The sequence below is a fragment of the Lepidochelys olivacea genome, assembly GCF_965140295.1.
Source record: "Lepidochelys olivacea isolate rLepOli2 genome assembly, chromosome: 8".
Classification (NCBI taxonomy): Eukaryota; Metazoa; Chordata; order Testudines; family Cheloniidae; genus Lepidochelys; species Lepidochelys olivacea.
Window position 1 is genome coordinate 89,830,621 of NC_140418.1, and position 244,681 is coordinate 90,075,301.

The following is a 244,681-nucleotide window of genomic DNA, read 5'->3' on the forward strand; positions in this document are numbered from 1 at the left end:
TGCCACCGGGGTGCTAAAGAGACTCTTTGATCCCTCACTCAGGAACTCAAGCTACTTTTCCTATTTCACAGCAGGCCTGGTTCTCCGTCACATACTCCCACCATCTGACTCTAGTGTCATTCCCATCACTTGGGGAGGTAGGCAACAAGGGAGGCTGAGCCCTGCCCCCAGGTCCCTTAAAAGCCCAGCTCACCCTGTGACACTTCCAGTCACTTACACTACAGGAAATACACTACACAAAGCCTAGTTGTATTGTATGGTTTGCCTCCCATGTCTCCTTCCCTCTCAGCATGTGACCAGGGAGTTTTGGCTGACAGCTCACTGATTTTCTAATTAGAGAAGCAGCACCTTCCGCAACAGAAGTAACAATGGTATACAAGAGTGAAGCAACAAGGAAAGTAAAAATTTTGCACTTACCTGCTCTTCTCAGTCTATTGGGCAAACACTTGACACTCACAGATCCTTGGAAAAAGTTTTCAACATAGCAGGGCCTGAGCACAGATGTATTATTTAACTCATGATGGAGGTTCTCATTGAAACATGTGCAGAGTTGCATAAGTTATGACAGAAAAAGAAGCATGCCATGCACACATGATGCCAGAATAGAAATGCCCACCCTCCCTTCGGAAAGCTGAGAGGATCAAGAGTTCCAGTGCAGAGATGCATACAGATGGAGGGCTAGACTGTGATGTTTAAGACACTGTACTGAGTAAGGGGGGGTATGATATTGCACTACCATGGGGGACGGGGAAGCAGCCGAATGCTTGGTGCTTTAGGAGATGCAATGCCTGCCAGTTCTCCCCTGTTGTGCTGGGTCAATAGAAGGCAAGGAAGGAATTTAGGACATTTCTTTATGCGGTACAATATATTCCCTCCTGCTCCATGTGGCGAGCTAGCTACGGTTGGAGAGCATCTCTAGTACAGCACCTGCACTCCCTCCTCCCCATTCCGCCACATGCCCAGAGCAGTGATCTGGGCAACCCTGACACAAGCTGTGGGAGGAACCCTTGTTCCTTTCTGCGCCCCCGCATGGGTGCATAGGACCAGGGCACAACCTGGCCCCAGATGACTAGCACTGTCCCATGACCTTAACACTGGCCATTTCACCATTTTGCAGAAACATAGGTGCTGGGGGTGCTGCGGCACCCCCTGGCTTGAAGTGGTGTCCATCCTATACAGGGTTTACAGTTTGGTTCAATGGCTCCCAGCACCCCCACTCTACAAGCACCATTTCTTAGAAATGTACAACTCAAAAAAATAGATAACAGGGGTGGAAGAAAGGGCTGGATACGCCAGTATGGATAATACATGCATGCGAGGAAGCAGCAGCATGACTACAATGTAGAGCAAAAAAGTCCTTTTCTGGTGGGCTTTGCAGTTTAATTTACACATCAACAAGTTATATGGGTTTCATATGTCTTTTTACTGGCCTTTTAAATAAAAATACCAGTTACTATAGTAACATTTACATCACAGATTGTATTTACTGTGCCTCCAAGATACAGAAAACCAATCTGCCATGTGAACTTTTGTATTTCACAGTTTTAAAGGCAAACCTGTTATCCAAAAAATTGACATTTTTGTCCTTAAGGTTTTTACTACTCACATTACAATTTAAGATACATTTGGGCTACTTTTATTTTAAATGACTTACCTTAGAGCAGTGGCTCTCAACCACAGGTACACACATACACTTGCGGATACACAGAGGTCTTCCAGGGGGTACATCAACTCATCTAGATATTTGCCTAGTTTTACAATAGGCTACATAAGAACGGCCACACTGGGTCAGACCAAAGGTCCATCTAGCCCAGTATCCTGTCTTCCGACAGTGGCCAATGCCAGGTGCTCCAGAGGGAATGAACAGAACAGGTAATTATCAAGCGATCCATCCTCTCTTGCTCATCCCAGCTTCCGGCAAACAGAGGCTAGGAACACCATCACTGCCCATCCTGGCTAATAGCCATTGATTGACCTATCCTCTATGAACTTATCTAGTTCTTTCTTGAACCCTGTTATAGTCTTGGCCTTCACAATACCCTCTAGCAAGAAGTTCCACAGACTGCCTGTGCATAGCGTGGAAAAAATATTCCTTTTGTTTGTTTTAAACTATTAATTTTATTTGGTGACCCCTAGTTCTCGGGGCGGCAGGTTTGTATAATTTTTGGTAGTGCCCAGAACGGGTCCAAGTCCCGCCCCCCCACACCTGCCTAAGACTCTGGGAGGGAATTTGGGTGCGGGCTCTGGGCTGGGGTGCAGGAAGTGAGGCAGGCTCTGGGTGGGGGGGCAGGCTCTGGGCTGGAGCAGGGAGTTGGGGTGTGGAAGAGGGTGTGGCACTTACCTCGGGTGGCTCCTGAAAGCGACCCGCATGCCCCTCTGGCAGCATCTCCTAGACAGGGGCGTCGGGGGTTTCTGCGCACTGCTGCCTGTAGGCACCGCCCCCGCAGTTCCCGTTGGCCGCAGTTCCTGGCCAATGAGAGCTGCAGAGTCAGTGCTTGGGGCGGGGGCAGCACACAGAGACACACCCCCTCCCAGGGCCGCAGGGATGTGCCGGCTGCTTCCGGCAGTGGCGCAGAGCAAGGGTGGGCAGGAAGCTGCCTTAGCCTTGCTGTGCTGTCGGTGGTAGCGCCTCCCAAGCCTTTTTAAATTGCCCAGGAGGTGACAGGCGGGGCTGGGGGACGCTTCAGGGAGTAAACAGTTTAGTTCTAACTTTGGTTTTCTATTGGGGGGGGGGAAGCATGTTAAAACGATGATTACTAGTATTCCTTTGGGCGAATAGACTCTCTCTCTGGCTGTTCCACTACAGTAGCAACATGGGATGACTTGTAAGCGATCTCTGCACTTCCTGGTCCACACTGTCCCTTTTGCTACCTCTATATTCCTTCACCCTTAATCTTATCAATACTTTTCCATTTTCAGTTTCCTGCATCAGTCCATTATAGTCACATTGCCAGACACCTGTCAGTCTGCGTCATCACTGTTGTGCTCAATACTACAAAGAGCAGCACATCCTGTCACCCTTGCTTAACTGTTGTGTAGTGTTGCTTTTGCAGATCCTTGGCCATCTGTCTATCTGCCTCCCATCCTCTGGCATCCCTATTTAGGGCTGGAAAGATATACCCTGCTTTGTTTAAGTCATGATGTCAACGCAAGTTTGGATGATACCATGGTCAGATTTATCCTTGTTCTAACTCCATGGAAACTGATGGGGTTAGATGGCAGAAGAGGTCACTAACTATTCAGATCCACACCCACATCTGGATCCATACAGAAAAGGAATCTAAAATCCCAATTCCTACTCCTTGTTTCTAATGATGCACTTGGCCAGTTTCTGAAGGGCTTTCCCCTAATGCTTCCCTTTCTGCTTGGAGGCCAATGTATGAGTCACATGCCACATATAGATTTCCAAGCTACAGCAACAGAATACGGTAATTCAAGACTTTCCTGTTTTGTACAAATGTGCTCAATACTTAATAGGCCATGTGTGCTCCCTATAGTGGTCCATTCTGAACAGAAGAAGAGGTCCTGAGTTAAAAAGGAAACAGGAGAGGAATACTGGGGGAGAGGGGAAGAAGAGGAATATAGAACAAATATGATGTAGTTTTATATGATGTAAAAAAAAAAATTACTGGTGTATTAGCCAGGCTTCTTGATTCCAGTCAAAAAGCCTCTAGATCATGCACTTACCTGCCTGGAATTAGCTACTGGAGAATATAAGAGAGAGCACAGGCAGATAATTGAATGAGTGAGGATAAGCAGCATTAGTAACTCCAGACAGAACAGTCTCCAATGGACTAGTTGGTTTTTCCCTCACATTTTCATTCTTGATGTATGCTTTACTCAGACTATAGTGAAAATGCGCATGAATGGTTCAGTGGCACAGAAGGAACATTGCTGGCCACATAAAGTTCCTTTTAGCTGGTGCTGTAACTAAGTCAAAAGTAAACTTTGCTCATGAGTTTAAATGGAAAAGGTATTGTCGAATCTATTAACCATATAATCCTCTACAGGAATAAGATTGAGGCTCAACAATATGCACCTGTCAAGGTTCCTTCCCCAGTCTGAACTCTAGGGTATAGATGTGGGGACCCGCATGAAAGACCCCCCCAAGCTTATTCTTACCAGCTTCAGTTAAAAACTTCTCCAAGGTACAAACTTTGCCTTGTCCTTAAACAGTATGCTGCCACCACCAAGCGTTTTAAACAAAAAGAACAGGGAAAGAGACCACTTGGAGATGTCTTCCCCCAAAATATCCCCCCAAGCGCTACACTCCCTTTCCTCGGGAAGGCTTGATAATAATGCTTACCAATTTGTACAGGTGAACACAGACCCAAACCCTTGGATCTTAAGAACAAAGAAAAATCAATCAGGTTCTTAAAAGAAGAATTTTAATTAAAGAAAAGGTAAAAGAATCACCTCTGTAAAATCAGGATGGAAAATACTTTACAGGGTATTCAGATTCAAAACACAGAGGATCCCCCTCTGGGCAAAACCTTAAAGTTACAGAAAACAGGAATAAACCTCCCTCTTAACACAGGGAAAATTCACATAAAACAAAAGATTAGTTTATCTGCCTTGCCTGGCTTACCTATACTGGTTGCAATATTGGAGACTTGGATTAGGATGGGTTGGAGGAGATGGATTTCTGTCTGTCCTCTCTCAGTCCCAAGAGAGAACAAACACGTAAACAAAAAGCACAAAGAAAAGCCTTTTCCCGCCCAAGATTTGAAAGTATCTTTTTCCCTTATTGGTCCTTTGGGTCAGGAGCCAGCCAGGTTAGCTGAGCTTCTTAACCCTTTACAGGTAACAGGATATTGCCTCTGGTCAGGAGGGATTTTATAGCACTGTATACAGAAAGGTGGTTACCCTTCCCTTTATATTTATGACAGCACCAAAATAAGGTAAATGCTATTTCCTATGCAAAAAAAAAAAAAAAAAAAACAACAATATCCAAAAACGAGCTTTATAAAAGTTTCTCAGGAACCCAGTTTCACAAGCATCTTGCATAGCATCTAGGTGGTAAGTGAAAATGACAGAATATTTTATAAAATTTCATACAGATCTATTCACAGTTTTATTCCTGGCCTTTTTTGGAGCTCAGAAGCCTTGCATCTTGTGAAACCAGGCAGATTTGAAAAATTTCACATCAATGAATTCAATATTTCCATAATGAAATTCTGGTCCCATTGAAGTCAGTTGGAGTTCTGCCATTGACTTCAGTGGGGACAGGATTTCACCCCAGATGTGAAAGCTGGTGTTCGTCCAGACAAAATACCAAACATTTTTTTGTTTTGTGGGAACCTGAAACTACCATTTCTGAATGAAAACAGATCCATTTTAGAACAAGAGTTCACAGGCTTTTCAAAAAGTGACTATTTTGTAAATCAGACAAACAAGAAAACCTCTCCTTGCTTAGAGAACAACTTGTACAGCCCTATTCAGATGAGTTACCCTTCTGTACACTCATGAATAAATGAAAAGGAAGGGAAAACTAGAGTAAACACAGTATTAACTAGAGGAGCAAGTGTTCCAATATCCTAGAAAATAATTCCAGGCTAATACAAGGATATTGAAGACAGCTGCTCCTCTCTTTACTACGCTGAGTGCTTATCTTATTTTCTTGTGTCATGCTGTTTCATTACAACATAAACAAGAAGACACTTTAAACAAGAAAATAAGATGTTTCAATCAGTACTTAGTAGCAGTCCTTAGTGATTTTTAAAATAAAAATATAAAATAGATTTAATCTATTCCATTAGGTCATAATGTCAGTTGCAGTAGTAGTGCATCAATGGGATTATTCAGGAGTTCCAGAACTTGTAAGATGGTTGAAGACACTCAGTTAAACATGTCTGAAGCATGAAAGGATCACATTATCATTTCATTTCTGCGCCTTAGGTATATAGTGTTAAAAGAACATTGAGGTTAGTCTTTCAATTGATGCTTCGTAGATTTTAAGGCCAGAAGGGACCATTATGATCATCTAGTGTGACTGCCTTCATAATGTAGACCACAGAATTTTGCCCGGTGATTCCTGCATCAAGCCTAACAACCTGTGGTTGAATTAGATTCTAAACTAATAAACTAACATTTGTGCCGTGCATCACTTCTAGGCCTCGTATTCATGGCCCTGCACAACTCTGGCTGAGCCTCTCTCTCAGCTCATGTCTCTTACATCCCTTTGTCATTACCTCTGATCTGCCAGTAAGGCCAGTTTTAACATTATCTCTTCTCCCACTCCTGTTTCTGGAAGAAGGCACAGAGTGTACCTGTGCATAAGATAACCTCCCCATTCTCTTATTTCAGATCCATTCGGATGACTCATTTCTTCCACATTACCCATATCAAACATCACCTCTAATGTAATGCTGGGGTAGAGAGGAAGGAGAATTAGTTCAGAGTTAATACTTAACTTGGATTTTTTTTTAAACTCCATCCCTACAAATGTCCTGGAGCATCTTCTTATCCTGGTGTCTTTAAGGCCAAACTGCTCAGGTAAAGTTGCTTTATTTTTGTGGCTCATACAGTACTGAACCCATTGTCAGTGTTCAAATAAGTACACTGATTAGCCTGTAAGCTCTTTGGGGAACCTTGTCAGTTTATCTACATGACTGGAATACGTTAGGCAATATAAACTCTTATTGGTATGGGTCTGGGATGGATGCATTACTGATGAGTGGTTTGCACACAGATCATATATTATATAACCTGCATATACATGTTGAATATGTTTATGCTTATCAGAACTATAGCTGGAGCCACTATAGTTACATAGAGCATTTGCTTTTTTATCACCAGCTGAAAAAATATGGTTCATATTATTTGGAATGATCATACGACGTTTAATACTGCTAATAATTGTAATTCACTTTTGATATGGCACCCAGAAGTACATGCTACTTAAAGTTACACAGAATGTGTGTCAGTTCATACTTCTGTCCAGTTACTTATATGGACTCCATCACTGTAGTATCCAAGCACATTGAAGTATTATCCTATGTCTTGTAGTTCTGGTTAAGCAACCATTGTAGTTTTCAAGTAACCATTGTCTGTTTTAATGTGACTTTCTAGCCTTCTATTTACTTGAGGTCTATCAGGCCTTCATTCTGTTTTGGCTCCACTTTATAATAGATTGTATGCTAACTGTACAGAGAACAAACTTTGTTCTAGCTGTGTTTCATAATTGCTTAACTCGCTCCAGAGTCACTGCAATGATGAAAACAGATCTTTATTTAAAATTAGGTCAAATGTTTTTGAGCAAGATCATGGCATTTTATGTACAGATTTGGAGTTCCCCCCCACCAATTTAAAGCACTTAGTAATCAAATGCTGAAGAGATTTCCTACAGTTACATTACAAAAAGGTACAGTGACCAAAATGTTAAAAAATTGGGTGCCTAAGATTAGGCACCTTGTGATGGGGTGTTCAACCCACACCAGAAAGGAAAGGGTTAAAAAGCAGCCTAGAGAGGCTGCACAGGCAGCAGCCAATAGGAGAGAAGCTGCACAGAGCAACCAATCAGGGCCCAGAAGGCTCATATAAAAGGGAACTGCAGGGCACAGCAGGGTTGGCTACTGCAGGGAGCTTAGGGAGAGAGGACTGTGTTCCTAGTGGGCTTCAGGAAGGTAGCAGCTTGGACAGCCCAGTTGCTGGCAGGGACCTGAGGAGCAAAAGGGAGCTCCTGGCTGACTGATGGGACTTGCAGTGCTGGGGCTGCAGGGAACTGGCCCAGGAAATTGACATAGCACTGGTGGAGAAGTTAAGGAGAGGCAGCAGGAGGCTGCTATCTACAGGGTCCCAGGGCCGGGACCTGGAGTAGTGGATGGACCCAGGTCCCTCCACACTCAGCCCTGGGGAATTGGCAGGACTGGACTGAGCTGAGCTATCCATCTTCACTCCCACACTCCTCGAAGGGGGGCAAACATGGATGGTGACACAGCCAGAGGGCAGAGTTATTAAGAGGATGCTGTGGTTCCTGGGCTGAGGTGGGTCTGCAAGCAGAGATAGCAGTGGGAGAGGTACCACCAGGAAAGGGTGTGCTAAATACCCAAGACTGCCAGCAGGAGGTGCCACTCTGGTGAGTGAACCCCATCACACATGGTGGAGAATGCAGGCATTTAGTCACCCCTGAGGGAAGGGGACTGAGAAAGTGATGGAGAGAGAGAGAGAGAGACTGTATATATCAGTTGCCCTGATACAAAAGGCTAGAGATAGACTGAGCAGGACAAGGACCCCAAAGGGAGAAGAGAGAACATGGAAATACCCCCGGTACTTTGCTGAGGGAAATTATCCCCTACCAGGGCGGATGCTCCCACAAAGGGGAGTAGGGAAGCAACGGGGGTAGGTCTGTGCCACATGGAAACTGATTATAGAAAATCAGCAGAGACTGTGGGAAGTCCTGGTATACATCCTGGACTACTTGGGGAAGGTACCAGTTCACCAGCAGTATTCATGCTGGGTCACAGGAGAGAAGTGGAAGGAGGCAGAAAGGCCAAGAACCAAAAAGGCACTCTAGAACTGAGAGACTATAGGCCAAACCCCACAGGTATTATGGTTGTGGGAGCAAGAGGCACCTGCAGAATATCCCCATGTAATTCAGAAAACTCAGCTGTACCAAGAGCAAGCACAGAAGCAAGGGCCCAGGGGGCCCCACCCAGTAAAGGGTTTGAAAAAAAGGAGAAAAATCCTGTTTTTGGTGTGGGGAGAGTGGCCATATAAAGAGGCTTTGCCCGCACAGAAAGAGGGAAAAAAAGAAAGAGGCCCATAGGAAGACCAGTGAGGTGGGGAAGCCCAAAGGACATATAGAAGAAGATGAGGAGAAACTGGGGCAAGGAGAGAGATCACCAGGGAGGAAGCTGAGAGATGCAGGGACTATTACTGGGCTCAGACCCTGGGAGAAGGGTGCTGGAGGACTCTGTGGAGCCGGTGAAGCAGCTGCAGGGGAGAGTTATAGCTGCAGAGCAGACCTTGCAAGAGGCTGTGCAAGACATGGAGTTCCTGCAAAAGAAACTGAGGGAAGACCATGGATGATAAAGGGAAATTACTTTGCATGGTGGACGAGATAAGGCAGGAGAAGGATGCTGTGAGAATGCAGCTGTGAGGGAAGAAGGGGAAGGGATACCCTCCCCTTCAACACTGGCCAACCTGGGTGGTGGGGTATGTGATGGGGTGCTCACACTGCACCAGAAAGGAAAGGGTTAAAAGCAGCCTAGGGAGGCTGTACAGGGAATAGCCAATCTGGGCCCAGAGGGCTCACATAAAAGGGAGATTCAGGGCAGAGCAGGGTCAGTTGCTGCAGGGAGCTCAAGGAAAGAGAACTGTGTTCCTAGCAAGATGTAGGAAGGTAGCATCTTGGACAGAGGAGTTGCTGGCAGGGATCCAGGGAGCTCCTGGGACTTGTGGGCTGGAGGGGCTGAGATGAAGGTGCTGGGGCCACAGGGAAGTGGCCCAGAGAATTTAAAGAGAGGCAGCAGGAGGCTGCTGTCTAGGGGTTTCTGGGCCAGAATCCAGAGTAGTGGATGGGTCCAGGTCCTCCTGCCCACTGGGGAAGTGACAAGACTAGACTGAGATCTATCTTCTCCCCCCCTCCAACCCTGGAAGTGGGGCAAATGTGGATAGTGACACCAGAGGCTGAATCATGAAGAGGATGCTAAGGTTCCTTGACTGAGATGGGTCTACAGGCAGAGGTGGTGGTGGGAAGCATGTCGGCTGAGAGAGCTAATCCCCAAGACAGTCAGCAGAAGGTGCTGCTCTGGTGAATGAACCCCGTCACACACCTAAATAGCTATCAAGTAACTAGTAATACCTAGCTATTATAGTGCACTTTTCATCTGTAGATCTCACTGTTCTTTACAGAGGGTATCGGTATAATTATCTCCATTTTTAAAGAGTGGAAAAGAGGGGTACAGGGACATGAAGTAACAGTTGAAGTGCCTAACCGTAGGCACTGAAGTTTGAAAATTTTGGCCAATATGTTTACTTCACAGAGCAATTGGAATGCTGAAGACAAACCGTAGGCAATATGCTGCTAGGTACTGTATCAACTGTATTCTGTTTTAATAACCATGGACTTGATGCTTCCCTCAACCTAAATTGTGACAGGAGAGGGAAAAGTAGGTAGAAGAGAGCTGGAAGCAAATTTAGAAGGAAGGTGCATGCCAACAGCATGCTCCCCCAGCCACATGGAAGCTCATCTGATGCTCACTTGTCACTGTGTGGTTGAAGCCGCATGGGTATATGGTAGTGCATTGTTACGCTGAGGCAGACAGATCTGGGGAACAGCTGTTCTATGTGGTATTCTTCCATTTCAACAGGAAACCCACATGGGAATTAATGCTGCTTCAAGCAATATTAACTCCAGTCTTTGAGCCTCTCACACACATGGAGGTTAAGAGTCAATAGTTCCATTTTCCTCTGGCATCAAGATTCCTTTTGTGGAGTTCAGAGAGCACCACAGAGACTTAAGCTCTTTTGTATTCCTGCCTTGCGGTTAATGATGGAGTCCGTTGGGATAACCCCACTGACCCCAAGAATCCACAGGACACTCACACATCTCTGTCTGAGGTCAAACACCACAAGGTAAAATTTAAGTTTCAAACAACTTTCCCCTCCTCCCGTGGGTTTTCCTGTGAAGGTAGACACTGCATACAAATTCATCTGAGCTATCCACATGAAATCACAACATTAGAGCCATGAGAAAATTCAGCTACAAAACATATTGCAGAATTTCACCTGTAGCCTATGTTCTTGGATCTTGTTTAAAAAATCATAGTCCTTGGTTTGGCCCTTTAGATGTTGTTCTCTCTGAATAATATGATCCCCCTTTATCAGGTGTTGTAATCAAAAGGTCTTTGCTTGAAATGTGTCAAATGCAAGTCTGATTTGATTCAGGTGAGATGGATCTTTTTGTAGTAAAAGGTCATATTTAATACAGTATTACTCCAACATACATCTTATGATAGGCTTTTGGAGGATTTTCTGTCCTGTTGCTTCATTAGATGATGATTTATAACAAATTACTTCAAATATAATTTAAATAGACCTATTAAAGATTGACACTAACAGTGTACTGGAAAGTAGAACTTTAAGAGGCAACTTTAAGATTCAGCAACATTGTACAGTTGTTCGATCTCATTTATTCCTGGGTGGTGCGAGTATTAGTATATGGCCAAGATTTTCAGAGGGGACAAGTGATTTTGGGTGCCCATCTTGAAAGGGCAGGCACTCTGCACATTCTGAAAATCTGGCCACTGTGTGGTATCTCAGGTTGGGCACCCAAATATCGAGGCACTTAAAAAAAGGTCACTAGGAGCTAGTCATTTTGGAAATATTGGCTACATATAAATAGATCCTTGAAACAGGATACTTGTGTAGCTCCAGAAGAGATTGTTCTATTCAAACAAGATATAGCAATGTATATGAAAGAGGTGACAAGAAGGCAACTAATGTAAGTGTCCACCGAAAGCGGACCTATTCATTGTTAATTTTTGTAGTCTCATTTCCAAGTCACTACTTTATTAATATCCTTGTGTATGTTGGGATTCCCTCAGAGACCTCTTTCCACTTGGCTTCCCAAGATCTCAGCTCAACTTCAGATTTTGTCACTCAGGTATTTTTATTCGGCATACAGCAAAGCTACTCAGAGTTGATCAGACTCAAGCATAGAGGGAGGATGCAGGATCCATAAACACAAAAAAGTTACACAAACCCTCTTCCTGTATATATATTTACACATCACATTTACCATACATTGCATTACACATTTTGTGACTGACTTAATTACTTTGTAGGAACCCATCCCTGTACAGCATGTTCTGTCCATGCACGATTTACTCTTTACCTCATTTTACATTTCAGGCTTACCTTGTCTATTGTAAATGGTTCCAGGGGTTCCCCCTTACCCTTATCTTGGCAAGTTCAGACATGGTCTCATAGTTAGCATGGACATATTTCAAGCCTGCTGATCTATTTACCTCCCTAATCCTGTCTCCCAAGAAATAAGCCCACTCCCACCATGTTGAATTACTCAAGTCAAGCCAGGCGTACAGTGTAGCAACCACAAGTGTGCTGGATGCTTTAGAGATACATAGATAGCCTCATACCTGCCCCAAAGGTCTTGCAGTTTAATGTCCTGAAACTGAATTTGCATGGACATCCCTGAGCTCATATGGAGCTCTATTTACTTCAATGGGGGTTCATCCAAGCAGAGCTAATTGCAGAATCAGGGCTTAAATATGAGAGCGCCTTATCTCAGCCTTTTAAACTGAAGCTAGCAGTTACATTAACACACTAAAATAAGAACCCACACCACATCACAGGTATTTCCTCTCATCACTTTCTTGAAGTAGACCTCTCTTTTTTTCCTCTCTTTCTGTCATGTTATATCAATGGTGTTGAATACTAATGAGAAAATGAAACACATTGGTACAAACCCAGTCGGGGTGCTGGAACAATATTTACAAGGGAGGTGCTGAGAGCCACTGAACCAAACTGTAAACCCTGTATATAATGGAAACCACTTTGAGCCAGGGGGTGAGGCAGCACCCTAAGCCCTGGTCTACACTGGGGGGCGGGGCGGGGAGGTGGGCGGGAGAAATCAATTTAAGTTACGCAACTTCAGCCACATGAATAACGTAGCTGAAGTCGACGGACGTAAATTGACTTACCATGGTTTCTTCACCGCGGTGAGCTGACTGCTGCTGCTCCCCCATTGACTCCACCTGCGCTTCTCGCGGAGCTGGAGTACAGGAGTCGACGGGAGAGCGCTCGGGGTCAATTTATCGCGTCTAGACTAGACATGATAAATCGATCCCTGCTAGATCAATCGCTGCCCACCGATCCGGTGGGTAGCGTAGACATACGCTTAGTTCCAGTACCTATGAACTCAACCTTTCATTTTTAAATAATCAAGTCAGATACCACATTCCCAACCAGAGAGGAAGCATTATCTAGTGGATAAAAGCAAGGGACACAGACACAAGAGTCATAGGTGCTAGTGCTGGCTTGGACTTGCTGTGGGATACTCGGCACGTCACTTCACAAGAACGTTGGAAGGCTTAAATGTATTATTTGTAAGTCAGTTTGAGATTCTTGGATGAAAGATACAAGAGAATTGCAAATATTCCTGACCCCTGCTTTGTTCCCAAGTACTAAGAGAACCAGGCTTCCAGTGGGTATTTTTGGGATACTAATGGACACCTAAATTAATGCCAACTACATTTTACCCACTGATAATTCTACCAACACTTACCTGTGGTTTTCTTCTGCTTTGCCACTTGTCATTCCATCCGCTCCCAACCCACTGTGTGAGAAAGAGCCGGGGGGGGGGGGGGGGAAATCAACTATCAACCACAACTAACGAAAGTAACTTCAAAGACGTTTAGTTTTGGCAGGGAATTCTGAACCAAAGATGTTTAAATGGGAGCAAAATAGCCTAAAACCTGTTCCTATGCATCTTATTTAAGTAAAAATACAATAATAATAAATGTCTATTACTGCAATTTAAAAAGTTTGCAGAAAGCCAGGGAAATGCTATTGAGTTAATTCAATTACTAGAAACGCTACAGGAAAACATGTATTGACTGATCCTCATAATGAGTTTACCTACAGACTTCCTCATTACCTTCACATTACAAAAGAGATTTAATGTTGAAAATAAAATTAGTTTCAGGAACTTATACCTGGCACCATAACTTAGTGGAGAGGTGCACAATAAAACGTCCATTTAGGTGTCAGAAGAACAGATGGAAGAACAAACAAACATTGGGCTTTGCCCTTTGATTTACTTAAAAACTCTTTTACAAAGAAAAAGAGAGTTCAGTACTTCCCTATGGGAAGTGATACTGAAAGTCTACTTTTTGTTGATTTGTCTATTAGTCTAATTATTCTTGGCACTGAAGAAAATGTAATATGCATAGCCATGAGTTATTATTATTAGCTACTTATTCATCCATCACTTGTCAGCAGCAGCATTATAGAACAGAATCTGAAGTTAGAACTAAGCTAATTAAAAACTTCTGTCACATAAATGCATTTTTTTTTATTTGAAGAGAAACCCCATGCCCTGAAAAGTTTCAGAAGACACCAGTATTTTCAGCTGGATCACATGTTAACACTAAAGTTAGACATAGACACACACAGGGCCAGGCCACGTACTTTGAGATATAAAACAGCTCATTCCGTTTTTATATTAAATACGGAACATTTTAAAAAGTTTAATTCAGAAAAAACCAAATTAGAGATGACAAAAGTATTTTGAAACATTCAGACAAAGAACAAGACTGTAGTGAAAATGTTAAACATGGGGATATTTATCATAAACGTTTCCCAAAATGCTTGTTTAAGTATAATGTAGAACATACTGTATACCTAACAATACCATAATAAAAGGGTCTAAAATTAGTCTTACAGACAACAGGCTTTTGAAAAAGTCATATACACCTCAACTGCCTCTGAAAACACAGCCATAACCCCTCCTTAGTTTGTTGATGGTAGAGTATTATATCTCGGCTGCTCTGTGGTCCTCTGTGAAACCTTTACTTGAGTAACTGATTGCCTTTCCCCCCACTTGATATTGCAGGCAAATTATTCCATTATATTGTGTCTTCTCATGAATCACTAAGTATATAATCAGTGTTGATGGGTCTAAAGCCAACGTGCTTGGAAGTCAATGGAAAGATCCGCACTGAAGTTGGGCTATGCTCATGATCTCCTTACTAGTCACATGATCTCAAATAGTCAATGAGAAGATAAATGCAGTGTAGCTGTAACCATGTCAGTCCCAGGATATTAGAGAGATAAGGTCGAGAGGTAATATCTTGTATTGGACCAACTTACATGATAAGAGAGACAAGCTTTCAAGTCACATAGAGCTCTTCTGCAGGTCTGGGAAAGGAACCCCAAGTGCCACAGCAAAATGAAAAGGTGGAACAGATTGTTTAGCATATGTAGTTAGCACATATGGTAAGGGAGGGCTTAATCCAAAGCCCACTGACTTCAATTAAGTTGACTCAGGCCCCCACAGGTCAGGCTGCCTAATTTATTCAAGAGGAGTCCTACCACCACAGCTCAGTGGGTGGGTGAAGTTCTGTGCCTGCAATGTGCTATTCCTGGGGCAATTATGTGCCAAAAAATTTAATTCTGCAACAAAATAAATTCTGTGCACAATATTTCACATCCTGCATTTTTTTGTCAAAATAACACAATAGAATCATACCAGTTTCAATTATTTTTGGTCATTTATTTCAAAATACATGTCAACAAGCAGGTTTGTAACAATACAGACCACAAAAAAGATTCAGGAAATGTTTTGACAAATAGATTTACCAGGCATATTAATACAGAACTCAGAATAATAATTAATTTAAACTACAATACAGAAAATGTATTTCCCACACCCCTCAGAAGCAGTGCAAAGGTTTGGGGGAGTCAGGGGTAACTGAGGAGCTGAGGGAGAGGGAAGTAATTGGTTGGAAGGAGCCTGGGTGTGAACTTGGAGGGTTGTTAGGTATGGGTGGGAAAAGTATGCAACAGATTGGGGTTTTTTTTTGGGGGGGGGGGGAAGGGGGCAGGGAGGGATTGTTAAGGAGCTTCCCCCATGCAGACCCTGACTGACCCCAGCCTCTCCCATTCAGTAAGGCACATCTGCCCATCCCCATGTATCCCTGCACCCTCCGTCCAGGTGTCCCTCCACCCCCAGACATCACCTCCTTGTCCCCATGTGGCCCTGTGCCTCCACTCCCATTCAGCCCCTGCCCCAGTCTGTCCTCCCCAACTAGCCCTTATGAGTCTGTCTGACCCTCCCCCCCTGCAGCAGCCCTATGCTGTCTGTCTCCCCATATCCTGTCTCCTGACCCAGGTACTATGAAGAAGGCAGGCTCTCTCTCTTCCCTAGCCGGTCGGAAGGTGCTGCTCTGTTCCATTGCCATAGTGCCCTCTGGTGGGCAAAAGGCAGAACTCTAGCAACTTTCCAGCAGAAGCTTTTTTCTGCACCAAAAGAAATAAAATTTGCACGGCTCATCAATTATATGCGCACATAGTGGTGCAGAATTCTCCCAGGAGTAACGTGCAGGGGGTCAGACAAGAACGATCATGATGGTCCCTTCCGACCTTAAAGTCAATGAGTAAGTGTCAGATTGCCAGTTTGTCCTCATTGATTTCAATTCTGCCTTCTGAGATGCCACCATATCTCTAACTTCTGAGGGCAGAAGTAGGCCCAAACGGTCTCAATATCGGGCAACTATTGCACTTGCTTAAAGAAGATAACTTGCTGCAGAAAAAACAAAAGGCAGCATCCATATAGTTTCCAGTGATGTCGTATGTCTATGTTCTCCAGTGGTAGAATAATTACAAATAGGTGACTTCTTCATCCTGGCTTCATTATACAGAATTCTTTAAGCCTGAGAATATTTTCTCCCCTAGGGTTTGTTTCAGAGGGAGCACATTAAAGGAAGAAGTGAGAACAGGTTCAGCTATGCCCCTGTAAACACATCCTTGATATTAGGTGTCCTGAAGGACATTTTGTTAGAGACTCCTGCAATTATACACATTTTGGATGTTACATTGGTACATTAAGTACTATCTAGTCCCTAAAGTGGAATTAGATGTACAAAATTATGGCAGTTTTCTATTAGGATCTGATCGAAAGCTCACTGAAGTCAACAGGTGTCTTTCCATTAATTTCAAGGGGCTTTACTGAACAACAAGATAATCAATCAGTGATCTTATTCTGAACACTTTTACTATGCCAATTACATTGGAATAGGATTTGCAGTGGACATTATATATAATCAGGGATTACAGGCCTCATTCATCAACCACTTATCTGGATTTATATACAGTTTAAGTTAAACAATATCCTGTTCACACCGTATATATAAAAAAATCACATACATTAAAAGAGGGACATTTCCAGTTTGTTTGTTTTGTAATTAAAATAAGGGTCTGATCGCTGAATCTGTTCCCAGTTAGATTCTGCTTGGCCTGAATACATTTTTAAAAGGGAGCACAACAAGATCTACAGAAGATGACATTCCAGGGTATTAGCCTTATCTTGCTACCTAAACCCACCAGTTAACCAAAACATTCTAGAGGAAAGCTATTGATTACAATTAGTGTTCAGCAACTTCTATACATGCCTTTCAGTGTATCTCTCAAATCCACCATCAAGTATCTATCTAGACAAGATGTTTATAATCTCATTCAATGTAGTTATGGCAGAATGAAAATTCAAGCCTGAGTTTTAATGAAGTGATATTATCCTGCAAAAAAACAAAAAACAGAGGAACACATTTACATATATAGATAGACAAAGTAAGTTACACAAAAAAGCATGGCCTGCCCCTACCTGCCCTATAGTGTCTTTGCTACTAATGAGCAAAAAATAGGGTAAGAATAGCAAGAAAGTCCATTGAGCTTGAATGGATGAACTGGACTTGCCAGTGCACATATTTTGTTTGTTTGTTTTGTTTTGCGCTCTGTGTGTGTGTGTGTATAAAGTCATTCTTTTACTGAGGGACAGCAAACTCTCTTGTCCTTTCTCTACTTGACACAAATTATAAATTAGAAACTTAGGGCAAGGAGAGTCAAATCCATAGACAGCCATGGTGATTAGTATGGTATCTGTAAACGAGCTCTTTTTGAAGCTGAATTGCCATTTGTCTGCCTTTCATTCAAACTGGAAGCTTGTGGATACCCTAAACCATGTTTTAAAATGGCCAGCCTTACATTTGAAAGAAGTCTGACGACCTTGACCACCCTGTCCAACAGCCACCGAGATGTGATGGAAGAGGTGTGGCCTGTCTCCCAGTATGCTTCTTCTAGACATCAATAGAGCACCTAAACATCTGTAATATGACTGGGATACAGATTTACCTGGAATAGCCTTAACAACACAATTTAGGTACAGGTTTCAGAGTAACAGCCATGTTAGTCTGTATTCGCAAAAAGAAAAGGAGTACTTGTGGCACCTTAGAGACTAACCAATTTATCTGAGCATAAGCTTTTGTGAGCTACAGCTCACTTCATCGGATGCATACTGTGGAAAATACAGAAAATGTTTTTATACACACAAATCATGAAAAAATGGGTGTTAATCACTACAAAAGGTTTTCTCTCTCCCCACCCCACTCTCCTGCTGGTAATAGCTTATGTAAAGTGATCACTCTCCTTACAAGGTGTATGATAATCAACCTGGAAATCCTGGGCGCCCCATCATCTCAGGCATTAGCACCCTGACAGCAGGATTGTCTGGCTATGTAGACTCCCTCCTCAGGCCCTACGCTACCAGCACTCCCAGCTACCTTCAAGACACCACTGACTTCCTAAGGAAACTTCAATCCGTCGGTGATCTTCCTGATAACACCATCCTGGCCACTATGGATGTAGAAGCCCTCTACACCAACATTCCACACAAAGATGGACTACAAGCCATCAAGAACACTATCCCTGATAATGTCATGGCTAACCTGGTGGCTGAACTTTGTGACTTTGTCCGTACCCTTAACTATTTTACATTTGGGGACAATGTATACCTTCAAATCAGCGGCACTGCTATGGGTACCCGCATGGCCCCACAGCATGCCAACATTTTTATGGCTGACTTAGAACAATGCTTCCTCAGCTCTCGTCCCCTAACGCCCCTACTCTACTTATGCTATATTGATGACATCTTCATCATCTGGACCCATGGAAAAGAAGCTCTTGAGGAATTCCACCATGATTTCAACAATTTCCATCCCACCATCAACCTCAGCCTGGTCCAGTCCACACAAGAGATCCACTTCCTGGACACTACTGTGCTAATAAATGATGGTCACATAAACACCACCCTATACTGGAAACCTACTGACCGCTATTCCTACCTACATGCCTCCAGCTTTCACCCTGACCACACCACACGATCCATTGTCTACAGCCAAGCTCTGCGATATAACCACATTTGTTCCAACCCCTCAGACAGAGACAAACACCTACAAGATCTCTATCAAGCATTCTTACAACTACAATACCCACCTGCTGAAGTGAAGAAACAGATTGACAGAGCCAGAAGAGTTCCCAGAAGTCACCTACTACAGGACAGGCTTAACAAAGAAAATAACAGAACGCCACTAGCTGTCTCCTTCAGCCCCCAACTAAAACCCCTCCAACGCATTATCAAGGATCTACAACCTATCCTGAAGGATGACCCAACACTCTCACAAATCTTGGGAGACAGGCCAGTCCTTGCCTACAGACAGCCCCCCAACCTGAAGCAAATACTCACCAGCAACCACATACCACACAACAGAACCACTAACCTAGGAACCTATCCTTGCAACAAAGCCCGTTGCCAACTGTGCTCACATATCTATTCAGGGGACACCATCACAGGGCCTAATAACATCAGCCACACTATCAGAGGCTCGTTCACCTGCACATCCACCAATGTGATATATGCCATCATGTGCCAGCAATGCCCCTCTGCCATGTACATTGGTCAAACTGGACAGTCTCTATGTAAAAGAATAAATGGACACAAATCAGATGTCAAGAATTATAACATTCATAAACCAGTCGGAGAACACTTCAATCTCTGGTCACGCGATTACAAACATGAAAGTTGTGATATTACAACAGAAAAACTCCAGATCCAGACTCCAGCGAGAGACTGCTGAATTGGAATTCATTTGCTAATTGGATACAATTAACTTAGGCTTGAATAGAGACTGGGAGTGGCTAAGTCATTATGCAAAGTAACCTATTTCCCCTTGTTTTCCTAACCCCAACCCCTCCCCCCCCCCCAGGCCTCCTCAGACGTTCTTGTTAAACCCTGGATTTGTGCTGGAAATGGCCCACCTTGATTATCATACACATTGTAAGGAGAGTGATCACTTTACATAAGCTATTACCAGCAGGAGAGTGGGGTGGAGGAAGAGAAAACCTTTTGTAGTGATTAACACCCATTTTTTCATGATTTGTGTGTATAAAAACATTTTCTGTATTTTCCACAGTATGCATCCGATGAAGTGAGCTGTAGCTCACAAAAGCTTATGCTCAGATAAATTGGTTAGTCTCTAAGGTGCCACAATTTAGGTACAGATGGGCGCCTAGTGGGATTTTCAAAATCATCAGGACAAATTAGGCACTTAACTGATTTCAAGGGAATTAGTTGTGCTTTTGAATATCCCACAAGTTACCTATCTGCATCTATAGGCACCTTTGAAAATCTGTGCCTTAGTTAAAAGATAAGTGCTATAGCATAACTAACTCCATACATTGTTCATTTTTCAAACCACTAGTAAACAAAGAGTGCATTTTAGAGATTGTTTTATATCAAGATTCTTTTAACTAAACCTCTGTAGGCTAAATTAATCTAGTCTGCAGATAGAAAAGGAGGACTTGTGGCACTAGGGGCATATTTGAATGATTAGTTAAGGGTTCAGCCATTTCCTCTTTGGATGGTGAATAAGATGCCTGAGGGTACATCTGTTAGTACAATAATATACCATAACTGTATGCCCCAGACCATCAATATTTTATTTTTGTACAGTTTGCTTTGATTCCAAAGTAAAATGCAGATTGTTCAAGTTACACTGTAAATGTTTTTACTACTTTAAAACCAAACTAAGGGTAAAATCCTTCTCTGACACCCACTTGTGGGACGTTATCTCTGATATTCTGATCTCCCTAAAATGTCCAGATCTCTCACTGCTGCCACTGAGATTTTTACATATGTAGGAAAAGCAGACTATCAAAGGTAAGCTTGGGAAGTGGAGAATTTTGCTCTAAAAATGTAGCTTAAAAATAAGGGGATCAGTTAAATAACTGATCACCTCAGGCTGAAGAATCAAAGTGAGGCTCTAATCCTGCAAACATTTGCTACCAGACAGAATACTTACTACCAGTGGTGAGCTCGAGACAGTTCGAACCGGTTCGCTAGAACCGGTTGTTAAATTTAGAAGCCCTTTTAGAACCGGTTGTTCCACAAGGGACAACCGGTTCTAAAAGAGCTTCTCAATTTAACTGGCCCAAAGTGGTGCCTTAGGCGCCGACTCCATGGGTGCTCCAGCCCTGGAGCACCCAGGGGGAAAATTTGGTGGGTGCAGAGCACCCACCGGCAGCTTCCCGGCCCACCCCAGGCCCCAGCTCACCTCCGCTCAGCCTCCACCTCCTCCCCTGAACGTACCGCCCTGCCCTGCTTCTCCGCCCCCCCCCAGGCTTCCTGCGAATCAGCTGTTCACGCGGGAAGCTGGGGCAGGCCGAGAAGCAGGCCGCAACTTCCCGCTCAGGCCCAGGGAGGCAGAGGTAAGCTGGGGGGGGGGGGCGCAAGGAGGGCTGCCCGCGCCGCAGCAGGTAACCCGGGGAGGGGGGGCGCAGGGGAACGGCTCCCCACCCCAGCTCATTTCCGCCACCCTTGGCCTGAGTGGGAAGCCGCCGCCTGCTTCTCAGCCCTCCCCAGCTTCCCGCCGAACAGCTGATTCACGGGAAGCCGGGGGGCAGAGAAGCAGAACTGGGCAGTGGGTTCAGGGGAGGAGGCAAAGCGGAGGTGAGCTGGGGCCGGGCGGGGAGGTGCAGGTGGGTGTTCTGCACCCACCAAATTCTCCCTGTGGGTGCTCCAGCCCCAGAGCACCCAGGGAGTCAGCACCTAAGGCACCACTTTTGACGTGATCAGTGGGGGAGTAGCCGCTCCCCCTGTTCCCCCCCAGCAATGCTCTCCCGCCCCTAGGAGCCCGAGGGACCTGCCGGATGCTTCCTGGGAGTTGCCCCAGGTAAGCACCTCCAGGACCCTCCCACCTTGCCCCCCAGCAGGTGCCTCTGGCTCTTAGGGGTGGAGTGGGCACCCACTACGGTGACACACGAGACCCTCCTGCCCGGTTCTGGGGGCAGTCAGGGGACAGGGAGGGGGGTGGATGGGGCTGGGGAGGGCGTCAAGGAACATGGGGAGGTTGGATGGGGCAGGAGTCCTGGGGGGGGCAACGACCCCCTCGTGGGGTGAGGAGGGAACCTGTTGTTAAGATTTTGGCAGCTCATTACTGCTTACTACCCTGAGTAGTCCCATTGATTTCATTGACACTACTGAAGACGCTGAACACTATGATGCCTGAATTTTGCAAGATCAGCTCTTAAGCCAGTTCATGACGACTAATCAGTTATGGAACAGAGATGGAGTTTTTCCATGGCAGAACTTCGGAGACAAAGGGGACACATAATAAGAGGGGCAAAAGAACTGAATTTAATATTAGCTTAACTAAAAAGATCTATTCGAGTGTACTATATCATACAGTAACTTTGATTTGCTAGCAACAAAGGCCATAAAAAACACACACAATATTTTGCAACATCAGTTTTTACAAAACCACAGGGCTCTCCCATTTGTAAACTATTAGTTATAGTGGTGTGCCTATCTTCTGTAGTCCAACCATTAGAAGGCAGTCATGCGTGAGCACATTTAGCACATTCATTATAAGGCAGTATCAGGGATACATACACGACCCAATTTGAAGGTGCACAGCACAATACAGGATCAGGCCCATAGAGCTCAATCCTGCCTCCATTTAAATCAATGGCCATATTCTCACTAAGGATTTAGCCATTACAGCTACCACCACTTCTATTTTTATGTTGTGCAAGACCTTTTTTTAAAAGTTATTTTAAATGGAGGACTGGGAATAAAGTTTCCTACTGTGTTGTGAAATACCAAGTTTAGGCAGGAATTCAATGAATAAGGAAATTTCAGTACGAGTTTAAAAAGTCAAAACAAAGGGTAACTGAAACATATAAATGTCACAATCAATCCTCTAACTCCAAGCATAAGCTTTTGTGTAGCATAATAAATACCCTTTAATTTCTCCCCAATTCCTCAAATAGAAAAACAACTCCAAGCACAGTAATTCATTTACATGGACCAAGAAAACAACACTAACGTTATTCAGTTGCTGGTAAGTGAAATCCAAGCCCGAGAATACAAAATAAAAGTTCATAGTCATAGGTTTTAAGGCCAGAAGGGACCCTACCCTTATGATTTAATCTGTCCTTCTGCATATTAGGTCACAGAACCTCACCCAGTAATTTCTGCATCAAGCCCATAACTTCTGTTTGAGCTAGAGCATCTCTCTCAGAACAACATCCAGTCCTGATTTAATGACTTCATGTGATGGAGAATCCACCATTTATGCTTAGCATTTTTAACTTCACATCTGAATCAGTTCATCTAATTATAAGCATTCCCCAGAAAAACATGTCATTGAGTAGCTGCAATAAAACCACAAAATAAATACAGTAAAACCTTGGTAATTTACACTCGTGATTGGAGACCCATTGCAAATGAGTTAATTAGTAAATGAACAGCCAACAAAATGAAGACTTCTGCATCACAAAATGGACTTGGATCACTGTAGTTTCATTTTAATTATTTGTGAGAATACCACACTGAACCTTAGTGTGCAAAACACTTAATTCCTACTTTTCAGACTTCACTCTACTTAATCTTGGTGTGAAGACTGTGGGGAAAGAATGCAGATTAGCAAGATTGTACATAAAATAGCACCACCAGCCACACCTAGCATCAAAAATAACAGAGACTGTATAAAGGGCCAATGAGCCTTAGTCCTCACCTTTCTCATGTTCTCCTCAGAAATGTTCCATTGGAACCAATAATCCCTTCCTCTTTCCCAGTTGTTTTATCCCTCCTAGGTTCATAAATGGCCTAACAAGCATTTGAACACTGAAGGCGAGCAAGAGGGAGACACATCTACAACCACAAAGACAAGGACTGATGGCCCTTGTAGAACGAAGTAGCAGGGAATGGTCAGTCAGTCTCTGTGAAACTAACCATTGGGTGTAAGCAGGGCTCAGATTACAAGAGCTTTACCTGGTGTCCAGAACATTCATGGAAATCTAGAACTGGTCTGTGAGGATTCCAAAATAGCAGTAATAGCACCAGAAGAAGTTTTAACTCTGAGAAATAAGGAGCTACAGGTGATTCTGGGATGGAGCCAGGACAGGAGTAGAAGCACAATCAAGGCAATCTAAGCATAATCACGAGAACTGCTCCATGTGCAATTTCAGGTAGAGGTCAGCTACTAGAATGGGACCAAGGATAGCAGAATAAGCACGATGATTGTGTCCTAAAAGTCTGGGGCCCAGATTTTTTAAAGGTGTTTGGGCATTTGCTATGCTCAGCATTGCAAACTCGACATGTCATTTTCAAAAGGGATCAAGGCATTTAGTGCCAAAAGCCCATTGACTGCCAATAGGATTTAGGCTACTAAGTGCCTACATCCCTTTTGAGAATGAGATTTAGGCTCCAAAATCTGTTAGGCATTAAACACTGAATGCAGTAATGTTTAAATACCTTTAAAAATTTGGTCCTAGGTCCCTTAATAGCTGCATTGCGCTCTCCGGGAAGCGGATTGAGATTAATTTGAACACTTACCAGTCCAAGAGAACAAAATACAACTCCACTGCTATTGCAGTGGATCCATAGAGCAGTGTTGACATTTCAGTAGAGGAATTAGGCTGGAATCTATGGTGCCTGCAAGCCAACTATAAGAAGGAAGAGGGGCTACAAACTGCACAATATATGGTGAAGTAGCTAGTTGGAACCCTAAGCAGAATGAAGCCAAAAAGAAGGGAGACGCATTTTCAACTTGCCAGATCAGTACGGGGGCAGCAAGGGATGGCCGGCCTATAGTTTCAGAGCATTATAAACCTACCTTTGGTGGAAGGAATTATTTGCTCCAGAGCATGAATACCATTTAATAACACTGAGCTGCTGTAGTAAAGACACTTGTAGGTCAGATGGACTGTTATGGGTACAGCTAAAATACTCCAGCCTTCCAAGCAAGTTGCTCTGCAGCCTAGGAGACTGTAACTGGGGACAGCTGTGTTATCTAAGCAAGGAGGATGTTTTCTAGGCAGTACTTTGACTGTATATATAGATTGAAAGGGTATTTTTCCATTGCTATTCTGCCCTAGTAATAAACTGCTTTTCTGTTGAAATACTGGAGTTACTATTGTTGTTTTCTCTTCCACACTACCTCTAACACATCCAAAAGTCCTTGTGGGACTAGACCATCTGATTTCTAGGAGGCTCACATTTGCCCTCAAAATCCTTCTTTTCTGCTTTCCCAATTACCCTGGGAAAGGGTATCTATTGCTAAAACACACTTCATCAGGAAGGGTAAAAGCAACCAGAAGCACAAACTATGGAATAAAATCATCATCAAATGCTTCCTTCTATGCCTAATTAGTCCTTAAGTTCCAATGTAGCCACAATTCACCAGTCAGCACTTCTTTTCATATTTTATTAAGAAGCACTGTCCCCGTCACCCACCACCATTAAGCAGCTGTCATGTTTTAAGAGCCATTTAATCAATTAGCTGCTAGCACCTGTGTGCACCCAGCTTAATAAAATAGTCCTTTCATGCAGTATCACAGATCAAAAACAATTACAACAGAGCAAACAATGTCACATCTTAAAATCATTCTGTGTAAACAATTAAGGTCAGTTTTCTAGGAATCATTATAATGCTTTACATCATTTTTAGTTAAATATAAAATACCACTATGTGGCTGACTCTAGTGTATTTGTTTTTGATTGTTTGCTTAACTTCTGTTTGTGAATTTGTTGCTCATTTAAATTGAGAAACTACCAGCACTATTTAGAGGCAGGAACCGGGAACGTTTTTCTCAGGCCTTAGGAAGGTGGCTCCAAGTGTAATCTAAGCTGTGAATGTAAACGGATATAATTAAACTAGTGCAAACTCCTCTATGGACACCCTCTTATTCCAAAGTGGCTCTCTTCAGTTTAATTTAGGTCAGTTGGGAACAGGTTTAAGATAAACTGTACTAAACCACTCAAACTGAAATGAGAAACTCACAGGGATTTGCATTGGTTTAACCATCTCAATTGAGAAAACTATTTAAATTAAACTGGTTCAACTTTCCATGTAGACAGCTCTGCTACTGTGCCTAGTGCATGGCCTGCAAAACCCTTCTACTTCTAGGCCTAACTCCCTTGTGTTCAGAGGCAGTTATGTAAGATTGTTCAGTGATATGTAACGTTCTGTAAAGTGGACAAATGATCACTAGGAGATAGTGTGAGATTAGAAGCCTCCTTATCCCTGGTGATCTATATCACAATTTGAAACCTGTTCCTTGGGGTTGAAATGCTAACACATTTACACACTGCCCACCCTCTCTTTCCATTTAGAATTGGGGAAAGTACAGAGAATGGCAACAAAAATTATTAGAGGTATAGAACAGCTTCCATCTGAGGAGAGATTAAGATGACCACCACTGTTCATCTTAGAAAAGAGACAACAAAGGGGGGATATGATAGAGATCTATAAAAATCACAAATGGTGTGGAGAAAGTGAATAAGGAAGTGTTATCTATAGGGTTACCAGATAGCAACTGTGAAAAAATGGGGCAATAGGCACCTATATAAGAAAAAGTCCCCCAAAAATGGGACTGTCCCTTTAAAAACAGGACATCTGGTCATCCTAGTTATCTACCCCTTTATGTAACAGAAGAACCCAATGACATTAATAGACAGCAGGTTTAAAACAAACAGAAGGAAGTATGTCTTCACACAACACACAGTCAACTATGGAACTCATTGCCAGGGGATGTTGTGAAGGCCAACAGCATAACTGGGTTTTAAAAAAATAGATAAATTCATGAAGGAAAGGTCTATCAATGGTTATTACCCAAGATGGTCAAGAATGCAACCCATGCTCATGGTGTCCCTAAAACCTCTGACTGCCAGAAGCTGTGACTAGACAATAGGGGATGGATCACTCAATAACTGCCCTTTTCTATTCATTCCCTCTGAAGCACTTAGCACCAGCCACTGTCAGAAGACAGGATTCCGGGCTAGATGGACCATTGATCTGACCCAATATAGCCGTTCTTATGTTTAATATCTGTGAGGGCAGTCCTCTTGTGAAACATTCTCCACGCAAGCTTTGAGAGGCAGTTATGAAGTTGAGGGCCACCATGGACTAACCTACTGAAAGAATGTCTGGAACCAGCTCCCATTTGATGGGAAACAGATGTTCTCTCAATATTAACATATACCCAGACACATTGCTTACTCACTAGTGAATTAAATACTGAACTGTGTATGTCCTTTGAGAGTCCCATAAAGTGTGGTGACAGTCTAGGAGTACAAAGTGGCCTATAAAAAAAATATATTAGGCCTCTGAACACCCCAGGTCAATATTGTTACCATTTTATGTATGAAGAAACTGACGCAGAGGAACGCCAAGTCACTGCTCAAAACAGCACAAAGCAAGCTAGTTGCACAGCTGTTGAGAGCTGGGTTAGCGGATACGGTGGTAAAAACACTAGCGCTCAGTCAACATTCTTGTTACCACTCATGAAGCTGTTCCTGTGTTAGAGCAACAGAAGAACGTGAGAAAAACTTCTACAGAGCACTCAATTTATATTAGTGATAAGCTCTAAAGGAAAGACTAATTTCCAGGAGGGCCCACCTGCACAGCATTTTCATCAGGTTTAATAAGCACGCTAGAACGTGGTTTAAACCCAGGTGCAGTGGAACAGTGTTCTTAAGATGGTTATGGTGACAAGTGCCAACAGGATGCAAGCATGGCAGAACAATGTTCCAAAAGCATATTCTAATCTAGGCAGGAACCTTTACTAGATAACAGTAACTGTTCCTATCTGATTTAGAATACGGTTTTTGAAACTTGTTTCACTATGCGTTGATCCCATCAGCACTGACCATCTAGGCAGGTCATTATAGGCAGGTCATACTTGCTCTAGCATGTTAATTATGCTTTTGTTTCTTAGCCTCTCTCTTTGTTAGGTGTAATAAAAGGCAGAGAATTTTAAAAAACATTCAAAACAGAACCCACAAAAGACAGACACAGGACAACTTGAGTGTCATCTACATTTAGGCAGTTTTATTAGACAACTTGAAAAAAGATGAGTGCTTTAATTTACAAATGTATTAATAATTTCAGTAACCTGGCAATTATGGAAAAGAAATATTTTACAAACATTACAAAAGTTGTACTCTATTTTGAAATACAGAAAAGGCTATTAGTCAACAGTAAAGATATATATTATGTGATGATAGTTTTTCAATCCGATTGCAAAATAGTTTTTTTATGTCTATGCCTTCTCAAATGGACAATAAATCTTGAGGCTAAGGCACTTTGGATATATATTCACTAGCATATAAGAAAAAACATTATAAGGAGACTGCAATAAATGGATGCTCTTATGCCTAGTAGTGGCTGTCAGTGCACCAGACTCTTGTGAATGAGCACAGCTCTTAACAAATAAACTGAAGGTTATTTCTTCCTACTTCTGATAATTTAACTAAAGATTAATTCAGGCAAATTTAGATTTAAGGAGGCCAGATGAGAATTCTGAGATTTAAACTCTTCATTCACTTTAACTATTATTTCAACTTCTTTTAAAAAAGGAAAACTGTGATGATAATTGCATGGAAACTGACAGTGAGAATTAGCGTATGGAGTAATTTTTCAGGAAAAAATGTTTACGGTCTCCACCCAACTATGTTTACTGTCTCCAACCAGCTATCTACTGATTTGTAATGTACCCACCCTGATGGTAGCTAGGTGCAACACAAAAAGTCTTCGAAGCATTACAGCAGCCTCAGTAGGACCTTGTTTTCTGTTCCTCCCATTCTTTTTAAAAGATTGTTTCTGATGCTGATTAAGAAGGGGATAGTGATAGCTAATGTCTCACAGTCTCTTTATTTCCAGGGAACTGCAACAAACCCCCCTTTTTGAGTAAAAAAAAAAAAAAATCACCGCCACCTTAAAGAAAATTCTTTGGAGTGGTAACTGTGAAATGTGTTTAGTGCATCCTTTTCATTTCTGTGTACCAAGTCCAAAGAGTGAAATATGAAACATTCATTTAAACCCCGAGCGACCAATCCTTTATTCAAATTAGTTCCATTAAATTTAATGGGGCAACTCACAAGCTTAGTTACCTGCAGGATCCAACACCATTTGTACTTTAAACTATCCTTTTCTTATTTTTCACTCAACTAAATGGTGGAGTGAAAGAACAGCAATTCGCGATACAAAAAATTACTTCTTCAAAATCCAGGCAAAACAGATAAACCAAAAGTGAATTTTCCTCAAACAGCTCAACTCGTAATTTGAGCACGTAACTTCCCTGAGTAATATTTTACAATTATAACATTCTACACTAAAATCAGCATAGTGCAACAAATTTTACACATAAGGATAGTGGCCTTGATTATGAAAGTCATGAACAAAAACACAAGAACGTTTGCTGATGTTTGACATCATACTCCTCTGTTAAATATCCTACAGTGAAGGCTAGCAATGATAATTTTAAAGATGCCAGGAAAACTAACCTTTAAGGAAGTGTTTTACAAGAAAAATTGTGTTTCAGATACACTTAATGATTTTCAGTTTCCTTCAGTTTGAAAATGCAGCAAATAGCAAATGCTACATCTAATCTTCAGTGCTGTGGAAACTTTCATCACATCAATATAGTGCAGTCTCAACTTGGAAGATAAAATAACGGTTTTGTGTCTAAACAAATTTAAAACTATATCTATGTGAAATATATAATAAGCAACATATTCCTATCAGCAAAGTGAAATTTGAGTACATTGCATTATTTGTGTTTCAAAAATATTTTCGGTTTACATTTTTTTCATTGATAAGAAGAATAAACCAAAGTCCACAGTCTCAAAGCATTGACATAGCAGTAATGAATTTTTAAGCCTTTATTTGTGTGGAAATCCACAGGATGTCAATTGTGGGAAGTTATTTTGGACATCAAATGCTTGAGCAGATATTTTTCTAGGTTAGGGGAGATAGCATACATCAGTTCCATAGGCCAGACTCTTCATGGCTGTTGCATATTTATTCATGGTATTTTATTCTCCATATCTTCACAGGCTGGCAACATTCAGTTATGAATAAATAAGTTGCAAATATGCAAGCATGAAAATTGTTCGTTCTCAAATTGCTATTCCACAAAACTGGTGATTAAAATATCTACCCAATCTAAATATTCAGTTTCTTCTAATTGCAAATGTCAGAATTTGACGCACCCATTTTTCTATGACAAAATAAACTAGAGTTTCTAGTTCCTTGCTCCTTTTCAGGTGTACTGAAATTTATTACATATGCCTCTAAAGTTAAGGTCACGTCAGAATAAACCTCTACAAAATTAAATGCTTCCTTCACAATCTGAAGGATTCACTGTCTTATAGTAGTAAAATTTGCTAATATAATAATAGTGTGATTATGTAAATGTTTATTAGAATAATGACATTTAAAATATATTGTACTGTTTGAATATTACCATTTTTTCTTACAAGAGTTGAAAGTAAGAGTTTGAGTAAAAGCATTTGAAAAAAATTGACAAGAACTGAGGAAATACCAAGTCCTATAGTATCTGCTGTATTAAAGACGTCTAACTGGAACACTTCACTTCTTTATAATTCAGGCATTTGACCCACAATACAACAGAGGTGTTCAATGCATTCTGATTATAAACTTTCTGACAGCAGTTTGAAATATTTCTTTGGTGGGGAAACTATACATAAGAAGTAATGTCAGTTTATAACATGGTAAGACATTAAAATGGAGTTATCAGATTACCCCCAACATACACCCACAGTACAACTAGAGTGGGATGAAAACACAATATTTTCCTTTTCTATTTGTTGACTGCTGAATACGAGTGGAGGGGAGGGTGTTTGTTGACTCTACTTCCCTTTACCTGTAGTAGTGAGTTCCAAGACCAGATGTGGTTCTGGTGGTGCACTATGGGCCATTAATACAAAGGTGAGCCTGAGAATGCAGAGAAATTACAACATAGCATCCTAGAACATCCAATACTTCTCACTCTCCCTTTATCGTGGATTAGAAAAGAGAAACTTGGCAGCAGCTATTATAGGTATTCAATGGGTTTTTTTTTTTAAACTGAGAGAACAAGCTACTGAAAATTACAATTATTTGAATACAAAGGCAAATATTTGTTCCATCCTAGTCACAAAACGGAAGTTAATCAAGTTAGCGAAACCAGGAGACTAAACAGTATAGTCAATATATAGGCCCATTTTGATTATGCTGTTAAAAATGTCAGATATGATAGCTGACTTCCAACATAGATACCAATAGTATTCTATCAAAATGAAAAACTAAAAATCAATAAAATAGTGCACACTGTGTAAACAAAGATTTAAGGACAGATTTAGCAATTGTGATTTCAGCTTATTCTGTACCTATTTAAAAAAAGCTGTCAGAAGGCTCTTTGCCCTTAATTTGGCTGACATACAACTGTAAAAAAGCATAATTATGTTCGGATAGCATAAGGCTACATATGTAGGTACAAACATTCCAACACACACACATACATATATACAGTATATAAACATGTGTGTTGCATATCACCATCATTACAGTGAAGTCCTACCACTGCTCCCAGCTAAAGTCATCTCCTCTACCAAATACAAGAAAAAAGCCTAAAATGGTAAGAAAAATGACTGTGTTGCCAGCTAGCACAAGACCACAGGCTCCCCACTTGATCTGAAATACAAGATGAGAAGAAAAAAAATCCTTATTTGGTTTACATAACGTGTACAGTTCTATGTTACTTTCATGCATTAGATAAGCTAAATGAAATATTACACATGGGTGCTAAAAGCATAAGGGACAAGACCAACAAACAATTGATTCAGTTCAAGCATTCAATTAGCAACCACTGAAATAACTAGTATTATACTTATAAATTCTCCCTTCATTAGACAGTCTTCTTTAATACATTATCTTTCAGAACTAAATAATTATCTTAAAGCATAATCCTCTTGGCGAACATATAATACAGTATACAGAGAATTCTTTCAAACTCAATGCTTTCTCCTAGCTTTTATGCATTACAAATTGGAAGATATTCCATAAAATCAAGGCAAGGAATAACAATGAACAATAATTTGCAAAAATAAATAGCAATAGCTTTTTGTAGCCAAACAATCCCATGCCCCAGTGTTAAAAATATTTTGCACTTAGGAGATGTTGCTAGGGATTAGAGTACCCTCTTGTGGGCATTTCTGGTTTTGCCTACTGTCAAAAACCTACAATTGCTAAAACAATTTGTTTTTATATAGGTTTCAGAGTGGTAGCCGTGTTAGTCTGTATCAGCAAAAAGAACAAGGAGGACTTGTGGCACCTTAGAGACTAACAAATTTATTTGGGCATAAGCTTTCGTGGGCTAAAACCCACTTCATCAGATGCATGCAGTAGAAAATACTGTATTTTTCCACTGCATGCATCTGATGAAGTGGGCTTTAGCTCACGAAAGCTTATGCCCAAATAAAACTGTTTTTATATAGTGTCCTTCATACAGAGCATTACAAAATACATTAAAATGAAGCGTACAAAAGCCTAAGCAGAAGAGGAAGTCTATAAAGTGATATTAAGAAAAAAAGTGTTTCAGTAGTTTAGCAGCAGAGAGGAAAGAGCTCCACGTACATGGCAAAGAACCAGTGTCAGACTGAATCCATCCCACAGAGGAGCAGCTCAGGGATGGGGCAGAGAGGAATGGAGTTAGTGGGTGGATAAAAGGTAGGGCAGAGCAAGTCTGTGGAATGTTTTGAAAACCAGGAAGGTAATTTCTTTAAGCAAGAATTTCATTTTGGCCACATAATTTTGGAAACCCTAAATTGCAGTAAACAGAATTTTTAGAAAACCAGAATAAGAGAGCTGTAATACCCAAGACAGGAAAGGAACAGGCATAGATACAGATTTCAGAAGAGCCACTATCAAGAATTCTGGAAATGGGAGTAAGCAGACTAGTTAAGGATCATAAGGGATGGAAATGAAAGTTCATGAACAAAAATGACTCCCAAGATTTGAGCTGAAAAGAGCAACAATATAAGCTAGGCAGGGGCATGAGAACTGTCAACAAATGTGCAACAGTAGTAAGTTTCTTATCATAAGAAAGAGTCAGCAGAACGTACCGCTTCAACACGTGCAAGAATTATAGGCATTCCAAAGGCAGAAACAACAATTCCAGTTGTGAAGAAATATGCCAATTCCCTGCAGGCACTGCTAGCGGCATCAGTGTCATCGCTTACTCTTTTTGCAATGAAGTGAGGAATGGGACAAAGGACGTAAAATATCAAGACAAACAGGGGCCAGTACACACTGTGGGAGAAAAAGCCCCAAAAAGAAAAAGTTACTTTTCACATTGAAATCAAATCAGACAGACAACTTTATAGATTTCAAAGAGATTTTCACATACACAAAATTAAGTGTGTGTGTCTTTGTAAGATCAGGACCAATGTTTGTACTAAATAACCTACTTTTTAGCCTTTTGATTATCAGAAAACAATTGATATGTAAGCATGTTTAGTCACTATTGGACAAGGTATATCTAATAGTTAATCTTAAAACTCAGTGAATTTTACAGTTATTTTTATATACTTTTTCAAAAATAAACCATCTGGTTGTTGTTTAGAATTAGTAAAATTTAAATATCATTTGTATTTTTTTTAATGCTGCTTGTGAATGTCAGATAAATTCACCTCTACTCCATTCAGTATTACTATTTTAATAAAATCAGTAAAATATTAAAATCAAATCAATACTAGAGAAATCTATTGCAAAAATACTACTACAAAGTTAAAATTACAGACTCATTAAACAATACTATATTGCTACCCGAGACTCAGTGTACAATGATTTTACTCCAGTTTTTACAGGAGTTAAACATCAATGAAAATAGTGGATTTACAATAACTATAGCCCCATTACCAACTGTTGGTTCTGGACCTTACAATGGTGTTCTAGGACAGTAGGTTTAACATGAATAATCATAATGCAAAGCTAAATGGGTTACAAAGCCATCCAATCAGAATCCACAATTCTTAGTTAACTACTGAACTTACCTTTTAGCTAATAAAACAATGGTTAAATGTGCATACTCCAAATTACATGGGACCGACATACAGCTAGACTGCATATGTGTATTTACATGGGCAGTTCAAGAACACAAAGTTAGAACAAAGTCAATTTTTGTTTTTGAACTGAATTATTTCTTACCCATAATATTCTAGGGCACATCCCAACATAAGAAACGTTAGACCAATGGCTCCACTGAAGGATAAACCAACAAGGGCTGTACAAGAACAAAGAAATGGACTGTTATGCTGAAAACTCAAAACAAAACAATAATTATTATAACTTTAAGAGGAAGGCACCCTGACATTGTCACAGCAACACTTTCTCCAAGACTCAGTAAAAACTGCCCTTGACTTGAATCAGCAGCTGCAATGCAAAGTGATTCATTATTTCAATTCATTGTGTGACTTGGTTACAATTGATAATTGTAGCAGATACATTCCTCATTCGTTTGATTTTTATTCTGCACCTTTTCTGCTCTTGATACCATATTCTTCATTGAATGACCATAGCAACAACTTATTGATGCTTCAAAATAGAATTTAAGGGATTTTTACTCTTTTTAAAGTTTCATTAAAATCTAATAATAGCATTTTTATACCTTGTGAAATCAAGACACACCACAACACAAATAAGGCTTTTATTAGACTTTAAACCATTCCCTACATTGTTTGCAATCCACACACTGCAGCAACCTAAGAGTGCATGGAAAGCAAAAAATGAAACCAGCAAGTCTCTCTCATTACCCCCAAGGTAAAAAAGGCCAAGGTATCATTGGATCCTGATCTTTGAGGATAAGGCCTTTTGTAACATCACTTCAAGCCTTCCAAAATTATTCACAACTTTTACAGATGTCAGCCACTTCAGGGAACACTAGGGTGACCAGACAGCAAGTGTGAAAAATCAGGATGGGGGTGGAGGGTAATAGGAGCCTATATAAGAAAAAGACCCAAAAATCCGGACTGTCCCTATAAAATTGGGACATCTAGTCATCTAGGGAACACCTGCGGAAGGGTGCGGGAGCTGGAGAGCTACTCTGGAGGCAAAACGAGAAACAGGGGATCCAGAGAACTGAGGGGGACCAGATTCGGGGGCAGGGAGGATGAGGAAGAATCAGAGGTGTGTGAGGGGGCCACAAGGGAGAACTGGGGGTGTCCAGACTCGGAGGCGAGGGGGAACAGTGGGGAGAAATGGAGGTGGGTCCAGGACAGAAGGAATGGGAGAATCGGGGATGTCAGGGAGACTGAAAGGGGCAAGGGGGAGAGCGACGTGAGGAGGAACAAGGACAACCCAGTGAGGGAGAGGCAACGAGGCTCGGGAGGAGGGAACAGGAGGAACTCAGCAATGTTGTGGCTCAGGAGGAGGAATCAGGGTGTCCAGGCTCAGGGTGGGGGCAAATCAAGAGTGACAAGGCTTGAGAGGGTATCATGACTGGGCAGGGAGGGAATCGAGGGGTGACAAGCCTCACAGGAGGGAACTGGGGTGTCCAAGCTCGGGGGGGGGGGCAATTTGCGTGTCGAGGCTCGGGAGGGTACCGTGGCTGAGGGGGCAAGATCAGGAACGATGAGGCTCAGGAGAGTATCACGGTGGTGGTGGGGGAGGCAATTGAGGTGCCCAGGCTTGCGGCGGGGAGAGGAGAATCAGGGTGTCCAGGCTAGGGTTGCCAACTTTGGTTGGGCAAATTCCTGGAGATTTCATCACATAACATAATCTTTAAATCCTGGAGACTCCAGGACAATACCCTAGTCCAGGCTCTGAAGGGTCCCGTGGCTGGGGGGCCGGGGCAGTGGTAGGGGGGAATCTGGGTGTCCAAGCTCAGCTCAGGAATACAGTGGCTCAAAGAGGAGGAATTAGCGAGGGTGTGTGTGAGGAGACTAGGGGGTGGGGGGGGGGGTGGAGATCAGGATGTCCAGACTCAGGAGTGTAGGGTGTCTGGGAGAGGAGGAAGCAGGGGGTGAGGAGAATCAGGGGAAGGGGATCATGAGTGACAAAACTCGGGAGGATAGAAAGGTTGAGGGCAGGGAATCGGGGGGTGACGAGGCTCGGAATCAGAGGGGTTACGAGGCTCGGGGGAGGGAGGAATTGGGGGTGACGACGAGAGGAATCGGGGGGTGACGAGGCTTGTGGGGGGGGATCGGAGGGACAAGGGGGGTGGGAGAGGAGGAGGGGGCCTCACGAGGCTCGGGGGGCAATCGGGGGGTGACAAGGCTCGGAAGGAGGGATCGGGGGGTGACAAGGGGAGGAATCGGGGGGTGACGAGGCTCAGGGGGAGGAATCGGGGGGTGACGAGGCTCAGGGGGAGGAATCGGGGGAAATCGGGGGGTGACGAGGGGAGGAGGGGGTGACAAGGCTCGAGGGAGGAATCGGGGGATGACGAAGGGAGGAGGGGGCTGATGAGGCTCGGGGGGAGGAATCGGGGAGTGACGAGGGAAGGAATCGGGGGGGAGGAATCAGGGGTGACAAGGGGAGGAATCGGGGGCTGACGAGGCTGGGAGGGAGGAATCGGGGGGTGACGAGGCTGGGAGGGAGGAATCGGGGGGTGACGAGGCTCGGAAGGGGGAGTCGGGGGAATTGGGGGTGACGAGGGGAGGAGGGGGTGACAAGGCTCGGGGGAGGAATCGGGGGGGAGGAATCGGGGGTGACAAGGGGAGGAATCGGGGGCTGACGAGGCTCGGAAGGGGGAGGAGGGGGGAATCGGGGGGTGACAAGGCTCGAGGGGAGAATCGGGGGGGAGGAATCGGGGGGTGACGAGGCTCGAGGGGAGAATCGGGGGGGAGGAATCGGGGGTGACGAGGCTCGAGGGGAGAATCGGGGGGGAGGAATCGGGGGGTGACGAGGCTCGTGGGGAGAATCGGGGGGGAGGAATCGGGGGGTGACGAGGCTCGTGGGGAGGATCGGGGGAGGAATCGGGGGGTGACGAGGCTCGAGGGGGAAATCGGGGGGTGACGAGGGGAGGAGGGGGGCTGACGAGGCTTGGAGTCAATCGGGGGTGATGAGGGGAGGAATCGGGGGGGAGGAATCGGGGGGTGATGAGGCTCGCAAGGGGGGATCGGGGGATGACAAGGGGAGGAATCGGTGCTGAGGAGGGTGACGGGGGGCTGACGAGGCTCGGGGGGGAGGAATCGGGGGCTGACGAGGCTCGGGGGACACTCGGGAGCTCCCCAGGAGCCTGGGGGAAAGTCTCCGGGGCAGGCCTCGGCCGCCCCCGCGCGGGGCTGCGGCGCGCCGCTCGGTACCTTTCACCCCCGCCATGGTCGCGGGGCGCAGAGACTGTAGCGCGAGCTCCGCTTTCCGGGGCGCCGAGCGGATCTGCGGGCTGCGGCTACTTCCGGCTTCCGCTAACGGAGACACCCCGCCCCGGCCCCGGCCCCACGTGGCCACAGGGGGCGGGAGCCATTAAAGGGCCCGCGGCGCGAGGCTGCCGCTTCCCCACGCGCGACCCCCCAGGCCCGCCCCGCCCCGCCCCGGCCGCCCCAGAAGGGGGAGCCCGTGTCCGTTCCCGCCGCGGCAGCCGCGCTTGTCCACGTGCCCCGCCCCGCGGATCTGGCGGGTGCTTTATTCCCCCTCCGCCCCCGGGGAACCAACCCTCGGGTCCCACTGAAACAACGAGGCTGTTCGGAGCCGAGCCCGCGGAAATCTCCGGCGCCTGGGCTCGTCCCCAGCGAGCCCCTTCGCCTAGGCCGGCTGCAGAGGGAGGGCGACCAGGCCCGGGGCGTTTCCGGGCGAGCTGCCTTGGGGGCCGGCGGCGGACCCTGTCCCGGGGAGACTTTTTCTCTCCCAGGTGTTTCAGTGTAATAAGCCTTGGGGGCACAAGAGTCTTGAGCAGGCTGAATACAAATTGCTGCTGCAGCAGCAGCCTCAGGCTTTGCTTCTGTTTGCTCTCCTTGTCCTGCTCCTTCCCCCATCAGCCCTACTAGAGTCTTGCAGGAAAAGCCGGTAGACAAGGCCTGCAGTCCTCACCTGAAAGCCACCGGGAAAAGTTATTTTTCTAGGAGCCGTCTTGTAGTGTTGCCCCGACTTAATGTGACCAGGTGTCCCCATTTTATAGGCACAGTCCCGATATTTGGGGCTTTTTCATATATAGGCTCCTATTACCCCCCCCCCTTTCCCCACTCCTGTCCTGATTTTTCACACTTAGTACCGGTCACCCTGTCCTGACTTGGCTCATCTAAGGAAACAGTCCGCCAGAAGTCAGCTGGTTTGAATTTAATAATAAAGTTGTGCTCTACAGCCCACTGGTGGTTTGAACCAGAGGTACTGCAAATCCGGATCAGGGGTTGCCACCTAATTGAAACATGAGCACCAAGTTTATTAATTTGTCTCCTATAGAAAACCAGCATCAAGATTATCCAGGTGCACTACAATGTATTACTTCATTAGATCAGTCTTGCTTAAAGTCACAGTCACTGACATGGGCCCATTAAATGGGTTTGCCATTTGTATGGTAGCGCAGTAGGAGTAGAGAAGGATGAACGTAGCAAAACAAAACAAATTGGTAGACTTTGTGGCAACTGAGAATTACACATTCCACTGTTCTTGGTGTATGTTTGATAGAAATGGAGGCAATATGAAATGTTATGAATACTGTAGGAACTGCAGTGTATTAACCTATGAATACTGATATGTACCAATGGGACCAGGTCAATGAGGGGAAGTTACTCGATATCGGGTTAAAAGACTTTCTTGTGTGAATGCACTGGGCTAATTCTTAGTGGGGTTAGGGCAGTATTTATTATATGCCTAGACTGCTTGAATTCAGTGGGAATTGCACAAGAAGGCAAAACAATGTCTTTCCAGATACAAATAGGTATGTACACAGCAGAGACAAGGCAGGTGCGGTAATATCTATTATTGGACCAACTTCTGTTGGTGAAAGAGACAAGCTTTGGAGCTACACAGAGCTCTTCTTCAGGTCTGGGAAAGGCACTCAGAGGTCTGGTCTACCCTACAGACCTATATCAGTAAAACTACTTCACTCAGAGTATGAAAAATCCATCCCTGAGCCACAGTTCTAACCGACCTAACCCCCCATGTAGACAGCACTATGTCAGCTGGAGAGAGTCTCCCACCAACATAGCTACCACCTCTCAGGAAGGTGGATTAACTATGCTGACGTAAGAGCTCTCTCCCATCATCTTAGAGTGTCTTCATTAAAGCACTACAGTGGCACAGCTGTGCCAATGCAGTGTTTTAAATGTAGACTGGCCCAGAGTGTTAGAGCTAAATACAAGGGTGGAACAGAAAAGGAGTTAACACGTTGAAAAGACCATTTAAGTGTCAAGACAAAGGAGTGTTATTGGCTTATAGATTGTTGTAATGAGCCATAAATCCAATGTCTTTATTATGTCCATAATTTTTGGAGCCTAGCAGAGTTATGAATTAAAGTTCCTAGGCTAGCCTTTTGAAGGTGGTGTTTAGGTTTCCTTTGAGGATGAGGACTGAGAGGTCAGATATGGTGCACATTAGGAAGATAGTATGGCCAGTTTCAAGATCCTGTATCTTGTCTCCAGGACAGCATAAGCCTTGTTTTGCCAGGCTGGTAACTAGAGACTAAAAACCTAGAGTTAAAAAGTACTGAGTAGGAGAAGGGCATTCAGTGGGGAGCAGCTGTCTAGGCGGGCAGACTCTGCAGAGGGAATTTGAAGGAATGGGGATTTCCCACATCCTGGGAATGGTGAGCATTAGGGAAAAGCAGGCATACTTAGGCTGGTTTATTTTAAAGATTTATTTTCTCTTAAGTTCATTTGTTCTAAATAAGTGATACTTTGGTTTAATGATGCTGCTTGGTCACCCATTACTGCTGTTCTTGGTCCTGAGGTAGTAGAATTGCAGGGTGTGAGCCCAAGTCAAGGCTGCTGCTAAGGTAATCATTGTGGATACACATGGGACTAGCACCCTGCACTTAGAGGGGGTATGCTCAGAGAGTTGTTATCCGCTCTCCTTTGACCTGTGGGGTTGGGCAGGGCAGGTATGCGGAGTAGTTTGTTCATGTACATAGGGAAGGCCTTCATATCCTCCTAAGATCTTTCAATTAAACTTTTCAGGAGGTACTCTGCAATCCTCTCCTGAAGGGATGGCAGCCTTATTTCTTCCTCCACAGTGGGCAGCTTTACTGCACCACTCCGCCATCAGGTCAGCTGGTACTGCTGCAATAAACTAGACAACAGCATACCAGCCCAGAAGGCTTCGGGAACCAGCAGCATTTGTGCTCTCTGCGTGTCTGACCCTCAGGAGATACCAGATAAAATCACCACTGCTGGTAGAAAATAGTGCCAGTACTCTGTACTGTTGCCTGGTTCTGTACCCATGGAAATAGGGGTCACGATTTTATTGTTTCATTCAACCAAAAAATTCCCTCTTCATTTCACCCCAACCTCACCCTGGTGGGCCATGCTCCCCCTGGCTGTGGCTGGAGGGCTGTACTGGGGCACTCCAAAGTTGAAGTGTCGATAAGTATGGCTTACATAAAAATTTTGTGGGGAAAAGGAAAGAGCACTCTGAAACTTAACTTTTGCTTTCCATTGGGACTGTAAATAAGATACATCTGTCTATTTTATCTGTAGCCATGCAGCCTTCAAAGGTGCCCCATCCTACACCCAAATCTGCTAGCATTAGGGTTCCTCTGGGTAGAGTATTTGGGGGTAGGGCATTCTGTCCTAGGGTTGTAGTTCCTAGGGAGAGTGTAGTAGGAGCTTGGGTTCGGGTTCCTATGGAGAGGGCTTTCCACCTTAGGGTTAGTATTCCTATAGGTAGGATACTTGGAGCTAGGGTGAGGATTCCTATGGGAAAGGCTCCCCACCCTACGCTCAGGGTTCCTATGAATAGGGTACTTGGAGGTATGGTAGGAGAAAGAAGAGAACATGGGAGACTATGGTCAATAAGATCCTGCAAGCCAGTGCTACATGGACTGAGCTCAGAGTATCTGGTGGGTGAATACAGCAAACACCATGGAAAAGAAAAAAAGTGGACAGGAGAATGGCCCAGGAGTCTCCCCAGCAAAAAGGAGAGAGAGAGATGCACCAGGACATAATGTGGCTTCTTAGGCTTGTCCTTCTTTGGCTTAGGCAGCCAATATAAATACTGTAGACTAGTGTTTCTCAAACTGGGGTTCGCGAGAGTACTCTAGGGAGTGGGCAGGTGCCGCTGATCAACTCCTCCCCCTCCCTCCCAGCACCTCCTGCAGGCTGGGGAACAGCTGTTCAGCAGCATGCAGGAGACGCTGGGAGGGAGGGGGAGGAGCGGGGAGGGGGCGGAAAGAGGAGTGGTGAGGTGGAGCAGGAAGAAGTCGGGTGGGGCCTTGGGGGAAGGGGTGGAGTGGGGGCAGGGCCTGGGGCTGAGCAGGGGTTTGGTTTTCACTACATCCCTCAGCAATCTGTCCTTGAAGAAATAGTCATGCCTCCCCCTTGTTGTGGTTCTCCCTGGGGCTTTGCAAATTGTAGAGATCCTTGGTCCTGTGTTTGCAACGTTCAGGAGAATAGTGCAGAGCTCTGTCAGAGATGGTAGGGAAGCAAAGAGTGCCACAGGGGTTTGTAGGATTTAAAAACACACAAAAAGCTACAGGATGGGGATGTTATTATGGTACAGATAAAACTGCACAATGGAAACTTGACCCCTAGCTCCCAGTCACATCTACAAGACTTGATTTCTGCCCCACCATGCATTGCGAAAGTTTCCCAAAAGAAAGAGTGCACCAGATGGTGGTGAGTGCCACATTAGGATACCTATCCATGGGGCACCACACTGTGCTTTGACACAAGCATTCCTGGTAAGTACATGCAGCGCTGACCCAAGCAGCCAAGTGCACGCACACACGCAACACAGTAACTGCAGCCGCTTCCCACCAACATAGCTTACATTGACCAAAGTTGGTAGTGTAGACATGGCAATAGGCACAAAGCCATAATCACGGCAAGTACAAACCTACAAAACTGGATTTCTACTTACCCCCATCTAAACACTTGTATAGATATATACGTAAATGAAATCAGACTCTGGCCTCTTGGGTTTTTTAAAATAATTTTTGCTTTTTAAAAGTCATTTTCTAGTTGTGTATTTTCCCCCCAATATACCTGTTCTTCATATACCTCAAGATATTATTGCCCTATTAATCTGTCTTCAGCAATGGAAACCAAAAGCAAACTAACTTCCTCATGCAGCTTGTTTGCGCTAAAGCAGTGGTTTTCAAACTGGGGTATATGTACCACCTCTCATCAGGGGTACAACACATTTTATTTAGTACAGAGGTTTTCAAACTGTGGGGCATGCCCTGCTAGGGGGGCACAGAGGAATTTTTTTGGGGGGGGAGGGGAGAAGAGAAGAGGAGAAGATACGTAGTGATGCCAGTTACTCCTTTGAGTTACAATTTTTGCACCTTCTAACCTTGTGGGGTGGGGTGGGGCTGGCCTGAGCCCCCTGGGATTGTTGCTTCCCTTCCCTCCCATGTTCCTCTGTGCCCCCCAGTTTAAAAACCTGTATTAGCTGTTGCTAAATGGAAGGCAAAAATCTCAGGGGGGAGGGGTACACATGCCCCTCCACATTGCCTCTTGCTATCTCAGATGGAAGTATGTGGTAAACTACGTTATTTGGAAAAGGGTACGCAGCCTAAGAAGTTTGAAAACCATTGCTCTAGAGGAAATGTAGCCTATACATAAGTCTCTAGGGAGCACCCAGTGTTGATTTGTTTCTCCAGGAAAAAATAGCAATAGTTACTTCAGGTGCATAGCTGAGTGGGTCCATTCCTCCTGAGAAGTGATTAAAAGGCGGTCTGTTTAGTCACATGTAAAAATCTTGCAAAATACAGTTTTAACTTCATCACTAAGGGTCCTGCTTATACTATATTTACACAGTTTTATTCCCAAAAATTGTATTCAGAGTAATAAAGTGGATGTTTCTTTACAAGCACAGCACATACCTGAATTTATTGAATTTGAGCTTTTTAGTATATATACACAAATGTTTTAGACTAGTCACATTTTGAGTATATAGCATATTTACAAAAAATATTACAATAATTTTAGACAAACAGTAAACCTGAACATTGATAAGCTCTGTCACTACGAGATAGGAAAATAAATTAAATTGCAGAGTTAACTAATTCTGAGATAAGTAGGTCCCAAAACTTTCATGCATCCAAAAAAGGTTGGAGAAGAATCAAAGTTAAAATTTGGATGGTTTGTATTTTGTGAACATTACTGAGTTACCCAGAGCTCTCTGCCATGACAAACTTGATACAAAGCTAATGTAGTTTATCATTTAAAAAAAAAAAAAAGTACATTACATCAATGAGATCCTTTTATTATATAGGCATAGTTCACACAATATCTACAAACGTGAATAAGAAACAAAATAAATCAACAAACCACAGGAACATGATTCACATTCCAGTTATCTTTTTAAATAAGACAAGCACATACTGGATCAAAAACATTTCATAATATGTTAATAAATAACATCATTTGTTATGGTTATCTTGAACATTTTGAGGTCTTGCATATAAAAAGGAAAAGTGTGTTGGTATCACATTGTCAGTTCATGGTAATAAATAATGGACCAATACAACAAAAAGATGAAGTTTTATACAGAAAATAATGTCTTTTGACATGTTGCCTTTGCTGTAAATATTTTGCCACTGGAAAATTAAAATTTAAAGTAAATAAACAAAAGTGGATTGTCTTTAAAAACATCAGCTTTCCAAAGCTTTTCACATCAGATATAGATCTTTTCCTTAAAGAATTAATATGGAAACCTTTCTGCCCATCCTATGCATATGCTGAACTTTTAAAGCTAAAGCAGATAGGAGATTTCATCTCATCCATGAAGTGTGGTCAATAAACCATTATTTCTAGTTACTTTACAAAAGGAAAAATAGTCTGGGTCAAAGTAATTTGCTGCATAACTAGATAAGAAAGGCTTCAGCATCAGAAATGCCTGTATGTTGCCATTATTGCTTCAGACCAATGCAACTCAAATATACAAACTGCCCTGTTGTTACCTCAAAAGGCCAGACAAATTCCACATGCCTGGATAACTTGCATACTGTGATCTGAAGAGTGAAGTGGTAACAGATCCCATTTCTATCATGACTCCTTCCCCAACTGCTCTGAGAAACTTTTGGACAGTTGGCTGGAATTGATAAAACACGTTGATGCAAGATCTTCCGAACCCTCAAGTGGGAAATGTTTTTAACTAATGTGGGAAGCTTCTGAAGCAGCAGTATAACTGACACAGCAATCTTAAAAAACATGGGCTACCAGACCGTTCTACTTATGGGTAGAGCTTCACCAGGAATGTGGTAAAACCTTACCATTCACGTTCTACAACTATGGACTTGCCCCACGCCCACACAGTTCACTTTTCCCTGAACATTGTGTCTTGACAGGTGTTTAGCTTAGGCTGGTGTATCATCAAATATTTGATCTTCAGTTTAAGTCACTCTGCTCTATGATGCCGTAGACTTTGTTCTAAATATTTCACTGCTTGGCTGTAATGTGAAGTACAGTTCTCTGCTTAAGGCGTTAAATTGCCATATTGACTTATCCTGTTCCTCAGCTTTGCCTTTGAGAATATCCTAAAAGTGATTAGATATCAAATGGTTATTAATTATTATTAAGTGTGCCTAAACCAGGTCCCTGGAGCCGAACACTTACATTTGGATCTCAGCTTGGACATACTGTCCAGTTATTGCACTCAGTTGCAGTGCTGTGTCTCATTATAATTCATTGTCAGAAGTGGGACGTCAAGTGTCCCAACACAAAACAGTTCCACCTTTGTCTAGAATGCGTTCCTCCCTCACCCCACTTAACTCTGGAAGTATGGGATAAGCTTCCAAAGTATTATGAGCAATTTTAGTGACACAGGTCCCTTTAGGAGACATGTGGCTAAAATTCTCCTGTGTTTTTGAAATGTGTGTGATGTATGTATGAGGAAACACCCATTTTGTTCTTCGTGATAAGTGGTAGGTTCATGAGCAATTTTGAAACTTCCAAATTTTGGTAATCTGTGAAAATCGCAAAGTTGTGATCAGAGACTATATAAGCACGAGCACAGATCTGAGAAAGTATGTTAATACAAAGGCTTTTGGCCTTGGTTTTCAAATTCTGACCAGGCATCATTTAGCTCCATGAAGATCATCTTTGCATACTGTTCATATGGCTGCCCTGTAGCCTAAAAGAGAACAAAGTAAAGAATCCATCACTGATCTGCTAGACCAGAATACATACCATTGACATTTAAACACTGTTATATTCTAAAGTACTTAGTAGTTTACTTTAAAAACAAACACACACAAACAAACAAACAGCTTCTCAGTTTGTTTTTGCTTCACTAAACCTAACTGCTCTTACTGCGGGTTGCTCACCCTGGGTACAGCTTAATGAAACATCATGGCCCTCCTACTCCTCCATAGCTTTTCAGTAGACGAGGGCTACTCACAGCTAGTCTGCAACTTCAGAATATAGCACTGCAGCCCCAAGATGAGGGCAATGAGGGTTTTAATCTCAGGTTTTCGTGAAAGGACACTGAATTGGCCGTCACCTTACGTGCAATGGTGCTGCTGTCTGACAGCAGGTCCTTCCAGCTCCCCAACAGAAGCATCTCCCTCCCTATCTTGCAAGCCTCACTTGTTGCGGGTCACAACCCAAACATTCTTCTCAAAGGTCATCCCTGGTTATGCAAACCCAGTCTTGCGGCCACGGGAAGAGCAAAACCAAAGCCACCATCCTCTCAAAGATGGAAGCATCCCCAGACTACCAGCCTGGGATTAATGGATCAAATCTGAACATCAATCTCCTGTTTCATGTCACACTGTTGACAGACTGTAGCCTGAGATTCTTCTATTTTCAATTATAAAAGGAAAGATCACTTTAAAAACAGCTCTTCCCATCTGCATTCATTATAAACTAATGCTCTGCAGGATGTTTGATAGTATGGTATGTGACAAAGTTCCTCTTCTACCTTGGTGGGTCCTGCGCTTATTTGCAGATTTTGCTCGCCTCAGAGATTCACGACAGCCCTCAGTTTGGCTACTTTCATGGCTCAAATCTGCCGTTCATTCAGATAACCTCATCACTGGCCAGCATGGGGGGTGTGAGGGGGAAAAGATAAGAACGATCCCCGCAGTTTCTGCTGATCCACCATGCGGGTTGGGGACCATCTCAGAGACCTTCACCTCTGGTGGAAGCTCCTGTGTTGGGTCAGGAATTGGGAGGTTTGGGGGGGAAAACTGGGCCCGCCCTCTACCCCAGGTTCCAGCCAAGGGCCCTGTGGACTGCAGCTGTCTAGAGTACCTCCTGCAACAGCTGCATGACAGCTACAATTCCCTGGGCTACTTCCCCTTGGCCTCCTCCCAACACTTTCCCACAGGACCTTCCTCCTGATGTCTTAACGCTTGTACTCCTCAGTCCTCCAGCAGCACATCGCCTCAGTCCCAGCTCCTTACGCACACACCCCACTAACTGGGGTGACAGCCTTTTTAAGCCAAGCGTCCCGATTAGCCTTAATTAATTCTTGCAGCTTCCGAATTGGCTACAGGTGTCCTAATTAGCCTGCCTGACTTAATTAGTTCTAGAAAGTTCCTGAGTGTTCTGGAATAGTCCCTGTTATCTTAACCTGGAACTAATGTATCTACCTTCGACCACTCTCTTGTAGCCATCTGGCCTGACCCTGTCACAGGTAGCAGTTCATGGATAATTTGGCTTAAAAACTAAAATATGAGGATGACCCAAAACCCTGAATCTGAACATCCTTGTATCTGGGGGAAGTTTGTACCTAATTTGAACTGCCTGGGGCTCATTTAAGGGGCTGGTCTTGAGAACACAGTTAGCAATTTTTTTTATTCAGTTTCCCTATTCAACCATTTAACGAGTTGGTGCAATCACATCTCATGCTTTCTAGCTCACCTTTCATTTGCACTAGTTGTGCCTTATTCATGAGATTAATTCTTAAAAAAAAAAAAAGAAAAGAAAAGAAAAGGACAGACAGACTTACTTTGTCAGGATGAACAACAAGCACTGCTCTCCGATAGACCTTCTTCACTTGTTCTGGAGTTACAAGATCTGCCATGCCAATGGGTTTCCATTTAGTCTCTCCGGCCCATAACACTGTGTGCATCGTTGACAGCAGTGCTCTTATGTTTCTTTCCTTCCCTTCAATCCATTCTAGGATCTGGAGATAAGAGAGAATTCTCAACAAGAAAGCATCCATTACCGATGCGAAGTGTGTCAAATCCACACTTTGCCATTTGGATGGCAAGGGTTTCCAAGGATCACTCCCCCCGACACTCAGGGCCAGATTTTAGGACAGGTTGAAGGGCATGATATCAGAGAGTCTCAAAGTAGGGAAAGCTTTTTTCTTTTTTAAAAGCACCTCTTACAGGGCTTGACTGTCTTTTTATAGCAAAGCACGGGTGGAAGGCGGCTTTAGAAGCAGGTAGCGTTTATCTAGGCAGCAAAACCTTAAAAGTTTGAGGAAACTATAGGAGAGTCCTGCTTTTCCAATTTTTGAAGCATCCGTTTAAGGAGTTGGGAGCCATGCATCTGAAGTGGATTTTTACCCACGAAAGCTTTTGCCCAAATAAATCTGTTAGTCTTTAAGGTGCCACTGGACTCCTTGTTGTTTTTGTGGATATTGACTAACATGGCTACCCAAATACTTGACATCCAATTAGTCTGAAGATTACAACTAGTTGTAATCAAGCTGGTATTACTGTTCATTTTGTAGGTTTAGAACATTTTGCACCTCTTATCTGCACATCCACACTGATCCCCAAGCCTACCACTGTCAAATTTAACACGAATTGTATTTTGCTGATGAAGTTTACTTGGTTTTGGATTGAGCTATTCCTCCTCCCTCCCCATTCTACCTCAATAGCTACATGGTTTCCCACTTGGAATGGCTCACCCATGACATAATCTGGCAATTCTATCAATAAGTCTGCTTCAAAAGAAAGAATTTCAGCAGAGAAAACAGGAGAATGCTAGAGCATATGGGATCAACAAATACAGAGAACTAAATGCAGCCCTGACTTTAGCAAGTACGGCTAACTTAAGTCCTATGGCAGACCACCAGCCATGGCGATGTCACCGAGAAAGAAAACTCAGTTTACCACAGAGACTGATCTAAACCATAAGCTAGAACTCCAGAGCTGCAGGAACATTCCCAGAGGAATGTTCTCAAATCCAGAGAAGATGTAAGGATTTACTGAAGACCTGAACACTGTCAAGTTCCTTCACCCCCTCTCTATAGATGTATTGAGATGGGGGAGCAGGGAAGGTGGGGGGGGGGGAAAGAAGGGGAAAAAGAAAATCTTACCTTTGAAAGGCTACTTGTGAAGTTACAATAAGAATTTTCCAGCATGCCACATTATAAAGCTTCTCTTTTTTCTCTGGTACAAAACCACACAAAACCCAACCAACCAAAAAAAATCCACAATTTGCTCAGCTCTATTCTGGACTAACATTTTAAAACAAAGTGCTCTTTACTCTAAATAGCAAAAAAAATTTGTTTTGTGATCTTGGATTTGAGAATTGGGATTGTCCAAAGACAACCTTCCCCAAATTGTGGTATGTCAGGAACCGGAACATTTGCTGGTGGTCTCCAGAGAGCTGACTAGTCACCTAGTGCGAGCTCTTCATTTCTAGCTGCTAAGTTGTATTAAGATGGCTAAAAATGCATTATATGCTTTCCAAGCATTTCTTTTCCATGCACATGTAACTCACTGGTGTGTGTTACACGGCTCTCTCGGAGCCCAATCTGCACAGGACGCAAGTTGGTTACAGACACAGCTAAAAGTGGTGCCTCTTTAGTTCAAACTGTAGCAATTCAAGCTTTCAGCTCTTGGGGTATCTAGCTCAATCCCCAGTGTGCTGGCCGAGAGGACAGATCTCACATAAGTAGTTAAGGATTGTGAGTGGAAAGCAGGGGAGTTAGTGATCGTTTGTATTTAAATGTGGCTCTACTATGAAAGTTTGATGCCTAGCTGAGGAATTCAGTGTGACATAGTAAATTTTAGTAGATCTTGGACATCAAGCATGCAGTAGATGAATGCATACTAGAATGGAGTGAGTGTTAAGTGAATACAGGAATACCATAAACAAAGACATTAGTAGTTTCTTGCACAGGAGTTTGTTCTTAAAAACTGAGCTTGTGGAGAGTTAAAAGTGACTAGTTTTACTAATTATAAGGAAGAAACTGAGTGGGATTTCAGTCTTCAGCTTGCTGGAAGGAAAGTCTTTTCAAATGTGGGTACGGTTATCACACTACAACAAGAATGCAGCTTACTTTTAACTTTTCAGGGTCCATCTCCTTAGCCATTTCTTCTTTTCTCATTTCAGCTATTGTTTTAGGTCCCTTTTTGTCTTTGTGGGCATTAAAGCCTTGACCACATAATAGGTCTTCAAAATCAGCAGACACCTTTGGTTTTGAGTCTTAATAAAAATCAGAAAGCTTAAGTTAGAGTCTACTCTTGTAAATAGGCAGTACGATTAAACAACATCTTCCTCAAGCTGCCCACCAAAGCAATATTCTGATCACAAAGCACATAACCTCTTAATACTTCAAGTCTGTATGTAAACTCTCACCTCATGATGTAGGAACCCCACCCCCTAGAGTAAAAGGCATTTTCAGAAATGGCAACTAGTTGCATGTACCCAACTTAATACACTTGGGCTTCAGATTCAGGCATTCCAAGCACTAGGCTCCAGTTGAAGGGAAACACGTATGTTCTGCAATCAGACAGGTCTAGCTGGACACTCAGACACACACAAAAATCTACAGCCACTTTTGGAACATAAGCGCAGCCATACTGGGTCAGACCCAAGGACCAGCCAGCCCAGTATCCTGTCTTCCAACAGTGGCCAATGCCAGATGCCCCAGAGGGAATGAACTGAACAGGTAATCATCAAGTGATTCATCCAGTCACCCATTCCCATATGGCTGCAGAAGTGTTAGGAATGCAGAATTTCCGGAATACCACCAAACTTCAGAATCATCATTCCCCTCCATCTCTCCCTGCCCAAGTACAAAATGTAATTGCCCTTGGAGATCATACAATGATCAGCTTGGTTGTATTTACTCCGGCCATAAATTGTTTGTCTCTTTTTGCAATAACCTACATTAAATAGCAGCAAACATTTTGGAAGTCATTGGGGGGAGGGGTGGGAGGGAGAAAGAGAATAAATAAATCTTACCAGCATTGGCTGGTCCTTTTCCACGATCGTTTTGCCCACCAGGCATTGCTGAAAAGCTCACGTTGTAGTTAGGCCTGTTCTGTGGAGAGGCATGTGCTAGGTTTTGCTGGGATTTGGACTGTGATTGTTGCCAGGAGTATCCGGAACCTTGCTGCCAACCACTACCTCCCATTGGCTGGGGAGATGGTTTCTGTGGAGAGCCCATAGGAGGGAATCCTCCACTTATTCCCGTCGGTGTGGTTGGTTTACTGGCAAATGAAGACCCCCCTGCAATATAGGAAGAGGAGAGGAGAAGAGAAAATGTTAGCAGCATGTTCCAATAGACAGGACACTGGTCTTAGAGCTGGGAACAGAACCCAGTGTCCTGACTCAGCTATTGACCTGTTGTGTGATCGGGAGCAAGTCACTTCACTAGTTTCCTTTGGTCTTGCCTATATTCAGTTTGTAAGCTCTCTGGAGCAGGGAGTGAGTGTTCTTTACTAAGTCTGTACAGCACCTAGCAGAAAAGGACCCGGACCTGGACTGTAACCTCTAGCGGCTATTGTAATATAAACTAACAATAAGCACAGGAGCTCCTTATGTACTATACATGGTGGACAGTCAGGAACCAAACAATTTCTTGTGGTGGTTACAATGGCAAGCAACATTTACCATGAGATTGTATGTTTAGACACACACTGCTTCCTGAGGGGCATAAGGCGCCAAAATGGCCAAAATAAAATAGTGATGTAACAAAAAAAATATAGATATCAGCTTTCAGAGCTTAAAGTATCAAGCTGAATTCAGATACATTTAATGTAAGTTTGATCAAGTTCATGTGATCTAAAAACGTGAACTATGCTGAACACTTAAAGTTTGGGCCATATCCTATGGAGTCCAAGCTCTTGCTTGTTTTTAGAATCCATCATGTCACTACACAGATTCACTGAAGCAAGACCAACAACTGCTCTCTTACATAATGCATGGCACTTGTTTGTTTTGTTCTGGCAGAGCAAGTGGCAAGCCAGCAGAGGGAACTGGGAAACCTAATTTCAGAACCATGCTGACATTGACACAGATGAATAAAAAAAAATGGCAGCCAAAGGCATGTTAGTTTGCCCAATGTAAGAAGCAGAGGGCAGGAAGAGCTGGCAAAAGAAAAAAAAATGTCTGCGTTTAGTAAAGTGCAAGCGGGAGAAAGTCGGAGATATTGAACACATGAGAGGGTCTTAAAAACCAATGTGATCAAAAATCTTTCCAATAGTAGAGTTTGGTGGCCTCTGATCATTTTGAAGGCCAACCTAAGCTGAAAGCATTTTATCTAGGAGTCAGAAAGTGAAGCGTCATTTGCAGGGAGACACAAATTAAGACAGGATCCTTGGGCTTCCAGGCCCCATCTTTAGGGAAAGTGTTGATGGAGCAGTGAGTCAGGGCAGAGCAGCAAGGACAGAAAAAAGGCATAGCCTAGAGAGGAAGATCAAAGCCCAGACAGAAGAAATAAACCCCACTCAAAAGGCAGGTGGAGAGTCATTCCCAGGAACCCCTGAAATTTTGGGTGGTCCAAAACATTGGTTGAGCCAAGCCCCGTTTGTTGTTTTATCACGTTTGTTGACATCAGATTTAAGCTAAGGATAAAAATCAAGGCAGCAGCCCCTCGCAAGTTGAAACTTGCCATTGGCAAGTCATTGACTTCATGTTATACCTTACAAACCCATGCTGCCTAACAGTGGTGAGGTCCCAGCCAAGTCTTTCAACAAGCTCCTATAGATGTAAGCTCAGAAGAAGTCCAGCTTTGAAGAGGCATAAAGAATCTAGTCCACCCCTCCCTTCTTTGAAGCAGCTGTTTTCCAAAACCATCTCTGAGATTCAAGTGTAGTAAACTGCTCCAAGCCTCCCTCCCCCCAGAAATATGCTGCCTCAAACCCCAAGCTGCCCATTTTAACTCAACACTTCCACATTAGCATCTCTTCTAAATGGGCCAACCATATAAATTTGATTTGTTATTAAAAAACAACCTGCTAAATTTGCACCAAGAGCTCCTAAATCAGCAAATGGATCCAGAGTTTGTGGTTTGGACTGGTGCGTGGGAGTGCTATGGAGAGATCCTGTGGGACTTGTAGCAGCTGACTTGCTTCCCATACCAAGGCCACCTATAGAGAGAAAAAGAGTTTGTAAAGCTGATCTTTAACATCAGGTCTGCTCAAACTTACCATTAGGAGTCATACTAGTATATCATCTTAATGTTTAATTCAAGCCTGCTCTTGTAGAACATTGAGGTGCCGTGTTTGTTGAGCTGACATTTTATACTTAGATAATGAACTATTTACTCTTCAATCTCTCTCACACACACCATTCAACACCAACTATGCAAGAAAATATTAGGCTTGGTATTCTCAGATTGCTTCTACAGCAGCCATGGTATTTCGCAATCAAATATAGTGGGGGCGGAGGGAAGTGAAACACTTTAAAAGCCTTGAATTAATTTTATGTAGTGGCTACCCATTAGACACAGTTAGGACTCCACAATGTATTTGAAGACCTCAGCAGCTGAGAAGTTTGCATTTCATGAGATACCAGATACATTTTGCAGGTTTTTTGCTCAAAATGAGGACTATTTTCAATCAAATGGTTCAATTTTCAAGCTAAATCCTTCACATCTTCATATCAATTTTTACATTGTAGCATGCAGGGTTTGGAAGTCTTGTTCATGGATGTTTTAAAAAAACAAAAAACACACCCCACCAACCAGCCAGCTTTCACAGATTGTGAGAAGTAAAATTTGGAAGTTAGAAGATGGCCACACAACCTCATTTAGACTTTTATTTTTTTGAACAGGGATGTGAAATTCTTCATGAAAAATGGTTTGCACTACTTCAGTGTTCACTGTTACTACAGTAACCTACAATCTTGTCATCTTCAAAGGACAGCAATTTCATTTGCATAACTTTGAAGGAGGATGCACTAGATCCCTTAAGTTCAGGGGAGAATCTTAGTTGTGTGTTCCATCAATGGAATAAATATAAATCGTTGTAATACAACATAAATGAGTACAGTTTTTAGGTAATGGAAGATTAAACCAGCTCTCTTCAGCTAGTGGTAATATTTTCCCTATTAAAAATTCACCTTTAAAAAGGGATAGAAAGTGGTACCATACAAACCTGATTTGTTGGACCACTCCCAGCCAGCTGAAACATCTGGTTGTATGGCAACCGTTGGTGTACTAGAAGCTAAACAAAACGATTGTTATTTATTAAGGTATTACCCTCCCCCCCCAAAAAAAACCCAAAAAACCAAACCAAAACAAAGAAAACCCTAACCCAGCCTCAGAGGAAAAACAAAAAAAGTTAAAGAAACATATAGTGCAGAATGAAATTGCATAGTGGTACTCTGTGGTTGTCTAGGATTTGGTAATGATGGAAGAGTCATGTATTAAGTCACAGCTATCGTGACTAAGGTTTCTCTTTGACCCCACCCCCATTATGTTTTGTAAAGTACGGCACACAGATTTAATGTCTGTTTCAAGTGACTCAGTTGTACAAGCTGTACAGTCCAATACAAACTTCTTGGATTTGGTTAAAGGCAATGCATAAAATCAATGTGGTCACCACTCATTAGGATTTTTAAGTATATAACTGTAGCTATCAAATGGGGATGATTTTACGCTGTTTTACCTTTAGGCAACAAAGTTAGTTGGCTTGCACTCAATTTGATCAAAAATTAAAGGTTGTGCCAGTTTGAGATGCCTATTACCACACATTAATTTACCTGAAAGAATTTAAGTAGTGACCAGAGCACAGAACTACTGTAGTGGTGGAAGGTCAGAACACAAAGTATCTAGCACGTTCAACAGATGCCTTCGTCTTGGCAAGTTCCAGCAGCAGAAGAATTCAAGTTTTGAAATGTTTGTGGAATCCCATGTTTTAGAAGAGAGAGTGTGTCTGTTAAAAACGTGACCTGTCTTAGGGCACCGCTACACTTGCAGATGTAGAGTGCTTGGAGTTAAACCAGCCTTCGTAGAGCGCAGTAGGGAAAGCGCTGCAATCTGTCCACACTGACAGCTACAAGTGCACTGGCGTGGCCACATTAGCAGCTCTTGCATCGGCCACAGTGCATTGTGGTAGCTATCCCAGCATGCAAGTGGCTGCAATGTGCTTTTCACACATGGGGGCGGGGGTGAGGTGGAGTGTGACAGGGAGTGTAGAGTGTGTGGGGGGGGGAGCTGAGAGCATGTCAGCATGTTGTCTTGTAAGTTCAGATACAGCAGACTCCCCCTACCCTCACCTCTCTCTCACACACACACACACACACACACACACACCCCATTCCACACTAAGCCCTGATCTACACTAGGACTTTAGGTTGAATTTAGCAGCGTTACATCGATGTAAACCTGCACCCGTCCACACGATGAAGCCATTTATTTCGACTTAAAGGGCTCTTAAAATCGATTTCCTTATTCCACCCCTGACAAGTGGATTAGCGCTTAAATCGGCCTTGCCGGGTCGAATTTGGGGTACTGTGGACACAATTCGATGGTATTGGCCTCCGGGAGCTATCCCAGAGTGCTCCATTGTGACTGCTCTGGACAGCACTCTCAACTCAGATGCACGATTGTTTGCCATTGCTCTGACGCAGGGAGGGGCGACTGACGACACGGCTTACAGGGTTGGCTTCAGGGAGCTAAAATCAACAAAGGGGTATTTCAGGCAGGACTTCATGGAGGGTTCCAATAAGAAATGGTGCATCCACATCTCAGGGCTGCTCGGCAGAAGATGGTACAATATGACTGCTAGCCATCCTCATCTCTTGCCTGCCCGGCAGAAGATGATGCAATAGGACTGCTAGCAATCCATATCGCCTGCCTGCTCACCATAAGATGGTTCAATAGGACTGACTGCAGGACTAAAGAGAATGACTTGATCAAGTCACTCCAAATTTAGTCCCTGCGCCCATGTCTGCCCAGGCGCTCCTGATTGACCTCACACAGGCAACCAGGAGCACCTCGGACATGACAATGACAGCTACCAGTCCTATTGCACCGTCTGCTGCCACAAGGCAATGGGTTGCTGCTACTGTGTAGCCATGCAGTACCGTGTTTGCCAGCACCCAGGAGACATATGGTGACGGTTACCTGAGCGGGCTCCATGCTTGCTGTGGTATGGCGTCTGCACAGGTAACTCAGGAAAAAAGGCACAAAATGATTGTCTGCCCTTGCTTTCATGGAGGGAGGGAGGGAATGGGGGCCTGACGATATGTACCCAGAACCACCCGCGACAATGTTTTAGCCCCATCAGGCATTGGGATCTCAACCCAGAATTCCAGTGGGCAGCGGAGACTGCGGGAACTGTGGGATAGCTACCCACAGTGCAATGCTCCGGAAGTTGACTCTAGCCTCAGTACTGTGGAAGCACTCCACCCAGTTAATGCACTTAGAGCATTTTCTGTGGGGACACACACTTGAATATATAAAACCGATTTCTAAAAAACCGACTTCTATAAATTTGACCTAATTTCGTAGTCATACCCTAATGGTTGCTTTGTCTCAGAGCAGATAAGCAGCCAGCTGCCAGAAATGGAGCTTTCAAAGGGCATATCCACATTCCTGCGGTGATTTAAAAACGAGGACAAGAGTGGCTACTTGACTTAAGGGGATTATGGGATGGTTCCAGAGGCTGATCAGAGCGCAGCAATGCAACCCCTCATTCACACAGACGCCCGGGTGTTTCAGCCAAGGCACAACAAGCATGAATCTTCTCGCTGAGGTGGAGTACCAGGAGCGCTCTAGCCATGGAGTCAGAGCGCTCTACATGCCTTGCCAGTGTGGACAGGTAGTGAGCTAGGGCGCCCGGGGCTGCTTTAATGCGCTCTAACTCACAAGTGTAGCCAAGCCCTAAAGGTAAAGAAAATAGTTCTAACCCAAGGTAGATCAGGATCATACTTTAATTCAGTGCTTTAAAATGAAGCAAGGCCTCATTCTTCCATGTATGTTATCTGCCCTGAAACCTACTACTATTTCCCTCTACCCTAGTAACGCTGACTCTTTTCATCTTAATTAGCCTCTTACAGTTTGTATGGCAACTTCCACCTTCTCAGTATGTATACATCTTCTTACTATATGTTCCATTCTATGCATCCAAGGAAGTGGGCTGTAGCCCACGAAAGCTTATGCTCTAATAAATTTATTAGTCTTGAAGGTGCCACAAGTACTCCTGTTCTTTTTGAAGTACTTTGGAATGCCTTTTGGGTGAGCACCACCAGGATACCTATAACTTACTTATAATCCCTTACACTTGAGTGCTTTAAATTAAAAAAAATTCCAGAAATTGCTGAACTCAGCTGAATGCTGCAAATCTACAGACCCTTCTATCTTTTGCTGAGTTTTTTGTACTACTCTTGAGCGACAGGGCTGTCTTGTGAAAGTAAGAACCCCCTAAATATAGACATAGCAGCACAAAGGGAAAATGCAAAATGAAAGTCAAATGAAAAATATGCCTCAATATAAATAAGCCTCAAGATCATGATGTGGTGACTTGCTTTGGACATAAACAGCCAGCCAGAATAGTTGCTTATCAAGAGCTGAACCTAGTCAACATTATAAGTTTGCACTTTCTGAATAATACAGAAATGGTGCTCCAGATTACATATGTCCCCATTCCCACCACTAGGATAGTGCATGGATTCTCTTCAGCACTGATTGCACGTATGGATGTTTGTGTTGGAAAGGGGGTGGGGGCTGGAGAACTGGGTAACCCTCACAGAAATTTCCACCCTCTCAGGAAAGATCAGCAGCCACAGAAACATTAAAGGAAAGCAAAGGTGTAACTGTATTTCAGAGGGGACAGCAAGTTGTTTCATTCTAATGAAGTGGTATAAAAATACCCAGATAAACCAAACTGGGTTTCTTTAATGCAGTGGAGAGAAACAAGTAGTCAGGTTTTCAAACATTATTGGACTGCACAACCACCTTCTGCCAAGTTCCCTCATTAATTCTCGACACTAGCACTGTAATTTAGTACCATAAAATAGCCAAGATACTATTTAACTGCTTTCATTGATACAGCCGGCTCTGATTTAGATTTCATTGATACAGCCAATTAACAAAGTTGATATGTCCAGTATCCTCCTCCCTTCCATGTTATGACAGAGCTAAAATACAACAGTGCCAGTGAGAAAAGAATCTCCTCTTTTGTAATACTAACTTTCCAATGAGAATATCCCACCCGAGAAAGGTGTTTTAGATGATCAGACATGAGAATTAATTTGGGGCTGAATTTGTTTAAGCCAGAGAAGGCTACAAGATCAAAAGTTCTCAGTATCTCAACAACGTGATCTCTAGTTCACTTCGAATGAGAGACTATTTGGTGGTACTTGCACCAATAAATGGGCATAGAGAGAAGATATTGAGATTGAGCAGCAGGAGGAGGAGAGATTGCTGTCTGCAGAAAATCTCCTTGCCTTTTCTTTTTTAAACACACAAAGCTTAGCATCAGTCTGATGGAGACTCAAAGATAAAATGAAACAACTAAACAAACAAGTTTAAAATAAGGCTGATGGGAAGAACCATCAGAAATCTAGATCCAGTATGATGCCTGACTAAACACGAAGAGACTGGAGTTCTCTACCAGACTTCGTGTGCTGTGCCCTATTTAGTGCAATTAATGGTAATTTGGTTCATATCAGACCTCATAACCACATGAATACACATGCAGGCATCGCTGTTTAGCAGTCTGATTTCTTCATGTGCACAAATGGCTCAATAAATTAAATACAAATTGGGAGTGTAACAGGATTCAAATTAGAAATAAGCTGCAAATCTAGGGACTGAAAGCCCTTTCTTCTCCCTCCGTTGAGCAGCTGTGCTCTGGTCATTATTTCAGAGATAAGTATGTTTGTGCTTATTAATGGCTTGTTCCCTCACCATTACTTATACAAACACCTGTTTTAAATACCATAGATGAGGCATTGAGTTTCTTACCCACGTGAAAAGGGTCACTGTGCACTGTAGGTGAAGGACTTCTTGTTGCTTGAAGGAAAGGATCACCAGTGGCATTTGATGAACCAAGAAAAGATCCCAGTAGATCTGGACCAGATTGCTTTGGGCTAGTTCCAAATGGATCAAAGGCAGTTGCTGTAAAAATGCATTTGAGGTTAATTTTTGCATTTCATACTATGCTTTCCCTTTCTAATTAGTCTGGATTAGATCTCTTCTCCTCAAAACAATTAGGCATCATTTGTAACTCCCACAGACACTAATAGGAGGTAGGATGCAACCAGGGGAGACAGACTGATAACTTGGATTTGCACTGAATGTATAAAAGTATTCCAACCAAGTGCTACAACTCTAGGTTCTGTTAGATATATCCATGGCAACACAGATGCACATCCCATCTGTCTTATCCAAGGAGGATAACTGCTCCTAAATTCAGCTGAAGTGGGATGCTATAGGAAGGTATTTTAAATTCTGACTTGCAAACTGTGTGGAGAAATGAGTGACTAGCCCAAAAACTTCAGGTGTTGGAGTCTGTCCAGCCTGTTCCCCTTCCTGAAACTATTTGAGAAATAAAATGGGGAGTGTTGGAAGTTCTCTAAAAGCTTTGAAGACACCCAGAGGATGTCATCAAGATTATGGAGTTTCCAAAAGGCTCTTGTAGAAATAGCTTTAGAGAAGCACTGGTGCCCTTCCTGTATATATGAACCATCTCCACATCTGTGACATGGTTCTGAGTTCAGCTCTTCCATAAATTCCGTTTTGAGTACATGCTTATCCCATAGCATTTTAATTTGGAGAAGCTGCCAACAACAAGGAGCAAAGTTTAAGAAGAGAGGGGAGCAATCTGATCTGACCACTTGAAACATTATTGTAACATGTTGTGTTACAGAAGACAATTGTGAGCACTGAACACTGTATGAAGTGAAGTTACTTATGTGGTAGCAGCATTGTTCATGTTACTGAACGATTGAATACTGGCTTACTGTTCTCATACTTGCTTTCGAGGTCCTACACAACCTAGCTCTCTTGTACCTCACTCATCTGTCCTCCTCATTCTGCCCACTCCCTTTGACCACTCCCTTCCTGCCCCTTAACATATGATTCCATTCTGCCTGGAGATCCTTTCCTGACCCTACTGGCAGAGCTAGGGATGGGCAAGCGAGGTCATTGGCCTGGGCACCAACTCCCAAGGGAGTGCCTAACTGCTGTGCTTTTTATTTTCCTCTGTTCTGCTCTGATTGGCTGGATGGGTGTTTTATTGTTATTGCTCAGCTGTTGGGGGTGCCAAATGACTTTTCTTCCGTGACTGACAAAATGTCTAGGGCTGCTCCTGACCATTGCCACACCCTACCCTCTTAAGAGGGTGCTCTCACAAATCAGCTTTGAGGCTTATAAACCACAATCATATATCAGAAGCAAGATACTCAGGATGAGCACACTGCTCACACAGGGAACCTGGGTACCTTAGCCTTCACTCACTTCTTCCTTCTCCAAATCTCTGTCAGCGTCCTTCCATCCCTGCACCTCAAAGATTTGTATTCTCGTCATGGTTTAGATTGAAAATTGCGACCGTTGCAATCTGTTTTGTAGACACATCTGGTGTCTGTGCACTAGTAAATAAAAGATTCCCTCTAACAATAGGACACTAGATTCCCTTATTCTAGTTAGCTTTGGGATCTTCAGGAACTAGCTGTGAAAACCTCACATTTAGTGGGTGTTACTACAGTGAACTCTACTCAAGTCTGAGACCGCGTTGATCTAGTGCACTACGAACGGATTTTAAACACCACAGCATTAACACTGTTAAAATGATTGCAGAAGGTATATATATGATCAGGAAGTTCAGCATAGGCAGTTCAGCATAGGCACTGATGTACGTATGCTGCCCCAAAACAGGTTTTTTGAAACTAAGACGGATAGTTGTGGGTTAAAGAGAAACTGTCACAGCCTTTACCATATATTTCTTTAACTGGTTCTGAATAATGTGGGGGTTTTTTTGAGAGAGTAAAAAGGGAAGAAATTCAGCTTTACAGCTCTCTCAAAACAAAAAGCCCACCCACAATAGGAAAAAGCTGCAATGAAAGTATTGTGCCCAGTGATCTGGAATAGCTCCTCCAAAGCTTGCAATCAAGTTTGACCAGGAGTTTCCATTCTCTGTGAGCTTGCAGCTGCCTGTGGCATAGTTGATTAACCATTTCTTAGAGACTTTCCATAATCTGGGCCTTTGAGACTCTTGCCTTCAGCATTTCCTTCATAGATCCTCTTCATTCCTCCTTTCCCCCGCCAAGGAGTCTGGGCCCCGCCCCTTATCTCTGACACTCAGCCTATGGGCAAACTTCGACACTCAATGTCAGTATCATCTAAACAGTCTGCCTTGTACTTTTCAGCAGGCAGGGAGGAGAGAGAGAGAGAGAGAATTTTTAAGGTTTCAGTATTTGCTGGCTGAAAGAGAGAAGGCAGAAATAGCAGAGGGACAGACATGTGCATTGTTTCCATAAACTGGAGATGGACCACAACCACAGTTCCTCACCCCTCTGAGCTATGAGAAAGTGGAGATCCAGACTTTGCTATACAGACCCATCTCTAGCAAAAATCCAACAGCTGGTAGGTTAGAGCATACCCCTACCAGCCCCCACAGCGTCTCTCTAATTGGAGAATTATGAGACATATCTGCTTGTTTTCACAGCTTGGAATCTATAATTTCATTTAGAGGGACACTGGGTCACTGTAAGATTTATGAATTCTAAAACATTCTCCTTCTACCTTTGTTACACAGTATCATTTTAAATAGTCCCCCATCACAAACTATAAACTTACAGAAATAAAATACTAAATGTCACTAATAACTAATTCACATGGACATGAGTGTAATGGACAGGTCCCTTCACCCAAGAAGTATGCACACATTATCAGGGACCACTGAAAATTCAGTATTTGAGATTCCTTAGAGGGTGATGCTCTGTGTAGTGCAAAATGCCTTGGTCTCCTTGCAAGGCCTCACAGATACTCCAAATCCCTCCCCGTGTAGAGCCTCACTCGTCCATCATCTCTACTACAAGTCCAATAGCTCAGAAAGGCTCTTCTACAGCCACATCATCACACATTTGTACCAAGTCAGGGACTAGGCTAAGAAGCGTTACCTTCTCCTACTCTTGGGGACGGAGATGGGGATGCTGAAGCTGCAGAGCGTCGGGGGGTGGAGTGTGCAGATCCAGGCCCACCTACGTGAAAGACATCCTCAGCAGCTGCCTGTCCACCTTGACTGGGGGCCCTGGAACCACTGACCCCAAACAGATCACTCAACAAGTCTGAGTTAGAGGGGAGAGCAGTGGACTGAGTGGGGAAATTCTTGCTCATAGGGCTACCATCTAGACCCAGAAGGTCAACATCCTCAGGTGGAAGTGGTGCTGGAGTCTCTTGTTGCTTTTTGCTGTGTTTTGGAGTCCCATGGGTTTTGTCACTGCTAGCATTGCTGTGCTGACTGGAAAGGGATAAGAGTTCATCATCCGATTGTTCACTCTCCTCATGCACTAGTGCTGCCCGATCCTCAGAGGTGGGGTGAGAACTGCTTTTGTCAGATTTCTGATCTAAGCGAGCAAAAGAATTTATGTTAGCTTCCGGTTCTTTACGTTTTTACATATAAGCCGTTTATTAGCCTCCCATGGAAAAAAGGCAGCAATAGCAAAACACACGTGTTCAGCCAAATTTAAAATGGAAGTCCCAATTACTCTGTATTGTATGGAAATATTTCCACTTTACTGATAGGGAAACTGAGCCTACGGAACAGGACAGTGTAAGAGCCTGGATGAGAACAGAAGCTGTTCCTGGATCTAGATGTGGTGCCTAAACTGATTTGTCTCAGGTTTCATTTATGGGGGACTAAAACACAAGGCAAGGGCAAAAATGAAGAAGCATTTTAATGAAAGCATCACTTGAACTTTAATCCAGGTTTTTAGTTTGGTAAAAGGGGGAAATCCTCATGATGGATTCCTAAACTGTATGTTGCAATGATGCTGCAGGAGACTTATGCTAGATATGCTATAGGAGAGGTTCTCAAGCTTGTTCACAGTGTGGAACATGTTCTATCAGACCATTACGTCCCATGGATTACCAGCCCTCCCATTGGCAGGCACAGACCATTTCTTCCCTGTACGTAGTCACATAAGGTGCCACAGGGGATGTTGTAAGTGAAAGAGCAATATTAGGAAAGGCAAGTATTTTAAAACTGTCGTTTACTGTGTATTAGCAGCTGGAATCAATGGCTCTGAGTTTGAGATTATGGACTACCTCAGTCAGACAAATCCAGGGCAAGCAGGCACAGTGATCTCACTACCTCAGAAGAAGGGAGTGTTCATTTTAAACTCAAAATTGCAGCATAACCAGTAGCCCACAGTGATCTAATGTGAAAGACAAGATCACAAGCTGACCCTTTGCTTGAGCACATTCATCCTTTAAAAACTAGAGACAACTTTTTACAACACTGGCTGAAAATACTAGAGGCCAAGTCCAAGTACCTTGCCAGCTGAGAGAGGAGAGGAATGCCCCCTGTCCAACGTTTTTTATGTTATCCTGAGGTGCATCTACAGGGCATCGACCTGCAAGACAAAGAACCAAACGCACCAGGATAGAAGGAAGTCACAAAATAGCAAAGGGCAACGTCAGTGTTAGAAGCTGAAGAACCTGCACAAAGTAGGGCAGTTCTCACCTGCCAAGGCGAGAGCGTCTTGATGTTCCTGGTGAGAGGAGAAGAGAATGCTTGCATTGATGTCTTTTGTTGTGAAGTTCTCCCAGGGAGGAGTCAGGTCAGTCTGTCTATCAGCAGATTCTATTTCTATCTCCAGTGTAACATGAAACAGCTGGGGATATTTGTCTGGGGAGTCGCATGCATCCAGTTCAGGTCTAAATGTTGACAGAAAGTTGTTCAGTTAAAAGTGGTAAAGCAATTTTTTTTTTTTTGGCAGACAAAGTTTAAAGCCTTTAATACATGTATACGTCCACGTTCTTCATTTTTACACTTCTCCCAATCACTCCTAGCATCTTTTCAACTGCACACAAACAGCAGCAAAGTGGCAAGGACAAAGCAAGTGTCTGGCATGTGTTACTATAAGATGAATCATACAAATCAGCAAAGTTATTCTTTAGCTAGTTCCCAAGGAAGGGGAGAGCAAAAATTGTACTCTAAAGACTCTTGCCTCTACTTCATCCTAACAGTCCCCATTTCAAAAAAAAAAATCAACCTTGCTTGTTGACAGGTTGTGCTGCTGTCCGCACTTTGTAGAAACCCAACAGCAGCTGAAAATATAGACACTCCTGAAGAGAGAGACTTCATTTAAAATAAAATGGAATCAGTTACCCAAATTAGCGTGCTCCGAGTTGCAAACTCATTGCCATGAGGTAGATGAGGGCTAGGGCCCTTTCCCAAAAATCAGCTACTCCATATCTAGACCTCGTCATTATACCAGAAACCACAACTGTGTTCTCCTATTCATCCAGTGATTGGACAGTCTGTAAATCAGTCCCCAAGAAAGTTCCTTGTCTCATCACATGGGTGTAGCCCTTGTCAAGCCAGTGCCCTCTGAGTCTGGGGAGCTGGTGTTCCCTTCTGTCTATTCTGTTACCTTCTCAATTATTGATTAGGGGCCTGAAGGCTGCATACTTCCTCCAGACTTGAAATTTCTGGTCTCACCCTACAACACCTACCATTTTCAGTTTCAGACCATTACTCATTTCTGCTCTCTGGCCCAGTGTGGGGTTTCTACACTCCATCACATGGATTAAGCTGCCTTCTGACTGGACTCTACCACTTTGCCTTTTTTCCTAACTGCACAGTAATAAGCTACTGTCACTGCACCATGTAAAGAGCATTCTCAGTATCTGATTTTGCAGTCCAATGAATGCAAAAGTTGTAAGCAGTGAACATTCTTAGAGTACTCAAGCCTTAGTTTAGTTATTTTAAAACTTTATAAAACAGAGTTAATGAATATCAGTAAAGCAATGGGAGACATTTCCCTTAAACACTTCTACAGAGAAAGTATCTTATTCCATTCACCCATGAAAGGGAACAAGATCTTACCTATTTTACTGTTCCACCTCATCTACCCATACTCCATACCACCATGCAGTCACCCTTGCAGGGGTTGCATACAGTCTCTGCTATATCTAAGGACCATTTGTTTTAACTATTAAGTTACCTAGGGCGCTGAAAACAAAAGTTACATCTCAGAAATTAAGATATTTGCCTAGGATAACTCATGTTCTTGGATATTTTACCACAGTGCACCAGCTTTGGGGAAGTAGTGGGCATAACTCCCCTCCCCATTAAACAGACATATGCAGACCTGAGCCATCTGAAGGGATGTCCTGGTATTAGTTATACTGGAAACAAAAGGGGAGACTTGCCTTTCTAGGGAGGCTCAGCAAGTCCAAGAGTGTTTCCCCTTTTAGGGACTTTCACTTAGTAGGCAGCAAATATAGTAAAACATTCTATTGAATATTCCAGGTGCTCCAAACAACTCTCCTTCTGCAGAGTCGAGAGTGGCTAGGAGCCAGCAAGACAAGAAGAGCGTACATCATGCATGCATTTAATATATTAAGTAACCTCAACCATTTAAAAAAATAGGGAGGAAGAGGACCACTCATTATGGGAGGCCCACATATATTTTCTGCATCTTCACAATTGCCCATTATGTAGTTTGGGAATCCCTGAATGAGTGGTACCTAGGGAAGAGATGGCTCCCTCAAAGTAAAAGGAAAAATGGTCTTCAGAAAGCCCTGTTTCTCATTTCCCCAGCACCTCAGAACAGGTATTTGAGAGACACTGATATAAAAGTCTGACAATTTAGTTCTTTATCAGTAATGTTGTCAAAGCTACTCAGGCAGAAGATACTAGAAGAGCTATTTATGCCCTATTTGTGTGCCGGTATGCATTAGTTATGAGTCAGTGATGGTCAGATTGTTTGTATGCAGCTAACATGCTGAAGTTTGCATGCAGTACTGGTCTTTGCCCTAAGAGGTACTTACTTCGTAAATTTTAGCATGGTTGTTCCCAGTGCTATGAATCCAGTATGAAATTGAATCTGGAAGATTTGTGTGTTTGACATCTTAAAAAACAAAAACAAAAAAACAAAACCACCACAAGATTAAATATACACTTCTTATATAAAAGGGAATTAATTCTCTAGATTTATATGACACACAGGCAGCTAATTGGTTCTACTTCACTAACTGTTACCATATAAGTGAATACTCCTGGGGGAATTCTACACCACTGCACCTGCACAGAATTTATGTTCCCTGCAGATTTCTTTGCTTCCCCACAGAAAAATGACTTTGATGGGGAAGCAAAGGGAAGCCACAAAAGCAGTCATGCAACCCTCCCCGGCAGCATATTTTGGGAGCCCAGGTCAGCTGGCAGAGGTAAATCATTGTGGGGTAGGAGGCAGAACTGGGAAAGACCTGGCTGGTGGCTCCTACCCTCGCTGAGCTCAGCTGCTAGTCCCAGTGGCCCTGCGGAGGATGGGATTTCCTCTTCCTTTGCACAGCATCTGGGGCTGGGTCAGACCCACCAGGTTTCTCCCCCGGCTGAAGGAAGCTCTGCAAACTTCCCTCCCCCCGCTTTCTGCGCCCATTGTTCCTCAGTTGCACAGGAAGGAATCCACTCCTCCCTCTGCCAAACCCTGTGCCCAGACCCCCTCATACCCAGACCCTCTCGCCGAGCCTCACCCCCCTGCACTCAGAACCCCCTCAATGAGCCACACTCCCCCTGCATCACCCCAACAAGCCACCTGCACCCACATCCCCAACAAGCCCCAACCAGCTACATCTGGACTGAGCATCCCCACTGAGCCCCCCACACCCTCTTGCTGAGCTCTAACTCCCCCCACACTCAGACCCCCCTGCTGAGCCCCAAGCACCTTCACCTGGACCCCCCTGCAGAGTCCCATTACTGTTGCACCCGTAAACCCCACCCCCCCAGCAAGCCCCTGTGCATTCAGATCCCCCACTGAGCTGCCCACACTCAGACTGCCCCACATAGAACCCTCCCAATCCACACCTGGATTCCGCCCCCCGCCGACACACACACACTTGGATCCTGCCTTACTGAGTCTGCCTGGCTACATCTGGCACAGAGGGGCAGGGCCCTGGGGTGTTTCTGGGGCAGGCCTGGTCCTTGCGCTGTGTCAGGGTTGGGTACAGCCTCACCACTGAGTCCGTTTCCCGGGGGGAGAGGGTGTTGTGTAGCTGCACAGAGATCTCCCACTTCTGTGCAGCCAGTGGCCTGTGCTCCCCAATGCCATACCACATTTATTTGACAAATAATATTTTAAAATTCTGCACATTTTACGTGCAGAAGATTTGTTTTGTGGTTTTTTTGGGTGCACAATGCTCTCAGGAGAAAAGCGAATGAAAGTCTTTACTGACAGCTACATCACCGGATTTGTTTTTCAAGCATACAACAGCTTTTCTATCTCAGAATCCAATATCTAATCGATTTCAACTCTCCTTCCTTGCATGTAATTCAGAACACCTCAGTGCTGAGTAAACATTTCTCCCCTTTGTTCTCATTTCTCAAGAGATCTTAGTTTTATTTTAGTGATTTTATTATACATCTGTTCTGACAGACAACCATGTTGCCACTATGTATGTTAAAAATCTGTTGACCTAATCGTTTGCAGGAGGAAAGTTCCTGCATTCTCTCACGAAGACTCCACTCCAGCCCAGTCCACCCAGAGCATGGTGAAATGGTACATTAGCAGGGCCCTATCAAATTCATGGTCCATCTTGGTCAATTTTACAGTCACATGATTTTTTTAAAAAAAATTGTAAGTTTCATGATTTCAGTTCTTTAAACCTGAAATTTCACAGTGTTGTAATTGTAGGGGTCGTGACACAAAAAGGAGTTGGGGGAGGGTCACAAGGTTATTGTGGAGGGGGTTGAAGTACTGCTACCCTTACTTCTGCGCTGCTGCTGGCGGCGGTGCTGCTTTTAGAGCTGGGCAGCGGGAGAGCAGTGGCTGCTGGCTGGGAGCCCAGCTCTGAAGGCAGAACCCCCGCCAGCAGCCGAGCAGAAGTAGGGTGGCATGGTATGGTATGGCCACCCTTACTTCGGCACTGCTGCCTGCAAAGCTGGGCCCTCAGTCAGCAGCCGCCACTCTCCAGCCGCCCAGCTCTGCAGGCGGCAGTGCAGACGTAAAGGCAGCAATACCATACCATGCCACCCTACTTCTGTGTGGCTGCTGGGGTGGGGGGGGTGCTGCCTTCAGAGCTGGGCCCCTGGCCAACAGACGCTACTCTCTGGTTGCCCAGTTCTGAAGGCAGCGCAGAAGTAAGGGTGGCAATACTGTGACCCCCCCTAAAATAAACTTGCACCACCCCACCCCCACAACTCCCTTTTGAGACAGGACCCCCGATTTGAGAAACTTTGGTCTCCCTTGTGAAATCTGTATAGTATAGGGGTAAAAGCACCCAAAAAAAATACCAGATTTCATACGGGAAGACAAGATTTCATGGTCCGTGATGAGTTTTTCATGGCCATGAATTTGGCAGGGCCCTATGCATTAGGAATGTGGAAATACTGGCTTGTTGCCACCTCCTTCCCTACGTGGCAGGGCAGGAAGTCCAGTAGACCCTTGCTTCAAGCTGGTTACTGGCAGAGGAACTTTCAGTTCTTGCAGCTGGAAGGATCCTGCCCGGTCCCCTCCATACACTACCAGCACTGTCACTGCCTACTCTGAGCTTCACTCCCAGCCTCTCCAAGTCTTTAGGGCCATGCTGAACATTTTTATGGCTACTTTGCCTCCTTCCACCTCAATCTTTGACTGCCAGGGTCAGTCTTTGACTGCGTGTTTGTGCTGTGTGTATCAAAAGGTAGACAAACTATACTTTTGCTTGAAGTCGTCCTCCAATGGTTGATCTCATATGGTAGACAGAAATGACAACATCTCCATGAACAGTGACTCCTAATGGAATTATGACTTTCCCGTCTTGCATACGGAATTCCCTTTAAAACAAATGAGGAAGAAGTCCATGGTTATGCGCACTTCAGCAGAACCATTAAAGTTATTGCTGGTGTACTTCAAAATACATAATCTCAAAACTCAGACCGTGATTAGTGAGTAGAAGTAGCATTCTGTGCTCTTACTAGTGGTCAGTTGAAACGGTAATGTTTCACATAGAACTACTAGTATAGTGCTGAAAATAGGGGTAAGCCCAGCACCTCATCATAGAAGTTCAGACAAGCTCTGGCAGTCGAGTTTTAACACTGGGCATCAACTTCCCAGTAACATTTTCACTTCTAGTAACACTATCTTGCCCAATCAAATCAATCACAAACAGGACCCCGCCGCCGCGCCCTGCCCCCCCCCCCCCGCACAGCTTGGAAGTTAGATGTATTACAGTAAAAAAAGACTTTTATTAGCATCATTAAGAGGTAAGAAAGCCATAGTAACTTACTTCATTCTTTCATATTCCTGGGAGGTTGTAAAGATTCTGGTTTCTCCAATCAGAATGTCACAGAAGGGTCGACACCCATTTCTCTGCTTATTGAAACAGGGGACTGGACTGAGAGAGACTGATTTGATAGTAAGAGGCTTACAGTGAGGCTGGATAGGCTTTTCTACTATTAGATCACAAATGTATCCTAGGTATCTGCAACAAAGAGAGCCATTACCAAATGATCCCATCACTAGGGCTGTCAAGCAATTAAAATTTATCATGATTAATTGCACAGTTAAACAGTAATAGAATAGCATTTAAATATTTCTGGATGTTTTCTACATTTTCATTTCAATTACAAACACAGAATACAAAGTGTACAGTTCTCACTTTATATTTATTTTTATTACAAATATTTGCACTGTAAAAAGACAATAGCATTCTTCAATTCACCTCATACAAGTACTGTAGTGTAATTTTTGTTGTGAAAGTGCAACTTACAAGTGTAGATTTGGGGGTTTTTTGTTTGTTACATAACTCCACTCAAAAACAAAAACAAACAAGCCAAAAATCTACATTTGTAAGTTACACTTTCACAACAAAGAGATTGCACTACAGTACTTGTATGAGGTGAATTGAAAATTTCATTTCTTTTGTTTGATTTTACAGTGCAAATATTTGTAATAAAAATATACACTGATTTCAGTTACAATATATATGACAATGTAGAACATCCAAAATATTTAATAAATTTCAATTGGTATTCTATTGTTGAACAGTGCAATTAAAACTGAGATTAATTGTGATTAATTCTTTTGAGTTAATCGCGTGAGTTAACGGAGATCAACAGCCCTACCCATCACACAATTATCACTTCTGTTTTCTATAAGAGAGGCACTTGGAGAGCACAAACTTGCACTGAGCTGCTTGTAAAGTTCTAGGAATGGAATTTTGTCAGTATTTGTACAACATGCATTTACTGCCGTCAAGCCACAAAGCAAGCAATGTAAGCATTTTATGCTAATTCTGCATTTATAAGAATAAATAAAAATAAATAGAGTCTATACTGAAAACAAACAAAACAAAAAACCCACACATGGCAGCCTGTCTCAGAGCCCAGGACTACAGACTTGGTGTAGCAGTATTGTCTGTTTGGTCAGCAGGCCCAGGGGTCAGCACCCGCTTCTCCAGTCTCTTTTAGTTCAATGTGTCCTGAACTCCTTGAATGGGGTTCAGCTGGATTGGCCTCTTTGTTGATAACCCCCTAGTCCCACCCCATCCCTGGGCTAGGCATAGGGGAATCTGGGGTAGTTAGGGGGACCAGGCTCTCACTCCACCAGGTCCCAGCACAGGGCCCTGAAAGGATGATAGCATTGTATGACCTACGCTTAGCCCACCTCCCCCACCCAATGCCTCAGTTTGAGGTGGGACTTTGCTTTCAACCCCAGAGTCTCAGGGCTGATGCAGGTGACCCTCTGGTGCCCCTACCTTTCGGGTGATGTCTAAAAGGCAGGGGAGGAAGACTCACAGCCAGACCTCTTTAATAAGAGCTTCTCCTCCTGTCTCAGGGCAGTGTTCCTCCAGGAAATGACTTCTCTCCTACCCCCAGCCTGGGCTGCTGGAACTCTTTATACTCTTTTCCCCAGGAGTATGCTTGGCAGTACCTGAGGGGTGGAGCTTTCCTGACCTAGCACTGCTGCAGCCTTTTCCCGGCCTAAGCCTTAGTGTGGCTTTGGAAACTATCACACTTGGACTCATGCTATGGTGCTAAAAATAGCAACGCAGACATTCCCACTCTGGTTCCAAGACCCACCCTCCTTGCAGGGTTCCAGAGTTTGAGGGGGAACATGTACACTACTATTTTTAAGTGCCATAGCAGGAGCCGGAGTCTGTAGACGCGGGCTCAGAGAGTCCCTGCTGCCGGTGGTTTTTTTGCAGTGTAGATATACCCTTAGAGACCAGTTAGCTTAGCTCCAGCTAAGTGGATTGGAGGGTTTGTTTCTATAATGATCTTAAACAGCACTTTTAGAAAATAAATAATGACAATTCCAAAACTTGCCAGGACACAGCAATGCTGTTTTCAGCTTAACTAGGCTAAGAATCTTGGGGGTTTAAACTTTTGTTTCTACATATTTATCACTGCATTTTTTCTGTTCACTCAGTGGGAGCCTGCCAACAGGATATTCTTCTGTTGCAACACAAACAAGATGTTTTTCACAGCAAGTTTCTGATCAGACAAACTAATTTTGGGGGAAGCTTGAAGCAATAGTAAGCCTTGTCTTAATTTTCTTTCAACCTAACGAACAAAGCCATCATAAACAAAAAACAGACATAGCCTTCATCTATTAATCCTTGGCCACAATTTGAGGAAAAACAGCATTCACCATTCTCACTTTACACAGGGTGAGGCTAGGACACAGAGGCTAAGGAACTTGTCTGACCCTACATAGCTCTGGCAACATTAACATGCTAGGACTGGAACTCAAGCATTCCAGGCTCCAAACCCCTTGCTTAATACTTTAGACCATCATTACTCAGACTATCATGTGGCACGTGAGTAGTTCCACTGACTTCCGTGGGACTACTCACAAGAATGTTTGTAGGACCCAGGCCTGGACAGCTGAGGAGATGGGGACCACAGGCCTAAAAACATTTATATGTTTTCAACTATGTTGAATAGTGCTTGCCCGACTAACATACTCTACCTTCTGTGGGATGGCCAGAGTCCTATTCCAGGTCTCTTTGAGTTGAGCAACTGAATAGCTGGGATTGGACTAGAGAAGAGATGACAGAAACAGAACATTGCACTGACCAGAACTGCTGATGCTGCACGACCATCCTGTCAGACAAAATGCAAGAGCACAAATCAGAAGTATCCTGTTAATTGAAGGGAAAGGATAGTCTATTTTAACCCAATCCATATTTAAAAGCGCATTTCAGCAAGATTTCAATGACATGGCTATATTAGAGCTAAAGGAGGAATGCCTATAGAAACTCTTGTTTCGGCGCTTTCATTTCTAGTAATTAACATTTGAACCAGACTAAATCCAGTTGATAGAAATGGACTCAGTTATTTTACAGAAGTGCATAAAAGAGTAGTTGAGGATTCACACAAGATTTTGAGGGCTCAGAAATAACTTCTGTCTTTGTATTGGAACTTTTGCTGTGTTTTAGTAATTTGTAGTTTGTAATATTACACTACACCTGCAGATCTTGGGCTCACTGCAATCTGCTAAAGCAGTGATTTACCTTGATACAGGATTTGCCACCCCAGAACAGACTAAGGCTTAAGTATCCTGCTGAATATAGGCATGTGCTTGAAGTCGAAGGGACCACTCATGCCTTTTGAGCTTACATAGATCTCTTCTTCAGGGTTAGAGCTCTGTGTAAGCTCAAAAGCTTGTCTCTCACCAACAGAAGTTGGTCCAAAAGGTGGGTGAGGTAATATCTTCTAGTTTCTCGAATATCCTGGGACCAACATGGGTACAACATCATTACATACCTTGTGTTAAGCACTGGTTTAAAGTACCTTGCTGAAGAGGGGCCCCCATATTGGTAACCTATCTTTTGGACTTGGCTGGCTGTACAAGCTAGTTGGAGGGGGACGGACAAAGAGAAAAATGCCCTTTGACATACAAAAAATTCATTTGGGCACTAAGCAGGTCTTGGAGCTCGGTCATGTTCAAGTCTTTTGGGTTGGGAAACTACATACCTAGAGAACTTATGTGTTTCTGATTTTCACAGTAGAACTGTAGTCAAATGGAGAGTGACATTATTAGGCTTAATGTTTATCAGAAGTTTCCAGATAAAATCTGCCTAGATCATAGAAGGTTTTTACTGCCCAAAACTTGACAGCCCTGAAATGACAACCTGGGAGCCGAAAGTTAAACAGAACTCCTTCTGCATCATTATCAACCGTAAAGGTTCTACAGGCCAAAGAGTGTGATTGTGTAGGTGTCACTGACACAATCTTCAGCCTACACTGTCCTCAACATCTGTGCAATTACAGGGCCCTCAATGGGTTTGCCCAAGGCCCTGGAAACACTACGTTGTTAACAAGTCTGTTGATGTACAAGGAGGGACAGAATGTGGTTCATCCTCCTTAGCTACGCTGGCTCTGCAGGGCTAACTGGAGTAAAAGCCATCAGACTCGTTTTTCATGGAAGTTAGTAGAACTGACTCAGTACTCACAGGAAGTAGATCTGAGGAGTAAAATGTCCCTCTTGTTGCAGACAGAATATAGACCCACACTTTAATGGTAGTTTTAGTTATTCTTCTTCAAGCTCTCCTCCCCCAACCAAACTAGAAACTGCATTTAAAGTTGTGACAAACCATAACAATCAAAGCAATGTCTGCTGTTGTGTCGGGCAGAAAAGACTCTCAAACATATTGCAATACATAAGATTAAAGGCATGAAGCATTTTTAGCATCAAGTTGAATTGTCTCTTTATATTTAAAAGTTTAGGTTTTTGCATACTGGCAGATTGTATAATCCTTATTCTCCTGTATGGACTTACCCTCATTGTATCCTTGTACAAGGGTGCATTTTGTTGCTGGCCAGTTCCCCAGGGAAGCAAGAGTTTACAAGCAGAGATTTCTCAAATGTAGCTACCGGCTGACTTACCATGCAATGGATGACACACACATTTTTGGGGTTCTGCTGTAACCAGTTGTGCATGTTCTTACATACAGCATAGAGATTATGCAGACTGGGTGCTTGTCTCATTGGCCAGCTACATTCAGATACCTAGGAGATCACATAATGAACAAACATAAAACTTCATAATCCCCTTAACTGAGACTGTTTCATGGATCTTTCCTGTCAAAAAGAGCATATCCCTTCCCTACAAGGTAAATGATGTGCTTTAAAACCCTTCAGCCTCTTTTTTCATGCAGAACTCTGCTTAATGGGGGAGGCATGAATTATGGAAGGGGCAAGAGAATATCAATTTCATATTATGGAACAAAAAAATCTTTTGTCCCTGACAATACATTTTAAAACTGTTTTGAAATATTTAGCATGCAACTTGGATCATCCTTACTAACTATTTAAAGCACTGAATTCTCTTTGCAAGGAAGAGTTGGATCAAATTGCTGTGCTTTGATTATAGTTACACTGTAGTAAGTCCTGCACTAGGTCACATGGTTGACATGTTAGCAAACTGGTTCTTAAAGTTACGGCCTGGTTTTCAAGAGGAGCTGAGCATCGCTTGCTTCCACTGACTTAATGGAGTGGGATTTGAGAGACCTCCGCAACCCTGAAGATCAGGCCACTAATGCCTGGACTCTTATGAGAGAGAGAGAGAGAGATCTGATTTCTACAGCAATCTTTTAATACTTTGAGTAATTCTTTGTAGAAAGGAATTGGGTAATAGTTTCTAAGATGTCAGCCAGAACATTATTCCTCAAATGCTAAGCTGTACAAACAAGCAAAGCATTTCTAGCTATCACTCATCCATATACTCTCTGAATAATACAGTTGTCTCAAGGACAATCTTTGCAGTGCTGTGCCAAGTTGCAGATTGGCTCGCCTTCCACAAACCTTTTTCTCCATTTGGCTTATTTTTAATTGAATTGCTTTTTAAAGAGGTTTCTGGCCAGAGGTAGGAAGCTACAGTACCAAGTTTCACTCTGTCTGAAGAGCAGTTTTTTCCCCAAGCAGACATTTGAATTCTACTTTAGGAATGGGGAGGGAGGGGGAGGGAAGGAGAAGAGAAGATGGTAGTTTGATTAAATCTTCCTAAATACGTGGAAGTTCCCTAGATGGATCATATAACCACTTAAAAGGAGAATGATATAAATTTGTCAAGGCAGCTTACTCAGACTCTGTCCATAACGTCTAAGCAATTAATTTGGGTTGTATTTAGTTTGAACCCTAATATTTGTAAGGGGATCTACAGCAAGGCTGGAATCCCCCTATAAGAATGTATTGTTTTCCATTGTAAGCACCTAGCAAAGTATCTGTTGCTGCAGTTAACCGTCTATAACACAAATTCTTATTTTAAAGTATGTACAATAGTTAGAAATAGCCATTCTGCTCTGTAGCAGATGAGCATACATTAGGGAGTGCTCACATGAAGTGCAATGAGCATTTATTTGGCCATTCTTTTAGGTTATAATCATGCAAACTGAAATGCATTTTTTTTCCTGGACAGTTTCACATCGTGATTTTTTTAAGTGGAGTTGCTTGGACAATTAGTCCTGATTGTGTTTTGCTGTTCTCCAAGGGAAACTGTTACTGACAATATGACCAACGACCCATGAACTAAATATCCTCTAACTAGGCCTTGACGCAGCAGACTGTAAAGGCTCTGAAAAGCTGTTACCATCTATTAAGTAAATATGCATTTCCAGCAGTCCATAATTATTCATTTGCTTGGTCTGTAATCACAGGCCAGCAAGCAGATATGTAATTTGGAAATTTTTAAGTATATGTTATGTAGTTTTCTTTATTTGACATGCTACCTCAATATCATTAAGGAAATTCAACACAACATAAAAATAAGTGGAAGTTGTATACGGCTTTTGAAATATGGGGGCCTGTGGCCATGTTTATGATACTAATGTTAGGACAGTAACATCAGCTTGTTTTTATGCATAAAAATTTTTATTTTTAATTTCTCCCAGCTTCTTTGGGAAACTATTGGAGAAGCCACTACCAGGGAAGTCACTAGAAGAATGGATTATTAAAGGACTAATGAGCATTATACTGTTCCCAGTTACATTCTTCCAGGGGCTCTACATTTTGCCTTGCTTATTTTTTAAAACTGTATCCTATCTTCAGATACGGCAGCTACTTTTCCTCTTCAGAAGAAAGAAGAGGTGAATAAGCCAGTAGGAGGCAAAAAGGGTTATGGAAGATGAGAATTAACAGCAACTATGAATTTACAACATTTTTATATAAAAAAGATTTATTCCTCTTGAAAAAAAGGCTTAGAGAATAGGAAACTAATAATCCACTTTAAAGAAAGAACAGAACAAGCAGCTACTGTGCGTGGAGGGGATTGGGAGGAACACCTCTCAGTTAGTCCTGTGCCAAAGCCTAAATGGAGAATAGTCATTCAAGGATTTTAGCTCCTTTAGGATCCATTAGTATTTTTCCATGTATACCACATCCATTGCAAGAGCACCATGGAACAATTTTACAAAATCATCTCATATATACACACACCTTATCTTTCCTGCCTGCCTAATAGAGACAGACTATCCCAGCCCAGAACCTTAAGATGCTGCATTTTGATAAATGCTATTTATCATTTTCACCTCATGTTTTGAGGCAACAGCTAACAAAATGGCTAGTCAGTCTTAGTAGGTAACATACACAGTAGTAAATAAGAATATGAATACTATTTCCTGCCCTGCAGCATTCTTTCAATAGACAAGTACAGCAGCAATACCACTAAAATATTTTAAGTTGAGTGGCTGTAAATACAGATCCCACTGCATCTTCTATGGATACAGAAGAGTCCTGACGTTAGTTCAGTTTTTGTTGAGCACTCCTCATCTCAGCCCCATTGCCAACAAATATACCTGAATTTGTTAAGCAAAAGTGAATTAAAAGCTCCTTGATTATTTTCACCTAACAGGTTTTCCTGATTCACTGACAACATGCAACACCATCACAGAAAGGCCGTTTACAAATGGAGCCATTTTTTTTAGTGATGTGCATTTTTAGCCATGGTGTGCACACAAATGTAAATGGAATGGCTACCAGCGATCTAGACAGTGGCTGCAAATAGACTCTTCAGTTTACTTAACAACTATAGGTCAGACTAATCTCTTGCTACACTAGCTTAAGTTTTGTAATTAATGTTGCATTTTGGTGGAAGACAGAGCTAGAAAGAAGGAAGAAGATTGCTTGTAAGAAACTGCTTTGTTTTTTGGGTTTTTTTTTTTTTTTTTTAAAACCAATTATGCCTAACCTTGCATATCTACAGGGATCTCCAAATGCTTTAAAACCTTCAAGAAATTGTAGCCCAACACTTTTGTCTGGTATCATTCTGGTTTTATAGAGGAGGAAATGAAGGCAGAAAGCATTAGTAACTTCTCAAATAATAAAAGTAGGGGCAGAGCCAGATACACAACCCATATTTAACTTCCAGATATAACTTTATTTTGTGAGGGCAGGAATATCACTGATTGCATCAAGATTTTACATAACTAGAGAGACAGTTTTGCAGCACAGAAGTATGCTGGTTTATTTTTAAAGAAAACTTCTTTAGAAGCACCTTTGTTAGGATACCTGTTCTCACCACTTTGCTTTTTTAATTCTTTCTAAGAGAGTCTGGTGAAGTGAAGTTTCCCTATGTACAGTACCAATACTGTAGGTGATTACAACGGTGACATCACACCCCATATTCTTCATAGAAATATGGTTAAGATATACTTTATGTAAGATGGCTCGTGTAAGGGATCAATGGAAAGGTTATAATTTACTGAATGTGATTTTCCAATTTGTATACATGTATGAGCTTGCGCTGTGCAGATCTTTCTATACAGCGCAAGACAGTATTATTTTGGGTTTATTCCCCAAAGGGGGTGTGCACGTGAATGCTGGGTGAATCCTCTCACACAGAGTGGACTTCAGTCTGTGTCTGCAGCTGGGTGTGGCCCTACCTGTGTGCGTTGCAAGAGGCCGGAGAGCCTAATTCAGCAAAACAGGGAAGGGAATCCAGGCTGGTGGAGGAGGAGGGGGCTCAGTGAAACCCCAGTACATGAGGTGGCATCCCAGAAGGAGGGGGGTCTAACCCATCACAACTACCCTCTGCTTTTCAGGCCTTCAACAAAATTAGCACCTGAGTATTATGCTGTTAGGCAGTCATGCAGATGGGAGCTACTTTCATTCATACACACTACAATTTTAACGAGTTGTGCAACTCAGTCAGTATATAAAACTTAGTGTTAATAGACTGATAAGTCATTCTCTTAGAAAATTTTCTGAAAAAGTGCTTATTCCTCACTCCTCTGCAGCAGTTTCTAGCAGCTGTACAGGAGTCACGAGTAGCATAGCGGCAACTTAAGTACCCCTACAGTCCCTCCCATTGCAAGCTCCAGTGCAGGTACATGCCATAGCACAGAGCCCTCAAGGGCGGCTTTAACTTATGCCAGGGGCTGTTTGAGGCCCTATAGTAGGCCAGAATCCAGGGAGTGAAATGGGCATTTAAAGCCACCTTTGGTCCCCATCTCCCTGAGCCTTCTGTGCTCTGCCTCTTAGGAGGCACAGAACCTGCCCCCTTTGTTTTGTAAGAACTCTGAGTGAGATTGCTTCAGAGACCTCTTGCTGACTGTCCTCCAAAGTTTGTGATCCTGGGCTTTGGTATCCCAGAAGAAAGCACTTACCCGGTTATGAAACTTGGCACTACGATAAGACTTCTGTGACAAATTGAAGACCGTGTAGTGGTCAGGATGTCGTGAATCTAAGAACGTTCGCACATCTTCAATGTGATTCCTGAACCCCAGTTCAACCCCTTCAGCAGGAAAAGACATAACTGTCAAGACCAAACACACACAAGAGTGAGTATGGACCACAACAGGGTTCAGAAGTTGGTTCATAAACACTGAGTACTGCAGACAGCATGATTTCATTTACACACGTGACTGACACTTACCAATGATTCTTGAGGTAACATAAGAAATATCTAGCTCTCCCTTGGCGTAACTAAAGAAAAGAAAGCAGGGAAGACACTTGTTAACATAGACACCTATATACAGAAGCCAAGACAACAATGTTTCTCCACGAAGACTCACTTCAGATTAGGAATGGATAACAAGGGGCGACAAACTACTTAGTAGTACATTTGGAAGTTAAGTCTAAACAAGACAGAATCAGAGAGTTTTAAAATATTGCTTTCCAACAATGGACTAAACAACCCTCTCTTTTTTATATACCCAGCTGTCTTTACACCATTGTCTACTTTTTGTCAAAAAGAACACCCTCCACTTTATCATCAGCTGCCTTGACTCCAATTTCTAATGGAAATTTTTCAGCAACCTGGTCAGTCACTTCCACAGACACCTGAAAGCCACTCCTAAGATCATGAACAATTGCTCTGCCACCTCAGAGTTATCCCAGAATAGACAGTGTGCACCACAAGGCGGCACCAGAGCACAGTGCCTAGTTGAGATGCAGTCAGCTGCAGTGATCAACAGCGTACAACAAGTCAACAAAATTTTCTTAAAAGGTAGTGGTCAAGAATGGATTTAAGGATGGGAACAATAAGGGGGGCTAAATAGGATGGGTGAATCAGTCAGTAGGGAGAATCGGTATTTAAAGACAAAAACGTAGGGTAGAAGTGGGATCGCATAAGGGATATAGAGGTAAGAGTAGTAAAGAGAGACTTGGAGAAGAGAATGGATAGGAAAGGCCCATCCCAATGTTCAGGATCTCTGACATTCATTCATCCCAAGGTTACAAATCTTGCTTTAGTGGCCTTAGCTTCATTTAAACCATATACCCAATTATAAGACCGATTCATTCATAAAAGTCACATCAAACAAATAAAAAAAAAGCTTTCTAGATAACCTGGAAAAAGACCAGTTTCTTTTTCCAATGCCAGTTAAGAACAAAGTTTCCTTCCCACTAACATCCTGGAGCTACAGTTTTTGTTTTACCTGCACTGAGAGGCTTTGGTTGTACTATACCTGGCAACAGATTGCATAACTTTTGAAGAGGTGTCTTTTAGGGTGTCCTTAAGGTTATCCTTCAAGTTGCTGAAGAGTCGCCCTGCTCCTCCTTTCACCATGTCTAGTAAGCCTCCCCCATAGGTGGATTCCATGTCTGGCGATGATGCCCCTTTAAAAAAAAAAAATAAAAGGCTACAGATGTCACTCATTCAGAACAAAGAGCATGCTGCCAACAGGCACTCTGCTTTAGCCTCATGGTAACACAGCCGAGTGCTTTGCTTAAGATCAGGAAACAGGCTACTCTCACTGGTCTCCAGCTAAATATTGATTTTCAGAGTTGTGGAAGCACTCCTGCTGGCCAAGGTGAAGATGTTTAGAAGTTGCTAGCGTTGCGTGCAAGGCATCAGGTTGACAGACTATAGCAGGGGTGGCCAAACTGTGCCTCTTTTGCAGTTACACTGCAGCTCCCGAAGCCTCCCAGAGATCCACCCCACCATTCTCCACCTACCATTTGGGGGAGTGGGAGGGGTAGCTGCTAAGGGCTTCTGCCCTGTGGCAGGGTGGGGCTAGGGGCTTCTGCCAGAGACAACTGCCAACTGTAAAGGGGTGGGAGGGGGGGCACAATTTGAATGTTCAGTCCTCCCAACAGCTTGAGACATACACCCCCAGGCACACTCCCCCTCTTTCCCCCCATGGCCCCTCCCTTCAGCTCCCAGGTGTTAGCTCTGCATGGAGAGGCAGCAGCAAACACCTGTGAGCTGCAGGGAGGGGTCATTAATTTAGCTCCTTGGGGAGAGGCAGCAAGAAAAGTAGTTGAAGCCCTGAGCCCCAGCAGGTGCCACCCGCAGGGCTGAAGTTTGGCCTCCCCTGGTCTATAGAATTGGCACAGTAGGGGCAAGAGCAGAACAAGCTAGGCTACTTTTTGCCTTAACCCAGCCTCAGGATACAAGCAGAATTCAGTTTCCATTAAGGTTGCCCTTCCTATAACTGACTTCTCTACCATGAAATCTCTTTCAGACAGGCTAAAATATTTATTAGACAGCAACTCTTATCACAGCTGACGTGGTCACGAGCCTGAATGCATTTCAGAAGTCACAGGCTCTGTCTCCCAATTATCAATCCCTGAACATCTAGTCTCCTAGGAGAAATACAAACCAATAACTTTCCTATTCTCTGCCTTCCACCCTCCCAATACATGCAACATGCAAGAGGGGAGATAGTCGGCATCCCATTTCACAGACAGGGTATCTTAGGAATGGAGATTGTCATGGGGTTACATGTTCCTGGCAATATACATTGTCAATAGGCAAGACAGGCTTGTCAATTTTACTGAGGGACGGCAAGACCATATTTGTGGGTCTTTTAAGCCATATATGTTTGTTCAGCAGCTTGCATAGTGGGCCCTGGACTAGATTGGGGCATTAATGTAATGTAAACAATAAGAAGAGGCATGTCTTCACAGTTGTGATTTAATGCTGTGATAAAGTGAATGTTCAAGAACAAAACAAGACAGAGTATTAGCATGGTAGGATGCAATGTGTTCTTATACACAGTATGTCCTTCATTGCACAAATAAAATAAGTGATTTGATGTTTATTTTTATTGTAATCCTCAATAATTAAGTTGTGAAAAGCTTTGTTATGGATGCAGAATCTCTGTTAATTTCCAGCTGAGAGTATTGTTCTGGAAGTGACTTCCAATTGTGTTACAGATTGCAGTACACGGGTTCTTTTATTTCATTCTGCAACTGAACTGCAAAGCATCAGTCTAGCAAAAGATTTAAAAATCCTTTGATTATCTATAATTAAGGCTACGTTTTAGTCACAGACAGTAAACAAAAATTCACAGCCAGTGATCTGTCCATGACTAGTATTATATACCCCGACTAAATCTTGGGGAGGAGGGAATAGCCTAAGGGGTGTCGCGGGTGCTGTAGGTGTTGACACAGCCTTGTCGCTAAAAGTTGCTTAGTGTAGACAAGCCCTTAGTGTCCTAACCACTATCTACAAAACTCTGTTCTGTAGATGAAGAAATCATCAATAGAACTTCAGCTGTACTGTACCTACAGTTCAACTTCCATTTAAAAAGAGAAGAGAGCAGAATGTTTGAGGAAGGAATTAAGCAGATTTAAAAAAAAAAAAAAAAAAAAAAAAGCTACCCAACAACTTAGATCCAATTGATAATCTCTGCTAAAACTCCACTTAATTATGGTTTTCAAAACTGTTAATTAGAAGACTAATCAGTAGCCCTGGTGCAGTTCTAATGGAGACAATCAACAACCAAGGATCATAGCTGCGTTTAAGGGCACACCTCTCAATATAAGCTGCTCTCTGAATACTCGAGGGAATGATTCAGAACCTAACATACAGCTCAACAGATGGACACATGCTTGGTAGGGACGCACAGTTTGTGGCATAATGTTCTTTCAGCATTCGAAAGAATCTCTATTTATGGGGGGGAAGAAAACTAGAATACAAGATCATTCATATTTGGCAATAAGCATCCTTCTTAATATGTGAAGACAGCAGGCACATTTTGCAGTGTTGTTTGCACAGACTGTACATTACCAGGGTGGGGAACTAGGCTGCTGCACAAGACCATGAGATTCCTCCCCCCACTCCCCCCAGGAAAGACCAATTGCATTGCAAGTGCCCATTTGTTTGTGCTTTAACAATACTAGAATGATTAATTAAAGCTCATAAACATAGATGTGAAATTCAGTGTTAAAATCTAGTAACATTTTATTCTACAATGTTAGGAGTGTGCAAGTGTATCTTCATAAAAATACACCCCTGCAAGTTAGACTGGTAGGGGTATCGCACCCAGCCTTCAATCCAATATTCTGCACATTTAATCATAGCAATCCAGTTAACTTTGACCTGGTGTTAAATTACTGTCTGGTGATCTTATCCTTGTTTGTGAAGAACCGATTCTTGCAGAGTATGAGATTTTTGTTCTGTATGCAACAGGAAACCTTTACTAATTCAATTATTGGATAGTCACTGAAAAGCTTAAGTATTTTAGAGAGATTGTCACTTTTGACAGCTTCTAGCTCTTTATAATTTGGTCACTATTTGCGATACAAGTTTTAGTCAAGGTATTTTGCAAACCATGACTTTTTACTTTTCCTAATAATGATGAAACTTTTAATAGTGTTTTTAATGCAAGTGTGATGTGAAATGCTAGTGAAACAGAAGCTAACATGCCTCCCCTTTAAAAAAAAAAAATTGCATTAGCAATGACAATTCACACCCCCCCCCCCCATCTTCTCACTTTTAAGATTTCCACATTAGTGGCTCAGACTGGTAAAGTGACAGTTTGGTTCATTTAGTTGACAAGTTCAAACATTCGTCTGTCAGAGAGAGAGAGAAAAAAAAAATCCATTCGTTTTCAACAGGCAAACTCTCATTTTGAAGACACCATGCGCCCATATGACCAGGCATACGTACCAGCTATTCATCATATAGCACTGCTACAGTTATAGGCACCTTACCATATGGGATAGCAGCCACTCCTAGATTCACCTACAAAAAGGGGTGCCGTTGTTCCTTTTAAATTTCTGCTCATTGCATCAGGTGTCTGCTTGGTTCTTGTCCTAGATAATCCCCGTGTGATAACCAACTAAAACGGATAAACCCCCATTCAGATCGCCCTCTCTGCTCCCCCCGAAAAAAGTTTAAGATGTGCTGCTGCTCCTGGCAGTGTCCTTTACAGTCACTTACAATAAGGCAAGGCACTCAGAATGCTATAGAACAGTTAAAGATATGAAAATCAGTGCAAAGTCAAATAAAAGGGAGCCTTCTAAAAAGAGTGGGCGCTCATGCAGGAGTGGACTGACTGCAATTGAAAAGGTGGACAAAGACATTTAAAAAGGGGGAACAGTTCTGCGCCCTGGATGCCTCACAGAAATACAAAACACAACTCCTGGAATACTGGTGCCCATTTTTGGCTGGGATGCTGAAGTTGCATCATACTGGGGAACCAACATAGATCCCTAGCCCAGCGTTTTCTCTTAGATGGCACCAAACTGGTGCCGGGGATCACAGGGAAAGCTCCATGACCCTAAATCAATTCCATCTCACCACTGCAAATATGCTGCTGTGGGTAAAGAGATGGGCAGCGCCTTGAAACTCACCTTCTTGCCTCGCTCCTGATACAGCATCTAAATATAGCTGGCCACAGGAGCCATCTGTGTACAGGATTAAAGGTGCAGGAAGCAGTGCCCTATTCCACGCTTTCTGCTTCTACTCTCACACTATCCCATTTTACTGTGAGAGCAGGTGTCCCAGCCTCCAGATAACACCAATGGACCTCCCCAGGCATCAAGCAGCAGATATCCTTTGGGGAGGGAAGGGACAGGAGGAGCAACAGAGGAGAAGACCAAAGAAGAACAATTAATTCAAAGTGGAAGGAAGACAAGAGGAGACAGAGATTTGAGTCAGAAGGGAAGAAAAGGAACAGACAGAGTGCTATTGAACCACAGCCTGGCATAACGGGATAGACTGGAGGAGCAATGGCCTAATGGATGGAGGCCTGAGCCCTATTCCCAGCTCAGCCACAGATTTCCTCAGTGACTTTGGGCAAGTCATTTAATCTACCCTGTGCCTCAGTTCCCCCATCTGTAAAATGGGGAATACCACCACCTCAGAGGCATGAGGAGGATAAAAGCCATTAATGACCAAGGAGCACTGATGCTACAGTGAGGAGGGCCACCTAAGTACCTAGACAGCGAGGTCTCTCCAACAGCAACACAAGGGTTAGGAACTACTGCCCTTCACTCACCTTTAAACTTCTTCTCTGTCAAGTTTCAATTCCTTTATGATCAGTCTTATCTTGCTTATGCTCCTCTAGAGCCATTTAATTATTGGTCTCTCTCCAGAAGAGGAAGAAGTCTTAAGAGTGACAAACGACAACAGGCCCACAGCAGGTTAGCTAAACCTATTGTGCAAAGGTCCCTGCTAGATCTGGGACTAGAATCAGAGCTGCTGGTTCCAATCCCGTGCACTACATACGAGACTACATCCTCCCTGAACGCTGGGTTCTTAGAGACACTTCTTATACAGTGTGTTTGCAGACAGATACTAGGAGAGTGACCGAGAGGATAGAGAGAGATGAGTTGCCTATATTTTGACAGGAAGCTTCCACAAGCATGTCACCTCAGCCTGTGAGAAACCCAGTGTGCTGGCAGCAACAGGTGCAGGGCTAGGACACTTTCCCATTTCAGTAAGGGCTTTTTCTTATACCTTAGGAAGGAAACAAAAAGCCATTAAGCAAACAAGCATTTAAAATGCACTTTGCAAACTTCCAAGAGCTAGTCTGAATATTAACGTTGATAGGACAGTATTTAACTTGAAGTGGGGGGTGAAGGCAGACATGCAAAGTCAGGAAATTAAGCCAGATAAGACCCTTCATTCAGACAACTCACAAACCAAGGCAAAGGCAAACAGAAGTACACAGAAAGAAAGCAAAGGAATCAGTCTTACTTCAGCTTACCAAGATCATTAGGGTCTTCTCCATAGCACAGCTCCCAGTCCAGGAACATTTTTCTTCCCTGCACTCTTGCACATGCTCTCTGCTCCCTTTTGAGAGAGACTGAATAGTCACCAAGCCTCCAGGGCTAACCCCACCCTGCTCTCTTGCAGATTCCTGCAAGAAGAGCAGACAGCTGTGGTCCTGGTAGCAAGTTAACCCTTTCTCACTCACTTCCTCCAAAGAATCAGGAGTGTTTTCCCTCCTGGTGCAATGTGGTCCATTTCAGAATAGGAGCGGAGGGATCTTTGGGGCTTTATAAAAAGTACATAATACCCATGGATAAGCAATCACTCTCAGGAATAATTTAGTATTAGCAGTATCCAAAGAGGGAGTTACTTTACCAGAAGCACAGACAGTCACCTTAATTGTGTCTTAAATATCATGGCAAAACTTTAACAAAGGAGCTCCCAGGAGTATGCTCCAGTGCCGTATGCTGAGAAAAAATATCTTCCTGTTTCCCCTAGTGGTGGTGACTCCTGTAAATTGATGGCAGAGTATATGTTAAATTTACTGTGGCAATAAAATAGAATATAACTTAAGTCAGAGCAGGAACTACAGATCAGTTCAAATATTAAAAAAATGGAAGATTTCCATTTTCTTCTATATATCAGTGCTGCTTTCATTCTGAAAGTATTAAATGCTCTAATGAATATACAGGGTTCCATGACAGAAGTCTGACACCATACTTAAAGGAGCTCAGCTAGTTCTTCTACTGACTTTGCACAGATACTTCAGTTCCCTGACCATTTCCAAATTTCTGGCTCTTTATGCCACATATTCCCCCAAAGTACTTCACTTTGCAGATCTTGGAATTGTTTTTTCCTTAAATCATTACCATGGCAGCGTCAGGGATGTAATTTCGTTTTGTTTTTAAAACATACAAAAACTTCTATAATTATGATCCAGCACTTTTCTTCAACATTAAGCTACACAACAGCTCTGTGATATAGGCAAAAAGGGGTCTAATCCTGCATTCCCTGAGCCCCCAGAGCTACCAATAAAGCCAGTGAAGTTTCTGAGTGCTTCACTATTATCCCCATTTTTACAGAAGGGGGAAAGTTAAATTATGACTTGTTCAAGGCCAGAGTGTCAATGGAGATTAGAACTGAGGATTTCCTAATTCACTTCTTTCCTTAGACTATGAGTCTTGACGCTATCTTCCATGCTTATCACTTAGTGCCTTTCATCAGAGGATCTCAAGTCATTTTAAAAACATTAATGGAAAGATACAAACCCACACTTAAATTGTGAAGGTGATTGGTATTTCTAAAGGACACTTCTCTGCACAGGTGACTCCTTTCAGCCACTGATAATGGATAATATTAAGAGCTGCAAGTGCTGCATTTGTTAAATATACTTGCAAGAGTAGCCATCAAAATCTAACAAGTGTTAGAGATAATCCTTTACCCATGCCTACTTGTAACTGCAAATTGGAGGTGATCAGTTATATGCTGTGCACCTCCGAGATTCATCTAATTTAAAAGAGACACTTAAAGCACTAAAGTGCATGGTAGTTTTATAAATGGAACTCACTCACATTGATGAAAGTTACCTGCATAAATCTATCAGGCAGCCAGGAAAGATTAGACCCTAGAAAACCTGCTTCTAAAGAATTAGAAAATTTGAAAGAAGAAATATTTAAGCTATAGCTTTTGCTCATTTGATCCAGCTGCCCTTTTAATTTTTGTGTTAGATTTTCAGTATTGTTAGATTCCCTAGAATCCTTCAAGTACAGGTTTACAAAAATTAAAACATGTATTGCTATTATAAAGCAATACCTGAGGTGCTCAGTCCCTCTCAGAAACATAGCCCATGAGCAAGATGTGCTCTGACAGAGTAGATCAGCAGAACTCAGTAATCAACTCCAAAGGTTTCATTCCTGTAGTTCTAGTAAATATCAAGACTTGCAAAGTGAACTTTGAAAATTGTACAACTTTTGCAGCTCTGTGATGTAGCAGCTTAGCAACGTTGCAGGGGCAGTCAGCTAACAAGCCAACAGCCTGTGGTTGCTCTGCCGTGACTGTATACAGCAGAAGAAAGAGGTTTGTTGCACGGTGGTCTAGTGCAGTGTTTCCCAAAGTAAAGTAGAGAGTGTACCCCTGACCCCCACCCTGGAGTGGAGGTGGAGGGGAGGGCACAGAGATGTCTCAATTGTTCTCCAGAGACTCAGCTTTCTTTAGAAAGAGTCTCTAGTTATTAAGGTTGCAAAGAAAACCTCAAAAAAGTGACCTGAGTGGAAGTAATGCAGTGATGTCCACTCGGGTCTGCAGACAGGCTGAGAAACAATTGTGCTGCAGTGTGACCTGCCTCATTTTTCCCCATGCGCGCTAACTCAAATGCCGATGATACTGTACAATGTAAACACTGTTGATGTTCCATTGCTGGTCTAGGAATGCAAGAAGATCTACACAATCTACACTGAGGGATCCCTCCTTTTGGGTAGGCCTTTACAGCACAAGCGGGAGCGCAACTGGTTACATTCTCCTGAAGTGGGGCTCCACTTTCAAAATTTTGAGAAATACTGGTTGAGTGGATAATGCATTGGATTTGGAGTCAGGAGACCTGGAGGTCTATATCCAGCTCTCCCACTGATCTGCCATGTGACCTTGGGCAAGTCACGATCTGTGACAACTCTCTGCCTCTCACCCTTTGTTTTCTCCATTTTGGTTGTAATCCCTTTGGGACAGGGATACAGTATTTGTTTTTACAATGGCTAGCATGATGAGTTCCAGTCTTGGTGGGGCATCTAGGTCCTACTGTAACACAAATAGGTAAAAAGAACGAGTACTTGTGGCACCTTAAAGGTAAACAAATTTATTTGAGCATAAGCTTTCATGGGCTAAAACCCACTTCACTGAATGCATGGAGTGGAAAATACAGTAGGAAGATATAGATATATGTATCTACACAGAGAGCATGAAAAAATGGGTGTTGCCATACCAACTATAACAAGAGTAATCAGTTAAGGTGGGCTATTAGCAGCAGGAGAAAAAAAACCTTTTGTAGTGATAATCAGGACGGCCCATTTCCAACAGTTGACAAGAAGATGCGAGTAATAGTAGGGGGAAAAAATAAGCATGGGGAAATAGTTTTACTTTGTGTAATAGGTAAGGGAATACAGCCTTTGACGAAGCACAATTGTTGTTAATTTTGATCAGAGAGAGGGTTCTAACTGAAAGTTTTGATTAGCTGCAAAGTAAATGACTTTTCTGGGTACTGTTCTAGAGAAAGAGTTATAAAAGGCAGTGACTTATCATATTTCTTGGCATTAACACTTGTTTATGAAGTTACAGTCTACATCTATCAAAGCACAGATGCATTCTCTCAGACATTCATCTAGAAAATAACCAGTATATTGCTGGAGCATAGTTCTATGTAAAATGGCCATACATTAAGATCATCACCCAACTATTCCTTTATCAGTAAACATTCACACTTTTTTGAAGGTTGCAAGTGAGACAATTCTCTAGGACAGTGGTTTTCAACCAGTGGTCTGCAGACCTCTGGGGGTCCACAGATTGTGTGTCAGATTTCCAAAGGGGAAATCTGCACCTCTATTTGACATTTTTTAGGGGTCAGCAAATGAAAACAAGCTGAAAAACCACTGCTGTAGGAAGCTGGTAACATAACCAATTTACCTCTATGCTACACCCCATTCTCTCCTCCCTCTCAAACCCAAAGTCAGGAATAAACAAGGAAAAAGACTTATCTGACTTGTCTGATCATGTCCATTTCCCTTCATAATGCAGAATGAGAGTCCACCAAGTCAATGACAAGTCGGTGATTACAAATATAAGAATTGCCATTCTGGGTCACCCCAGTATCCCGTTTCCAACAATGACCAGTACCAGAGCTTCAGGGGAAATGTACAGAACAGGGCAGTTTGAGTGATCCACCCCATCTTCCCCGAGGGGCTTCTGGCAGCCAGAGGTGTAGGGTCACCCCAAGCATGGGGTTGCATCCTTGCCAATCTTGGCTAATAACCATTGATGGATCTATCCTCCATAAACTTATCTAGTTCTATTCTGAACCCATTTATACTTCTGTCCATCACAACATACCATGGCAATGAGTTCCAAAAGCTAATTGTGCATTGTGTGAAAAAGTACTTCCTCATGTTTGTATTAAAACTGCTGCCGATTAATTTCATCAGGTGATCCCTAGTTTTTGTATTGTAAATAATACTTCTCTATTCACTTTTTCCACACCAATCATGATTTTATAGCCCTCTATCGTATCCCCCCTTAGTCATCTCTTTTCTAAGCTGAACAGCCCTAATCTTTGTAGTCTCTCCTCATATGGAAGCCATTTCATACCCTTGATCATCTTTGTTGCCCTTCTTTGAACTTTTTCCAGTTCTATTATATCCTTTGAGATGGGACAATCAGAACTGGAGAGAGTAGTCAAGGTGTGGGCACAGCACATCCTGATATTAAACAGAAATTATATTTGATCTTAGATGAAAGTGTGTGGGAGGAGGTTGGGGGAGAAATAAAGGATGTGCAGGCACAATCTAAAAATGGATCCCTAATCACAATTTTGTCTTAAATTCCTACACGATGGTGGTTTATAATTAATATATGATGGCACCAGCACCCCCTAAGCATGTTAGTTTTATTGTGGTAAGTCATTTATACTTATTCCTGCTAACTTAGTCCTTCAAAAAAGGTTAATTACACATCAAAGCACCAGCCTGTGAGTATTACATATTAGGCATCAGTAGAGTGCTGATTCTGGTATGTATATGCTCACGACTGAACCTTCAGCTTCTGAAAAGCTAGTGTGAAGTAATGTTTTCTTCACTGGACCAAGGACTAAAATTGTATTTTTTCATGCTTTTAGCCTCAGTCAATAAGCATATAATGGTTTCCGATACATTTTAGCTGTTAAATAAATTTAAAACACAAAATAAATTTGGATATCCCAAAATACACAGAGCGACAGCAGTGTATAAATTCTATAGTCACCATGACATGGGTGAGATGAGATTTGAGGTGGTGGAAAGAATTGCAAACTACTGAGGCAAATTCAAGGGACAACTCAGAGCAAAGATATTGCAGGTAAAATAAAAGAATTTGTAATTGAAATTAGATTCCTCATTGGCAACAAGACGACACAAACTGAAGAAAAGCTAAAATTACATATATATTTAAGAGGGGATCAAGGAGTGATAGCGCATACCTGTATATCTAAGCTTAGATGAGGAAAGTTTCTGTAGTCACTGATTAGAGACAAAACAAAATATCTGGAAAAGTACAGACTGGGAAAAGACAGCATGGATTAATAAGAAATCATGACTACATCTGATAAGATCCCCACAGTGACAATAAAACACAGGAGTAAAGCAGTAGACACTTCACTGAGATTTCAAGAAAGTTTTTAATGTTATGCTGTACAGATAACTAGCAAGGTTTATAAAATGTACTGAAAATCCAAATTTAAAACAAGGTCTTTGTAACAGGTTAGTGCTCACTGGGTACAACTTGGGTAAGACTAGGCACATGGCAACATGGCAGAGAACTTTGTTACATCCACTTTTCACGCATACTTTACATCACCAGGTGTAAAGATGTCACACAGTATACATCTGCTGTATTGACTCCCTGAGAAGGGAGACTGGAGCATCTGCGTGCGTGTCAGGAATGAGGCCCTGCAGCTGCATCTGTCCATTCATCAGGCAGTCAATGAGCACAGTTGGGCGACAGCAGAACAACCTGATTGGCTAAGGCAGTCAGGTGGCTTGCTCTTCAGCAAAGCAGTGGCACAGGATCAGGGCTACTCCATGCACACACCTGTGAATTCTCTGCCTCCCTATGCTCATCTCATCCCAACCCCTGCTCCTGCCTAGATGTGCCCTGCACCCAATCACACTCCAGTCCTGCCTTTGCTGTCTCCAGATAATCTGATTCTACCCTTCAGCTTTGATGCCTGGTGCTGACTCGGTCTCAAACCTTGCCTCTGGCATTTGGACTCTGACCACTAGGCCTGACAATGAGACAAAGTACCTTAGACATGGACAAATGAAAACTTAAACACTAGGTAAAAAAAGACCAGAATTCAGACACTAACTCAAGAAAGGGAATGGGGCAGGGAAGATGCCACCAAGCAGGAACTTGAAGTTCAATTTTAATATTAGCCAATGGTTAAGAAAATCAAGTATACACTGAGATGTATAGAGATGATTAGATCACAAATCCCATGAGATTATAACAGTGTTAAAACAGCTGGCACTCCTTCATCTGGAGAATTGTGCACCGTTTGGCCATTTTACAATAATCATCTTGAAGACAGCAAAGTTTAAAGACAGAAGAATAAAGGGTCTTGAGTATAGGGGGAAGCTAAATTCATTAGAAGAGGGTTGATAGTACAGGGTAATGATTGAGGTGCACGCAGCTCACCAACTACTGAATGGAAAGGAAATGCTCCTTCACTAAGCTGTTAAAGAGTCTTCAGCTATCCCTCAATGCCTCATTGTCAGGAGACTGGGTCACAGGTGGCCAAGAGGGTTTTTAAGTGGCTGAGGAGCCCAATTCTTGCCCTGCAGATTTTCCCACAGAGGACAGGGTCAGGAACATAAAAAAAGATACAGAATAATTTTTTTCTAAGTAGGTAATTAGTATAAGAAACAGACAAAGTGGCAGTAATAGAAACTGCATAAAGAATGCTAGACGGGAGGGTGACACACTACAGGATACAAACACTGGCTGAGAAGGTCGAGGGGTCAGTATGAGCTGCAGGCTCTTCTGTAATGTGATGAATGTACCCAATCTGTATAACTGTCTATGAGTGTATTTGAAAGTTTTATAATTAAATGTGTACCTGGCTAAAGAGAATAATCATGAACGGTTATTGTAGGAGGTCTGATGGGATTCACGGACGTCAATGAGAAACTGAATTCTAGCAACATGCTACTGTTCGCATATGTTAAGGCTGCCTCCAACGTACACTACCCCATTTTACTGAAGAACAGCATTTTAAGCCCTTCCTACACTCTTAAGGCCTGAATTCCTCTCTTTTCCTGAATGTACAACCACATTCTTCCTCTATTTCAGATTCACAGCCTTTCAGCAACTGAAGCATACCGGTGTCATAGAATCATAGGACTGGAAGGGACCTTGAGAGGTCATCTAGTCCAGTCTTCTGCATACATGGCAGGACTAAGTATTATCTAGACCATTCCTGACAGGTGTTTGTCTAGCTTGCTCTTAAAAATTTCCAATGATGGAGATTCCACAACCTCCCGAGGCAATTTATTCTAGTGCTTAACCACTCTGACAGGGAGTTTTTCCTAATGTCCAACCTAAACCGCCCTTGCTGCAATTTAAGCACATTGCTAATTTACATGACAAATGTGTGGGTCTATCATGTAGCACCACACTGGCGATTCAGCCCTTAACTACCGCACACTGAAGCGGGAAGGTGTTTGCTGCATTGTGCTAAGTTTTAACCAGGTCAGCGGATTTCCCTCTGTGTTTTAGCCAGTGATGTGGCCTGTAAGTAACACTACACATACTTCAGTTACAGTGAAGCCACCCACATATACAAACACATACACACAATCTATTTCATGCAATATAGCCAAGATTCCAAATTGGTTTGGAAGCAGCAAACTGAAGGGGTGTAGGCACAGTACTCACCAGGCTAGGTCTCTGGTAGGGCAGCTCTCAAGTTAGGCCATGTCTACACTTGCACACTTCCCTGGCTACTTTTCCATGTACTGCTAGCCCGTGTATTTTGTGCCTGCACCAAGTGTCCACGTACGCTGTGCTGGGGCACAAGTATAGACTGGGTACAGGCATATTCCCACATACACATTGCTCCTTTTCAGGACCTGATGATAGCATCACCATTTCAGGGACAGTGTCCCAGAATCCTCTGCATCACTGGAGACACTCTGGGAACTGCCTTGCTGTGTGTTGCTGGTACTGTATGCCACCTTCACACATTTTGCAACGGCAGCTCCCAGTTCTCTCTCCCCTCTGCCAAACCGCATTGGAAGACATCAAGCAAGTCCAGAATTATGTCATTCTGCTACTGCTCGTGGGACAAATGTTCATGTGGTCCAGTACTGGCTGCTGGATGGAATGGGTCTAGAAATATTTGAGATGCCAAAAACGCCTGACCAAGGGGCTGAATGATAATCCACTGCAGTCCCACAGAACAGATATCTTCAATGCTGGGATTGCAATAGTATGCCCATAGGTGGACCGCTGTTTCTGGTCCTGAAGAACCAGCACAGTGTGGTGGGACCACATTATCTTGGAGTCCTGGGATGATGACCGGTAGCTGCGTAACTTCCAAATGAGAAAACAGACCTTCACGGAGCTGTGCAAGCAGCCTGCACCAACACTCCAGTGCAAGCCCACTCATTCTTGGAAATGCATACCACTCCAGAAGCAGGTAGTGACTGCCCCTCGGAAGCTGGCAACACCTGACAGCTACCGGTCAGTTCCAAACCATTTTGGGGCTGGGAAGTCAACTGTTGGGATGGTGGATGTGCAGGCTGGCTATATTGTCCATACTGTAATCTATCCACAGGTGGTTACCATAACTGAAGTCCCTGAATTATAGTGGGATTTCTGAGGATGGGTGGGAGGGCAGTTCTGAACCATGCAGGGGGCAATCCCAGTACTTTGCCCCCTGAAGGGAGCCGGTGAATATGTGAACCAAAAATGTTACTGTGCATTTCTTCTCCAAGGCTTAGTGGGCCTCGGGTTAGTTCATGAACACCAGTGCTGGACACCTGTGAAAGGTCCATGATGCCAGGAGCTCAGGATTGTATTGAGGGGGGAAAAGGAACTTCATTGCCCAGAAACTATGTGGTTATATGTAGTGTTTCTGTGCCAACAGTTATTTTGGGAGACCCCACATACCCAGTCCTAACATGGCTCATGCAGCTGTATCCCAACATCACCAACCTAAGAAAAAGGGACTTGAACTACCGACTGAGTAGCTGCAGAATTGTGTTGGAGTGCACCTTTGGGCATCTGCAAGCTCATTGGCGAAGCCTGCAGATGCACGTGAATGCCATTGTAGCCAGCACAGTTCACATTATCATGGCATGCCAGGGCTTGCATAACACTTGCAATGCTAAAGGGGAATACTTCCAGAGCAAGTGGGCACAGGACAGATCTGGTTTTCAAAATCTATAGTCAGCTGGATCCCTCCCTCGTGCACACTGCTCCTGGTTCCTGGAAATTCATGATGCTATTTGCTCACACATTGTGGATCAGTGTGCAGCCAGAGTGTGACGCGATGGTGCTGCTGGAAAAACCCAATCAAACATTGCTACATAATGGTGTTGTGATAAACCTCAGTGGGTTTTGATCCCCTGCAGATGACGTTAATGTACTAACTGAAAGCAGGTAATTGGGCGGGGGGCCTGCAAGGTTAACACCTTTGGCGGGGTTTTGTGCCATGGAGAGTATATATGTACTTTCATGCCATCATTGAGCAATGGTTTTTGTTATAGGGTAACAGCTCTGTTTCAGGGTGCTTTATGGGGAGCACTGAAGCATTGTTAAAGTTATTTAAAAACAGTTCTGCAAGGTTTGCAGAGGGGCTTCACACATTCCTTCCTCTCAGTGTTTTCTGATACCGCTGCTCATAGCGCTTATCCTAGAATCACAGAACTGTAGGACTCAAAGCAACCTCAACAGGTCATCTAGTCTAGCCTCCTGCACTGAGGCAGGACTCAGAGTTATCTATACACCCTTGGCAGGTGTTTGTCTAACCTGTTCTTTAAAACCTCCAATGACGGAGATCCCACAACCTGCAAAGGTAATTTGCTCTATTGCTTGACTACTGTTACAATTAGGACATTTCCTATCCTGTCCTCAGTGATTAAGGACAACAGTTTATCACCCTCTTCCTTATAACCACCTTTTACATACTTATGTAGACTTATGTCCCGCCACAGGTTTTTCTTCTCCAGACGAAACATACCCATTTTTTTCAATCTTTCTTCATAAGTCATGTTTTCCAGACGTTGAATCATTTTTGTTGCTCTTCTCTGGACTTTCTCCAATTTTTCCACATCTTTCCTGAAGCATGATCCTGAGATTTGGACATAAGACTCCAGCTGAGGCCATATCAGTGCTGAGCAGAGTGGAAGAATTACTTCTTGCTTACGACACTCCGGCCAATACTTCCCAGAATGATGGGTGGTTGATTTTGTTTGTTTGTTTTTTGTCACTGTTTTTTTGCAACAGTATTACATTGCTAACTCATTTAGTTTGTGATCCACTATAAACCACAGATCCTTTGCTGCCATACTGCTCCCTAGGCAGTAATTTCCCATTTTTTATTTGCGCAATTGATTACTGCTTCCTAAGTGTAGTACTTTGCATTTATCCTTATTGAATTTCATCCTATTTATTTCAGACCATTTCTCCAGTTTGTTAAGGTCTTTTGAATTCTAATCCTGTCCTCCAAAGTGCTTGCATCCCCTCCCAGCTTGGTATCAACTGCAAATTTTATAAGTGTACACTCTATGCCTGGGGTGGCCAAACTGTGGCTCACAAGCCACATGCAGCTCTTTTACCATTAAAGTGCCTACCAGACTGAGTGGGGGGTGCTTGGGACCTCCGCCTTGCAGTGGGCTGGTAGGGTAGGAGCTTCTGTCCAGAGGGGAGGAAGGTCTCAGGCCTTCAGCCCTACAGATGCACCTGCCAGGACTCAGGACTTCAGCAGGAGTGGGGCTGAAGCCCTGAGCCTTGGCTCCTGGCAGACGTGCTCTGGCTCTCAAACTTCTGAAGATTGTTGTATGTGGCTTGGAAGGCCAGTGACCTTGGCCATGTGTACTCTATGCCAAAATCCAAATAATTTATGAAAATACTGAACAGAATGAGACCAAGACATATCCCTGCAGGGACAAATCCCAACTCAATATGCCCTTCCAGCTTGATTATGAACCATTTATAACTACTCTAAGTATGCTTTCCCAATCAGGTGCACACCACCTTACACTAGGTTAGTCTAAGCTATATTTCTCTAGTTTGTTTATGAGACGGTATCAAAAGCCTTATTAAAGTTGAGATATATCACATCTACTGCTTCCCCTCTATCTACAAGGCTTATTACCAGGGCTTAAATTTTCACAGATTATTTCCAGAAGCTGCCCATGCTTCCCCCCATTCAGGGCTTGGGGCTTCAGCTTTGTGGGGGGTGTGCCAGGTTTGGGGCTTCAGCCCTGGAAAATATTTACCGGAGCTCTACTCCAGACAGCTCTGGCTGAATTTAAGTTCTGCTTGTTACATTGTCAAAGAAGAATATTAGGTTGGTTTGACATGATCTGTTCTTGACAAATCCATGTTGACCTTATTTTCTTCTAGGTGCTTACAAATTTGATTGCCTAATTATTTGTTCCATTATGTTTCCGGGTACCAAAATTAAGCTGGCTGGTGTATAATTCCCTGGGTTGTCCTCATTTCCCTTTTTATAAATAGGTATTATATATGCCCTTTTCTAGTCCTGGGGGATCTCTCCTGAGTAGATCCCAAAGACATTTCTTTACAAAGGATGTCAGTGTCATTATTCCCACTTTACAGATGGGGAAACTAACTATATGGCGTCATGACCCACAGGTCTCAAATCTGGTTTGTGGGAGCAGCCATGCTCCAACCCTCCACCTGGCAGCCTAGAAGATCTCTCAGGACCTGGTCTCAGGACCGTGGTCTTGAGCCCAGTATCATTAGTCTCTTGGGAATAAGCCTCAGCCATCACACCACACCAATTCATGGCCTGATGGGGGAGGAATAGGTGCAGATCATTGTGCAGGGGGACAAACAGGGATGTCTCCTGCATGGGCTTGGGGGCCACACTCAGGCTGGGTGACAAAGACTGGATTGGGCTCCTCATTCCCTTCTTTAATGCTTGGGGAGCGGGGGTGGGGCGGTTCCCCTGAGAGGTGCCAGCAGAAGATGTGCTGGGTGTCCAGCATGCTCTTCCCTGGCAGCAATGGTCAGATTCACTGCCTCAGCAGCAGTAGCCTGGGTGGCTGGGGGAGGAAGAGGAGTAGCAGGAGCAGGAGGTGCTGGCTATTCTGGAGAGGAGCAGAGGCCATGGCATCGAGCAGGCAGGCCCCGAGTGGTATGAGTTGTACCAGTGACTGCATGTGTGCATGGTCCCATTCCATCTGGGCATACTCTGCTCCGTGAATCAGTTCATCAGTGCCTCCTCCTGCTTAAGAGCCCAATTCTCCCTTGCCCTAAGGAATTCAAACTGCTCCTGACTCCTGCTGTCAACACCAATCCACAAGTCCCCCAGAGTCCTCCTCCATCTGCTATCTCTACTGCTGCCCTCCCAGCAGAATGGTTTCCCTATTAGAGGGGGAATGTCCTGGTAAGTCAAAGAGAAAGCTAGCATTATATTTCATTTCTCCTTTGGAGGAACCTAAGCAATTCCATCACATAACATAACAGTGCTGCCGACGGCTACAATATTGATGCCTTTTAGCATCCCAGGAATGCAACTGCTACAGTCTCCTTCCTTCAGACTATTTTTGCAGCCCGTGTCGAAGGAGCTGAGGGCAAAGTGGTAAAATACCAGCAGTACTGTTAATAAAATGTTCCATGGTTTACAGTGCATCATGGGAATGGTTGAGGAGGAGTTTGGTTCCTTTCAGGGATTACATTACTGGTTACCTATTTCTTCTTTAAAGGCTGGCCATCATTTGGAGAACATAGCAGTGTTCATGGAATGGAATGGAATGGAATGGAATGAAGAAGTGACTTTCCAGTGCAGTGGAGGTCACCCGGCCACCTCTGCCAGAGCGATGTTTCTGCTAATGCTCACCCCTCTACATATTGCTGAGTGGAGGGGTTGAGTGAGCTATGAAGGTAGTCCAGGCCCATTTGCCCTGCCCTTAAAATTGAAGAGACAGCTTGAATTTTTGCCACACTAAATTTGCTGAATTATGTGAGAGCACTAGGAGGGAATTTAAGAGGAAACTGATCGTATTCTAAACAAGCAGACAGAGTTCCCATGGAAAAGGGCAAGAGAAAAACTTCCACCTAACCCTTTGTCTTGCCAGAAAGTCCAGCCCAAGTCCAGCACACCACTTTGAATGGGACAGGAAAGCAGTCAAACCTCAAGTGTATTTTCTTCCCAGAACTTTTGCATTAACCCTGCAAGCAAGTCGCCTCTCCACTCCTAAGAGACTAGACCTTGTGTTTGTGCAAGTGCTGGAGGGATGCTTCACCTACGCTCACACTCCACAGCTTCTGCAGGGTGGCTCAGCACAGGGAGAGGATAGACACCAGGGAGGGAGTGGGAATGGTAATAACCATTTGAAATGGTCATAGTGGGATTGGACTGCTCTGATGTTCCTTGGACAACTATATGTTTCCCTTTCAGGACCTAGACAGCCCCACACACAAGCAAGCAAAAACCCTGCTTCATGCAGCTCCTATACAGAAGGGGCAAGAAAAATGGTCGTGGGGTGTTTACACAACCGTCAGTGTCATGAAACTGTTCTTTCTTTACTGCTCCTTAGGAATCTGTTATAGCTTCCATTGAGTGCTTTACTGGGCTTCATGGGATTCTGAGCAAGTCGTTGGTTTACAGCCTTGTTTTGCTTTGGGACCACAAGGAGCTGGGGGTAGGAAGCAGCTTCAGGTATGTATTACCAGAGCAGGGGGATAGTTCCAGGGAGTGTGAAGGTGCATTGTAACTAACCAGCCTCATGTGCTGTTTCCTGCAGAGGCTCTGGTTTCTCTTGGCAGGGGAAGCTTCCTCAGTTAACCTGGTAGAAACGCAGAATCACATGCTCCTCTTCCTCCAGGGTCCCCACTGCCTCCTCACTGTGCCCCTTAATGGCATCTGGTCATACAATAAGGCCAGTGGAATTGAGGAGAGGGTCATGAGTCTCACTTAAGGTCCATACTTGCAGTCCTGGAGGGTGCCTGGTCCAGCTCATCGTAGCATGGGCATGTGCTAGGTCCTCTCCTGGAGTGATCGTTGAGTCCTTCACTCTCCACTACAAGAGCCACGGGTGCTTCATGTGCAATGGGCTGGAGTCTAGTGAATCTTGTCTCCTCCAGACTTCATGAAAGGCCCTGTTAGAGGAGTATGTTCCTGCTGATCCAAGCGAAACTGTGGAGGACGGTGTACTCCGAGCACACACTGATCAAAACCCACGTGTGTTCCAGAGACCAGAGGCAGCTCTTGGAACATGATCTGTGGTCACCTGTCCTCAGCCACAGAGTTCATGGGAGAACTGATCTGAAGTGCTCAGCACAGGTTGCTATACCCCGGCAATGGAAAGTCGGGGGGCGGGTCAAGTCTGAGTCCTTTATGCCTTTAGGTAAGGGTCAGGCAGTATGTAAAGGGATGAATGCATTGTGGGAATAGCCCTGGAGGACTATCGATACCCATGACCTGGCACACACCCACTGGCCATTTCGGCACTGCACTACAGGGCTAATATGGGGCCATGCCACAACAGAGGCATGTACCTACTCAATCCCTCATACATGTAGCTTTCGTTCTGTGTGCTATCATTCAGCAACATGCTTCAAGATTTCGGATATGGGCAACAGGGAGGTTGTGACACATCAAGGCACGTGTAATGGTGTAAAGTCACAAGTGCAGGTGTAGCCTTCCAGGACGTGTGCCAAGCTTATCTACTCTTCCACACACTTCGCACCTTTTACGGTTCCTATTTTTAGAACCTTTCCCCATACACACACTTCCAAAAAGGGAGATTCACCTATCTCTCATTTTCAAAAAAGAGGCATTTCTTTACGTCCTGTGTGAATTATATAGAGTCACAGAAATGCAGGGCTGTAAGGACTTCTGGAGGTCACCCAGTCCATCCCCCCCACACTGAGGTGGGATTAGACTATCCCTGACAAATGTTAGTTTAAAAAAACTAAAGTCAGGGATCACCCAGCCTCCAGGAATGCTGATCACTCAAATGAGGCAGTATTAATAAGCAACTTGCAAACCCATCCCTAGCATTTACATCAATTTAAATATTTTGTCCAAATACTGATTTTACTAAACTTGTAACTTCCAGGAAATAAGTTGTCGTCATGTTGTTTTGGCTACAACTTTTATCTGGAGTTCTGTACACATCAGGCACAAACTGCCTCTGGACTTCATATATGTCCCAAATGGTTTCAATGACTGCAAAGGCAAGTTCCTGGACAGTCTACTTTTACAAATAATGTAGCTCCTTTAGAAAAGTTGTTGGGCCTTATTCTCTCCTGTAGGGGCATGAGTGACTTTGCCTGAAAGGGAGAATAGGCTGCCTCACAGGGGTGTTGTGCAGATAAATGCATTAAAAGATTGCAAGGCACTTAGATATTAAGGTAATGGGGGCTATGTAAGTAACTAAAATAGAGCTCTTGAATATAGTAACACATGATTCTGTGCATAAGAAGTTGAAGTATTGGCCATGGTGGCCACGTATAAATTGAAAGGTGCAGAGCATTGTTGCAGGTTCTTGCCATGCAGGACAATGCACTGTAATAGAGACTACCAGAGAAATCTTCAATACTTGCAGGAATGAGCTTTGTTTATTATGCAGTCACTGCTAATGTACAGAAAGGCTACGTCCACTCCTAGACAGTACGTCCTAGTGGCTAGTGCAATGGACTGGGAGTCAGGTTCTAGTGCTGGCATTGCTAGTGATCTACTAGATGACCTTTAGCAAGTCACTTTCCCTTCTCTGTGCCTCAGTATCCCCACCTGTAAAATGGGGATAATGATACTGACCTCCTTTGTAAGGCACTTGGAAATCTACCAATGAAAAGTGCTACATGTGAATATTCTAGCAATTAAATTTAGCAAATGTAATTTTTCTTCAGTTTCTTTCAATTTCAAGTCATCATCCCCCGCCAGCTCATGTAAACATACAGCATTATAAATTTCATGGATAATCCTTACATTTGTATACTAATTTATAAAAGCAACACAAAATGACCATATAAGTAATTTTTTTTTCTAAGTAAAGCCTTAAGGTTTTATAATCAGACTGCCTTCATATAAACTTCATGACATTTTTGAGAACTCTAGGAAATATTACTGCTGTTTCTTCAGAACTTTACAAGTTTTCCTCGTTATCTAAACAATATTCTTTCACAACAACAAGCAGATATTTTAAGGGAGAAGTACAAAATAGCCCAGTGTTACAAGTACCCTGAGCAAAACATCTGCATTGTGAGCAATTCCCCTCTCCCCCACACCCATTGGTCAATCAAGTTTATTTATACCGCATGAAAGATTTTCCTTGTTTGTGAAATTTACATTATGATGAGAAAAATGTGCTGGTAGTCAGTGATTAAATGCTGAAACTTGTTGAAGCCATGAAACTTGTTTTTAAAGTTTACACTAAAACTAAAACAGAAAAAACAGCATATAAAGCTACTGCCACATCACATGCAAGAAGAATCAGGCCATGCTATTCAGTGTTCAAAACAAAGAGGCTTATGAAATAGAACCTTCTCTTTTAAAAATGCAGAGCACAAAACAAAGCAGACATTGTCTGAGAGATACTCTATCTCATTGCCAGTGATATGGAGATGTCTCTCTCCTGACTCAGTCAGGAGTAAGCACCAACACACAAGGTTTTGATTGGTGGGTATGCAAATTTAAAGCAGTTAAAGAAATCCTGACTTTACACTTCCAATGGATTTTAGATAATTTTCAGATTATGAATAATTTAAGAACTGTACAAGACTAATGTGAACAGCAATTTCATTAGTTTTATTGTGTTCTTACTGTTACTCATTTTCTTTCAATATTCAGCTTTTTAGTGCGAGAGAGCATTACTATGTCACAGAGGAAGCAAGAAGCTCATTTTACTCCTCCATTGCCTATTCCTCATTCTCTAACCACCTTCAGCCATCCATAAACTCTTCGCCATATTCCATATCAGATAGTTTTATATTTTAGGTCTCTTTCCACTTTTGCTCAAATCTTCCATTGCTAATTTTGCCATTTTTGTCCTTGTTCTAAGTTCAGTCCACTCCAACGCTGTGTACACACTACCTCTTACGTCAGTATAAATTATGTCACTCAGGGATGTGAATACGCCACTCTCCTGAGCGACATAAGTTACACCGACCTAAGCGCTGGTGTGGACAGCGCTATGTCGGCAGGAGAGCTTCTCCCGCCGACAAAGCTACTGCCGCTTGTGGGAGCTGGAGAAATGAAGTCGATGAGTGAGCTCTCTCCCATCGGTTTACAGCTCTGCACTAGCAGCGCTATGGTGGCACAGCTGCATCTGTTCAGCTGTGCGGCTGTAAGCTCTGTTGTGTAGCCATAGCCTAAGATTTCTCTCTGGAGGTTGGTCGTTCAGATTATTCTCGAACAAAGATAAGCAGTGAATCTATTATAATGACATAGGGAAGTCTTGTAGTGGTGGCAGTCTGGGACTATTTTCTGCTCAAAGTATGCAGCCCTTGTACATATACAAATACATTATGATACAGTTTTTAGTTACAGGATCACAGAAATTTCTCACTAAAGCATGCACTGTCTGGGTACCCCTAGGAGCGGTGAAAGGCTGGCGCATGCTCAGTGAAGATGGAATCTTTTAGCAGCAGCAACTCTCTACTGAGCATGTACAAACTAAGATTTTTTTCCGAAGACTTATAAATTGGCCAAATTTGGGCAGATTTTTTACAGGGACAGCAAAAGGCACATCCCTGATACAAAGACCTACCATATTTCAAGTCCCTGCTCCAAAGCATGGGGGTGGTAGAGCTGGTCAAAGAAAAGGGCTCAAGATATATTTTTTTAAAAAATATGGGCAAAACAATGTTTTCTCCCCTAGCCTTTTTCTTGGCAATAACTGCACCATTTTGCCTTAAATGTTCTTGAAAAAATTCAGATACCCAGCATGGAAATTTCAGCTAAAATGATTAAAGTTTGGCAAAGTTATATGCAACTGAAAACAGGGTCTTATAATGGAAAATGTTGGTCAATCTTAATAACCACTGATACCAGCCCTATCTGGAATATAGTGATTGAGAACAAAAACTATGAAACGATGAGCTAAATCCATGAATCCTACCAGTAAGCGTGCAGCATTACTGTGGGTCATTTATACCTTCGCATTCCTACTTAATCAAAACAAAAAGTAAAATCAACACCAGGTATCGGCAACCTTTGGCACGCGGCCCATCAGGGAAATCTGCTGGCAGGCCGGGATGGTTTGTTTACATGCAGCATCTGCAGGTTCGGCTGATCGCAGCTTCCACTGGCCGCAGTTTGCCATTCCAGGTCAGTGGGGGCTGCGGGAAGCGGCGTGGGCTGAGGGATGTGCTAGCTGCCGCTTATTTTTATCTTATTTGTTAAATAAAACAAATTCCCTACCTTGTGTTACCAACATCTTAAATTATTCAAACAGGAACTTTCTCCATTTCACTCAGCTTGGACAATGGAGACAGACCAGTCAGGTAGTCTCTTCTTTTCATGTGCTAACATGATGTTGTGGGGGCTCGGGCCAAACACATTTACATGTTACAGAATCAATGGAAGGGGATGTTCAGATCAAAACATGACTTATTTTAATTAAAATCTCCCATTCTAGTCATATTCCATTTTATAATTTTTATTATGTGTGTGTATATACACACACACACACATCCCACCCCATCTCTATTTGCCTGAAAGTGCTTTTTTTCCCCCAGATATGCCAGAATATGGGTTTAGTAACTTAATCCTTCAAAAAAAATTTAAGGTATTCTTTCATTATATCTGCATAAGTATCTGGGAAGTTAGAATACAGCCTAAAGGTTTGGTTATTTTTATTGCAAGGAGTTATTTATAGGATTGCAAGCCTATGTTTAGACCTACTTTCAATCTTTAAGTACCATCCAAAAAAGCTTTAGGGTTTTTTTTGTTTTGCTTTTTAACTAGAGGTCCAGATTCTGAGCTGGGATAAGTTAGCACAACTGCACTGACTTTACTACACCAGGTGAGGTTCTGATCCAGAATTCCCAATGTTATGCCTTCACCATCATCCTTCACCACCCTCAGTTCCCGGATTACTCTATAATATATCTACATCTACACTTTCCTATGCTTCTAGAGTAATGAAGCTACCTTAAACTTAATGTTGTCAAAATGTGGATCTTAAACAACGTTTTCCTCACAGAACAGAAATAACATACAGTGCCTACCTGGAATAAAAGGAATATATTTTGTACATCTGTCTATATTTCACATGGTCCGTCTCTGGGCACTCCTCCTCCTTCTATGCACAAACAAGTCCCTTTAATCTTACATGACTTGAGAAGACAATATATTATACCTGGCAAACCTAAAACACCAGTGCGATGGGCTGGATCACAGAAACCCCCTTGGGGATGCCAACTGATGTGCCAAAATTACTTCTGCCCCTGCTTTCCCTGCCCTGGCAGCTTGGGACTTCAGTGCCCTGCCTGGTTTGAGTCCGATCCACTAGCCTGCTGCAAACCCAGAGCCACGTTTGAACCATGTCCCCTAACAGCTGCAGGCTTAACTGAAAGCAGCTTCAGAAGTGTTCCTGTCTTTAACACTCAGATGCTCAACTCCCAGTGGGGTCCAAACCCCAAATAAATCCGTTTTACCCTGTGTAAAGCTTATACAGGGTAAACTCATAAATTGTTCGCCATCTATAACACTGATAGAGATGCACAGCTGTTTCCCCCTCCCCCCCAGGTATTAATACACACCGTGGGTTAATTAATAAGTAAAAATGATTTTATTAAATCCTACTTTCTGTATTTAAGTGGTTCCAAGTAGTAACAGACAGAACAAAGTGAATTACCAAGAAAAATAAAATAGAACACGCAAGTCTACGTCTAATACAGTAAGAAAACTGAATACAGACAAAAACCTCACCCTTAGAGGAATTCCAGTAAGCTTCCTTTTACAGACTAGTCTCCTTCTAGTCTGGGTCCAGCAATCACTCACACCCCCCGCAGTTACTGTCCTTTGTTCCAGTTTCTTTCAGGTATCCTTGGGGGTGGAGAGGCTCTCGCTTTATCCAGCTCAAGACAAAATGGAGGGGTCTCCCAAGGGTTTAAATAGACTCTCTCTTGTGAGTGGAGACCCCCCACTTTCCCCTGTGTAGAATCCCAGCTACAATATGGAGTTTTGGAGTCACATGGGCCAGTCACATGTCCATGCATGACTCAGAACTTACAGATAGCAGCCATGGTTCACATGCTACCTTGAACATCCTCAAGTAGACTTTTTATGTGGATTGAAGCATTCCAAGATCCATTGTTCATTAAGTGCTTCTTGATTGGGCACTTAATTTGCACATTCCTTTCTCAAGAAACTGACCAAATGCTTTACTAAGGCTACTTAAAAATCAAGCAAGTACACAGCCAATATTCATAACTTCAAATACAAAAATGATACATGCATACAAATAGGATTAATAGATTCAGTAGATCATAGCCTTTACAGAGATATGTTACATGGTATATGTAGCATAAAACATATTCCAGTTATGTCATATATACATTCATAAGTATATTTCCATAAAGCTTTATGGGGTGCACCGTCACAACCAAAACAAGTGAAAAGCCAGAGTTTGATCAAACCCAAACCCATCTATGTCATGAAGTGTTGGTAGTTACATTGGAAACATATAGTCTATCCCAAGTTATGCCCCAATTTCCGGCACTATTTTCTCCTCTGGGTTTTCCTTGTATAACTGGCACTTTATTAATGTACTATTGACACAGTGAAGAGCATTCTTAAATGTAACACTAAGAAACACTATCAGCAACATAACAACATCAAAACTATGGGTCCAGTTCACTTCACGGCTAGAGGAGCCCAGACTCCAGCACCCTAGTGCACCAGGAGTGCAGGTGGTACAGGCTACTGCTAACACCTGCTCTCCTGAGTGCCCAGGCCCAGCGAGTACAGCCCCTAAGTGGGTATAGCTTGCCTAAGAGGGATCCAGAGTAGGTCAACTAGAAAATGTGCTCATTGAGCCTTCATCAATGAGATTCCTATGGAGCTCCAGACAGATTTTAAAGCTGCCTTTCCCCATTGGAACACCTGCAGGAGAGCAGCAACGATTTCTCCTCAGCCACTGGTGTAAGTCTGGCTTAATAGGAGGGCTTGCTATTTGACTCTGGAAACTTCTTTCAAATGTACTGATACAGCAAAGAGGTGAAGGGCCAAATTCCCAGCTGTTACTCCAGTTTTACCAAATGGTTCTTTGGTGGAGTTCCACTAGTGCAGAAGTGACGTGATGCAGTGAAGTATCAGGTCCCCAGTCTTTCAGTACACCCAAAGACATGCGGGACAGAGGTGCAGTAACAACTGCCTCAACCAAACATGCCAAGTCATTGCATTCTTGGCATCTTGTATTCTGAACAGTCCAAAGATGCCAGACAACTTAAAGCTACACCGAGGGATCACTTTGCTTACCACCCAAATACAGCCAACTCAGTGACGGAAATATGGCAACTGTTCCAGAACAGCATACCAACACCAACAAACACTAAACATAATTTAAGATGGGAAGTGAAGAATATTGTATCCTGTTGAAAAGCCAGGGGAAAATCGTGTGGGTAGAAAGTAAATGAGTTATAATTTGGCCAGAAGACTCCATCATGGATTATATATTGTGTGTTCTGAATATACAATATGTAATCCATATTAAAAAAAAAAAAAAAAAATCAGGAATCACTTTCTCTCATCCAAAAAAAAAAGCACAGCACAATTTTCCTTAACACCATGATAAGGCATTGGTTTAGAGAGAAAAGTACTACCCACTGAATCAATATCACTTCTTGCAGCATTTAGGTGTTTGGGATCGGCTACACTGGCTTGTTCTGACACTAACCATCTTGTGACACTGCACCACATCACAACTGGTAGTTTTATACAAATTACCAAGAAAAGAGATTATCTTGACACTTTTGCTGTGTGCTCCCTTTGATAGGATAGCTCAGTGGTTTGAGCATTGGCCTGCTAAACCCAGGGTTGTAAGTTCAATCCTTGAGGGGGCCATTTAGGGATCTGGGGCAAAAATTGGGGATTGGTCCTGCTTTGAGCAGGGGGTTGGACTAGATGACCTCCTGAGGTCCCTTCCAACCCTGATATTCTATGATTAACCAGTTTTACTAGGTTAGGTTTACTGTTTTTGTCTTGTAGGACTATCTAATTTCACCCACCTACCCATCCAAATTTGTACAGCTTTAAAAACAAATTATGTCCTTACATTCATGAGCAACTCCCCAGTGGAAGTCGATGGGAACCACATGCACACCTGTGAAGTCCTTTCAGCTCTTAAAACTTGTTTTATTCTGCCGATTAGCTAAATTATATATGTATGTATTTACTGTAGACTACAACTGATAAAATCTCTTATTTGTCAGCATAAAAAGTTTAATTGGGAAGACCAGGTGGAAGAAATGGACATCAAGTTTTAAGTAGAATATCACAGTTGATCCAGTATTCCTGATCTTGTTGAGAATACTCCATTAATCCAAAAATGGTCTCATTTTTAGCAGATACAAATCACTATCAAGAATCTCATGAGCCAATTTCAATAGCATATAAACAGAATATTCTTGTTGCACTGTCTGGATACACTGTTGCTTGCATCAAATGGATATTATTAATCATGCTAATTACAGCAGTGCTCATGGGCCAACCAAGAATGGGGTCCTAATGTGCTAGGTGCTGTACAGAGTAGTAGATGACCCTTGCCCTGAAGCGCTTACAATCTAACTAGACAAGACAGACACAAGGTGGGGGAAGAGGCATAACACACTAGCAGAGTGAACAATGTGATGGCACCAAACTGCATGTTCTATGATTTGTTGGGAGGGATGGGGGTTTAGGTCAGTGGGGATCATCTAAAGGGGGAGGAAGGAAGAATGAGAGGGGAACAGGACAGATGAGAAGAGGACAAGAGAGGCAGGTGTGGAATAAAGCTGTGGTGAAGAGACTGTAGGAGAGGAAGAGGGTTGGAGCACTCAACAAATCAATCAGCACAGGGCAGAGAAAGTCCAGTGAAACCTGTAAAAAGTCCTCTGAATGTCCAAAAGATGGAGTGTCTGGCTGGTTCCTCTCTGCAGTTTTTCCCCCAAGACCCCTTTGTGGTGTAGAGCATGGGGAGAGGTGGGCAAACAGACCTGCCCAAGAGGGCTGGGCAAAGTAACAACAGCAAAAGATACTCCCAGAGAGAACTGCTGACTGAGCGGAAGGAAGTGCAAAAGGCTAATCAGATTTCTCAACCATTAAAATAGAATACAACACAAGTGTAATGCCAAAGTGTTGGAGAAGTCCTGGAAATAGCCCTTCATCATTCAATGTATTTTGAGCATGCACACTCTAGAAGTTCAAAATAGGAGTTATACAGTTAACCACACAGGGATTCCTGATATTTACCAGTAGAACTTTTGATATGGCTGAAAATTGTATGAATACCTTTATATAGAAAAATACTATGTAACCACCATGAACACTTGTTTTTACTGAGAGAGGAAGTGGTGAAAATTGAACAAATAGAGCAATTGCAAGAACACTCAAGTAACATACAAGCTAACATTAAGCAAAGGTCACCATCTGACATTTACTGTACACTAAAACGAAAAGGAGTACTTGTGGCACCTTAGAAACTAACAAGTTTATTTGAGCATAAGCTTTCGTAAGCTACAGCTCCGATGCATCCAATGAAGTGAGCTGTAGCTCATGAAAGCTTATGCTCAAATAAACTTGTTAGTCTCTAAGGTGCCACAAGTACTCCTTTTCTTTTTGCGAATATAGACTAACACGGCTGCTGTTCTGAAACCTTACTATACACTATTTGCCAGACCTGGCTAGATATAAATATCATCATCTGCCACACTTAGTTCCTCTATTTCCATTATTCTAATCAACTCCAAGACCAATACAATATATATTAAAAAAAGAAAAGGAGTACTTGTGGCACCTTAGAGACTAACCAATTTATTTGAGCATGATGAAGTGAGCTGTAACTCACGAAAGCTCATGCTCAAATAAATTGGTTAGTCTCTAAGGTGCCACAAGTACTCCTTTTCTTTTTGCGAATACAGACTAACACGGCTGTTACTCTGAAATATATATTAAGTAGACCATAGCCTCCAAGTGTCTCGATGGGTGCCTATATGAGAACCTAGACAGCTAGAACGTAGCAACCTACTGTGAATAAGCATCAGCTGACATACTGAGTCTAGCAAGCAAGTCTAGCACCGACATCATGCTCTTAACTTAAAGTAGATTTCTAAGTTCTCTCAGAGCGAGAGGCAGTTGGTTATAAACTAGAAAGACATGATTCATTTGCAAAAACCCTACATAACCTGAACTTTCCCCATATGTTCACAAATGTAACTATTTCTCTGTATGGTACTTCTTATGTCTGTATGGTACTTCTTATGCCATGAATTCTTTTCCGCAAGGAAGAAATTTTAACAAATTATTTTTGTTACTTGTAGTGTCAGACTTAGTTTGACAGGTGTGCCTTGGGACTGAACTTCCCATCCACGGAATAAAGTATTCAAGGAGACTGTGGCAGTGCAAACTTCCCTATATCATCCTCTAAGAGTGCGTAGACATCAAATTGGACCCCTAGAGCTCAAAAGGGTACTTCTATGACTACTCAATATACGTTTCCACTCTAAAGTTCTCTGAAAAGACTCTGGGTAGTAATTCGCAAAAAGAAAAGGAGTACTTGTGGCACCTTAGAGACTAAAAGTGAGCTGTAGCTCACGAAAGCTCATGCTCAAATAAATTGGTTAGTCTCTAAGGTGCCACAAGTCCTCCTTTTCTTTTTGCGAATACAGACTAACACGTCTGTTACTCTGAAACCTGGGTAGTAATTGTGATGTGACCACATGGCCCACTAGGAACTGGACTGAAACCAATTCATTTTGCAAACACTGAAAGGCCATCAGATAACTATGTTCAAATCACTAGTGACTGAGGCAAATTTGAATATGTGACCTAGAGGTGAAGGGCTCTATATCCTATTACCAATCACATGGGCCATCTGGTCCCTCCACTGCGAGATTTCACACACACACACACAAACTATTCGTACAGCATGCATCAAAATTTATCTGATTTAATTCTACGAGTTGTTTTTAGAACAAAATGATTCCCAAATGACTTCAAAAGAAATCAATACACTATATTCAGGATTTCTCCCCCTTTTATTTATTCCCATTCACAATGGTTTCACAACAGCTTTTCTTCTCTTTGGGGGAAATGACAAAGAAATCAGTTGCAATCATAGTCATTTGCTTTTAATTTTACACTACCAAGAAGTGTTTCTGATTTCCAGCTCTCGTGAAATTGCATTGAATCTATGAATGACCTGACCACCACCCAAAGCACCTAGGTTGTTACTGCTCTTATGAAAGCTCTTAGGCCGGACAAAGGACTTCTGTTGTCACTTACCATACAGGCTCATGAACATGGTGCCTTATAAAGGTAACTCCACCATTGTTTAGTTAATCGATGCTTACAACACTGCATGAGCATCTTCAGGATAGTTATTTCCTATTCAGTATATCTAGCTGCACAACAGCACAATGCATTTCTCATTTAGATAATGAACTCCCTTCTGCTCTCCTAAACATGCTCATTTCGAAAGATTTACCATGCCTGGGAAATGCACAGACTGCATTCTGATGAAGGTACATTTTCAAAAACGTCCTGCCATAAGAAGTGTCAGCAACCCCACCTCCCCAGGAACAATACATCAGCCCCCCTCGTCCATTAGCAGGGCAGAGCCGCGGCACCTGGGCTGTGTTGATTCATTGGCTAGTAATGAAGAGCTCTTTAAATTTGCAAGACCCTGCCATCTCAGGTGTCCTCTCCCTAGACACCGGTGAGGATCACATCCAGTGCAGCCGGACCCCCGTCCCTGCCAGCGCCTGGCTGGGCCAGCTCAGTCAGCCCCAGCGGGGAGCAGGAAGGTGGGCCTGTACCTCGGTCCCCGTCCCCGGTCAGCCCTGGGGGCGGGACGCGGGAGAAGAGAGGCCCCTTACCTGAGCTGTCCATGGTGCTGCTGCCGCCGTCCAGATGCTGCGGCTGCGGCTGCTGTCGGGCCGGGCTCCGGGCTGCGGCCAGCACGGCCGGGATCACCCCTTGCTTGCTGCCGCCGCCGGCTCTCTCTTTGCTGCCCCCGCTGAAGTCACCGTTGCTCTCCACCAGCTGCAAAGATTCGTACCCGTCATTGCTGGGCTTTTTGCGGTAGCTCCCGAGCAGGCTCATGGGCGAGTCGGCGGCGGGGAGGCTCCGCGGGCAGGGGCGGGAAACCGCGCGCGCGCCCTCGCCTTCCCCGGGGTGGGGTGGGGGGGGGAGCGGGGCCCCAGCGGGGCGCTGTGTGCTGGGCGTGGGCCGCCGGCTCGGCTCCGCTCCCCCGGCTGGGCACAGGGACTCCACCGGCGCGGCCTTGGCACAGCGCTCCCCGGCGGCCGCCACAGCCCAGCGCTGGGTCCTCGCAGGCTCGGCTCCCCTGGCCGGGAGCCAGCTCCTGTCTGGAGCCCCGGCTCGGGCGCAATCCAGCTCCAGGGGGCGTCTGGCGCGGGCCGCGCCCTGCCTCTCGCGGCCTGGGCTGCGCCGCTCCGACAGAGAGGGGCGGGGCACGCGTGGCAGCGGCCCCCGCCCGGCCGGGCAGGGGAGGGGAGGGAGTGGGCCGCTCCGGGGAGGGTGAAAAGGCCCAATGGCGGCCTGGCTCAGGCTGAGGCTAACAAAGCCTCTTAAGCGCCCACCCCCTTTTTAAAGGGTTTGACGGGGGTGATTTCAGTCTTAGGCCAGAGGCCTCACTGCCTCTGTTTGAAAATTCTGTCTCACCTGTGTGTAACCCCGCCCCCCCCATATATTATGTTATCTACACACGGACACCCTATATTATCTACATACGCACCCCACACCCTATGTCTTATCTACTCATGTCTTCTCCGCTCTTTATTCTGAACCCAGTTTTCTCTTAGGCGTCAAGGAGTTTAAAAAGGAAAAAAAAATCGAGAAAGTCTCTCTGATTTGGAGCCATAATTCACCTAACCTAACCATACCATGGACTGTAAAACCGCAGACAAACTGCTGTCACTGGTACTGCTGAGACACTTGGACCAAACCCCCTCAAACAAATTACACCGGACAATTCTGTCAATGCCACCTTTCTCGCCGTAGGGCTTAGACTAAACTGATAGTGGTAGAAACAGAAGAATGGCCACACTGGGTCAGACCAAAAGTCCATCTCGCCCAATATTCTGTCTTCTGACAGTGGCCAATGCCAGGTGCCCCAGAGGGAATGAACACAGCAGGTAATCATCAAGTGATTCATCCCCTGTTGCCCATTCCCAGCTTCTGGCAAACACAGGCTAGGAACATCATCACTGCCCAACCTGGCTAATAGCCATTGATTGACCTATCCTCCATGAACTTATCTAGTTCTTTTTTGAATCCTGTTATAGTCTTGGCCTTCACAACATCCTCTGGCAAGGAGTTTCGTAGGTTGACTGTGTGTTGTGTGGAAAAAATACTTCCTTTTGTTTGTTTTAAACCTGCTGCCTATTCATTTAATTTGGTGGCCCATAATTCTTGTGTTCTGAGAAGGAGTAAATAACACTTCCTTATTTACTTTCTCCACACCAGTCATGATTTTATAGACTTCTATCATATCCCCTCTTAGGCATCTCTTTTCGAAGCTGAAAAGTCCCAGTCTTATTAATCTCTTCTCAAATGGCAGTCGTTCCATACCCGTAATCATTTTTGTTGTCCTTTTCTGAAACTTTTCCAATTCCAATCTATCATTTTTGAGATGGGGCGACCACATCTGCACGCAGTATTCAAGATGTGGGTTTACTATGGATTTATATAGAGGCAATATGATATTTTCTGTCTTATTATCTATCCCTTACTTAATGATTCCCAACATTCTGTTAGCTTTTTTGACTGCCGCTGCACATTGAGCAGATGTTTTCAGAGAAAGCAGATGTTTTCAGAGACAAAAATGATTTTTTAAAATGCTGGCTCTCTCCCCGTTCCTCTCCTCTCCACTCCCAAATAAATTTTAGGAGCGTTTGCTTTGTTTGTGAAAGGTGCTTATTTGATAGCCCTGGATCATGAAATCCCAAATCCCTGAGTTTATTCTCTGAATGTTGACTATGCCACTATCCTGAATATGTGCTTTAGCCCAGGTCTAGGGTTACCATAGTGCAGGAGCCCCTGTGCTGAGACTGCCAAACAGGATCGGAAGGATGGCATAGTGTTGGCATGCTGGACTGGGGCTGGACTACACCCAAATCACTGCAGCTGTGCCGCTGTAGCCCTGCTAGTGCAGACGCGCTCTGCCAACAGCAGAGAGCTCTCCCATCGGCAAACTACATCCACTTCTGCAAGTGGTGGTAGCTATGTCAATGGGAGAAGCTCTCCCGCTGACATAGTGCTGTACACACCGGCACTTAGGTCGATGTAATTTACGTGACTGGGGGTGGCTTTTTTACATCCCTGAGCGAAACAAGTTATACCAACATAAGTGCCGGTGTGTAGAAGCCCTGGGACTCAGAAGACCTGTGTTCAGTTCTTGGTTCAGATACAGACTTCTGGTGTGATCCTGGGCAAATCACTTCATCTCTCCTCCCCATCTGTAAAAAATGGGTACATTTCCCTACTTCACAGGGGTGTTGTCTGAATGTAATCCATTAACGATTGTGATGTGCTCAGATACTAACTACAGTGCTGAAGCCTATGTGAGTATCTAGATGCAGAGATCGCCAGCCCATACTAGGTTAGAATGGGTGGCATCAAGTTGAAATGTTTGGTTTTTATCATGAATTACTAGCCTATCTTCTGTTTGCTCAGTCCAATTGATTTTTAGACATTTGTATAGGTGGATTTCTCACTGTATAATGCAGAAGAATGTCCTTGAACAATACCATAGTCCCATGTTGCTCTGCATTTATATTTTAAGCACCCTAGGTAGTTCACATTTTAGTCATTTCCATTTGTAGTGATCTAGGAGTGTCAAATCTGACATACGGAATATAAAAAAAAAAAAAGTTTATCCACCATGAAGCTTGCACAGCCCAACAAAGCAACCAAGCAATCATAGAATATCAGGGTTGGAAGGGACCTCAGGAGGTCATCTAGCCCAACCCCCTGCTCAAAGCAGGACCAATCCCCAATTTTTGCCCCAGATCCCTAAATGGCCCCCTCAAGGATTGAACTCACAACCCTGGGTTTAGCAGGCCAGTGCTCAAACCACTGAGCTATCCCTCCACCCCCAAATCTTATTGCTATACATGTGTGTCCTCCCCACATCCTGCCCTACTTGTTGTTTCATCACCATTTGGACATAGCAAATCAAATTGTGTTTTCCTGTAAAGCAGTAGTCATGAAAGCAGTAATGCCAAGAAGAAATTCTATTGCAATTTCCACAATTTGAGGTATTAAAGACACTTGGCTTTCAACTTTATGCTTAACACTCCAGGAGAGGGGGCAGCTGGTACAATCATAACTTGTCATTGTACTATTGATTATATAACTCCTCAAATTCTATATTGCTGGGTAGAGAAGATTCTAGGCCACAGATGCACCTATGCAAGGAGAACCCACAAGTTTGAAAGTGACAAAATAAAGGACACCATCTCCAAAGATGTAATTTGGAATAAAAATCAAGACTAATTCTGCAGTAGGTTTGTATAAGTTCTTCCCCTTCATTATATTGTGTTAAAATACTGTATGAAGTAAAATGCAGAGAGCAAATCTTGCCAATATGCTTCATGTGAGAAATATGATGACAAGAAACCAATCTGAATATCCAGTAAAGCAAAACTCATGTTATTTTTTCAATTAATCTTGACTGGATCCTTACAGTGCTGAGAGACACACTTCACATTAGGCAGCCAGTAAATCCCGAATGATTCCTACACTGCCCTTATGCAAGCTGTGAAATTCTGTACAATCAGTCAAAGTGAATTTATTTCTGTTTTCTTTATTCAAAAATACCAAACTAGTGTCCCTGCTCAAAGTGCGACTATTCGATTTTTGCAGTGTTTTCTGAAAGAGTTCTTGGTCCTGTTAGTCCTTGAGTAAAGCCTAGCCCAAGTTGGAGTGGAATAGCCATAGTACTAGCTGCCCCACTCTAAGGGGCGGGACATTTGCCTTGTTTAAGCAAACTGTTCCCTAGTTCACTTACTGCTCTGTTTTCTGTTATCTTTGTCCAGTCGTAGCACCAGAAAATCAGTAAAGGTGGAGCCAGACCCTAAATCTTAACTCATCCTGGACAAGTAAATACTGAGAATCTCTACTGGACACTCCAATACACAGCCTTTCCTGTTATAAAGTGCAGTGGGAACCTTACTTTGAAGTCATTTTTCATTAAACTGTTTCATTGCAAGAAGAGGTTCACTGTAGCTGGAATTGTAACTTACACTTCACTTTGCACTGAAACAATTTGATATTTGCATTATACTTCATTAGAAACGGAGTTTCCTTATATTCAAGTTTGTTATCAGGTTCCATTGAAATCTGAAGCACATGTTTTTCTGGCCCAAAATTTACATTTCCAGTATTTTACAGGCACGTTGCACTTATATTAGACAAAGCTTAATCCATGATTCTTCTATGAGTTCTTTCCTTCACATTTTGTAAATGAGGGTGGGAATCCACAGAGGGATCCATCTTTCATGCATGGATCCTCCCCTTTTATTAATTATTATTATGGATTTCTTTTATTACCATAGAGCCTAGGAACCCTAGTCGTGGAACAGGATCCCATTGTGCTAGGCACTGTACAAACACAGAACAAAAAGACAGTCCCTTCCCCAAAGAGCTTGCAGTCACTGATGATGCCACCTTTAGTTCCACTACTTTTCTGCAAAGGCCCCTTCACAGGGTGGGATTTGACCAGGGTGATGGTGACCCCATGTTTGGTGAGGCCTGAACACAGGGATATGCATCATGCCCCGTGGACAGCTTAATGAAGAGATAGTGCTGCAGTCTAGGGCCACATAATTTTTTTTCCCAGAGATCCCCTATAAGATGGAGCGCAGAAGGAGCAGCCATAACTGGTCATTGGTATCATAGTTCCAAGGGAAAAGCAGAAGGATATTTGTCCTTCCTTGAGGTCTATGTAAGATCAAGAGTACCATATAAGACTTAAGTATAATTATCTAGATCATGCAGAATTTCCAAAAACCATAGCACAAGAGAAACACAGCATGCTAGGGAAGCTCATTAAAAGTGTCAGGATTTATTGAACAAGAGCTAGTGATATTAAAAATTTGAGATAGACGGTATATTCATGTCTGAACACAAACGCCATAAGGTGCCATAAATAGTATGGGAGTTGGTAGCAACCTAGGGAGGCAGCATCTCCAGTCTCTAGGACATTGGACTGAGAGTCATAATAAATGGCCGCTATTCCCTGCTCTGTCGCTGACCTGCTGACCTGCTATTGACTGCTTGGGCAAGTCAATTCACCTTTATGTGCCTCCAATTCTTTGTCTTATCAACTGCAAGCTCGTTAGAGTAGAGACTTATGTGTTGCATGAGAACGGCTATACTGGGTCAGACCAATGTCCATCTAGCCCAGTATCCTGTCTTCCGACAGTGGCCGGTGCTAGAAGCTTCAAAGGGAATGAACGGAACAGAGCAGTTACCAAGTAATCCATCCCCTGTCATCCAGTCCCAGCCTCTGGCAGTCAGAGACGTAAGGTATGTCTACACTGCAGTTAGACACCCGTGGCTGGCCCAGGCCAGCCAACTCAGGCTCGTGCGGCTCAGGATATGGGGCTGTTTTATTTCAGTGTAGACTTGGGCTACAGACTTGGGCTTGTGCAGCAGACCAAGCTCTGGGTCCATCCCACCTCTCAGGGTCCTAGAGACCAAGCTCCCACCCAAACCTGAACATATACACTGCAATTAAGTAGTCCTGTAGCCTGAACCCCACAAGCCTGAGTCAGCTGGCACGGGCCAGCCATAGATTTCTAATTGCGGTGTAGACATACTCTTAGGTATACCCAAAGCATGGGGTTGCATCCCTGACCATCTTGGCTAATAGCCATTGATGAACTTATCCATCATGAACTTATCTAATTCTTTCTTTAGCTCAGTTATAGTTTTAGCCTTCTCAACATCCCCTAGCAATGAGTTCCACACACTGACTGTGCATTGTGTGAATAAGTACTTCCTTAGGTTTGTTTTAAATCGGGTGACCCCTGGTTTTTGTGTTATGTGTTTACACAGTGCCTCGGACAATGAGGCCGAATCTCCACTTGAAGCTTTAGGCAATAGAACTAAGTGGTGTGCTCTCAATTCTTCACTGATATAATTAAGCTGTGCAGTGCTAAGAAAAGTATGACTCAATTTAACGAAGGTACAAGTATAACTTGAAAGTTAGTTTGATATCTTAAACAATTCCTTTACAAAGTAAATTTTATCTATAGAAAATATGTATCAGCTCAAAAGTTATTCCACTGTGAACAGTGCTAACATATCACATTGCATAAAGGCTTCCACAGACCAGATGTTCCTGAAGCGAGTACATGAACTGTAACTGACTCCTTTCAGAGATGTACATAGGTGGAAAAGTAGTGGTGTGTTTTGAATTGTTGGACACATAAGAGTGATAGATGTGCTATTTTATAGGCTGCCAGCTCCAGTTCTTTTAAAAAAAAAAATCTTTTTACAGAGTAAAACAATTAAATGCAACCCCAAATCTTTTTTTCTTATTTCACTAAACTTTTGCCCCAACTTTTTAACTCATCTTTCTCAAATATGTAAACATCTTCAGCTATGTAGCTTTTATTTTATTTAAAGTGATTTAGTAATGTATTATACCACCATGGATTCAGCTCTGCTGGCTACAATTTCAAGTTCTACAGAGTGAACTTCATTTCTTCTACTTGCTTCAGATTTAGAGCCTCTAGCATCACATAAAGCCAAGGATAGTGACCACACATATATGCACAAGTACAAGGTCTAGTCTGTTTTACAAGTTTTATTAAAGTCACAATTAAAGTTATGATTACCTATGCATATAAAGACCTATGCTCAAGTTACAAATATAGTCATGCTCACATCCTTAACGATATTCTTAGAGTCTGATGGATGCCTTGCCAACTGATCATCAGTAGAGGGATGGTTCCTGCTGGAGTTTTCCCATAAGGAACTCATTTTACGCACTCTGGTTGCCCTCTTTTTATCTTGTGTTTCTGACTACACCTAACACTCTGCACATGCACATGAAGGTGTCCATCCTCTTTTTCCTCATTTGTATTGTGTTCCCCAAGAATATTGTGTACCCCCTGTTTAATAGGTTGTTTGTAGTCCCTTTATTCTCATTACCATCAACACACATAGTGCACTCTGTGGTTAGGGCCTGTGTTAGAAAAAATGTGCCTCTAGGGCATTTTGGGATCTAAAATTTATCTTACAGCTAATTTTTCCCAATATCACCCATTGGTACATTTGTTCCCGTAATTTTGCAGCATAGGGTCATTCTTTGGTCACTTACTTATGTCAAGTTTCAGAGTAGCAGCCGTGTTAGTCTGTATTCGCAAAAAGAAAAGGAGGACTTGTGGCACCTTAGAGACTAACCAATTTATTAGAGCATAAGCTTTCGTGAGCTACAGCATCTGATGATGCATCTGAGGAAGTGAGCTGTAGCTCACGAAAGCTTATGCTCTAATAAATTGGTTAGTCTCTAAGGTGCCACAAGTCCTCCTTTTCTTTTTACTTATGTCAAGCATTTCTTATGCCTATGGCCTAGTATGGTTAAGTTAAAATCTTACAGGCCTCAGCATGTAAGCCTTGCATTTTAGCCCTTCGTACCTAGATACCTAATACATACTTATCCCTTCTAACTACTAATTAATCTAATAGTTCTATAATCCTACAATTTAACTTTATTTAACATACAATGATTATGCATAACTTGACGTTAGTTAATCAACATCACACAATAAATGAATGATAAAATGAAGTAATTGGCTACTGCTAATAACATTCCCCTTTGACTTGTCTTTAGCTAAAAGCCAGCGTTTGGAAAAACTTAGTTAATGATGCTATGTAATTTCCTTCCATATTGCCTTAAAATAGGATATTTCCCATATACTTAACTAGTAACACTGATCATGAACAATGCATGTAAGTATCTCTCATCATAGTATAACAGCTGCATGGCTAACCAAATATCCTAATGTCTGACAAACAGGTCGCTCTGTCTGGTTTATAGAGGTGAGGGCTGTGAGCTACGCCTGAGGAGAACTGATTAAAGTCTATGGCAACTCTAAATAAGGCTTGCTAATTTCATATCTGAATATTTCACTGGACTCTATCCCCATTAAATATATAAAAAATTGCCTGTATCAATATAGTATTTACATAGGATATTCATTCCCTTTTATTAGTCTATTCTGTAATGTATAAGAAAGTTTTCCTGAAAGTGTAACTCATTTGTATTCTCAATTAGTTAATTAAATTGGCTCTAAACGCTGTTTAAGGTATGTTTTTGTTTCTTTCATCAATGTAGTTCAGAACAATACTACACATGCAATAAGGAACTGAGAAGCAGAACAAAGCCAACTTCACCCTAGCTACAAAAATTTATGGTTGAAGTTTGCAACTAAATTTTATATTTAAAAAAGACTGTTGAACAAAAGGTGTGTAATTTAAGGAAAATAATTTTGCATCCTAAATCATGAACTAGTTGTTGCTTTGATTACTACATTCAATTCCTTTGAAAAGTATATTTTATTCATTATTCTGTTTTACCATCGTGAAACCAAGTTAGTGAACTTTTGGGGGCACTGTTGAAATATTCACATATTTCAACACATATTGGGCTAGTCACCAAATGTTGTTCTATGCATTAAGGGCCTGATCCTGCTCCCATTGAAGCCAATAGAAAAACTCCCTTCGATGGGAGAAGAATCAGGTCCTGAAAGCCTCATCCAAAGCAAAAACCTTTCCACTGACTTCAGTGGGCACTGGATCAGGTCCCAAATGAGGCTGGATTTACACTGATGTTTAATATGCCTGTGTTTTGTGGAATATTGTCTAGACAAAGAATCTATATCCTCAGTTTTCACTGATATGGCCCTCTCTGGTTATTCCAACAGATAGCACATATTTCTATCAATCTGAACGTACTTCATTGAATGAAGCTCATTAAAGTACATTCAGATTTTTCATTCAGCATCTGAAGTGGCTCCAGCTCTAAGCCCATTTCAGTTTCAGTCAATGAGGCCTAATGAGTCTCTTTCCGTGGCTTTCTTGTATCACAGCATTTTTTGATTTGAGGACATATGAGCAAAAGGGAATAAGCAAATTAGTGGTCATTAAAGCAGCCCTTTTTATGGCAAACTGCTGCACCCCAAGGGGTTGCCCAAACCACTAAAGGAATTAGTGTCTACAGCATTAAGAGTCAAGGCCCAGGAGAGCAAAGAACGTAGAAGGCAGATGACAGCGTCAAAAGGTAGAATCCCTACAGCAATTCTGCCCTTGGATACCTGTGACTCAAATTTTGAGATTCTGAAATGCTTAGTGGCTGTACTTGGAACTCATCCCTGGAAATGCTTATTCAATGAGAAGTCCCAGCTCAAGCAAGAAGTCACACTGAACTCAATAGGACTCACCCACATGAGTAAAGGTTGGCCGGATTATGCTCTTAATCTGGCAACCCACCCCCATGCATCATGCAGTTATTATAATCTAGTGCCAGGGTGGCCAACGTGTGGCTCTGGAGCCTCCTGCGGCTCTTCAGAAGTTAATATGTGACTCCTTGCATAGGCACCGACTCCCGGGGCTGGAGCTACAGGGGCCAACTTTCCAATGTGTCGGGGGGCGGGGGGGCGGCTCACTGCTCAACCCCTGGCTCTGCCACGGGCCCTGGCCCCACTCCACCCCTTCTCCCCGGGCTCCTGCCCCTTCCCCAGATTCTGCCATGCCCTTGCTCCTCCCCCTTTCCCCCAAGAGCCTCCTGCATGCTGTGAAACAGCTGATTATGGTGGGCAGGAGGCATGGGGAGGGAGAGGGAGGTGCTGATCAGTGGGGCTGCCAGCGGGTGGGAGGCACTGGGGGCAGGGAGCTGATGGGGAGGCTGCTGACGTATGACTGTGGCTCTTTGGCAATGTACATTGGTAAATTCTGGCTCCTTCTCAGGCTCAGGTTGGCCACCCCTGGTCTAGTGGTTTTAAACATGTAATATCTGTGCCATCCTCCAAGGAAGAGAATTCCCCTTAGTGAAAATAATTAGTTTAATAAATATAAGAGGAGAGTCACAAAGATAGCTTTCCTCTTGTTAAATGTTTAAGGTACTTAGAATCTATAGCATAGTAGCTAGTACATATTCGATAGTGAGGAATTGTATTCCTTCAATTCCCATTGTGTTATTTTGATGTTTAGTGTAGTTAGACTGCAAGAATGTAGCGTAGTTAAGACTCATAAATTTTGGAAAGCTAGCAGAATCCTTTCTAGCATTCATAATCTACGTAATCTAACCTTTTTACTCTAATACTACATTCATCTCTTTGGTATCTGCACTGCATCATTTACATGTTAAAGGTCCAATCTGCTGAGACACTGGCTGCCAGTTCTTGATACCTTACAGAATTAGAATCCAAGCCTGGGTTTACATTCTCTTTCAGACTATTTCAAAAACACTTTAGTCTCTAGCAGCGGTCATTACTGAAGCAACCATTTTTTTACACCCTTTTAAAAAAAATATAAAAAAGCATGACTTAGTTTTCTTCTTCAGTTATAATTTAGCACTGTAGATAACTTCATTGTTATACAAACAGTTGGATGCCCCTGGAACACTAGAAAAATACTATTTTATCTTTTTATTTAAAAATAAAATTAAAACCTCCCATCTGGACATATTAGTTCCACTCATGCACATGAGTTCCATTTCTCGAGACCCTATCTGAATGCTTGAATAGTATATATATTTTATATGCACCCATATCAGAGATGTACCGGTGCTGCATGGGACTTGAGCTCCATGATGACCTGCATATTATGTAGCCCTTTGCAGTAGTAGTAAGATGTGCCTCTATTTGAATTATTATTTGATGGCTTGTGCTAGGACTCCCAGGCTCTTAGATGTATAGCAGGAAGCTGGAAGCCCTAGCCCTAAAACAGTCTGCAGCTCCCAGAAGCTGCAGACTCTGGCAGTCCAAGCTCACCAGCAACCTACCAGGTGAGCTGGGAGGAAACTAGGCAGGTTTCTAGTAGAAAGCTGCCTGTGTTGGGCAGAAGATTGTTGAAATCAAACTGTTGGTTTATATGAATTGGCATTTTCCAACAAATGTTTCACTGGAAAATTCCTGGCCAGCTCTACCTAACCCACATTCATGTCACCCTTATCCATTGTACTATTGGAAACATTTTCAAAAGTGCCTAAGTTGCATGGACAACTCACGCTTGAAAATGGGGCTTAGGCTCCAAAGTCAGTTAGGCGTGTTAGAAAATTTTACTCTCTGTCTAAATTCAGGCCCTGATCCTGCAAACCGTTTAATGGGGGCAGACCCTAGGCCTACGCTGAGTTCTCTTGACTTCAGTGGGCTGTAGAGGGCTCCTCCCACAAAGATCTGATTACATGGCCAAGGCCTTAGATTATGAGTTCTGGGGTACAAGGAGCTATGCCCATTTATGGCATTTTATGGGTAATAAAATTGTCATCAAACCATGGAAATACCGGAATGGTAGACTGTATCAGAACAACATGTATAGACTGAGAACACAAGCTTATAAATTAAATTACAATTATACTCAGACTCAAACTTTAAGATCAGAAGGGACCATCATGATCATCTAGTATGACCTCCTGCATATTGCAGGCCACAGAACCTCACCCACTCCTGTCAGACCCCAAATCTCTGGCTGAGTTACTGAAATCCTCAAATTGCGGTTGAAAGACTTCAAGTTACAGAGAATCCACCATTTACACTAGTGTAACCTACAAGTGACCCGTGCCCCATGATGCAGAGGAAGGCGAAAAAAAACCCAGGGTCTCTGCCAGTCTAACCCAGGAGAAAAATCCATCCCGACCCCAAATATGGTGATCAGTTAGACGTTGAGCATGTGGGCAAGACCCAGCAGCCAGACACCTGGAAAAGAATTCACTGTAGTGACTCTACTGTAGTGTAGAGCCCTCCCCATCTAGTGTCCCATTACCAGCCATTGTAGATATGTACTGCTAGCAGTCGCAGATTGCCTACAATGGCATGTAGCTAGTCTGATCATATCATCCCCCGCATAAATTTATCAAGCTCTATTTTGAAACCAGTTAGGGGTTTGCCCCCACTGCTCCCCTTGGGAGGCTGCTCCAGAACTTCACTCCTCTGATGGTTAGAAACCTACATCTAACTTCAAGTCTAAACATGTTGATGGCCAGTTTATATCCCTTTGTCCATACACATGGAATATTGATATAACAATCAAATGCCAGTAATAAAATCAGTGTAAAGGAGCTTTAGCTCTATTGGTTCATCCCTTGTAAGAAATACAATAGGATTGCCTATTATAGTACCATTTGGAATGTTCCTCTCCACAAAAGTGATAGTTTTCCACTTGTTCCTGTTTTCATGCTTCTCCTTTATTAGTCTTTGCTTTCCTTCTCCTTAGTTCCCTTCTTGTCACCCTTGTTCGCCTTCTCATATATGCCCTAGATTTTTTTCTATTAAACTAGCCTTACCTCTGCACAAATTATTTCTGAAAGTCCTCTCACTTGAAGAGTTGTTTCTAGTTAATTTCAGTCTGCACTTCACCCTTATGCTCTATTTGCCCAGAGAGAGCATTTCTCTCTCACTCTCTGATTTGTATCTGGGAAAGAAATCAGGGATTGCTATGCAGTAGCTGACTCTAGAAAGGGTTTGCAAAGTATATTTTGAAGACATTTTCAGTAGAAGTGTGTATCACCACTGAGGTCCATAAGGTGTTTCCACAACAAACTGCTTTACATAAAATGTAATTTCTACCAAATGACCTTTACTGTACCATTAAAAAAGAGTGTATTGTTACATTAAACACAGATTGTGTGTGTGTTAAAGTTATGTTACAGGTCATAGCCAAACCATCAAAACCAAGTACATTCTGATCTGAATTATGGCTGTACAGAGTCCTTGTTTCCGCATTCTAACACTGTATGGGCCTCTGTCATCAGTTCCCTTCTCACCAGTAAGTATTGTCTACTTTTATATTCAAATCTATCGTAACCATTACATTACCACCAGTGCCGGTCCACCAGTGGGAGCTCTAGCATAAGCTCCAGCCGCTGCCTGCATTTTTAGCAGTCTGTCACGAGCTGGCCTTTGATAACTTTTCTTCAAAACTAGTCAGACACAGATGGATTCTGGAGAGCATATAGCCTTCTAGATCAGCTGCAGAGGTCTCCAAAATATATGATCTCCTAGGAGCCTTACCTAGAATTCTTATGTCCAGTCCACACCTTCAGTGAACTTTCATTGAGGTAAACAGGAACTTTGTGCGGGGGGGGGAGGGGGGTCTCTGTCTTGCCAAGAGATTGCGACACTAACTTATGCTCCAGTAGACATGCAGCTAACTGATAAAATATGGATTCAGGCACCATCCTATCTGAATGGACACTTAACACACTCTTGTGGTAGAAACTATATGTAGTCATACATAATATGAAGAAGCGGAGTCTCATGGTTAAGGTATAGGAGAAGGAGTCAGTCCATCTGGACTCTGTTCCTGATTCTGACACAGAGTATGTGTGTGACACTGGATGACTCAGTTAACTTCTCTGTACCTCAGTTTCCTCATCTGTAAAACAGGGCTGATGCGCCCCTCCTTCATGTAGAGTTCAGAGGCTTCATTAGGCACTGGTGAGATGCTATACATTGGCCAATAATATTTATGCAGACACATTACTCCCAGGCTTAGTACGTGAATAGTGTTTTCAGGAAAAACAATGAGGAGTCCTTGTGGCACTTTAGAGACTAGCAAATTTATTTGGGCATAAGCTTTCGTGGGCTAAAACTTACTTCATCAGATGCATGGAAAATTTTAACTTTTGGAAATTGTCACTGGAAAATAGGTCCTTTTTGGATCCAATCTAGTACCAAATTATAAGGGCTAGGTAGGATCTGGTGATCTGAATCCTTGTTCCCCTCTCCCTGAAATTCAAAACTATTTGAATTGGCTGTTCCTGTTTCACCCATCTCTAGTAAAAGGCAAATGCAGAGGTGAGAAATGTTTCAGATTTGCCTTTGAACATTGAGACATTTGACTCATGCATTAAACATTTGTTTTCCCATGTCAGATGAAACCAGGAGTGCTACTGTAGCAAAGTATAAAACAAACAGGGATCTCAAAGCCTTGTTGATGTTTATTGGAGCAGATCAAATACCTCAAAAATATTTACAAACATTTAAGCCACGAAGTCACTTTGGTGACTATTCAAGGCCCTTCTTATTAGTTTTACACAAATATCTGTATCTGATCTTGGGTTAGCAAGAATATTCAGCGAAAGAAAGAATCACAAACACATTTGCAATTGTACTCTCTCAAATACTTGCACCAGAAGTGTTCATGTAGCCATCCTGAAAGTATTTTGTGGGTTTGAGAGTGAGTCAGTCAGGGAGCAGATCCATTCCCATGTGACTTACGGTGTTTGCGCTAGGAGGTTGTTCCCTTAAGCCTTTCTTGGAAAGTAGTTCACAAGTAATCTACAGCCAGAAATGTTTGTCTAAACTATCTGACAAATAATTTTGAACAAGTTTGTAAAAATCTACATCTGAACAAGAATGAGTCATGAAAAGAGCAAAAGGCGAGTTTAATCAAAAATCACATGCTGAATAGTTGGCCCAGCTCTACTAAGAATCTTTAAAACAATTCATCTGAATCTGAAACTCTTCTAATTCTCTTTCCCTATGGGCCTCCTTGAGCCTTGTCCCAATTGTTATCTGCCCTCAGACAGTACCCATCATTAGGTCTTATCTTCACTATGGAAGGCTCTACCATATGCAGAACTATCCCCTTGACATAGCTTCCTTCCTCATTTCCTACTAAAAAAAATTCCTCAGCATTCTTATATCCAAGGTTTTGTAGTGTGACTAGTGTTGGCCCCATAATTATTATGGTCTTCCTTCCCAACCCTTTCTTTCCTTGTTTTGATATTAAACCTCATTAACTGGGTTTGCTTGTCTGAATTTTGAAGGGTTGTAGTCATTGTATTTTAATCTTGTTAAAACTTTGGAGAGGAAGTATGGAATGCTGGTCTAAGTACAGGATTTAGTATTAGAAAATAGGCATTTTTGTTCTACACACTGTGACTTCTTGGCCACGTCACTTAACCTCTTTGTGCCTGTTCACACTTCTGAAAAATGTATATCTTAAAGCACCACTAACTAACCAGCTAGATTTGTGAAGGGTGAGAATTTTAGAAGCACTCACCGTTGGCCTAATTGTGTTCCCATTAAAGTCAGTGGGAGTTTTACCATTGATTTTAACAGGAGCAGAATCAGGTCAATGTGGAGTTCAACTTACTCAGCTATTTGCCTCAATATTGTGCAGCAGTGAGTCACAAAGATTAATTAGCCATTTTGTGTATAAGTAATCTCTATAGCTGCATGTTGCATTATAGGATTTTTCAGTTGTGCCTAGAAGAGCAACATCAACAACGCAAGAGTTTAGGAATCTGTTTTTGCTTAGAAGTATAACTTTGCAGTGCTTAAATTTCTTTTTAAAATGGGATCATTCTCAATGAAACAGTGCAACTAGCTAAAATAAAGATTAAAAACATCAGACTGCCTTTTAGAAATAACGGCAAATAAGTTACCACTGGATAATTGCAATTCCTGCTGCTGTAATGTTCAGTTTAGGGCATAAAAATAATTGAAACAGAGTTTTGGTTCAGTTAAGAGAAAATTATTTAAATATAAATAAAACCCAATTTTTTTTTATTTAAAAAAGTTTTTTAAAGAAAAGCTTAAAAACCAAGAACCTAATAGATTTCCTTTAGGGTATATTTGAGATCCCTGAGCATATTTGTTCAAATGTCATTTGACACAATCAACTGCGTGTCCAAAAATCCTCATGACCTGATTTTCAGAGGTGTTAGGAACCTTCAGCTCTCATTAGCTTTAATACTCAGTACCTGTGAAGAGAAATCAAGCCATCTGCTCCCCACTAGCTATGATGAAATCAAGGAGAAAAACTCAGTGTATAAAATGTTTTAATGAAAATTTAGAGAAATGTAACATGGCATTCACCATATTGCATCAGATTACTATTCCATCACATTTTATATCCTACCACCCTGGCGGTTGCCAATGGCTGATATTAACCCACATTGCACCTAGCCTATCATTATTTGTATGATGAGGTGGTACTGAGAGGCCTCAACTGAGATCAGTGCCTTATAGTGCTAGGCACTATAAAATCCACAGTAAGAGACATGCCATGCCCCCAAAGACTTACAGTCAAAACAGACAAGGAGTCAAAGGGAAAATAGAAGCATAAAGAGTTGAAGTGACTTGCCTAAGGTTGCACAGCAGGTCAGTGGCAGAGCTGATAACACAACCCAGGTCTCCTGACTCCCAATCTGGTGTCCTACCCACTGAACCACAAGTCTGCAATAACTATGTGAAGCTGTACATGAGGATGCGAAGAGAGGGTCCTTCTTTCCCCCGTCATTTCATCAGCTTCATTGCCTCATTCACTTAGCTGACCTTGCAGAACTGTCCCCAATGTTATTGATGGTACCTGATAATATCCAGTAGGCCAAAAATGATTAAATGTGGGTCAAAAAGTCTAATAGCAACTGTCCCAAGAAGCACATTTCCTTTACCTCCAAAGAAAGGCACGGAGCAGGGAAGAGGCAATAACATGACTAGGAGCATTAGAAAAAAAAGAAAAGTAGTAACCAGCAACGGCAATGAATTCACTAGCTGTGTTACAAATGTACCTATACACACCTACCAGGCTGCATCTTTCTTAGTAAAAATTCCTTTTCCTCTACTTTGTCTTTCTTGTGACACTTTCTTCCTCCCCCTTGTTGTTCCATCTCTCTTTCCACTCTCTCCCTTTTGCTTCATACAGGGAAGGAACACATGTGAAGAAGCTGTTTATATTCCTCATATTAAACTCCCAGGGGTGCGGAAGGAGCAAGTTCTTAGAGCCACTGACGCTCCCTCCAGCATGCAGGCCACATTTGAAGGGGCATCTTCAGATCAACTTAGGCTCCATGTTTAGGTTGTGTGAAATCAAGGTTTTGAAAAATCTAAAGGTCAAAAGCTTCCATTGCTTTTTAAAAAACCCTATTTCAGTGAAATGGTTTTTTTTTCATTTAGTTGGTTTTAAATGTTTCCCTGCAGGGTGTACAAAACCCCCTTTGCTGCAGTGCCATAGAAAAGGAAAATCAAAGCAAAACGAACTTGTCTATTTTCATTTTCCAACCTGAGTGAAATGCAAAGGAAACAATCTACATTCCCAGTAAAAAGAGCAAAGCAAAACTTTAAAATTCCTTTGTAAACAGTTCTGTTTTCACAGGCTGAGGTGCTAATCCTGGGGGATTATTTGTGAAGGTGGATCCCTGTGCCTACATGAAGCCTCATTGATTTCAGTAAAACAACGAGGAATCCAGTGGCACCTTAATGACTAACAGATTTATTTGGGCATAAGCTTTTGTGGGTAAAAAACCCACTTTTTCCTCAAGAAGTGGGATTTTTTACCCATAAAAGCTTATGCCCAAATAAATCTGTTAGTCTTTAAGGTGCCACCAGACTCCTTGTTGTTTTTGTGGATACAGACTAACACGGCTACCCCCTGATACTTGATTTCAGTGAGGCTCTGTGCAGGTGCCTGGGTCCTCCTGAGAGGGGATCAGCTTACAGGACTGTGGGGCCTTAGATGCTAATGCAAGTAAGAAAATGCCATAGATTTCCCTCAATATGATTTCTAAACTGACAGTTTTCCTTGAACAAGTCCACAAGTGAAGTCTGGCCCATGAGCTGTAGTTGACTGTAACTGAGCCAAACATTTAAAGATTTGCCATCTGTAGTAACTCACCCTATCACTGTTTTCTTCATGAAAGTTTCTCTGCTCCCTTGTAGGATCCCATCCTGTTATTATTATATATCCCTAGTGCTTACTGAGGCAGTGCCCAGGGCCCCCTTGTGCAACCTGCTGTACAAACGCAGAACAAAGATAGTCCCTACCCCAAATCTGCAGCACTCCTAAACATGCCATGCATCTGCTCTAGTGGATGGAATTCGGAGGTTCAAAATTGTCACTCATCTCTCCACTGTCTCCAAAGTGGTTATTCACCTGTACAGCCCATGCTGCTGTTTAGGTTGTGCCCTCTCCCAATCTGTTGCCATCAAAATACAGAGTAGCGTGTAGCTATGAAAGAACAACTCGTGCAAATCCAATGAAGAAACATTTTTGCTCATTGGAATGGGAACAACTTTTGGCATCGCAAGATGAACCCTCAGGATTTGTAAATTCACTGGTGCAGGGACCCCGGGCCTGAGTCACAGTCACAAAGAGGGTATGCCTTCACTGCAAATTAAGGTGTAATTGTAGGGCAGGTAGGCCCACTTGTGCTTGTTTTAGTCTAGCTAGCACAGGTAACCATAGTAGTGAAGTTGCAGTACCATGGATCCTAGCATGAGTCAGCAATCCAAATACATAGCCAGAGTTCTCAGTGAACTGGTATTGGAGTAGGCAGTAGTCCACTCTGAAGCCCACTCTGCCTCATTCTCACTATCACGGTTACCAGTGCTAGCTAGATTAAAGCTAATACAGGTATGCCTACCTGCACTGCAATCATACCTTCATTTGCAGTGCAGATGTACTCTGAGGCCCCTTTATCCCCCTGTGGTAGTGTAAGGGGCATTCAGATGGGTGCAAATGTCATTTGTGCACACTTAGAGGCCCCTCTACACTGGGCAAGTGGAGTACAGAGACCTTAGTGTAAATGAAAATCAGGACCCACGTCATCCTCTGTTTTGTTCACCACTGAGCTCACTGTTGGTGTTTAAATTATTCTTTTGTGGATTACAAAGATTTGGAGTCTGCCCTGTGATGTGTCTTGGCTTGCATTCCTGAGATGTATTTTGATGTTGTACTACAAAAAGATCATCAAGAACATTTAAATGAAAGCAGGCTTTGTCCAGCAGAAGGGATTTGCTTCTCACAGAGATGTGAAGTCACATCTGCCTTCTGCACCTGGTTAAGTGAATCAGCAAAAATTTTGTTGAGCCACAGGATTTGACTTTGCCTCTCCCTGAAAGTGTGACTAATAGTGGTGAAGAACAGGGCTGAGGAAAAGGCTTGAATCTCTCAGAAAATCCAGTTCTCCAGATAAACACACTTCAGGTTCTTTGCTACCAGTTGGGATAAGAAACATTTAATTTACAATCACTCAGATCAATCCTGAAAGTTAACTTTGAGGGGTCTAGTTTGCACAACTCTAGCTGAGACAGTCTTTAAATGATCATGAACATAGAGTTTGCAATCTAAGGCCTCAATCATGCAAATATTTATGCACATGCTTAATTTTTCTACTACAAGAAAACCCATGGGATTAGGGTGTAAAAAAGATGGTCTCCTGCCCTATATACCAAATTACCTGATTTATTATATGCTTTAAAAGTGACCTTGCCTTAAAATTTCAGCAACATTAGTTACCATCATCTGAGGGGTCTCTTTTCTGATAAGGTCATGTGACCCTGTCTTAGCTAATAGCAAAACAGGGACCAGCTGTAGGTTTTCAGACCTTCCATTTAAACAAACATATTTGGCCTCAAACAGTTCCCTCCCACCTCTGTGTCCCTTCATCTCCAGGATGTTGCTAAATCTCCAGCACATGTTCAAGGAATCACAGCCACATACACATATTAACAGGGAGGCCAAGAGTCAAAGCACAACTCTCCTGGACTAGAGTTAGAGGGTAAGATCACTTAGGGAATTCCCTCTGTTGCAGCTTGTTGTTGCTAGAGTCAGATGAACTTTACCCAGAAGTGGGGTAATACTCTGCCATTAAAATCTTAACATTCACCTCCTCAGGCCCTGCAGTAATTTAAATGAAAAAATGTTGTGGTACTCAGTGTGGAGTGGTGAATGAGTTGTTAATGGTGCCTACTGTAGGGGACATATTTTTAAGGTTCCCACAGCTCCAAGAATGGTAACTGTGGACATTCTGAATTAAAGTTAATGAAATTTCTATTTTAAAAAATAATTTCTACCTATATTATTGGCACACCTCCAGGGTTCCTTATGGGGCAGGATGGTCTGCTTACGCCATTGGATTGGGACTCAGGAATAGGGCTGTCTGGAAAAAAAATGTATTGTGCAAAATGTTTCTAAAACAGAAAAAAAATTATCTAAATTTTCCACAGAAAAACATTTTTGGCAGAAATTCAAATAATAATAATAAAAAAAACATTCAGCCAAAAGTTTTTTTGATTTCTGGGCATTCTGTTTTTTTGATTGAAAAAAAATCCCATGGATTGCAGACATTATTTTAACCAAAACCTCAATTTCTAATTGAAAACCAGTTTCAGGAGATCTGGGTCTAATTCCTAACTTTGCCACAGCCTTCCTGTATGACCTTATGCAACTCCCTTAATCTCTGTGTATCTGTGCCCCAAATACAACACAGGAAGTGCATCTCCTCTCCCACCCTTTGTATTTTTTTGTCTATGAGGTTTGCAAGCTCTTCAGGACAGGGACTATGTCTCACTATGAGTATGTACAGAGCCTAGCACAATGAGGCTCCAGTGTCTGCTGAGGCCTTAACATGCTATTGTAATATAAATAATTAGAGTTTATAAAGTAATATTTATGGGTATTTTCATGTAAGTGGCTTTACACAGCTGCTTATGCATCAATACCAAGGTGTATCAGTATCTCATTACATCTGATTTTTAAAGCGAATGGAAATTATGGCACCCTATTTATCTGGTAGTGTTACAATTGTGGTTTATAGAATATATTGTGCATGTTTATAGAGGTTTATTCTCCTCTCTGTGCCTTAGCGTTAACAGGTGTGTGACACACAACGAAGAATAGACTCTCACAATACCTTAGTATCAGTTAATACATTTCTGAATGCTTCCAAAGCATATTGGCTCAAGATCAGTAATCACTTTCCAGATTCTCTATTCATTAGTCATGTTGATATTATGTCCTTATCTACAGTACACAGGCTCTAACACTGATAATTGAAATGTAAACAGACCTACAGTGACCTATACAGAATCCTGAGTGTGTATTAGATATTAGATTGAAAGCACTGTCATTTATTTATATCCTCTGAAAGTGTAGGATTGGTTTGTTTAATGTTGATCCAAAAATCCCCTTTACAGGGCATTTCAAAGCTACACTCTCTCCACCATCAAAGTATACGGACTTTAACAACCGTTTCCTGTTATGTTGCTCATCCAAGTAGAAGCAGTTTTAGAAAATTTTTATAAAAAAAATACACCACTCTGTCAAAGAGATTGGAGTGGGGGTGGGAATAAAAACATACAGCAGGAAACAGAACAGGTTTGGGGCCTATGCTATATGGCTACATCCAGGATTAATCTGCACCAGGGTAAAGCCATACGTGAAACAAATTCGTTCAGTCAGCAATTGAATGTTTGAGCTTACACTACCAACGACATGCAGTAAAAAACAGTACTAAAGGGCAAAATTTGATTCCTTCTTAAAAGACAGAGCTCAAAAATACTGCATGTATCAGCTGTTAACATTTCTGGGGCTACAAACAAGCAGGGTCTGTCACAGCTGACTAAATATAGCACAGCCTGTGTTGTCTTAATGCTGTGTGTACCATCTAAATTACTTGATTTTTTTTCCCCTTGAATGATGCTGTGACTCAGAGAAAACCCTCTGTTTAGAGGATGTTAGAAGATGGAGGCCCTAATCCAAATTCAATATCTGAATACAGGGTTCAATTTTCTAGTGCTGCAGGCCTTTTTCATTCCCACAGTATCCAAAATATGGACAGCAATATAGGGCAAGAATATATCAGGAAGTAAAACATTTCATGTTTTAAAGCCTGAGGAACGTAGAAACACTACAGTACGAAATATGTACCTTCGAAATGGTATTTAATTCACAGCCTCAGAAACATACCTGACATTCTGTGATTATTTGTTTCTGCCTTCACCTCTCAGAGCAGTTTTGTTTGCATCTGTCTTAATAAGGTCAAAGCAAACTACATTTAACTGAAAGTGATAAAGTCTTTTCTGAACTGAAATATAATTTTCAAAATTTTCTAGCTATTAAGGTCAGTTCGACCATATGTCCTGAAAATATATATGCCTGTATTTCTTTATATTAAATATTTTATTCTTAAACATATACCTGGTTAATCTTTCCCTCAGAAGCCGAGATGCACTCGGCGGCTAATCACACCATGCAGTTATTATTTTAACCTGGAAACATCACATTATTTTTCTCTATTGAAGGTAATATGCTCAGATGATGACATAATATTAAATATACATTTAGGTAGTCAAACAAAGCTCTAATGGTCTATATATAATTAGCTAGGTATGTGAAAAAGGGGATGTTTTTTCAGTTATTCAAATGCTAAATATTCAGCTATGCACTTGCTAAATTCAGCATCTTAACTTGCCATCAAATGGTAATATGTGATATATTGAAATCAGAAGCAGATGTCGATGCAAAATCTTTCCCTCAGCATATTATATAACTGCATTTTTTTTTTACTAGGATCTTTGCATCAAAGATGCAGGATGCATTTTTAAAATGGTTACTCAGGAGAATATATTGTAAACGGTCCCACTTATTTAATTATGCAACATCTCATTTTTCATCTATTGTACGCAATTCCCTTTATGTTCTTTTCTTACCTTTATTTTCAGATTCTTTCATTCTCCTCTTCCTCCTCTTGCTGCAGATCAGCAGGAAGCCCAGCTGATTTGCGAAATGCTGACTTTTGATTTGTCATTCACGGCCAGTCATAGGTCATGGAGGGTATGTCCATCAAGCCAGGGCACTGATGTGTGATAATTGTATGCAACTGTGTATGGTATTGGGTTATAGTTAGAATTATACAGAATCAGGAAAGAATGAGTATGTAAGCAGACATAACACATTTTCTAAAACGTGGCATGGAGTAGGATCTGGAGTAAAAGGATTTTCCCTTAATTCAATTCTGAGTCAAGTTTCATTTAAAAAAAAAATCTAAATCCTTTGGAAAAAATCAGTGATAAAGGAGCATGTAGGCAAAACAGCATCCAAAAGGTGTTCTTTGAGGAGAACCTTGAAATCAGAAGGCATCTAGTCAACAAGTGAGATGGATTAGAAATACAGATATATTCGTTTCTTTGTTTTGTCATTCCCCTGGGGAATACACTTGTGTCTACAGATCATAACAATTCTCATCCCTTCTTGCCTTAAACAATCAGTGTAAATCCAAAAAAATATTATGGAGTAAAGGAGAGTATATTGTGGTGGACTTGAAGCATGACCCATGTTTTGTGGATCTATAAATGCCCTAGCTAATTATTAGTATAACTTGGTTACTATTCATCCCATCATCCTGATCACAGTGCACCTATGGCTGCAGCAGGATTACGAGCTATGCATTCTGTTTCTTCTAAGCATGATGTTTTCAAACTAGTTCCAGTGATAGTTTTACCTATCCTTAAAGGTGCTTGTTTGGCCCTTATTACCACAGTATCTGAGCAGCTCACATCTTTAATGTATTTATCCCCCCTCACCAACACCCTTGGGAGATAAGGAAGTGCTATTATCCCCATTGTACAGAACTGAGGCAGAGACACTAAGGCACTTGCACAATGGCACACAGAAAGTCTCTGATAGAGAAGAGAGCTGAATCAAGCTCTCCCAGGCTAGTACCCTGACCACTGAATAATCTTGCCCTCATTCTGCCATCACAACACTGTCCGACTCAGAGCATGAGGAAGCCATCTGTAAAATAAATGTATTTTCATCGCAATTTTCTGCCCCACTAACAATTCATCCAGGTTACAAAGTCAGTGAGGGGGGGGAGCACTTCAAGGTGCGTCGTAGCAGTGCTTATCCAGGTAGCGTTCCTGAAAGCAGCAGCAGTGGAATCCACAAGTCATGGAACAGCCCACAATCTATGGAACAGAAGCCTCAAAAAACCTGCGTTTTCCCCAGTCCCTTGTGGTGACAACCAGCTTTAGTTAAATAGCATATGGGTAACAAATACATTTTGTAGGACTCTGACTAAGATTAACCTAGAAGTATCACTGGGAAGCACTCTTCAAAATAAAACTTTAGAAGACTCTTATTCAGTTTTGATAATAGATTTTTTCTTTTTTTAAGATTCATTTCATAGTTATTTTTTTAAATGTCTGTTTATCTATACTGGTACCTAAGGCTTTGTGATTGTCACTCCAACTTGCAACTGTACAGTGGCAGAGTATATAAAATCTGGACCACCTGCTCCAAAAGTACAACCACTCTTGCTTGCACCATGGGGAATCTTCTTTACCTTTTGGCAGTATCAGGCCTATGACACACAGCTGAGAAATTTGGAGTCCATCCATTACAGGATACACATACACCAGCCAGATTATGATTCATAAGAACAAAGTCCCAGTATATTTGCCAGGGTTAGATAGGGAATGTACATCATTATATGTGGGGGGTTTTCAGATATAGCCCATCAGTATTTATACAGGACCTGAAAAACCAGAGTTTCAGAAGACCTCATCTCCCATTTAGGCACCAAAGTCAGGGGTCAAATTTTCACATTGGATACTGAGCTATGTTGAAAATCAGGCCTGAAGTGTATGAGTGGGAGCTTCTGGGTACTAAAATCTTTTGAAAATCTGGTCCCAATTGTGAGTACTTAAGCACCTGAAAATCTACCCCTGTGTGTTCCTGGGGCCATAAATAATTACAAATGTAGTGAATCACACTCCCAGCCCTAAGGAGCTTTCTTAATCCAAGATTATCTACAGATCAATAAGGTGGGTGAGATATCTTCTATTGGACCAACTTCTTCTGGAGAAAGAAACACAGAACTCCTCTTCCGCTCTGTGTAAACTCGCAAGTTGGCTCTTCAACAGAAATTGGTCCAATAAAAGATATTACCTCACCCACCTGGGATCAACACAGCTATGACAACTCTGCAAACAACAGAGTAGAGCGGGATGTAAAAGAAGGGGCACTTGCTGGAGAAGTAGGAGCTTGTTCCAAGCATAGGGCAGCCATACTGAAGGTGGGAAGCTGAGAGCACATGTGAAGGAAACAAAGGCTGTGCGTCTACACTAATCTTTTGCAGGGGAAGTCTCACCAGCACTGGTGGGAGCACTTGAATGGTCAGAGCTCTGCCTTTTTTACCATCATGTCGTCTAGACCTGCTCTGAACAGGGCGAGATGACACCATGGTAACACCACCAGCGTCCTCTCTTCACTAACTCTCCCACAGACAGTAAGGAAGTCCTGGGACACTTCCCCAGATAATCTAGCATAGGCAAGACCAGAGAAAGCAGCAAGGGGAAAGGACTGAGAGGGACATAGAGAGGGAAAGTGCGAAGGATCCTGGCATTGGCTGGGGTAGGGAAATGATGCTACCGAGCATTTTTCCTACTGTACATTTCTTAGTCTGCTCCAGGCCGCTACAAAAGTACTTTGGGTTATTTCTGAAGATGAGGCCCTTGAAGTGCTCTAAGGCCCAGCCAGAGGTTACCTGACTCTTTGTCCTAAGGCTGGGAGTCTACACTAAGAAGTCAATGTAGTTGTATAGTTGTTTGTCCTCCTGGCACAGCCCAGCTTCACAGAGCTCTCCTCCTTGACCCGCCTGTTGAAAGGCCATTGTACACAGGAGATTGCTTTTAAATATTAGACACTTTGAATATTCTGATAAAAATAAACCCAAGCACCTCATGCTCCAGGATGAATCAGATACTGCAACAGGGACCTTTGCAATTCCTATGCTTATTTTTCACTGTTCATCAAAAGTTTAACTCAGGCCCACTACAGGTTTCAATGTACATTAAGAACAATTTCAGGCATGTTCTTCAACAAATAGCCCAGAGTGATACAAATGGCATTAAATTGTTCTCTCTTTGTTTTCTTTGCTCCTACACAATGTACTCAGTTCCCAGTGAAACTTTGGACAGAGCACCACAGACACAAGTCACATCTCCCGCTTTTGCCAAACCTTCTGTTAAATACTGACTCACTGTCCTCGTGAATCAGGCTAGTGAACTGAAGCTTTCCCTCCAGCTCCTAGCTGCAGAAATGAAAGTGAAGTTTCCTTTCAATTTATATCATTACATGTGCAAAGGAAAACGGGCTAGAAACTTTGTCTGTAACTGGAATCTCCTGTATATCTCCAGTTCTCCCAAATCTGAGAAGACCTCATGGGGCCCAAAGACCCAGCTCTGAGAAACATCATAGCCAAAAGGAACAATGAACTAAGTAGAATACAAGCAGCAAGCTAAATTAGTAAATATTTGGTTTTCATGCAGCTTGATTGTACACATGGAATTCACAGGGGAGGGAAGCTGAACCACGGTATTCCACAAACAGCAAGGACTTGTACAAATCTGGTTCGACTGAACAAACAAAAGACACTATTTTAAGCAATCTTGGTGAGTAAGAGAGTGCTAAGCACCAGGAAGGGAGCAGATGTATATTGAAATATCAGGCTGTTGCTCCTGAAATTAAGTCACCTAGGTGAATTTCAGAAGTTCTGAGCACCAGCAATTCCCATTGATGTCAATGGAGAATGTGGATGCTAAGCACCTCTGGAAAAAAAAAAAAATCAGAACCTCTGACGAAATGCCCTGTGGTAATGCCTGCTGGCCAGAGAAGAGCCCTAGACCCAGGGCATGTTTTATACATTAAATGGAATAGAAGGTAACATGGTAGGAATTGGGGGACAGGTTTTAAATAAGGCAAAAATGTAACCCAGAACTTGTACTATCTAGGCTTGGAATTTAATGACCACACCAATGAGAACTGATTGAACACAGACAGCCTTGCTGAAGGGGATAGGTGAAGAAAGCGTTTGGGTGAGTGTTTGTTCCTGTAAGGAAATGGGCATTCACAAACAAATGGAAAAGTAAAAAATTTGTAACCAGATTCTTTTGTACAGGCTTTTTAAACTCAAGATGCCTCCTCATATTACTACCCTCATTTAAAAAAAAATCCATAACCATGCACTGCTCTTGCTCACTCGGTCATTGGGGAAAAATAATTAAGCAACCAGAGACACAATAACCCCAGCAGCAGAAGGATGTATTACTATTACAGAGGCAGAGGAAGGAGTTACCCAAAAAGCAAGTTCTTCGTTTGCTGACATTACCTTCCCAAAGTAGCCCCTGTAAACTCATCCTGCCAAAAGCATGAATACATCTCTGCACTGATCCAGGTGTTACCATCTCCAAACTGCCAAGCTAAGATCCTTAAATCCCCAGTGAAAAATTAAAAATAAAAAGTGCCCATGTAGAGAAGTTTGAAGGACAGGGGCCGTAGATTGCAAGATCCCAGAGGCAGGGACTGTCTCCTTCTGCACACACAGGAGCAAGTACATAGCTGGTGCTCACCAAAGAGTGTGATCTTAGTGCCAGGTCTTGCCACAAATTAAACACCACATAAGACAGGTAGAAGCAGGGAAAAAAATTTATTTACATATCTCAAATGGCAATATAGCTGTAGTGATTCTCCAGGGACGAGACCACCCAAGAATAAACTCGCTGTTACATTTCCAGCCATCAGCAAACATACAAATACCAAATGGTTCCCAAGGAGAGAGGACAGACAGAGGAAACCTCCTCCTTCCAACCCTCACTTTGGTTTATTACAGAACTGTCACCACTTTATTTAAAAAAAAAACAACAAAAAACAAAAAACCACGCATAAGATTCACAGTAAAGTACCAAAGTCAGGGGATGAAGTGGGGAATTGTGTTGTGTTCTGACGGGAAGATTCAGACTGTAGGAGAAAGCTGAAGTAAAACAACTAACACAGGTAGGTTGTGTGACCCAAGTGCAGTGGGATAGTATGCAGTTCAAATTGAAATGTTTATCTCAGCAATGATTGGATCCATCCTTTAAAAACACAGTACAAGTATCTATAGATAATTTGCACACCAATATTTAATGAGTGCATGCCCTGTAAAACTAGACCTGTTCCTCTCCTAAAAAAAAGTGGATTTATTTAGGACCTAAAACCTCTAACAAGCCCCCCCATAGCAATTCTAAGGTAAATATACACACATGCATTCCATCCCTTTAACTACACTCCAAACACCCCACCCCTTTGCACACAACACAGACAACTAAAAAGGTAGAGCTGGACTCTGGGATGGGAGGGATCATCATAAATTGTTGGATTTGACACAGATTGCCAGGTTGTACCTAGTTTCAAGTGAGTTTTGGGGTTCCTACCGCAATTCAGGGTCTCCTGAATTCTGCTTTGCACTAAAGAACAGGTGCGGCAGCCATTTTACAAACTCAAAATTAAAAACCTAGTGCTGAAATGACAGTGCAACCATGTGTAGTGTATTGGTGTTAGTATACTTCCTGAAGTCAATCACTACCACTCCAACCCACAGCATCATTAATAAACCCTGAGGAATGCACATGCTGTGAGTGCCAACCCTTTGAAATAAACACCACTTCATACTTATACAGTGCTTTATGTCGATCCACCAATGTCCTGCTGTGGTATGTAAATATAGTATTATCCCCAAGGTGATCAGGTGTCAAATTGATGTAAAGAATTTACAACTCTTTAAAAAATTGACATTAAAAAAGTTTGTAGATGCCACAAAGAATAGAGATTGCTATTTTCATAGATTCACAGATTCCAAGACCAGAAGGGACCATTGTGATCGTCTAGTCTGACCTCCTGTATAACACAGGCCACAGAACTTCACCCAAATAATTCCCAGACTATATATTTAAGAAAAACATCCAATCTAGATTTTAAAACTGCCAGCGGTGGAGATAGTATCAGTGAATTTAAAATCTAAGAACATTAAGAGGGGATGTGGTAACAGTTTTGAAGTACATAAAAGGTTGTTACAAGGAGGAGGGAGAAAAATTATTCTTCTTAACCTTTGAGGATAGGACAAGAAGCAGCAATTAAATTGCAGCAAGGGAAGTTTAGGTTGGACATTAGGAAAAACTTCCTGTCAGGGTGCTTAAGCACTGGACTAAATTGCCTTGGGAGATTGTGGAATCTCCATCATTGGAGATTTTTAAGAGCAGGTTATACAAACACCTGTCAGGGATGGTCTAGATAATACTTAGTCCTGCCATGTATGCAGGGGACTAGACTAGATGACCTCTCAAGGTCCCTTCTAGTCCTATGATCAATGCACAAAGTTCTCTCATTCAAAAAAACCTGGACATTCAACAATTATCTTCTAAATATGGTAACTTTAAGGGAAACCTAACAATTAAAAAAAAAAAGTTTGCAGAAGAAAGGCCACCAAGAATGGAGTTTGCAGCTACTGCAGGGGAACAGGGCATGGATGCGCCTCCAACAGGTAGTTTTGTCACTTCTTCAGCAGAATGTTACACACACGTAGTCCAATGCACTGAGCACAGGATTACAGCCCCATGCTCAGAGTCAGCAAGTGACCTCTGGCCAGTCACATACCTCCATTTGCAAAATAGGGGCAGCATTCACTGCCTGGGGACTGACTAATGTTTATAAAGCACAATATGAAATATTATACATGCATGTAAAAATGGCTAAGGCTACTAATGGACAGAGAGAGAGGCATAATAAAGTGAAAGGTGTTCTAGCTACAGTTCAAAGGTGCATGTCTCCATCCATCCAGGAATTGTTGTGGCTCTAGCATGTCCAAATGTTGTTCTAAGCCATTCATCTTACATAACTGGAAGAATAAATTTCCCTAAGGGGAAAGATGCAGCATAGGATGCCCAAAAGAGCCTCTTGTCTGATGAAATACGACAGCCTGAAAAACAATGGGAACAGCAGCATTTGCACTTTCATAGGTTTTGATAAAGATAAGGAGAATGGTCTCAAGGAAGACTCTTAACTGTGTTGAAATGTGTTCAATACAGAGAGACAAAAAGCAAATAAAATAATGGATACAAATGAAAACCCCAAATGTCACTGTTCAAATATATCCCCCTGAACGGCACTGGAGGGTAGGACAGTAAAGGCAGTGAAATGAGACCCTGGATTTGAATGGTTTCAGAGTAACAGCAGTGTTAGTCTGTATTCGCAAAAAGAAAAGGAGGACTTGTGGCACCTTAGAGGCTAACCAATTTATTTGAGCATAAGCTTTCGTGAGCTACAGCTCACTTCATCGGATGCATACTGTGGAAAGCGTAGAAGATCTTTTATACACACAAAGCATGAAAAAATACCTCCCCCCACCCCACTCTCCTGCTGGCAATAGCTTATCTAAAGTTTGGGGACAATGTATACCTTCAGATCAGCGGCACTGCTATGGGTACCCGCATGGCCCCACAGTATGCCAACATTTTTATGGTTGACTTAGAATAACGCTTCCTCAGCTCTCGTCCCCTAATGTCCCTACTCTACTTGCGCTATATTGATGACATCTTCATCATCTGGACCCATGGAAAAGAAGCCCTTGAGGAATTCCACCATGATTTCAACAATTTCCATCCCACCATCATCCTCAGCCTGGTCCAGCCCACACAAGAGATCCACTTCCTGGACACTACAGTGCTAATAAACGATGGTCACATAAACACCACCCTATACCGGAAACCTACTGACTGTTATTCCTGCTTACATGCCTCCAGCTTTCACCCTGACCACACCACACGATCCATCGTCTACAGCCAAGCTCTGCGATACAACCGCATTTGCTCCAACCCCTCAGACAGAGACAAACACCTACAAGATCTCTATCAAGCATTCTTACAACTACAATACCCACCTGCGGAAGTGAAGAAACAGATTAATAGAGCCAGAAGAGTTCCCAGAAGTCACCTACTACAGGACAGGCATAACAAAGAAAATAACAGAACGCCACTAGCTGTCACCTTCAGCCCCCAACTAAAACCCTCCAACACATTATTAAGGATCTACAACCTATCCTGAAGGATGACCCAACACTCTCACAAATCCTGGGAGACAGGCCAGTCCTTGCCTACAGACAGCCCCGCAACCTGAAGCAAATACTCACCAGCAACCACATACCACACAAGAGAACCACTAACCCAGGAACCTATCCTTGCAACAAAGCCCGTTGCCAACTGTGCCCACATATCTATTCAGGGGACACCATCACAGGGCCTAATAACATCAGCCACACTATCAGAGGCTCGTTCACCTGCACATCCACCAATGTGATATATGCCATCATGTGCCAGCAATGCCCCTCTGCCATGTACATTGGTCAAACTGGACAGTCTCTACGTAAAAGAATAAATGGACATAAATCAGATGTCAAGAATTATAACATTCATAAACCAGTCGGAGAACACTTCAATCTCTCTGGTCACACGATTACAGACATGAAAGTTGCAATTCTTCAACAAAAAAACTTCAAATCCAGACTCCAGCAAGAAACTGTTGAATTGGAATTCATTTGCAAATTGGATACAATTAACTTAGGCTTGAATAGAGACTGGGAGTGGCTAAGTCATTATGCAAGGTAACCTATTTCCCCTTGTTTTTTCCTAACCCCCCCCCCCCCGACGTTCTTGTTAAACCCTGAATTTGTGCTGGAAATGGCCCACCTTGATTATCATACACATTGTAAGGAGAGTGGTCACTTTAGATAAGCTATTACCAGCAGGAGAGTGGGGTGGGGGGAGGTATTTTTTCATGCTTTGTGTGTATAAAAGATCTTCTACACTTTCCACAGTATGTATCCGATAAAGTGAGCTGTAGCTCACGAAAGCTTATGCTCAAATAAATTGGTTAGTCTCTAAGGTGCCACAAGTACTCCTTTGGATTTGAATGCTTGCTTAAAATGGAGGAGATTACACAGCATTTCCAACAGGAGTTTAACACCTATTGGCAAACAGAAAAATATTCTCAAATGCATCCCTTCCCACACACTTATTTTTCCACCAGTGTTTTCCTCCGACTGTACAGTTGCATCAGTTTAGCAACTTTGATAAAGTTTATTTCAGATATTAGGAATTTTTAGTCAGGTCACATTTATTCTCTTCGCCACCTCCTACAGCAGCTGCTTTTCAAGGGCTCCATCCATAAATCTCGCAGACCCAGCATTCCCTCCATCACACTTCTCAGTAGCATGTGGGAATGTTAGTGCTCAGAAGACTCCTGCCCTAGCACCTTCCCTTCTGGCGGTCCTCATCCCAGAGAGAGGACACTCATGGCAACAAACAGGGACTACTACGGCATATGCGATTCCTAACATGGCTAGGAGTCCAGCAGTGGTCTGTCTCATGCAGTGAGTGGAGCACACCAGCATTAAAAGTCAGATGTGCACACAAGCAACTCCCACTGTCCCTATATTAGCATATTTTAAAATAATTTAAATACCCTTTAGCTAACCCCTCTGTGAAAGAAGAGGTTTTCCAGGAGCCTCATTTGTTTCTTCAAGCAGCAGTTTTACTTTCAAATAACCCCTTTTGTTGCTAACATATATTAAGAATTTGAGCCATTTCTTTTGTTCAGAGTACAGTCCTGTTAGTGGAAAGAACCAACCATTAGAAGTATGTTTTAACTAGATGGATGGTAGATCCCTTCAAGGACCTCCCCACCCATACAGTTAACACAGATCTCCCACGTGCTCTGCGGCTGCTCCCTGTCCTCCCACACCATGAGAGAACCTGGTTAGCCCTGTAATTCAGTTCTGCTCCGCTCGAATCAGTGGGAAGTCTCCCATTGAGAGCAGACCTTAGAACTCCTTAGTGCCTCCTTTAGACCATTACTTTCAGTGGAAGGCAACTAGGGGAGAATGGATAGGCAGCTGAGAACCAGGCCTCCCAACCCGGCAGATCCATAACTGGTGCTACATCTCCCATTCTTGGCCCCGCCCCCAAAACCCTATGGATTGATATGCACCCTGGTGCATAACATGGGTTCCCAGGCAGGGTTGCACACATGTCCTCATGTCCTCTAGGTTGTTCCCTCCACGCACCTCAAAACCCTGCCCCATACACAAGTGGAGAGATCAGTTCAGGCCATTAGGGTTTTTCCACTCAGCCTTTTCATACCACATCAGTGCAGTTCTGCTTTGTCTCACTTAGAAAGGGATAGTAATGACATTTCGAAAGCTGTCTGATCCCAGTCCAAAGCCATGCATTCCAACTAGGAAGGCACTGACCGCACCACATTGCACAGTGGTTCTAAAATCAAAATAGGGTCCAACTTCCTACTTATACTACTGTGAATGCAACAGTCACAGTCCCCAGTAAGAGATCGTACTGTGCAATACTGCTCGGTATCATCATGGCTAACACGCAAATGGTCACAGGATGCCAGCCTGTCTGATGGGCTAGTGATGACAATGGCCGACTGGCTGCAATACTCTGGGACTGCCAGAGTGTGCCTTCTACTGCCAGGAGCAGGAGGGGGCCATGATTTATAGAGAAGAAAATGGAATCCAGGATAAGGCTGGTGGAAATCTAGTGCACTGCTGGGCCAATGTCATGTGAGTGGTACGAAAGAAGGGAGGATGCGAACATACCGATAACTCATGTCTTCCCATCACAAAAGAATGCCAAGACAAAAATTAGCATCTTCCTGGCTGGGAAAAAGCATTAATGTACGATGACAAAAAAAAAATTAAGTAAAGATGACTTCTACTCAAACAAATCTCCCCAGGCCTCAGAAAGCCAAAGTAAGTTCCACCTAAGAATCCTCCCCCTACAAACTTATAGCCACTCTTCAGGAGTGTATTTTCAAGATCCAAAAGCAGGAATGACGACATTTCAGCAGCAGACACTTGCCCTGCTTGTTAACCGTTGTAATTAATCAAGTTGTCTATTGCAGAGGTTCTCAAACTGTGGCCCGCGAACTCCATTCAGGTGGTCTGCGGATAGTTCCCTAAGGTACACGCCTGGGCGGACGCACACGAGAGACTGATGGGCCAGCCACCTAATTAGTGGAGCCGCGCAGGCATGGCTCCAGTGGCGTAGCTAGGTGGAGCGAACAGAGGCACCGGACATAAACGAAAAGGTGCCGCCCACTTGTACTCACCAGACGGCGCTCCGGGTCCTCGGTGGCACTGAAGGCCCTCGCTGCTGAAATGCCGCCGAGGACCTGGAGCAAATGAAGGCCCCTGCCGAGCCGGAGCACGTGAAGGCCCCCGCTGTCAAAGACCTGGAGCAGCGGCGGGTGAGTAAAAATTAAAAAAGGCGCCTATAAATTAAAAAGTCACCACTTGTGCTCAGAGGGGGAGCAGCCGCTCCCCCCACTCCCCTCCTGGCTACGCTACTGCGTGGCTCCACTAATTAGGTGCCTGAACCCTGGAGAAGACGCACATGTAAGGAGAGGTGGTGGCCCTGGGGGGAATAGGGAGTAGGTGGGAGGGGGCAATGGGGTAAGAAGAAGGGGTGGGCGGAATTTGTGACGTGCAAGGCTGTTGTGGCCAGAGAAAGAGGCAACTTTCCCCAGGTCCAGGGCTGCGGCTGCTGGGGAGAGGCAGTCCTCCTTCCCAGCCTCAGCTCGGGGGCTGCCACAGCGGAGAAGAGAGGCCTGCCACAGCGAAGAAGAGAGGGAGTGACCCCCCTCCTTCCCAGCCCATCTCGGGGGCTGCCACAGCGGGGGGCGGGGGTGGGAAGGTAAGACTACTGATATTAAAATATGAGTTGTGTGCTTTTATTTGTAGAATAAAAAATGTTAATTATTAAGTTGTTTTTTTAATATAGTGCTTTTATCCGAAGCACTTTACAATAGGTAGCTAACGGTACAAAAAACATTTGGAAAGATCATTAAGTGGTCCGCTGAGACACCTCAGCAATTTTCAAATGGTCCGTGGGGAAAAAAGTTTGAAAACCACTGATCTATTGTAATATGGAGGTAGCCCTTCTAGTTGGTTACTGTGGACTGTAGCAAGCTATGCAACTGAAACAGCTTGGTATAAAGTTCTCTAAAAGCTATTCTGTAAAATTCAGCTTATTTCTCAAAAATACACAATCTTGGTTTTTCTTAAATAGCTTATAAAATAAGGCAACTTAAGGAGACATGGCCTTACGAGGTAAATCACACCCCCCGTTAATTAGGTACTGTAAGTATTAAAGATCAAGTCAAACAAATTTACAGTAATTCCAGTTTAGAAAAGCCACCACTACATCTAGCTTCATGACTCAACACATGAAAATAGGAACAAAGGAAACTGAGGAAGAGATTTCATACACCTTAAAAGGTGTTTGTTTACAACAATTCATTCACATGTAACATTGTCAATCCAGGAACACTTATATTTCCTCCCCACAAGAATCACTAGTAGTTAGTTCACAGTGTTTCAGATCACTGCAGCTGTAGCTGTAAACTGGAAATTAATGTCTACAGAGGACCAAAAAAAAAAAATATTACAGTAAAGCTTTCCCATTCCATTAGCTGTAACCAGAAACTAAAAATCTGAACAGGGAAAAAAGCCTATGTAAAACTCGAGACACCTCTAGAAAAATGCAGTGTTTTGTTCAGTGCTTGGAAATGTTTATGGCAAGTGTTTTTAGATGAGCTGCATGCTTAACTGTACATAACCTCAAGCACAAGACTAGACTGAGCATAAAACAACAGAAACAAGGTGGCGGGTGAAGGATTGTCTTTTAGTGGACCAACTTTCAATAAAAGATATTACCTCACCCACCTTGTCTCTCTAATCTCCTGAGACCAACACAGCTGCAACAACAATGTGTGCAGAAAGTACCAGTCCGTTTTGCCTGACCATCAAGGAATGTACAAGAACAATTGCTTTTGATTCACAAAGTGCTTAAATACCACCAACTGGTTGCGACTCTTGCCATCCAACACATGTGCATAACTCACAGATGTCAATGAGAAGTGTGTCTGTGTAAGACCTGAAGGACCAGACCCTAAAGTGTTCCATTATTATGAGAAAAAGTAATCCCCTGCAAAAGGTATTTCCCCCCAGAATGGTCCCTGTATACCGAGAGAAGAAAGAACCTCAATTAGAAGGCAGAATAGATAGATACAATGAACTTTTTCCAGATAAAATTACAAAAAACACATGAGAATAAATCTTTGGGATAAACTAATACACTATGCCCATATCTTGTAGTGTTAAAGCTATAAACAACCAAAGCACAAACTAGTGCAACTCATTTCTCATGGACAAACTTAGGCTTACTCACTTTCCTGGTCTATTGGTTGGCATGCATCATACCACTTAGTGAAAACTAGATCATATAGCAGCATTTATTTTTATTTTTTTGGAGGACAGCACAAGAATGTATTTAACCCCCAGGACTTTTTTTTCCTTCTATGTTTATTAATACTGGAAATGTTGTGTTCACATTTGAGCTTTGCAATGTAAATATTTTCCATGTTACTCACTGATTCCCCATGGGGTCAAAGTCTGCATTTAGGGTTTTTATTTCTCAGAGGAAATAAAGAAGTTGCCATGTAGAGCTAGCTAAGGCAAAGGGTGTTGTGGAGCAATGGAGCAGCACATTGCATATGTACATGGATTCAGGGAGGGAACCATGATAGGTTAGGTATACTCTAAGTCTGTCTAAGTCTGAATCATTGGTTAGGGTTCCCGGATCACATCAGCAATACTTTGTAGCATGAAAACTAGAATTTATTCCAGCAGACTTCATCTTTTACAGAAAGGGTTCTTTTCCACCCTGACGCTGGCTGTAACTGCATTTCCAGAACTGTAAACTCCAGTAAAGCCAAGAAATTGTTCCAGACATTGTACTATCCTCTAACTGGGCACAGCACCAATACGGCACAGAGAAACAAAATGAACAACCATATTAAATTCTTGATCCTTTACACAAGATGGTTAATTAGCTTCTTTGGAATGGACAGGCCGGACCTTGCTGGAAACCAGAGTGTAAACATAAGGCCAGATTTTGTTGGTCTCTGTCCCAGAAAATGAGTGTAGGACACCTCTGCTCCTGAAAAATATAATTAAGATTAGAAATTAGTATAATCTGATTGACAATTCTGGAACACATTAGGACTATGCAGTGTCTATGATCAAGAACAGATGCCTTCACATGCAAAGGAGCATGACCAATGAAAATGAATGTAGCCTAAGCTCTTGAATAACCATTCTAGATTGCAGGTCAAGTTTTGGGTCAAATTTTTGGTAAGCTCTGTGTAATTTATAGTAGAAACAAAAAGCTGATTATGCTTAATGTTCATCTAATATACTCATTGATTCTTCACTACTTAGGGTATGTCTACATTGCAGCTGGGAAGCGTAATTCCCAGCTCAGGTAGATGTACATGTGCTACAAATAGCAGTGTGGCTGCAGCGGGAAGGGTGGCAGCTTGGACTACCTGCCCCAGGATGTCCCTAGGATCTTGGGCAGGGGTGTACTACATTTTATATACAAGAGACTTATCTAGTCTGTCCCTCTGCAGTGCAGGTTTGCTCATTACAGTATATTTCCTAGCGCATTACAATGGATGTGTCATCAGAAGAACAACTGCAAGGTAAAAGCCTTAGACTCAGACTTATCAAAGTATGCGCTGAACTTTAAATATTTTACAAGCTTCAGTGGGACAACTCACATGCTTAAGGTCCTGGGTGTCTTAGGGCCTCAGTCCCTTGTATTTCATGTCCCTTTCATTCCATATGACTATTTCAACTTTTAAAATGTTGCTGAATGCTGCATTGCTTTCAAATTTTCAGTCTCAATCACTAGATCATTAGCACAGAGCTGAAGGCAAGGCAAGGCAAGTATGACAAAACATGCCCCAAAATAATCACAGCATAGGCAAGAACATTAACACATGCTCTTAAGAGCCAGTCCTACAAATATTTAAGCATGTGAATAATCTTACTCATGTGATTAGACCTATTACATCAGGCTCCAAATGTGTACTGGTAAACAACAATAAAATGAAAAAATTACAGGGAAGGAAGCTGTAGCTGGTGAGTCACATTCAAAATTTTAGTGGGATAAGTTCTTCCAAACTTCTTGAGACTTTTTTTAGTACACTGTATACCAATGTCTGGTTTGCTAGTGTACATATAACTATGGAGGGTTGAGATAGTCCTTTCCACTTTCCCCCGTTGTTCATGAGATAAAACTGCATTTGAAGGCAGCTGGTGTGCTGAGAACACCGCGTAGCACGCTGACACCATACCCATCTGTTGTCTCTCATCTTATACTTAGATTGTAAGCTCTTTGGGGCAATGGACCATCTTTGTTGTGTTTGTACAGCGCCTAGCACAAGGGGGTCTTGGCTCATGACTGGGGCTCCGAGGCACTATAACAATACAAATAATCCATGACTCTGTTTTAGCTCTTAAAGAAAGCTGGTGTGGTCTTTGTGCCTGGAACATGCTGCCACTCTCAGTAAGTAACTAACCTCCATTTATCTGGAGTCTTAAAACTGATTTTTTGCTACACTTTATGCACAGGTTTTCTTTTGTTGTGTCTCTAAACTTTTTCTTTCTCATTGTCCAGTGCTTGAGAGGCTCTACCTAAAGAAGTTAAAAGAATCAGAAATGTTAAATTTTAAAATCTTCCAGCTTCAATCAAATACACAGCATCCCTAAGAGACAGGTAGGGATCGTTCCATTTTACAGATGGCTTCATCTCTATCCTCCAATCAATAGATCACAATTCCTCTCAAACATCTGCTTACAGATACACAGCTATTGCAATCATGCGATTCCACCGGCACAATCTAAAGCTGACAGCTGGAGTGATCAAAGGAGAGGGGGGAAAAAGGGAGCTAGACAGAAAGCTCCTTTAAATAAATAAATAAATCTAGATTAAAAACCATACATACAATTCTTTTCTCTCAGAGACATGTGTAATAATTTGTATTCTTTATCATTTAGACTGCATCCAAAAATGTGTTAGCCACTTTCTAAGCACAACACTATGTACGCTGAAGGGTCAACTGTTCTTACGCAGCAGATTAAACATAAAACAGAGAAATGGTGAATTTCCCTATAATTAAATTTAACAGCAAAATTAGCCTCATCCTCTAAACTGAACCCAAGGCAGGCTCTGCTTTTGGCTGAAAAGAAAGAGAGCACAGAATCTAGCTAGCCAGCGGCAGCAGAGGAGAAAGAAAGGCAAAGGAATCACATCTCACTGCCGGAGTTCTGGCAGGAGAGAGATCACTTGATCATTGCCTGTTAAGTTCACTCCCTCTGGGGCACCTGGCATTGGCCACTGTCGGTAGACAGGATACTGGGCTGGACAGACCTTTCGTCTGACCCAGTATAGCCATTCTTATGTACTATAGGGCTTGAAACAGGCTCTGGCATAAGGTACAGCAGCCCTGGGGTTTGTCCTAATTTAAGGCAGCTTTTCCAGGGCTGCTCTGCAGCCAGGAAGCCCCATAGCACAGAGCAGAACAGGCAGACTCCTGCTCCTAGACTCACCCCTTCCACTACTGCTACACTGCTCCTGTCCTGGGAGAGTTCTTTGGTCCACTGCAGCCTTTACACCTCCCATATGCCACTCGAGTGGGGCCCTGAATCCAGCCCCAAAAGGTATAGCATATGGCTGCTGATTATGGCCAGGCCAAAAATCTTAACACATACGCAATTTTGCTTGGGAGAGGCCACATCAAGATATCCCTGAGCAAGCCAAGAACAGATTTGTGGAGATGAAAACTTAGCACTTATTTTTACAGGCAGGGTCTGTATTACTTGAGTGCGTTCAAACTCACTTATATAATTCTATTACTGGCTTTGCAGCTTCTTTGTATTTTCTTAGCCGAACAGCAACAGCATCAGGTTTATCATCTTCCCGTTGAATTAATGGTTCACCCGTGATGTCATCGATCCCCTGTGTACAAGACAAACAATACATCATGAACACTGTGCCAGATTAAACCAGTGCCACACAGTGAGCCATGGGGGTTATATGGGTGTAACTGAGGATAGAATTTGGCCAGCTATAAAGAACTTGCATTCATGTCAGATGATATCACTGCAAGACACTTTACTTACTACAATATATATAGTAGATAAAAATCTGAGTTAAAGGGATAATTAACATTGATCTATGACACTAGTACTAGTTACTGTAAGACACCTTGTATTCTCCCTTGATAACAATGGCATCTGTGTGCTAGCTTGCATAACTCCCAGGATAATCATTGTGCCATGACTGCACAATAAAACACTGTGGTATTCTGGACCACAGTAAATTATAGTAGGACATTTTCTTACCCCATGATTAAAATAAATCTCATTTTCCTAAATAAATATTGTCTGATTGGAAACTGCCTTGCACACAATCTTTCAGGTGCCCCCTTAAGGCCCCCGAGCATGAAAAACCTAACTAGTTTTCTAAAACTTATCTAGCAAGAAGAATTCAACTCCCATGCATTCAGTACTTATTAGAGTATAATAGGATTTCTCCCCTTAATATTTTTAAAAAGACGAATAAGGCATTCTCAAGTGGAGACATCTTTACTGATCTAGAAGTAGATTTAAATTTTCTCCAGCTAAATTAGTCTTTAATGTAGTAAATTCTCTTACATGTACATCAGGTGGGTTGAACTCCATATTATACACTCTTCCACTAGCTGGGTGAATCCAGCGAGCGCTTAGACGATCTTTTAGCGTCTCGAATGGGATGTTTAAATTGATCACTAGATCCAGGTCACAGATTCTGTCAAGTGCTTCAGCTTGCACCAGTGTCCTAGGAAAACCTGAACAGGGGATGGAGGGGAAAAGAAAGGAAAAACAAACAAACAAACTCATGTCATATGAACTAACAAAGGCAACTAATATTTATTGGATGGTGAAGAACAGTTTCACAATATCCGTGCTGGTGTTGAAAACCGCCAGTCCTCTGTTACAGCAAAAGCAATAAGTATCCGAGGCTTTGAATAGATGTACACTTAAAACAAATTAACACAAACACAAGAATTTACACTCCATGCCTTAGACAGGCCACTTTGTTGCATGCATAGTATCTATTAATTGCTGAATTCAAGTCGATACAAGGTATGTTCACCTTTAAAGCTTCATATGACCACCCTGTGTACCCAAGTTCTTAACTGTTGACTTGACTGACTACCTGCGAATAGCTCTGAAGTACAATCATCAGAATGCTGGGACTCAGATCTGGGATCAATTCCCAGCACTGCATCGATGACTTTTCGGCCAAGTCACCTAATCTCTGTGCTTCAGATTCCCATCTGTAAAACTGGGATAATACTTCCCTACTTCAGAAGGATGTTACAAGGGTAAACACATTCAATATTTGTGAAGGGAAAGCAAGCTGTATAAGTACTGAGACACGCCAATGCCAAGTATACCAGAGGCAGCAAGATCTCCAGGAGGGGGAGGGAAGGGAAGACGCCCTGGATATTGCATGTCCTATTCTCCAAGCCATGTGAAGAGGGAGGGAGGGAGGGAGGAAGGGCTGGAGGGAGTCTTGGCTCTTGTAGATATTAATTGCTCAAGGGAAGAAACGGCCCCACCTTTAGGGTCAGTCTATAGTCCCAAGAACAATACTGACGAAACAAACCTATTTCCATCATGAAAGTTTTGTCAGTCTTGAGCTGTGCAATTCAACTAGTGACGCATGCAGCTTAATGTACAAAGCATGCGGTACCACATCAGAGATGCGTGAAGCATGCAGCTCTCAGGGCCTGGCTTTGCTTATTCATGAAGGTGTTGATCTTGCATAATCAAACTTAATGGAAGCTTTGCCATTGATTTCAAGAATCAAACTGTTGGGTCTTAATCTGGCACCCACTGGAGTGCTGAGGATACTGAACTGCCACTGGAATCAACAGGAATTGAGGATGCACCGCACTTCACAGGATCAACCCCTAATAGTGTAAAAACTATGCAACTTAATCAGCAAGTTACACATCTATTGGACTTGACAAGAATGGAGATCAGCGACAGGTCCCCCGGGCCAAGAAATTAAGTAATGGGATGATTAGGCCACATAACTTAATTGCCACGGTATAGGACTTATGGATTATTAATCAGTGGAGCACACCGTTTTTCTGAGAAAGGGAATACTAAGGAGACCTATAGATGAAGGGCACTCCATGGAAAAATTACTGGGGTTCTAAGTCTTTATCTCGAGCTCCGTTTTACTTGGGGTTGAGCGTGTTGCAGAGGGACCTCTGAAGAAGAAGAAGAAGAAGAAGAAAGGGGACTTCCCTCAGGTAACTCAGCAGTGACTTATCTGGCCATTTAAGCAGTGGTGATAAGGCTGTGCATCCCCAGCCAGGCCCCCACTCCCTATCCACCCCTCCCACTTCCCGCCCCCAACTGCCCCCCTCAGAACCTCCGACCCATCCAACCCCCCCTGCTCCTTGTCCTCGGACCGCCCCCTCCCCGGACCCCCAACCCTAACCACCCCCCCGGGACACCACCCCCTATCCAGCCCCCCCCCCGTCCCCTGACTGCCCCAACGCCTATCCACCCCCCGACTGGCCCCCTGGGACTCCCACGCCTATCCAACTGCCCACCCCAGAACCATCGAACCCCCCCTGCTCCTTGTCCCCGACCACCCCCTCCCAGGACTTTCCGCCCCTAACCACCCCCAAGGACCCCACCCCCTATCCAACCCGCCCTGCTCCCTATCCCTTGATTGCCCCGCCCCCTATCCACACCCCAGCTCCCCCGGAACCTCCTGCCCCTTATCCAACCACCCCCCGCGCTCCCTTACCATGCCGCTCAGAGCGGCAGGAGCTCGCAGCCCCGTCACCCAGCTGGAGCCAGTCACGCCACTGCGCGGCCCAGCAGGAACAGCGGGCCAGAGCGCGGGCAGTGCAGCAAGCTGAGGCTGCGGAGGAGGGGGGACGGCAGGGGCAGGGCTGGGGGCTAGCCTCCCTGGCCAGGAGCTCAAGAGCCAGGCAGGACGGTCCCACGGGCCAGATGTAGCCTGCGGGCCGTACTTTGCCCACCTCTGCTTTCAATGTTACTATATGTCTAGTAAGTACACTGCCGGTGCTATACAGCTCGATTTTTGCAGGCTACAGGATATTTCCATTCCTTTGCAAATCTCATCCTCCCTCATGTATAATCAGACAGATGCAGCACAGTCCTAATTTTAATTGCCGTGGTCTGAGAGGAAAAATATTTTGAAGTTCCAAGGAACGGACATGTTCAAAGGAAACCTTTCAGCCTGGCGTGCCTGCCTCCTCACCCCCATGGGAGAAGTTTTCTTCACACAAAATGTCCTGGCTTCAATCATACTTGGTCCCTAGCAACAATTTCATTTAACCACACCAATTGGGATTCCTAATACCAGAGGAGTTGGTACTTATTGCTACCACAATTCTCATTCCATATGCACCTTCCCCTTGCACTACTAAAGCCGAATTCTGAGTAACTAATACCTATTCATCCAAGAGTACTACAGTAATTGAGAACCTTCTTTCCTAGTTATATAGCCTAGCTACTTTAAAAACAAACCACACAACTAAATGTACATGCTTCATCCTCTCCCCCAATCAGAGTTCCCTAGTGCAAAACTCATTCCCAGTTATGGGCATTGAGACATTACACTCCATATTCTTTATGAAAATATGCTTAGGATACGGATATGACATAATTGAGATATACTTGATGCAAGATGGCTCATGTAAGACATCACTGGAAAGATTATGATTTACTGAATGTGATTATCCAATTTGTGTGTTTATCATTTCTGTATCTGAAATTAGGAATATTGACTATGTAACAATTACAGCTGTGTGTGTGTGTGTGTGTGTGTGTGTGTGTGTATTTGAGAGACACCCACCAGACAACCCACCATCACAGCCCTGATGGCCCATTAGGAACAAACAACAAGGCTGTGAAGATACTAATCTCTCTCCTTCCTGAGACTTGTCTTGGGACTAGCTGTAACACTACTAGGTCAGGTGGTCCTGCCACATGGTACTAAACATGATCTTGGACTTCTAGTAATTTTCCACTGACAGGATGGGGAGGTCAAGTTTGGGAAACAAAAGGCTTCCCACCTGATGTAAATTCTATTTAAAGCTGGGAGAGAAGGCATTCCGGACTTTCCCCTCCATGGCCTACCCAAGAAGGAGGACTGCTGAAAGAACCTGAAGGGACAAAAGAGACTAACCTGAATGGAAAGGCAGGAGAGTCCAGACTGAGACGGGGTACAGTCTGTAAGAAGAAATAAACTCTGAGCTACAGAAACTCTGCATCCTGCCTAATTCAACATTTAGGGTGAGAAATTACTTTGCGTGTTTTAGAATAACAGCCGTGTTAGTCTGTATTCGCAAAAAGAAATACACCTTAGAGACTAACCAATTTATTTGAGCATGAGCTTTCGTGAGCTACAGCTCACTTCATCAGATGCATACTGTGGAAACTGCAGAAGACATTATATACACAGAGACCATGAAACAATACCTCCTCCCATCCCACTCTCCTGCTGGTAATAGCTTATCTAAAGTGATCATCAAGTTGGGCCATTTCCAGCACAAATCCAGGTTCTCTCACCCTCCGCCCCCCCCCCCCAAACTCACTCTCCCGCTGGTAATAGCCCATCCAAAATGACCACTCTCTTTAAAATGTGTATGATAATCAAGGTGGGCCATTTCCAGCACAAATCCAGGTTTTCTCACCCCCCCCCACCCCCCTCCAAAAACCACACACACAAACTCACTCTCCTGCTGGTAATAGCTCATCCAAAGTGACCACTCTCCCTACAATGTGCATGATCACTTTGGATAAGCTATTACCAGCAGGAGAGTGAGTTTGTGTGTGTGGTTTTTGGAGGGGGGTGGGGGGGGTGAGAAAACCTGGATTTGTGCTGGAAATGGCCCAACTTGATTATCATACACATTTTAAAGAGAGTGGTCATTTTGGATGGGCTATTACCAGCGGGAGAGTGAGTTGGGGGGGGGGGCGGAGGGTGAGAAAACCTGGATTTCTGCTGGAAATGGCCCAACTTGATGATCACTTTAGATAAGCTATTACCAGCAGGAGGGTGGGGTGGGAGGAGGTATTGCTTCATGGTCTCTGTGTATATAATGTCTTCTGCAGTTTCCACAGTATGCATCCGATGAAGTGAGCTGTAGCTCACGAAAGCTCATGCTCAAATAAATTGGTTAGTCTCTAAGGTGCCACAAGTACTCCTTTTCTTTTTGCGTGTTTTGACAGGTTTCAGAGTAGCAGGCAAGTTAGTCTGTCTTGTTGCGTGTTTTGTTTTATTTGCTCAGTAATCTGCTTTATTCTGTTTGCTACCCTTTTAACCACTTAAAACCTGCCTTTTATAGTTAATAACGTTTGTTTTGTTTGTTATTAAACCCAGATTCTGTAATTTCTAAGGGGGGAGGGAGAGTAGTTGCGCATATCTTCCTCCATACTGAAGGAGGGGCCGAATGTACGAGCTTACGTTGTACAGATTTCTCTACAGCGCAAGACGAACCTTTGGGTCTACACTCCAAGGGAGGTGGACACCTGAGTGCTGGGGCAAGTCCCTTAAGCTGAGTCTTCCCACAGCTGATCTCAGTGTCTGTGTCTTTGGGAGGCGGGGTGTGTGTCTGTGCACACGCACTAGAGGAGGCTTAAGAGCCTGGCTCAGCAAGACAGGTTAAGGGGGTCCCATGCTGGCAAAACTGGTGGGCTCAGTGGTATCTCAGCACATCAGGTGGCATCTTGAAGGGGGCAACCTGTCATAGGTATGATGGCAACAGATTGTGCTAAACTGCATGTATTAAGAGAGAAGTTCCACAGGCAGCAATTATCTACTTAGCCATGTGATGCTGTGATTAGAGATGGGTCCAAATTGCATTGGTAAGACCTAGAGCAGATATTTTCCAAGTTTTAGGGGCAGTCAGATCTCGGGTTTTGAGTCAGACTACTCTAGCTGGGATTATGCATGTATAAGCACTTCCAAGACCGGCCACTCCTGGAAGAATGCAGGATCCAGGGGTGAGCAAGATGCAGTTCAGGGCTGGCTGTGTTATAATTCCACCTTGATTGCAGGAGTGTATGAACACATTCTGAGGCACATGTCATGTATTTTATTGCAGTTCATATCTCCTAGAACTGAAAGCCACAGAGAATAAAAAAAAAGTCTCTCGCCTCTAGTGTATTGTGTGTTAGTGTAGATGCATTCTTCCATCTACAGAAATGCCACTGTCACAGGAAGATACAAAATCCAGAAGCACATGTAAGCATTCAGAGGGTTTTGGGGGGAAGGGGGGGCAGGGGGGGAAGAGTCCCTGTAGGAGCTGAGTTCTATAAAAAACAGTTCATCTGACAGCACGTATAACGTATTGGTAGCAAGTACAGCTATAGGGTTTAATATAGCAGTTAAGGATATACTGCTAATTCACTCTTCCTCAAAGTAGACTGTATTTCTGAAATCCCATCCTGTGATGAGTGCTGGAAGCTGACCGGAGCCAGCACTCTGATCCCTTGAGCATCAGTCAGGTCCCCTGCCTAGAGGAGGCTGTTTGTGGATGTGAAGGCTAACAGGCTGATCACGCTGAATGAGCCAATTAGTCCATTAGCTGAGAGATGTCGGGAGGCCACAGGAAGGAGTTACTGGGGGAAGAGGACCTGGGCTAAATGAGCCCAGAGATCTCACCTAAGGGAGGCCTCTGTTCTTCTCTGGTCCTGTGGGAAAGAGCTGAAGGTAGAGAAGCACTGTAAACACTTTGTTATCACCAACACCAATCCAGTCTCATAAAGCGATGTAAATAAATCACACACATTTGCCACTTACTGGACAGCCTGAGAGGTGCCTGGGGATAGGTCTACGGTGCAATTAGACACCTGTGGCTAGCCCAAGTCAGCTGACTTGGGCTAAGGGGATATTTAATTGTTGGGTAAATGTTCATGGTTGGGCTAGAGCCCAAGCTCTGGGACCCCCCGGGGCCAAACCTGAACATCTATCCTGCAATTAAACAACCCCTGAGCCAGAGTCAGCAGACACGGACCAGCCACAGGAGTGTAACTGGAGCACAGACATACCCTGGGGTATCAGAGGACAGGGACGGAGCATGCCCTGTTACACACCCTTGTAGCTTCCTATGTAGAAGACTGGGCTAGTAAATAATAATATAGGATTTAGTACAGAGGATTAGGGATCTGTGCAAAGCATGCATTATACACAGCAAATTGCTTTTTCGGTATCACCCACCAACTGCTGTAGAGATTCTCACCCAAACTAGAGTAAATTTGGCACCATCATTCTGAAGGGGAAAAAAGGAAGAGTTTCTCCAAGCACTAACAGGTGTATGAGTGTGAGACTTGCCCAGAGCAAGATGGAATGGATGGTAATGTGGCTGTGGGAAAAACAAGGTTGGAATTATGAAACAAATCCTTAACTGAAAAGCAAAGCCAGGAAGCATGTTGAGAAGCCATCAGATCCCATGCTTCAGGGCTTAAATCAAGTGTACAAAACTAAGCAGCATGTATATTTTAAAAACCAGGGGTGTGGAGGATACTGTAGTGAGATGGTTTCTACAGCCATCACCAACTCCCTGAAATCCCAACTCCCATCCCATATTCTTACAAAAGATATCACAAAGGAGGGGGCAGGTATCAGACACCAACAGCGAGAAAACATTTCTGGAGGGCAGATGGGGCCTTTCAATCAGTTTAGGATGAGCAGCGTGGGGTGCCATATTTTGCTTAGAATAATCAACTGTCCAGGATAATGGTACCTAGTGAGGGCAAACTGTGTATAATGAAAAATTACCTCCATTGTTGGGGTCACTAAGCCCAGTCATTCTTGGCCAGGCTTTCACCCACCTGCTCATACAGGGACAACCTCTTATTGTTTTCTCCAAGCTCAGTACCACCACAGACACACACTGCCCCATGGCAGGGCAAGAGTCTAAGTACCTCCAAAAAAAAACAGTTATGTGCCATGCTCCAGCAGTTACCAAGCACTGGATGATTTGAGATTATAAACCCCAGCCATGCCTGACATTTACAGAGAGGTCAGCCATTGACACCCGAACCTGGATGCATCAGATCTAGAAACCTTCCCACATGTACAAGAAGTCAGCTGCCCCCTCATCTTGGATCTCTGCCTGTAACCCAAAGGAATACTGTGTAGCGCTATCCCTCCCAGCCTGAGGGAATGCTAAAGCCTGTTACTCTGACCACCAAGCAGTAATGATATGCTGCAGTAAAAAACGATTACAAATATCTATCTCCCTGGGCACCTCAGATCTGCAACAAATCTGCACCACCACATGTCATACCAGAGCTTGTATTCTCCAGGTACAGAATGACATTTACTCCGGTCAGTTTTTATTGAACACACACACACAAAATAGGGCACCTTTATGCCAAACAAAGCGAATTGTAGAACGGCTCCCTGCACCTGCTCTAACGCCAACTGTTTTTTCTGCTCTGCAGAGCACATTTTCACTGCGAGCTCCTTTCTTTTTTGGGGGAGGGGGGCAGAGAGAAAGAGACAGGGCATGTTAAATCCCAGGGCCAAGGTCATTCAGACCTTAAGGGCTGTTTTGCAGCAGCAGAGCCCATGAAGTCCAAAAGGAAGTCTGGTTTTGTGATTTGCTCCAGGATGGCATTTTGAGCCAAACAGTCCAGTCAGCTGTTTGGTCCCTCACAACAGCACAGACTAGGGAAGTCAAAATGTTGCATTGTGGCAAAGTGGTGAAAGTCAGAAGCCCAGAAATACCCTAAACGTACACAGTCATAAATATTGTGTGCACACCCTTACTCTCTACACCTGTGTTTAAAGCCAGGAGCTGTGACGATTCTAGAACACCAGTAGGACAGATTACCTAGAGTACAGTGACTTATGCTACAGGGCAAGGAGAGTCCACTCCCCAGGATGCACTTGTGCCAAGGATAGACTGGGAAAGGAGGGAAGCTAGGATCTCAGCCCTGCTGCTTGAAGGCCTTTGTGATGTCATAGGCTGAGCTGCCTCAGTTATATTAAGTCATGTATATGTTTAAGCCCTTTAATTCTTCTCATTATTTTGCCTCCACTAGTTCCTGTGGCGAGGGGTTCCACAGGCTAGCCATATGCTGCACAGTGTACTGCAGTCTTTGTAAAGCTTACTGCCTGAACTTAATCATTCAGGAGGCGTCTCCTTGTGAGCACAATACTCATACTAATGGCATGACTGCTCTTGGTCCCCACTTCCCCGGGAAGCTATATTGGTAGTTAAAACCCCAGGAAGACCTGTGCACTTGGGAATGTATTTACTCCCTCCAGGGGAACAGCGGACTCTTTAAATGCTCTCTTTTCTGACTTGTGCAAGTGGGTGCCACACAGGTAGGGGTGTGTGTTTTAGTGGAAGAAGTGAAAAAGCAACAAAGGCAGAAAGTAGAGAAAAGGAAGGAGAGACTGGGAACATATGGATTTTGTGAAGGGGCCTCAGGACTTTCTAGCATCCCCCAGGCCAGAGGCAACATGGGATACTGGAGACATACATCCCCCATTCTTTCCTGCCTGGACCTGGCCATAGGACAGTTTTGCACCTCCATTTGCAGCAGCGTTGCTTGATCTAGCCATCCAGGTATTCTTATTGATGTGTTTCAGAGTAGTAGCCATGTTAGTCTGTATTCGATGAGCTGTAGCTCACGAAAGCTTATGCTCAAATAAACTGGTTAGTCTCTACGGTGCCACAAGTACTCCTTTTCTTATTGATTTGATCACTCTCGTATCTGTCCTCCAGTCACTTGTTTGCACCAGCAACACAACAAAATAGACTAGCAGGATTTCAGTGCCTGGAGCTGATGCACAAGAACTTGAGATTGAAATCAACCTCTGGGGTGCAGCTAATGCAAGCAGAGAAGGAGCACAAGAAAGGGAAGCAGCAGAGACAAGGTAGCTGCAGAGGAAAGACACCGAAGGAAGCTAGGAGAGACTCACAATATGCATTTTAAAAAGTTAAATTTATGTTTGTACGGCAGCTTTGACTGGGTCCATAAATTCTCTAAGTGTCAACAAAAGCCACTGCAAGAGAAACAAGAGCCTGCAGTTCAGAGCGTTGGTGTCCTTCATAAGGAAACAAGATGATCATTTACACAAGCACCACAAACCATTCCAGTCACCTCATGGCAACATGGGCTAACACTGGTTGCTTTATTTGGAGAGACAGGAGCGCATCAAAACCCAGAGAGTTCTGGCAATGCTTTATTTGCTTTTCCATGAACAGCAACATTTCAATACAGAAATGATAAACTTCCAGTGCCCTTGTATTAATGAGACGTAGGTCTGAGTTCTAGTTTAATGATGGCCAAATTCTGGGATTCCCAGATTAAGGAACTATCATAGGGTTTGAATGATTATGCCCACCGGAAAAGGTCATCTCTCTAGGGCAGAGATCGACAGCCTTTGGCACGCAGCCTGCCAAGGCAAGCCCCACGGCAGGCCGGGAAGGTTTGTTTACCTGCCACGTCCGAAGGTTCGTTTACCTGCTGCGTCCGAAGGTTCAACCGATCGCGGCTCCCACTGGCTGCGGTTCGCGGTCCCAGGCCAATGGGGGCTGTGGGAAGCTGCGGCCAGCATATCCCTCGGGCCGCGCCGCTTCCTGCGGCCCCCATTGGCCTGGAGTGGTGAACCGCAGCCAGTGGGAGCAGCGACCAACCGAACCTGTGGACGCGGCAGGTAAACAAACCGGCCCGGTGTGCCAGGGGGCTTACCCTGGTGGGCTGTGGGCCAAAGGTTGCCGATCCCTGCTCTAGGGAATGCTCTGAACAGAGTTCAGTTCTAGTGTGGACCCTAATCTCGAGCATATGCATTTATAAACACCTAATTATAATGTAAATGAATAAGTGATTGCTTATACTGTGCTCGTTATCATGGTGTCTGAATGCCTCTCCATTAGTCATTTTTTACATTTAAGTTAGAGATGCTCAGAAATGTTTCTTCTAAGATTCATTGAAAGAAATGGAACTTTTGCAAAAAAAACCGTTCATTTTACCCCCTTACATCCACATAAACTCAAGCCCACTGCTCTACTAGTAAGTAAAATCAAATCTTTAGAGCAACATATAAAAGACTAAATGCAAGCAACAGTGGAGACTAGGGGCACCTCAGATTTTAAAACTACACTCACTCTGATAGAAATTCATATTTTAGGCCTGATATTTACAAAAGGCCTCTAGTTTTGTTGCATTTAGACATCCCGCTACTTGAGTGCTCCCACAATTGATTCTGGGTGTAAAATTTGGGGCTCAACTATTTGCAGGAACAAAAATTCATCTTCACAACCAAGAAGGCTTTTAAAACAAAAAAAACCACACAAAGGCAATCGTGTTCAAAGTGTTTTTAAGGGTTCTGATTAGCATACATGATGCGTGGTTGATACTTCACATGTCTATGAACAAGAAACAGCAAGTGATTTATCTTGGCTTGTGTCCAGTCACTCCCATGTACCAGTTGCTCCATGTCATGATTTGGAACAGCAGTGTGAGAGACTGTTTGCTGCATAAAGCTGATCTAAGTCAAGGATTCCGACATACCTTCCCATGGGAGACTGGCCAGACACACACGCACTACTCCTCACAGGAGCGGAAGGGAAGGGGAACAAGCTAGGGGCTTGTACATCTTCCCTTCACCCCTCCCTGCCTTTTCTCTGCACAGAGGGTCACCAGCAGTGACTTCTCGTCCCTCCCCACCCCCATGAGCTAAGAGACAACTGTGACACAGAGTCCCTCAAGGTTCACAGAATTTCTGGTGGCCATAGCCCATAGTTTGAAAACTGTGGACACTGGGTACAGAGACCTGACCGTTAAGGACATGAAGAACCACAGGGGAGAAGGGAGCTGTAGGGTGAATGGTGACTGCAGACATGCTCTGTAGCAGTTTGCTCTGTACTAGGCACTGTTCCCTGCTGTCTGACTACCATGATGGTGATGTAAAACCCCTTCCATTAGAGTGACAGTACCTTGAGTGGAGCTTCTGACCTCTTGCTTAAATTAACAAAATCTTTCCTCAGTACCTGTGATCTCATGCAAATAGGATCTGAGTTTCATTTTCAGAAGCATGAGTCTTTAAGAGGAGACCAGCTGAACAGCTCTGTCCTTAAAAGCTCTCAGAAGTGTTTTTGCTTTCTCCTCCATCCCTCCCTCGCTGCTAAAAATATTGAAAAGCTGTGGTTGGTTTTATTTGTTTTCCTGTGAAATCGTTCCTGGGAAAGTAATGTCTTATTCAAAGAAATAGACTTCAAGAGGTTGACGAGGACTGGGATTTTCAATCCCCAACGAGCCACCAGCACAGAGGGATACAAGATTATTGCACCCATGATACCAAATTATGCACATCAGTTTACTGACCGTCAAGTAGCCAATGCTGAGACTGCTTTTTCTCCAGCTCCATCATCATGACACTGGTGATGACGTGATCCGGTACCAAAAGGCCTTGCTCTAAATACTGCTTTGCCAAGACACCAACTTCTATTAAAGAAACAAAACACGTTTCAATAAAAAAAACAAACCAACAACAACAAAAAAAACTGACACACCCCCACCCAACACACACACCTACCTTAAAATTTCCCCTTGATAACATTAATCCAGAAACCCCTCTCTAGCCTCCTTTTTGCTCATTAGCTTTGTTGGGAACACTTCCTTGTTATTGGTGACCAGGGACACTTAACAGTGCTGTGGGAAAACCTAATTTACCAGCTGTGAAGTTGTAGGCTAGGGAATAAAAGAGTGAGGCTGCCTTGAGGGACAAAGAAGGCCAGGAAAATGCCAAGTGATTGTTGGCAGTCTTTTCTTCAATTGATTGGGTGAAAGGATGCTGTATGGATTTCTTGATTAGTGGACAGTAGAACACAGAAGTGCATTTGTGCTAAACTTTTGCAATGCTGGATGTATATGCAGAATTTTAAGAGTGACACCCTGCCAATGTTGACCCCAAAAACTTAAATATTATATATTTATTTTATTTTACTTTACAAATTGCCCCCTCCCTGAAAGTGGGGTGGTTGGTTTTTTTTTTTTGGAAGGAATAATATCCTTCCCACTGCATCTGCAGCCTACATGTAAGAACCAGGAAACAAAAGTGGCCATAAGTTTAATGATTCTGTTGAGTCATCAAGGCTCAGTGAAATAAGACTAATAATAAGCCAAAAATAAGACTAATATTTTTAAAACTCTCTTTTAATAATGTAAAGTTATTATTAACATAGATAGGGACATTTAAAAATTACTATTAAACATTTACATTGTGGTGGTGCTTAGAAGCTAACCAGATCAGGGCCCTATTGTGCTAGGTGCTGTATAAGTAGACTACAGATTTAAACCTTTTTCCTATATGTACAAGTTTATGCATAACCATTGCAATCCCTCAGAGAATGGATTTCCAGCCGAGTACTACAGGGACAATAGCAGAGGCTCCCATGAGTTTGAAAAATAATTAGAGTACTGGAACACTGCACAGACATTTTAGTAGGGTTAAACCTGTCTGAGAGTTTCCTTAATCCTATTCTTCTCGCTTCCCCCACCCCCAAAAATTAAGGATTAAAGTGGTATTAAAAATGTGCACCATCTCTTACATAGGACTTAGAAATAGTGTTTTGTGTGCAGACTTTATGGGAATGCCTAACAAAGTTAAACATGGTTCATCAAAAATCTGAACCCACACTTAAGCTTTTACACAAAGCATTTTGTTATTGTTACTGAATTCAGAACATTGCTTTCTAGCCAAGTTTTTCTAGACCAAGAGCTTGAATTTGGAATGTGTATCTTCTCTGTTTGAATATATATACACCCAGGAATGAATAATTTTAAATACTTTTGCAACCTGACTGTTATAAGCTTCAGAAATCTCAAGAGCTAGCTCCATTTTTTTTAAATCCAGTGTTCATTTTCAAAGTCCATTGTTGTACCAGTGCAAAACTCAGTGTAGTTAGGATAATTAAATCTGAAAAGAGTCTTGCAATAGCCAAAGTCACTCAAACAGCCATCACCAACATACAATTAGATCTAGAACAAGAACTTTTTATTACTGTTGTCATTGCAAATTTGAGTATAACATTTTCTGCTTCAAAAGGGAATGCTGTTTTTTCAACTAAGTATCACAGCCTCATAGGAAACGTCAGCATGAGGTGGAACAGAGGGTGGTTAAGGCACCAGAGTGGGACCCCAAATGCCTAAGTTTAACACTAGCTCTGCTACAGACTTCCTGAGCAGCCTTGGCCTAGTCACCTAATTTCTCGGATTCAGTTCCCCATGTGGATAATATCCCTTAAGTCACAGGGTGCTGGAAGTTATAGAACATTAAGAACAGTAAAAAGTATCACTTCTTGGAATAGGAATTTCACAATTAGAATAAAAGTGCATCTCCTCCTAACCCATATTTCATAGGCTTGAAATGCCTAAGCAACAGTTGCCACCTTAAACTAATATTTTCTGGAACTTCTACCAACTTTTGATCAACTCATAAATTTTCCAGTGAAGCAAGTGCATACAATAACCATGTTCAAATGTCCTTAACTAGTTTTTTTTTAAATGGCATGAAGTACATGCAAGTTGGAAAGCTATCCCTAAACTTCAGTACTAGTGTTAACTATCACAATTCAAGTGTTCCTTTTAAAGGAGGTTCCCTTACCAGCCTGGAGTTGCAACACTGTAGCCTTGCATGAGTTTGGACCTATGAAGTTTTTACCTTTTACTGGGTAGGAAAATGAGTATACCACACAGTTCTCTATCACGGAGGGGTTGCAGAATTAATACATCTGCAAACAGCGGCCTCTGGAAACACAAGTCATCTCCACCAGATTCCACCAACCCAGAAACAGAGATTCTCCAGAACCTTCATTTTCCTAACTGTGGCAAAATGCTATGCCCCCAAACCAACCACACACAAGCTCAAACACAGATTGAATCTTACTGAGAATTAAGAGCAATCATCTGAAGAGCACCATAATTTTTTAAATCCTATGCACTTAGAGAGCTAAAAACCTGATATATTTAAAACAGATAGATTAATCTCTCAAACAGCAACACATTTCACCTTTCAGAGTGGTAGCCATGTTACTCTGTATCAGCAAAAAGAACGGAGTACTTGTGGCACCTTAGAGACTAAAATTTATTCGAGCATAAGCTTTCGTGGGCTAAAACCCACTTCATCGGATGCATGCAGTGGAAAGTGTATATACATACATACACACACACACACACAACATGATCTTGTGATCTGAAATAGGGAACAGTTTAAAGATTTTTAACCAGTGAATACAATAATCTATCATTTTTATCACTTGCTTTGGGTAGCATACACAGGCTTGGGTGGATGAAGACATATTTGGCTAATGCAAATGTATTTAATACTGTCCAATAAGACCTCCATTGGGAACTATGTCCTGCACTTGTAGGGAATGGGCTCATTATGGAGAAGTTTCAGAGTAGCAGCCGTGTTAGTCTGTATCCGCAAAAAGAAAGGAGGACTTGTGGCACCTTAGAGACTAAGAAATTTATTTGAGCGTAAGCTTTTGTGAGCTACAGCTCATGAAAGCTTATGCTCAAATAAATTTCTTAGTCTCTAAGGTGCCACAAGTCCTCCTTTTCTTATTATGGAGAAGGTTGCTCTCATCGACTGCTGGAGCAAACCGATGTGCTGCAGTCAGTCCATCTATAAATCTCGCAACAGAGCTGGGACTAGAATTCTGCTCCTTCCGTTCCATTTACACAGGACTCAGAACTAATGGGGGGGTGGAGAGGAAGAGAGAAAACTCCACTTCTTCAGCTGATGGTGGTAGCATCAGCAAGCCCTATATCCTATCTTTCAGCCAACCTCTAGAGGGCAGTGTCTCACATGCACACTCACCCCTGACCGAGCCAAGGTATGAATGAATTGCTTCACCAGTTTCCTTCCGTCTTTTTACCAAGTCTCTTCATTTTTTAGTCTTCTGTAGCTTTTACCAAAAAGTTTATTCAGACAGAATGTGTTTTCCCCTTAACTAGCTGAAACATTATTAAAACCTAAACACTATGTCTGGTACACAGAGTAAAGCAATTCACTCATTTTGCCTCAATATTCTTACCCCCATAGGATAACAGTGTGTTAAAAATGGGCATTCCCCCTCTTTATTAGTCAGTGGGAAGTTTCTTACCAACTGGCTTGTGACTAATACTTTATCAGATACCATTGTTTAAAAATCAGCTTTATGAAACAAACAGTGATTGAATGCCAGTTTAAAAACAGAATTTTAAAAAAAGAAACAGAATAAAAAAAAATTTTCTTGGATTTCATTTATGCACAAATGGTGTATTTTTATGAGAACCGTCAAACAATTTAAAAAAATCACATTTAATCATGAGATTAAAACAAGATGTAATTAATCACAATTTTAATTGCACCATTAAGGAATAAAAGAATGCCAATTTAAATTACAATATTTTGGATGTTTTTCTACATTTTCAAATATATTGATTTCAATTACAACACAATACAAAAAGTGTACAGTGCTCACGTGATACTATTTTTGATTACAAATATTTGCACTGTAAAAAAAATAAAAATCTACAAATTGAAGCATGAAGAAGTATGTGAATGTTTAGCATATCTGGCATGTAAATACCTTGCAATGCTAGCTACAACAGTGCCATGCAACCGTCCAGTCTCACTTTCTGGTGACGTAAATACGCCAGCAGCATCATCTCCCATAAATCTAAGCAAGCTTGTTTGTCTTAATGATTGATTGAACAAGAAGTAGGCTCGAGTGGACTTGTAGGCGCTAAAGTTTTATATTTTTTTCACATAACTGCACTCAGAAATAAAGCATAATAATTCTACATTTGTAAATTGCACTTTCATGATAGCTAGGTAGGGAGCGTCGAATCGTGGAAGTCAACGAATGGCTACGCAGATGGTGTCGGAGAGAAGGCTTTGGTTTCTTTGACCATGGGATGGTGTTCCATGAAGGAGGAGTGCTGGGTAGAGACGGGCTCCATCTTACGAAGAGAGGGAAGAGCATCTTTGCCAGCAGGCTGGCTAACCTAGTGAGGAGGGCTTTAAACTAGGTTCACCGGGGGAAGGAGACCAAAGCCCTGAGGTAAGTGGGAAAGCGGGATACCGGGAGGAAGCACAGGCAGGAATGTCTGTGAGGGGAGGGCTCCTGCCTCATACTGGCAATGAGGGGCGATCAACAGGTTATCTCAAGTGCTTATATACAAATGCACAAAGCTTTGGAAACAAGCAGGGAGAACTGGAGGTCCTGGTGATGTCAAGGAACTATGACGTGATCGGAATAACAGAGACTTGGTGGGATAACTCATATGACTGGAGTACTGTCATGGATGGTTATAAACTGTTCAGGAAGGACAGGCAGGGCAGAAAAGGTGGGGGAGTAGCACTGTATGTAAGGGAGCAGTATGACTGCTCAGAGCTCCGGTACGAAACTGCAGAAAAACCTGAGTGTCTCTGGATTAAGTTTAGAAGTGTGTGCAACAAGAGTGATGTAGTGGTGGGAGTCTGCTATAGACCACCGGACCAGGGGGATGAGGTGGATGAGGCTTTCTTCCGGCAGCTCACGGAAGCTACTAGATCGCATGCCCTGATTCTCATGGGTGACTTTAATTTTCCTGATATCTGCTGGGAGAGCAATACAGCGGTGCATAGACAATCCAGGAAGTTTTTGGAAAGCATAGGGGACAATTTCCTGGCGCAAGTGCTAGAGGAGCCAACTAGGGGGGGTGCTTTTCTTGACCTGCTGCTCACAAACCGGGTAGAATTAGTGGGGGAAGCAAAAGTGGATGGGAATCTGGGAGGCAGTGACCATGAGTTGGTTGAGTTCAGGATCCTGACGCAGGGAACAAAGGTAAGCAGCAGGATACGGACCCTGGACTTCAGGAAAGCAGACTTCGACTCCCTCAGGGAACGGATGGCCAGGATCCCCTGGGGGACTAACTTGAAGGGGAAAGGAGTCCAGGAGAGCTGGCTGTATTTCAAGGAATCCCTGTTGAGGTTACAGGGACAAACCATCCCGATGAGTCGAAAGAATAGTAAATATGGCAGGCGACCAACTTGGCTTAATGGTGAAATCCTAGCGGATCTTAAACATAAAAAAGAAGCTTACAAGAAGTGGAAGGTTGGACATATGACCAGGGAAGAGTATAAAAATATTGCTCGGGCATGTAGGAATGTTATCAGGAGGGCCAAATCGCACCTGGAGCTGCAGCTAGCCAGAGATGTCAAGAGTAACAAGAAGGGTTTCTTCAGGTATGTTGGCAACAAGAAAAAAGCCAAGGAATGTGTGGGCCCCTTACTGAATGAGGGAGGCAACCTAGTGACAGAGGATGTGGAAAAAGCTAATGTACTCAATGCTTTTTTTGCCTCTGTTTTCACTAACAAGGTCAGCTCCCAGACTGCTGCGCTGGGCATCACAAAATGCGGAAGAGATGGCCAGCCCTCTGTGGAGATAGAGGCGGTTAGGGACTATTTAGAAAAGCTGGACGTGCACAAGTCCATGGGGCCGGACGAGTTGCATCCGAGAGTGCTGAAGGAATTGGCGGCTGTGATTGCAGAGCCACTGGCCATTATCTTTGAAAACTCGTGGCGAACCGGGGAAGTCCCGGATGACTGGAAAAAGGCTAATGTAGTGCCAATCTTTAAAAAAGGGAAGAAGGAAGATCCTGGGAACTACAGGCCAGTCAGCCTCACCTCAGTCCCTGGAAAAATCATGGAGCAGGTCCTCAAAGAATCAATCCTGAAGCACTTGCATGAGAGGAAAGTGATCAGGAACAGCCAGCATGGATTCACCAAGGGAAGGTCATGCCTGACTAATCTAATCGCCTTTTATGATGAGATTACTGGTTCTGTGGATGAAGGGAAAGCAGTGGATGTATTGTTTCTTGACTTTAGCAAAGCTTTTGACACGGTCTCCCATAGTATTCTTGTCAGCAAGTTAAGGAAGTATGGGCTGGATGAATGCACCATAAGGTGGGTAGAAAGCTGGCTAAATTGTCGGGCTCAACGGGTAGTGATCAATGGCTCCATGTCTAGTTGGCAGCCGGTATCAAGTGGAGTGCCCCAGGGGTCGGTCCTGGGGCCGGTTTTATTCAATATCTTCATAAATGATCTGGAGGATGGTGTGGATTGCACTCTCAGCAAATTTGCGGATGATACTAAACTGGGAGGAGTGGTAGATACGCTGGAGGGGAGGGATAGGATACAGAAGGACCTAGACCAATTGGAAGATTGGGCCAAAAGGAATCTGATGAGGTTCAATAAGGATAAGTGCAGGGTCCTGCACTTAGGACGGAAGAACCCAATGCACAGCTACAGACTAGGGACCGAATGGCTAGGCAGCAGTTCTGCAGAAAAGGACCTAGGGGTGACAGTGGACGAGAAGCTGGATATGAGTCAGCAGTGTGCCCTTGTTGCCAAGAAGGCCAATGGCATTTTGGGATGTATAAGTAGGGGCATAGCGAGCAGATCGAGGGACGTGATCGTTCCCCTCTATTCGACATTGGTGAGGCCTCATCTGGAGTACTGTGTCCAGTTTTGGGCCCCACACTTCAAGAAGGATGTGGATAAATTGGAGAGAGTCCAGCGAAGGGCAACAAAAATGATTAGGGGACTGGAACACATGAGTTATGAGGAGAGGCTGAGGGAGCTGGGATTGTTTAGCCTGCAGAAGAGAAGAATGAGGGGGGATTTGATAGCTGCTTTCAACTACCTGAAAGGGGGTTCCAAAGAGGATGGCTCTAGACTGTTCTCAATGGTAGCAGATGACAGAACGAGGAGTAATGGTCTCAAGTTGCAGTGGGGGAGGTTTAGATTGGATATTAGGAAAAACTTTTTCACTAAGAGGGTGGTGAAACACTGGAATGCGTTACCTAGGGAGGTGGTAGAATCTCCTTCCTTAGAGGTTTTTAAGGTCAGGCTTGACAAAGCCCTGGCTGGGATGATTTAACTGGGAATTGGTCCTGCTTTGAGCAGGGGGTTGGACTAGATGACCTTCTGGGGTCCCTTCCAACCCTGATATTCTATGATTCTATGATAAAGAGACTGCATCTCAGAACTTGAATAAGGTGAACTGAAAAATACTATTTCTTTCATTTACTTTTACAATACAAATATTTGTCATCAAAAATAAATACGAAGTGAGCACTGAACACTTTATATTCTGTGTTGTAATAGAAATCAATATATTTGAAAATGAAAAAAATCCGAAAGTATTTATAACAAACAATAATAGAATACCAATTTAAATGTAACAGTGTGATTAATCACTACTTTTTTTAAAATCTAGTTTATTTTTTTTCATTAATTCCTGGAGTTAACTAGGATTAATTGACAGCCCTAATTTTTATTATTTTTTAAACAAACAAGCCTTAAAAGCCCTCCAAAGAACAACTAGTTAATTAGGATCAATTGTATGGTTAAAACCCAGAATGAGTAAGAATCAGAGCACAGCTTTACCACCCCAGGGAGCAGGATAGGAAAGACTGCAACTCTGGGATCCCTACTTCCACCTTGATACAATCTGGTTCCAGTGAACTCCCCACTGACCTATATAGTAGGGGGAGTACCACTCTGGCAGCAGCTGTCCAATCCACCTGTGCCCAGCGGTGCAGGTAGCCAGCACAGCAGAGTAAGTGGACTCTTCACAGGTGCACAGCAGCATTCATGATTTGGCTCCTCGAGAGGAACCTTTAAAGAAATCCTAAAGCAAAAACAGACAAGTCCAGTAGTTCAACACTTTCAATGAAGAAAGTGGTCAGAAACTTTCCTTCAGAAATGTGGAAGCCACAGGTTGATCAAGAATTGCTAATGGGATCTTTCTATAAATAAAACCAAATAAGATTGGGTCCTAGAAATATCCTAGAATTGAGATTATTGCTGCCAAGGAACATGAGAAGACTACAAGGATGTCCAATTCTGGCATGTGAGAATGTAGTCTTAAAAGAAACACTTGGGAACACTGTAAGGCAAAAAGTTCACTCAGTAGACTGCAAAGATGAGTCACTGGACTGTGATACCTAGGGTACTTCTCTTTCTATGCTGAAGTTTAAAATAGCATGGGGAAGTCAGCTATTTGCCTGTTGTTGTAGTAACAGGGTGAGCCTGTGTAGATACAGATGACCAGGAGTGACTTTTACCATTGAAGGCAATCCACTTCTGTACTGGAATAGTCACCAGCTGTAATGAATGCATATTGCCACCATTACTGCACTGTCGTTCACTTTTCTCCTGCTCCCAAGGTCTCTAAACACATCAGAGGGGAAAACGTCTGTCTTATTCAACCTGTGCACAGGCACCCCTTGGGCATGAACTTTTATCACACCCTTCTGCAAGCACATTTTGTGTTACCTGTTCACATGGTCTGCACTAAGCCAAGGGCTTGGCAAGAATGCACTTGTTGCTAGGGAGAGACACTCCCAGATTCAAAGCACTGAAGTTCCTAATATGAACTGGTATTCATAACTATGGGTATGTCTACACTACGGAATAAGGTCGAATTTATAGAAATCGGTTTTTTAGAAATTGGTTTTATATATTCGAGTGCGTGTGTCCCCACAGAAAATGCTCTAAGTGCATTAACTCGGCGGAGCGCTTCCACAGTACCGAGGCTAGAGTCGACTTCCGGAGCGTTGCACTGTGGGTAGCTATCCCACAGTTCCCGCAGTCTCCGCTGCCCATTGGAATTCTGGGTTGAGATCCCAATGCCTGATGGGGCTAAAACATTGTCGCGGGAGGTTCTGGGTACATATCGTCAGGCCCCCGTTCCCTCCCTCCCTCCGTGAAAGCAAGGGCAGACAATCATTTCACGCCTTTTTTCCTGAGTTACCTATGCAGACGCCATACCACGGCAAGCATGGAGCCCGCTCAGGTAACCATCACCCTATGTCTCCTGGGTGCTGGCAGACGCGGTACGGCTTTGCTGCACAGTAGCAGCAACCCATTGCCTTCTGGCAGCAGACGGTGCAATACGACTGGTAGTCGTCCTCGTCGTGTCCGAGGTGCTCCTGGCCACGTCGGCTGGGAGCGCCTGGGCAGACATGGGCGCAGGGACTAAATTTGGAGTGACTTGACCAGGTCATTCTCTTTAGTCCTGCAGTCAGTCCTATTGAACCGTCTTATGGTGAGCGGGCAGGCGATACGGACTGCTAGCAGTCGTATTGTACCGTCTTCTGCCAGGCAGCCAAGAGATGAGGATGGCTAGCAGTCGTACTGTACCATCTTCTGCCGAGCAGCCATGAGATGTGGATGGCATGCAGTCCTTCTGCACCGTCTGCTGCCAGCCAAAGATGTAAAAGATAGATGGAGTGGGTCAAAACAAGAAATAGACCAGATTTGTTTTGTACTCATTTGCCTCCTCCCCTGTCTAGGGGACTCATTCCTCTAGGTCACACTGCAGTCACTCACAGAGAAGGTGCAGCGAGGTAAATCTAGCCATGTATCAATCAGAGGCCAGGCTAACCTCCTTGTTCCAATAAGAACGATAACTTAGGTGCACCATTTCTTATTGGAACCCTCCGTGAAGTCCTGCCTGAAATACTCCTTGATGTACAGGCACCCCCTTTGTTGATTTTAGCTCCCTGAAGCCAACCCTGTAAGCCGTGTCGTCAGTCGCCCCTCCCTCCGTCAGAGCAACGGCAGACAATCATTCCGCGCCTTTTTTCTGTGCGGACGCCATACCAAGGCAAGCATGGAGGCCGCTCAGCTCACTTTGGCAATTAGGAGCACATTAAACACCACACGCATTATCCAGCAGTATATGCAGCACCAGAACGTGGCAAAGCGATACCGGGCGAGGAGGCGACGTCAGGGCGGTCACGTGAGTGATCAGGACATGGACACAGATTTCTCTGAAAGCATGGGCCCTGCCAATGCATGCATCATGGTGCTAATGGGGCAGGTTCATGCTGTGGAACGCCGATTCTGGGCTCGGGAAACAAGCACAGACTGGTGGGACCGCATAGTGTTGCGGGTCTGGGACGATTCCCAGTGGCTGCGAAACTTTCGCATGCGTAAGGGCACTTCCATGGAACTTTGTGACTTGCTTTCCCCTGCCCTGAGGCGCATGAATACCAAGATGAGAGCAGCCCTCACAGTTGAGAAGCGAGTGGCGATAGCCCTGTGGAAGCTTGCAACGCCAGACAGCTACCGGTCAGTTGGGAATCAATCTGGAGTGGGCAAATCTACTGTGGGGGCTGCTGTGATGCAAATAGCCCATGCAATCAAAGATCTGCTGATATCAAGGGTAGTGACCCTGGGAAATGTGCAGGTCATAGTGGATGGCTTTGCTGCAATGGGATTCCCTAACTGTGGTTGGGATTCCCTAACTGTGGTGGGGCTATAGACGGAACCCATATCCCTATCTTGGCACCGGAGCACCAATCCGCCGAGTACATAAACCGCAAGGGGTACTTTTCGATAGTGCTGCAAGCTCTGGTGGATCACAAGGGACGTTTCACCAACATCAACGTGGGATGGCCGGGAAAGGTGCATGATGCTCGCATCTTCAGGAACTCTGGTCTGTTTCAAAAGCTGCAGGAAGGGACTTTATTCCCAGACCAGAAAATAACTGTTGGGGATGTTGAAATGCCTATATGTATCCTTGGGGACCCAGCCTACCCCTTAATGCCATGGCTCATGAAGCCGTACACAGGCAGCCTGGACAGTAGTCAGGAGCTGTTCAACTACAGGCTGAGCAAGTGCAGAATGGTGGTAGAATGTGCATTTGGACGTTTAAAGGTGCGCTGGCGCAGTTTACTGACTCGCTTAGACCTCAGCGAAACCAATATTCCCACTGTTATTACTGCTTGCTGTGTGCTCCACAATATCTGTGAGAGTAAGGGGGAGACATTTATGGTGGGGTGGGAGGTTGAGGCAAATCGCCTGGCTGCTGGTTACGGGCAGCCAGACACCAGGGCGGTTAGAAGAGCACAGGAGGGCGCGGTACGCATCAGAGAAGCTTTGAAAACCAGTTTCATGACTGGCCAGGCTACGGTATGAAAGTTCTGTTTGTTTCTCCTTGATGAAACCCCCCGCCCCTTGGTTCACTCTACTTCCCTGTAAGCTAACCACCCGCCCCTCCTCCCTTCAATCACCGCTTGCAGAGGCAATAAAGTCATTGTTGCTTCACATTCATGCATTCTTTATTCATTCAATCACACAAATAGGGGGATGACTACCAAGGTAGCCCAGGAGGGGTGGTGGAGGAGGGAAGGAAAATGCCACACAGCACTTTAAGCACAGCACTTTAAAAGTTTACAACTTTAAAATGTATTGAATGACAGCCTTCTTTTTTTTGGGCAATCCTCTGTGGTGGAGTGGCTGGTGGCCCCCCCACCGCGTTCTTGGGCGTCTGGGTGTGGAGGCTATGGAACTTGGGGAGGAGGGCGGTTGGTTACAGAGGGGCTGCAGTGGCAGTCTGTGCTCCAGCTGCCTTTGCTGCAGCTCAACCATACACTAGAGCATACTGGTTTGGTCCTGCAGCAGCCTCAGCATTGAATCCTGCCTCCTCTCATCACGCTGCCACCACATTTGAGCTTCAGCCCTGTCTTCAGCCCGCCACTTACTCTCTTCAGCCCACCACCTCTCCTCCCGGTCATTTTGTGCTTTCCTGCACTCTGACATTATTTGCCTCCACGCATTCGTCTGTGCTCTGTCAGTGTGGGAGGACAGCATGAGCTCGGAGAACATTTCATCGCGAGTGCGTTTTTTTTTCTTTCTAAGCTTCACTAGCCTCTGGGAAGGAGAAGATCCTGTGATCATTGAAACATGCAGCTGGTGGAGAAAAAAAAAAGGGACAGCGGTATTTAAAAAGACACATTTTATAAAACAGTGGCTATACTCTTTCAGGGTAAACCTTGCTGTTAACATTACATACATAGCACATGTGCTTTCGTTACAAGGTCGCATTTTGCCTCCTCCCACCGCGTGACTACCCCCTCAACCTTCCCCCCTCCCTGTGGCTAACAGCGGGGAACATTTCTGTTTAGCCACAGGCAAACAGCCCAGCAGGAATGGGCTCCTCTGAGTGTCCCCTGAAGAAAAGCACTCTATTTCAACCAGGTGACCATGAATTATCTCTCACTCTCCTGAGGATAACACAGAGAGATAAAGAACGGATGTTGTTTGAATGCCAGCAAACATACACTGCAATGCTTTGTTCTACAATGATTCCCGAGTACGTGTTACTGGCCTGGAGTGGTAAAGTGTCCTACCATGAAGGACGCAATAAGGCTGCCCTCCCCAAAAACCTTTTGCAAAGGCTTTAGGACTACATCTAGGAGAACCGCAAATGCCAGGGCAAAGTAATCCTTTCACATGCTTGCTTTTAAACCATGTATAGTATTTTAAAAGGTACACTCACCAGAGGTCCCTTCTCCGCCTGCTGGGTCCAGGAGGCAGCCTTGGGTGGGTTCGGGGGGTACTGGCTCCAGGTCTAGGGTGAGAAACAGTTCTTGGCTGTCGGGAAAACCGGTTTCTCCGCTTGCTTGCTGTGAGCTATCATCTTCTTCGTCCCCAAAACCTGCTTCCGTATTGCCTCCATCTCCATTGAAGGAGTCAAACAACACGGCTGGGGTAGTGGTGGCTGAACCCCCTAAAATGGCATGCAGCTCATCATAGAAGCGGCATGTTTGGGGCTCTGACCCAGAGCGGCTGTTCGCCTCTCTGGTTTTCTGGTAGGCTTGCCTCAGCTCCTTCAGTTTCAGGCGGCACTGCTTCGGGTCCCTGTTATGGCCTCTGTCCTTCATGCCCTGGGAGATTTTGACAAAGGTTTTGGCATTTCGAAAACTGGAACGGAGTTCTGATAGCACGGATTCCTCTCCCCATACAGCGATCAGATCCCGTACCTCCCATTCGGTCCATGCTGGAGCTCTTTTGCGATTCTGGGACTCCATCATGGTCACCTGTGCTGATGAGCTCTGCATGGTCACCTGCAGCTTGCCACGCTGGCCAAACAGGAAATGAGATTCAAAAGTTCGCGGTTCTTTTCCTGTCTACCTGGCCAGTGCATCTGAGTTGAGAGTGCTGTCCAGAGCGGTCATAATGGAGCACTCTGGGATAGCTCCCGGAGGCCAATACCATCGAATTGTGTCCACAGTACCCCAAATTCGAGCCGGCAATGTCGATTTAAGCGCTAATCCACTTGTCAGGGGTGGAGTAAGGAAATCGATTTTAAGAGCCCTTTAAGTCGAAATAAAGGGCTTCATTGTGTGGACGGGTGCAGGTTTACATCGATTTAACGCTGCTAAATTCGACCTAAAGTCCTAGTGTAGACCAGGGCTAAGTTTATTTACTTAGCCACAAGGGGAAGTTTTCTGTACAGAACCCCACTGACTTCAGTTGCAATCTACCACCACAGAAGCAGTTGCTGGACTGGGGTCTATGTCAGTTTCTCAAAAATAGGCCAGATCAGACATGCAAAACCTGAAGTCCCTGGACATCCTTCACTCAACACTGAAGCCGTGGTCACATTCTTGTACCTGGAGCACACACGGGGACCTAGAAGACACTGCAACATACTGCAGCTGATTAACGATCTAGAGAAATGCTGGAGGCCCCTTGTTAAAATTCCATTGCCACCATTACCTCTGTGAAAGGATGGTTAGGATGATTTCCTTGCCACTAATGGACTGCTCTTCCTCTCTGGACACTGCTAAGTCATCCCTACCAGATAGGGCTTGCCCCTGGCATTCATAAAACTTCTTCTGAAAAGCAAAACTTTTTACCTTTGGAATGAACCCAAATTGTGTTGGGTGTTAGGTATTGTATATCGACTTCTCTACAAAGTCTTCATCCCAGCCTCCTCTGAATTATGTCAATTGATTATTCTCTGTCCTCGCTCTAAAAAGCGGCCCGTTTTTCAGGAATGAAGTTTATACATCTCCAGGGAAGTTCACTTAATATGAGGTTAATTTGCCAAGTAGTGTTCTCTCCCTTCTAGGTCATGAGAAAGCATTTTTCTTTAAAAAAGGAAAAACGAATATATTCCCATAGTGATCTTCAAGGTTAGCCCAGGCAAAACTGTTGCAGTAACTGAACCTTCACCTGACAGAGGCTGTCACAGAACAAACCTAATCCTGAAGTGCTAAGACCTCCTATGAGGTATTTATGGGATTCCCCCACCTCTGTAATATTTGTATTATTTGCATTACAGTAGCACCTGAGATTGAGACCCCACTGTGTTAGGTGTTGTACAAATACATAGTAAGAGTCCAATCCCTAAAGAGTTTATAATCTAAGCAGACAATGACTGGAGAAATGGAGCTTTATTTACTCTATTTTACAGATGGGGAAAACGGAAGCACAGTAATTAAGTGACTTAGCCAAGGTCACACAAGGAGTCTGTAGCAGAGCTAGGAACTGAATTCAGGTCTCCAGAGTCCCAGTCCAGTGCCTGAACCTTCCTCTTCTCCTCCTTCCTACTCCCTGCCCCCAAACCCCAATGACTTACAAAACCACATCTCACATAACTGATGAATACATCTGTAAGGAACTGGCTGGTCTGATCTCTGAAAGTCCGCAAACTCCACCTCCAAGGACAGATCCCTGGAAAGAGCCAGTAACCTCCTCTCCTTTTCCAGTTTATATAGAGCTTTTCTAGATTTGTTACAGCATACAGAGCTCTCCTGATTGAAGACACAAGTGTAAATACAGCCCTTCGATACAATATATTGCCTGACATGTCAGCTTTATGCTCCCACTGAGAAAGTTTCAAAGTGAAGTTTCTCATTTCAAACCACTTTCCCCCTGCTCTAAATATCTAAAATGCAACTTATTAATTATTTGTATTACGAGAGCATCAACTGATCAGGACCCCATTGTAATAGGTGCTGTACAAACATAGAACAAAAAGACGATCCCTGCTTGTATACTGATAATCATGCTCTAAGAAGAAGAATATAGCAGTAGGGATATATTACCGACCATCTGACCAGGACGGTGATAGTGACTGTGAAATGCTCAGGGAGATTAGAGAGGCTACTAAAATAATAATAATGGGGGGTTTCAACTATCCCCATATTGACTGGGTACATGTCACCTCAGAACGGGATGCAGAGATAAAGTTTCTTGACACCTTAAATGACTGCTTCTTGGAGCAACTAGTCCTGGAACCCACAAGAGGAGAGGCAATTCTTGATTTAGTCCAAAGTGGAGCACAGGATCTGGTCCAAGAGGTGAATATAGCTGGACCACTTGGTAATAGTGACTACAATATAATTAAATTTAACATCCCTGTGGTGGGGAAACCATCACAGCAGCCCACCGCTGTAGCATTTAATTTCAGAAAGGGGGACTACACACAAAAATGAGGAAGTTAGTTAAACAGAAATTAAAAAGGTACAGAGCAAAGAGTGAAATCCCTGAAAGCTTCATGGAATCTTTTTAAAGACACCATAATAGAGGCTCAATTTAAATGTATACCCCAAATTAAAAAACATAATAAGAGATCTAAAAAAAGTGCCACCATGGCTAAACAAAGTAAAAAGCACGGAGAGGCAAAAAGACATCCTTAAAAAAGTGGAAGTTAAATCCTAGTGAGGAAAATAAAAAGGAACAAACTAGCAAATGAAGTATAAAAATATAACTAGGAAGGCCAAAAAAGAATTTGAAGAACAGCTAGCCAAAGATTCAAAAAGTAATAGCAAAAAAATAAGTACATCAGAAACATGAAGCCTGCTAAATTAGCAATAGGGCCACTGGACAATTGAGATGCTAAAGGAGCACTCATGGACGAGAAAGCCATTGCAGAGAAACTAAATGAATTCTTCACATCAGTCTTCATTGCTGAGGATGTAATGGAGATTCCCAAACCTGAGCCATTCTTTTCAGGTGACAAATCTGAGGAACTGTCCCAGATTGAGGTGTTATTAGAAAAGGTTTTGGAACAAATTGATAAACTAAACAGCAATAAGTTACCAGGACCAGATGGTATTCTCCCCAGACTTCTGAAGGAACTCAAATGTGAAACTGCAGAACAATTAACTGTAGTCTGTAACCTATCATTTAAAATTGCCTCTGTACCAAATGACTGGAAGATAGCTAATGTGACACCAATTTTTAAAAAGGGCTCAAGAGGTGATCCCAGCAATTACAGGCCAATAAGCCTGACTTCAGTACCGGGCAAACTGGTTGAAACTATAGTTAAGAACAAAATTGTCAGGCACATAGATGAACATAATTGTTGGGGAAGAGTCAACATGTTTTTTGTTAAGGGAAATCATGCCTCACCAATCTACTAGAATTCACTGAAGGGGGTCAACAAGCATGTGGACAAGGGGATTCCAGTGGATATAGTGTACTTAGATTTTCAGAAAGCCTTTGATAAGGTCCCTCACCGAAGGCTCTTCTGCAAAGTAAGCTGTCATGGGATAAGAGGAAAGGTCCTCTCATGGACAGGTAACTGGTTAAAAGGTAGGAATAAATGGTCAGTTTTCAGAATGGAGAGAGGTAAATAGTGGTGTTCCCCATGGGTCTGTACTGGGACCAGTCCTACTCAACATATTAATAAATGATCTGGAAAAAGGGGTAAACAGTGAGGTGGCAAAACTTTCAGATGATACAAAACTACTCAAGATAGCTAAGTCCAAGGCAGACTGTGAAGAGCTACAAAAAGATCTCTCAAAACTGGGTGACTGAGCAACAAAATGGCAGATGAAATTCAATGTTGATAAATGCAAAGTAATGCACACTGGAAAACATAATCCCAACTATCCATATAAAATGATGGGCTCTAAATTATCTGTTACCACTCAAGAAAGATCTTGGAGTCATTGTGGATAGTTCTCTGAAAACATCCACTCAATGTGCAGTGGCTGTCAAAAAAGCAAACAGAATGTTGGGCATCATTAAGAAAGGGATAGATAAGAAGACAGAAAATATCATATTGCCTCTATATAAATCCATGCTATGCCCACATCTTGAATACCGCGTGCAGATGTGGTCACCCCATCTCAAAAAAGATATATTGGAATTGGAAAAGGTTCAGAAAAGGGCAACTAAATTAGAGGCAGGGAACAGCTTCTATATGAGGAGAGATTAATAAGGCTGGGATTTTTCCATCTTGGAAAAGAGATGACTAAGAGGGGATATGATTGAGGTCTAACAAATCATGACTGGTGTGGAGAAAGTAAATAAGGAAGTGTTATTTATTCCTTCTCATAACACAAGAACTAGGGGTCACCAAATGAAATTAATAGGCAGCAGGTTTAACACAAAAGGAAGTATTTCTTCACACAACGCAGTCAACCTCTGGAACTCCTTGCCAGAGGCTGTTGCGAAGACCAAAACAGGTTAAAAAAAGAACCGGATAAATTCATGGAGGATAGGTCCATCAATGGGTATTAGCCAGGATGGGCAGGGATGGTGTCCCTAGCCTCTGTTTGCCAGAAGCTGGGAACGAGCAACAGGGAAAGGATCACTTGATGATTACCTGTTCTGTTCATTCCCTCTGGGGCACCTGGCATTGGCCACCGTCGAAGACAGAATACTGGGCTAGATGGACCTTTGGTCTGACCCAGTATGGCCGTTCTTATGTTCTTATCATTTGACTCTGGACTATACAGCTGCTGCGAATACTGATCTAATGGTTCAGTACTAATCCAAAACCAAAAAAGTGTTTCAAAAGCTTAAGGCAGCATGAGAACAATGTAATTACCCAATATCGGATTTACAAAACCCAAGCTCTTGAAATGAATAGTGAAGGACATTGTAAGTGTCACACTGCCCACATAAACAACTCATCCTTAGCAAGTACACAGAAATGCAGATTTCATGTTCCAAAAGGAGGAAATAGAAAATACCATTCTCCTATGTTTTTCTCTCCATTCATTTGGTTGCTACAGGGTACATCTATATCATAAATTAAGATCGAATTGTAATGCAGGTAGGCACACCTGTGCTAACTTTAGCACTCTAGCTAGCATGGGTAACAGTAGCAGCAAGGACTATGTTGGCTTTGCCAGGCAAGCCACCCCAATACAAGCCAGCCAGGGACCCTAGGTACATACTCAGGTTGGTAGCCCATGAGCAGAGATTAATAAGGCTGGGATCTTCACTTACTACTGTTACCCGCACTAACCACATTAAAGCTACCATGGGTATACCTTCCTACACTGCAATTACACCTTAACTTGCACTGTAGATGTAGCCAGAGACTCCCGTGATGCTTTCAAGTAATGGCAGCATGTTAAAGTAATCTTTGGCCTTGAAAGCGGTAACCCTCAGTACAGCTCCTTAGCTGCCTGGCAGCGAGGCTCACCTTCAGGGATGTTTTAAACAATGGAAGAGAATCCCTTCCCCAGCACCTGTCAGTTGGCATGCACTGAAAAAAAGAGTCCAGGCTCAATAACCGAACCTCCAATGTGACAATTTGGGATTTGCCCTTGATAGAGAAGCTGTGGCCTGTAATAATGTGCAACATTTACATTCATATGTTCAGAAGTGACTCATGCAACCCGGTTTGCAGTCATTGGTCAGACGGCCTTAAAAGGGAAGGCAACGGGAGCAGTAGCATGCTGCTGGCGTCCCTGACCACACTAACCTTCCAGAGGAACAGCCCATCATTAAGAGGATTAACAAAACCTAAGCAGTGCATACAAATTAAGATTATTCCCTCACAACATCCTCAATGTCATTGCCCCATCTCCCTCCTCCAGTCACAAGGCACCCTCTTCCCCCTCCCCCAACCAGATCACACATTTGTCAAAACCAGGGCTGTGGTAGCAAACCTGCAACATTTCTTGCCAATAGATCTTGGGTTTCCAGCCAAGGCTGCTGGTATTGAAATGAAAACAAGACAAGAGAGTGAGAAAGTCACTGCTGTATTGGCTCATGGAGAATATATTTCCAAACACATAGACTCTGAGAAAGTGTGATCTTCACGGCACAGCTGCTGCAAAGTTCTGGAGTGCCCAGCTGCTAGGAAACTGGCATGGATGAAAAAAAAAAAATGCAGCACAGAAGTCCTCAAGGAAAAGCCAAAATGGGAAGGGTTTTAATTTTTCAACGGCCCTCCAGTTATCTTCCCATGGCCAGATTTCTCAAGATAAGCTCATACTTTCCCCTGCACAAAGTAACCTTTTACATGATTTCTTGTTTATACTTCATCTAAATTATCTAACGTTAATGAAGAAAAGAGTTAATTCAACACTAGCAACAGTTAACTGTGTACTAAGACGGTTAAGTTATAACAATGATGGCCAACTTTCTGAGGCCAGAAGTCGTGCTTAGGATTTTAAAGACACCTGAAGTCATCTACCCCAAGGGCCTATGCTCCCCACCTCTTATGGGCATGGAGAAAGTCACAGACTTGTGTGTTCTGGAATCACTGTCATAGCAGGCTACTAGATTGTTCTAAACCCCCAGAAAGCTCCACACAGATGATCCACTAAGTAGTCTCAGTCATGGGTTTAGTGTGGAGGGGGGATAAGCTAAATGGAAAGAAAAGCGAAGGGAGTGGGGACATTAAAGGGAAGGGTTTATGGGGACAGGATAGAAGAGGGTAAGAGGGGCAGGTGTGGAGTGCAGTCAAAGTGAAGAAACTGTAAGGGAAGATGGTCGAGGGCTGGGCAGACAGCCAATCAGTACAGGGCAGAGAAAGTCCAAGTCCAGTCAAGGCTGTAGAAAGTTCTCCAAATGTCTCTGCTTTGGCTGCTCTGCTCCTACCTGCTGTAGTCTCCAGCTCCCTAAGTAAGAGGTCTATGACCCCCAGGGATTAAGAAAACACAAAGGTGGTATAGAGCCACCCACCCCCTCCAGCTCCTGTGCCAAATACAGCTCAGCCTGAGCCGAGACTCTAGCCCAGAGTTTCTAACTTTGATATTGAGATACAGAGTCGGGCACTTCACACAGTTTGGATACTGCTTGTTTGTTTTTTTTAATACCAGTAAAACAAAAAAACATGGAGATGGGAACTGACTAAACCAATGTCAAGTTACGAAATCCACAACATTTTCATCCCTGAGTCAGAGATTAGTAGAATGAAAGTATTTATTTACCATCTTCCCAGGAGGTGATGAGGACTTCGGTTGTACAACATTGTATCTCTTCAGATTTAAAATGACACAGATCAAGTAATGCCTGTGCCCTTTCAGGTGTCCTTGCCACAAGTTAAAGTTACATTTGTAGCACATTCCCACCTCTAGGACAGGTTTTGCTGCCTGGAGTTACCTGAGCAACTCAAGATCTCCCCTCTCCGATTCCTAAAGCAAATCCCACCCCCAGCCCTCTCAGCCCTCCACCCAAAGCCTGGTCAACTAGAGGAGACTTTGGACCACACGTGAAGGTCAACAAGTTCCAGCTATTTCAGACCAGGGAAGTGAATTCTGTATTTGAGGGGCCCTCACAGAGCATGTCCTGTCACCAGGTCCCTCTTCTGTAGGGAGCGGGACACAGGTGCCTCTGCTGATCTCTCCTGCAGCAACATCAGATGTGGGTTTATTGACATAGCTGCGTGAACTCAGAACCAAACCAAGCAACCCCTTCTTCTACTGCCCAAATTGAAAGCCTTGGTAGTGGCAAATATCTCAATTAAATGCCCTAGCTACCGCCCTCATCTCACCATAGTCATTTCAGCTTTATCTAGATTAATCCTCAGCCTACTTGTTCTCATCAAGACAGTGGGAAAGTCATTCAACAGCACCCCAGATTTGAGGAGACAGATGACCGCTGTAGTCTAGCAAAACACGTGCTTAACTTTAAACACATGAACAGTCCCCCTGAAGCGGATGAGTGCTCAGCACTTCCAAAAAGTCGGGCCACTTATTTTAGGAGCCAAACTGTCAGTTTGTATTTTTAAAAATCTTGGCTCTATGGTCATTAATTTCTCCAGAAAATACCACAAGCAAAGTATTACCAACTTAACTGAGGTTTATGAACTATTGCAGATTCACAGCCTAAAGACAGTTAACCAGATTCATGATGCAGGAAGCATATCCTCTTTCATACAGAGGACATTTTCTAAACTCGTAAGTGGACTTTATAAACAAGTTTACAAGCCAGAGAACAAGTAGTTACACATTTTCTGGGTTAATAAGTGCTATCTAGTACAACAGTCAGACCAATAAGGTTTATATAAAACCGTTTACTCTCAAATCATGATTTAAAGACTTCAGTAACACAGCCAGAGATTGTAGGTCTATTTTCAGGAGCGGGTGGGCAAGGTTCTGTGGCCTGCGATGTGCAGGTGGTCAGATTAGATTATCATAATGGCTCCTTTTGGCCTTAAAGTCTATGAGTCTATAATACTTGCTATCTTTAAGAGAACAAAATTACCAGATTACATTCTCTGACCTCAAACTTGTGGCTCTCAGGGTGGCTTCCTTATACAGCCAGTTTCACCTACACTTGGCACAATCTTTTCTATGTAAAAAGAATGACTCATGACTTGCAGAGATAATCCATAAACATCTGGAGCAGAACACAAGCTCCATCAGAGACAGGAAAGATCATCCCAAACTTCCCCTCAGTATGGTGGTAGGTTTTAACAAGTGGCCTCTGACCACCCTCCCCACTCCTGATTTACATGAGTATAAACAGATTTCTGCCCACTCTATGACAAAATAGTCATTACAATAGATCGTTAGAGAAATGCTCTTTTGAAGGGATGTGAGCCAGTCGCTCCTTTGTGTGGCAGCCCTTATTATCAAGCTGTTAGCTACCTAAATAATGGAATGGATATGGCAAGTCACATTATTTCACTTAACTGGCGAACTTATCTGAAGTTTCAAGAGTCCATCAGGATCCAAGCACCAACAGGTAAAGTTAATTATGAGGAGACTGAAAGAGTTCGAAAGAGTTCAAAAGAGCCAGAGAAGTATTAGCAGCTGGTTATTTACACCTACACAAGGGTTGTTTGTAAAGGGCAAAACAGTTGAATTTACAGTGGTGAGAGGTACCAGCTTGACTGCCCTGGAAGATTAATTCCACGAAACAAGCAAAGCGTGGGCAGTAATAGTGAAACATTTCTCCTGAACTGCCATGCCAGTGTGGCTCAGCACTGGGGTTATGATCACCTCTAGATGCAAGACAGTAATTTGGGATCCATGCTCATTAAAACCTTAACTTCCCTGATGAGACCACATACGAGGGGCTTGCAAAGTAGCCATCCACATATTAGGCATTGGGCTGAAACCAATTTATGTCACACAGGCCAAAACACCACTGTCAGCTTACTACTTTCAGTCCCTTCAAGAGGAAAGTCTAAGACAAGGCAAAGCTCCAGGCTCTGAGAGCTTGCAGCTCAAATCTCCCACCCTAAATGGGAGAAAGTCAGACACTGATTCCTAACTGCCTGAAATTTGGATTTTGAATCTCTACATTGGTTTACCCAGTCATACCAAGATGAAATAAAGATCTGGACCAGGTGTTTTGGCTGAGGCCCGATCTTTTCTTCCCCTTCAGAGGGGCCATGCAGCCAGTGGACAGAATTGGGAGTAAAGGACTCCTACTCTAAGCACACCTGTTCCCTGGCAAGTCACTATCTACCTCACAGGAGGGTAGAAAGGATTAAGGATCATGGAGAGCTTTGAGAATGAGAAGAGCTAAATAATTTGAGCCACATTCAAAACCAGTGACTGATGAAAGAATCAGCAGCCCGTACTCCCGAGTGTGGCTCAGGTCACTAGTAACTATTTGAGTATATTTTTCCCATCCCTAATTGGAGATGGGCCCCAAACCTGAAGAGCAGGTATAAACCTCACCCTGTGAACTCTGGAACGGATTCTGACTAAACTGCCTCAAACCCAAACTGGATGACTCAGGCTCCTCTTTTAATGTCAAGATTTATTGTTCTCCAACATACTCAGACAATATACTCCAACTTCTCATGTTGTACTGTTGCTAACTTGACTGTTAGTTCAGTACTGTTTAAAGAAACAATCCCAGCAGCTTTGTAATGTATCTTTATGACAGAACCTGGGCTCTACCCTGTTTAACCAAGCACCTGAACAGCAATAGCTGACAGAAGCATGTTCATTAATACTGTCTATTTTCATTAAGCTTGTTACCTTTTAAGACAAATAACATTTTAAAGAGATCATGCATAGCTAGACATAGAAAGCAGAAGCAGTGAGTTGAATGATGCAATTAAAGCAAGAGGCAGAGACAAGCCACTCACTTGGAGGATATTTGACTCACACAAGCCAGAAAAATTCAGAAACACACAGCCTTTTGGCAGAAAGTTAAACTTGAGTTTTAATGATCCCATTACTACAAATAACCTGTGAATCCTTTTAAGGACTCATGATTCTGCATTCTTCCACAGACGGTTGTCTATTACAATGTTCAAAACTTTCACTGGATGGAAAGTTGATTGATTGGGCTTAATCCTGCATTATTAAGTACCATCTGAAGTCAAGAGGAATGGAGGGTGATCAGCACCACAGATGGAACCACTTGTAACCATGTCTCTACTCACCCAGCTCCTTGCTGTCGTAAGGATGTCCTCTTCAATACAGATGCATTTTCACTCTCAACATTCATTATGTTCAGCACTTTGCAGGATCTGATCTTTATTGACTAATTGAAGATATGAAGGCCTTAAAGATGACTAACAGAGTGGCCAGTAAACATTACAGATATAAAAAATATTCTGGCTTTCTTCTATAGCTACTTCAGAACACAGGATGGTTCCAGCTGAGCTTCATCTCCTTGCACTGCAGCTTCTTTATTGGACATATATTTGAACAGTTAGAAGTCCAGATGGTATCAGATTATTAGCATGGGTATAACCATCCCCTCCAGTTTTAAAAGCAAGACTAAAAATGTACAATCATGTTGCTGTTTGGAAAGAGTTTTCATCCAGATCAAGCAAGAATAAGGTAATACACAACAAGATAGGGTGCTGCGTTGCCCGTCAGTCCTCTCAACATATAGGACAGAACAAATTTAAGAGTCTGTTTACTCTTAAAGCTGAGTTTTCTTTCAATAGCACAGCCATTTAGTAAGCAGGTACGATCAGAGATGTTATAGCTCAAATTCAACACCATGGAGTTCTGATGCAACAGTGTACTCAGCCTTTTGATTGAGACACAAGACCTAGCTCCTCTTGTGGAGAAGTAAAATATAATCACGGTACTTTGGGTAAAAACAGGAGTGCCATCTCCCGTGTGCTGGTCAAGCTGCCCCTGGCTGTTGTATTAGTCTTCATTTCCTGAACTGTATACTGTCATGAACTTTTCAACAGCTGCTGCTTGACACCCAGAAGTGGCTGCATTTCAACAGTAGGTGGAACAATCAATTTTATATGCACCTTACCTGCACTGCATAGTATTTGTAGGAGATCCTTGGATTAAAATTCCTATTGGAGCATAACATTGAAAGGTTTCTTTGAAGCAAGAAAGATTGTCACCATCTAAAACGTTAACCAAGTAGTGCATAATATAGATTCAGAATGGGAATACACAGGGCCAAGTTTGGACTAGTTTACTGTAGGGCTAGCTTTAGCTAGCACATGGTATACTTGTAAAGGAAAAGGTGAGAACTGAAATAGAATTCAAGAAAGGCTAATAATTTAGGCCCCAATCCTGCCAAGATTTATGCAAATGAGTAGTCCCATTGAACTAGTAATGCACAGAGCAGCAGTGCTTTTTGTTTGCTGTAGTATTGTCCCACCCCTTTTTGTAAGCCTCCACAGAAGGGGTTTGTTTGCACGCATCCTTTTTAAAAAAAATGCAATTAAACTTTAAAAATAGACAATTTGGCTTTGCTGGACTAAAGTGATTAAGAATGTGGCCTTAAAAGGCCCAACTACAGGCAAATTGTATTTCTTCATAGAGTTTAAGACTAGAAGGAACAATTAGATCATGTAGGTAGGCCTCTTGTTTATCACAGGCCACGACTTCTTGTGCATTAGGGTTTATCTGCACAGCAAGCTAGACTGTGAACCTACAGCACGCCAGAATTCCGCACACTAACAGACCACGCAGACCCTGCTATGCGCACTAAGAGTTCCACGGAACTTTTGAGTTATGGAACTTTTAGTATGTGGCAGCAGGGTCCACATGGCCAGTTAGCACACAGCAAGATGGCACACTGAGTCACATCCTGGCTTGCTGAACACTCACCCCGTCAAGTGGACAAGCCATTAGTGATTCATAATTTTTAAAATCTCCCCCTTTACTCTTTCCTCCCTACCCTCACGCACTTGGAGTTCCCCTCACACACACCCTCCCTTAGTGTTGCAACAATAGGTTTATCTGACCTGGATTTTCCTGGTTTTGAAATCTAGCCATCTTTAAAATAATACTTTGATGACAATCCAACTATGTGAGTATTTCTCCAACTTAAGGAATTAATCCCACCATCAGTGTAAGGGACAGCACATATTATCTAACGACTACAGCACTGCCTGTAGGTCACATATTAAAAAAAATACTCAACTGAAAAAAGTTCACACTGCTGTCTGAATGTTATATCTACTTTTGTTCCAAAAGAATTGAAAGATGAGGGGCAAAACATTTCTCTGTTTCAGTTTATTTTGTGCAATTAATGGTTGTGTATATTCGGTTTCACTGTTCCCCCGTACAGTGAGTCAGTTTCCTCTCTGTGTAGGACTTTCAGTGTAACAGAGGAGAAAACAGCATTTTGGGGAAAAAGAGAACTGATTGCCTAACCATAAAAGTCAACAGAGAATTTGGGGGCCAGTGTAAGATATTTTTCAATTCACTTCTTAAAGTTAGTTGTATTGTCACAGCACCAGCTATGGACCAGGGCCCCACTGTGCTAGGGGCTGTACAAAACACAGAACCAAAACGCTGGCCATGCTCCAAAGAGATTAGACTCGGTCTACTTATAACACAACACATGGATGCAACGGGCCAGGGAAGTACAAGGAAACAGTAAGACAATACAAATTAGTGTAACAGGCAGCAGTCTTAGCATATAAAATGCCTAAGTTGACTGCATCCATTTAAATTACAACTAGCACAAGACCTCTTCTAATGCCAATAAAGTCAAAGCTCTCAGGAATGTAAACTGGACATGGAAACTGCAGGCATTCCACATCTTCCTGTCCCTCTAATTTTTAGTTACCTCAGTAAGAATACTTCAGAGGAAACTCACACCTCTGCTCCTGCACAGAATTACATCTCCAGTGAGGCCAGCAGTTCCAGGTTGAAACCCAACAAGAACTGCTGCACACTTATCCATTCCAAACTGTTCCTGGGCACCACATGGTCTGTGCTGTTGTGCAGGAACTCCAGTGTGAACCTCTTGAGGGAGGAGAAGAAACTCACATTGAAAGGGAAGGAGTGCGACAAAGGAAGAAGGAAACGAGACTGGACTGAAGAAGGAACAGAAACTCAAAATGGGAAGTGGGGAAGAATAAGGTGGTAGAGGGAAAGATAGGCAAAAATAAGGAGACGTGGAAAAGGGATGTGAACAGTCTACCATAAGAGGAAAAATACTGAGATCTAGGCAAGGCCTACAGTAGCAACTTTTGCTAGTATATCAATGTTGGTTAGGTCTGCTGTGTTTTCTGTAACATTTCTATACCACCGAAGCCCTGGTGCAGAGGCAAATTATAGCGGCATAAAGATGCTTGTGCCAGTATAGATAATTATGCTCAGGAAACCGGTACAACTAAGCTATAATCAGTAAAAGTATTTTTGCCAGTATAAGCAGTGTTAATGCTAGGAGGGTTTGCTTGCACAGGTACCAGAAAACTTCTTCTAGTGTAGGTCTAGCCCTAGAGAAGAGAGACAAGAGAAAGAAAACAGAGGGAATAAGAGACTGCTATTTGCTAATTCAGGTGGTATTTACATAACTACCCACCTTCACACCTGAAAGTGAATAGCTAATATTAATACACAAAGGAAATAGATTCTGGGATCCTCACTGAAATTCTATACCAGGGTGATAAGTAGACAAGGCTAGACCCTAGCTTGCATATGGAGCACACGCCAATGCTCTGTTAATGAGGGGGAATGAACTCCCCCAAACAGATACCACTGAAATTCAACCGCTGGCTCTGTTAGTCTTTTCATTACGAAGCCTGTTTCTGACGAGTTTATAACTTGGCCATAAACACTGGCTCCGAGATGAAACTTGGCGTATAAAAGGCTTAAATTCCTAAAGTGAATATTTTCGTTTCTAAGTTACAATGCCAATTTACCATTTATATGTTAGAGGAAGAAATGGCACAAGTTTTTATTTTAGAAAAAATAAAAATATTTCCAGAAGCAACCAAGTTTGAGCCAGTTTCATAACGCCTAGCTCTAAGAAGCCCAAATTATTTCCCCTACCCAGAGCTGGGAGAACTGTGAGGGGCATGGGACTGTCAAGATCTTTTCCCATGCCTCTAGTTGCCCTGCAGCCCATGTGTCACTGCAGACTTTTCTGTTAGTATGACCTAACTCACTACACTACACAGGAGATAAGCGGACAGGCCCATGGCCGTGCCCCGGCACAACCCTCCATCCTGAAAAAAGAACCAGAGAGAAGTCTCTGCTGCCACAGATGGAGCCCCCCTACAGCACAGCTCCACAGTACAGTACACTTCACGGCACAGATGTGCCATAACCTGCCCACATGCAGCAGAACTGCACTGCTAAAAGAAAAGAAAAAGAAAAGAAAAGGAGGACTTGTGGCACCTTAGAAACGAACCAATTTATTTGAGCATGAGCTTTCGTGAGCTACAGCTCACTTCATAGAATAGAGCATAGAATTCTGCCTTACCCAGAATTAGAATAACTTCGAAGTGAGCTGTAGCTCACGAAAGCTCATGCTCAAATAAATTGGTTAGTCTCTAAGGTGCCACAAGTCCTCCTTTTCTTTTTGTGAATACAGACTAACACGGCTGTTACTCTGAAACTGGTTCCACTGCCTTTCGAGCCATATGTGCCTGTAGAGGGGATGAGATTTAAAGCTTTAGCATTTAAAACTAAGCAGACAACCCCACTGAGATATTTGTAACACTATATAAGTAGGGAGCTATTTTTCACAATGAATTATGAATTGAGGATACACAATAGTTAGGGTATCACAAATTCACAGCATGCACACATATTTACACCAGAAGCCATTTACCATTTTGTAATATTTTTACTCAAAGTTAAGTGTGCTATATTTCCCCAAAACCACAGCTACCAGTGGATGAATGGGCACACACTAATTATTTATACAGGCTTCTTCTGAACCTCAATTACTATGTATGAAAGAATCACTGTAAACTTTTCAGAGAAAACTATTTAAAAAAAATTAACTGTGTGGATTTAGACAAGAAAACCAGGGAGTTACAATTTTTCACACAATGAAAAAAACAAACAAGCAGCATACAAGGTGAATAGTACATTTAAAAAGTTTTAATTGTATTCATTGATATTAATAACTCTGATAAGAAAACCATCCCTTTAAACTGCACACAGGAAAAAACCTACTACAGCAGTAGAAAACAGTGAGTGAACTTAACCCCTGTGTATTGCAAATCGTGCAGAGAGGCACAATTGTCTCCTGTTTCGGATAACTTGTTGCCGTTTTCATTAACCAAGAACTCTATTGCTTCTGTAGGGTTTTTTGTTTTGTTTTGTTTTTTCTAAAAACGAGATCCATAAGGTTAATCTGGTTACGACGCCAACCTCTCTAAAGACTGGTCAGCCTCATTACGCACCACATCAGTGAACAAAGACTGAATTACAACATAACAAAAATGTAAAGAATCTGTTGGAAGGTGCTGCTTCTCTTCGCCCCCGATTACACTGTAAAAGCGGGTTATGCAATACACTGAGCAACACACACAAGCCTGTCGACTGGCTCCTTGAGCGACGGTTGCTAGCCAGCGGCGAGATCATTTTGCAAAGGGCCCGATTTCATGGCACAATTCCCCTCTCGGGACAAACAGCGTTTAGGATCATCTGCCCCGATGGATCCCCGAGCCGCTTCGCCAGCCCGGTTGGTCTACAACACAGGGCGCCTCCTGCATGCAAGGAAACATGTAGGCGCTTCTGGGTGAGCAGATCCTCCACAGCTGGGCACTCCCCCCCCCCCCACTTACCGCTCTTTGCCCTGATGTTCTCCCGCAAGAAGTGCCCGCTGGAAAGGTGCTGGAGCCCGAAGCTCTCGGCAATTCTCTGGCACACGGTCCCTTTGCCAGAGCCGGGGGGGCCCAGCACGACGGCCCGCAGGAGCTTGGAAGCCATCGCCGCCGCTCACGCGCTCAGAGCTCCCCGCTGATCCCTGCGGAGCGACAGCGACCCCAGCAAAGTTACAGAGCAGTGGCCTGGGCAGGAGCAGCCCCTCCCGATCAGAGCGGGCTGGGGCAGAGACCGCCGGACCCCGCCAGCGCCAGGCCCTGCTACATCTCCACCCAGCGGCCTCGAAGTTACAGCGGAGGCGCCTGCAAATCGCGCGGGGGGGGGGGTTCTTTACACGTGGGCAATTCTCCCCTGCGGGCTGTAGCCTCCAAGCCGCCGAGTAACTGAGTTCCTGGGGCTCCTTAGGGACCCCCACCGACGTCGGTGCCACTTGCAAGGGGGGGGGGGCGTCCTCCTTCCCACCCACCCCCTACCCGGATTGTACCCACGGCACTTCCAAAGAGCCACCTTCTCCGGGAGGGAAACTCAACTCGCTAATTTTTAAAGGGATTGGGGGTGGGGGAGGAAAGGGGGGGGGAACTCCTGCAATATGGCGTTTAAAAAATGTGCGAGGGGTTGACACGCTACTACTGACCCAGCACAGCACACAGCAGGCTGCCGCTCCGCCTCGCCTCGCCTCGCCCCCGCCTGTGCCTTTAAGGGAGAGCGTGGCGGCGGCGGCGGCGCCCCTTTGCAAAGGCAAGCCCCAGCCGCGGGAGCGGGAGCAGCCGCGCGCGCTAGCTAGCTCCGAGCGCTCGCACTCGCCGGCCCCGGCCCGCACAGCGGCAGGGAAGAAGACGGCCAGTGGCGAGCTGTCACAAACCCAGCCCCGCCCCCGGAGGGCCCGGCGCAATGGGATCTGTAGTCCTATTGGTGCGTCTCTCCCACGCCCACCAGCAAACTGAACCGCCCACAAGGACTACAAATCCCAGCCGACCACACCAGCCAGCCGGCTTCCCTCCCAGCTCCCTCGAGGAATGTCTTGGGTCCAGGGCAGGGGCTCTCCAGCGGGGGGTTGGGACCCCTCAGGGGGTCCTGAGGTTATTACATGGGGAGGGGAGGGTCAGGAGCTGTGAGCCTCCCCCATAAACCCCACTTTGCCTTTGGCATTTATAATGGTGCTAAATATATTTAAAAGTGTTTTTAATTGGGGGGCAGGTGTCACACTCAGAGGCTTGCTCTGTGAAAGGGGTCACCAGTACAAAAGTTTGAGAACCACTGGTCTAGGGGCAACACTTAAGACCATAAGAACAGCCATGCTGGATCAGACCAATAATGGTCCATCTGTCCTGTCTTCTGACAGTGGCCAGTGCCAGATGCTTCAAAGGGAATGAAGAAAACAGGGCAATTTACTGACTAACCCCCATCCCCTGATGTCCAATCCCAGCTTCTGACCCTCAGAGGCTTTGGGATACCGGAGCATGAGGTTTGCATCTTGACCATCTTGGCTAATAACCACTGATGGACCTGCCCTCCACAAATTTACCTATTTCTTTTTTTAACTCACTTTTGCCCTTCACACCATCTCCTGGCAATGAGTTGCACAGGTTGATTATGTGTTGTGTGAAGAAATACTTTCTTACCTTTGTTTTAAACCTGCTGGCTATTTAATAACTCTTAATTGGGTACCCCTGGGGTAGTCATTAACCCATAGAAACTCAGAGGAGGAGTCTGGGGTGGGGGGAACCTACATTTAAAAGCAATTTTTAAAGGGTACTACTCCCATAATGTTGTGTAAGTGGCCCAAAATCATTCATTTGCCTTACAATGTGTAATTTTCATGGTTAGTCTTTCAAAACATAATTTTTTTCTCAATGAAATGCTTTTTAGCAACTCCAGGGCATGAGACATTAGGCACCGAATTAGGGGATGTCTCTTAAAGTACAAAACTCGAAAGAGAGGATTCATTCACATACTTCATCACTGAAAGCTAGTAGATATGTTGCACTGGAACAGCATGTTACCGTATGGGTTATTATGAAAATAGCTGTTATAAAAATGATTTTTCAGACTACGGTTATTGTGTGTGTAGAATGTGTGCACACACAAAATATTTATAATGTAGCAGACTTGCCAAGTCTCATTCAGTTGGGAGCCTCCCTTGTTTTGAATGGTTTATAAAAGGAAACTGACAAGATCCAAAATTACACTTTTTTAAAAGCAAATATCTTACTAGTGTTACTAATAACTGTATAATTAAAATGGAAGGATATTTTTAAATATCACCTTTCCCACCTTTGCTGCTTGTTGATTCCTCCTTCTGCCTGGACAATGAAAACCGACTAGTCAGGTGACTTTCTGGTTTGATGCTGTCAGGGTTCTTTCCCCAGTCTGAGCTCTCGGGTACAGATGTGGGGATCCGCATGAAAGACTCCCTAAGCTTATTCTTACCAGTTTAGGTTAAAAACTTCCCCAAGGTACAAACTTTGCCTTGTCCTTAAACAGTATGCTGCCACCACCAAGCATTTTAAACAAAGAACAGGGAAAGAGACCACTTGGAGACATCTTCCCCAAAAATATCCCCCCAAGCCCTATACACCCCCTTTCCTGGGGAGGCTTGAGAATAATATCCTAAACAATTTGTTACAAAATCATCAAAGACCCAAACCCCTGGATCTTGGAACAATGGAAAAATCAGTCAGGTTCTTTAAAGAAGGATTTTATTAAAAAGAAAAAAGAAAGGTAAAAATAATCTCTGTAAAATCAGGATGGAAAATACTTTACAGGGTATTCAGATTCAAAACACAAACTCAGGACAAAACCTTAAAGTTACAGAAAACAGGAATAAACCTCCCTCTTAACACAGGGAAAATTCACATAAAGCAAAAGATAAACTAATCCGCCTTGCTTGGCTTACCTATACTGGTTGCAATACTGGAGACTTGGATTAGGATGCGTTGGAGAAGACGGATTTCTGTCTGGCCTCTCTCAGTCCCAAGAGAGAATAACCACGTAAACAAAGAGCACCAACAAAAGCCTTTACCCACCCCCCACCCCCAAGATTTGAAAGTATCTTGTCCCCTTTTTGCTCCTTTGGGTCAGGTGCCAGCCAGGTTAGCTGAGCTTCTTAACCCTTTACAGGTAACAGGATGTTGCCTCTGGCCAGGAGGGATTTTATAGCACTGTATACAGAAAGGTGGTTACCCTTCCCTTTATATTTATGACAGATGCACTAGCATAATGCTGCAATATCTGGTAACATGCTTCATGTTCACACACAGAAGCGATCCCAACATTGTGCAAGTGTTATAAATATCGGTAGTAGATTTCCTTCAAGCCAGGCTAACCATCATGTGGTTCTTCACTCTGCCAATCTCCACCATTACAGTGCCACTGAAGACAGGAATCATTAGTGTAATAATCCCAAGAGCACAAATAGTCTTCCCACTACTGTCCCATAGTGCACTGGTCAATGCTTAGGTGGCATGTCTGGTCTACTTTCTGCATGGAGGACAAGCCACTTACCTGTACAAATAATGCTGCACATGCAGCTTTTGATTTTAATATGTATTAATGGGGATTTATTTTGCAGGCTCAATGAATCAGGGAAATAGTGTCTGAGTTCTAATGAATTAACTACTACTATTGTTCAAAGTGTGGATAAATCCTAACACGAGAGTGAAAATGTTTATATCTCCCTAGCTCTCCCAGTGTCCCCTCCTTTCTGGGAATCATGGGATCTGGCTTCTATCCCTAGCTTTGTCATGGACTTGCTCTGTGACCTGGGACCTTAGTTTTCCCATTTGTAAATGGGAAATTAATACTTACTCACCTTTGTAAAGTGCTTGGAGGCCTACAAATGGAAAAGTGATATGGGCCTGAAATCCCCATGCTTGCAATGAGCCCATCTCCCAGGGCACATAGTTGGAGCCGGTGAGATGCCCAGCCTAAAGCTCCTATCTACCCACCAAGAGCCCATCTCCAGAGGGAGCAGAAAGTATTGAAATCTACAAACTGCTGAATCCTTGACCTGTGTGGTCTCTTTATTTAAAAGCTCCCCTCTATTGCTAGGTGATGAGAGATACAGAAAGCACTACAATAGCACTGAATGCTAACAAGATGCGGAATAATAAAAGCTATTCACCCATAGCTGACAAGGTCCAGTGTGAGATTTCATGGCAAAGATTAGGAAAAGGAGATGTTCTGGTCTGTGGGACAAACCAAGAATCCAGACTAAATGAAGCAGAAGCAGTAAAGGATTAATTGTCCTTAGCTGGTGCCTACTCCTCAGAAAGGAGTCTCATTTTCTTCTTTCAGCTACTTGTGACTAGAGTCCAAAGCAAGAAAGTATATATAAAGTTCATCACACAAGGAAACACAATAGTACAGAGCTCCTGCATTCTGGCTTCAGCTCTATTTAATTCTGTTGTCAATTCCCAGCATGCATAGGAATAAAAATGCTTGGCTTTATCAAGAGAGTGCACTGCATTGCTTTCCTCCTTTACTAAAGAAAACAAGAAGCATCTCTTCCTTCACACCCAGGGGCAGCCAACTAAAGCAAGGCTGGCTTTAGGGGGTAACTCAAGCAGGCTTCTAGGAAGTTTAAGTAAGGGATGTCATCATAGTTATACATAGGAAAAGGTTCATTCCTGTCTCCTTTGTATTCCTATGTGAGCATAGAATTCTGCCTTACCCAGAATTCTGTCTGACCACACAGGAGCGCTAAACTCATGCCTTTCACAGTGGGAAAGGTAGATTCCAGGTGGCATGCTGTTGTGAAATGATTACGTATGTATATTATGATAAAGCATTTCCTGCAGGTCCTTTTTTTGCCAGTACACAATGTCTAACAATAGTTTGGGTTGAACAGCACAGATAAAATTTGGTAGGGATCCTAGTAGGGTGTTTTGTTTGTTTATTTGCCTTATAAAAGTGGCTGTCCCCAAGAACAATAAATACAGCGTATACTGGGGAAACTACCGGTTTTTCAAATGGTGTCGTGAAAATGTTGGTGGTAGCAGGTCCCCTAATGGAATGAGAAAGGAATGCAGACATGCCCATGGTTAACAGCTTTATATTCCCCCCATCACTTAGCCCCCTATTATGTTGGGATGAACAGGTTTCCATGGAATTGGAAACATGACTTTGCCATGAGGGTTTTACATAGCTAGTTCAATCCCCTTGCCACTCTGACTGCTGGTTTATGCTTTCCTCCACTGGCTACTAACCGTGTTTCTTAGTGCATCTGATGCCTTCGGATGAGTAATAATGGCTTTGCTGTCATGAATTAGCATCTGCTGTGGGAGGGTAAGTCTCAAATGTTAACCGACTCAATCTTAAAATTGTGACCAAAATTACTTGATTTTGTCTAAAGTTTTGGAAATCCTCCAATGAATTTAATATTGCATGATTTTTAGCAAATTAATAACTGCAAAACAGGTTTATTAAAGTTTAACCTTTCATTCAATGGATGGAAACTCAAAGAACATTGTGCTTGTACATGAGAGCCAAAAAGGTGTCTATCCAAGCTAATAAATAACATAAAAGGTGAGAAGTCAATCAGATATTTAACATTTTCAATTTTGAATCAGTGGTTAAAGTAAATTGAAAGGGAGGAGTGATCTCTCACTGACTAGAAAGAAAGGAGGGGGAGCTCTTGGCTTTTAGCAGAAAAGGGGGAGCTGTGTTCTCCCTGCCTCCTCCCCAGGGCCGAATCTAGGGGCAGGAGACCACCTGGGGTGCCAGCCTTGGAGTGGTGTTTTTGTTGTTGATAGAATGTTTGAAGTAAAAATGTTTCAGGTATTCCATATATGGATTCATTTTTCCACTTACCTCCTAGAATGTTCTGGACCTTCGCAGAATCTCGTAGAACCTTCCCGACTTTCTGAGAACTACATTTTCCTTGAACCTCTTAGAATATTGTCAGCCATGCCCTTGTAGGTATATAAGTAGCGGGGCATCGCCAGCAAGGTATCAGAAGAAGTGAGAGCACAGCTGCAGTATTGTGAACCTTGTTTTAATTGTGTAACTGTGAAAGTGTATTTGTGTTTTAAGCCTTGAAGAGTGTAAGTAGCAACTAATAAAGGACATACTTAATGAGATGCCAGAGATATCTATCAAATCCCTGTCTACTCAACAATATAAAAGAAATACTGTTATTTCTTTTGCCATGCTTAACACGTAATGTTTGATGACTTTCTAAGACTGTGGAACATACACTTTTCCCTAATACTGTCTGTTTTCCCCCGTAGAAAATAAAAGATGCCTCTGAAGAAGCTTTCAGGAGCCCAGTATAGGGAGCAAAAAGCTCAGTTGCAGTCTAGTTTGCAGCAAAGGGCACATTTGATGGGGAAATATCTGGAACAGAACAACACAGACTGGGCTTTAGGGCAGTAGCAATCATCCCAGTGCAGAAGAAATAGAGGAGCAAAGCATAAATGATGGAAGTCCTATTACTAAGGAATTAGCAGATTTACCTGAAGATAAGGAATGGAAATGTGAGGAAAAAGTGATGGAGAATCGTCCAGTTTTCCTGGTGGTGTGAAGGAGAGTGATAATAGAGAAGAATGTGGCTCCCATGAAAAGGAGAGTGATGACAAAAAAATCTGGTTTATGTGAAGGGAAGAGAAATGAGCAAGAAGAATCAGTCTCGCATGATGACAGAAACAGCAGTGACAAAAATTGCACACCACAGATCTATACATCAGATCCCACTTTATGGCCAGCGATCCTAAACTCTGCTGATATTGATCAATTTTGAATGGGCCAGGCAAAATCAAGGATATGATGTTTCACGTAAATGAGCAGATGTTTCCCTTGACTCTTCTCAAGGTCATACTGCAAAAGAGTATGCAAGAATAGTGAGAAACTAAATTGGCATTGGCTAGTTTACTCAAAATCAACTGACAAAGTGTTCGGGTTTTGTTGTAAAATATTTCACAAGAATGCCAAATTGTTGCTTGCGCTTTCTGAGTACAATTACTGGTGTAAGCAGAGTCAGGATGGGCTCCACCCTGACATCTGGTGGTGAGGTGTCGCAAGTTGTGGAAAAGAACTTCAGGGGCTGATCTCATTTGCATAGGCACACCCACCCTGCCTAGAATGAGGCCATAACTGCCCAAATGGTCACTTTGGCTGTTGTGAGATCCCCAGTGTCTCTGTTATTGGGGCGGGAAGAATAAATTGTTATTACCCTGATTATGGGAACTGTGCTTGGAACTGTACTTGGCCTTTTGTTACGATGGAGGGACTCGCCATCAACTAAGTAGCACTCGCTAGGCAAGGGACATGGGTTCCAAAACCGTGAATTGAGAGAGACTTGAGACAGGTATTAGTACCTGGTGGTGTGGGCCCCTTTGTGAGGGCCTGAAGCACCAATTGCACCTCTGTCTCTCTCCACTGTGGAATGTCAGAGCTAATTTTGGGTCCATTAAGAGTCTTGCTACAGGTACTGTGCTGCATTCACTTTGGCCTTATGGTGCACCAGCACTAAGGCTCCCACTACTATGAGCTGAAATCACCGAGAGCTGAAATCACTGAGCACTGTGTCAAGTCGTGGGGAGCCGGAAGATCTAGAATGCAGCGGTGCTGTTTGTGGATAGGCTGTCGGAGTGTTTGTGAGACGGCGAGCTGAGCAGAGCTGTTCGTGAGACGGCGAGCTGTGCAGAGCGGAGCTGGTCGTGGTGGAGCGGAGCTGTTCGTGAGACAGCGAGCTGAGCTGAGCGGAGCCGTTCGAGAGACAGCGGTGTGTCCATGAGATGGTGAGCTGTGCAGAGTGGAGCCAGTCATGGTGGAGCAGAGCCCTGTGGGGCAGTCAGCTTCAGGACACGTAAGGTGCCCCTTACCTCTTTCCCCCCCACACAGGCACATTTTAGCCAGACTGGGGAGTAACACTCTGCCGATGAACTTTTGAACTCTGGGGCTGGACTTTTTGGACTTTGGGTGATTTGTGGATTGCTGGACTCAAGAGACGTTTGGGTTCTGGGACTCAAGAACCGGAGGGAAAGGATGTGGCTCAATTTTCTGGGGTGGGTCTTTGCTCATGGTTTGGTTAATGAACACTAGTTGTGGTGTTTCCCCAATTTAATGCTGATGTTGTTTACCTCATGTTATTAAAGATTCTCTACTACACCGAGACTCTGTGCTTGCCAGAGGGGAAGTATTGCCTCTTTGAGGCGCCCGGGGGTGTGTAAGATTTTCCCAGGTCACTGGGTGGGGGCTCGAGCCAGTTTTGCATTTGCTTTGATGAGAAGGAACCCCTGTGTACTGAACCCGGCCCTTGCTGCTATCAACTTGGCCTGGCAGAAGGGTTACACTGGCATAACTTAGCTGATGCTCTGAAGCAACATGAAAAGTTACGTGGCCATTTTATGTCCTACTCTGAATGGATGGATCTTGAGTCCAGACTCAAGATGAATAAATGCATAGACGCAGAAAACCAGGGCATTATTAATGTAGAAACCTAGCATTGGAGGATGTGCACGAGCATCTGATCTGAATTACCCTCTTCCTTGCAAAGAATAATTTGGCTTTCCAGGGTTTGACGGATAAGTTGTTCACTGAACAGAACAGTCATTTCCTTGGTTTGGTAGAGTTCCTTGGGAAATACGACAGTGTCTTGCGTGAGCACCTATGCTGAGTAGTTTGTAAAGAAGCTAAATGGACCATTACTGTAGCAGAACAATTCAAAACAAATTGATTGACCTTATGTCAAGGAAGGTGCTTGATAACATATTGACGCAGCTTCACAAAGTGAAGTACTATGCCATAATAATGGACTGCACTAACCGACATAAGTCCCAGTGAAAAGATGTCATTGACAGTAAGATTTGTTGACAACAAGGATGGCTGTATCCAAGTAAAGGAACACTTCATCTGTTTCCGATCTGTGGGTGACTCTACTGGAAAAAGCCTAACAGAACTGTTTATGAATGTTTTGAATGAGAATAAAATAAACCTTTGGGACTGCCATGGCCAAGGCTACGACAACAGTGATGTCCAGGCAAGGATTCTTGCGCTGAATCCAAGTGCTTTCTTCGTGCTGCCGTTCCCTCAATGTGGTTGTGTCAGATGCCGTGTCATCTTCTTTAGATTCAGTATCTCTCTTTGGAGTACTGCAAAGGATGTATATCCTGTTTTCAGCATCAACTATCAGGTAGAACATGGAAGATCCTCACAGACAATGTTACACATCTGACAGTGAAGCCATTAAGGGACACTAGCTGGGAGAGCCGCATTGACAGCGTAAGGCCAGTGAGGTACCAAGTGACTGAGGTTTATGACACCCTGATGGAACTGGTACGGCTGAGTAAAGCCGAGGCTGGAATCCGACTGCAAAGCCTGGCAAACCAGATCACTGACTTCAAATGTCTGGTCTCAGTTATGGTTTGGCATGATATCCTGTTCCATGTAAATATTGTAAGTAAGGCATTACAAACTCAGTCAATGGACATTGCGGTTGCTACTGCTTTGATGAGAAGCTGCTTGATTTTGTTGTGGCCTACAGAGACAACGGATTTGAAGATGCTGCCAAAGAAATGGTGGAAAACTTAGGAGTTGAGCCTGTCTTCAAGAAAACTCGTATTCATTGGAAGAAGCAACAGTTTGGTTATGAGGGCAGAGATGAGGTGATGGGAAGCTTTGAAGAAAAATTCAAGGGGGAACTTTTTTGCTCGCTGGTTGACACTGTTTGAGTGTCCATCAAAGAAATATTAGGACAAATGAAGCACCACAAAAAGACCTGGGGGTTTTGTATGACCTTAGTAAGCTGCCAGCTGACAGGAAAACACTCTAGAACAATTGTACAGACCTTCACCTGACGCTGTCTCAAGGGGAACATTCAGACGTCAATGATAAAGACCTCTATGTCAAAATGGACAACATCCAGCACATTTTGCAACACAGGAAACACTTTCCACTCCAAGTTCTCCAATTATTTCATGATGCAGAGCTGAAGGACACTTTTCCTAATTCCTGGAAAGCTTTGAAGAATTGATGCTGCCAATCACAGTCGCAAGTGGTGAGCGCAGTTTTTCGAAGCTCAGGCTCATTAAAACATATCTTTGATCGACGATGGCCGACAAGAGACTGACATCGCTTGCTATTTTATTGCTTGAAAATGCCATTGGCCAGTCTTTGGATCTCTCTGATGCTGTGCTTCAATTCAGGAGGGCAAAGGCAAGAAAAGTGACCTTTTGAACTAAAGGACTTAAGGTTAACATTCTAAGGTTGTCACTTACTGTAACACTAGGTAATACTGGTCCACGCAGTGTTGGTGCACAGTTCAATTTCTTGATGTTAGTACATTTCAGTTATTCTTAAAATTAAAAAGTTTCTATATGCTTAGAGGAAATTATTCTTATTTGCTTATATATGCATGAATAAATACAGGTTCTAGCGTGCAAATGTATCATCTTATATGACAGGGATAAATCATGCATGCAGATCATGCATCAAAGTCGTGAAATGAGCTACAAATGCAATAAAAATAAAGTGTTCAAAAGTTTAACAAATGGGGGGTGCCGTTTGCTTGAGGGCTGGTCCTGCTCCTCCCCACTCTTATAACTCCTGGTTTTACTAATCTAAGGTGGCGTTAGTAAAAGACCTAACAGGTTTTTTAGTAATGTGGTTTCTTGACTTCAATGGGAGATTTGCCAGACAAAAGACAACATGGTGTTGCCCATTGTTTCTATTTTGTAAATGTCCGCGTGGGATACTGTCATGGCTGGTTGGTAGACCTACAGTTTTATCTACCTTTGCTCTTACAGCCATTTGCAGTCTGCATAATGCTTCACATGTGAAACTATTTTTTTTAAATGCTTTAACCTTTTTTCCAGTCATATCAACTTCTGCCAGCAACTTATAAATAACCCAACATAACAAACCCGTGGGTGTTTGTGTGAAGAGGATCAATTCAGGGAGAAAACAGATTTCAGTTTCACAGGTCCAAATCTTTCATATCAACATGGAGCAGACAAGTCATTTTAAGAATGATTAAAAATGCTTTAACATCTCAACTTTTTTTTATTATTATGACGAATGAACAGAGCTCAAAGTTGGTATAGCTCAGCAGAAAGCGGCGTGGACATTGGAGGCATTTGATCAAGCAGAACAGGGTCTGGTCTCATCTTAACTGCTTCTGGTCTCCTGATTGTAAATCTGGGGCAGAATGTGAGTGAGGGGTGACTTTCTCTACGAGACGGTTAAATCCCACAATGCAAGAAGGGGTGCCCTCTGGTTGCTTGTCACTCTGACAGTTGGGACGCATCGCTGGATACACGGAGAGACGAGACACTTGCATATGTGTGTGTGTGTGTGTGAAGTTGTGTCTTGTCTCCGTTTTTGTTTTGCTCTTTTCTGGTCATGAGACCCGGAAGTTTTTTTTTTTTTTTTAAATCACATGGCAGAGAGATATAATAAAAACAGAAAAATGGCGACAGTCACGTTGTGGCGAGTCTGTGCTGCGTCATTAGATAATCTTCATGCAAAGATCGCTTAGAACAAAGAGAAGAGGGGAAAGGAGCCCCGGCCGCAAAGCTGGGTGAGCAGAGGGCAGGGAATAGGGGGTGCACGGGCTGCGATCGGGAGCAAGCGCACCCTTTTGCAGTTCAGGGATGGGTGGGGGAGTGTATTGCAGGGCGTTGCAATCTTGGCATCACACGTCCTGTGCTGTCCTCTCATAATTCACCTTTAGGCAGCGCTGGAAACGCAAGCCAGAGGTTTGTTTATGTCCGGGGGGAGGGGGCCTGTTTTTTGCGGGTGCGATCGGGATGGGGGAAAGGCAGGCGTTATCTTGCTGCGGGCGGGTGAGAGGGGAAGAGGAGTCTGGGTTGGGAATGTGTGTTTTCTTCACAGCGCTCTCCCTGGATCGCAGGCAGCTGCCTCGAGCCAGGCTCGTTTTTCCTCGCACGCGTTGTGCTGCTCCCAACAGCTGGGTGCGTTGTCTCCGGCTCTGCCTCGCAGGCTGGCAGCCGCTCCGCGGCCCGGGGGGCTCATTTCGGTGGGGACGGTTATGGAGGCAGGGTGGGGTGCCGGCGCACCGCTGTCCGATTGCCTTTGCGGGGTTGTTTTGCGCGCTGATGGGGAGCAGGGTTGAAGCCCTGTGGGTCTCCCAGCCCCTGGCCTTTCGGGCTATCTGTGTGTGTGTGTGTGTGTGCGCGCGCGCGGTTTTTAATGTTGCGCACTGTTATTTTCCTTCAGGATCCTGGCACTGGTTCCTTTCAGTCCAGCGATTGTAAATATAGCCTGGATCTTGTTTACATGAAGCATCCAGCAGGAGGAGCCTGGGAGGAGGAGGAGGAGGAGGAAGATGGAGGAGTCTCCACGGCTCGCTGGGGTGAGCTTCCCAAAGGGGAAGGAGGAGCCAAGGCGGGGCTGGAGTCTCGCTCAAGCAGCCTGGAAGGTGCCTGGTACGTGCGCTTGTCACTTTCAGACTCACTCCCCCGGCCCTGGCCGGGCAGAGCTTCCCATCAGCAGCCCTGGGGAGCTGGGTACCAAGCTATGGCTGCAGGACGGCGGTGCTCCCTCCCCTCCCAGACACGCCGCAAAAACTTGTCTGATGGTGCTTTTGTTCCCACAGCCGCGGGCATTGGCACTTCCTCGCTGGCTGAGATCAGCAAGGGAGAACGCCAGAGGGGCTTTTCCTATTCTCTCTGCTCCTGCCCACTCACCTCCCCCCCTGTGGACCCACACCTCCAGTTCCCTCTACCTTTCACTTACATAGCAGGGTATTTACTTATTTATTGCAAAGAGAGGGCTTGGCAGGGCAAGTTCAGCTGGACAACTGGGGCGGGTACAGGGCCAGATCCTAGATCACCACCTTGTTTCCTGACCTAGGAAGTTATTTTTTAACAAAGCATTGGGACATTTTTCCCCTGTTGGCTAATAAGTGACAAGGGCCAAGTCCATAGCCCTAGTTCCAGCCATGTCAGCTTCTGTGATTATTAGCAGATGTTTTCAGTGCAGCCTGAGCTGAAAACAAAGAGCATCCCTTCTCCTGTGCCGCCCCCCCCCCCCCCGATATTGAGCTCCCCTTCTGTGGGAGATGTTGGTCCATCTAGAGCTGTGCTGGTGGGGTTATGAGAAAGAGAATGCTGGGGGACCCAGGCAGGTAGCTGGTGTTAAATTTGTTTGAATATTTTCATGTATTTTTCAGGAAGGGGCCTCTAGGAGCTCTTGTTTCCAGAAAAGTGACTGAATACTTTCCCATAGACTGTAGCTGATGAATGATTAATAATGTTTCTGAGATTTTTTTATTTAATTATTCATACATTTTGTGCACCAACAGCAGCAGTTAGAATTCATCTATCAGACTGTTAACTCAGCCGCTAATAGAAGTTTAAGAGGGGAAAGGAGTTGAAAAGACTAAAAGGTAAGTATTGGTGGAAAGAATCAAGCAGAATGTAGAAAAAGAATGGAGACGATTTTATAAACAATTCCCCATTACTGAAGTTTCATTGACGGGAGAGTCTCATATTGTTGAACGTACCTGTCTCCTACCTCACTTACAAGTGAAGAAGCAAATCTTTAAAAACTAATGAAGAATTTAAAGCCATAGAAAATATTGCTTTAATAACTGTCCTGGCACACTAGAGTCTTTCACTTCTAGGTGCTGTAAACTGCACTGTAGGCAGGACCTCCTGCCATATTAAAATTCCAGTAACTTCCGTAAGGAGGAAAGTCACCTACCCAGTAGCCAAAAGATCAATTATATCCCTGTAACTGCAGTTTTCTGTTCTTAAGATCACACACACACACACACAGTGTAAAATATTTGTAATAAAGGTGGTTTTCCCCCCCCATTTTTCCTAGCTTTGGATAAGACACACACCTCTTCATATTCAGTGTCAGAGTTGGCCTGTAAAAATCAGAGCTATAATTCCAAGCTACGTGGTAGGAGAAAAGAAAGAAAAGTTGAATTCATCAGGAGAGGGTAAATAGCCAATTTAGTTTTTAGACTCTAATCAAAAGGAGTGTTGTTTAATTCAGAACGCGCAAGAAACGTGGTAAGTTACTGACCCCAAAAGAAGAGAGTAGTGGAAATGGGGGGGGGGGGGGAAACGGGCCGGACAAGCAAAATAAAAACAATGTGAATAGAATTTTTTTCAAAAGCAAAATCTGACAGCAAAAAATAGAACATGGAATTGAAAAATTTAAAATCAAGTTAAAGTACTTGCAATGCTTTAGAAATAAACTGAACAAAAATACACACCGAAAAATGCACTTGAGTAAATTCATGTGTACCACATTGAGATCAGAGGGACTACTCGTGAATGTTTTCAGGATCAGGATCTATGTTACCCAACTACTGAGGAAAGCTCTCTTTTTATTCTAGAAAAGAAGGTGAGTTAAAAAGTGAGACAGCAGAGTAAATATATCACCTTATCGTCAGCAAACTGTAAATACATCCAGAGTGTACAGCCCTTGTGATGCTAATAGAATGATCTAATGACATTTTTGTACCTTTATATTGATCTTATTTTTAAGATATTTGAAAGCCAGGAAATACTTATTTTTTAATATAAATCCTTAATAAATGTGTGCTCCTAGGTTACCTTACAGTTACTATTTTCAGAAAATGGCAGATTATTCTAAGGATGCTGATAAATTTGCAGTTGATGGCAAATATATATCCTAACATTTCTGTACATATTTGCCCATTCATATTTACCTCCTGGAACAATATTGTATAACATATTGACTGGTCCCTTGTTTATGTAACATTTTTGTAATTTGTTTTAAAAATGCACAAATATTTTTCCCAGGAAGCTGTTTTTCACATTTGTCTCTGTATTGCCCTCTTGTGTTAAAAATATGTAAGAGACCATTTTGGTAGTACTTGGGCCCAGTTGAATGTTAAGCATTTCAGAATTTTAAAAGCATTTTATTTAACTTAAGGAAATACATATCAGTTTAGTTGGTTATTTATTATGTTATCCATAAAGTTCTTGCTCTACCCTATCAGAAATATTTAAGTACCACTTACACCAATTAAGTCCATCAAATTCTTAAATGGAACATTATGTGAAATGTAAAATATATTTATCTATTTCTTTACATTGTGAAACCTGATGAAACATTTATTTTAATATGCTGATCATTACAGAACTGATTCACTAGATTAGATGCCTTTATTCAAAGAGAAAAACTACCATGACTTTTTAAGCAGTACTTCAAACATGAACCAGAGAAAATATTTTGATAAACTTCTGTCATTGTTTGCAGTGTAATTCTTGATTTCAGCAGTTTTCATTTAGACCTCAGTGTATGGCCCAAATCAACCATCACACAGCCTGAACAAACAAGTCCATCAGACAGCAACTCTTTTCTTCAAACTCCAGGATCATTTCCACATCCAGAGCTTGTTACTATTTTGGATTTGATCCTGCTCCCACTGAAATCAATGGCAAAACTTCAAAGGGAGTAGGATTGGGCCTCAAAGGACCCCAGTGCTGCAAACATACCTGTTGGAACTTTAGCACATCTGTAAGTGTTTGCTGAATGGAGGCCTGAGGTGGTACTGTGAATCCCACAAGACAGAAACCTTGGTTTTTTTTGTGCGTCAAGGTCCTAGCACTTTCAGTGTGGAACATAATACTTAAGTTTCAAAGATATTATATCCACATAATTAACAAAACTAATTGATAATGGGTCCAGGTTAAATTTGTGCAGCTTCATTGTCTTAAGTGGAACTATGCCAATTATACCAGTTGAGGATCTTGCCTATGTAGTTTATGTGAGGGAACAGCACTCTACTTCAAATGCTGATTGAAACCGAAAAAAAATAATGAGAGGGAAAAATACCCTCATTCCATCAGTGATTATCTCCATGGAACGAGTAAATTATTTCTCCCCTTCCCCAGTTAAATACGGTGTTCTGTAGACTTGGATTGTGCAACTCTGAAAAATACTTTAAAGCTGCTTTGAATTTAAGTGCAGTGATACCAGTTAACCAGGTAATTTTCAAAGAGTGGATAAATTAACTGAAGTTTCAGAACACTTTGTTCATTTCCACGTGTATTTATTAAACATGCATTAAGTCCATCATCCATGTCCTCGAAGAACGAACATTAGTATTTTATGTGATCTTTATTTTTGAAACATGCACAAGAGGAAACACTATGTAAGCACACAATAAAGCAAGCACTATTCTCTATGAGATACTAACAGACATAATGACTGACAGGCTGCCCTGGCTCAGTTATCACAGTGCTGATGCTGTCTATTCTAAAGGTACAGTACTGTGATAACTGAAGGATGGCAGCCATCTTAGCTTCACAAGAACCCAACGAGCAGAAATCAAAGATGATGTCCTTATTTTCTGGATACCTGACATGCTTTGTTTATGAAAATGACCAGATGCTAGAGCAGAAAGATGCTTGTTGTAAGGGTACATCTTGACTCACTTGAAGAAAAAAATAAACGGCTTAAAAAAAAAAAAAAAAAAAAAGAACCTTCAGTTCTACTGGAATAAAAAAAAAAGTCACTTTGTATCTGTTGAGTTTGCCTATTAATTGACTGACCTTTTCTACTTGGAAGTTCTTTCAAAAATCATAGGCTTTGAAAGAGTACTCTAGGTTTTGAAGATGCACGCTATAGAGTTTGAAGGATGATTATTCATAAAGTAAGAATAGACGGAGGTCTTTCTCCATTATGGAACTCATTGCCACAAGAATTAAGAATGGATTCAGAGCCAAATGTAAAACCCACCTCTTCGCCCTGGCTCTCTCTCAAATTAAAGACCACCCCCTTCCCCACCCCGCCTCTTGGTGGCGGGGAAGGGAGAGAGAAACACAGACATTTTAAGTAAAGGAAAGTGTTTGTGTACTGTGGCGATGAGGACCACATAGGTACCCGAATGGATCAATAGGAAACAAGGCAAGTTCTTAATGCAAGTAGTAGTTAAGACATTCATACCTTCCTTTCTTCGTGGATCTATCTAATCCCTCCTGTTTAAAAAGAAACATCAGTAGCTTCGCCCTTACAGATATTTACCTATGTTGAAAAGACTCAACATCTTTCCTTTCAGGTAAAGTGGTGGTGGGCCAGTATCCTCATTTCACAGATTGGGAGCTAGACCATAGAGCTTCAGGAGGGTGCACTAAGCCCCCTGTCAAACTGGTGGCAAAGCTAGGGTTAGGATTCAGGAGCTCCTGGCCCCCAGCTCATGCTCAATCCACTATTTCATACTTGCCTCTCCAAAATGTAATGAGATTAAGACTGAAAGACTCCACCCAACTAGGTGATTTGATAAAAGGACTATAAAGGAACTGGAGAGAAGGTGGTAGAGTATCTGTTCCTGATTGAAGCCAGAGTCTCTTATTTTTATGAGCATTAACTTTAAAATATGTTTGGGCCTTTTTTAAAGCGGAGATTTTCAATACTCCATCTTTTGGTGGTTTACCCAGCAAAGACTATTGTGTGGAGCCTCTGTCCTGTCCAAAGGTTGTTCTAGATATGAAGCTGCAGTACTGGAAAATTAACACCAGAGGGGACCATTGGATCAGTTCTCTTTTGGAAGTGGCGAAGTTTCAAAGTAACCGGAACAGACACCTGCATATCATAGAATCATAGAATTTCAGGGTTGGAAGGGACCTCAGGAGGTCATCTAGTCTAACCCCCTGCTCAAAGCAGGACCAATCCCCAATTTTTGCCCCAATCCCTAAATGGTCCCCCTCAAGGATTGAACTCACAACCCTGGGTTTAGCAGGCCAATGCTCAAACCACTGAGCTATCCCTCCCTCCGTGGTGTCAACATGGTGTCCATTCCCAGCTCTGCATACTTCCTAAGGAAGTATACACATGTGACGCAGCACCCTTCTCGTTACCGGTGAAGGTTTCATTGGACAGGTGATCAATCAGCAGTGAGCTCCCTTTGTTCTCTGTACTGCTATTGCTACCTCAGACAGGGGGTAAGAAGATATTTCCATATAGGTAAAGTGTCCTGCACCTTCCTCCAAAGCACTGGATACTGTCCATTGTTTGAGACAGGACAGTGGGTTAGATGGACCCCTGCTATTACCCAGTATGGCATTTCCTGCTTTGTTTTACTTCTCTAATCCTTTAATATAGACAGGCACCACCACAGCTCTGGTGCTGGACATACTTGAGTCTGTCTTTACCTTAATGCTACATCGCTATTATTGAACAGCTAGCTGGTTTTCATTGCTTAAAGGAGGTTGTGGTGGTGTAGTACTGTTAAAGTAACACCTTAGGAGCACCCCTCAGGCACTGGGACCCCATCATGCTAGGTGTTGTACAGGCATAGAATAAAGAGACCATTGCTCCCCCAAAGAGTTTACATTCTAAGTAGAGATAAATAAGTAAGTAGATTAACTGTCAACTTTCCTTTTCTAGGTGAGTGTAGATGTAGAAGTGATTTGATATTTGTGTGTGTGTAAGTATCCTATGTAAAAATAATACAAAGTGTTATTTAAAGAAATATTGTATTACAGTCCTCCAAGTCCAACAATCAATGGGTCACCATAGATGGGATTAGTCCTTTGTTACCAGATTAGGCTAGCACAAGATGGGGTGCTGAGAAAACAGCCTCTTTAGCCCCTGTGAGATGGGAGCATCTCTTCAGCTATTTCTGAGGCCATTTTGGGAGCTGACAGATATTTGTGGAAGATGCATCCAGGTTCCTTGGTCAAAGGAACGCTCATGATCATGCAGGGCCTTTGAGGTTGGAAATGCAGCCATGCATTTTAAGTCTCTGCAATGAGGAAGAGTTTTGCTGTCCAGAGAGTTATTTTAGACAATCACACTAAACACTGAAGGGGACTTCTAAAAAGATTACCTTCCCCAGCAGGGTAAATAGGCTGAATGCCCATAGCCTGTTACCACAGGCGCCGACTCTGTGGGTGCTCCGGGGCTGGAGCACATACAGGTAAAAAATTAGTGGATGCTTTGCACCCACCAGCAGCCAAGCTCCCCTCACACCTCCCCCGAGCGCCCCACATCCCCGCTCCTCCGCCTACCTCCCAGCGCCTTCCCCCTCACCCCAGCCAAGTTAGCAAGCTCCGGGGGGTAGAACAAGACTCCCATAGACTTCAATGAGCTTCAGATCAGGCCTCCGATAAGGACTTCCCTACCGCTGCTTAAGCATCCATTTTATTACAATCTACCAGACTATGTAATCACACCCAGCTAACTACAATTAGTCATCAAAGCTTCAGGATACGTTGTGTTGCATATTTCACGTATGGATGAAGACACAGCAAAACTGCCTGTTTAAACTCAGAGGCTGTGGGGGCTCCTCCACAGACACAGGTTCTCATTTCCTGTTTAGACAGAGCGGAGGCTACCAAGGCAGGGCAGGAACTGAGAGCGTTATATGGGCCTGAAAACCCTTTGCAATGTCAGAACGAACAGATCAGTTGTATTCCTTCTAGCTCGAAAGGACTAGCCTTCAGAAATTCTCCTCCTCCCATATCTTAATATTGATCCCATACCAGATGATAGTATTTTAATAAATCTATACTGCTGTATATATTGCCAAACACAAACACCACAAGAAAAAAGTTTTTTGGGGGGAGAGGGAGAGAAACACTTCCTTCCTCCTATGTGCCACAGCAAAAGAAACAAAAAACCACCACATGCACACTGATATGTCGCTTTATTTTCCATGTAGAAACAAGCCCTCCAGCACCTCCAATATTCTGGTTATTTACCTCATTGTGATCCTGATCTAAAGTTAAAATCATGCCTTTCTGACACACAGTTTGGCTGTAGGTCCAGACGCATTTTCCATGTTGCTCTACTCCAGTGATTCTCAGCCCTTTCCCCACTAGGGCCTCCTTTTTCCCAGCCAAGACACCCCTCTACCCTCACCCCACAGCTGGGCCACGCCTCCCCATTATACCTGCTCAGAACCATGAGGCCCAGGTTGAGAACTCCTCTTCCAATTGGTTAATTTGCATAATTACCCTTTCAGAAGGAGCCATTTCTATCATGTGCCACCTGGCCCATTTCTGGTTATTGTGATAGAACATTTACTGTTTGTTAGCACTGACCTTTAAAATTCAGAAATAGATTTTACATTATTAGGTGAAATCCTGGTCCCTGGTGGGGGTTTAATGTTACCAAAAGATTGTTAAATTTACAAATCAATAACATTATGCTCTCAATACATGATAGAAGAGGAATTATTGATACTAGGCCTGCTCCAAACACCATTGAAGCCAATAAAAACGACTCTTATTGACTTGAATGGGCTTTGGATCGGACTCTTACTCTCCTTTTCATACTATGAGCGGGGTAGAATTCTAGTCCATTTAATTCAGTGGCAAAACTCCCATTGACTTCAATGGGACCAGGATTTCACCTAATATTTTCAGATGCATAAAGTTGGTCCAGGGTCCTTTTGGTATTGATAAAGGTCCAGTTCCAGTATACAAGGAACTAAGGAAAGCTGGGAGGAGTTAATGGTATTATTGCTGAATGTGGCTGTCATTAGGACAGTGCATAGGGGGTAGAAAGGGATAGAACAGTGGTCACCAACCCATCAATCATGATTGACTGGTTGATCCTGGAGCCTCTGCCAGTTAATCGCAATCTCTGGACCGCTACAAGTCCAGTGGCGCTGTGGGACTCAGACAGGTTGCCTGCTACTGCCCCATGCTACTCGCAGAAGTGGCTGGCAAGTCTTTGTGGCCCTTGGGGGAGGCAGCTCTGCATGCTGCCCCCACCCCATCCCCGCAGCTCTCAACCCCCTGCCCCAGCCTGGAGCCCCCTCCTGCACCAAACTCCATCTCAGAGCCTGCACCCCACACTCCTGCACCCCAACCCCCTGCCCCAGGCTCAGCCCGGAGCCCCCTCTCACACTCCAAACCCCTCAGCCCCACCCCAGACTCTACACCACCACCCCACATCCCAACCGCCTGCCCCAGCCTGGAGAGAGTGAGTGCGGGTTGGGAAGAGTGAGCGACAGAGGGAGGGGAGAATGGAGTGAGTGGGGGAGTCCTCAGGGAAGAGGCAGGGTAGATCCTGGGTTGATCTTAAATTCAAAGTGATCTTGTGCATAAAATGGTTGGAGACCACTGGGCTAGAGGATGTGCCATTGCCTCAATGCCCTGGCCCTCCTCCACATGTGGGGAAGGTACATTAGGGGTGCAGAGTCCTATTTCAGCCTTTGAGCTAGCAAAGCATCCATGGAGCATGCCACAGCCTAAGAGGTAGGATTTTTCCCCTAAACTCCTGCCGCACCCAAGCTCAGCTACCCAGCATTGATCCCTGCATTTTGCACTTACCCAAGCTATATGCACCACTCAGGATTTTGTTCAAAGATCTATTTTTAAATCTCTTTGAATTGTGTTTTGGTTTTTAGACTCAAAGCTCTAAAGCAGCATATTATAAACACTGCCAAGCTTGTGTTTGTAAAAAGCTAAGCCACTCCCTTCCTGCAACTATAAAAAAGAATGAGGAAACACTCTATTGACAGAAGAATGAACTTTATGTGGTATCCTTGGCAAAACGGGGAGCACTGTCAATGCTATTAGAAGTCACGCCACAATATGTCTACCGCGCTCTGCATGTGCCACGTCTCACCCTTTCATTGTGTCTCCCCAATTTTTAAATTCTGTTCGAAACATTAACATGCACTTACATAGCACATTTCATCCACAGATATTTAAGTACTTACAAGTTAATTAAGGTATCACTATCCCCATTTGACAGATGGGAAAATGGAGACAGAAATGTTAAGCAGCTTGACCCACAGACAGAGTCACAGACAGAGCTGGGACTAGAATCCAGCTCTCCTGCTCCCCCCCACCCAACAGATTGTAAAAAATAAGATATATGTAAGCACAGAATCCTAAGTGACTTGCTGAAGAGGATACCTAGAGTGAGGGTGTCAAGGTTCCTTCCCCACTCTGAACTTTAGGGTACAGATATGCGGACCTGCATGCAAACCTCCTAAGCTTACTTTTACCAGCTTAGGTTAAAACTTCCACAAGGTACAAACTATTTTACCTTTTGCCCTTAGACTTTATCGCTGCCACCACCAAATGTCTAACAGATATATAACTGGGAAAGAGTCCGTTTGGAAACATCTTTCCCTCCAAAATCCTCCCAAACCTTACACCCCCTTTCCTGGGGAAAGTTTGATAAAAATCCTCACCAATTTGCATGGGTGAACACAGACCCAAACCCTTGGATCTTAAGAACAATGAAAAAGCAATCAGATTCTTAAAAGAAGAATTTTAACCTCAGTAAAAGAATCACCTCTGTAAAATCAGGATGGTAAATACCTTACAGGGTAATCAGATTCAAAACATAGAGAATCCCTCTAGGCAAAACCTTAAGTTACAAAAGACACAAAAACAAAAATCTACATTCCATTCAGCACAGCTTATTTTCTCAGCCATTTAAAGAAAACAGAATCTAATGCATCTCTAGCTAGATTACTTACTAAGTTCTAAGACTCCGTTCCTGTTCTGTCCCCAGCAAAAGCATCACACAGATAGAGAGAGAGGGGCTTTGTTTCTCACCCCCTCCAGCTTTTTAAAGTATCTTGTCTCCTCATTGGTCATTTTGGTCAGGTGACAGCAAGGTTATCCTAGCTTCTTAACCCTTTACAGGTGAAAGGCTTTTTCCTCTGGCCAGGAGGGATTTAAAAGGTGTCTACCCTTCCCTTTATATTTATGACAGAGGGTCAGAGTAAGGTTAGCACTCAGAAGTGCTGTGCTTCTAGGCCCAGGCTTATTCCACAAGGCCACACTTTAGTGCTCAGTTTGATTTGTAGAGTCCCCATACTTTTTCAACACCCAGTCTCCAAAGATTGTGGACTTCTTTATTAGGTAGCTACCCTGCCTGCTGATATTCTTAGCAGGGAAATACATTTTGTATTTGTGATGACTGGCTGCATCTTTTAGTCTACAAAATGTACCCTCTTGAGGAAAATTAGCTTGGGATGTGTCAGTTCTTCACCGTGTACACACAGCAGTCTCCTTGCATTAAGACAAGCTTGTTATGATCCCTCTATTTTGTAGCTGCTTGTCAGCACCACTAAGGGAGCCCATCAATTACAATCCATCAAACTTACAGCATTTCTAGAAGGACAAAAACGGTCAGGTGGTTTTCAGTTGTCTCCCTTGCTAGAACTCATCCCTTCCCTAGGATGAAAGCTCATGCCCTCTGTTTTAACTAACTATAGAAGCAGGCAGAATATACTGAATAATTCAAAAAGAATGTATGTTCAAACATTTACACACGCTTCAGATCCTCCTGTTTAAAACAAGTCAGCACAAAAGTAAATGATTCACGGCAGCTTACCTTGCATATATCATGGCCTTCAGAAACAGGGGGAGCTTGAAGAATTTGTATTCATTCAGACCACCTGCTTAAAGTGAGTCTAGTGCTTAAGAAGAATGCCACAACAGCAGCAAGAGAAACTCAAGTCCCCAGTTTATCCATAAGAGGTACAGCACTGGCAGGGACCACTAGCTCATCCCTTGCATGTGCTTCACCCAGAGGCAGATTTACCACGAAACAAACCAATGACAGGCCCCCCGCCGCAAAATGCAGGACAAATCTCAGATAACCTGCCCCCAAGTCCTGGCCAGTGGTGCAGCAGGGCTCAGGCAGGCAGGTTGCCTGCTTGCCATGGCTGGTGGCCCCACGCCGCTCCCAGAAGCGGCCAGCTGCTGGCACATCTCTGCGTGCCCCTAGTGTGGGGGAGGCAGCTCCATGCACTGCCCCCACCCCAGGCAGTGCACAGAGACCTGCTGCCCCCCAAGGGGCGCGCAGAGACATACCAGCAGCAGCACAGCAGAGCTAAGGCGGCTCCCTGCCAACGTTGCCTCCCTCCCTCCAAGCCACTTCCAGAAGCAGCCAGCATGTCCCTGTGGCCCCTGGGGCAGGGCGGGGGGAGTGTCTCCGCACGTTGCCCCCCACCCCAAGCGCCGACTCTGCAGCTCCCATTGGCTAGGAACTGCAGCCAATGGGAGCTGCAGGGCAGAGCCTGTGGGCAGCAGCATGCAGAGACCCCCCCCCCTTCTCCCCTCCCGTGCCTAGGAGCCGGTGCCAGAGGGGTGTGCTGTTTGCATTGGGAGCCGCACCACCCAAGGTAAGCATCGTCCCCCTGATCCCTCCCATACCCCACCCCACTGCCCCAGCCCAGAGCCCGCACCGAAACTCCCTCCCAGAGCGCAACCTCTGCACCCCCCCCACCCCAACCCCCTGCCCCAATCAAGGTACTTCACTTTATTTTCATTTACTTCCTATTACTTATAATATAGGAGGTGGAGGAAGAAAAAAAGAGTGAAAAACGGGAGGGGAGCAGGGAAGAAATGAAAGCATGTTCTTTTTCTTGGCTGGGTCCCAAGGGGAACGGGGGGCATAAAAATGAAGCTGTGCACAGGGCCCCACTAACTCTAAATCCACCACTGACTTCAGCCCTGACCCAGAAGGCACCACCTCTGGGAGGAGTTCAGCCTTGGTGTCTACGTTAGACTTTTTATCCCAAAGGTTTCCCTGCTGTCACTACCACTGGTGGGGGTATGCTCCTATGGACAAGGTGCCTGCTGACCCCCTTCCTTATCATTATAAGCACCATGTCTAACCCTGTATGCCAGCATGACAGTGCTGAGATGATCAGGCTCAGATCTTATCTACCCTAGCATTCCCGTCACTACTACCAACAGCAGGGCTGAGCTGGTGGCAACAACGGGGAAGTTTTAGAGAAACAAGCCAAGGCCCACATGTACTACGTATTTAGTTCTTGGCCAAGTAACAACTGAGGTGGTTTTTAATAGGACAGTGACAACACATGTTCAGTAGGAACTGGACTGAGTCACCAACTTGTTTCATTTAAGCCATCAAACAGCTGTCAGATGCCAACAACATTCCTCTCTATTTTATCATCATTTAGCTTTCTGCACCCAACCACGTTAGTCACTTTATCATAGAGGATACAACAGTGCCCCTTGTCCTAAGGAATTTACTATTCAATTTCACACAACAAATGGGAGGAGGGTTGGTGGAGGAATAATGGGACAAGATCAATCAAGTAAGGGGCTGGAAAATCACGGCGCATAAGTCAGCAAAGCTCAGTTGAAGTCATATCATCATTTGAGAATCTGGCCCTATGCAGCTACTTAGCAAGGGATAATGGTGAACATTTTTAAAATTAAAATTAAATATCAATAAGATAAATGCAAGTACCATTTTGGGTTGATGCTTACAAAAAATGACAACAGAAGTGGTCCGTAAGGAGAGATTTGAACAAAGAGGTTAGTGGCCTTGCCAACTACCACTGGGAGGGTACTTCACATGTACCGCAGAGTAGAGGCTGTACTGATCTAGACTGGATATGGACTAGTAAGCAAGATGTGAAAGGCTCCATATTACTATTTGTTATCCACTCAGGTCCCTGGCCACACCCCAGTGCCTTCAGATATTAAGTATAATTATTTCTTTATGTAGCGACTTCCCTTAGCCTTAATGACTTCGCTTTCCCGAAAGTAACGCAGAACACATTTGTTGGCAGAATTTACATGATGTGCAAGATTTACTCTGGAGATACCATACTTTTCCTGCACTCCAATCCTTGCCAACTTGCTGAGTTCTATTAGGAAGTACAATGCTCTGGGGAACTTGATTTAGAAATTAAAACTATCCACAGGCCAATTGTTAAGGAAATCTCATTTTACCAAATTCACTTTTTGATGGAAAATTGACATACTGCTGCTGAGCCATTTACATCCTTCATTAAGAGGATGAAATCCCAGCTTAATTACAGTCCACAACTGACATTCTACTCAAGATAAAGATTACAGGAGCACATTTTCTACATGGTTTCTTCCTTAGTATAAGGGAACTTTCAGGATCTCTTTCACTCCTTGATCTGAGTGAAAGCAAGTGCGATGTGCCGCCGTCTTTTAAAATAAGCATGTAGAATACAATTGGCTCCTCATTCCACCTCCCCTCTGCAAACAGAGATTTTTTTGTAGTTTTCATTAACTGAAGAACCCAATAGTTTGTTTTGCTCTTTATAAATTCTGTGGAACAAAACCAGCAAGGTTACCTATTTCCATAGGAATTTAGACTATTACCCGAGTGTCATTAACCCAATTTAAGCCTGTAATAAATATAAAGGGAAAGGTAAACCCCTTTAAAATCCCTCCTGGCCTGAGGAAAAAAATCCTCTCACCTAGATAAAAGGTTAGAAGCATTCTTCTTCCCTTTGCCACACACAAGGTCAGGAATCTTTTCCTTCTTGCTACAGGTTTCCACACCCTCAGTCCGTAACACAATCAAATCACCTTCATGCTCTCCTTGTGCCCTGGCTAGGATCTCACCCTGATTAGACAGAGTTGCTACACCCTTTCCCAGCCACACACTAGCAACAGGCAAAATACAAGCACCAGAATTGTCTGGGCACTGGGATTTTACATGGTCGCCTCCAGTAAGTGTCTTAGTTACAGGGCCATTCTCCCTAGCAGACACAAACTTAGGACCATTCCCTTCCTGGGCTTTAGCTGAATCCAGAACCAACTCTGAGACAACTGCACCAACCATCACAGGCTCAAAGGCCCCTTCTGTCTGCTCCACAGACAAAGACGAGCTGGAGACACTTTCTCCTTTCCCAGACACACAGCTTGGGATCTCATTCCCCTGGTCCCAACACATAGGGCTGTTCACAGACAACTGCTTGAAGACCGGGGTAGCTCCCTCCATAGGCAAGTTAATACCCCTGACAGACACGGGCACATTTCCTTCACTGTCACAATTCTCCACCCAGCTAACAGGTAAGGTATAGGGACACTCATCTTCCACTCTCCTCGCCTTCCCACACTGCTGACTAGACAAAGCCATCAGCTTACAAGCTGCCTAGGCTCATCCAGACTTTCCTTACCAAGCACCTTGCCACTCCCAACAGATCCCCTGCTTTGCCTGTGTCTCCCCCCCCTCAGCTGGGGTCTCAGCTCCCACTGTGCTCAGCACTGCCCTTGCTGTCCCCGTGGGGGTAGTCAGCGAGCTCGCTGCTTTCTTCACTGCATCAGAGCCAGCATGAGCCCCCCTCCGGTGTGCAAGGGGGCAGGGGGCATCTCTCTGTCCCACCCAGCCCAAGGGGTCTAGTTACAGGCAGGCAGGTATCCTGAGCCTAGTAGCTCCTCCCTACTGCCAGCCAGGTCATATGCATTTTCACTGACCATTTCCCTCTCCACCGATTGGTTCCCTGGATTCAAATTCAAACCCACGGCAGTTACAGGAGCAGGGCCTGGATCCTGTCCCAAAGAGACACAGTCACCCCACAGCAGGGTCTTGCAGCTGGTATCCTGGAGAACCCCAATGACCAGCCAGCCCCACCCCTCCTGGGTCTGCACAGGGATCTGGGCCATAGGGAGGGTGAGGGGCTTCATCTTTGGGACCCTCACACAGCCCCTCAGCATCTGAGGCTGCACCACCCAGGGCCTGACAACAGTTCTCTCTGTCCCAGGATCTCGCCACCCCAGGAATGTCTCCCCACTGATCATCACCTTCCGCTCCCACTGGAGGTCCAAGGGGCCTGGCCCCAGGAAACTCCACACAGACATATAGGTTGGGGTCAGGAGTGGGAGCCTGTCCACCTCCCCACCCATCTGGCTGATGGAGTCTATGGCCTTGGGACCCAGCAAGGGAGCTAGACACCGGGGCTTTTCCGCAGGGTTCCCCTGGTTCAAATCGCCAGCCTGCTCAAAGGCAGTGAGGTGGGCATCCACATCCCACCCCTCCTTAACGAGGGGCAGCAATTTACTCTCCAGGTTCCCTGAGGAACTGGCACCCCGGGTCTATCCCCACTCACCCCTGGGAGGTCCCCTATGCCTCTCTGCTCCATCATCGCCAGTTCATGCTGCTGCTGTTTCTGCAGCTCTTTCTTGGACTCTCGCTGTCTCTCACAGTCCTCTTGCTCTCTCGGACTCAGCTCCAATCCAGTCCATTTCCGATCCCCCGATGGGGAATCCGATCGTGAAGATCCCCGTCTGGTCGGGGACAGGAGTCTTGGGGATGTCTGGCTACCACTCCAGCTGCTCCCAGATCCTGCTGTAGCCCTATTTGGGTCAGGAATCTGTTCCTTAGGGCAGTCATCCTCCTCCAGCTGCACGATTAACTGTGCTTTGGTGAACTTTCCAATGTGCAACCCTCTCTTTTTGCACAGGGTTACAGTGTCCTTCTTAAGGAGATGGTGACAGGCCATCACTCCACTGTTCCCAAGTTGTTGTGGACTCACAGGCCTGTGTGCTCTCAGCTCCCTACGGTTTCCAGGGAGAACCCCTAGTGTGCCAGCCCTTCTCGAGGTCACCACCTCTTTGCCAGGGTCAAGCCGCAGGCTCCTCCGCCCCTGAGACTGCTCACCGCAGTCCCCAGGGGGACCCCATTACTGCACAGTCCTTCTCGCTGGTCACACACTCCCAGGGGTTAACCGTCCCCTGAAACCACTCCTCTCTGAGCCTTCAGCATGCCTGGTCCTCGTCAATCCCCCTTCGTTTTACAGCTCCACAGTCACTTACTGCAGGAAGCGCCATCCGCAGGATGCAGTACATCCCACCACTGCCACCAGTTGTCACGGAGTCCCTGGGCGATGCTCTGGAACTGCTCCCTATGAAGCCAGGCAGGACTCTGGGGAAGTCTCCTCTGGAGGAGCCTAGGCAGCCTTGTGAGCTGATGGCTTTGTCTAGTCAGCAGTGTGGGAAGGCAAGGATAGTGGAAGATGAGTGTCCCTATACCTTACCTGTTAGCTGGGTGGAGAATTGTGACAGTGAAGGAAATGTGCCTGTGTCTGTCAGGGGTATTAACTTGCCTATGGAGGGAGCTACCTCGGTCTCCAAGCTGTTGTCTGTGAACAGCCCTGTGTGCTGGGACCAGGGGAATGAGATCCCAAGCTTTGTGTCTGGGAAAGGAGAAAGTGTCTCCAGCTCGTCTTTGTCTGTGGAGCAGACAGAAGGGGCCTTTGAGCCTGTGATGGTTGAGAATAGTGCAGTTGTCTCAGAGTTGGTTCTAGATTCAGCTAAAGCCCAGGAAGGGAATGGTCCTAAGTTTGTGTCTGCTAGGGAGAATGGCCCTGTAACTAAGACACTAACTGGAGGCGACCATGTAAAATCCCAGACAATTCTGGTGCTTGTATTTTGCCTGTTGCTAGTGTGTGGCTGGGAAAGGGTGTAGCAACTCTGTCTAATCAGGTTTCAGAGTAACAGCCGTGTTAGTCTGTATTCGCAAAAAGAAAAGGAGTACTTGTGGCACCTTAGAGACTAACCAATTTATTTGAGCATAAGCTTTCGTGAGCTACAGCTCACTAGCCAGGGCACAAGGAGAGCATGAAAGTGATTTGATTGTGTTACTGACTGAGGATGTGGAAACCTGTAGCAAGAAGGAAAAGATTCCTGAACTTGTGTAAAAAGAAAAGGAGTACTTGTGGCACCTTAGAGACTAACCAATTTATTAGAGCATAAGCTTTCGTGAGCTACAGCTCACTTCAGCTGTAGCTCACGAAAGCTTATGCTCTAATAAATTGGTTAGTCTCTAAGGTGCCACAAGTACTCCTTTTCTTTTTGCGAATACAGACTAACACGGCTGTTACTCTGAAACCTGAACTTGTGTGTGGCAAAGGGAAGGAGAATGCTTCTAACCTTTTATCTAGGTGAGAGGATGTTTTTCCTCTGGCTAGGAGGGATTTTAAAGGGGTTTACCCTTCCCTTTATATTTATGACAAAGCCACATATAAAAGTGGGTCAATACATATTATATAAACTGGACTCTATTCACTTTTCCTTCTCTACACCATTAAACCTTAGAAGTCATGGCATTATTCTTTGGGATGGTTCTGGACTTTTGCCTAGGTTATCAGAACAGAGTGTGTGCCAGATTGACAATATCCTGTACAAACCTTACAGAATTAAAGTTACTGAATTAAGTTTAATATCTTTGGGGTCGATTGTATAAAAATGCAGTTGTGTATAAAGAAAAGGAGTACTTGTGGCACCTTAGAGACTAACCAATTTATTTGAGCATAAGCTTTCGTGAGCTACAGCTCACTTCATCGGATGCATACTGTGGAAACTGCAGAAGACATGTATCCGATGAAGTGAGCTGTAGCTCACGAAAGCTTATGCTCAAATAAATTGGTTAATCTCTAAGGTGCCACAAGTACTCCTTTTCTTTTTGCGAATACAGACTAACACAGCTGTTACTCTGAAAGCAGTTGTGTATGTGTTTTTTGTGGAAGTGTATGTAACTTCCTCCAGAGACTGCATTAGTTAGTCTCCAAGAGAACATTAAGAACATCAAAGAACTTTTGCGGACAACATGTCTGAAATGGATTTCCTAGTAATTCTCTCCTCCAAAGCCAACCTTTTGAAGCTACGCCCTGGGAAGAGACCCACTGTCTCCTAATTACCAGCTCCTGAAAACTTCAGATTGAAGACTCCCACCGTACAAAGGCTGGGCTAAATGTTCATGAGGATGCTAGTTCTGAGCTGATGCTTTTATGAACTTGTGACAAGAGAGATGCCCTTGGAGGGGGGAGGGTCTGACGGACCCCCTGCCAGAACCCATGTTGGAGACAGTTAGGGAAAGGGGGCAATCTCTGGTAAGATCGTTAGCATATGTGTAGGTTCTTTTGTTGTTTTTAAAATGTTTTCTCTGTAATGCTCATACCCTAAGAATAAAAAGGCTTGCATAGAAAGTGCTGTGTGCTAACGGATAGCTGTGGTTGTTGCAGTTATCAGTCTCTGAAGAGACAAAGCAAGCAGGTCTGCTTAGGCAGACTATCTTTTGGTGAGAACACTGCAATGAAGACAGGGAACTGTTCATCTTGGGAATATTCCAGTCAGGAGAGTGCGTGACATAGGTCTCCACCCAAGAAAGACAAAGACTAGGGAGCTAGAAGCCTGAAAGCTAGCGTCTTCACTCAATCACTAAAGGGAAATACAGGTGCAGATGCTCTGAACTTTGACTGAGTTCTCTATGAACTTTGTCAAGTTTAATTTTAATCCTCACTCTCAATGCAAACTTGGAGACAGGTTTGGGGTTTTGGTTTTTTTTGTTTTTCCTTTGTGTACAGACTGCCCAGCTCCTTCATTAGTAAATAATCCTCAACTACAGTATCTCATACTATAATCAGATCTCTAGAAGGCCTTCACAAAATGCTTTGGAAGGTTAAAAATTTGATTCTCTTGCAAGTGCTAGTAATACTAATTAATACTTGATAAGTCATAGCATAAGAAGTGATCTTACATTTACACAGCACCTTATACTCCAGAGTATCCTCTAGTCTTACCACCCTGATCGTGGAAATATACATGCACCTACTTAGTTTTAACAAGTGAGTACTCCCATTGATTTCATTACAACTACTCACATCAGTAAAGTTAAGCAAGCCTGTAAGTACTTGCAGGATCCGGGCCTCAGTGTCTAAACCCATAAAGTTTGGGAGTTTCTTCTACTCCCATAAGTAGTAATACAAGGCTCACTGAAATCAATGGAAAAAAGAAAGAGGAGTACTTGTGGTACCTTAGAGACTAAAATTTATTTGAGCATAAGCTTTTGTGGGCTAAAGCCCACTTCATTAGATGCATATCGTGGAAAATACAGTAGGAAGAATATATACATACAGAGAACATGAAAAAAATGGGTGTTGCCGTACCAACTCTAACAAGACTAATTGATTAAGGTGGGCTCTTATCAGCAGGAGAAAAAAAACTTTTGTAGTGATAATCAGGATGGCCCATTTCAAACAGCTGACAAGAAGGTGTGAGGAACAGTAGGGAAAAATTAGCATGAGGACTGGTTTCTGAATGTTATAATTCTTGATGTCTGATTTGCGTCCATTTATTCTTTCGCGTAGAGACTGTCTGGTATGGACTTTCAAAAACCAGTCAGAGAACACTTCAACCTCCCTGGACACTCAATTACAGACCTAAAAGTGGCAATTCTTAAAAAAAAAAAAAAAAAACCTTCAAAAACCAAAAACTGACTCCAACGAGAAACTGTAGAACTGGAATTAATTTGCAAACTGGACACCATTAAATTAGGCTTGAATAAAGACTGGGAGTGGATGAGTCATTACACAAACTAAAAATTATTTCCTCATGCTAATTTTCCCCCTACTGTTATATCTCTCTCTTCCCACTGTATTTTCCACTGCATGCATCTGATGAAGTGGGCTTTAGCCCACAAAAGCTTATGCTCAAATAAATGTTACTCTAAGGTGCCACAAGTACTCCTCGCTCTTTTTGCTGATACAGACTAACACAGCTCCCACTCTGAAATCAATGGGAAGACCCAAATAGGACTTCCAACTTACTTCAGCGGGCTTGGAGAAATAGACAGTGCTTCAGAACCATGCTGGATCAACCCCTTAAACTAAAATAAACAGAGATCCCTTTTGTCTACTACTACCATCCCACAGCTTCAGGATGTTTCATGAGCAATAAGGGATTCAGCAGGCAGGTAGAGTCGCAGGCAAGAGATCTTTATTGGGTATGCTGGGTGACCAGTACATGCTAAAGTCTCATGTACTGGCAACCTGGGCCCAACTTGCACTCTGCATTATCCACAAAGCCTTCCTGAAACCTGGTCTCTTCCCACTTCCATACTGCACTGGGGTGGAATATAGTGCTGTGCAGGTTCGGCTTTCTAATTGGGCACAGTAGACATGTGCCTAGGGGCATCAGCATTCTAGGGTGTGGCGGTTCAATGACAAGACAGCACAGAGCTTTTAGCAAGCAAGCGGCTGGTCTGCTAACAGGCTTCTGCCTGTCAGCTTTCCACCTTCCCCTTTATTCTTTCTCTCCCCCCGCGCATTACATTCTCCAACAGATAAAAGAAATACACTGGCTTTGTTTAACATTCTTATTTACCAGTTTCTATCTACCACATTCCTTGCTCTCGGGCCTTGAACCCAGTCCTGGGAGGCTTCCCACGGTTCATGTCATCTGGGCGAGATTCCAAGGTTGATGCCCTTGAAAGGAGCTGTGCGTGCACAGGTCCAGCACAACACTCCGGGTGTGCCCTGAATGTTGCCAAGCGCATAAACCTTGTATGAATCCTACATCCCCTCCTTTTTTGTTTATTTGTGCTCGGCCATCTCATGGTAGCCACCAATTTGCTTTTGCAAGCCAATTAACTCCCGGACAGACAAGGTCATAACTCGTGGAGCCTGCCAGGGCGGGTCTCGACAAAGCCTTAACAAAAAGGAAATACATTGCACACAGCAACAGCAAAAAATAAGCTCAAGAAGGTAAAGTGTCATTGGCCAGGCCCCAATTAGCCATGCTAGAGTACTGGGAAGAGAGGTTCGCGTAAGCAGCGAGCATCATCTCATTTCCGATTTCCTCAGGGTGATGACATACTGGAATAAGGCACGTACCTAACAATTCTTCAGCTGTTACAAAATCAAACAAACAAAAGTGGGTAACATTTGCTATTGAAGCCAATCTTTCCCATAGGTTATATGTCATTCGGGCTCGTAACGGGGGAAGCGCTCCTGAGCCAACCCCTACAGGAAATAGCAGGCACAAAAGGCATACAATCAATACAGAATTAGCAGTAATTTGGGCAAGAATTGCCACAAAGTCTCAGAAGTCTCTGGCTGTTGGTTTGCTGCCAGTCTTCGTTGAGCCACGGCGACCAATGCTTTTACTGCTCCCCATGTCACGGGCTGGCTTGGGACGCTACGCCTCCTCCGTTTCCATCCTGCCGTTGTCGACCCGGGAGGCACCGCGTTCTCTTCCAAGGTCAGCTGAAACTCCGGTATGGGGTTTGACAGCCCCTGGTGCCACGCCATGCTGTTTCAGTGCCAGGAACCCACAACGGTCCTGTAGGGAGAGACACAGCAGCATATCCCCAACCCCAAGTAATTAGAGGCACTGGGCCCAACCATTGCGGATCAGGCAGCTGATGGTAATAGACACGCGGTCTTTCCAGTACCTCGGATTTGTGAAAATGCTGATCCGTGGGGGTCTGCTGATCTGCGTTCAGCATTAAATTATTTAAAGTGAACAAAAGGACATGCAATTGTTGCTGAATGTCTCCTAAGGTTCGGAGACGCAGCTCCCCTTGTTTTAATTGTTTGTCGAGCAAGGTTTTTAGCATGCGATTTGCACGTTCAACAATGGCTTGGCCCATGGAATTATAAGGGATCCTGTGTGTGAGACGGACATCCCATTGGACACAAAAGGTGGAAAGGGCTGTGGAGCAGTAGGCTGGGGCATTATCTATTTTTATCTGGCTCGGGCGACCCATAACAGCAAAACAGGCTAGCAAATGGTGAACAACTTTGGGAGTGGCTTCCCCATACTGTGGGGTTGCCCAGAGGAATCCTGAATAGGTATCAATGGAAACATGTAAAAACGAATAGGGGCAGAATTGTGGCACGGGGGTGACATCCATTTGCCACAGCTGATTCGCTGCGGTACCTCTGGGGTTAACGGCATAAAAAAAGGTAGGGGCAGCAGCGGCACGGTGGGGGCAAGAACGAACAATAGAATGTGCATGATCAGCAGGAATATGAAACTGTCGGGCCAAAACAGAGGCAGACTGATGAAAAAAGGAATGGCTTTCGATGGGGTCAGAAAAAAGGGAATTTACTTGACCACGTAACGCGCGATTGGTGTGCACATTGCCTTCAGTAAGTAAGCCCAGGCAGAGGGGTATGACTGCGAATATGAGCAACAAAATAAGGGAAATTACGAGTGGTGAGGAGATACTGTAAGGACAAAAACAGGCGGAGGAGGTCCGCATCAACCTGAGGGGTAATAAGGGCAAGGGGTAAATGATCAATTACCTGATAAACATAATGCGTGTCCACGATCAAATTAAAGGGACAATCAGCAAAAGGTTAAAAGGCCAAAATAACAGCAGCTAATTCCAAGGACTAGTAAAGCTCTCCAAGCGCTGTGCATGCAAATATTATTGTACAAGTGAATGAAGCGCTTTCAGCTTTTCTAGGGGGAGGGGCCACTGGTCAATCCATACAGGCTCTAAGGATTGCCATACTAATGGTAATGTGGATGGCAAGGTGGGTGAGGGAGGATTTCGGGCCATTATATATTAATATCGAGGGTGGTGTCCAGCTTTGTAAGTAAGTCACAGCCCCAAATATTGAGGTGGACAGGGAGTACAAAAAGGCGGATTGTAGCAAGGGCATGGCCTCCTGGTTTGGAGACCGTGACCCAAGACAAACTTTGGCGCCCGGGTTTGCTACCCCCGATCCCCCACAACTCTTTAGAAGGAACTGTTGGCCAACCGACCCGCCACTCCGAATCACGAATCACTGTAATGTCAGCTCCAGTGTCCACCAGCCCTGTAAAAGGAACATTATTTAAGAGAAGTGTTAACTGAGGTTTCGAGGGGCGGACCGACATTGTTAGAGCAACAAGTGGAGAGGACGTGTTGTGAGATGGCGACTGAGCCAGAGTCAATCCAAAGCCGCCTCCGCCCCGGGCTCGATCCTCTGCAGCTGGCACCTGATAGGGGACTAAAATCAATTGCACAATTGACCGTCCACGCGGGAGCGACTGCAGAAGATGGGTCCACACCTGAACCTTAATAACGCCGTTGTAATCGGCGTCAATGACCCCTGGGATGACAAAAAAGCCCTGTTTCCCAGCATGTGAGCAAGGGAGAACCAGACCCACAAATCCGGCAGGGAGAGGTCCCGTCACCTGGGTAGGTATGGCGCAAACCTCCCCCCGGCAACTGAAAATCAGCGTCCTCCTGCATAATCAAATCAAGCCCTGCACTTCTGGCAGTCGCTGCCTTCATGGAGTCTATGGGTTTTAATGCAGAGGAACAGTTGTCTGAGTGGGAAACACCCCTGTTTGGCCCTGGGTTAGGGGGGAACCCATCGTGCGGTTTCCCGACCCGCTACGACACTGATTAGCCCAGTGATAGCCCTTCCGACACTTGGGGCACTTCTTTGAGGGGCGGGCAGGCGCCGTCGATGAGCGGCACTCCCGCTGAAAGTGACCCTCCTTACCACAGCGATAACAACGCTTCCCCTGCTTCCCGCTTTTCCGCAGGGCGGCGGCCAGAACCCCAGCTTTATGTGCTTGTGTGCCGATGTTTTGGCACGCCCACAGCATGTCCGACAGCTCTAGAACGCCAGCAGCTTGTGCCGCCTGGAGAGCACGGCGGCAATCCTCATTCGCATTTTCAACCGCCATTTTTAACAGAATCTCCTGAGCTGCCGCAGGGTTATCCACCTGTCGGAGGATAGCCTCCTACAATCTGTTGGTAAAATCCATAAAGGACTCTGATGCACCCTGACGGATACTGGCAAAGCTTTTGGTAGGCTTGCCTGAATCCGGGACCTTCCGGAAAGCATGCTGGGCACAGGTGGAAATAATGGGGAAGACGGCCTGAGGGAGTTGAGACTGCATCTGAACAGTAGCAAACAGGCCCTCCCCTGCCAAATGCTCATAAATGACACCTTGCTCTCTATATACCTGGGCTTGACATTCCGCCATCTGCCGATACTCACTAAGCCAAATAACATACTGACTGGGCGTCAGCATCATGCGCAACAGTGCCTTCCAATCTTCAGGGATTAGGGTGTACCCAGTACCTAGCCCTTCAATGAGACCACTTACATACGTGCTACTGAGGCCGAACTCGCGAATCGCTTTCTTTACCTCTCTGATCACCGAGTAAGGCAAACTGATCCAGTTTGCAACCTGGTTGCCCTGGCCATCATCCTGCCAGGTCACCGGACAAACTGAGACCAGATCAGCAAGCTCCTCTGCTGTAAGATCTGAGCGAGTCTTCGCTGCGTGAACCATTTGTTGCACCAGCGAAAGCCGCTGAGCAGACGCGGACGACCCTCCGGGGGGCCCCGGAACATGGGGCACCACGGTGGGATGGTGATAACACACCGGCTCCGGTGGGGAAGGCCAGGGAGGCGGTGGTAATAGAGGCACTGGGGGCAAAGCAGGGGGAGGGATGGCTGCAGGAGTGGACGGGCGTGGCGAGATCACCAGCCTCGCGAGGGAGGGCCTGTCCGAGGCGACACGCTGTATCGCGTCGCGGCAGAGGTGCCAGGCATGTAAAGCCTGCACGGGCGCCCGAGGCTCCTCGTGCAATGTCTGGCCCAACCGCTCCCAGTCCACTAGCTTAAGGGTTCCGGCTTCAGGGTACCACGGGCATTGGGCACTCACCTCCTGTAGCAGGAGAGTGAGTTCTCGAGCCGGGCAGTCATGCTGAGCCTTACGCAGCAAATACTGTAGCTCATTGCGGTGTTGCACTTGCAAAGCAGAGAGGGAGCTTCCCATACTTACCACAATGAAAAATACTCACCGGGATCCACGAAGCGGATGAGTGACGCGTCTGAAACCCTTGCCGGGCGAGGTGAGTGCTGAGGGCCCCACGTTTGGGTGCCAGTTGTGGCGGTTCAATGACAAGACAGCACAGAGCTTTTAGCAAGCAAGCGGCTGGTCTGCTAACGGGCTTCTGCCTGTCAGCTTTCCACCTTCCCCTTTATTCTTTCTCTCCCCCCGCGCATTACATTCTCCAACAGATAAAAGGAATACACTGGCTTTGTTTAACATTCTTATTTACCAGTTTCTATCTACCGCATTCCTTGCTCTCGGGCCTTGACCCCAGTCCTGGGAGGCTTCCCACGGTTCATGTCATCTGGGCGAGATTCCAAGGTTGATGCCCTTGAAAGGAGCTGTGTGTGCACAGGTCCAGCACAACACTCTGGGTGTGCCCTGAATGTTGCCAAACGCATAAACCTTGTATGAATCCTACACTAGGGGCACCTAAAAATTCAAAGTTTGCAGCTCCCAGCAGAGGACAGTGCCATGCAGCCCTGCTGGAGCACTCCTACCACCAGGGAAGGTGAGGCAGCCCCCTGTGGCAGGGAAAGAGCTCAGCAGTCCAATGCAGGGGGCTCTGCCAGGCAAGTGGGTCGTGAGGGAGCCTGGCCTAGGCAAGCCCCACTCCTGCTCCAGCCTGGCTGATCATGCTATTCCCAAGGGGCCAGAGCAATCGCCGACAGGTGTAGGAGCAGGATTTTATAATTGTACTATGAGAATTAATGGATTATTTGATTTCATCCTGACAGACTGCCAGTGTCTGTACTGATGTTAAGGCAGGGACAGACCAGAACAATCCTTATGATTGATTATGGTCACCCTTTTGTTTTAGGATAAGTTATAATATCTACTATAGTTTTCTATATGTTTCACAAATTAGGCACTCTAGTTAAATATAAATTTATTTGTTTTAAGTTTAGTAAGTAAGAGACAGGATCTTGTCTTGTGTCTATGTAAGGAGATTCAAAATAAACTGACACTATTTGTATTCTCAAAGGTCTCTGTAAAAGACTGTTTGTGTGAATGAGGAATGTATGCATCAGGAAAAGATAAGGTGTGAAGGCAATTGTTATAGCCACATGGCCAAGGAAGAAGTGAAGATACTAAACATCATCAAAGAACCATCAACGTGCATCCATAACGAAGGAAGGGCAGATTGACAACCTGAGGTGAAGGCTGGCACCCCTAAAGACAGCACAATTGATTACATCAGAACCAGGACAGGATGACCCTCTCGGAGGTGTATTGGAATGTTTACATCAAAAGATGCACAAATTAAGAAGTAACCAGTCACAAACTGACACAGCCAAATCCATAGAACTTAACAGAGGAAAAAAAACGACTATAAGAACAGGGTGCTTGGCCATGGGACTTTCGTCTTGCCACACTCCAGGAGCATCAAATCGCGACTGATGGAGCCCTGCTCCCCTCTGCAGCCAATCTGGCTGGCCACTACATTGATCCAGACTCTGAACTGGTAACTATAAACATTGACTGGCAGGGTGTGTGTGTGTGTGAGAGAGAGAGAGATTGAAAAGCATATGCTAACTGTTGTATTCTCAATAAATGCAGCGTGCTGCCTTCTCCCCTATAAAGATCCCATGTGCTGCTTGGCAGACACAGTCACATCCCCAGTGGGGCCAGTGAGTGCAGCCGGGGGACAGGGTGTGGGAGAGGGGGTCTCTGAGGAGGTGGTGGTGGGGGCTCTGGGCAATGGGGAAGGTCCAGACAGGGCAGGGGGCAGTTGTGGTGCTGGGACTGTGTGGCGGGGCACCTAAAAGTTAAAAAAAAAAAAAAAAAGTGGTGGGTTACCCCTGCTGCCCACTGTGGTTTGGAGATCTGAGCTGCCACAGGTATTGGGGGTACCCCACAGGTTACGGCCATCTCGGGGGCTCTGAGCCACCGCAGGCAGACCCTGCAGCTCCTGGGCAGCAGGGCCCCCTGGGGCTCCAAGCCGCCACAGGTGTCAGGGGATCCTGGAGCACAGAACCCCTGTGGGCATGGGTGGGGGGGCAAGCTTGGAGCCAGGGTCCCCGCAGCTGTCCAGCCACCGGGGGTGCCTAGGGGCACGCAAGGTGTAAATCCAGCCCTGGTGCTGTGCATGATTAAACTGTTAATGTTACGTTATAATTTGTGACTAAGGATAGAAAACATCTTGTAGTTTAAACTGCAGGCATAACATCAGTAAGCAGAACCTACCTGCTTTGGAATTTGTCCAAAACAAGGGTTAGCATTAGCAATTACCTCAGATATTCCTAGTCCTGATGGCTTATTATTTGGATCATTATTCTGCCTTTCCACACAACGCACCCTTCAGTTCCCACTTGATTGGAAGAGCTGTTAGAGCTAGAACCAACATTCTGCACCATCTCAGAGCACTCATCTGAATTTTCAACCATTAATCTAAAGCAGTACTATAACGCTGGGGCTTCGTGATGATACCAGCAAATAAAAGTCGGACTGCAGAGGAAGTGAGGGAAGAAAAAGAAAAAAAAAAAGGAACGAGATGATTCAACTGGCCTGATTTTAAGCCGAGGGCATCCTCATTTACAATTCATCCCCATAGTGGTCTGTGGCTCAGAATGCAAATTAGCCACATCCTCTCTTTCTTGGTTCCATTGCCTAACTGGAGGCAAGCAGGATTTACTCCCATGTGATCTTCTTGGTTTTATTTTTAAATCAGTGAACAATTGTTCAGTGCTTACTATCTCTACTTACTAGGGGTTGAGCTGCTGTTTCAGTGTTTTGGGGGTGACGGATCCGAGAAGTAACACACACACACCCCAAGACCACACAAGCATTAAATTCCTCATCACCCTTGCACCACACTAGACAGTGCACCAGGGAGCATCAGTACATACCCCTCTAGGATGCATTCAGAAAGAGAGCCCTGTGCTCACTCTGCAAACAGATCTGTGCAGAGGTAGGACAAGTTTTCACTACATCACGACGGAGCTGCTAAGACTGGAAAGTACCCAATGGTAAGTGAAACTGTACTGAATAGGAAATACCAACTTCACCTGTTTGCTCTGTACTTACTAGCTGGCTGAGCTTATGGTATACACCAGTTGACACAGACACCAATATATTTTCCCCCACTCAGCAGAGAAAGTTGATCTTCAACATATTGTTGAGTTCTACAGATACAGATGGTCTGCAGAATAGCTATAAGGCAGAAATAGTCCCCCTAATTTCTAACACATCACCTGGGGTATGCTAGCAGCTGAAAGGCAGGTCTGTTGGAAGAACACCTCTGAAAGTACGGGAGAATGTGACATACTGCAACATATTTTGTTAGGCCACTTGATGCAGACACCCAAGAAAACAACAATGACAGAAATAGTCTGTGGATATCCTTTGAGTGGGACATAAAGATAGCTACTGAAAATACCATACTACTAAGCTAAAACCCTAAAAGAATATTCAGAATAGCAGATGCTGGAGAAGAGAAATGGGACATATGTAGCCTTATTGTAAATACAAAGATATGGGAGTCAGATCCTCAGCCCATGCAAACTGGTCATTTCAGTGGTGCCAAATTGCTTTATTGCTGTCTGCCTTTTTACTGTCCTCTTTGCACACCCAGAAAGGAGAATGAGCAATTTCTGACTTTCTCCACTGAAAAATATGCATTGCTTTCCCCCCTGGTGGGAACCCTGACTTGTGTAAATCAATCGTGGCACTGAAGCAGCAACGCAGAGTAATGCTTTCAGATCAGATCTGATACAATGCAACAGCATCTCTGGGCTCCTAAACCTGAGTGAAATAGGTGAACTTTCATGCTCAGGACACAAAGGAATTTAGGGGAAAGAAATGTAACCCCTTGACTTACTTCCCTCACATGCAGTTCTATAATATACCTCTCTGGATCAGGGAGCTAATCCACCATCTTGGCCTTTATCTTCAACAATTTTCATAACAAAGCAATAGCCCCATATGGCACTGTGAAACAGCCTTTAAACAAAAAAAAAGTTTAGTCTAGTTTAAATAATAATAAAGTGCAGAGTCAGTTTTCTTTCTCCCTGTTGAACCTGGATTTGGAGAAACTTTTGTTATCTTTGCTATCTTGTTATATTTGTTAGATTCCAAAAAGCAATACTTAGAAACTTTCAGCTCTGAAGAGATTTGTAAATTCCAGAAGTTTCAAAGTTCTAATATATATATATATAAAGTTATTCTACAACTTCTCAAAGTTCTCAATGGATCTTCCAGACACAGGACTTTTGAGTTTCTTTATCCTCAGTAAGACCCAAATGCGGCTAAGATAATATATTTGTAACTATAATCTCTCATATTCCCACATAAACATACACAGGAGCCCTAAAATAAACGTATCAACACGTTATTGAAGCAGTTACACACTGACTTTTCTACATATGCTACTCACATGGCTCCATAATACTTGAGCACCTGGCTATTTTTAGTGTCTTTACCCTCACATCCCAATTCCACAGATGGGGAACTGAAGCACAGAGAGGCTAGGTGACTTGCCCAAAGTCATCCAGGAAACCCATGGCAGAGGAAGGACTTGAAACTAAGTCTCCTTCCTATGCTAGCGCCCTAACCGTTGTATGGTCTTTCCTCTCCTTCAGTGGAGTTACACCAGAGATTAATTTGTCCCAGTAAGTTTACTGGTGATCCTATCTTCCATCCCTTAATGGGGCACTGCCTTCCAGCATACCCACTTGGGGCCCTTCTTGGTAGCCCAGCAGGGGCCCTACCCTTAGCATCCCCGTTGGGTTGTTTCAATCAATTACCCCAACCAGACTGGTTTAAAAACACACACAAACCTTTCCTAGAGTCTAATTTAAATACTTTCTATGGAATGCAACTAACTTCATTAGTTACCCCAGTTCACCCCACTCTGGGTCCATATGAGAGTCCTGGACAGCTTCCTTTACCCTATTCAGGAGGCCCTCAGAGCCCCATTTCTAGAGCTAGGGTTATATTTTATACAGCTGCTCTTTTTTAAGTGTTCCTGGAGTTCCTAGTTCTCCTCAATACTGCAAGGCATAACTTTGTATCTCTTAAGTCAGCAGTCCCCAGCTCTCCTCCCTGAACTGGGATGTAACTTAAACCAGCTGCAGGGGTTTAACCAGATTCTTCCTCAGCTGGTCCCTTTTCCACAATCACTCTCAAATTTAGCAAGTAAATCTTCTCCTGCCAGAGGTTTCCCTGATATGAGGGAGGAGGCAGCACATATGCTAGTTCCCCTTCTCCCAGCTCATCACCAATTGGCTGGGCGAGAGGGGATCCTTGTCCCACCCACTCTGCAACACTCCTGGTCCCAGACTCTTAAAGAAATAGTAACTGACTTTCTCCCAAACAGTGCATATTGCCAGGACTGCTTTTACCCTCCCATATATCTTATTTTCTAGGTCTTTGCATACATTAAACCTCCCAAAATCTTAAAGGGCTATGCCACGTGATGGAGGTGGGCTGACCCTAGGCACCACCACCCTCAAGGGGCAGATTACCCCAGGATACCCCCCTCTTGCTTTTTGCATTATAATTTTTTTTAGGAGGAGAGACAGGGCTGGATGAACAGGGACACAGTTAAAAACTCACTGGGCCAAATTCACTCTGGTGTAACACCACTGAAATTAATGGTATTACATCACAGATGGGTTTGGCCCATTATACACCTGTTTGCCTATGAGCTGGAAAGCTCTGATCATAGGCAAACAGGCATGGTCAAAAACAGTGTATTTTGCGAAATAAAATGTATTTAATTAATTAAACTAACTACAATGGGGGTGGGGTGTTAAATATTTCACTTTCTGGCAAAAAACATTCAAAATGAATTTTTCAAGAAATTCCAGTGAGAGCCACCACCCCTCGTACACACATTTTCTCTCACTTTTTAACTCCCATCCTTTTATTGCAGGGGAACAAAAGGGGGAAAGTAGGAAGAAAAGGGTTTTTCTTATTAAAACTAAACAAGTTGACCAAAAATGTTTTTTGAATGAAAAATGGGTTTTTGAGCAGAATAAAAATGTTCACAAAATTGTACAAAAATTTTCTACCATCTCTGATTTGATCAGCACTGAACACATGCTGACAGCGCTCTAATAACCTTCCACTTATCTACTTCTTCATGAGATGAAAAGGTAATAAGAGCACAGAGATTTATTTTAATTTTTATTCGGATGCAACTTCACTGACTTTCAGAGACACTCCTGATTTACACCAGAGATCAGAATCAGGGTCCAGAAATCTAGTTGGTTACAAATCAATTACAAATGTCAACCATTTAACTAGTCTTCAATTATATTTATGTAAAAGCCCAACCAATTCTAAACTGATGGTATCAGTGATTTAAAGCACTTAGGGCATACAGGACCACTCACCCTACCCTAATTTGCAGTGCTATAAAAGGAAACATTCTAAACATGTATATTGCTCTGAACAGCCTGAAGACAGCCTTATTTTGAGATGAACAGTGATGAAGGTGGTACAATTTGGCTTCTGACAACCTTAAAGATGACTTGCAAAGGAGGCAGGGAGCATGGATTTTGTATTGCTTTTCCTCCTTTAAGGAAGCCTGGGAGAAATAATTTGCCTCCTTTAAAATTCCTGCTTGATTTTTAACTTAGAAATATCAGGAATGTCAAATCTGGTTTTCCCTATTTTGTCAGAGGTCTTCCTGGAGGATTGGGGAAGGAGAATGTGTTCTAAACAAAGGAGCTTTTCTTCCAGCTGTTTATAGGCCATTCTACACTATAAACACAAAAGTATGCTTCGCTGCAATTATATGTTGTGATACTCTTACAGAAAATCCTGTAAGATTGTAATATCCCTGAATTCTATACATGATTATAAACATATAGAAAGAATAACATTTTCTATTAAATTCTGTAGGTTTTTAGAATAACTTCTATAAAATCCAATTGGTTTCAATCCAATTGTATTCCATAGAGTAAGATACAAATCCAGAAGGCACCAAATACCTGAACAAAAGAATTTCTCACCACATACAAGGCCAAAGAGAGAGCCTATGGATAATGTTTTCAAAAGCACCTAAGTAATTTAGAAGCACGAGTCCTATTTTCAAAGATGATTTAGGCACTTAGGCCCTTGTAATCTGGGCCTAACTCCCATTGAAATCACTCTTAAAGGGCTTTGAGGATCTGGGCCTAAGTTTAATTGAAAGACTTGGGCTCCTAAGTCACTTTTTAAAATAGATTTAGGATCCTACATCTCTTAGATGCTTTTGATAATTTTACCCTAGACCTCTAGGTATTGTTACACCTGGTCTCTCGGGCACTAGCTATACAAATAAATTCTAGCCGAAGCACATTATGCATTCTTTCCCCTGGAATAATATTCTGTTTTTGTCAGCTGTTCACCTTCCATTTGGCATTCAAAGCTCCTTTCTTTGTACCTTCAGAGTTCATGGGCAGATAGAAATATTTCCAGCTTCATTTGTTGTGTACTGGAAACAACCACTGATTGCAAAGCGTGAATAATAAGTCCAAATGTTAGTGAGCACAGAAGGCAACCTTGGAAGACTGGTCTCATCACCAACATGAAAAGTAGTGGGTAAGATTGGCAGGAACAAAAGGATGAGCAGTGAAAGCAGTGCAGTCAGATAATGCAAGGGGGAGTCTGAATACAGGAAGAGAGCTAAAGAGATGTGGTGTCATGGCCTTAACTGGACACAGGAACTGAGTTCTAATCCTAAACCTTACAGAACATCTGTGGATTTGTGTGTCATAATATCTCTACCTCAGTTTCGCTACTAATAAAATTGGAATAATATTTCTGACCTGCTCCACAGTGGTGCTGTGAGCATTAATTACATAATATTTGGAAAGTGCTTTCAACATGAAAAGCACTATACAAATACTATTATTATTTATACTATTTTCTATACTTTGTATTTTACTCATCTTAGAAAATGGAGGTAGACCAGTCAGTTTTACTATCTGGGCCTTTTTCATGAGGTAGCAATCCTTGGGCTGCAAACCCTGTAAGATTGTGTTTAGTAAGGTGTGCCTGTGTTGAAAATGTTCCACTCCCCCCTTTTCCCTATCCCTTCCTAGCTTCTGGGAGAGATGGGGATTAATCCCAGGAGCTCAACAATTTTCCTCTCACATGTAACAAAGATATAGAAACCCTAGTTGGATCAAAGGTCACCATAAGAGCTACAAGCAAGGCCTTGAGGAATCACACATTTTTTAAAGAGCACAGGCTGAGTATCACTGATTTAAAAGTTTCAGCCCCAGTGATGTCAGGCTGATATTTAACATGTGTACCAAGCAAAAGATTTCCCTCTTTGCCAGTGATTAAACTCCACACACAAGGGATTAATGTGGGGCATCTCTTGTTGAAAACAAAACCTATTTCTAATGGCCATAAATCAGGAAATGAGGAAACATGCTCCGATGACGCTAGCAGTATTTATACTTTGTACCTGAAAATTATTCCATCAACAACATATTAATAGCATAGCACAGAATGTCGTTCAGCTGGTATAACCTGAAGATGGAGGCTGGAGAAGATCCCAGGAGAGAGGGGGAACTTTTTGAAAATGCCTGCTTTGTGCAATCTAGATTATTCTGAAGGTTAAAAACAAGTTATCAAAAATGTTTTCATAATTCATTTCTGGCAGTAACGAGCAATCAGTATCAAAGAAGGGATAAACTCCATCAGGGCAGTGACATTATTCAATCTCCTCTTGAACTGGAGGATCAGGAGTCCCCTCAAACACATCAGTGATTGAAGTCAATACTGTCATGCCCATTTAAATGGGTGGAGACTCTGGCCCTTTAAATTTATCAATTGTACAGTTCCAACACAGCAATAAAGAAAAGTGATCAAACTACAATATTGCTATATAGCTAAGAAAAATATCAATAATACTTTTAAAAGGCACAAAGTGACATTTTCTGGCTCATTCTCAGAGGTGAGAGGAAGGGTAGTTTTTAATAAGTATTCATTATTTTCATAAGAATAAATGAGCACTGGATAAGAGCATACATATTTCTGGTTTTTTACTATGGAAGTGAGTTTTTGGGCCAATTCTTCCATGCCTGGTCTTGCACATGCAAGCTTATATTGAAACCAATTGGCATTTTGACTGAAAAAGGAACACTGAATTGAAACCTTACTTTGTGATAGATATGGAGAGGTGACTGCCATTGTTTGCAGCAGGAGACATACAAGTAGTAAAGCCAATAGAGAAGTGATGTGCGTAATTGGAGTATTAGATTCAGTTTCTATTTGGTATTTTACAGTGGCAAATACATGAAGTTCTTAGTGGATCAAGTATGGAACAAAGATCCAGGAAGTCAGAGTGGGAATAATTTATTTTAAAATATACATTTTCTATAATTGGATTCATTATTATTCCCAGACCTGGTCAGAATTTTTTAAATACATTTTTTCAAATCAAAATTTGGCCTTTTTTCAAAAGCAAATTTTTTGGAAAAATCTTTCAAATTTTTCAGTTGCTAAATTTTTCCATTAGAAATTTGTTTAATGAAAAAAGAAAAAAAGTAACCCATTGGTATTTCTAAGAAATGTTGTCTTCCATTTGTGTTTCACTATATTGCCCCCATAAAACACCTGACTGGTCAGCTTAGCCACATGGTAGGTTTATTTATTTTTTTAAATGGTTCATTCATTTAAAATAAGTATTTTTAGATGAACAAAATTCCATGTTCAGAAATGCAGAAAATTAAAACCAGGCCACTGCAAAACACAACAGGATGAAAAGCACTTTCAGATTTGTTGAAATTTCCAGATTCTCTCCCGCAAAACTACTATTTTTCCCCCCATCCAGGTCAAATTAATCATCATGTAGAAAATTAGCAATCCTAAAAATGAGATAAGCCATCTGAGGCACAATATAAAGAATCAGAGGGGTAGCTATGTTAATCTGTACGCACAAAAACAACGAGGAGTCCGGTGGCACCTTAAAGCCTAACAGGTATATTTGGGCAGAAGCTTCTGCCCAAATAAATCTGTTAGGCTTTAAGGTGCCACTGGATAACCCACAATATAAAGAGTTAATTTAAATTATTCTTACATCCCCCGGTGCCATTTACCATGAAGAATCACACCGTGATTACTAATTGAAGATCCATTCCTGTGCTGCAAACCCTTACTACCAGGCAAAGAACCTGCTACTGCTGCTGAGACTACTAGTCACAGGGTTCGTCCCCGAAACTGCGGCTCTGCAAACAGTGGGCATGCAACGCCCCGCCGGTCACTCAGCTCGGACGTGGGATAGCAGGGCGCTACACAGCTGGTGAGCCCAGGGAGCACAGAGTTCAGGGGGGATGAATTAGCACGTTAGGGGATGTAAACAGCTTCACCTACAGACTTCTTCACAGTTAGTTTTGAGGCGTTCGTCTTTAAGCCCCCGAGCGGTGGCAGAGACGGGTAAATGTTGCTGGGACTTCGCGGGGAAGGGGGGTCAGGCGTTCACTTCTCCGCGTGACATTTAGTTCCAGGGGTCAGAGTAGCAGCCCCGTTAGTCTGTATTCGCCGAAAGAACAGGAGGGCTGGTGGCACCGCAGAGAGGAGCACGTTTATTTGAGCGTGAGCTTTCGCGAGCTACAGCATCCGATGAAGTGCGCTCTAGCTCACGAAAGCTTACGCTCAAATAAACGTGCTCCTCTCTGCGGTGCCACCAGCCCTCCCGTTCTTTATAGTTCTTGTTTGAACTTCTGTCACCCCGCAAAGCGCCGAGCAAAGAGCGAAGTCCGCGGCACGTATGAAACCTGATCTATTCGTCTGAACCAAATCGATACTTGATGGGAACTCCAAGCTCTTAGGTCAGAACGCAGCGAGCAGGATTCCACTTTCGGTAAAGCCCCGTCCTTCCCTGCAGCTGCCCCCACGCACACTTTCTGGCAGTTACGTAGCCTTTTAACACAGACTACTGCTCACGACAGCCGGGAACCGCCTGGTGATGGGACTGCTGCAGCCGCTGGGTCCTATTGTTCAAAGGGTTCACTCCTGGAGCTGGGATTTTTATACCACCAGAATAGTATTGGCTGGTTAGCCCAGAGAGGGGGCACGTCTACAATTCTGGATCCAACACAACAGAAGTCGGGCGGTGGGCGCTGGAGGTTGCTTCCTCTCACCGTGCTAGGGCAAAAAAATAAAAATAAAAATAAAAATGAAATAAAATTCCTGCAGGGAACTTCAACTGCTGGAGAATGTATTGTCCTGTGAACAACTCTTCTGGAAAGTCACCTTCATAATTGTTTATTTCACCAAATTTGTGTAGAAACATCCATCAGAATTAGGGATATCTGAAAGGGTGACTTGGTTTACTGAAAGATAGAAGTGTTTGTCTTGTACAGCAAAGGCCAAACTTATTACACATCACAATTTTCTTTACAGAAGTTAAGGTGTGATCTACAATATGTGGAAATGTAGACTTACATTTTCAAAGTTATCGCCATACTTCAATGCACCCGAGATTCAGAATCTTTGTGGAGAAGAAAAAATACATGCAAGTCAATCGGTAATGTCTGAGATCGGAAAAAAACAATACGCAGGGTAGATTTTGAATCCACCTTAAGCTGATGTCAGTCAGATGTTAAAACCTTTTCCTCCTTTTGTTGCGAAATAAACAAGGATGTTATGAGAAGACTTGATATTAAATTTATTTAGCATAACTGATTAAAAAGAGAGGACAAACAGAATTAGACCCCTGATACAGATACCAATACAAATTTCCCCCTAATTTGGGCATTTAAAACATGCAGTCACAATTAGTTTGTCTGGGGTTTTTTTAAGATTGCAATAAAAGACAAATAGGAATGTCAGAATTAAGTGCTTCTTAGTTCATGAATAGTATGGTTCCAATGGAAAAAAAATTAATTACTGGAATATAAAATATGACTGCTCCAATGACAGTGCAGTGATGTTTCCCTTATACTGAGTAATTTTCCAGTAATTCTTCTGCAATACAGTTATATAAAAGAAGACTATTCTACAGAGTATACCCTTTGGTAGATTAAGGACTTTGGGTCATTTACAAAAGTAACAGATCAGAATCAAGGAGAGAAAGCTGAGGCATGAGAAAGATAAGTTACATTTATTATCAGTCAGATATATTTGGCATCCAGTTTAGAGTAGTGAATCTTTGCCACTAAAGCATGCTCTGTTGAAATACTAGTACATAAAACTGCTCTCTTTAACATGAGAAGACCTCGACAAAGATATTTTATCACTAGTCTGGTTAAAGTAAAATAAATTGTTACTGTAGCCCAAACCCCTAGGTGCCAGTAGCATGCCCAATAGATGTTTCAGCAGGATATTGGTGGGTCTCAATACCCACTCAGATACATGGCTAAGGAAAAGGTTTTTACTAGGGCTGGTAGGAAAGAGGAAAAGTTGCAAATGCCCTAGGTAGAGAGGCTTAAACAGTTACAGTTCAAGAGAGCAATAGTGGTTCTGTTTGGGTCTCTGGGGCAGTCTAATTGAGAGCCAAGGCTCTTCAGTCCTAGTGCCCGGGATTTCCTCTTCAGTACAGTCTCTATTCCAGCAAATAAGCATTTGCAGGTTTCCAATCCAGGCTCAGTTAGTGGTTCTCATTGGGACCCTGGAGTACTGGTTTCCTGTCCATACACTGTTGTTCCCCCATAAATCTCACACAGATCTGCACCCAGCTGTGATGTCCAGCAGTCACAGCCCATTCCACATGCAGCTCTGTCCACAGTTCCCGGGGCTTCTCTCCAGCTCCCTGCTGCATACTGCTCCCACTTCCAAATAGAGCCCAGCTACTTCTTGGTTCAGAATCAGGACCTTTCCCCTTTCCTGGCAAGGGACATGGCTAAGGGGAAATGTAGTTCCTGTTTAGCCAAGAGAAAGGGGATGTACAGTGGAGTGCTGGGAGTTTTAGTCTCCTGCTGTGGAGATCCATCACATTTCAAAGAAATCAGTTTTATCATGGCATCTGCTTTGGGCAGATATTTCAAAATGTCAGGTGTATGAACCAAAGAAACCAACACAAAAATAAACAGCAATTTGTGGCTTTATGCAAGACTAGCAAAAGCAAAAAACAAAAACCAACAAAAACCCCATTTGATTAAACTGGGGCTTCAAGTTTTTCCTAATTTAAATGTATTACTTCCATTCATGCGTTTCACCTGAGTATGAGATAGTTTGAACCTCCAATGAAGAGATTAACTAAATTAAGATTAAGAGGTATACTAAATTCTCTCTTTGGGACACAAATGAACACACAACTCCCACTAATGTTAATGAAACCTACTTGCCTAACTCTTGTGTAATGAGAGATGAAATAATACTCCTAAAAGAGGATGCAAAACTATCATTCTGTGTGTGCTAAAAATATGTTAAATATGGAGTTGTAAAGATTATATTAATTGAGTGACTCTCTCACTCCGATGAAGTGAGCTGTAGCTCACGAAAGCTCATGCTCAAATAAATTGGTTAGTCTCTAAGGTGCCACAAGTACTCCTTTTCTTTTTGCGAATACAGACTAACACGGCTGTTACTCTGAAATCTCTCACTGTCAGTAAGGTGAGAACTGAAGAACTGCTTACAGCTACTTATTTATAAGGTACATCAAAAGAAGCATGGACCATCCAGCTCTACTTTGGGGGGATACATAAGTGGGGACTACTAATGGCCATTTCCTATATTCCTCTCTGGAGAGCAGAAGATAATGGTGGCCCTATCTTCTACTTAGAAATCCTAGTATTCCACCTCCATGAGCTTTCCCCCAAAATATAGACACCTTCTCCTCATCCAAAACTACCCTCTCCATGCAAAAGTTTGCTGTGCCCATTTCTGAGATGTTCACTTCGCCCATCAGTATAGTTCCCAATCCTATGCATTCTTCCTAAGAGTTGCCATCTGCCCTCCTCCCTCCATGGTTCTGAGAGGCATCTTTTGCCCCATCTCCAAAGGAGGGAGCAAAACGTGTGTTTTCTTGTAGCCTAGTCTCATCCTCTCTCCCTAATCTAACTAGGGACTTCTCACTAGCTGATCTTTGGGATCCCAATCCCTACCTCAATGAAGATGGAGGGTATAGTAATTACCCCAGTTTCTGTGAAGTGAGAGTAAAAGGGATGTGTGAACCTCACCTAGTCTCAGCCTCTCCCTTCAAGATGAAAAGCAAGAGGGTGGTCTTTTAAGATCAGCCCATCTCTCCTATAAGCCCCCCCCACACACACACAGTAGCAAAGTCTTGTGGGGGTATCCACTAACTTAAATGGGGCTCCAAAAGTGAGCTGGGTCTACAGAATTCTCTGCTGCTGGTTCAAATCCCTACTGTAAAATAAGTCACACACAATTCTGTGCTTGTTTAATTTGTTCTGATTTTCTTTAACAGCTTAGTTTTCAGGATTTGGGGATTGTTAGGAGTACAGTGTGTTGGTCCTTCCCAGTCCTGGTCCTAATGATAGGGTGTGTTTTTTTCAAAAGCTCAGATGTTGTATTCTTCAGTTCCTTCAAGAGCTTTTTTCAGAAGTTCAGATATTACATTCTTCAGTTCCTTCAAGAATTTTTGGATCACTCCATCTAACCTGGGTGCTTTAGGCCATTTAATTTCTCAATATGCTCTTTGATCTCCTTGATAAATCTATCTCTACTAGTATCTACACTTCTGTAATTGTGAAAACAGCAACATTTCCTCATCATTGGCTGTAGTAAAGATTTATGCAACTGTCTGAAAAATCTCTTTATACTCAGTTGTCCTGTGTGTCACCTGGTGGTCTAGCAAATGCACAGACTTGCTTATGAGCTTCTTGTTTTTTTATTTACTTTTTTGCTTTGTATCTTTGCATATTGATTTTTTAAATGTCACTTTA

At 43.5% G+C, this 244,681-nt stretch overlaps 3 protein-coding genes and 1 long non-coding RNA gene across 5 annotated transcripts; 1 reads left to right on the forward strand and 3 right to left on the reverse strand.

The window, feature by feature from the left end:
- Positions 1-29,725: 29,725 nt before the first annotated feature.
- LEPROT (leptin receptor overlapping transcript) lies at positions 29,726-37,300 on the reverse strand. The gene is made up of 4 exons (XM_084637367.1): positions 37,163-37,300; positions 34,068-34,143; positions 32,984-33,170; positions 29,726-31,553 (listed from the first exon to the last, which is right to left on the reverse strand). The coding sequence occupies exons 1-4, from the start codon at positions 37,176-37,178 to the stop codon at positions 31,437-31,439; spliced, it is 396 nt and encodes a 131-aa protein (XP_084493493.1). The 5' UTR covers positions 37,179-37,300; the 3' UTR covers positions 29,726-31,436.
- Positions 37,301-42,937: 5,637 nt separating this feature from the next.
- DNAJC6 (DnaJ heat shock protein family (Hsp40) member C6) lies at positions 42,938-133,612 on the reverse strand. Of its 2 annotated transcripts, none has more exons than XM_084636719.1 (19): positions 133,469-133,612; positions 79,155-79,305; positions 78,122-78,171; positions 77,853-78,001; positions 73,138-73,260; positions 71,219-71,352; positions 68,532-68,726; positions 67,962-68,079; positions 65,100-65,179; positions 62,785-62,978; positions 62,594-62,674; positions 61,220-61,666; positions 58,065-58,217; positions 53,248-53,316; positions 52,105-52,239; positions 50,111-50,377; positions 49,203-49,348; positions 46,911-47,087; positions 42,938-45,089 (listed from the first exon to the last, which is right to left on the reverse strand). In XM_084636719.1, exons 1-19 carry the CDS (start codon positions 133,488-133,490, stop codon positions 44,988-44,990), a joined length of 2,793 nt encoding a protein of 930 aa, XP_084492845.1. In that variant the 5' UTR covers positions 133,491-133,612; the 3' UTR covers positions 42,938-44,987. The 2 variants fall into 2 exon arrangements, with proteins under 2 accessions (XP_084492845.1, XP_084492844.1); XM_084636718.1 differs by lacking the exon at positions 133,469-133,612 and adding an exon at positions 110,651-110,935.
- Positions 133,613-142,480: 8,868 nt separating this feature from the next.
- On the reverse strand, positions 142,481-193,420 carry AK4 (adenylate kinase 4). The gene is made up of 6 exons (XM_084636471.1): positions 193,241-193,420; positions 192,567-192,748; positions 162,940-163,059; positions 151,210-151,382; positions 150,393-150,511; positions 142,481-147,646 (listed from the first exon to the last, which is right to left on the reverse strand). Exons 2-6 carry the CDS (start codon positions 192,709-192,711, stop codon positions 147,532-147,534), a joined length of 672 nt encoding a protein of 223 aa, XP_084492597.1. The 5' UTR covers positions 192,712-192,748; positions 193,241-193,420; the 3' UTR covers positions 142,481-147,531.
- A 10,593-nt stretch (positions 193,421-204,013) lies between these two features.
- On the forward strand, positions 204,014-208,676 carry LOC311524820. The gene is made up of 4 exons (XR_014712625.1): positions 204,014-204,124; positions 204,784-204,992; positions 205,871-205,954; positions 207,808-208,676. It is a non-coding gene; the product is annotated as an uncharacterized lncRNA (long non-coding RNA).
- Positions 208,677-244,681: the final 36,005 nt, after the last annotated feature.

Excerpts from the sequence above, each read along its gene's own strand:
- LEPROT (XM_084637367.1), bottom strand. Across the intron at positions 33,171-34,067 it reads TGTGCCCTAGAATATTATGG|TGTGTACTGGCCCCTGTTTG; the intron begins GTAAGAAATAAT and ends TTTCTCCCACAG. Across the intron at positions 31,554-32,983 it reads TTCTTGCACGTGTTGAAGCG|ATCAAGTGGGGAGCCTGTGG; the intron begins GTACGTTCTGCT and ends CTTGTATTTCAG.
- DNAJC6 (XM_084636718.1), bottom strand. The coding sequence starts at position 110,876 with ATGAGCCTGCTCGGGAGCTACCGCAAAAAGCCCAGCAATGACGGGTAC. Across the intron at positions 78,002-78,121 it reads TGTTACCTCAAGAATCATTG|TTATGTCTTTTCCTGCTGAA; the intron begins GTAAGTGTCAGT and ends TGGTCTTGACAG. Across the intron at positions 71,353-73,137 it reads TGTGTGTCATCCATTGCATG|GATGGTCGTGCAGCATCAGC; the intron begins GTAAGTCAGCCG and ends TTTGTCTGACAG.
- AK4 (XM_084636471.1), bottom strand. The coding sequence starts at position 192,711 with ATGGCTTCCAAGCTCCTGCGGGCCGTCGTGCTGGGCCCCCCCGGCTCT. Across the intron at positions 150,512-151,209 it reads TCAACCCACCTGATGTACAT|GGGATCGATGACATCACGGG; the intron begins GTAAGAGAATTT and ends TCTTGTACACAG. Across the intron at positions 147,647-150,392 it reads CCAGTAATAGAATTATATAA|GAGCAGAGGTGTCCTACACT; the intron begins GTGAGTTTGAAC and ends TATATTTTTCAG.